At 43.6% G+C, this 288,358-nt stretch overlaps 2 protein-coding genes across 2 annotated transcripts; both read left to right on the top strand.

The window, feature by feature from the left end:
* Window positions 1-52,514: 52,514 nt before the first annotated feature.
* On the top strand, window positions 52,515-142,594 carry LOC126252426 (uncharacterized). The gene is made up of 6 exons (XM_049953317.1): window positions 52,515-52,535; window positions 52,647-52,846; window positions 106,416-106,548; window positions 115,345-115,485; window positions 119,008-119,237; window positions 142,177-142,594. The coding sequence occupies exons 1-6, from the start codon at window positions 52,515-52,517 to the stop codon at window positions 142,592-142,594; spliced, it is 1,143 nt and encodes a 380-aa protein (XP_049809274.1).
* A 1,971-nt stretch (window positions 142,595-144,565) lies between these two features.
* On the top strand, window positions 144,566-272,524 carry LOC126252425 (uncharacterized). The gene is made up of 5 exons (XM_049953316.1): window positions 144,566-144,723; window positions 227,961-228,068; window positions 248,415-248,637; window positions 262,392-262,512; window positions 272,412-272,524. The coding sequence occupies exons 1-5, from the start codon at window positions 144,566-144,568 to the stop codon at window positions 272,522-272,524; spliced, it is 723 nt and encodes a 240-aa protein (XP_049809273.1).
* Window positions 272,525-288,358: the final 15,834 nt, after the last annotated feature.

The following is a 288,358-nucleotide window of genomic DNA, read 5'->3' as shown; positions in this document are numbered from 1 at the left end:
GACCGCTACGGTCGCAGGTTCGAATCCTTCCTCGGGCATGGATGTGTGTGATGTCCTTAGGTTAGTTAGGTTTAATTAGTTCTAAGTTCTAGGGGACTGATGACCTCAGAAGTTAAGTCGCATAGTGCTCAGAGCCATTTGAACCATTTTGGCTCTTTTCTGCTACCACATCAAACGACTTATAGTGACAGGAAACCTAACGAGGGCTTTCACATGTCTACTTGTATCACGAGTTCATTCTATACCATATAAAACATTTCACCACACGCATACAATCCGAACAGAATTACCTACACATGTCCAGGTCCAAGAAACACTAATACACATGTGCGAATCCCGGCTGAAAATCGCTGCATGAAGGGTTATGATCCTGCGGTGCCGCTTCGCGGGAATCATTCAACGTCGTTCTTCTATGAAGGATCTCTGCCTTTGCACTGTTTGTTCAGACACACTCGCTAATTCGGTTTTCTCGTCATCACTTCGATGCGGTCCACTATAAATTCCACTACTTTGCCAACATCTTCATCTCAGAGTGGCACTTGACCCTACATCCTCAATTACTTGTTGGATATATTTAAATCTCTAAATTCTTCCATAGTTTTTAAAATCTACAGCTTCCTCTAATACCAAGAGGGTTACTTCCTGATGCCTTAACACATTTCTTCATTATGGTCCTCTTTTTGTCAATGTTTTTTAGATGTTCCTCTCCTCGCCAATTCTGCAGGGAACATCCTCGTTTGTTATCAGTCTACCTGATTTTCAACATTTTTCTGTAGCACCACATATAAAACGCTTCGATTCTCTTCTGTTCTGGTTCTTCCACGGTCCGTGATACATTTAACGTACATTCTCAAATTTCTTCAACACCTTAAGACCAATGATGGATACCAGCAGAATTCTTTTGGCCAGGTGTGCCCTCTTTGCCTGTGCTAGTTATTTGTGGACAGCAAGTATTTTCCAGAATAGGTAGTGTGTTCCAATTTGACAATGTCACATTTCAGTCGTCTGTACCAGAGTTAGAAGAAGAGACCTCCGTGCCATACGAAATCTCTGGCGTTCCGCCGCTACCCAGCCGCCCATATTACACAATAAAGGCTATCCGCAACCGCATTGTGCTTGCTGTTGGCGAAACTACGAGCCTAACAAATAGTGGCTTCGTCGCTCTGGTTCGCCGGGATGCGAAAATATGTCTTGAGTGAGTATTTTCTCGCGCACTACTGTACCTGTCCAAGTGGGCAGAGCAGGCCTTTGCAGAACCATTTTTTCTCATCAGCCAAACGCCGGTGAGTGTCGAATACGACAAAGAGGGCCGAAATCTGAAATATTAGGATAGAGATTTACAATTCCCGAATTTACGTTGCAACGAAGGGTAAACTCCTTCAAGGCTTCATGGAACAGAAGGATCAGATCTCTTTTAGTTGATTGATTCATGATTCCTTCGGGTATTTTTGCATCGTACTTCGGAACACACGGGCACTACAGTATTGTATTTATCCGCCGACACCGGGCAACCAACTTTCAATTAAAATGTCTCCACTGTACGGGAATATTCGTAATGGTTGTATGAATACAGGCTGTAGAGACGTGGTTGATGACATATGGAAGTTCGAATCTGGCCGTGACTCGTGCTTGGACAGCTCTATGGTAAGGCGACCGCTCGCGCTACGCAGGAAAGCCAGGTTCGAGCCACGGTCAGGCACAAATTTTCATAGTGGTCATTCCACTATACAGCTGATAATTGTTCATATTCACAACTGCGAATACATTTCATGCAATAATTAAAAAAGGTCTAAGACAGGGAGGTAGCCTACCGCTTTTGCTGTTCATTCTCTGTATCGAAGAGTTGGATTAAAACTCACGGCGAATGGAGATCAATGATAAGATTCATTGATGACGTTGCTATCGTCGGAGGAAGTGAGGAAGAACTGCAGGACCCGCTGCATGGAATGAACAGTCTAATGAACACATGCTGCGGATTGAGAGTAAATCGAAGAAAGACGAGAGTAAGGAGGAGTAGCAGAAATTAATTTGGAGACTACGACGTAGACGAAGTATGGGGATTCTGCTACCTTGTATAGCAAAACAAACCGTGACAGACGAAGCAAGGATGACACAAAAAGCAGAGTAGCGCAGACACAGAGGGCATTCCTGGCCCAAAGAAGTCTACTGGTATCAAGAATCATTCTTAATTTGGACAAGAAATTTCTATGGATCTACTTTTGGAGCACAGTATTATATGGCGCTTGAGTCATGGACTGTGGGAAGTCGGGAGAGAATTGAGTGCTACTATATAAGGACTGACAAGAAATGAGGAGGTTGTCCGCAGAATTGGTGACGAATAATTGGAAAATACTGACAAGAAGAAGGGAGAGGATGATAGGATTGCATAAAACCAAGAAATAACTTCCATGGCACTTAAGTGAATTGCACAGGGTAATAACCACAGGGCCGGCGGTTCTATGCACTTCAGTCTGGAACCACGCGACCACTACGGTCGCAGGATCGAATCCTGCCTCGGGCATGGATGTGTGTGATGTCCGTAGGTTAGTTAGATTTAAGTAGTTCTTAGATCTAGGAGACTGATGACCTCAGATGATAAGTCCCATAGTGCTCAGAGCCATTTGAATAACCACAGGGGAAAACAGATGACCCGAAAGGGCCATATTCTGTGTTTCTATTCGTGGGGAAAACTGTCAATGAAACTCACAAAACAAGTTTTTTGATGCCACATCTATTAACGCACTATTTCAATGAGAACAATCTTCAAAATCTGCTTAAGATAAGGAAATACAATTCTTCTTTAAAATTTATCAATTCTTTTAAACGGAACAAATGAAGTTAAAGATAGCACATTAATAAAATACTACATCTAATCCAGAGAACAAAATTATATCCGATCAGGACAGGAAATTCAGTTCAGTCTTAATGTTCACCCTTTTTTCCAAAAACTAACAAATTAAATTGGATTTTAGCATTTCTTCATTACACGAAAAATTAATTTAATATTAACCTTCCTTGAACCAGCGGAAAACTTTTGGTGAAGGCTTTACCAAAGGATAAGGCACAAGTGAATATCACAGACTAATAAGAAGTATGCGAGAGCTTGCCCTCGTGTGACGAACCAGCTCACTTGCCAACAGTCAGACACGATCCAGCAAACAAATTCGTCACATATCAAGAGGTAGAGGCATCCGTCCAATAAATCCCGCCGGCAACTGCTCAGAGATACAAAACCGTAGTATGAAATTACTCCCGTGCTCGCACCCCTCTTGACTATTGAAGTCTGTTCTGAAGGGGCGATGCTGTACTTTCAAGCGGAGGACGCCTGGTAACTAATTTTTACATTGGACGCCCACAACACGAAAAGAGCTAGAGCCGGCTTATGTATCCAAAGTATAGAGTCATTTAAAGGTCTCCCCCATTAAGAGCGCAGGCGCGACTCAGTGCCTTGTTTCTCACGGTCCACATCGACCACGTCACTCTAAGCAACACCAATTGCCCGTCCGCACACTCTTTCTTGTTCACGGCGCACACACAGCGCGGCAACGAGCATCCAGCAGCCGCAACCTCTGCTGTTAGTTCGTAGAACCGTTCCTCTTCTCCAGGCAGACAGCGTTCGTCCATGTCCCTTTCACTCCCAACCCGATCGATTGCCAACCGCTTCGTTTTTTTTTTTCACTACTGGCATCACGGCTCTGGTGTACCGGCGCCCACAAGCTGGCCTTTCCAGCCAGATGGCGCGGAATCGGGTTTCCAACAGTCGATCGGCCACGCGGCGAATTTGAAATGTGCGGGCAAACGACCCAATGTACACTGAAGACCCAAAGATGCTGGTAATCCTGAATAATATCGTGCAGGGCCCCTGTGAGCATGAAGAAGTGCCGCAGCATGACGTGGCATGGATTCGACCAATGTAGTGCTGGAGGGAACTGACGTCATGAATTCTGCAGGGTTGTCCATAAATCCGTAAGAGTATGACGGGGTGGAGATCTCTTCTGAACAGCACGTTGCAAAGCATTCCTAGATATGCTCAATAATGTTCATGTCTGGGGTTTCGTGGCCAGTTGAAGTGTTCCTGAGCCACACTGTAGCAGTTCTGGACGTGTGGAGCGTCGCATTGTCCTGCTGGAATTGCCAAAATCCACATGAATGGATGCAGATGATCATACAGGATGCTTACGTACGTGTTACCTCTCAGAGTCGTATCTAGACGTATCAGTGGTCGCATATCACTCCAACTACAGACGCCCCACACCATTACAGAGTTTCCACTAGCTTGAACAGTCGCTGCTGGGTCCATGGATTCATGAAGTTGTCTCCGTACCCGTACACGTCCATCCGCTCGATACAATTTGACTCGTCCGACCATGCAACATGTTTCCAGTTATCAACAATCCATTGTGTTGTTGACGGGCCCAGGAGAGATGTAAAGCTTTTTTGTATTGCAGTCATCAAGACTTTCGACAATGTTTTAATTTTAATTTCTAAAACGGATAACAAATGACAAAGGAAATTGGTTTTTCGTATGATACAATTACAAATTAACAAGTATCTATTCTTTTCCATTACTCGTACTATGGAACCTTGCTTCTTGCAGAATTTCATGATTCTGCACTATGTGATCAAAATTATCCGGACACCCCAAAAGACATACTTTTTCGTATTAGGTGCGTTGAGCTGCCATCTACTGCCAGGTACTCCATATCAGCGACCTCTGCGGTCATTAGATATCGTGAGAGAGTAGAGTGGGGTGCTTCGCGGAACTCAAGGACTACGAACGTGGTCAGGTGATTAGGTGTCACTTGTGTCATACGTCTGTAAGTGAGATTTCCACACTCCTAAACATCCCTAGGTCCATTGTTTCCGATGTGATAGTGAAGTGGAAACGTGAAGCGACACGTAGAGCACAAAAGAGTACAGGCCGACCTCGTCTATTGACAGACAGAGACCGCTGACAGTTGAAAATGGTCGTAATGTGAAGTAGGTTAACATCTATCCAGACCATCGCACAGGAATTCCAAACTACATAAGGATACATTGCAAACTATTGCAGTTAGGTGGGAGCTGAGAAAACTTGGATTTCATGGTCGAGCGGCTGCTCATAAGCCATACATCATGCCGGTAAATGCCAAAGGACGCCTCGCTTGGTGTAAGGAGCGTAAACATTGGACGATTGAACAGTGGAAAAACGTTGTGTGGAGTGACGAATCTTGGTACACAACGTGGCGAGCCGATGGCAGGGTGTGGGTATGGCGAACGCCCGGTGAACGTCATCTGCCAGCGTGTGTAGTGCCAACAGTAAAATTATGAGGCGGTGGTGTTATGGTGTGGTCGTGTTTCTCATGGACCCCTTGTTGTTTTGTGTAGCACTATCACAGCACAGGCCGACTTTGGTGTTTTAAGCACGTTCTTGCATCCCACTGTTGAAGAGCAATTCTGAGATAGCGATTGCATCTGTTCATAATGCACCTGTTTTTAATGCACGGCCTGTGGCGAAGTCGTTACACGACAATAACATCCCTGTATTGGACTGGTGTGCAGGGAGTCCTGTCCGCAATCCTATAGAACACCTTTGGGAAGTTTTGGAACGCCGATTTCGTGCCAAGCCTCACCGACTGACATCGATACCTCTCCTCAGTGCAACACTCCGTGAAGAATGAGCTGCCATTCCCCAAGAAACCTTCCAGCACCTGATTGAACGTATGCCTACGAGAGTGGAAGCTGTCATCAAGGCTAATGGTGGGCCATCACCATATAGAATTCCAGCATTACCGATGGAGGGCGCCACGACCTTGTAGTTTTAAGACAGGTGTCCGGAAACTTTTGATCACATAGTCTAGGTCAACGGGAAGTACCCTACATGTTTTAATCAGTGAGTTTGCGAGTATCAAAATATGTGACACAAACGGCCGTATCATTTGATTGTCTTTACTTAGGAGCTTAACTCTTTTACACCACCAAGGGACCATAGACCTCCGCATGTGACAAATTTGAACTTGATACGTCTAGCTGATCCCATGAAAACAGGTTTTTAACGGTCGGACGGGCGACGGACAACAAAGTGATCGAATACGTGTGCCTTCTTTACCGATTTAGGTACGGAACTCTAAAAAAATGTCGCTATAAACTATGTAGTGACAAGTATTTTATTTTTCAAACTAATTGTTGAGTGAAGTTCGTTAAGTTTTTCTAGTTTGAACCAAGGACAATATATCAAAAAGTCTGTGGCGGAATACACTAAATGAGTTATCGTAATATACGTCGTCTTTTAGCTTGTGGAAGCATGCAAATTTCGTTTCGCCGAAACGCTCTGAAGGCTTGAATGGCACAAAAGTTTTCATTCTGCTAAAGCTCTGGTCTTCACTTAGCGGAAGCTTACTGGGTGCTCTATCAAAAGAGAAGCCAGATGGGACGAGATTGAAAATTATTCCGCGGCGGGTGCACTCAAGCCTTTGGGTCGGGATGATGTTTTCACGTTTCTCTCGCCTCCTGAAGCGACCGCGGTGGGTCATTAGCCGCTCCGGAGTGCCTTGTTGGAATACCATTCTCTGCATCGCTGCGGACAGACAGTGGATGGCATTTCCGCTGAAAGGACGGCCGGGGAGCAGGCAAGGCGCAGTAATTGGCGAGGAAATCAGCAATAAACCCGGGGGCCATCAGCTCAGATTGTGCGCGATTTGAACAGAGGGGGTAAAGAAAGCTCTTGGATTGTGGGAAGCATTTTTTTACGGAAACACTTTGTTCCTTCTTCGGTGCTTTGTAAAGCTGTAATTTAAAAGGCCACAAAGAAATCTTCTATACGAATTATTTCTTTAAGAAAACGATTATGTTATTCATAATCAAACAGTGTGTTGACAAATAAGCCCCCCCCCCCCCCCCACACACACACACGCACGCACGCCTGCACAGTAACGCTAAAGTGATGGCAGTTCCTGTCTTATCCCATCAAAGCGAAAGCTGTTTTTCCACAAAGAAACCAAGAAAATAAAATTAAAACAGCATAGGCGAGTTCCTGAAGGAGGACAAAGGGTTGCACGAGAAGATACATGATCAGAAACGAAGAAATTAGAACAGAATTAAATGTTTCCAACATGAATGAAAAATACAAACTACCATGAAAATTAGGAAGAATATCTTATGAAAATATCAGGTCACACAATTCTCTAGAAGACTTTGAACTTCAGACATGTGAAGACTTCAGGAGAGATGGGAATGACTGTGTTTGTGAGCTCGGAACGGGCAATAGTTTAATCTTTTACCCGAGGATGACTGTGATGATGTGTGGCTACTAATGTTTTGCACGTTACCGCTCAAGCCGCCACTGAACTGCTATCGCTTATGCTGTTTACTACATTACGACGTTACATGTGGCAGCTGCGTGTGAAATCCACTTCAGTTTTCATGTTTCAAAATTTCAGTTTAACTGCTGATTGCCTCGGTACTCTGCCTACTATCGCTGTCATTATGACGCCTCTGTGCATCAACATCACCGTGATATACGACAACTGGAGTCAGCAGAAGTCGCTTAAGACAATCATTTACACATTGGCAGATTGTAGCTCGAAAATGGAGAGAAATACGTAACGAGCAACATAGCGAATATAATGAATTTACAGATGATCTTTATGTTTTCTGCTAATAAGCGTTATCGGAATGAGAAGATGTCAACGGCTCAGGCACCCATTACTATCAATAATCATGTTGGAGTTCTGAGCTGCAGAAAATAATAACGAATTAAAGATGGTCCGCCTTTTTACAAGATCACAAATTAATGTTTTGTTTTAACACTCAAAGTTTCTCAACCTAGATATAGCAGGGGCCAGTGAAGTGATCTGGAAAGAAGACAAGGATTTCTGGTCAGATGAGCACAGGGTAATATCAATAGTCGCCGAGGACTGTAACAAATAGGAAGTGCAGCGAAGCTAATACGAAATGCTGCACGAAAAATGTGAAGGAGTGCCAATCTTTCTGCAAGCCATGCCCAAATAATGTTTTTAGTAGGTGATATATATGGAGAACATGTTAGCCAGGACAACAGTCAAACATCCTGTGTTGTAGGTATGGTACTCGAGCGAGACATACGATATCGTTGTGAAATTTCCACAATATGACACTGGGGGCCGGCCGCGGTGGTCTAGCGGTTCTAGGCGCGCAGTCCGGAACCGCGCGACTGCTACGGTCGCAGGTTCGAATCCTGCCTCGGGCATGGATGTGTGTGATGTCCTTAGGTTAGTTAGGTTTAAGTAGTTCTAAGTTCTAGGGGACTGATGACCACAGATGTTAGTCCCATAGTGCTCAGAACCATTTGAAACATTTGAACACTGGGGCACACAGTGTCTCGTCGAACAATCGTTAGTAGTATTGGGGCGCCGACAAACAATATGGCTAAACATGTAACAGCACAATTGAGCTCTTTAGTAGGAAAATGTGAGCAACACATGTTAAGCCCAGAAGATTTCGTCCATCGGCTCAAGAACTTGCAACTTACACCATCAGATATTCTTGTTAGTTTCGACGTGATCACACTTTTCACTCAAGTGGTATTGCAGGAACCACTGTTACTCGTTGACGAGAAGCTGTAAGTGGAACGTTTTGATTTGTTTAAGCACATGCTTACCTCGACTTTTTTATTCAGTGACTAATGCTTTGAATAGACTGTGTCGCAATGGATGGTCCTTTGTCACCCATTGTGGCCAATCCTTGTGTGGAAGAGCTCGAGGAAAGTGCACTCTAGTCAGCGAAGTTGAAACCTATGTGCTCTTTGCGATATGTAGATGAGACCTTTGAAATCTGGACCCACGGCACTATATCGCTAGATTTATTTTTGCTACACCTGAATTCCCTTCATTCCATGGAGATGGAGAAAAATGGCGAACTACCGTTCCTGGACTTGGTGCAGGGACAAGAGCGTGGCACCTTGGGTCAAACTGTTTACCATGAACATACGCTCGGATTTATACTGACAGGGCACCATCTATCATCATCCTGCCAAATGAAATGGCATGATTAGGATGTTGGTCCACAGAGCGAGAGCCATATCGGGTTCTGACAGCTTACCCGATGAGCTACGCCACCTCTATACCGTCTTTTTACAGAACCGATATTCTGAATCGGAGATTAGCCGTGTTTTAATGTCGACGCGTATTAGAAGAAGTGCTAGAAGAGGGTAAAGAACAAACGGAATGGACGTATTGTCAAACGTCGAGAGTGTTTTTTTGATAGTAGGAAAATTATTGAAGAAACAAAGTTAACTGCACCTTCCGTCCACCAACGAAAGTCATAGCTTTTCTAGGCTCGGTGAAAGATGGTCTTGATTTAAGAAGGCCTGGTGTCTATTCTCTGTACCTATGCGAGGTCATACACTGGACAAATTTGTCGCACCGCGAAGGACAAATACTTCGAACATCGACGACACAGTTGTCTGGACCAGCCAGAGAAATCTGTAGTGGGTTTGCATTGTCTCAGTACAGAACACAGTTTTTCTTTTTTGTCATCAGTCTTCTGACTGGTTTGATGCGGCCCGCCATGAATTCCTCTCCCGTGCTAACCTCTCCATCTCAATTATTTGTGTATGTATTCCAATCTCTGTCTTCCTCTACAATTTTTGCCCTCTACAGCTCCCTCTAGTACCATGGAAGACATTCTCTCGTCTTAACAGATATCCTATCATCTTGTTCCTTCTCCTTATCAGTGTTTTCCACATATTCCTTTCCTCTCCGATTCCGCGCACAATCTCCTCATTCCTTACCTTATAAGTCCACCTAATCTTCAACATTCGTCTGTAGCACCACATCTCAAATGCTTCGATTCTCTTCTGTTCCTGTTTTCCCACAGTCCATGTTTCACTACCATACAATGCTGTACTCCGGACATACATTCATAGAAATTTCTTTCTCAAATTAAGGCCGATATTTGATATTAGTAGTCTTATCTTGGCCAGGAATGACGTTTTTACCATCTTGATTTTGATGTCCTCCTTGCTCCGTCCGTTATAAGTTATTTTACTGCCTAGGTAGCAGAATTCCTTAGCTTCATCTACTTCGTGACCATCAATCCTGATGTTAAGTTTCTCGAGAACATTTCTACTACTTCTCATTACCTCGTCTTTCTTCGATTTACCCTCAATCCATACTCTGTACTCATTAGAATGTTCATTCCGTTCAGCAGATACTGTAATTCTTCTTCACTTTCACTCAGGATAGCAATTTCATCATTGAATCGTATCATTGATATCCTTTTACCTTGAATTTTAATTCCACTCCTGAACGTTTCTTTTATCTCCATCACTGCTTCTTCGATGTACAGATTGAACAGTAGGGGCGAAAGGCTTTTCAATACGAGCACTTCGCTCTTGGTCGCCCACTCTTGTTATTCCCTCTTAGTTCTTGTACATTTTGTATACTACCCGTCTCTCCCTAGAGCTAACCCTTATTGTACTCAGAACTTCGAACATCTTGCACCATTTTACACTGTCGATCAATTTTTCTAGGTCAACAGATCTTTCGTTTTGCTTCCATTGTCAACCGCAATGTCAGAATTGCCTCTCTGGTGCCTTTGCCTTTCCTAAAGCCAAACTGATCGTCACCTAGCGCATCCTTAATTTTCTTTTCCATTCTTCTGTATATTATTCTTGTGAGCAACTTGGATGCATGGGCTGTTAAGCAGATTGTGCGATAATTCTCGCACTTGTCAGCTCTTGCCGTCTTCGGAATTGCGTGGATGATGCTTTTCCGAAAGTCAGATGGTATGGCGCCAGAATCATACATTCTACACACCAACGTGAATAGTCGATTTGTTGCCATTTCCGCCAATGATTTTAGAAATTCTGATGGGATGATATCAATGCCTTCTGCTTTAACTGATCTTAAGTCCTCCAAAGCTCTTTTAAATTCAGATTCTTATACTGGTTCCCCAACTCTTCTAAATCGACTCCTGTTTCTTCTCTCCTCTGCACTTAACAGTGGAGTTCCCGCTGCACTCTTAATATTATCACCCTTGCTTTTGATGTCACCGAAGGTTGTTTTGACTTTCCGGTATGCTGAGTTTGTCCTTCCGACAATCATTTCTTTTTCGATGTCTTCACATTTTTTCTGCACCTCTAATTTATTTCATTCCTCAGCGACTTGTATTTCTGTAGTCCTGGGTTCCCCGGAATATTTTTGTACTTCCACCTTTCATCGATCAATTGAAGTATTTCTTCTGTTACCCATGGTTTCTTAGCAGTTACCTCTTACCTACCTATGTTTCCCTTCGCAACCTCTGTGATGGCCCTATTTAGAGATGTCCATTCCTCTTCAACTGTACTGCCTACTGAGCTATTCCTTATTGCTGTAGCTATAGCTTTAGAGAACTTCAACCGCGTCTCGTCATTCCTTAGTACTTCCGTATCCCACTTCTTTGCGTATTGATTCTTCCTTCTCCTTAAACTTCAGCCTACTCCTCATCACTACTATATTGTGATCTGAGTCTGTATTTGCTCCTGGGAACGCCTTACAATCCAGTATCTGATTTCGGAGTCTCTGTCTGACAATGATGTAATCTAATTGAAATCTTCCCATATCACCCGGCCTTTTCCAAGTATACCTTCTCCTCTTATGAGTCTTGAGCAGAGTATTCGCTATTACTAGCTGAAATTTATTACAGAACTCAATCAGTCTTCCTTCTCTTTCATTCCTTGTACCAAGCCCATATCCTCCTATAACCTTTTCTTGTAGTCCTTCCTCTACAACTGCGTTCCAGTCCCCCATGACTATTATATTTTCACCCCTACCCCTTTACCCTTTACATACTGTATCACCCTTTCAATATCCTCATACACTTTCTCTGTCTCTTCATCTTCAGCTTGCGACGTCGGCATGTATACCTGAACTATCGTTGTGGGTCTTGGTTTGCTGTCGATTATGATAAGAACAATCCTGTCACTGAACTGTTCACAGTAACACACTCTCTGCCCTACCTTCCTATTCATAACGAATACTACACCTGTTATACCATTTTCTGCTGCTGTTGATATTACCCGATACTCATAGCATTAGAGAACTTCAAACGTGGGTCTTGAACAGGGTATTCGCTATTACTAGCTGAAACTTGTTACAGAACTCAATTAGTCTTTCTCCTCTTTCATTCCTTGTCCCAAGCCCATATTCTCCTGTAACCTTTTCTTCTACTCCTTCCCCTACAACTGCATTCCAGTCGCCCATGACTATTAGATTTTCGTCCCCCTTTACATACTGCATTACCCTTTCAATATCCTCATACACTTTCTCTATCTGTTCATCTTCAGCTTGCGACGTCGGCATGTATACCTGAACTATCGTTGTCGGTGTTGGTCTGCTGTCGTTTCTGATTAGAACAACCCGATCACTGAACTGTTCACAGTAACACACCCTCTGCCCTACCTTCCTGTTCATAACGAATCCTACACCTATTATACCATTTTCTGCTGATATTGATATTACCCTATGCTCACCTGACCAGAAATCTCTGTCTTCTTTCCACTTCACTTCATTGGCCCTTACTATATCTAGATTGAACCTTTGTGTTTCCCTTTTCAGATTTCCTAGTTTCCCTACCACGTTAAAGCTTCTGACATTCCACGCCCCGACTAGTAGAACATCCTTTCGTTGATTATTCAACTTTTTATCATAGTACCCTTCCCCGTTGTCAGTACCCTCCTGGAGATCCGAATGGGGGACTATTCTGGAATTTTTTGCCAATGGAGAGATCATCATGACAGTTCTTCAGTTACCGGCCACGTGTCTTTAAAGCAGTGGTTTCCAGTGCTTTCTGCATCCTCATGCCGTTGATCATTGCTGATTCTTCCGCCTTTAGGGACAGTTTCCCACGCCTAGGACAAGAGAGTGCCCTGAACCTGTGTCCGATCCTCCGCCCTCTTTGACAAGGCAGTTGGTAGAAAGAGGGTGACCTCTTACGCCGGAAGTCGTCGGCCATCAATACTGATTATTAATCAAAATTTAAGCAGCGGAGGGATTCGAACCCGGGACCGAAGACGCTACCCCGAGACCACAGGTCAAGTACAGGACACAGTATGGATTACAGAAACACCAAAAGTCTTGGCTCTGAGCACTATGGGTCTTAACTTCTGTGTTCATCAGTCACCAAAAGTCTCTTTTCGACTCTTTGTTCAAGGACAGCGTTATTAAAGAACCAGTGGAAATTCGCACCTCGACCAGTCTGCTGAACATGGACACAGGATATCAGCTTCACACAGCATGGGATCCAGTGCTGGCCATGTTGAAATGCCAATCGGTCCGCACTGGTGCTCAGCCCAGTTACTGCTCGCATTGGTTTACCCCTCATTTGTGGTCGAGTAGGAGATCTCCTCTGGACGTGGAACAAAGTGAAAGTCTTGACAGGGGACCGAACATACAGTCTGCCAGTTAGCCTGACAACAAGTCCCAGGTGCTCTCTGTGGCTGACACTGTCCGTCAGCCGGCCGCTGTGGTCGAGCGGTTCTAGGCGTTTCAGTCCGGAACCGCGCTGCTGCTACAGTCGCAGGTTCGAATCGTGCCTCAGGCATGGATGTGTGTGATGTTCTTAGGTTAGTTAGGTTTAAGTAGTTATAAGTCTAGGGGACTTATGACCTCAGATGTTAAGTCCCATAGTGCTTAGAGCCATTTGAACCATTTGACCTGTCTGTCAGCCAGACACAGTCACTCGTCCTGTTTCAAAAGAAACCTCTCTCTGCAAGATCCGAGCAGTCACAGCGGGTGGGATTATTGGTGGTTGGAAGCGCCAATGTCAGGCGCATTGTGGGGCCCCTTAGGTGGAGTCATTCCAAGCATGGATGGTATGAAGAGTGCAGGGTGCAGCCAACTACAGGTGGTGGCTCACATCAGTACCTGTGATGTGTGTTGATTTGGACTGGAAGAGATTCCCTTTGGTTTCGAGAAGCTATCAGAAGTGGTAAAGACTGCGAGTCTTGTTTGGGAGACGAAATCAGAGGTCACCATTTGTGGCATAGACGACAGGACCGACTGTGGATCTTGGAACAGAGCCGAGTGGAGGGTCTGAAACAGAGGCTCGGACGGTGACCGTGTAGGCAGCAGATTCCTGGACTTACGCTGTAGGGTGCCGATGTTTCGGCGTCCGCTAAGTAGGTCAGGAGTCCATTGGACGCAGGAGGTGGCTACATGGGTAATGGGGGTTGTTTGGAGTGTGGACTTGGGGGGGGGGGGGTTGGGTTAGGTCTCGGGGAAACACAAATAGGGCTTTAGTCTCAAAGGGTGCACACCGAACAGAGGAAGAACGTAGATGTAGGAATCATCGGTATAACAGTTGTAAATAGTCGTAGCTGTGTTGGGAAAGTACGATAGGACCAAGCACTGATAGAGAGCACTGAACCCAAATCGTTATAGGCTGGAAATCTGGCTAAAGCCGGAGATAAGTTCAGCGGAAATTTCTGCAGAAGAATAACGGAGTTCAGGAAGGACAAACTAAATGCAGTTGGCGGTGGCATGTTTGTTACTGTCAGAAGTAGTTTATCTTGTACCGAAATAGAGTAGATAGCTGCTGTGATTTAGTATGGATAGAGGTCAGTAACTGGATCGTTTTACCAACCTTCTAACTCAGATGAGGCAATTGCTGAAAGGTTCAAAGAAAACTTGAGTCTAATTTCATACACGTACCCAGCTCATAAAATTGTAGTTGGTGATGAGTTCAATTCACCGTCTATATGCTGACGAAAATACATGTTTCAATCCTGATGTACCCATAAAACATCACCCGAAATTGTGATAAACGAATTCTCTGAAATTATTTCGGCACTTAGTTCATGAGCCCACTCAAATAACAAACGGTTGTGAAAACAAGCTTGACCTCTTAGCAACAAATAATCCTGAGCTAATAACTCGTCAGAACGGAGGCTCTACAAAAACTGTAGAGCCGACAAATAAGTAAGTAGGAATGTCAGTGGGTTAGTACACTGAGGTGATGTGGCATGGACATGAGAAAAGAAATCCACAACTGTACAGCTACACTACTGATGAAAACAGCTGGCGACAGCGTCTGCCGTAAGATATCTGGGCGTAACTATCCAGAGTGACCTTAAGTGGAATGACCACACAAAACAGATAGTGGCAGAAGCAGACACCAGACCCTGATTCACCGGAAGAATCTCAAGGAAACGTAACTCATCCACGAAAGAAGTGGCTCATAAGGCGCTTGTTCGCCCGATTATTGAGTATTGTTCATGTATCTGGGATCCCTATCAGGTAGGGCTGATAGAGGAGATAGAGAAGATCCAAAGAAGAGCGGCGCGTTTCGTCACTGGATCGTTTAGTTGGTGAGAGAGCGTTACGGAGGTGCTAAACAAACTCGACGGGCAGACGTTACAAGAGAGACGTTGTGAATCACGGAGAGATTTACTATTGAAGTTTCGGGACAGCACTTTTCAGGAGGAGGCCGACAACATATTATTTCCGCCCACATACATCTCGCGTATTGACCACGAGGAGAAAATTCGAGAAATTAGAACCAATACAGACGCTTACCGATGGTCATTCTTCCCGCGCACTATTCGTTAGTGGGACAGGGTTGGAGGGATCAGCTAGTGGTACTGAAGTACCCTTCGCCACACACCATTAGGTGGCTTTCGGAGTATGATGTAGATGTAGCCGTAGATGGACTCAACGACTTTGGAGTCCCCTGCAGAAATAGTGAGCCATGCTACCTCATAGCTGCCCATGATTGGCAAAGTGTTGCTGGTGCAGGATTTTGTGCACGAACTGACCACTCGATTATGTTCCATGAACGTTGGATGGGATTCATGCCTGAGTTGCCAAATCATTTGCTCGAACTGTTCTTCAAACGAGTCGCAAGAAATTGTAGCCTGTTGATCTGTTTCGGAACACGAACTCCATGAATGGCTACAGACGATCTCTGCATAGGTGATGATAACCTTTCCCAGTCAATGATCGGACCAAAGGACCCAGTCCATTCCATTTAAACACATTCCACATTATTATGGAGTCACCACCAGCTTACATAGTACTTCGTTGCCAACTTGCATCCACGACTTCATGGGATCTGCGCGATACTCGAACCCTACCTCAGCGCTCACCAACTGAAATCGGGACTCGTCAGACCAGGCCACGGTTTTAAAGTCGTTTAGGGTCCAACCGATATGGTCACGAGCCCAGGAGAGGCACTGAAGGCGAAGTCATGCTGTTAGCAGAGGCACTGGCTTTGGTCGTTTGCTACCATACCCTGCTAACGCGAAATTACCCCGCACTGTCGTAAAGCATAAGTTTGTCGTTGTTGTAATCAGTGTTGCTTGTCTGTTAGCGCTGAGAACTCTACGCAAACGCATCTGCTCTCGGACGTGAAGTGAAGGCCGTCGGTCACTGCGTTGCCGTAGTGAGAGGTGATGCTCAAAACTTTGCACTCTCGGTACACTCTTGATACTTTGGATATCGGAATACTGAATTCCCTAACGATTTCCGAAGTAGAATGTCTCGTGCTCCAGCTACCATTCAAAGTCTCTTAATTCCCGTCGTGCGGCCACAATCATGTCGGAAACTTTTTCACATGGATCACCTGAGTACAAATGACAGCTCCGCCAACTCACTGCCCTTTCATACCTTGTGTACGCGATACTGCTGCCATCTGCATGTATACATATCAGTATCCATGGCTTTTGTTACCTCTTGTATGTAGCGGCATAGTCCACGTTTGTCGTGAGTTTCCCGGTTATGTCCCACTGACGCCTTCAGTAGGCTGCATTGCGGACTGTTCCAGCAGTGGGAAACTGCACGTGCGTGGGGACGGCCTCGCGGGCACACAAGCCGCAGCCTAACACGGCTGACGGCCGTAATTGGGTTCGCGCCCCACCGCCGCCTGATCACCGACTGGCCGGCAGGGGAGGGTGGCCACGTGGCGTCGCCAGCGGCAGTCGGACCCGACTCGTCAACACCGTTTGACACGTTAGGCGGGCTCAGCCCAATGCAGGAAAGCGGGAAGAAGGACAGTACCCCAAGTACCGCGCGAGGTGACGCACTCACAGTACACTGGACTCTCATTAGAGCGCACAGAGGCCATTCAGATGTAAGCCGTTCTCACAAGGGCTGAGTATTCGGAAGAGAACGTTGTCCTTGACGAGTCCCTGTTCCGAGCATGGAAAAGTGGTATGGCAAGATCCTGGTGGGTACTGGCCATCTACAGACTTACCTATTTCAGTGGCGGCTCGTGCAAAATTTTACCAGTGTGCTACATAGTGATGGGCTATAGCCACTGGACTTGCAAAGTTTGTGGTCGTAACTACATTGAATATATTAATTCCCCATATATAAACTGAACTCTTAAAATATATATTTTAACACTGTTAGCAATAAAAACATGCCGGCCGCTGTGGCCGAGCGGTTCTAGGCGCTTCAGTCCGGAACCGCGCTGCTCCTACGGTAGCAGGTTCGAATTCTGCCTCGGGCATGGATATGTGTGATGTCCTTAGGTTAGATTTAAGTAGTTCTATGTCTAGGGGACTCATGACCTCAGATGTTAAGTCCATCGTGTTTAGAGTCATTTGAACCATTTTTTTGAATAAAAAATATTAGCAGCGGGAATCTAACCCAAGTCGACGTATTGGCAGGCCGTGCACTTGACCACTGGCCTACTGCACTAACACATGACCCCCTGTTCAGAAGTCCCTCATACTGTTCGCGTAAATCTTTAACTTTTCCTACGGCCCTCTCGGGACGAACTAGTCTAGGAACTTGAAAGGGTCATCTGCCAGCTTCTGCTCATACAATCTGAGCCAACTTAGTGGGCCTCGTACGGCGTCTTTCTGTTGTTAGGTTTACATTTGGAGTAGATCTACATAACTCCTTAAATCTCTCTGTCTCCTCCAAAGATCTACTGGAAAAGGTGCCTCTTCAGCAGTAACTCTACAGATCATCATCATCGTTTACTATTTAAATAAATAGTTCCCACTATTAAAGTTCCAACCCTCGTAAGTATGAGATGACTGTGTATTCCATTCTGCGAGTGGGAAAAACGACTAAAGAGTAGGAGCGAAAATTTAATTTGGTCACTAATGGGTCTAGAAAATCTAGATTATCTGCAACTGACTACTGACTCTCTTCTAAAATATAGAACCAAATTTAATTATTTATTAGTCTTTACCGGCATGATGTATAGACCACGTTTTGTGTATCCTAGACGATTTACGAATCCATTGTTGCGCTTACTGTATTACATCGACGATTGTCCCAGTCGCGGTGGATCGTTTTTCATGTCAAAAAAGACGTACACAAGAGGAGCATATCTAGTTGAACGCACTGTGATACTCAAGTCGAACTTTGGTGTCGAAATTCTTTATTTTTCTTTCCTGCGTTCCTAATACATCAAAAATGATTTAAACCGTCACGGATACAGCGCACTTTGATGTATTAGCATTGTTTCAGAGCGTTCATTTTACATCTGCCAGTAATCTGTTTTTCACTTCGGCGAGCAACGTTCCAGTTGAATTAATAAAGTGGGATTCGCTTAAATTAATATCATATTGGTTCCATTGCGCGTCATTTAGTTAAATTATGCTAACTGTACAGTTCACTAAAGAGCAAATTACGTAACAGTGCACTAATATGTATTGTGTGGACCGGACGTTTGTTTTCATTGGGATATGATGCAGATGCAATACGAATAAAAATCAGCTTTGGAGTTGTGGTGTAGATGCCTTTATGTAAAAGTATGGGAATACAGATTCCTTGACATCTGGCGCAAGATTCCTAAACTATGTAAGCTGGTGAGTTAAACTACTTTTATAGGCCACAAACCATACCAGAATATCTACAATTCCGTATGTATAGAAATCTAAACAATTTAATTCTATGATTGCGTCTGTCAGCTAGTATCTAAATTTAATGTGGTAATGTGTTCATAGAACCTCTTTTGAAGACAGGTTAAGGAAATTTTTAAAAGTGGCACGCTGATAGAATTTTTAAAAGTGAACATCTACGTGGTGCATTTAGCCTTCCATGCAGTTTTTAACTGACAAAAAAAAAAAAAAATGGCTCTGAGCACTTAACTGCTGCGGTCATCAGTCCCCTAGAACTTAGAACTACTTAAACCTAACTAACCTAAGGACATCACACACATCCATGCCCGAGGCAGGATTCGAACCTGCGACCGTAGCGGTCACGCGGCTCCAGACTGTAGCGCCTGGAACCGCACGGCCACTCCGGCCGGCTTTTAACTGACAGGTTTATTTCAGACAGTGTTCACATGAATTAATGGCGATACCGGTTCCAATTGACAAGTCTTTATTAAAAGCACTTAAACACTTCTTAGCTGATGGCTGTGTCAAAACAAGCCAAGTGTCAACATTTGATCAAATCTGCTTAGTTCTTTTTATTTCAAAGCAGTTTTATGCAGTGGAGTCTTTCCTTGTATTTGTAACTCGCAACTTTGAACAAGACCACTCTATTTAGGTGAGCTTCTCGTCGTATTTATATTGAAGACAAGAAAGTCATTTAAATAGAGTCCTTTTGTCTACGATTTCAGCTGTTTACTTATGAGCTATGGCAGATACACCATAAAATGAGCGTTCCTTTTCCAGTATGAGGGGTGGGGTGAGGGTAGCGAGGGTAATATTGAGCTAGCACACGTCTTACATATTCAGCGTCAATGTACATTTGTGTTGAAACATCACTGTAGAACTGCGCTATTGACAGATCCAAGCAATTGTGACTTCTTTTAACTATCAATATGCGATCCCTCCTTTCTACCCCTCGTCTAAACCCGTAACCAAACATTTGTCTGAGCGCAAGCTCGGCGCGAGGTGGCGCAGTAGTTAGCACACTGGACTCGCATTCGGAAGGACGACGGTTGAATCCCGTCTCTGGCCATCCTGATTTAGGTTTTCCGTGATTTCCCTAAATCGTTTCAGGCAAATGCCGGGATGGTTCCTTTGAAAGGGCACGGCCGATTTCCTTTCCAATCCTTCCCTAACCCGAGCTTGCGCTCCGTCTCTAATGACCTCGTTGTCGACGGGACGTTAAACACTAACCACCACCACCACCGCAAGCTTGGCATGGTTATTACCGGTTTTGTCAAGATCATTGACTGTTTGTACTGTGTCTGTATCTTCACAATACAATGTCTTTCATATACGCGTGCATGTCTGTGTGTTGTGAAGATACAAACATTGTACAACCACAGACTTTATATCCGTCAATAAAGTATCTATGCCTCTACGGGCTAAAGTGACGATATGACATTTGCCTCCCTGTGCAGGACTCACGAATCGTGCGATCATAAGAGTTGTGACATTTGAAAGTTGGATAGGTCTTGAGGCTTGCTCAGACTGCTGAAGCTGTTAAGGCGACCGCACGAGATAAGCGTAAAATCCTGGTTCGAACCCTGGTCCTACACAAATTTGCGTGTGCCATGGAGAGCTGACGACAATGAATAATCCCACAAAGCGAAACTGTGTCGTAAGGATTTGGCAAGGTTAGTTTGTGGGGGTGACCAGATACCGTTCCTGTCGCCACCCCGTTACTCCCTGGGATGGAATATGTGTACCCCTACTAACCACATGTAATGTTACTCAGGTTAAAGTGAGCGAAAGTTTCCGAAATATCTGCGGATACTGTAACTGAGGTACCAGCCCGGTATTCACATAGCGGGATGTGAAAAACAGCTTAAAAATGGTTCAAATGGCTCTGAGCACTATGCGACTTAACTGCTGTGGTCATCAGTCGCCTAGAACTTAGAACTACCTAAACCTAACTAACCTAAGGACATCACACACATCCATGCCCGAGGCAGGATTCGAACCTGCGACCGGAACGGTCGCTCGGTTCCAGACTGCAGCCCCTAGACCCGCATGGTCACTCCGGCCGGCCAAACAGCTTAAAATCCACATACAGGCTGCCTGGCACACCGACCCTCATCATTGATACGCCGGACGGATACGATCCAAGACCGGCGCACCTCAGTTTTTTTAACATGCACGGTTATCGGGACTGGCAAACCTTTCAACATGCTTATGTCTAAGTATTTTCACTGCCAGTGAGCTTAGGTATCTATGTTTGTTGTTATACTTTACAGTCACGGTCCTAGCGTGCTTTGAGAATGCAAGGACGTTATTAGGAGGGTAAGTGAGTGTATCTCAGCGTGATCATTAGAGAATGAGCTTTCCATAATCAGAAGGCATTCTTTGTTCAGAATTTGGTAACTGCCTTAAAATCAGCTGTAAGGAAATGGCTCTTCTGGGGAATAGCGCGGAGGGAGAAAAATCTCGCCTTGTAACTACACAAGCACCTCGTTCAGTCCATGCAGTCCTCAATAAAGGCTGTTGGGGAAAGTGATTGTTTTTCATGATATTAAAAGTCTCAGTGTCATTTGTTACAATCAAGCGCGTTAATTCGGTGTATTCAAATTCACGATCATCTTTGTTATTTATTTTCTCTTATTAATTGTATTATCCCAGTGCGATAGAATTTTGAAGGAAAACATGTAATCTTTTGATATACTGCGTATGTCTTAAAATTGTCGTTATAAGATATCGATGAATGTGTGTGGTACGTACTGTAAATACAGATAGCGGTAGACGGTACTGATGGCCGCGTTCGCTCGCATTTCATCCAAACATACCGTTATAGTCCCAGGCATTCAGTTCGCATGGTCAGGCATAATTAACGACCACCATCCGGAGAAGTACGGAGTAAACGTGTGGAGCAACAACTCCTGCAGCGTTGCCACGTTTCCGTGTTCAGAGGGCAGCGCCACTGCTGCAGCCCTCGCGCGCTTCCCTCTCCTTAAACCACCCCGAGCGCTCCTTCTGCCACCCCTCTATTCTCTCCCCCACTCTCTACCCCCCAAACATCCACCTCCCGAACTCCATCCAACCATCCACCCTGTGGCTTCTGCTGAGAGCCCTTGGCTCTTCCCGCTTACATGTGTGTGTGTGTGTGTGTGTGTGTGAAACTTCTGCCGTCTCGCCGTGGCAACAGGGAACCGTAACAGGGAACAGTGAGAAGCTGCTTCCCGTGAAATGTGTATAATGTAGCACTGTTCGGCGGCAAGGATTCATTCGCTGACATGCCGATACAGAGGGCGGACGAAATAATGTGGAAACAACAAAAACGCATTACCGTGACTAATAGCTGTAGGAAAACCATTGGCATTCCAGTCATCTCAGAATTGATAAATACAGGAAGTCTTATTCCATCCTGGTCACAAAATACTGGGAAGCTCAAGTAACGATGATGGAGGTAGATAGCGATCACACATCCTTCTCAAAGAAGTATTCCACAAAAGGCTGAATAATATTGAGATCTGGTGACTATGGTGGCCAAAGCAGATGCGACTTCATCCACCTGCTCACAAAACGCGAGCTGTGTGAACAGGGCCCCTGTTGTGTTGGAACAAACCATAACAGTTTCGGAACAAACAATGTACCATGGAATGGACCTGATCAGCCAAAATAGTCTCACAGTTTTTGACGTTGTAGAGTAACCGTGGAACCCACGGAACATCACGATATGGCTGAGAAAATCATCAGCGAAGCCCCGCCATATTTCACCCTTGGGGTGTAAACTCGGCCAGAAGTTACAATAAGTGTGAAACAAGACTCATCCGACTGAATGGCACTCTTCCATTGCTCCAGCTGCTAGTTTTCCTGTTGGGGATATTTGCATCAGTGATGAGTAGTTTTGGAAATCGAACCCGCCCTAGAATTCCTTGTTATTGAGCTCCCTTCGTGATATTTTGGCGCTGACAGGGTTCACGAGTGCGAAATTCAGTGCTGCAGTGACTTTTGCGGCTGTTTTCCTCTTATTTTCCCTCACAATCCTTTTCAATGACCGCCTGTCACGATACACATACACTTTCGTCCGCATTGTGACTTAGCGGACAATGTTTTTCTTTTTTCCCTGCATGCGGTATGACTCTTCGATACGGTGCCTCTTGTAACAGCAAACACTTTTGGCTTCCTTGGTCGCGAAAGCATCCACCTTACGAGCACCAACAGTTTGCTCGAACTCGAACGCTCCGACATAACGCACTTGAAACTGTACAGAACATTGTTCTGACAACGACTAACGCATACATTGCACAAAAGCTGACCGGGGTTAGGTACATCAGCGCAACCTACGGGCTTGGCTAGCGCCTACATTTATCGTAGTGTTTCCATATTTTCGTCCAACCCCAGTAGGTTTTTAGAGACACTTCGGTCCTTAAGAAGCATGCACCTACATCTAAATTCTATAAGCCACATGGCATGCGGTGGAGTTTCATAACACCCGCCAGACCCTGTTCATCTTGCATTAGAGAATGATGTGAGGGAAGTTGCCAGGAAGCTCTGTATGAATTCTAATTTCTCCAATGAATCACTGTCTTGTCCCACGCTGCACTCCTGATTATCTAGATCAACGAATACTGTTAACGCCACTTGATGTGTTCCCTGGTTCTTCTTGGAACGTGATGTCTCGGAATTTTGACAGCAAACCTCTCCGTGATGTAAACCGCTTCTCATCGTCTATCAGTGGTGTTTGAAGAGCATCTCCGTAGCTCTCTCGCGCTTATGAACCAAACCGTTGACATAACGCGCTCCTTGTCTTTGAATCTTAGAAATCGTTACTAAACGGCTGAAATAATCAACCATTACCAGTTGCACGTTCCCTATCTAACAACTTCCAGAAGCAACAAAAATCTGATTTTCAGTATTTCACATAATCATTGACCAAATATAAATTTTAAAATGCTGTCATAAACTACTCATTAAGAGATATAATCATACATTCAGGGCTTAACACAATAAGTCGAGTATTAATGTCAGAAACAGTGAATTTATCTTGAGGCAATGCAACTCGCGGCGCACAAATTACCTAGACTGCCACTAACCCAGCAATTCATAATGAGAGAACTTAGCGACTTCCAACCAACTTAAAAGACAATTTCAAACCTCTGCGAAACTTTTCCTCTCTAACTCCTCCGCTCTCCCATCTCCCATAAAATAATGAAATAAATTAAGTTTATCGCTTTCTACATTTTCGATGTTCATGCAGTAAAACTTGAGTATTAGTATACAAGTATACCTTTGAATGTGTCTGCAAAATTGTATCATTGCATGACGTGGTCCAGGAGACATGACTTCGCGAACACCGAGATATGTGTAAAACAAACGTTTCTCTAAATGGAGCACAAATTCCCCAATCTACTCTCATCCAGTGTTTTAAGCTGTTTTGTAAATGGGAGTTCGATTCTTTAAATAATCGGGGGTGTGGGTTATTGGTATACACCTGTTTGGAGTCTCAATAAGTTTCAAAAACCTGTAACTTATGACACGTTCCATGACATACAAGAAATTTAAACACGCAACCTCTCTCCGGGCAGGATAGCATCTAAACTACCGGCTTCGCAGAGCTAAGTTTTAGTGACGTGGACCGGCACAAAAGTTTACTGCCAGAATGGTGATAAACTAAAGCATCATATTTCTTCTCCTACTAGCAGGTTAAATTTCCCACTCAATCACATGTGAAATGACAAGCGATACTGTTTAGCGATCGTGTTCAGGAAACGGTCATATAACATACGCACACTCATAATGAAAGCCTCATTTGCTCGGAATATTTGATGGATGCCAAGAGATATATACAGCATTACTAATGATTGTCGGTAGATGATTCCGATTCGCACGCGTTGTAGAAGTGAGAGAACGTTGAAAGCACTCTACAAAGTGCACGGACAGGAATAGCCACCCGCCACCGTTAGACCATTTCGCATAAGGCTTCTCAAGGTAGAGGCGAGGGTCAATAACTAACAGTCAGGCAATGGTTTGTGATGCTGCCTTGAGACGTCTGAAGTTTTGTGGAGACACAGATAGGTGCTACTGTGATGTGAGTTCCCAACGTTGTACATCCCGGGAAGAGAGAAACGTTGTAAAGGAAGGCACTATTGTGCACGAAACTAGAAAACAATATTTTTCTCTGGACGGCAGCTGTCGCCATCGACAAACATCTCGAAAATGGGAAGAGAACCCGTAGTTTTGAATCTCTGAAGACGTGAGACCCTGCTGGATGTATTTGAAATGGGAGGGGAGTGGTAACGCGCCAAACCTTTTTTACAAACATACCTTACAAACAGATTTATTGTTAGTCTCTTCAAAACGTCAAACACTTGAACACGGATGGTCAGTTCATAAACTTTAAACAGACTCTGATAACCAGCATTACAGAACATTATTAACTTCACAACGCTGGTTGTTGATAGTAAAATAATATTGACAATAAATAATAGGTACAAAGAATTCTAAGACTCTTTAAGTAAGACCTTCTTGTTAAAACAAATAATTAAAACTCGTAATTTCACAAAGGGCTGACTCGAGAAATCACTCATCAGTTAAACAACAGATACAGTCCTTGCGAATCCACTGAGACTAAGGGATAAACAACAGTAGTTAACTTTTGGGGTGGGGGTGGGGGGGGGTTATGAGCCACAATATTGGTGTTAGTTTTACAAATGGTAGGTTCTTCAGTGCACTTGCTGGCCTTTCTCTTTACAGTAGTCCATGTCTTGGCCCTTCTGGTTAGAATAACTATGATACCTGTAACATAAACATGTTGGCACCAGTCATAGACGAGAAGTCACAGCGCTTAATTAAGATGCTTAATAACGCCAACAAACGTACGTAACCCCACGCACATCACACAGAAAATTTGCAGTGAAAAGCAGTTACAAGTATTAGAATTATACCTTGGCACTGAATGCCACACATCCACTTAATTTTAACCTTTTAATTTAGGCGTCAATGAATTAAGGTAATAGATGCTTGCTCCCTCTCAACCTACCAACAATTTGAATGACTTCCAGACACTTCAAGTAAGAAGTAATTGTTTGACCAACGCAAGCAGGAGCACCTAACTTTATGAAACAATTCCGGATCAACAACAGTGCAAACTGTTTAAGCCAGTTCCTGTTATTCCAAACGCACTCAATAAGTCAATAGCTAGTTCACAAACACCGCCTCTGTTTACGAGAAGAAACAGGTTCAACCCACTTAACCGTACTAGAATTATAAGCAATTCAGTGATCATCCATTCAGCTAATCTTTACATAATGGTTGAGTGAAAGGAACTACCTTTAAAGCACAAAGTATCTAAAGTACGGTAAAGCAACAACAGCGCATGATAGATGTTTATATTTAAACATAGTACTAAATTTCAGCCAACTGAAATTAAGACATTCCTTACCTGGCGAAAGAAACTGAACAGTAAAACATGGGAAAATTACTAATATCAAATCACTTGGACCAACCAGGTGTTTCATAACGTATACGCTCGGTAACGCCATCAGATCACAAAACAGTATATAATAGCGTAACTACGCTCGTACTTCTGCTGTAGCTAGGCTGTGGAACACACTAATGCTTTAAACAACCACTCAGCCACAAAATCAAGCAAACTAACAACCGGCTACTGCTGTTTGTGAACACCAGTGAAAACTGGTCCCTCAGACTCGAGTACAGTACCCTCGAAGGCCTCGTGCTCAGCGACCACGCCGGCCCCGCAGAATGGCAGCGGCCAAAACGCCCGTCACTGCGCTTCCCTCTCGCTCTCTCACTCTGCCAGCAGCTGCGTGACCCGTCACCTCGCGGAGTATCCTGGCACCACCGCGGAACCAAACTTGAAGGACTCGAGAGCAAATAAACAGTCTTCCAGTCAAAGACACTCAGACCATCGATAACCAGAGGACACTACTCTGGCCGCGAATTTAGCGGCGCACGGCTCGGTATTGACTTTTCAAAAATAAAATGTTTGGTGTGACGTAATAATCATAGGTATTGGCTAACTTAAATTACAAGTTAGACAGTGAAGTTGAGCTCTGCTGATGAAGACCACCTCGTTGGTCACATAAAGAGTTGGGAGAGAGTGAAGTGACTTTTCTCTGTGTAAGATGGTAAGACGAACATTATTCGTTTACAGAATGGAGCAGAGTCCAGGGAAGGGGAATAGCATGTTCTAAGGAGTATTTTTATCCGACAGCACTCAGAAGATCCTGAGTCCAACCCATCTGAATTCCTTAAGAAACGCAAAATGCGTTTCCTATTAGTAAACATTCGAGCAGAAATCACTTCATCTTCTCCTTCGTTGTCTGAGCCTCAGTCTTTGACTTGGTCGCCACTGAGTGCCACCGACAGAGCTGATGTATCGAGAGAGTCAGAGAAATTTCAAAAAACAAAAAAAAGTTTACATGTTTGTGAAATCTTATGGGACTTAACTGCTAAGGTCATCGGTCCCTAAGCTTACACACTACTTAACCTAAATTATCCTAAGGACAAACACACACACCCATGCCCGAGGGAGGACTCTAACCTCCGCCGGGACCAGCCGCACAGTCCATGAGAGAAATTTCGTGCTGATTTGCACCTTGCAAAGCTGGCGAGATAGTTGGTGCTGCCAATGACTGATTTTGCAAGCACCTCAGTTTTCGAGCCGCAATAGCGGGACAACGTGTAGGGAAACTGAACTCATTATGTAACATCTAGATCACTTCAAGTTTCACTCGGTAGACTTGCATTTCAAGTCAGTGAACAGACCGTTTTCAACTCCAGCCACAGGTGTGATGTATTCCCTTCCATAGTAAAGTCTGTTTTCAATCAACATCACGAAAGCCACTAGGCACTTAACGGTTGCAATTAATTTAGCCGCGGTCTAAGGCGCCTTTCCACCTTTCCACAGTTCGCTTGGCTCTCCCCCCCCCCCCCCCCCCCCCCGGTCTGTTGTCCTTAGCGTAAGTTAGTTTAAGTTAGATTAAGTAGTGTGTAAGCCTAGGCACCGATGACCTCACCAGTTTGGTCCCTTAGGAACTTACCACAAATTTCCAATTTCCAATTAATTCACTTGCGGGATTATTAGCATCTGCCCCCACCTCCCCTCCACCCGCAAAACCCTGTATTCCAAGAACTTATTATACTAATGTTGCCGCCGTTTATCCTTTATTTTGTGAAGAATTTTCTCGCAGTATATCAAAGTAATTGTGATTCATTCATTATATTGGAGAGCACCCTAATTTTTGCGACACGTGCCAGGCTTACAGTTCATTTATACCTGGGTCACCTTGCAATACATGTAACGTTATAATACACGAAGTGTGTTTTAGGCACCAGTCAGAGAAGTCCTTCTTAGACCCGAAAAAAAAAAAAACATGTTGTGGTCTTACCATGCAGATAGTTGGAACACATCACATAATAATAATAGCAATAGAAATGTAGCAAAGAGTGACTAAATTATGACACATAAACAAGCAAAGAATATCGGTGGCAATCGACCGGATAATTCGATAACAGAAATCCACTCGTATATGGGAAGTAAGTAAGATTAGATACTGAACCGAATGAGTGAGTGAGTGAGAGAGAGAGAGAGAGAGAGAGAGAGAGAAACTGACGAGTCATGATTCACCGTCGGCAGAAAATTTATGGAGATTATTGAATGGCCGCTTGTTTCATCATAAAACCCAGCGATAATTGTCCATTTCCGTTACAGTTGTTAAGTTAGCAGGTTAGGTAATGTAACTCCCGATTGGTAAAGCAAAGTAAATAATTGCTCGTCGAAGTAGTTTTCCCTATTCTTGCGTTAGCACACAGATAATATTTACACAAACAAGAGCCCTTAAATGTAGGACTGTGTGGCTTGGCAGCAGACCAAGCGGATCACGAACGTGGATGTTGTCCCTAGAAGTCCATTTAAGAAATATGGAATTACTGCGCTTAGAAGCGGGCTCCTTGTCACATAGGGATACGTTTTAATGAAAATCACCGATAACAACTGATAAAATGGTGGTAGCACTCTTTGAACTGCAAAAATCAGGGAAAAATACTTGAGGAGCATCTATCGTCCGCCTTTGGCATATAGCCTACCTTAAATTCATGTTCAATTTTAAATACTTAATGACTAACCTGTCTTATTAGTTTTTCCACAGACATTCAGGCACCTCATTAAATGTTTCCCCAGCAGAGTTCAGGTCATCATAAAGGGAAGTCATCGTAAAGGGGAAGGCTGAGCGTCTGTTATTAACACATTTGATCAAACAGTGAATGTAATGTTTCGCTGATACGTGGACAATAGTTCAGTAGACCCCCGTTAATCTGTTGATGTCTACCTATATTTCGTTTCTCTTGGGTAAAAAGTGAGCCCCCCCCGCCCCCCTCCTGAGGAGATTCTCAAATCTACAACACCCGTGCCGGCCGGTGTGGCCGAGCGGTTCTAGGCACTTCAGTCTGGAACCGCGCGACAGCTACGGTCGCAGGTTCGAATCTTGCCTCGGGCATGGATGTGCGTGCTGTCCTTAGGTTAGTTAGGTTTAAGTAGTTCTAAGTTCTAGGGGACTGATGACCTCAGATGTTAAGTCCCATAGTGCTCAGAGCCATTTGAACCAATTACAAACCAACAGGAAACAGAAATATAGGACGATCTTGCGACAGACTGCTTCAGTGACGACAGAACAGATTTTTAGCCTACTCCATGAACTGAGGAAGAAAGGTGTAGATAAGTGAAGAAACAGTGACATGAAATTGCTTAATGCAACGAAGACTGTTCGGACATGCTGTAGCTACTTTGTAATGAATACGTCGTGACAGGCTACAAAGACTATAATCGCGATTTGTCGCTGTTTTACAAAAAAAAAAAAAAAAAAAAAAAAAAAAAAAACCATTGTAGTACCAGGGATTTTTCAGCTACGTAGCACGCGAGCTGGTATTGGAGTGTAGGGGATTGTTGTGGAGGGTATTTTCAGTTTCGGCATTTACTTCCAACCAAGGGGAACGTCACGAAAGTCTTGGTCAGAACAACCGAATGACAATTACTTTGTATTTCATTCTCGTACATCATGTCTCAGACGAAATACTGAGCGCCTAATGTGTGTGTAGTACATTCTTTAATGTGAACAGAGTAAAGCTGGCGACTTGCTCGCTGTGTGAAGTGTACCTGTTTCGCTGTGCTGCTCTTTTACATCATTGTCTTAAGCCATTTTTTCTTTGCATTCAGTAATTTATACTCGAGTACATGCTGAGCACATCTCCATGCTTCATCCAAACCTTCAATATCACTGTAGCGCCGCCTCTGTTTTTCGGGGCAACTGACTAAAATAGCGACGCCGCCATAGGAACAGACGAGCGCAGAGTCGAGCAAAACACCGTTACGTCAGACACAGCAAGATCACCGGCAGCTCCCTAGGCCAGTACTTTCCCCCATCTTTCGGGCAGCATAAGAATCCCGTGGCGGAAGAACTGGGTGTCTTTTAAAGAGATCCACGAATCGATCCAATTTTGTACTTGTTCATATGACTGAAAGTGCTAGTCACACAGGCCTTGTGCCATTGATAGACAAAGGTGGTACTCAGAGGGAGCAATGTCTGGAGAATAGGACGGATGGGGTAGGATTTCCAATTTCAACGCTTACAAGTACGTTTGGACGGGTTTTGCGACATGCGACCGAGCACTGTCATGCTGCAAAATACCCTTTTCATGTCCATCGCTCTATTGCGGCCGTTTGTCTTTCAGTGCTCGGCTCAGACGCATCAATTGCTTTCGATATCGCTATCCCGTTATGATTTCCGTCGGTTTCAGTACCTTCTAGAACGTTCACTCTTCCATCACCATGCCGGTCTTCGACGTCAAAATTACCGTTCTTGAAGCGCTGAAACCATTCTGCACGCTCTTTCGTCGATATTTGCCTCACCATTGATCTAACCCATAATTTTGTGAGCTTCAGCCGCAGATTTCTTCAAGTTAAAGCAGAAAATTAAAACTTCCCTCAAATGACTAGAATTGGGCTCGTAAATTGACATATTCAATCGAGAATAACTTTATGATGCCTTCACAAACAGACTAATATTTCGTTGTTTAAAGCGACGTGGAGTTTTTGTAATAGTGAGAAAGAAAGTGCTGCATCGTGTGTGTGCTCTTGATTTGGGGGAGGTCTGTAAACGCCTCTATACTTTGGATACGGAAGACGGCTACACCCGTATTTGTGTTGCGGGCGTCAGATGTCGAAATCATTTACCAGGCGTCCTCCACCTGCAAGAACAGCTTCGTCCCTTTAAAGCTGACTGCAGTGCACAAGAGCGATGTGAGCACGGGCGTAATTTTTTAAGTGTGACTAATCGTCGGTAGTGTTTATTTGTGGATGTCTTTGCTTAGTGATGCGTGATGAATTTGTTTGCTGAATCGTGTTTGTTTGCAACTGAACTGGTTTGTCGCATGAGGGCAATGCCTCGGATGTTCCTTGCTGTTATGTATTTAAATATGTCATTTCTTTGATAAAGCCTTCATCAATAGTGTCCCGTTTGTTCAAGGGAGCCGGCCGGTCTGGCCGTGCGGTTCTAGGCGCTTCAGTCTGGAACCGCGTGACCGCTACGGTCGCAGGTTCGAATCCTGCCTCGGGCACGGATGTGTGTGATGTCCTTAGGTTAGTTAGGTTTAAGTAGCTCTAAGTTCTAGGGGACTGATGACCTAAGATGTTAAGTCCCATAGTGCTCAGAGCCAATTGAACCATTTTGTTCAAGGAAGATTAAGATTAAACTAATTGCTCGTTTAATGAAGAAGTACGAAAATCTAATTTAACGTGTTACCTTTTGGATAAGTGGGAGAGACATTAAGATTGAACTGAATTTCCTGCTTTGATCAGAGGAAAACTGTATTTCCATATTTTAAGTAAATTTCGAAGATTGCTCACGTTGAGGTAATGCGTTAATGTATGTGGTATTAAAATGCAGAGGATAAGGTTCAGCCTGTGTGTGTGAATGAACCCGCTTCACCACTCCAACCTTTTGAAGCAGTTTTTTATTGTATTGTGTAAATGCCAAGTTGTTTAAATTTGCCGACTGGTATAGCGTTATGTTAACAAATGCCAAAGCTTATTGTATGACAATTATACCTACCGTCTATACCACCACTTGCTGCTGCTGCCATCTATTGCAAAACTGCGGTACCAAAGTTGTAGATGTGATAATAACAAAGAAATCATAATAAAATTTAAAAAATAATAAAAAATATCAGTGAGAGACCATGTTATTTATAGTTTTTTGCGAAGCACTTATTCACTCCCCGCGGAGCAGCAGTGTTCCGCGGAACATGGTTGGGAAGCCGTGTTTTGTACTAATCTTTATATGCATCGTCCAGGGTTGTAGGACCATGCATTCATATAACTGAGGTGGTTCGAAATGATTGAAAAACAAACAAAAACTCTTCTTAACGTTTGTTTATTATGATTCAGGACAAAAGAAACACACGTTGCTTCGCTTCAACAGGGCGTCGTCAGTCACTGTTGCCACCATACTATTTATTACAATCCAATCATCCGAAAGTGTTGCTTATATCGCTCTGCTGGTTTCCAGGCAAATCATGTTTATAACATATTGCTCGAACTAGGTTTACCCGTAAAAACATTGCTGAAAACATGTCAGAATCAAAACCAAACGGCATGTAATTAAAGAAAGGTTGCATTTTAACAATACACTGGCTGAAAACATCCTCCAGGACTGTGTTGAGTAGCACCAAGGTATAATATGTGTATACAGAGGGATTGTAGCCTTGGTGATTCATTTGTCATGGCCAGCGGCGATGTGATCGCGTTCAGGAGGCCTGTCTGTGAGCCCTCTGTTTTGACTCTACAGGCAGTGAGTGTGCTTTGTTTAGTGGTAAACAGTGTTCGCAACATCCATTCTACTGTAGAAGCATGCACCACTACGTACTCCTGTTGAACGTCATCAGCCATGCGAACAGGGTCGCATTGTGGACCTGCGGGAAGCTTCGTGGACGTATCGACGGATTGTTCCATGCGTTGCGTACAATGTCGCTGCTTTCAGCAGTGGTCAATGGAACATTCCCACACCTGCAGACCTAGTTTCCGGATGTCCGCTGTAGCGTTGTTCTTGGGGGGCGAAAAGAAAAAGAATTGATATTTTATATATATATATATTTTTGAAAAATGTCGAAAAAGTGAATATTTTGGTGGGCCACTTGGCAACAGAATCAGGGATTGATTACACTATTATAATAACATACGTTGAGCATTAAATACCTGAATAAGAGCTGCATACTGATGTATTTGAGATTGTTCGGAAGAAACATTATCATTTCTATGCATTTTTATAGTCGCGATGTAGTCATACCCGGAACAACACTAACGGACCAGAAGATTTATAGACTTTAAAAGAAATGCAACACTACACAATTAAAAAAAAGAGTTGATTCAGAAACAATAGGAAAACGATAATGTTCCTTCTTCCTCACGCTGCGTTCGGCCCATCAGCGTGATCGTAATTTCTGGTGATGAACTAACACAAAATAATTATGGTTCAAATGGCTCTGAGCACTATGGGACTCAACATCTTAGGTCATAAGTCCCCTAGAACTTAGAACTACTTAAACCTAACTAACCTAAGGACATCACACACACCCATGCCCGAGGCAGGAGTCGAACCTGCGACCGCAGCAGTCCCGCGGTTCCGGACTGCAGCGCCAGAACCGCCAAAATAATTATCATTCAAGTAAATAAGGAGATGGAATTCAGCAAGGTTAATTTTTTACATAACAGTCAAAATGTCCTCTTGATGCTGTCTGTTCGTAATCAGTTACAAGAAACTACATGTTTTCTGATTGGAAAAATAACAGTTAGCATATTCGATCAATATTTTCACATAGAATATAAAATACCGATGCGGATCGCAGCAAGTCTGCGACCGCCTTTCATGGAATACAAACAGTAAAAGGTGAGGCTCCCAATGCCTCATTTGTCTTAAAACAACAGAATTCTTTTTTATATCATTAATCGATACACGTACATAGAGATTTACATGCACCGCGCAAGAACGGCAAAGATAAAGAATAATAAATTCTGTCGCTGCTATGCAATGGTTCATTTGTTTTACTTTACAATTGTTCGATAACTTTAGGCCATCGGGCGTGTACTATTGATCGTATATTCATGTTTTGAGGCGAAAATTACTAATATTACACCGCACGGTACAGGCGCACGTCTAGTTCGATGCGTTGTGCGAGCAGCGATAGTCGACCGAACACCAGCCAGGGACGAAATCCGGACCCCTGTTGCACCTACTGTGTCGTCAGGGACCACTCGGAACCGTCTGCTTGCAGCAGGATTAAGATCGTGGTCCGGTGATCAGGGCACAATTGACACCACGACACCGTCAACCATGGCTACTCTGATGAGAGTAGGTGCTGCCTGCATGCGAGTACATGCGTGTGGCGTGTACCTGGTAAGCTGCCTATTCCACAGTGCATCCGCCCAAGGAACATAGATTCCATCCCAGGCTTCATGGTGCGGAGGGGGGGGGGGGGGGGCACCAGTTACAACTCGCGGTGACGTTTGTTATTTGTACAGGATAAAGTAACCATTTCCTCCTACATTGCAGAGGCTGTTATGCTCGTGCTAATATTTCTTCAACTGGAAGGTGGTGTGCTTTTTCAGCACGACAGTGAGTGTTCACTTATATATGCTGCGACACAAGGTTCTCTTTGTGGAGCCAGCAAGATTTCTTTCCAATTGAACACGTATAGGTCATGATGAAGCGGGAACATACTTGTTCTCCTGGGCCTGCAAGAACAATTATAGAATTGCAACAAAAGGCGCAAGGTGCTTGATAGGATGCCATTCGGCATTCGGCATGCGAGAATACACGCCTGAGTTGCCGCCTGAGGTACAATGTGTATTGATGCTACTGTTTCGATACTCTTGACTGTGACATGTGTGTTTCATTTAGTATGAATTTGTTATAATGCATTCCTACAGCAGAATGAAACATCAAGTTTACTGTTACCATCCACTGTTTGTTTACATCCACAACGCGTTTCGTAGGTTTAAACCTCCATCGTCAGGTGGATTTACATGTGTTAGTGTGGCATACACTGATCAGCAAGAATATTGTGACCACCGACCAACTATCGATATAAACCCGTACATGTGATAGCAGCGTCACCTGGCGAGGAATGACTGCTACTCAGACACACGCACGGTGCATGTAGTATCAGTGAGCGTGATGTCCGGGTGTAGAATGGGGAAGGTGCGCGATCTATCTGAGTCTGACCGATGTCAGTGCTTGTCCGGACGCTAGGCACTAGCATTTCGGAAACTACGGTTTGTCGAGTGCTGTGTTGAGTGTCTTTAACTCAAGGTGAAACCACGTCCACACGTCGTGGGGTTTGGCGACCATCCCTAATTACAGATGTCGGATGTCGTAGACTGGGCAGACTGGTAAGACAGAACAGGCGGCGAACTGTAGCGGAACTAACGTCAGATTTTAATGCTGCGCAGGGTACAAGTCTGTCTGAACCACTATGCACCGAACGCTCCTAACGATGGGCCTTCGCAGCTGACGACCCATGCATGTGCCAATGTTAATACCTCGACATCGCAACTACAACTGAAATGGGCAGGCGACCATCTGCATAGGACGTTAGGGCAGTGGAAGAGCGTTGCAAGGTCAGATGAATCCCGATACCTTCCTCGTAATGCCGATGGGAGGATGTGAATCCTTAGTCTTCCAGGGGAGCAGCTCCTTGACATCTGTAGTGCAGGACGGAGAAAAGCTGGCGGCGGCTCCATGATGGTCCGGGGAACATTCACGTGGGCATCTATCGGTCCAGTGGAGCTCATGCAAGGCACCATGACGTCCAAGGAGTATCATACACTGGTTGCAGACCACTTACACCCCTTCTTGATGATCATGTTTCCCGACGTAAGTGGCATTATGCAGGAAGATAATGCGTCATGTGATAAGGCCAGGAATGTAATGGAGTGGTTCGAGGAACACAGTGGAAAGTTGCAATTGCTGTGCTGGCTCCTGAACTTGCCAGATCTGAGCCCTACCGAACACATCTGGGATGTGACCAACATCACATCAGAGCCCACCGGCCCACTACCGAAATGTACGGGGATTAGGTGACTTGTGTGTGCAGATGAGGCACCAACTCCCCCAGCGACCTACCAAGGCCTCATTGCTTCCATGCCATGACGCGAACCCCGCTGTTATCCGTGGCGAGGGTGCACTTACCAGCTATTAGGTGGATGGTCATAATGTTCTGATTTATTAGTCTATGTGTGTTACAGTTTTGGGGCAACTTGTGGAACTATCTAGTGGAGAAACAAAAACAGTATTTCAGAAAAATTTTTGGGGTGGTTTTTGACTAAAAACTAAATGTGTAGCTAAAGAAAATAGACAAGTAAAATAGAATACGTCCAGTGGTCACATGCTCCTTCCTTTATCGTAACGCATCACATGTAATCTGTCTTATTTTGTAAACAAAGGTGTGTAGAAACTACTAGGTGCAAACACCATGTAGCAAAACGGTAACATTATCTCTAAGTACAAATAAGTTTTAAGGGATTGTGAACATGTTTGAGTTACTGAATACAAGTGTGGGATTAAATATTTCAAGGGGTATAGAAATCCGTTTCTGCCAAGTTTATATAGCCTGAATTTCTTGCTCATTTATATAATACGACAAGTTGCAAACTTTAAGTGCAACAACTATGTTGCCAACAGTGGTAAAATTATACACAAAGAACAGTTTCGACTAGGATTCAGAGACAGGAATGAAAGGATGGAGGCATCCCTGTCTCAGAATCCCAGAATCTCAGAATTGCTATTTATGTATAACTTTACCACTGTTGGCAACATAATTGTGTACTTAAAGTCTGCAACATGTCACATTATTATATAAACGAGCATGAAATTCAAGTCGTGTAAACTTGACAGAGAAAAATATTTTTATACCCCTTGAAATATTTATTCCAAAGCATGTTTTCGGGAACTCAAAGGTCTCGGCACTCTCTTAAACGTTATTCTAAAATAATATCTTTGTTATGATGTATATTAGTTATACTTGGAGATACTGTTTCTCTTTTATTATATGTTCTTTGAACCTAGTAGTTTACAGATACCATCTTTGTTTACAAAATATGACAGTTTACATGTGATGTGTTACGATAGGGGAAGGAGACTTTGATCACTGGAGGTAATCTATTTCACTTGTTTATTTCACCTTTTGATTTACCTTTAGTTTCTAGTCAAAAACGTCCCCAAAAACGTGTTCTGAAATAGTGTATTTGTTTCTCCGTTAGGCAGTGTCAGAAGTTGCCCCAGAATTGTAGCGCAGTGCACACTTATGCCATACTACCACATGTAAATCCACGTGATGGTGGAGGTTTAAACTTTCGAAACGCACTGTGGATATCAACAGACAGTGACTGGTAAAAGTAACTTGTTTTTTATGTTGCTGAGTAACAGTCATACAATAATTTTTAAATAAACACGCCGCCATTTGGTTGTATAGCTATTTATTTAATTACGATCCAGGTTTCTGCCTTTTATGCCATTTTCAAGTGACTGAGTTATGTCATTAACATATATTGCAGGACATCAAGCTCAAAGTTGACCGCAAATTAATAAAAATATTCGCTCCCCACAAAATGCCAGATGATGATTTTACGGCCAATTTTGAGCTCGATGTCCTGCAATATATGTTAATGACATAAACTCAATCATTCGAGAATGCATAAAAGGCCGATACCTCGGTTGTAATTAAACAGCTGTACAGTCAAATGGCGGTGTGTTCATTTAAAAAGTAAGCTTGTTGTTTCATTCGATATCAGTAAGAGTTCAAATGGTTCAAATGGCTCCGAGCACTATGGGACTCAACTGCAAGGTCATCAGTCCCCTAGAACTTAGAACTACTTAAACCTAACTAACCTAAGGACATCACACACATCCATGCCCGAGGCGGGATTAAAACCTGCGACCGTAGCAGTCGCGCGGTTCCATACTGAAGCGCCTAGAACCGCTCGGCCACTCCGGCCGGCTCAGTAAGAGTCACGGTAGACCTTAACCTAAAATGTTTGCATTTAAAATTAATCTGCTCCTGCAATGATGAATTACCAGTCGCCTCACTTGTCAACAAAATGACGTAGTCGTTGAGGTTGCTACATTTTTTCCGGCAGTGTATATCATAAATTTGCGCTTGGATATTTTAAAGAGGATATTATCTCGTAAATTATCGATGCTTTTGTATCGATATTTTAGTCAATTGATATTATTTACAACATCGTGTGTTGGATGAAACAAATTATGTTTGTCGATTTATTTTGACCTCATACTTCGAATATGTACTTTAGAATGATTTTCAAAGAAAGTGCCGAAAAGTATTTTGAGCAGCGATCTCACATCAGGCTTTGCAGTAATAATTCATTCATGCTATACCCTTCAAAAGTTACTATGTCTGCGAATAAGAGACGATTCAGACTTCCAATAAATGTTAATAATGCTGGAGATAATTTATACAAGTGAAACCACCTACGAAAACATGTTCAGACGAATAAATCTGATGGGATGGAGTAAAACAAGTAGAAAGCTCGATATGAAATGAAACATATAATTTCGAGTAAGTTTATCTACGATCCGAAAGTGTCAGGTTGCTTCAAAGCAAATTTTACTATCCTAAAATTTACGCTCTGTATACGCAAATTACGGGTTTATTTTTCCTACTCATTCGCATTAAGTTACATTTCTCTACCTAGAGCTAGCTATCGTTCATTACACCAACTAGAAATTTTGTGTAAGTCACCTTGCACCCTCCTACAGTCACTCAACTTCGACACCTTACTGTAGACAACAGCATTATCAGGAAACAACCGCAGGTTGTTTGTTGCTCACCCTGTCCGCCAAACCGTTTATGTACAGCATGACAATTATTGAACTAGATGAAAAAAAAACGTAAATTAGTTACAAATTACGGCTTGCAAACACTTTATTCCACATGTAAACGTCGCTAAAGATATTCGGATTTAGGTTATGATGTGTTCAATATACATGCCATCATTGACGGCGATGTAGCGCAGACGAATAGCCAAATTCTGCATGACCCGCTGAAATGTCGGAACATCGATGCTGTCGATGATCTCCTGAATGGCTCTTTTCAGCTCAGCAATGGTTTTGAGGTTATTGCTGTACACCTTGTCTTTAATACAGCCCCACAAAAAGGAGTCGCATGTGTTGAGATCCGGAGAATATGGTTGCTAATCGAGGCCCATGCCAGTGGTCTCTGGTTATCTCAGAATGCGGTACCCAGAGAGGTCCTCCAGGACATCAAACACTCTCCTGCTTCAGTGGGGTAGAGCTACGTCTTGTCGCAATCGAATCACTTGGGATGATGGGGATGAAATCATTTTCCAAAACCTTCACGTATCGTCCGCTAATGGCCGTGTCATTAAGGAATATCTCGCCGATTATTCCGTGACTGGACATTGCGTACGTCACAGTCACCAGTCGAGGGTGAAAAGATTTCTTGGTCACGAAATGCGGATTCTCAGTCCCCCAAATGCATCAATTTTGCTTATCGACCAATCCATCCAAATGAAAGTCGCTAAACCAAACAACTATGCGCATACTAAGAAACTTCCTGGCAGATTAAAACTGTGTGACGGACCGAGAATCGAACTCGGGACCTTTGCCTTTCGCGGGCAAGTGCTCTACCATCTGAGCTACCCAAGCACGACTCACGCCCCGTCCTCACAGCTTCACTTCTGCCAGTACCTGCGCATACTAATTCCCATCATGCCCCTCGGTCATCTGCGGAGTTTGAACGTCCTAATGCAAACCGTTCAGAAGTTATGACGATTTTCAAAAAATGGTTCTGAGCACTATGGGACTTAACATCTGTGGTCACCAGTCCCCTAGAACTTAGAACTACTTAAACCTAACTAACCTAAGGACATCACACACATCCATGCCCGAGGCAGGATTCGAATCTGCGACCGTAGCAGTCGCGCGGTTCCGGACTGCGCGCCTAGAACCGCTAGACCACCGCGGCCGGCTATGACGATTTTATTTCGTATAGTTCAATAATAATTGTCACCCTGTATACAGAAAATAATAGCGCTCCTATCACACATCCCTGGCACACTCCTAACGATACTCTTGTCTCTGATAAACACTCACCGTCGGGGACAGCATCCTGAGAATATCTTCAAAGATTCTGCAGCAGACCGATGTTAGGGATGTTGGTCTGTAATTCTGCGGGGCCGTTCTTTTGTCGTTCATATATACAGTAGTCACCTTTCCATTTTTCCATTCGCTTTGGACTTTGCACTTGGTGAGAGATTGGCGATAAATGTAAGCTAGGTAAGGGGACAATACTCTTTGAAAAACCGAATTGGGATCACATGCGGACCTCGTGACTTATTTGTTTTCAACTCTTTCAGTTGTTCCTCTACGTCACGGATGCTTATTAGTATGTCATCCATACGGGACTCTGTGCGATGGTCAAACGACGGAACTTTTGTGCGATTCTTCTGCCTGAAGCATTTCTTAAAAGTGCAATTTAAAACTTCGGTATTCTTTTTCTGTCTGGCAAACCACACTGGTCAACGAGTGACTGGATGGAAGCCTTAGACCCGCTTAGAGATTTTGCACAGGACCAGAATGTTTACGGATTCTCCGCCATATCTTTAGCAAGGTATGCCGATGATAACTGTTGTATGCTTCGCACATTGATCTTTTCACAAACACACGAATCTCTACTAAATTTTGCATGTCGTCATTTGCGCTTTCTGTTTTGGACCGAAACTGCAGCCGCCTCTGCTTCCCCAGCATTTTTCGAATCTCGCTATTAAATCATGGTGGGTCCTTACCGTTCTCAATACACTTAGTAGGCACATGATTCTCTAGACCACAATTTACAATCTACTTAAACTTTAACCATTATTTCTCTGCTTCCATCTTACTAGAACTAAGTAATGTCAGTTCACTGTCTAATTGAGATGCTAACAACTGCTTATCTGCTCTTTCCAGCAGAAACACTCTCTTATCCTTCTTAACTGATTTATTATCTTTCATTACCATAATTGCTATAATGACATCATGATCTTTAATCCCCATTTCTATTCTGACGTTGCCGATAAGGTCTGACCTATTTACAGCTGTAAGGTCTAAGATATGTACATTGCGTATGGGTTGTCGAACTAGCTGCTCAAGACAGTTTCCAAGACACGTTTTCAAAAGTACTTCGCACCACTGTCTACCTGTAGCCCGTGCAATGAATCCATAGACACCCCCGCCTATAGTCGGTAGGTTAAAGTCTCCTGCAACTATTATTGCATGATCTGAGTATTTATGCGCTATTGACCGTAGACTTTTTTGAATGACTCTAGAATTGTCTCAGCAGATTCGGGTGACCGGTAGAAATATCTAACAATTAACTTTGTTTCATCTAGACTTGCTATACGCGACTAGATAACTTCACTGTCAAACTCAGCTTCGACCTCAATAAACACAATATTTTTGTCACTTGCAATGAACACTCCCCCCTCCTATGGTCGCTAATATTTCTGATATATGATGCATGACTCGCTAAATATCTCAGAACTTTCCACTTCGGGTTTCAGCCAGCTCTCGGTCTCGAGACTAATTTGAGCGCGAGAACTTTCTTGGGGCGCAGTAAATTCGGGAATTTTGTTACCTCTTTATGATAATTGCTAACAGTTTTCGACAGAATTGATGACGAAAATTTCAAAACTTTTCCATGCATCCATATTTTTTCCACTCTACATTCCAATGGCTCATTAACCTGTCTGTTTTCTGCAGAAAGTCTGTTCATGTTTACAACTGATTTACGTCCAGTAAAAAGTTATGCGTTATTGAGTAAACAAAGGAGTGTCTTGAAAAGATGAATTGCGGAGTACTTGTCTGAAAAACTCAAGAAATAATGCGAATTATCGATTATTAGATAGCCATCGACTTCGACATATGGAGTATTTGCATGGTGGTCTGTCACGATAATCGCTTTATTTATCGAGTGTACAACGTACATACAGCATTTCTTCGATTTATCGAACTTTTTCCAAGGAACATACTACAAATTCGATTTATCTAGAAATTCGATTTATAGAGGTAGCAGTTAGCAAGAGGTAATTGTGTATGTCTACATTGCACCGTAATCTGTTCCTTGTGATACTCATAAGAAATATAGCGTATAGCATACGGAAGTATAAGAAGATGGAAAGTTAAACGTTACCATGCCGTCGAAACTGAGATCGTTAAAATGGTTCAAATGGCTCTGAGCACTATGGGACTCAACTGCTGAGGTCATTAGTCCCCTAGAACTTAGAACTAGTTAAACCTAACTAACCTAAGGACATCACAAACATCCATGCCCGAGGCAGGATTCGAACCTGCGACCGTAGCGGTCTTGCGGTTCCAGACTGCAGCGCCTTTAACCGCACGGCTGAGATCGTTAGGGAACTTTGATCCTATGACGTTTTTCAGTGAACATTCCTATACACAGCAAAACGCGAGGAAACTAAGTAACGTATCACGATGGAGATTTGAAGCCCGTTCCTCGAGATTAAAGTTCCAGTGTCTTAACAGCTAGCTGGCCGCGGTGGCCGTGCGGTTCTAGGCGCTTCAGTCCGGAACCGCGTGACTGCTACGGTCGCAGGTTCGAATCCTGCCTCGGGCATGGATGTGTGTGATGTCCTTAGGTTAGTTAGGTTTAAGTAGTTCTAAGTTCTAGGGGACTGATATTTTCGATATTAAGTCCCATAGTGCTCAGAGCCACTTGAAGCATTTTCTTAACAGCTGTAATACCTCTTACGGTAGAGGAAACAGAAGCTTTTAACTCTGTCACAAACACTGACTGCCTCAAAAACAACGTTGTCTGTTTGGAAGTTCTCTGTTAGGTACCACTGTCGTAATTTTGATTGTAGCATTATACTTCTTTTAGTTTGAACTGGTGGTGGTCTGACGATCCTGAACTCGGCCAATGTCGAGAATAGGTTGCACTAGTGTTTACACGCTGTCTCTTTTGCAGAAGTGCTGCACAATTAGAGAATTCTACTTAAAAATAGAAGTTGTTCATTCTCTGCCGCCACAGCTGATATTTCGTCCTCGTTCCTCTTTATATCCATCCGTAGCACTGCACACATACAGCCTACTGTATATCGCTGAAAACACTGAATCCAGAAGCACACCGATATTTTCTCCTCCTAACATACATTATCTTGTATTTATCCATAAGCGTTTTGTTGAGAGACATGTGGTCTATGGGTGAAGTGAAATCAGAAGATAGCTCAACGTTCAGAAACTTATGTTCGTGCCTCAATGTACTCAGGGGACTACATATCATTTTTAAGTTAGCGAGAAGCCGACCTGGATACACGTCAACTGGACCGTTGCTTGGTTCCGTTTTTCTTTTGTTAATGAATTCTTTAAATCTAGAAGGAATTGGGAGCCGTTTACGTTCGACTGTTGAATGGCACCTTTATTTTCTGTTTGTTGTGTTACGCACCTATAAAAGGCAAAAAAATCAATAACCAAAACAAAGGGGGATAGAGTCTTCGACTTCTAATCAAAACGTCTCAGGTTCTAACCCTACCACTACTTAGATTTTGAATAAAAATCATCAGTCACCGCGACCGAAGACTTCCGGCATAACAAGCTACCCTCGTTTTGCCAACGGCCGTTTTAGAATGGACGTGGAGCGGCCAGTGTTTCAGGGCACTCTCTTGTCTTTGCAACTAAATGGTGGAAGAGTCAGCAATGATCAACGGTATTGCGATGGAGAACGCAATGCAAACCACAGTATTAAAGACACATGTGAGTAGCCACAGCGCATGGAGTCTGTAAGTGAAAATTTGTCATGATGAATTCTCCATTGGCAAAAGACTCCGAATTAGTTCCTCATTCGTGTCTCGGGGAGTGGACAGTCAAGGGGGAGGTGTCTATGGAAAAAGATGGAATGAGCAACGAAAGGAAAAATTCTGCGAGACGGAGCATGGAATTTCGTAAGTTTGAATGAAGGAAGAAAGCTAGAAAATCTGAAAACGGAAATGCAAACGTTCAGTCTAGATAAAGTGAGGGTTAGTGACGTGAAATGGAAAGAAGATAAGGATTTCTGGTCAGACAGATACTGTAATATCAACAGCAACAAAAATGGTATAATAGAAGTGTGGTTCGTTGTAAATAGGAAAGTAAGGCACGGAATGAGCTATTGTAGCAATTCAGTAATAGAATTGTTCTCATCAGATTCGACAGCAAACCGACGCCGACAACGATAGTTCAGGTAAACAAGCCAAAGTCGCAAGCAGAAAGTAAATAAGTAGAGAGTGTATACCGTGTTAATGAATGGGTAATTCAGTAAGTAAAGGGAGATGAAAATTAATAATGATGTGAGATTGGGAGGTGGTTGTAGGGAACGGAATAGGATAAAACTGGAAGGAAAATCAGCATTGGCCGTGTTTTGTTGTTTTATTCTCAGCAAAATCACATGTGATCGCTCTAAGCTTGTGGTTATAGCTTGATACCAGTGCCCACTAATTTTAATTGTATATTACAGCACTGAGGATGGTCACTAAGTGACCGAAAATCGATTTTGCTGACAATAAAACAACAAAATACGGCCAATGCTGATTTTCCTTCCAATTTTATCCACTATTTGGTCGTGGTGCACACAACACGCCATGGAGTCGCCAATCAACGGAATAGGAGGTAGGGTTACGGGAGAATATTCGCTTAGCAGTATGAACAAGAGAAAAAAAGACTAAATGTGTTTTGCAATACATTTAAGATGGTACTAGCGAATACTCTGTTCAAGAATCACAAGAGGAGGAGGTATACTTGGAAAAGGCCAGAAGACGTGAGAAGATTCCTGCTAGGTTACGTTGTAATCAGACAGAGATTCCGAAATCAGATAGTGGATTGTAAGGCATACACAGGAGCAGTTATAGGCGAAGATCACAATCTAATAATGATGATGAGTAGACTCAAGTTTATGAGAATCATCCGGGAAAAACGATGTGGAAGGAAGCGAGATACTGGAGTATTGATGAAAGCTGCATTTGGAGTTCGTTAAGGATGTGGATACTATGATAAGGAATATCAGATTACTCATTTCAGTTGAAGAGGATTGGACATCTCTAAAAAGGGCAATCACAGATGTTGAACAGTCAAACATAGCTACAAGAAACCTTGGGCAACAGAAGAAATACTTCAATTGATCGACGAAGGAGAAAGTACAAGCGTGTTTAGGGGAAGACAGAAATACAGCAATGTAGATCACTTAGGAATCAAACAGATAGGAAGTGCAGCGCAGATAAGGCGAAATGGCTGCAGGAAAGACGTGAAGAAATAGAAAAGGAAATAAACGACCGGAGGACTGACTCAGCAAATAGAAAAGGAAAATAAGCTTGGGTGAAATTAATAAAAAGTGTGGTATCATTAACAGCGCAATGGACATTCCACTATGAAACGAAGAGTAGAGGGTGGATACATGGAGAGAGTACGTTTAAGGCCTCTGTGAGGGGAGGATGGAAGAAGAAATGGGAGTCGATATGGAAACATGGGGATCCAATACTAGAGTCAGGATTAATAAGGGCTCTGGAAGACTTTAACTCCAATTAGTCAGAAGGGGTAGACAGGAATCCATCGGAATTTCTAAAATCGTTTAGGGACGTGGAAACAAAACATGTATTCAGATTGGCGTGTGGCGTCTATGAAACTGGCGACGTACCATCAGACTTTCGTAAAAATATCATCCCGAAGACAGGAAGGGCAGATACGAGCGAAAACTATCGCAAAATCAGCTTAACATCTCATGCATCCAAGCTAGTGACAAGGGTAATATACAGAAGAATGGAAAAGAAAATTAAGGATCTATTAGATGACCATCAGTTTGACTTTAGGAAAGTTGAAGGCAACAGAAGGCAGTTTGGACGTTGTACTTGATAATGGAAGAAAGACTGAAGAAAAATTAATACGCGTTCACTGTATACGTCGGCCTAGGAAAAGCGTTCAGCAATGTAAGATGATCAGCATGTTCGAAATTCTTAGAAAAACAGGAGTAAACTATAGAGAAAGACGTGAATATACATACGTATAAGAACAAGGAAGGAACATTAAGATTATAAGAACAGGAACGAAGTGCCCGGATTAAAAAGGGTGTAAGATAGGGAAGCATGTTTCACCCGTACTGTTTAATCTTTATTCTAAAGAAGCAATGAGTCAAATAAAAGAAAGTTTCAAAAGCGGGATTAAAAGTGAGGGTGAAAGAATATCAGTGATAATATTTGGGGATGATGTTCCTATCCCAGTAAAAGGGAAGGTGAATTAGAGGCTCTGTTACATGGAACGAACACCCTAATGAGTGCAGCATGTGGACTGAGAATAAACCGGAAAAAAACGTAAAAGTAATGAGAAGTAGCTGAGTGAGAATAGCGATGAACTTAACATCTAAATTCGAGATTTCGAGGCAGACTAAGTTAAGGAATTCTGTTGCCTTGGAAGCAATATAACCCACTTAGGACGAAGTAGGAAAGGCATAAAAGACTAGCATAGACAAACAGGGCATCCTGGCCAAGGTAGGTTTACTGGTAGCAAACGTAGGCCATAACTTGAAGAAATTTTTTTTAGACTATACGTTTGGAGCACAGCATTGTACGGTATTGAATCATTGATTGCAGGTAAAATATAATTTGAGATAATGTGCTACAGACGAATGTTGAAAAGTTGGTGGACTGATAAGATAAGGAATGGTGAGGTTCTCCCCTGAATTGGTGAAGACAGGAACATATTGAAAACACTGACAAGTGGAAGGGACAGGACGGTAGTAGATGTAGTAAGACATTAAGGAGTAACCTCTATGGTACGAGAGGGAGCTATAGAGGATAAAAATAGTAGCGGAAGACGGAGATTGGAATACATCGAACGAATAATTGAGGCCATAGGGCACAAGAGCTTTTCTGAGATGAAGATATTAGCGCAAGTGATGAATTCGTGGCGGGCCCCATCAAACCGCTGAGAATATCGATGACTCAAAAAAGTGAAAAATAAATAGATAAATAAGTAAATAGAAGTATGAACTGGAAGTCAGTCATTGCTTTCTGTCAGCCCGTACATTTATGAAAGAACTGTTAGAAATTTCTAACTGTCTGAGTACGATTGTAAATAGCTGCTTGATTGCCGATCATCATTACTGAAGACTGTAGAACGAGTAACGGTGAAGATGTGACGTGCAGCTAAACGGAAACGGTTGTGGTTATTACCAGCGTGAGAGTATTCTACGGGATGGCCGTTCTTCTAAAGGCTGTAAAATATATATTGTCTTCAGTACTTTGATAGTGGAAAAATAGCGCGAAAAATTGATGCACACTCTTTGTAAACTAAACAATAAAGTTTAGTGCTCCGACAGTACTGCAATAGCCTTATTGTCTTGATTTGTACTGCGTGCGTGCCTTTCGGTACTTTTACGCGAATTTAAAACAGTGTGTACTTGCGAACAGTGTGTTTCTCGATCGGAAGTACGAAAAGATAGATTCATACGAGGGATGTCAGACAAAAATTCAGTTGTAATTTTGGTACATTACGGGTTTATTCGAAGTCCTGCATCCAGAATTTGGTTAAAAAGCTAGAAACAAGGTGAAGCTTTCTCACACAAATTTCTTATGAACGTTTAGTAGCATCAGTCCTGGAACTGATACCACTTTCCCAAGGTATTAATCTTGAATCCGTCACGAAAAAGGAAGCTGCCTCTCGTAAGTTTGTTAACTGCTGGTGCCACATCGATTTGTGTTGTTAGCTGATAGAGGATTCGAGTGGATGAGTGTAAGTTGTTGCAGAAAGCGAGGCGGTATGCAAGCCTTTTGAGGATTTTGGACTGTTGGAATGTCGCTGTGTTAGTGACACTGGCATATGTCGAGTGAGACTAATACCAGATTTTTACAGTATATTAGCCATTTACGTTTCCATATTGGGAGCGCGTTGGCACCGTTCTTTAAAAAATTAAATGGTTCAAATGGCTCTGAGCACTATGGGACTTAAATTCTAAGGTCATCAGTCCCCTAGAACTTAGAACCTAACTAACCTAAGGACATCATACACAACAATGCCCGAGGCAGGATTCGAACCAGCGACCGTGGCGGTCGCGCGGTTCCATACTGTAGCGCCTAGAACCGCACGGCCACCCCGGACGGCTAAAAAATTAAATAAAAGTTATTCCATTCCAATGCGACAGGGTTCTACAGCAACAAGTTTCGAGTTATTTCGGAATGAAAACAGTCTTGGTTGCGAAGTTATTTAATTTTGATATTAAATAATTTCGCAAACAAGACTGTTTTTATTCTGAAATAATAAAAAAATAAGGTTTTAGACGATAAAACAGTGATGGTGTAAATGACGTGATGTGCTTGGGTAAGGCAGCTGCAAACAGGTACTGTCGAGTATGTTATAGGGCTTATGTAGAGGCAGGAACTAGCAGTTGGGATATAGTTGTAAGAGGGTAGGTAGAATTAGGAAGGAAGAGGATGGGATCGAGCCTTCATTTGTGTTGGTGTGAGTGGGGAAGGTTGCAGTTGATAGAATGGATAGATGTCGAGGGTTATTTTGTAATCAGGAAGAATTAGGTAGCTTAAATTTCCATGGGAAAGAAAAGAGTTTTGATAAGGAAGAAAAATGGTATTTCCCGATGGAGAAGTTGATTGATCTGGGTTTCAAGTGGGATACAACAGGGGACTGGGACTCAAGAATTGTAGTGGTGTGAGAACACGTGGAAAAATTCTGAGCTGGTGCATCAGAGGGGGAAAAATCAGAGGGATTGATTGTCATTCTGGCATTTGGGGAGACTGGCGAAACACGAGATGGCGGAGGTGTGTGCTCCGTTTTGCAACATATCGTTCCCGGGCGGCTCCTGTACGTTTGTATTTGCCTTAGCCAGTATCCTGTGGTACGAGTTGATGATGATGAGCTGGTCTTTCCTTAATCTTCCTAAATTGGTTGTGTCAGTTGCCTGCATGTTTGTAATTTATCGCGATGGTCGGTGTTTTCCACACCTGCTGCAGAAAAAGTTCTAAACGTCCTGTCAGCAAGTAGCACCCTGCAGCAGCCCTATTAGCGGGAACAGAAGACGCCTCCATTCTGCTCCTAATAGACTGACTGGCCTAAATGTTTAATAATTCCGAGAAGCTGTCTGGACTCGTGAAATCGGCCGGGAGCCCTCGCGAGGATAGCACCGAGGTCTTGGACCCTGTGGGGCGGAGCGGAGGTATTAATAACAGCGCTGCGTGTATGAAGTTGGGCGTGAATGACTCAGTGATCAAGAATATTGCTTTCCAGTTTTATTAGAAAGAGTGCAACTTAATGAGCGAGCACTTGTCAGGTGGACACAAGTCTCATATTAGTACGTGCAAAAAAATGGTTCAAATGGCTCTGAGCACTATGCGACTTAACTTCTGAGGTCATCAGTCGCCTAGAACTTAGAACTAATTAAACCTAACTAACCTAAGGACACCACACACACCCATGCCCAAGGCAGGATTCAGACTGTAGCGCCTAGAACCGTATCAGTAGGTGCAGACACCAGTTAGCTACAGTTAGTATTTAGTAACGACGAGGCGAACTTGCGATGTCTTAGACTTGTGCTTTGTGTGCCGCCTCCTTTTTTTTTAACTTTAAACGGTTATCCTGTTTGCTTTATGAAGGAGATGCTAGAAACCGGTTGGAGACGGTGTTTGCTTTTCAATCCAGTTGCCGTATGTTTGTCTTTTAAAGCAGTTGAATTGCTACATGGCACTGCTTAATGGTAGAGGGGTGATGACGATTTTTTCTTGTCCCGCCGCTCAACGCGAGGCTGACGACTCTTTTTCAAACTGATGGCATATGTGTAACAGTGATGAGAATTAATTCCAGTCCGCCAAGAAACGTTTAGGAATACGTCTATGCAGCAATAAATCACGAAATTTGCCTTGCGCGTCCTCCGCCGCCAAGAGCGCGTGGGCCCTGACTGCGCGACATTCTGGAAGCTGCTTGGATCGGCGAGAAGGAACTTTTCAGTACGTATAGGTCTGGCGAGGCCGGATGGATAGGTGAGGGGAAGGGGAGGGGAGGGTATGTTGACTCGAATGGTATAGTGCCAGACTGAATAACGTACACTTGAGGGACAAACTGTCAGTGTTCAGCTGTCGTGTGAACCTGACGAACTACATACAGGATTTTTTTTTAAATAAGCCACACACTCCTACGGGCCTATTGGGTAGTATTGGTCAAATCTAGAAGAAATTTTCTATGTGTCCGGAATCTAATATCTCTTGAGATATGGGCCGTTTCACTTGTGGCGATTAATGGTAATATTCAGGATGCACAACAAATGACGTAGTAAATTACCACAGAACGCACATGCGGGCAAATCCAAATCCTAGAGCAGTCATGAAAGTGAGGCATCAGGATTGCTTCTGTATCAATGTACGGGCAGAAATTGTCGGTGACAAACTCACGAGGCCATACGTTCTAGCGAAGAGATTAGCAGGTGCTGTGTATCACCGATTCCTGCGCGATGAATTACCAGCGGTACTGGAGAAGAACATACCCGTACAGAAACACGATGTCTGTGGTTTACGCACGATGAGATCGATGAGGTCCAGTAGCATGGCTTCCCTATTCACTGGACATGAATCCGTTGGATTACTGGCTTTGGGACCGCATTACAGAAGTTTATGACGAATACTTGTGACAAAATTCGGGTGGGGGTTGGGTTGTTTGGGGGAAGAGACCAAACAGAGAGGTCATTGGTCTCATCGGATTAGGGAAGGACGGGGAAGGAAGAAGGCCGTGCCCTTTCAAAGGAGCCACACCGGCATTCGGCAGGAGCGCTTTAGGGAAATCACGGAAAACCTAAATCAGGATGACCGGACGCGGGATTGAACCGTCGTCCTCCCGAATGCGAGTGTGCGAACCACTGTGCAACCTCGCTCGGTAAAATTCGGGTGGAGTCAGATGCATTTGAAAGAGTGCGTGATTCACTGTGAAGATGGGCTGAAGGATGTTCCAACATGTATGGTAACCACGTGCAGTACTGCCTATAGTGTGTATTTCTACGAGAGAGTCCGATGGGACTGAGAGGACAGATTGGCCCAACAAGTATTTGGTTTCCGAACATAGCATCATAGGAACTTTTCCTTTGGTTTTCGCCAAATACTACCTCCTATTAGAATACGTGGCACCTTTTTTAGACATCGTGTTTAAATGACTTAGTGGCCAACGTCGAAGGTACCACGACGATGTTTGCAGATGTCGCTGTGGTGTATAGAAAAATCGTAACGCTACCAAAATATAGGGGAGTGCAGGAAAACATGAAGAGAATTCAAGCTTGGTGCAGGGACTGGCTGTTGAGGATGAACAGGAATGAAAGTAACGCAATCTGCATAAAGAGGCGGAAAGACCATTTACAGTTTAGTTCCTCGAATGTTGAAAAATTATTGGAAAGGGTCGCAGCCATTAAATATCTCGGAGTATGCGATTTAACGGTAAACGACCATATAAAGCTAATCGTTGGAATGGCATATTCATTCAAAGAATTGTTTGGAGGGGGTGGTCTACTCACGAAGGAAGTATCGTATAAAATCTTCATTAGACCGATACCTGCCACTCATTCTGGGACCATCACCAGACAAATATGACAGAGGAAATAGAGAAGGCCCGAAGAAGAACAACGCGTTTCGTCACAGTTTCATTTAGCAAGCGCGTAAGTGCCACGGAGATGTCCATCCAACTCCAATGTCAGACGTTGCAAGTGAGACGTAGTGAACCACGGTACGATTTTCAGGGCCGTATTTGTGATGTAACAGACTACTTGGCTGAACCTGTGCTGTGGGCATAACATACAGAACTAACATGCAAAAACTGAATTACACAGCAATGTTCTATTAAAAGCTTGTAATGTAGCATTTAAGGCCGATTATTCAATTCCGTGACATTTTGTTAACCAATTTATGATGGAATGAACTGATGAGATAAAAAATAATGAAAAGAATTATCTGTTGGTACTTTCGCTTTTAAATTCCTCTTCTTTTCTGGCGATTAGTTTTTTTGGCGGCCTATAATTGTACGCTGCGCAACAGAACTACAGGATCACTTTTTCGAAAGCGCGTAATTATCTCCTATTGTGAAAGCTGAAATTTAAAACTTGGCTACAACCTTCCTCTGTAATGATACAAATGCGCGGCGCTCTGCGACGTCAGCCTCGGACATGGTGACGCTTCAAGCAGCACAGTGTCATCAAATTCTGAGCTACATTTGAAAACTGATTAGGAAGCTAGTTTAAAACAAACTGCAAAATTTGTATCAAACAGACAGAGACACAGACAAGAAAGCCACACGTTAATAAAAAGGAAAACAATTTTACACGAAGCACCCTCCACCACACATCGTAACACGATTCGCGGAGTGTAGCAATAGCTGTAGTAAATCTGCTATCGCTTGCGGAATCGGCGGCCATCGTGTTAAGTGTGTCAGAAGACGACGCGGGCTACCAGCAGAGCGTCATTAGGCGCCGAAGCAGTGACGTGGTGAGCCGTGACGCGCGGCTGACAGAGACGTAGATAGCGCCACGTCCGCGGCAGTAGGAGCGCGAGGCCGTGTGACGACGAACCCGTTATCAGCGCGCTGCGGTTGCGGCGATAAGCGAGCAGCGCGCGGCAGTCAGTACCGAGCGGACAGCCATGGAGGCGGCTGCTGCAGGCGTGGGTGTGGACGTGGTAGCAGACGCGGCCGTGGAGGCGGCGCTGCGCGAGGCGCTCGCGGCGCTGGGCGAGGACGCGGGGGCGGCGGCGTCGCTGCGGGGGCGGCTGCAGGCGGCGCACCGCGGCACCGGCTCCACCGGCGCGCGCCTCAGCACGCCGCGCGGCCGCCGCCTCTACGTGAAGGTGCCCGCCCCCGAGGGGCAGCGCGTGTCCGCCTTCAGCTCGGCGGAGCTCTTCCACAACGAGGCGCAGGTCTACCGCCTCGCGCTGCCCGCCTTCGCCAGGCTCGGCGTCTTCACGGCCGCTCCCAGGTACGGCCCGTGCGTCCTCTGGTAGGGCCAGAGCGCGGCGTTCTACCATGCTACTCGACACGTTCGGCGGTTGTAGGACCGTAACTCACAAGTATAGCAGTATCGTCAAGTTTCCCATCTTTTATTTATTCTCGTATCAGAAACTTCTACATTACACCCAGTTATGACTATATTACTTTTGCCTAAAATTTGGGCATTTCAACGCAATTTCTGTTCCTTGATGGTCATTTTCTGTGCAGGAGGCTGGACACAGTCTGCACTGAAGCATATGGTGAACAGTCTGGTCTTCTCCACAGTCACACTAAACATCATCTTTAGCAGTGTGGCACCATCTTACCAAATTAACCTTTGATGTGCCAACTCCAGAACTCAGTCTATTCAGGGACTTGTCAATTTCTCACCATATCCAGGAGATAGAGATTCTGAAACTTCTTTTTCCAGCCAGGAGAAAGGTAGATTGTATCATAGTTGCCTCTAGCTTTTTCATGACTGGTTCCCAATTCCGTCGACGTTCTAAGGAAACTACTCCTCGACTTCAGTCATTGCTGGTGCGGTTCGTGCACATACAGGGATTGCGTTCTCTCCTGTTCCATCCTTTCCTCATTCACATTCTCTTTGAACAGGGGTCGGTTCTCTTTCTGTGAGGTGGTATAGACTGGAGTGGATTTCAAGCAACGTGTTATGATTTTACAGTTCTCATTGAGAGCTATGTCCATCTGTTCAGCGCGTACTGAATTATACCAAACAGGACATCCATACTCTGCTGTAGAATAGCAGAGCGTCATTAGAGATGCTCGTAAAGTTTAAGGCTGACTACCCTAATGAGATCCGGCCAGTTTCCGTAGAAGGTTGTCCTGGTGGAAACTTTGACTTGCAGTTCATGTGCAGTGCTTCTTCAAAGTACGAGTAAGAGCTCTATCAAGTGACACTGCTAGATATTTTGGGGTCTTTGTGTTATATTTAGATACCTGACCATACTGCCCTCAATTTACGACTAGCTTCCCAGTTTCTCAAATGAAAAGGACATACTTGTCTTTGTGGGATTTAGTTTAAGTTGGTTTCTGTTGTAGTGTCTCAAAAGTTCGCGAGGGTGTTCTTCACTCATTGAAGATCTGTGCTCAGGATGGCTAGATCAAGGCCATTGGCATACAAATGATCTCGAGAATAGTTGTTGTAGAACAGTTATACAGTTTATAATTTAATCAGCTTCCAGCCCTATGTATAGTTTAGGAAAATTTATTTAACTCAGTTACTGCTTTCAGATTCATTACAAATCCATCTTCACGTCAGTGTTTCAAATTTCCTTGCTTTCGTCCTGGGGCCTCGTTGCTGGTTTTGTGTACTGATACATACAAAAAGTTTTTCGTTCAAAATTCCGTGTATAGAAAAATCGTAACGCTACCAAAATATAGGGGAGTGCAGGAAAACATGAAGAGAATTCAAGCTTGGTGCAGGGACTGGCTGTTGAGGATGAACAGGAATGAAAGTAACGCAATCTGCATAAAGAGGCGGAAAGACCATTTACAGTTTAGTTCCTCGAATGTTGAAAAATTCAGGGGGGGGGGGGAGGGGATAGAGAAAGAGAATTTTCCTTTTTGACCTTAAGAGAAACATCCATGAATTAAGTAAATCATGAAATGTGACCGAAACATACATGGCTTGTATTTTCTTATGCATTTTAACGCTGACACATTTTTCTATGTGCGCCATGTTAATGTTAAATTCTCTGCAATCTTATTTAAACGACGAATTCTTCTTACAGAAATTATCACGTAAGTTTTCTGCCACATTTCATATTTTATTAATTTCAAAGCCATTTCATGAATGAAATCTCTCCTAATTTTAGTGAGGATCTAGAAAAGTTCAAAGTATTATGCGTGGATACAATGCGTTGTACATAAGGGGCGGGATACGGATGGATGCTCTGGTGTCTGAATGTTCATTTGACTGAAGTGTTGAAATGAGTGCCCATTTTCCTAAGCGTACAACTCAGTGCGCCCTCTAATCGACGTGTCGGCATAAACCATGGCTGCTTCGTTCGCATCGCGTCGGCGTTCACCAAGCATCAGCAACATGTCAACACTACCTGAATGTGTAAGCAGTGTACCATTCCGACATCCGTGGCGGGCCGAACCTAGTTTCTTTGTTCGTTCCGACTTGCCTCGCACAGACTGTGCAAGGATACATTCTACAACCTAATCAAACGTGACTTCAGACAGTGCATGGAGGAAGCTTGTCGCTCATTGACGTCTGCTACTTTGCATGTAGTCCGCAGGTCGTTTGAAGGCGTGTGTCCAGGAAAATAGCCACTCTTTTGAACACTTCACTTAAATGAGAATTCCACTATCTGAAAACAACCAGTAACATACAACATGTTGTACTCACTTCTATGACATTTAATGTTTCTAACTTGCTGTAGCTCTCTGGAAAATAAGTAAACAAGCTATATTCACAACACCGCAGAAAGAGTGAAGTTCCTTATGTTCACTCAAATAAATAAATATTCCTCACTTAAAACTTTACACTGTAACTTACAAAGTAATCTCAAACATCGTGTATAATTCGTCACATCAAACTGTGTGTGTGTGTGTGTGTGTGTGTGTGTGTGTGTGTGTGTGTGTGTGTGTGACATCAGTGTATGGACATAAATTTCATGTTGATACGTCCACCCCTTCCTGAGAAAAAGGGTTTTTAACAATCGGTCAGACAGATTGACAACGTGATCCCGTAAGGGTCCCCTTTTTACCGTTTGAGACACAGAACCATAATAAGTAAATAAACTGTTTATTATTTTGCAACTAACCACCGTAATTTAGCACGTTTATCCTACTGTGAGGCAAGACAGTCAATGCCTTCATGGAAAAAAATATTTTTGCTGTTTCTTACGTATTCTTGATTTACCCAGCGTGAACCACCTCGTCTGAAGCCGGGGGGAGGGGGGAGGGGGAGGGGGGGATGGACATGTGAGCGCGCGTGTGGTGGTGGGGGGGGGGGGGTCGGTGGCGGGGTGCGACGCACATCACAAGCTATGCTTACCCGAATACAAAACGACTGGTATGCGAGCGCAGCCGCTGGTAACTGATAGTATTGAGCAAAGCTCCTTAAAGCGTAAACGTTTTGTCGTTTATTGAATACTCGCAAAAAATGTGTATGTGAGATCACGATATTACCGTTCTCCTTTGACAAGTTAAATTGAGGTTCTGATAGCCGAAGGTACAGGTGGCGTTACACGATGTCACATGTTGCCAAGGTTGTTTAGACTATGCTGCAAAATTTCACTGGGAAGCTGTTACACGTCCTCCATAACAGTCCTGATCTCTCCCCAAGCGATTTCCATATTTTTGGAGGCTTGAAGAAAGACATTCCTTACCGTTGGTCAGCTTCAGACGAGGTGGTTCACGCTGGGTAAATCAAGAATACGTAAGAAACAGCAAAAATATTTTTTTCCATGAAGGCATTGACTGTCTTGCCTCACAGTAGGATAAACGTGCTAAATTACGGTGGTTAGTTGCAAAATAATAAACAGTTTATTCACTTATTATGGTTCTGTGTCTCAAACGGTAAAAAGGGGACCCTTACGGGATCACGTTGTCAATCTGTCTGACCGATTGTTAAAAACCCTTTTTCTCAGGAAGGGGTGGACGTATCAACATGAAATTTATGTCCATACACTGAGGTCTATGGTCCCTTGGTGGTGTAAAAATTTTAAGCTTCTAAGTCAGTGCAATCAAAAGACATGGCCATTTATGTTAAGTATCTTGACGCTCGAAAACTCACGCATCAAAACCTATAGGGTACTTGCCGTTGGCCTGGAATCATGGATATGGCAAAACGGAAGGTTTACAATGCAACCAAAGGAAAAATCCGAAAACTGTAAATTTGTAATATCACACGAAAAAATATTTATTTGTTATTCGACGTCAGTCAAAATTAAAACAATTTGCGTTCAGCCAAGAAATAACTCTTCATATGACGCATTTGGAATTTAACCAGGAGCTCTTACTGCACTTACATATTGCGTTTCCGGTTGTAAGTATCGAGGAGACTGTTGCAGTCCTTCAAATTATATGTGAAACAAACTTTCGGAGACTAGTCAGTGAATGTTTGTTTCACATATATCTGCGTGGATTAATCGCTCCTGGATATCTGACAGATTCCGAAGCGATTATTATAATAATAGTCGCCTCCCTGTTACATTACTTTGCTTTAATTTCAGTAATATAAATTTAACATTCTCTAAAATCTGGAAAGCTCTGAGCCGGCCGGTGTGGTCGAGCGGTTCTAGGCGCTTCAGTCTGGAAATGCGCGAACGCTGCGGTCGCAGGTTCGAATCCTGCCTCGGGCATGGCTGTGTGTGTTGTCCTTAGGTTAGTTAGGTTTAAGTAGTTCTAAGTTCTAGGCACTGATGACCTCAGATGTTAAGTCCCATAGTGCTCAGAGCCATTTGAACCATTTGGAAAGCTCTGAGACCGATATATTTTCAGTATCAATGTCGATAATAGCCAAAAATGGTCGAGATTATCAATTCCCGGAATGGATGAGCTGTCTATATACATAATAAAGTTTGTACGGAACCGTCAGTGCGCGATTCCTACTTGTAAGTGGGCAATGTTTTCCATCTCTCTCGTTTTCATTTTACCACTCCTTACCCGATAGGCTACAATTCGTGGAACAGAGACTTCTCTATGCACAACAGCATCATCCATGAATTTCCTGATGCAGCTTCTGACATTACCCACCATACTATTTTGGTCACTGGTGAGCAGTAAAAGTCGGAGAACATACATCCGACGAGATTCCCACATGTTGAAAGTTGAGCAGGATTCTGTTCGCTAGGAAGTCTTTGACCACATAGCTGGCCCTACATTGCTTAAGTTGCTACTTTGGCCACAGCCTAAGCGCTAAACCACATACAGCGCCTCCGGAAATGAAGAGCATAGCATCATTTTCGATTCTAATTTAAACTGCCTCCTGAATCTCATGATTGCACAGGTGAGCTGAATTTATAAGATACTTTTTCTCCGGAAAACAATTAGATTTCTAAACTGAAGGTAAAAGATCGGTAGCTTTAGAATTTTTAGACAGTCTGCATCTACAATTTTATCTACTTTCCAAACAATTGAAGTACAAGGCAGTGGGTGCTTTCCATTTACCACTTAAGATTTCACTTGGGCATTCAGCACCTAATGACTGGCCTCTTAAATTATCTCTAATTAGATCAAGCTTGCCTTTGTGTGCCCTGCGTCACCGGTATCTAAGGGGGCTGTAGTATATTCCTCGATAACTCACTTAATGTTGGTTCTTCAAACATTGTTAGAAGGCTTACGCGTGACGGTTCGCGTTCATGTTAAAGCGAATGTCACTCTCCCGTGGGTCGAACAGATATTTTAACATCCGTACTGCCCTTCCGTGTATGTGGTAAATATCCCCTGATAGTCATAAGTCGCAAACGTTTGAGCTGTGTTCTAGTAAAGGAGTTTTGCTATTTAGGGAGTAAAGTAACTGATGATGGTCGACGTAGAGAGGATATAAAATGTAGACTGGCAATGGCAAGGAAATCGTTTCTGAAGAAGAGAAATTTGTTAACATCGAGTATAGATTTAAGTGTCAGGAAGTCGTTTCTGAAAGTATTTGTATGGAGTGTAGCCATGTATTGAAGTGAATCATGGACGATGAATAGTTTGGACAAGAGGAGAATAGAAGCTTTCGAAATGTGGTGCTACAGAAGAACGCTGAAGATTAGATGGGTAGATCACATAACTAATGAGGTATTGAATAGAATTGGGGAGAAGAGGAGTTTGTGGCACAACTTGACTAGAAGAAGGGATCGATTGGTAGGACATGTTCTGAGGCATCAGGGGATCACCAATTTAGTATTGGAGGGCAGCGTGGAGGGTAAAATTCGTAGAGGGAGACCAAGAGATGAATACACCAAGCAGATTCAGAAGGATGTAGGTTGCAGTAGGTACTGGGAGATGAAGCTTGCACAGGATAGGGTAGCATGGAGAGCTGCATCAAACCAGTCTCAGGACTGAAGACAACAACAACAACAACAACAACCTCATCATCTCATAATAGCACTTACAACCGAAGTCCTGAATTATCTGCTGAATGTATTCCAATCTGTCTTCATCTACAGTTTTTGCCCTCTTACGGCTCCGTCTAGTACCATGGAAGTCAGTTCCTGATGTCTTAACAAATGTCCTATTATCCTGTCCCTTCTCCTTGTCAGTGTTTTCCCCTCCGATTCTGTGCAGAACGTCCTCATTCGTTTCCTTACCAGTGCACCTAATTTTCAACATTCGTCAGTAGCAACACATCTCAAATGCTTCGTTTCTCTTCTCTTCCGTTCCAGTTTTCCCACAGTCAAAGTTTCACTACCATACAATGCTGTGCTCCGAAATTTCTTCCTCAAATTAAGGCTTATGTTTGATACTAGTATACCTGCCTTGACCAGGTATGCCCTTTTTGCAAGTGTTAGTACTCTTTTGATGTCCTCTTTGCTCCGTCCGTTATGGGTTACTTTGCTGCCTAGGTAGTAGTATTCCTTAACTTCATCCACTTCGTAACCATCAGTCCTGATAAGTTTCTCGCTGTTCTCATTTCCGCTACTTCCCATTACTTTCGTATTTGTTCGATTTACTCTCCATATTCTGTAACACCTAGACCACCCATTCCATTCAAGAGATCATGTAATTCTTCATCACTTTCACTCGAGATAGTAATGTTATCAGCGAATCGTATCATTGATACCCTTTCACCTTAACTTTTAATTCCACTCCTAAACCTTTCTTTTATTTCTGTCATTGCTTCCTCGATATACAAATCGAACAGTAGGGGGCGAAAGGCTACATCCCTGTCTTACACACTTTTTAATCCGAGCATTTCGTTCTTGATCGTCCACTCTTATTATTCTCTCTGGGTTCTCGTACATATTGTATATTACTCGTCTCTTCCTATTTTTCTCAGAATTTAGAATATTTTGCACCATTTTATACAGTCGAACGATTTTTCCAGTCGACAAATCCTATGTAGCTGTCTTGATTTTTCTTTAGTCTTGGTTCCATTATAAACTTCAGCGTCAGAATTGCCTCTCTGGTGCCTTTACCTTTCCTAAAGCCAAACTGTTCGTCACCTAACACATCTTCAATTTTCTTTTCCATTCTTCTGCATATTATTCTTGTCAGCAACTGTGAGGCATAAGCTGTTAAGCTCATGGTGCGATAATTGTCGCACTTGTCAGCTCTTGCGATCTGCGGAATAGTGTTGATAATATTTTTCCGAAAGTCAGACGGTATATTTCAAGACTCTCACACTCTACACACCAACGTGAATAGTCGTTTTGTTGCCACTACCCCTAATGATTTTAGAAATTCTGGTGGAATGTTATCGATCCCTTATGCCTTATTTGATATTAAGCCCTCCAAAGCCGTCTTAAATTCCAATACTGAATCTCCTATCTCTTCTAAATCAACTCCTGTTTCTTCTTCTATCACGTCAGACAGATCTTCTCCGTGATAGAGATCTTCAATGTACTGTTGCCACTCCGATCTATGTTACCACCCCTGCTTTTAATTTCAGCTAACGTTGTTTTGACTTTCCTGTATGCTGAGTCTGTCATTCCGACTATCATTTGTTATTAGATTTCTTCACATTTTTCGTGCAGCCATTACGTATTAGCTTCCCTGCACTTCCTGTTTATTTCATTCCTCGGCGACATGTATTTCTGTATTCCTGAATTACCCTGAACAATTTTGTATTTCCTTCTTTCATCGATCAACTAATGTATTTCTTCTATTTTCCATCGTTTCTTCGCAGTTACCTACTTGGTAGCTATGTTTTTCTTTCCAGCCTCTGTAACTGCCCTTTTTAGAGGTTCATTCCTCGTAAACTGTACTGCCCACTGGACTATTCTATATTGCTGTATGTGCAGCCGTAGTACTTCTGTATAGCACTTCTTTGCATATTAATTGTTCCTGCTTAATCTCTTAAGCTTCAGCCTACTCTTCGTTACTACTACATTGTGATCTGAGTCTATATCTGCTCCTGGGTACGCCTTACTATCCAGAATCTGATTTCAGAATCTCCGTCTGACATTGATGTAATATAACTAAAGTCTTCCCGTATCACCCTGCCTTTTCAAAGTATACCACCTACTCTTGTGATTCTTGGAGAGTATTAGCTACTACTAGCTGAAATTTATTACAGAACTCAATTAGTCTTTCTCCTTTCTGATTTCTTGTCCCAAGATCATATTCTCCTTTAACCTTTTCTTCTTCTCCTCCCCCTACAACTGCATTCCATTCCTCCATGACTATTACATTTTCATCTCCCTCTGCGTATTGTATTATCCTGTCAATATCCTCATTCTGTCCCTATCTCTTCATCTTCAGCTTGCGGCGTCAGCATGTACACCTGAATTACAGATGTCGGTGTTGATTTACGGTCGATTCTGATAAGAACAACCCTGTCACTGAACTGTTCACAGTAACACACTCTCTGCCCTACCGTCCTATTCATAATGAATCCTACTCCCATTATACCATTTTGTGCTGCTGTTGATATTACCCTATACCCATCTGACCAGAAATCCTTGTCTTCTTTCCATTTCAGCTAAGACACCTCCAATATGTAGACTGAGCCTTTGCATTTCCCTTTTCAGATTTTCTAGCTTCCCTACCACATTCGAGCTACCGACATTCCACACACCGACTCGTATAAGCTTATCCTTTCATTGTTTGTACAATCTTTTTCTCCTGGTCAGTTCCCCCTGGGGATTCCCCTCCCGGAGTCCGAATGGGGGATTATCCTGGAATCTTTTGCCAATGGAGAGATCACCACGGCACTTTTGTCAATTATAGGCCACATGTCCTGTGGATACACGTTATGTGTCTATAATACAGTGGTTTCTAGTGCCTTCTGAAGCCTCATGTCGTTGATCATTGCTGATTCTTCCGGCGTTGGGGGCAGTTTCCCACCCTACGGGTAAGACAGTGCTCTGAACCTCTGTATGATCCTCCGCCCTCTTTGACAAGGCCGTTGGCAGAATGAGGGCGACTTCTTATACCGGAATTCCTGGTGGCCAATGCTGATTATTAATAAAAATTAAAGCGGTGGCGGGTTTCGAACCCGGGACCGAGGAAGCTTTGATTATGAAACAAAGGCACCAACCCTAGACTACGGGTTCATGTAACAGGGCTAAAATGGTGACAATAAAATAGCTTTACTCTTCCTATGCTTACTTTCACGAACATAATAGCATTTGGTTTCTGACTGCATGACATTAAGAAGGTTTTAACCGGCACTGGCGGCGTACTCGGACAGCCTAAGTGCTGGGTACGAGCTTTCAGAGATGGATTCGAGCATGTGATCCTTTTCGGACGTTTTTGCTAGCACTTCACCAAATAATAATGCGACACGTCAAATGTCTGTCCTCTTTTGCTAACTACTTACGGAGCATTTTTTAAACACGCGCCGCAGTTGGAACCTCCACGGTGAGCAAATCTGAAAGGTGCTTTTCTGTTCTCATGACCATCGAAAGAGTTCCTCTTATTCTTTTTATACTGTATAACAAAAAATGTGGTTAAGGATACCGCTCACGACAAGCGGGAAATCCGGGTTAGAGTATCGGTCCGCCACAAATTTTTATTGGTCACAAGTAGCTGAACTAAAATATTCACAAAATGTGAATCAGTCTCATAGGTTTCCTCGTTTTGTGTAGTGCGTAGTTTTACATTCTGAGCATTTAACAAGACTTGCCAATCTTTGCATTACTTTGATTTCGGCGCAAGTTCTGATTGAAGATTTGTGCAGCTTTTTTTTCAGATAGATAACTGCATCATCATCAAACCCTTTAGGGGTATTATTGTTGGTCATGTCAGTAATATACTCGTACAACATGAACGGCAAGGATCCGGGCACACATGAAGTTACTGCATCTACCAATGACTCCAACCGAGATAACATGCTGCGTCGTCTCTACAGAGAAATCCTCAATCCAGTCACAAATTTCATTTGATACTCTACACGATCGTACTGTGTCTACCCCATTTGCTTGGTTCTTGGCTTTGAGCACGTCATGTGAGTAAAGCGCGAGTTTCACATGACAAATGCTTCTGAAATCCAGGCTGGCTGGTATGGAGGTATTGTTTGAGCCGGCCGGAGTGGCCGAGCGGTTCTAGGCGCTTCAGTCGAACCGCACGACCGCTACGGTCGCAGGTTCGAATCCTGCCTCGGGCATGGATGTGTGTGATGTCCTTACGTTAGTTAGGTTTAAGTAGTTAAAGTTCTAAGAGATTGATGACCGAAGTTACGTCCCATAGTGCTCAGAGCCATTTGAACCATTTTTTTATTATGTTTGAGCTCAGTATTTCAGATTTTGCGTCAGCCAATGTCAATGATATTGGACTGTGCTTTTGTCGTACACCTTTACTACTATTCTTGTAAGTGGGTGTGATCTGTGCTTTTCTCCAGGTACTAGACGCCGTATTCTGTTTGGGACGTCTGAGGTATTTTATGGTTAAATTGGTGTATAATGTGTGTAAAATTTGTCAGTGATTAAGTCGGGCTCTGCAGCCTTGTTTGATTCGAGCGATTTCAGCCGTTTCTCAGCACCACTGAGATTAGTGTCTAAAGCAGTTACCTTTGCTGTTGTGCGACAATTAATTTGAGGCAGTATTTTTTTTATCTACATTAGTAAAGGGGCATCGGCTTTTCCGCCGTGGATACACCGGTTCCCGTCGGATCACCGAAATTAAGCGCTGTCCGGCATGGCCGGCACTTGGATGGGTGCCCATCCTGGCCGCCATATGCTGTTGCCATTTCTCGGGGTGCACTCAGCCTCGTGATACCAATTGAAGAGCTACCCGACCAAACTGTAGCCGCTCCTGTCACAGAAAACCATCGTAACGACCGGGAGAGCGGTGTGCTGACCACACGACCTTCGTATCCGCATCCTCAGCTGAGGATGGCACGGCGGTCGGATGGTCCCGGTGGGCCAGTTGCGGTCTGAAGACGGAGTGCTTAGTAAAAGAGCATTTGGGAATGGAGTTCGGCGATTCTGCGTTTGCTTTGCTGCCATAGAATGCGGTTCCCCTGTCTGTCATAAATGTCTGGACAGTAACGTTGGTGCCACTGACAACCTTTACACGTGTTCTGCAATTTCTTGCATTTTGTGAGGGTCTTCCCATAAAATTCTGCTGCGGTAGTCGTCGAAGGCTTCACGCGATGCCCTTCCGAAAGCCAAATGTGTTTCATCTAGCATTTACTCAGTTCATAGCCTTATGCTCTGTTCTACACTTATTGCTCTGTACATTTATCGTTATTTAGAAGTTTTTTTATAGAAATTGTATACCATGCAACGCCCTTCCCATCATCAACAGTTAAATGAACTTACATATCCAGCTCTTGACCAGATGTTCTAGACTTCAGCTACAGCTTCTCTGCATCCTCTTGCGTAGAAATAAATGTTTATAATGTTGCTTCTTAGCGTTTGCCAAGACTCTTTTAATATAGTTTACTGAACTTGTAAATTGTTCTGTTTTAGTTACTCGTGGTCACCGATGCCGTTTTCAGTATGGACGTCTTCAAAGAGCTCTGGTCTATTTCTTGCCATTACATCTCGTATATCTCTACCTTGAGTGCATTTGCAAACTATCTATTCTATGTAGTTTTCAGAGGAAGCATTTAGTACTGTTTCGCAGGATGTCTTCTCACGCCCACCGCTTCTGAACTAGTGATTATCCCTATTGATTGTTGGATGATCAATGTCTCCTCAAATGACAAGATGATTTGGAAACACACATTCTAGCAAGCTGATGTTTACTCTTTATTTTTCGTTTACATCTGCGGGTGGGTCTGATGGTCGATAGAAATAACGAATTATAAGTTTATACCCCGTTGACAATGGGACTTCAAAATGGTCCAAATGGCTCTGAGCACTATGGGACTAAACATCTGAGGTCATCAGTCCCCTAGAACTTAGAACTAGTTAAACCTAACTAACCTAAGGACATCACACACATCCATGTCCGAGGCAGGATTCGAACCTGCGACCGTAGCAACAGCGCGGTTCCAGACTGTAGCGCCTAGAACCGCTCGGCCACTCCGGCCGGCACACAATGGGACTTGCTCTGTCTTCTATACAGCTTCAGTTATATATATCTCCAGACCTCTTACTATCTCTGAAGCGAGGCAAAGTATTTTTTTTTCAGTACTGGACTGTAGATGCAATAGTCAAGACACCTGCTTTTCACCCTGAACGATGGCGGTTCATATCTCCACTGACAATCCGTATTTTCTTTGCTCAAGGCGAATGCTGATGTGGTTTCTTTGAATAGTAAAATGTTGATTTATTTCCCTATGATTCTCGAAACAGAGCTTGTAATCAGTCTCTAACGACATCATCGATCGACGGGATGTTACCAATCAGCCTCACCTTTGAATTTCCCTTTGTTTAGGTGCCGCGTTCTGTACTGTCAATGTCAGTCACTGACGTGAAAATGCTAACGGCAGCTGGGACACATTTTGGTGTAAAAGATAACCACTACTGTTCAGGGTAAGGGGCTTATCTGTTGACACTGCTATCGTGTGAACAATGCATTCTGCACGAGATACAATGTGGTCTAGACAATTACAGGAACCAAACGCAGAGTTTCTGGATAAATTAAATGTCTAAAATAGAGGTTGGCATTGTTCGTAAACTTAGTACTAGAATGTTCCAAAAATTGATTTAGGATGTATAAAAAACAAAGAAACTCTAAGACAGAATCACTCGAATGATGTTAGTTAATTGTCAAATTTTCGTACACATACGGAGAGGGTAATGTATAGAAAAGTCGGTAGAATATCTATTCCGGCAATGAACGAAATATGTTGAAATATTCCTAAAGACGTCAGAGTTTAAAGTCTATCCTTCTCAAAATCCAGATGCTTCTACCAAATTTTATTTGAAACGTGACAGTCTCACATTAGTGTCCATGGGTGTAACGAGTTAAGTGAACACTCTAGGACACATCGAACACTATAGAATGATTAAAACATATTTATTTAAAAACATATAGTATTAAAGGGTGCGCAATGCGCCGTGTGCCGTCAATCAAGACACCGTCAATACCGCAATTCATTGTTCCTATACAATACACTTGTGTTGAGATAAGAGTTCATATAAATCCAAATATTCGCGAAATAACTGATGTGCATAAATGTTCTGTACCCTGTTACTTTTTGTGTGTGAAAACTTGTTACGTTCAGAACAATACCCGTCTCTTTTCAGTGAAACTGTCTGATGTGCGTCTTGTTAATTACATAAAGCTTTCTCAGATAGCTGTTGATTCATTTCTAGTTTCAGTGTGGAGGAGGAAAAAAAGGTAGGGCACAGCATAGAGAGACAACTTTGCACTGGAACTCGGTTCGTTGTTCTGCTAGAAATTGTTCAGCAATTTTAAAGTGTTTAATGGGTTCAATGGGTTTTTACAAGTCCTCTTTCCTATTGGGGAAGCTTCTCGTCTTATAGTATACAAACTAAAATACCTCCGCTGAAGAAATGTCAGCAGGTACAAGCGATGTAGTAAACTGTGAAATGAAGCGTGAAACTGAAAACATGTGCTTGAAAATCACCCACGGTTGAAACTGGTTAACTGTACGGATGATACAGATTACAGCCTACTCGGACCATGTTTCCACTGTGGTCTGGCCACGCTACAGCCTGAACTACTAATATTGACTTACTTACTGTACTAACACTGAGACAGTGTTTGTCCCAAGGACTTTGCTACCCGTGTACTCGCCCCCCAGCCGCCCCCCTCACAGTGGACTTCCCGTGGCACAATCACAGCAGCAGCATCCCAACTCCCAAATATCATTCCATTGTCGACTCCAGCGGTCTTTGCTCGTCTATCTGGACGTCTTTTCCTCAACACAATCCTATAATCACTGTTTTTGTTGTTGTTGTTCAAGTCATCAGTCTTTTAACTACACTCCTGGAAATGGAAAAAAGAACACATTGACACCGGTGTGTCAGACCCACCATACTTGCTCCGGACACTGCGAGAGGGCTGTACAAGCAATGATCACACGCACGGCACAGCGGACACACCAGGAACCGCGGTGTTGGCCGTCGAATGGCGCTAGCTGCGCAGCATTTGTGCACCGCCGCCGTCAGTGTCAGCCAGTTTGCCGTGGCATACGGAGCTCCATCGCAGTCTTTAACACTGGTAGCATGCCGCGACAGCGTGGACGTGAACCGTATGTGCAGTTGACGGACTTTGAGCGAGGGCGTATAGTGGGCATGCGGGAGGCCGGGTGGACGTACCGCCGAATTGCTCAACACGTGGGGCGTGAGGTCTCCACAGTACATCGATGTTGTCGCCAGTGGTCGGCGGAAGGTGCACGTGCCCGTCGACCTGGGACCGGACCGCAGCGACGCACGGATGCACGCCAAGACCGTAGGATCCTACGCAGTGCCGTAGGGGACCGCACCGCCACTTCCCAGCAAATTAGGGACACTGTTGCTCCTGGGACCATTCGCAACCGTCTCCATGAAGCTGGGCTACGGTCCCGCACACCGTTAGGCCGTCTTCCGCTCACGCCCCAACATCGTGCAGCCCGCCTCCAGTGGTGTCGCGACAGGCGTGAATGGAGGGACGAATGGAGACGTGTCGTCTTCAGCGATGAGAGTCGCTTCTGCCTTGGTGCCAATGATGGTCGTATGCGTGTTTGGCGCCGTGCAGGTGAGCGCCACAATCAGGACTGCATACGACCGAGGCACACAGGGCCAACACCCGGCATCATGGTGTGGGGAGCGATCTCCTACACTGGCCGTACACCACTGGTGATCGTCGAGGGGACACTGAATAGTGCACGGTACATCCAAACCGTCATCGAACCCATCGTTCTACCATTCCTAGACCGGCAAGGGAACTTGCTGTTCCAACAGGACAATGCACGTCCGCATGTATCCCGTGCCACCCAACGTGCTCTAGAAGGTGTAAGTCAACTACCCTGGCCAGCAAGATCTCCGGATCTGTCCCCCATTGAGCATGTTTGGGACTGGATGAAGCGTCGTCTCACGCGGTCTGCACGTCCAGCACGAACGCTGGTCCAACTGAGGCGCCAGGTGGAAATGGCATGGCAAGCCGTTCCACAGGATTACATCCAGCATCTCTACGATCGTCTCCATGGGAGAATAGCAGCCTGCATTGCTGCGAAAGGTGGATATACACTGTACTAGTGCCGACATTGTGCATGCTCTGTTGCCTGTGTCTATGTGCCTGTGGTTCTGTCAGTGTGATCATGTGATGTATCTGACCCCAGGAATGTGTCAATAAAGTTTCCCCTTCCTGGGACAATGAATTCACGGTGTTATTATTTCAATTTCCAGGAGTGTAGTATGATGCGGCCCGCCACGAATATTTCTCCTGTGCCAAACTTTTCATCTCAACATATCACTTGCAACTAACGTCCTCGGTTATTGCTGGATGTATTCCAATCTCCGTCTTCTACAGTTACTGCCCAGTACACCTCCCTCTAGTACCATGTAAATTAGTCCCTGCTGTCTTAAGAGATGTCCTATCATCCTGCCCCTTCTCCTAGTCAGTGTTTTCCACATATTCCTCTCCGATTCTGCGGAGAACATACTCATTCCTCGCCCTATCAGTCCACCTAATTTTCAAAATTCCTCTGTAGTATCACATCTCAAAAGCTTAGATTTTCTTCTGTTCCAGTTTTCCCACAGTCCAAGCTTCACTACAATAAAAGCTGTGAAACGTATATTCTCAGAAATTTCCTCCTCAAATTAGGGCCTATGTCTGATACTAGTAGACTAGTAACCCTTTTTGCCGGTGCTAGTCTGCTTTTGATGTCCTCCTTGTTCCGTCCGTATTGGTTATATTGCTGCCTAGGAAGCAGAATTCCTTAACTACATCTACTTGGTGACCATCAATCGTGATATGTTTCTCGCTGTTGTCATTCCTGCTATTTCTCATTACTTTAATGTTTGTTGGATTTACTCTCGATCAATATTCTGTACTCACTAGACTGTCCATTCAGCATATCATGTAATTTTTCTGCCAGCCTGAATGGCCGAGCGGTTCCAGCCGCTACAGTCCGGAACCGCGCGACAGCTACGGTCGCAGGTTCGAATCCTGCCTCGGGTATGGATGTGTGTGATGTCCTTAGGTTAGTTAGGTTTAAGTAGTTCTAAGTTCTAGGGGACTGATGACCTCAGAAGTTAAGTCCCATAGTGCTCAGAGCCATTTGAACCATTTTTTTTCCTTGTAATTTTTCTTCACTTTCACTCAGGGTAGCAATGTCATCAGCGAATCGTATCATTGATACACTTTCACCTTGAATTTTAATTCCATCATCGCTTCTTCAATGTGCAGATTGAACAGTAGGGGGATCCGTGTCTTACACCTTTTTTAACCTGAGGACTTCGTTTTTGGTATTCTGGTCTTACTGCCTCCTCCTGGTTGTTGTACACATTGTTTATTAACCGTCTTTCCACTTAGCTTTCCTTCTATTTTTCTCAGAATTTCAAAATCTTTCACTATTTATATTTTCGGATGCCTTTTTCCAGGTCGACAAATCCTTTGAACGTGTCTTTATTTTTCTTTAGTCTCGCTTCTATTATCAGTGGCAATGTCAGAACTACCTCCCTGGTGCCAGTCACTATAGCATACATTAAATTTATTCTCGCCTGTAAATAGTATCTTGTTCAAGAACTGTTTTCGGCAATGCTGTCATTAACCTTCATTTATATATATGTTCTCGTCTTGATCCCAAAATCTTTCACTCGAGATTCGTGATAAGCTGATAAGCCACGACCAGTCAGAAACCCGCTTGGCTTCGAAAGGAGGCTACTAATGTGAAGTATTCCATTTTTTAATGACGCGCGATCGAACTTGAAACCTGTAACAGAAGAAATGTGATTTTCCCACACAGAAGAGTCGTCACTTTTTAATTATTTGTTTCTATATGATTTCCTAGGCGGTACATCTTATGTTCAGTTTAGGTTTTAGATGTAAGAACAAGAGTGTAACCCTCGCTCAGAGAGACTCATTTTAAGCAGACAAAATAGAGCGCAAGTGATTAGTTCCTAACGCTCATAAAACACATTTTATTCACCTAAACGTAGTGTCCCAATACATGAAAAATGACAGGTAATTAACGCTCAAGATATTTGTTAGGAAACACACATGTAAGTAAATGTAACAGACGTATGAGCCTAAACATTATGATCACCTGCTTAATACTGTACATGAAATGTATTTGCATTTGCTATTTTGGACAACCATCAACAGTATAATGGAATGACAATGAACACTTGTGCCAGACCGGGACTCGAACACCGATCTCCCACTTATCGGGAGCTATCGCCTTACCATATGGCTATCCGAGCACGAATAACGGCAAGATCAAAACTTCCATAAGTCGTAAATGTATTTCGTAACGGCTGTCGTCGCCCCAATGCCTTTTCCCGAAGACATACATGCATCATAATCCGGAATAACACAGGCACTGCAATATCGTGCTTAATACTGTGTCGGCCCACCTTTGGAACGCCGTAGATCAGCAGTCCTTGGTGACATGGATTCCACAAGTCTTTGGTAGATTTCCCGTGGAGTGTAGCACCAGACGTATACGCACGGGTCACGCAGTTCCCGTAAATTACGGGCCGTTTGTTTGTGTGCGCGGAGCAGGCGTCCGATAGCGTCCCAGATGTATTCCGTCGGGTACAGAGCACGCGAATTTGGTGGCCGCGACGTCTTCAATTCACTAACAAGCTCCTCAAACCCCTTCACCACGATTCTGACTCTGTGACACGGACAGTGTTAGCCTCCTGGCATGTGCCATTACGATCTTGGGGGGGGGGGGGGAGGGGGGGATATCAAGCCTGAAGGGCTGCGGGTCGTAACGATGTTCACGTAGCCCTCAGTCTTCGATTGCTCTGACTCCCTCAGTGCCCTTCTAGAGTCTAGATTATCCCGATCCAGTCCACCCTGTCAGTACCTTCTGGTAACTCACTCTCTTTCTGCACGTCTCGCAGCGGGCCGCGGTACAGAAGCTAGTTATTCAGGCTTCTGACAGGTGGTCTCATTAATGTGGCTGGACAGTGTATATAAATATAGCATTTCTGAGAATGTACGTTTGGTGTATGGTGGAGGGGGGTACCGGAATAGAATATAGCATAATCGAAGCCTTTGAGACGTCGTGCTACAGAAGTTACGACCATCGATATGTTTAGTGGTGTCAAAAATAAAAATAAACGTGACTGAAAATTTGGAAATTTGTGGTAAGTTCTATGGGACCAAACTGTACAGGTCATGGGTCCCTAGACTTACACACTACTGAATCTAACTTAAACTAACTTATGCTAAGGACAATGCACACACCCATGCCCAATGGAGGATTCGAACCTCCAAAGGGGGGAGCCGCGTACACGTGACTGAAATAGTGTGTCAGTAATTATTGGTGTCTGTCACAGGCCTTAAACAGAATATGCTATGACGTTTTACGTGCATCTGTGTGCGAATTGTTTCATCATCTCTTTGATGTCTATAGTGTGAGGCAACTGTCGGTGAAAATACAGCTTCGCACAAATTGTTTTGGATTGACCTGGTTTCAATACCAACCAACTGTATCTTCATCGGAATGAGTTAGTTATCTATAACTCTTTTAATCAACAAAGGAGAATAGTAAGCCTATCAGAAACCTTAAATAGCACTGGAAGTATTAAAAGCAGAAAGTATTACGTAGATTGAAATTGCATGGAGAGAAAAGCAAAAGCAATATGAGCTGTAGTGCTAAACTCAAATAAGTTATTTTGTAAAGCCAACGTTAAATCGACGAGAAGAGCAATCCGCTAGGACTGACATCAGGCTGAGAGATCTGTCGACTGATTTTTCGCCGCTACGTTGGAAAAGCGCAGTGCGCGCCACCTGTTGGGCGCGAATTGCGTAGAGTGGCGTAAATTAAGAAAAGTCATATTTAATTTACGTTTGTCAACTGGTGAGGGCGATTTGAATTATATTCTTAAAAAAATATTCGCCAAGGTCGCTCGTAAAGATTTTGATAGGTTCAGTTAAAAGGCTTACAAGCTATCTTGACGAATCTGATTTTTTAAGAATAAAAGTCATCTTAGAACAGTCGTAGAGAGACCTAGCTTAATAACACAAGTATAAAAACGGGTAATAAATGAAATGTACAGGAAATGCTGTAAAATGAATTGGCAACTGATACACGCCATCTGTCCAGTGCAAATAGCATTAAAGCCCTAAAGATGAACGGAATTAACATAATAGGATCAAGAGCTATGGAATGCAATGAAAGCAAGAGGACGAAAGCTATTTCAGAACTGTTTGAAACCGATTCAGCTAAAGAAGACAGTATGTCATGGTTGCGAAAGACGGTTGAAACCCGTTAAAAAAAATTATTTCGCAATCGTAGCTGTTCATTCAGAATGAGACCATCATTAACAGAAATATAGTTAAAAATTTGCAGCTTGTGAATATCAAGCTTATAACCCTTCTGCAAAGGGAACTTTGCATCCTCGTCTTTCCTCTAGCAGACGACGAATTCTGCAGGAAATGGTCCCTAAGTACGGTAATGAGAAATTTTTTGCTTTGGTCACTACCTTTAGAAGCGATATTGCCTAAAGAAGTGTGCCGGCCGGTGTGGCCGAGTAGTTCTAGGCGCTTCAGTCTGGAACCGCGCGACCGCTACGGTCGCAGTTTCGAATCCTGCCTCGCGCATGGATGTGTGTGATGTCCTTACGTTAGTTAGGTTTAAGTAGTTCTAAGTTTAGGGGACTGATGACCTCAGATGTTAAGTCCCATAGTGCTCAGAGCCATTTGCACTAAAGTAGTGACTTTGCTGTTTGCTATTAGTTTTTGCTTTGAAATTATTATCGACTAATGGAGGTTAAAAACCGTTATTGTCTGCGATAGCTTTTGTTAAATTTAGTTCAACTTTGTTTTCTGGGTAATGAAGGCGTTGAATGAGCTCGACGAACGGCTTAATGGAAAAAGACTTCATTAGGTTGGGGATGTGTTGAGCCGGAGGGAAAAATTTGTTCTGTACTTGGCTTTTTTTTAAAGAAGCAAAGAAATATTATCGTTAATTACAGTTAGAGTAAGATCTAAATAATTAAGTTTACTATTCTTATTTTCTAGTCCATAGATGAAGTTATTTTTTCTTGACCTTCATTAAAAAGCATAAATAAAAGACCAGTTGCACTATTAGGTCCGACGTAAACGGTCAGAATGTCGTCTGCCAACCTTTGACTCTGTCTCCCAGGTGTATGTACAGTAGATTCAGTGCAGCACAGTGGACGCCAGTCTGGTGGAAATGAGTCCTGTTTGCGTAGTGTGCAGTGGCCAGAGGTGGGCTCGTTGTGGACGCAGGAGTATTGATCGCAGCAGAAGCTGATAACGGTCTGGCCGACATACGCCGGCGCCTCGGCCGCCACGCCACGCAGTTGCGTAAGGCTGGCTGGCTGTTCCGTGTGGAGAGCCAGCCGGCGAACGGAACGGAGCAGAACGGAAGGACAGACACGGCTGAGGGGAATCCTACCAGAGACCGCTTGCTACTTACCGAGGTTTTCGTTTTAGGTCGTGGCAGGTAGCGGGATACGCCTCGGCTGTGCGCAACTACTGGGGTTACAGGGAGCATGCAAAGCAACATGTTCAGCTTCTAAAGGCTGTATGACTACTAGCGAACCCAGCAGCGCTTCGCCGTTGCTAAATACGTTTTGGAATTGTACATACGTCCTAAGCTTCTTCCCCTCTTTGTCCTCCTCCTCCTCCTCCTCCTCCTCCTCCTCCTCCTCCTCCTCCTCTTCTTCTTCCCCCTTCTCTTTTTCCAACTCCTCTCCCTCCCCCTTCGTAGTTCGCTACCATCAACTAACCTATGCAGCGCAAGTGCTACACATGGTAACGGGGCTCCTAACTGAGTCAGCCGCTGATAGCGGGAGTGTGTGACGAGAAAGTAGCACCTTCTTCTCAGTCCAGGATCCAGGCACAACGGGAGCCACGTGCCGGCTAGGCCGATGCCCCGTGGCGTTGGCCGGATCGACCGCCGGGGAGGGAATTATGCAGGCGAAGATGACCTCTGTCCTCTTCCCTCTGGCGGCGTAACAAACAGACTTATCGTGGACGGTCTGAATATCTCTCTCGTAGAGGTTTGGGGCAATCACAGATAAATAAGCGGTCCGTCATTGTTGAAAGTAAGGTAGTCAAATGAAAACGAGACAGATGTTAAAAAAGTAAATAAACCATTTATTATTTCAAAAGTTATCGCCTTTACTGTTGACACTTCTATCCCACTGTGAGACAAGACCGTCGATGCCTTCATGGAAAAATACTTGCGGTTCATTATGGGACCATGATTGTATCCAGGCAAGAACCTCTTCGTCCGAAGCAAGTAGCGATTACGATTGTCTTTCTTCAGGGTTTCAAAAATATGGAAGTGTAATTGGTTCTCAGTTCCGACTTAGCTGCAGATGTTTCTCTGAGAAGCCCTTACGCATCCTCCATACAGTCCCACCCTCTCCTCAAGCAATTTCAATATTTTTGGAACCCTGGAGAAAGACATTCGTGGCCGTCGATTTGCTTCTGACGAAAAGGTGCACACCTGGGTGCGATCAGTTTCCGTAGGCGACAGCAGATACACTACTGGCCATTGAAATTGCTACACCAAGAAAAAATGCAGATGATAAACGGATATACATTGGACAAACATATTATACTAGAACTGATATGTGCTTACATTTTCACGCAGTTTGGATGCATAGATCCTGAGAAATCAACACCCACAACAACCACCTCTGGCCGTAATAACGGCCTTGATACGCCTGTGAATTGAGTCACAGAGCTTGAATGACGTGACAGGTACAGCTGCCCATGCAGCTTCAACACGATACCACAGTTCGTCAAGAGTAGTGACTGGCGTATTGTGACGAGCCAGTTGCTCGGCCACCATTGACCAGACGTTTTCAATTGGTGAGAGATCTGGAGAATGTGCTGGCCAGCGCAGCAGCCGAACATTTTCTGTATCCAGAAAGGCCCGTACAGGACCTGCAACATGCGGTCGTGCATTATCCTGCTGAAATGTAGGGTTTCGCAGGGATCGAATGAAGGGTAGAGTTACGGTCGTAACACATCTGAAATGTAGCGTCCACTGTTCCAAGTGCCGTCAGTGCCAACAAGAGGTAACCGAGACGTGTAACCAGCGGCACCCCATACCATCATGCCGGGTGATACGCCAGTATGGTGATGACGAATACACGCTTCCAATGTGCGTTCACCGCGATGTCGCGAAACACGGATGCGATCATCATGATGCTGTAAACAGAACCTGGATTCGTCCGAAAAATGACGTTTTGCCATTCGTGCACCCAGGTTCGTCGTTGAGTACACCATCGCAGGCTCTCCTGTCATCGATTCAGCGTCAAGGGTAACCGCAGCCATGGTCTCTGAGCTGATACTCCATGCGCTGCAAACGTCATCGACCTGCTCGTGCAGATGGTTGTTGTCTTGCAAACGTCCCCATCTGTTGATTCAGGGATCGAGACGTGGCTGCACGATACGTTATAGCCATGTGGAGAAGATGCATGTCATCTCGACTGTTAGTGATAAGAGGCCGTTGGGATCTAGCACGGCGTTCCGTATTACCCTCCTGAACCCACCGATTCCATATTCTGCTAACAGTCATTGGATCTCGACCAACGCGAGCAGCAATGTCGCGATACGATAAACCGCAATCGCGATAGGCTACAATCGCGATAGGCTACAATCCGACCTTTATCAAAGTCGGAAACGTTATGGTACGCATTTCTCCTCCTTACACGAGGCATCACAACAACGTTTCACCAGGCAACACCGGTCAACTGCTGTCTGAAAAGCTAATCATTTGCATATCACAGCATCTTATTCCTGTCGGTTAAATTTCGCGTCTGTAGCACGTCATCTTCGTGGTGTAGCAATTTTAAGGGCCGGTAGTGTCTTTTTCCATGAAGGCATTGACCGTCTTGTCACGCAGTGGGATATATGCATTAACAGTTATGGCAATTACTTTTGAAATAATAAACAGTTTACTTTTTTCGTTTGCCTCGTTTCATTTAATACCCTCTTATATCAATAAACCTGTACAGCGCTTCTTGATGGCAGTCTCTACACGTCTACGTAAGCCTATATAGTCCGCAGGACACTGTACAGCTAGAGCTCTATTCCATTCGCGTGTGAGGCAGGTAGCAGTGACTGTATAAATGTATCTGTACACAACCTAATCTCTCGTATCTCATTGTCATAGCCCCTACTCGAGATAAACCGTGGTGGCAGCATGATGGTAAGACAGTCGACTTAGAGTATATGTTACGTAAATTTAATTACTATGTCTTCTATCTTCCAACCTCCTCGTCGAATTTCTGGTACACTTGGCATGAGCTACGATTACCTGTTACATTCCCGCAGCTCATCTCTGAAATAGCTAGATGTATGTCGTCATGCCTGCTTGTCAGGACTCCAGACGCTGGAAGAATACCCCAGACATTGTATGTCTGAATGCGATTTCCTTTACGGATACATCGTATTTTTTCAGAACTCTCCCAAAAAAGTAAGTCTTACATTCGCCTTCCCTAATATTGATAATAATCGTCCCATTTCAAACAGCTTCTTGGTATTACGCACTCCGCAAGCCAACACGTGGTGCATGGCTGAGGGTACCTTGAAACACTACATTGTCAGTATGGGGGCTATGTATGGTAATTGACGAAAACTTGAGAAACAAAGATCGCTAAAAACAGCATTTTACTAAATGACCAGTTTAGGTAGAGCAACGCTGTCATCAACGAATCTTACGCTTTTAAAATATTAGAACGTAATATCCATCTTCATGACAGTACTAAGTTTATATGCAATGTGAAACGATTTACAGGCCTGATGGACAATATGTTGTAATATTTTAAAGCATAAGATGCAATGATTACAGCATAGGTCTGTCGAAACCGGTCATGCAATAAAATGCTTCTTTAGCGATCTTGGCTTGTGAAGTTCTCGTCAGTTAACATTCCTTTCCTGTTCTACTTCTAAATGAAGATACGGCAAAACAAGTCTATATGCCTCCAAAACGCTCTAATTTCTCTTATTTTGTAATCATGGTTATCACCAACGACAAGTATACTCTTAGACACAAAACGTGGCCAGCGCCCGGCTTTCTGTCCTCTCCGATCGCGACGTGGGACACACAACATGACCACCCTGTCAGCACAATCTGCTAACACTGTATGCTGCGGCAGATTCAGGAGAAAGTCCTCTATTCGATCTCTTCTGCTATGTTTACACCTGTCGTCTAGCGGTAAACTGCGTGTAGTCCGAATGCAACAGCTTCAACGCATTTCACTTTCGGACGCACCGGTAATAACAGTTCCGTCAAATAACATTTTTGCGACAGATTTCTTGTCAGACTGCCTGCGAACGCCGCATACGCCAGAGCTCTCTGGGACCCATCAGCTGGGTGGTGGTAGCGGCTGTGGCGGCAGCGAAGCACTCCGCCGCCCTCTGCCCGAAGCGCCAGCTACCGCTCGTCGCTCTGGATAACATGAAATGCTTTATTGTTGTTAAGCAGTGAACCACAAAAAATATTTTCGATTTGTATTTACGTTAGAGAGCAATGGAAGCGGACGACCTGTTTCAGTACGATAAGTACTGTATTACACTAATATGCAAGATGTTGTTGTTGTTGTGGTGGTCTTCAGTCCTGAGACTGGTTTGATGCAGCTCTCCATGCTACTCTATCCTGTGCAAGCTTCTTCATCTCCCAGTACCTACTGCAACCTACATCCTTCTGAATATGTTTAGTGTATTCATCTCTTGGTCTCCCTCTACGATTTTTACCCTCCACGCTGCCCTTCAATGCTAAATTTGTGATCCCTTGATGCCTCAAAACATGTCCTACCAACCGATCCCTTCTTCTAGTCAAGTTGTGCCACAAACTCCTCTTCTCCCCAATCCTATTCAGTACCTCCTCATTAGTTATGTGATCTACCCATCTAATCTTCAGCATTCTTCTGTAGCACCACATTTAGAAAGCTTCTATTCTCTTCTTGTCCAAACTATTTACCGTCCATGTTTCACATCCATACATGGCTACACTCCATACAAATACTTTCAGAAACGACTTCCTGACACTTAAATCTGTACTCGATGTTAACAAATTTCTCTTCTTCAGAAACGATTTCCTTGCCATTGTCAGTCTACATTTTATATCCTCTCTACTTCGACCATCATCAGTTATTTTACTCCCTAAATAGCAAAACTCCTTTACTACTTTAAGTGTCTCATTTCCTAATCTAATCTAATCCCCTTAGCATCACCCGATTTAATTTGACTACATTCCATTATCCTCGTTTTGCTTTTGTTGGTGTTCATCTTATATCCTCCTTTCACGACAATGTCCATTCCATTCAACTGCTCTTCCAAGTCCTTTGCTGTCTCTGACAGAATTACAATGTCATCGGCGAACCTCAAAGTTTTTACTTCTTCTCCATGAATTTTAATACCTACTCCGAATTTTTCTTTTGTTTCCTTTACTGCTTGCTCAATATACAGATTGAATAACATCGGGGAGAGGCTACAACCCTGTCTCACTCCTTTCCCAACCACTGCTTCCCTTTCATGCCCCTCGACTCTTATAACTGCCATCTGGTTTCTGTACAAATTGTAAATAGCCTTCCGCTCCCTGTATTTTACGCCTGCCACCTTCAGAATTTAAAGAGAGTATTCCAGTCAACATTGTCAAAAGCTTTCTGTAAGTCTACAAATGCTAGAAACTTAGGTTTGCCTTTCTAGCTTCTAAGATAAGTCGTAAGGTCAGTATTGCCTCACGTGTTCCTATATTTCTACGGAATCCAAACTGATCTTCCCCGAGGTCCGCTTCTACCAGTTTTTCCATTCGTCTGTAAAGAATTCGCCTTAGTATTTTGCAGCTGTGACTTATTAAACTGATAGTTCGGTAATTTTCACATCTGTCAACACCTGCTTTCTTTGGGATTGGAATTATTATATTCTTCTTGAAGTCTGAGGGTATTTCGCCTGTCTCATACATCTTGCTCACCAGATGGTAGAGTTTTGTCATGACTGGCTCTCCCAAGGCCATCAGTAGTTCTAATGGAATGTTATCTACTCCCGGGGCCTTGTTTCGACTCAGGTCTTTCAGTGCTCTGTCAAACTCTTCACGCAGTATCTTATCTCCCATTTCATCTTCATCTACATCCTCTTCCATTTCCATAATACTGTCCTCAAGTTTCATCGCCCTTGTATAAACCCTCTATATACTCCTTCCACCTTTCTGCCTTCCCTTCTTTACTTAGAACTGGGTTGCCATCTGAGCTCTTGATATTCATACAAGTGGTTCTCTTCTCTCCAAAGGTCTCTTTAATTTTACTGTAGGCAGTATCTATCTTACACCTAGTGAGACAAGCCTCTACATCCTTACATTTGTCCTCTAGCCATCCCTGCTTAGCCATTTTGCACTTCCTGTCGATCTCATTCTTGAGACGTTTGAATTCCCTTTTGCCTGCTTCATTTACTGCATTTTTATATTTTCTCCTTTCATCAATTAAATTCAATATTTCTTCTGTTACCCAAGGATTTCTATCAGCCCTCGTCTTTTTACCTACTTGATACTCTGCTGCCTTCACTACTTCATCCCTCAGAGCTACCCATTCTTCTTCTACTGTATTTCTTTCCCCCATTCCTGTCAATTGTTCCCTTATGCTCTCCCTGAAACTCTCTACAACCTCTCGTTCTTTCAGTTTATCCAGGTCCCATCTCCTTAAATTACCACCTTTTTGCAGTTTCTTCAGTTTCAATCTGCAGTTCATAACCAATAGATTGTGGTCAGAATCCACATCTGCCCCTGGAAATGTCTTACAATTTAAAACCTGGTTCCTAAATCTGTCTTACCATTATCTAATCTATCTGATACCTTTTAGTATCTCCAGATTCTTCCAGGTATACAACATTCTTTTATGATTCTTGAACCAAGTGTTAGCTATGATTAAGTTGTGCTCTATGCAAAATTCTACAAGGCGGCTTCCTCTTTCATTTCTTCCCCCCAATCCATATTCACCTACTATGTTTCCTTCTCTCCCTTTTCCTACTGACGAATTCCAGTCACCCATGACTATTAAATTTTCGTCTCCCTTCACTACCTGAATAATTTCTTTTATCTCGTCATACATTTCATCAATTTCATCATCATCTGCAGATCTAATTGACATATAAACTTGTACTACTGTAGTAGGCATGGGCTTTGTGTCTATCGTGGCCACAATAATGCGTGCACTATGCTGTTTGTAGTAGCTAACCCGCACTCCTATTTTTTTATTCATTATTAAACCTACTCCTGCATTACCCATATTTGATTTTGTATTTATAACCCTGTAATCACCTGACGAAAAGTCTTGTTCCTCCTGCCACCGAACTTCACTAATTCCCACTATATCTAACTTTAACCTATCCATTTCCCTTTTTAAATTTTCTAACCTACCTGCCCGATTAAGGGATCTGACATTCCACGCCCCGATCCGTAGAATGCCAGTTTTCTTTCTCCTGATAACGACGTCCTCTTGAGTAGTCCCCGCCCGGAGATCCGAATGGGGGACTATTTTACCTCCGGAATATTTTACCCAAGAGGACGCCATCATCTTTTAAGATATGAATTATTTAATTGTAATCCAATCAGAATATCTCAATAGTTGTTTACTGTTATTAGTAATGCTTCATACCTAGTTACTTTCCCTTTTAGAAGTGATTCTTTATGCAATTTTTCCGTCAGGAATTAGTGTGTTTTCGTTTAGCCACAGTGAGGTACTGAAGTGTAGTGTTTTACGATCGTTGTTTCATGTATTACGGCAAGTAAATGGAATAAACTGTGTGAATACCTTGTCGTGCATGTTCTATAGCAACGCAGGCGCATGGACGTTCTCAGATCTACATGCGGATTTACGCACGACTTAACGCTGATCGAAAGTCTTGGTTATGGTATTCAGTTAGATTTAAATCAACAAGATTGATTAAATAAACGTGCCTACGCCGTTGACAGCAAACGTCTACAGGGGTGCCCAATTACTAATACAGATAATGAGCGCAGAGGAGCTATATCTATCAATACATTCACTTCTCACGACTATTCCTCCTGACATATGGGTCCTACGTGACGAACGCAACTCAAACTCGTATTGCTGACGATCGAATCGAAGTTCTTCAGAGACGTTTGTGAAGTGAAGCAGCTTCGTATTCGGGAAGCAGCCGTCGATGATGATTAGCACACCTTACTCTTTCGAATTTGTGGGAAGACTTAATATGTAAAGGTTTTCTTCGCTTTTTTTATAAAAAGAATTTCTTCTAGAAATCAACCGCCCCATTAAATAATACGGAAAAATAACCTAGAGTGCATTGTTCTGCAGCACGATTAGAATTGACCACTGACGAGACCCTTGCAGAACAAGACACATGTGCAACAGCCGAGCTAGCGAGACAGCTGAGAGCACAGGTCTGTCTCATTCCAACGTTAGTTCCAGGTCCCCATAACGCAACGTTAAGGATAAGAACAGTTATTACTTATGTGAAGTACGGCATTCCTGGAGTCCACAAGTTAAATATCCTGTGTCACTATCTCATCTTACGTAAGCCGTATGTAGCATAAGTCCTCGACATGGAAAGATAACGCCTGAATTTAGTGGCAGAATACAGAACCACACGCTTAAGTAAATGCACCATCACAGGGTTGCTAACTACTTGCAACGATGCTGGCAGTTCTTAGCTGTGCTAGGATCAGCTGTGTAGCGAAATGCGTATCGCGTTCATCTTAACAGACCTTTGAGAGGTGAGGGGCGATCGCGTTTGGTTTTTATGCAGCATTACCTTCTGACACTTTCTAATGTCGCCTTTCAAGCTACGTATATTCCAGTAAAATAAATGAGGGTGTTTGGAAGAAACGTTTTTTTTCCTCGTGAAACCGTTTTGAGTAAATTATCGAAGGGGGCAAATAATCAGAGAAGACGAATCAGAGTAATTTCTCGCATGAGGATCATTGGAATATGGTTGGAAACCCCCCCTCCCCCCATGCTATTATTTATATATATATATATTGGTGATGGTGGTGGTGATTATGTAGGTCTCTGCTAATTAAACTGTGTGGAACGGGGTTAATATCACTAATTTTCGGCCCAGCAATGGATCATGGGAGGGCAGGGTGATCACAAAGTTTCATTGACTGTGCAGAGGGATGATTAACTCTGAAATGAAATTAAAGATAAATTCCTGAGTTTATTAGCATAAACTGATTTCTTTTAAACTTTGTCAAATAATTAAGTGAAAGTTACTTGCAGATATAACAATAATAATAATGAAAACAAAAAATGAAATTGGAGTGACTTATGATTGGCAAAGTTCAGGAAGGGAAATTACGTGATGTTAAGTTCAGGTCTCTAACATATTAAATTTTAACTCGCCTAAATCTGCAGATCGACAACAGTGATTGCTTATCATGCAACTGAAGTTTTCTTGCAACTGTGCCAGCCCCAGTGGCCAGGTAGAACCTAATTTTGAAATTACCGGTCTGTTAAATGCACGGCGGCCTATCAGACGGTGCTGCTAGTAACACCATCGATGGAGTGTGATGTGCTGGCTGCGGGTAGTACCGATGGCCCGTAAAGTGCAGCTATGTGCAGTCTGCTGGGCGAAGTCAGCTGAAGCATTCCGACCGAAGAGTGTCACACTACGTACCCAACACGAAATGTGTGTACGGAGTGTAAAACATGAAGTGACTTGCTGCAAACAGAGGCCGAAGTTATTCTGTTCAGAGTAGAATCCCAAGTGTCGAAAAAGCTCAGAGTGCATCAGTTCAGCGGACGTTTCCTGCACCTCTAGCAGCAGTTGACAGAAAAGTAACATCTTTCTCCCGCCAATGGAAAAAATAAGCAGACGCGCTATACTCCAACCAACGTAGGAAAATATGTGGCCCTCTCAATCAAATGTACTGAAATCCTTCTTCCAGAAACATCCATTTAAAAATTGTCACAATACTTCAGCCAATCCAAATGTCTTATTGTTGGCACCTTTGGCACGCTGGTTTCTAGTGTAGCAACATAAAAGGAGAAAAAGAAGGAAAAAAATGTCGAACAGATAGCCGAAATGTGTGGCCGTAATTTCTGGGGGTTCCTCACGTCTTTTAGAAAGATCGGATCTCCCTTAGGAGGTGTCTCTTAAGAATGACTCAAGAATCTGCTCATTTAGTGTAAGAATCATCTTAGCACCAGAGAAACGTCCTGTGGAAGTCATACCAGTAAAAATCGTAGCAGAGGGTGGGGGGGGGGCGGGGGTGGGTGGGTGGGTGGGTGAGTGAGTGAGTGAGTGAGTGAGTGAGTGAGTGAGTGAGTGAGTGAGTGAGTGAGTGAGTGAGTGAGTGAGTGAGTGAGTGAGTGAGTGAGTGAGTGAGTGAGTGAGTGAGTGAGTGAGTGAGTGAGTGAGTGAGTGAGTGAGTGAGTGAGTGAGTGAGTGAGTGAGTGAGTGAGTGAGTGAGTGAGTGAGTGAGTGAGTGAGTGAGTGAGTGAGTGAGTGAGTGAGTGAGTGAGTGAGTGAGTGAGTGAGTGAGTGAGTGAGTGAGTGAGTGAGTGAGTGAGTGAGTGAGTGAGTGAGTGAGTGAGTGAGTGAGTGAGTGAGTGAGTGAGTGAGTGAGTGAGTGAGTGAGTGAGTGAGTGAGTGAGTGAGTGAGTGAGTGAGTGAGTGAGTGAGTGAGTGAGTGAGTGAGTGAGTGAGTGAGTGAGTGAGTGAGTGAGTGAGTGAGTGACTGAGTGAGTGAGTGAGTGAGCTCTACTTCTTTTTTACATGACCTACACGTTAAGGGGTTCATAAATGGTGTTTCATAATTCATCTAATTTCGTAAGACTATACAGGGTGATTCTCATTAACGTTAAAAGCCCCAAACGACGTAGATGGCAGAGGCAAGTAATTTAATAAAAGATACATGGGGCCACAAATGTCGGGGAAATTCCCCAAAACTGAATGACAAGTGTTGAAAATGTGAAGTTACCAGATGACGTGTAGCGGTTGGGCTTGTCGATCTTACCCTCGACGGTAGGGGGCAGTGCTGTACCTCACTCCGGTAGGCTACTCTTTTTTTTGGACACCTCTTGTAAACGTAGTTCATTTACTGTTAGCGTTGACATTCGAAAGCTATACTCAGTTTCTTGTGACGCAATATACTAGATTTTTGTTGCACTGTACTTTGCAATAAACCAGTGCAAACCGCGAAACCAACATAAAAAGTAAATCTTGTCTCAATGTAAACACATAACTGTCTAATACAGTGAAAAATAACCGCCTGCTACACGTAAGACTGTAGCCCTGAGCCCCATGGTGCGCTAGCTGTAAGCTGATGGTTTATGTGATTGGCGGTAGGTGTTCCCCTGGCACGGCTAACTCCGTCGCTTGCCCGCTCCTTTGTTACCGACTGACCGTAGAGTCTGGATGGCGATAAACAGCAACAAAAGGGATTCTGTGTTTTGCCTTTCAACAGCTGCAATTCAGTTAGAACTGTGCAGCGTCATCTTCGCCGATAGTACAGCGCTTTGCGATACCTACAGCATAAGGGGCAGATGTATTTTACGTTGCATCATTGGCCGTAAGGTCGCTTGATCTCAAGGTTCAAGGTATGATTTTTTCCTTGGAGGGTGGGGAGGGGTGAGAGGGAGGAGGGGAGAGGAGAGAGGAGACGACAGTTATGAAAGAGTCTATGAACCACTTCTGCCAAAAGCTTTGGGTGAACGGAGACGACGCACAGCAACAGCAAGGGAAACAATAATTCCAGACACGTGCGCAAAAGTATGTGACTAGTCTGAGAATCGTCTGGATGTTTCTCGTGCGTTAAGTGAATGACACATTACAGATTTGTGAACGGTAAATGACACCTCGATTATTATCGGGGAGCGTTCGGTAAGTAATGCAAAAATTTGTTTTTCTGGAAGCAGGTTGGTTTCATTCAGAATTCCAGTACACCATATCATTCTTCACTTTTTTAGCTACAAAGTCGTCTTTTCAACGTAATCTGTGTTCAGTACGGCGTCCTTGCGCCACCTTACTTGGTTGGCCTTTGTCGCCATTGTACCACTACTGGTCGACGCCGGAGCGAGCTTCTTGCTGCATCAATAACATTTCCGTCATCCACGTACTGCTTCCTGCGGAATGCAGTCTTCATTGGCACAAACAGAGGGAAGTAGAAAGGTGCGAGTCCGGGCTGTAGGGCGGATGAGGACGAACAGTCCAGTGAAGTTTTGTGAGCTCGTCTGGTGTGCGCAGACTTGGGTGAGGCTTGCGTTGTCAAGTGTAAGGAGAAGTTCATGCGCATTTTTTGTGGCGACGGACACACTGAAGTCCACTCTTCAGTTTTCTGAGGGTAGTACAGCATACTTCAGATCTGACCGTTGCACCATAGGGGAGGACATCAGACAGAGTAACCCCTTCAGAGCCTCAGAAGACCGTAGCCATGATTTTACCGACTGAAGTTGGGGCTTTGAACTTTCTCTTCGGAGGAAAGCTGATGTGGTGTTGCTTAATGTATTGACCTTTCGTTTCGTGTTCGAAGTGACGAACCCATGTTTCACTGCCTGTGACTATTTTCCACAAAAAAATTGTCACGAAAAGCCACGTGACGCGCAAGCAGTACTGCACAATGCTCCTTCGTTGCTCTTTATGGTCTTCCGTTAGGTATTGTGGAAACCAACGGGCAGACACCTTTGAGTACCCCCAGCTTAGTAGACGGGTGTCTCAACACTACCAACGGAGACGTACAGGTGTGCAGCGAGGTGTTAGGTTGTGATCCGTCGATCACCTCGAGAGAGAGAGAGAGAGAGAGAGAGAGAGAGAGAGAGAGAGACTGACTGTGTCCGCTCGTTCGAGCATTGCATGAGACAGCTATGTGTGGCCGGCCGGCACGCGGGGGATCGCAGAGGTTTGCGCGGCCTTGTTACGATAATGATAGACGCCTCGTCGAACGAGTCACCGCGCTTTTCCTCACTGCTACGTCTCCGTAGACATTCTACAATCGCTTATGAGTATCTGCGATGCTCAAGTTTACCACCAAAAGAAACTCAATGCCAGCTCTCCACTTGAAGCACACCTCCGCTACAGACGACATTTTGAAGGTACGTATCGGAAGTTCGTAGAGCTACAGTGGCTAAAGCGGAAATATTTGGCGATGTCGCACAAGATATTCTGAAGTTTTTCAACCGAAATTGACTGAGAAAAAACAAATGTTGCATTACTTTTGGAATGCCTCTCGTAAAATGTATCCCAAGATTGTATGAGCATGCTTGTAAGAGAGACAGCCTTGGTAATTCGGGTGGTTCTTTTGATAATACAAAATGTGATCCTAGTCGTAAGTTAAATTTCTTTAGTTCCAGTCTTGAAAATATAGTCTTGTAAAATATAGCCCTGAGTCTGTACTCATAATTAACACTAAATAATAAAACGTTCCATCTTCATTGCTTGTATTTCCATACATCACACAACTTCACACGTTTCAGCCTCTCCCATCACCAGAATCTGTGAGGTGATACTAAATAGAATGGATGAAAAATAATTCAGCTTGAAACATTACTTCTCAGCTGTTCTCTTAGATCTTATTTCAACAATTCTGGTGATGGCCAAGGCCGAAACGCGTTCAGTTGTATGGTTTACGTAAATAGCAGCGATCAAGGCGGAAAAATGTATTAATTAGGATGAGGATGGAAGAAAAGTCGCGTAAATCAAGGCGCACACTTTCTTTTAGCTTCTTTGTCAGTTTGTAAGACGGACGAGGCGAATCAAGTCTACCTTTCCTATGAAAAAGCCATACTTAACGACTACACTAGACACACCGTTATGGTTTTTACGGCGGTAATTTTTGAGAACATTTCTCGTGGAGGAATAACTTCAAAATGGATTAAAAACAATTTTGATGGCAACAAAATGTTTATTTGCAATGGTTACATTTTCCCGTCAGACTGTGATCATCTTGAGACCATTTATACCAGATGGTAGGCGGTGGAGGTTAACGGAGCAGGTGTTGTGATTCCACGAACGTCAACTGCATTAATAAATGGTCTGAAAATCGTCGCATTCTCGCCGAAACCGGTAACTATTGCAAAAACTGTTTTTACTCTATTTTTAAAATCCTGCGGCAGATTCGATCCATGCCTGGCGCACCCAATCGTCTAGTTATCTAGCGTGACACTCGTTAAGCCGATGCGGTAATAAGTAGGGGCAGCTCGCGTAGATTTTGTAGAACAAAGATTTCATCGGTTATATCTTACCTAATTGCAAATAAATAGACACAGCGTAGGGTTTGCATATGGGTGACGTCAGTATGTATTCGTGTAATGCGTCAAACAGTAAGAGCGCCGGTGTCACAGTGGCGGCGAGATTTCCTGCGCATTAGTAGCACGATGCAGCGACAGGCGCTTGTTGGACGCGGGCTGATAAGATAGCGGGCCTCACGGGGGCCCGCCGTGGACGTAAACACGTGCACTCGCTGTTTACGGCGGTGCGTGCGACGCCCCGTTTCACACTTGCTGCACATTCCGGATAACGCTGCAGTCGGTATGTCGGGTCTGGGAGCAAGTGGATGATTTCTTAGGCTGACACACTAATATCCGCCAGCGTACCGTTCAAGCAAAGAGGTGATCCTTCTAGAGTGCGGTGTGAGCAACGCTCTGTGCTCGGCAAACCACTGTACGGTGCATGGCAGAGCGTACTTCATTCCAGTATTGGTCACTATCTTCCTCTAATCTCGTATGGCGTGAGGGAAAATACCTATCTAAAAATGCTTCAGCAAGCTCCCGATAATTTCTTGTCGTCCCTACGCGAGATACACGATGTAAACAGTATTATTGTTGCACTGTCTTCCATAAATACCGATTCTCCATATTTAATTTCCCTGCCTTACAGTTAAATGGTCGATGGTGTATTTGTTTTACTCCCCAACCGTAAGACACTCTACTCTTCAATTTTTATGGGGAACCACAGTTTCACATGGGAACCAGAACAATCTTGACTTTGCCGGCCGCTGGTGGCCGAGCGGCTCTGGCGCTACAGTCTGGAACCGCGCGACCGCTACGGTCGCAGGTTCGAATCCTGCCTCGGGCATGGCTGTGTGTGTTGTCCTTAGGTTAGTTAGGTTTAAGTAGTTCTAAGTTCTAGGCGACTGATGACCTCAGAAGTTAAGTCGGATAGTGCTCAGAGCCATTTGAACCAATCTTGACTTTGTCGTAGGGACCTGTATTGCTGAAGTTGGAATCAACTAGAAATTAGAATAAATAGTAGGGGACCGAATTATGAATCTCCGGATTCGCAGTATGACACGCACTGGGCGATACACCACCAGATATACATGTTCAAATTTGTTTCATAAGCTATTTGCCTACTTAGGGAAACATTTTTTGGTTTGGTTTTATTTTTGTCCTTCTTTCCGTTAGTCTAACTGCAGAGAGACAGGACATATTACTTCCTGATTTCAAGCTCATAAGACACAAATTCAGAGTTCTTTGATCTCACATGGATATTAGTTCTGCAGGCCGGCGTGGCCGTGCGGTTAAAGGCGCTTCAGTCTGGAACCGCGTGACCGCTACGGTCGCAGGTTCGAATCCTGCCTCGGGCATGGATGTGTGTGATGTCCTTAGGTTAGTTAGGTTTAATTAGTTCTAAGTTCTAGGCGACCGATGACCTCAGAAGTTAAGTCGCTCAGAACCATTTTGATATTAGTTCTATCCCACTGACTGTATAAGGAGTCCCATTACTTGACGTGTGCTCGTACTGATGACTAGTGCAGATATGTGCCATTTGCAAGCTCATCTAACACGGCTACCCGCAATTCTCATTTTAGTGCTTCTGCGTCTACATAATTCCTCCGAAAACTAACAATGAACCCCTTGAGTGCGAGGTCGCAGAAGGCCAATAATGTTTACGGGATTCGACTCCACGCATGTTGTCTGTCAGTCAACCACAACATTAAACTTCCTGGCAGATTAAAACTGTGTGCCGGACCGAGACTCGGACTCGGGACCTTTGCCTTTCGCGGGCAAGTGCTCTACCAACTGAGCTACCCAAGCACGACTCACGCCATGTCCTCACAGCTTTACTTCTGCCAGTACCTCGTCTCCTACCTTCCAAACTTTGCAAAAGCTCTCCTGCGAACCTTGCAGAACTAGCACTACTGAAAGAAAGGATATTGTGGAGACATGGCTTAGCCACAGCCTGGGGGATCTCATTCTGGAACCACAATATTGACTGCAAACGGCAACAGTGGGGCAAGACCGTAGGCTGCGGAGCTCAGTTACACTGCTTAATCGACGAGTGACCCACAGCAGTGCTACAGTGGTGTTGATAAACAAAGCAAATACTGCATTATATCTACAAAAACAGCTGCTGAAATTGACATTTCATCAGAAAGGAACCCAAGGAATTTCGTAGAGAGAGAAAGAAGTGGCAGATGGAAATTTTAGCGTTCTTGCAAGATGATACAGTTGAATGTGTGGTGTCGTATACGCTCTTGTGCGGCCAATGTACCTGAGGAGTACAATGACAAAGAAACGTGCTTAACAAGTGAAAGTGATACTGAAAAAGATGTCGAGCCATGTCGTTAATCATGCTTGTCTGACAGCGAGTCATAAGGCCCGCCTACAGTGAAAGGTAGTAAAGGACAGTATTTATCCAAGGAGTGGTTTCAAATTGGTTAAAATGGCTCTGGGCACTATGGGACTTAACTTCTGAGGTCAGCCGACCGGGGTGGCCGAGCGGTTCTAGGCACTACAGTCTGGAACCGCGCGACCGCTACGGTCGCTGGTTCGAATCCTGCCTCGGGCATGGATGTGTGTGATGTCCTTACATTAGTTAGATTTAAGTAGTTCTAAGTTCTAAGGGACTGATGACCTCAGAAGTTAAGTCCCATAGTGCTCAGAGCCATTTAATTTTTTTTCTGAGGTCATCAGTCCCCTAGAACTTAGAACTACTTAAATCTAACTAACGTAAGGATATCACACACATCCATGCCCGAGGCAGGATTCGAACCTGTGACCGTAGCGGTCACGCGGTTCCAGACTGTAGCGCCTAGAACTGCTCGGCCACACGGGCCGGCCCAAGGAGTGGATACTGAACATAATTACGTACATGTAACATCATCCTCAGCTAGCAGGAAAAAAATAAACATATTTCGAATAAGTCCGCAGCAACATGACCTTGTAGCTCAAAAGAAAATTGAGAACAAAGGCGCACTTGTTAGAAAACTGTGTTTTCACGTTTGAAGGACGCACATAAAATTGCGCACGACATAGACTACAGTGATTTCAAGGGAGGCAGCGGATGGTTGCATAACTTTAGACAGTGCTAAGAATTGGAAGAAGTAATATAGCGATATTTGGAACAAAGCCTCAACTTGACGATGCACAGCAAACTGCGAAATCCTCCTGAAAATTTGTAAGTGAGATAAACTTATCCCATCTTTCAGTAAAGAATTAGTTTTCAATTCTGACCAACCGAGATTTAAAGAGGAAAAACATACGAAAGGAACCTGGGTATCAGAGGTATCAAGCTCAACTAACATCAATGCCTTAACGCATTCGTGTACAATTATGCGGACCGTTAATGTGGCTGGCAAATTGGCTGGGTAGTTATTTATTCTGCTCCGAGAAGTTGGAGATGTCTGCCCCTACTAGCCTTTCTCGTGTGCGCGACCTTGCAAGGACAGTAGAGAATATTTACGTCACCTCGCAAGCAAGAGCGAAAAAATACGCATGAAAAACTAAAACTATGGTACGAGTACTGCTTTTGGCCAATATCTGGTCACAATAACTTGCTTTTGCTTGATTCCTGGTCTGCGTATAAATTTAATTTTCATTTAGACCAAACTATCCCTGCTGAGAAGTGTGAGACATTGCAGTTCAGACCACCTGGAACCATTCGACTAATTCAACCTCTGCGTTTTTTCTATGCATATAAAACGTATTTTCGAACTATCTGCGACTACCCCTTAAAGAACACCTAGATAGTTTCACGATACGCTCCATGACACTGTTTCGCATTCGGTTGAATACCGTCAGCCCGTTACACCAACATGATTCTACATGCATTCTTTAAAGGTGGATGCCTAGCTAAGGTCCTGCACGGTTTTGTTACTCCCAGAGAGTTCGCCTTCGATTTTGATGATGAGAACCTCCGTGATCACTATGGCACGCATAGTGTTCATGGTGCAAGTTTATGGTTTGTTTTCGACATTTCTTGAATATCGATCACATCCATTTTGAGAAGTGTAGTACATGCATCCCACAGAAAGCTGTTCTCTGCACCTTCCAAACACTCATTTTCTGTCGCCCTCCTGATGGCCATTATTCATCAAAGTGGCAAGATTGGACTGAGAAAAGGTTGGGAATTTGTATGGGGGCTGATAATCGCGCAGTTGAGCGTCCCACAATCCCATCATCATCATCATCCTGATGGTCATGGTGAATTAGCAGCTAATATTTTTCCAGTCAAATTTTTCACGCTTTGAAATGAGACTTACTAAAGGTTGAACTTAAGACAACACACTAAAGGGGGTTCCTTGTAAGATGCCGACCGATCGGGGTTTAGTCTTAAATGCACCACCTTTGCAGTGTTATGCTGGACTTAAAAGTGGGTAGGGCGGCGCCTTATACATCTTTTTACAAGTTCAATATTTCCCGGTTTTTCTACGAAAGTTTCTAACAACGAGGCTGAAATACATACCTGTACTCCTCAGTGAAAACTGATTTCTGAAATTATCTGTGTATTCTGTAGATTTTAGACATCATTCTTGAAGTGACTGCCACAATTTCTTCAAGTCTTTCCGGCCTGTTAAATAAGCTCATCTCCATTTGCTCTGTCCTTCTTTGTGTACCATCGACGACTCCTGTTAATCTAACTTGATATAGATCATATACAGGGTGTCACACCTAACATTCCCTCTGGATATATTTTGTAAACCTCATCAAATACTGACGAATCGATTCCACAGACCGAACGTGAGGAGAGGGGCTTGCAATTGGTTAATACAAACCATAAAAAACTGCACGGAAGTAAGTTTTTTAACACAAACCTATGTTTTTTAAATGGAACCCCGTTAGTTTTGTTAGCACATCTGAACATATAAACAAATACGTAATCAGTGCCGTTTGTTGCATTGTAAAATGTTAATTACATCCGGAGATATTGTAACCTAAAGTTGACGCTTGAGTACCACTCCTCCGCTGTTCGATCGTGTGTATCGGAGAGCACCGAATTACGTAGGGATCCAAAGGGAACGGTGATGGACCTTAGCTACAGAAGAGACTGGAACAGCACATTACGTTCACATGCTAACACCTTTTTATTGGTCTTTCTCACTGACGCACATGTACATTACCATGAGGGGTGAGGTACACGTACACACGTGGTTTCCGTTTTCAATTACGGAGTGAAATAGTGTGTCCCGACATGTCAGGCCAATAGATGTTCAATGAGGTGGCCATCATTTGCTGCACACAATTGCAATCTCTGGCGTAATGAATGTCGTACACGCCGCAGTACATCTGGTGTAATGTCGCCGCAGGCTGCCGCAATACGTTGTTTCATATCCTCTGGGGTTGTAGGCACATCACGGTACACATTCTCCTTTAACGTACCCCACAGAAAGAAGTCCAGAGGTGTAAGATCAGGAGAACGGGCTGGCCAATTTATGCGTCCTCCACGTCCTATGAAACGCCCGTCGAACATCCTGTCAAGGGTCAGCCTAGTGTTAATTGCGGAATGTGCAGGTGCACCATCATGCTGATACCACATACGTCGACGCGTTTCCAGTGGAACATTTTCGAGCAACGTTGGCAGATCATTCTGTAGAAACGCGATGTATGTTGCAGCTGTTTGGGCCCCTGCAATGAAGTGAGGACCAATGAGGTGGTCGCCAATGATTCCGCACCATACATTTACAGTCCACGGTCGCTGTCGCTCTACCTGTCTCAGCAAGCGAGGATTATCCACGGACCAGTAATGCATGTTCCGTAGATTCACTGCCCCGTGGTTTGTGAAACCCGCTTCATCGGTAAACAGGTAGAACTGCAACGCATTCTTTGTTAATGCCCATTGACAGAATTGCACTCTATGATTAAAGTCATCACCATGTAATTGCTGATGTAGCTACACATGAAACGGGTGAAAGCGGTGACGATGCAGTATGCGCATGACACTACTTTGACTCAGTCCACAGGCTCTCGCAATGTCCCGTGTACTCATGTGTGGGTTCATAGCAACAGCAGCTAACACACCAACTGCACCCGCTTCTCCTGTGACGGGCCTGTCACAGACCCGTTTGCGTGCTACGACCATACCTGTTGCATACAGTTGGCGGTAGATGTTTTGCAATGTGCGGCACGTTGGATGCTCTCTGTCCGGGTACCGTTCTGCATACGCCCTGCAGGCTTCAGCTGCATTTCGTCGACACTCGCCATAGATGAGCATCATCTCCGCCTTTTCAGAGTTCGAATGCACCATGGTCACAGTTCCTACAACACTACACTATCACAGACGTCTGGTAACACGGTGTACTACAGTTGGTCGGCGTGCGGAGACGAATGCAGAATAAAAATAGCAGCAAGCGCTACATGCGGACACTGCGACAGCTAGACCAAACCACAACAGTGCACTACAGCCACACCCGTAAACATGTCCCTGCAGATGCTGCTCGCCGACCGTGGCCCGTGTTTGTTACAACACGCAACTGAACGTCGGAGGTTTCAAGCGTCAACTTTAGGTTAAAATATCTCCGGATGTAATTAACATTTTACAATGCAACAAACGGTACTGATTACGTATTTGTTTATATGTTCAGATGTGCTAACAAAACTAACGTGGTTCCATTTAAAAAAAACGTAGGTTTGTGTTAAAAAACATACTTCCGTGCATTTTTGTATGGTTTGTATTAAAAAATTACACTAGTCCCTCTCTTCACGTTCGGTCTGTGGAATCGGTTCGTCAGTATTTGATGTGGTTTACGAAATATATCCAGCGGTAACGTTAGGTGACTCACCCTGTATACTCCAGCACAGCAAATTCTAGTATACGTTGTGCAAGAAAATTATAAGCATGAGAGTGCGGACTACTTCGGCGAAGTCGCTGACGATATCTATTCGGCTTCATCTGCTAAGTCAGAATGGATATGAAAGATGACACTGTTACCAATTCTCGACTCCCCATCTTCAGGACTATAAATTCGGATCTGGAAGCTATTTCAGTCATCGTTTCAAGATGATGCTGTCACGCTAATGATAACCCCGCTATATTTGAACGAAGTGATCTTTATAGATGAAACGCAATCTTCTACAGTATCCAACCAGTCTGGCCTTTATTCCGTATTTTCACGGAGTCGACATGTTAATTTATCGATTTGGCTTGTTCTTGCTAGAGGGTGGGAAATTACCCTTCCGGTCACTACCCCTCCGCATTACAGAGGTTCGGGGTTCATAGCACCTATCTGATACCCACGCTTCAGTGCTTCGTCGATCCCATATAGATTAAGGCTAACACGGGGACGACTTGTTTAGCAACAAGTAAAAGTGGATTTCCTTGCTCGTCCTTGTCTCCCAAGCTCTGTGGTGCAGTGATCAGAGACTTCAGCAGGTCGGTTCACATCTAAGACCACCATTCAGATTTAAGTTTTCCGTGATTTTCCTTAATCAGGATGGTTTCTTTGAAAGGACCCGGCCAATTTCCTATTGTATCGTATCGTATCCCGACGCGAATTTGTTCTCCACCGCTAATGACATCTTCATAGACGGGACGTCAAAGTCGAAGTTGCCTCCTTTCTTGCGTTTCCAGTCAGAGTACGTACGTCATATCGAATAACATTATGTTGACAGGAAGTTAACCTTAAACTTTCGTCCACTATCTGACTTTCAACTTCCTCCGGGATAATTTTCTTTGCTAGGCCTATTGTCAGTTCCGGACAACTCGTCCCGTGTTCCGATAATTGTTGAGTGTAGTATTCCTCTCTCTCCTGTGAACTTATATTTTCAGTGCTGAATAAATCTAGCAAACAGTAGGCAAGGTGGTTGTGGTAGGTGTCTTCTTAGATTTCCGAAAGGCACTGAACGAGGTGACATTGTAGCTTAAAATGCAAGAAATGATGATATGGAGTATCTTAACAAATATTTGACTAGACTGAGGAATCTTTGGCTGACAGAATATGGAGAATTTACTAGTTGGCTGGTGTTCTAAGTAACGAAAGTAACATTGGGTGTTAGCCCAATGAAATTCAACAGGACCGTCGAGAACCTTAGCATAGATAAGAGAAATCAGGTAGTCAACAATAGCCGGATTTTTTACTGGCGTACTGTTGTTTATAGGAAAGTATCGTTGGTAAATTGTTAAGGAATACAATGTGAAAAGTTTCCATCATGTAGCTTGTAGTTTCCAAGTTGTAAAGCGTCCTTCGAAACGCGTCAGTGTGAGCAGATGTAATTCTGTGTATGCGATATACAGGGTGATAAGAAACAGTCTGTAAACCTTGTAAGGGTGCTGCAGCATAGGTTGTACTGATAACTGTTTACAAAAAACAGATACGTTTTCCCGTTTCCGAGATAATCAGCATTGAAGTTAGCTAATCAGGCCTTTCCGTGCACGAATTCAAGAGGCCCACCAGATAAAATTAGTCAGTCGTTCTCATAGCGCAGATGATAGCAGGTTTGACCTTACTACCGTCCCTTGTCCAATTTTTGTATCACTCTCTAGTTCGATTTTAGGAAATCAAAGGAAGAAGAATCGTTGGGATTTTCTTGCAATGAGCCAATCATCATCTTCACAGTCAACGTCTGCCAAACGTAAATGGAATGATGCGTCCAATTCAAAAATCCTCCCAGCTGCACCACGGTTCCTCGTGGTTTAGTGTACTGAAGACGGCCAGTCCTTTGAAATGGTATATATTTTTCTTATTTAGAAAGGTGTTGATGCAATTGCTGGCTCTGTGAAATCCTGCTGTCGTTTACGCAATGGCACTTCTCTTTTGGAGACTCCTTCTGGTTCTCAAGCACAACAACTGTTTGCTGCCTCGCTTCTCCACGGCTACACTGTTTGTGTCGAGGCCCATGGAACTCTGAATTCTTCCTGTGGTGTTATTTACACTAGACCGCTCTATGGTCTGACTGAGGCAGAAATCCAAACGTAACTCTCTGGGGTCTCACTGCAGTCCATCAGGTGATGAAAAAGTTAGATGCATTCTTAGTGCCCACGCGCAATCTTTCGATAGTGGTGTTTTCGTCTAAGAGCAAAGCAGGCTATGAAGTTATCACAGTCCGACCATACGTTCCTAACCCAATGCACTGCTACCAATGTCATCGTTTCAACCACACTCAAATGTTCTGTCAGCAACCAGCCAAATGTGTAACCTGTAGTAGGGGTGTTAACGAAGGTGATTGACCGCCTCCTTCTCCCTGCTGCATCGACTGCAATGGCGACCATGTTGCTTCCTCTCGAGATTGTCCCATGTATCTCGTGGAGTGGACTGCCCAGGAGATGGTTGTAAAGGAAAAAGTGCCTTTCTTTGTCCCTCGCCAGTGGCAAACCCTGTGTTCTACCACCTGGAACTTACAGTACTTATCTTGCTACATATCGCTCCATGAAGGACATAGCCACGCAGACATGCGACCTCATATTCAACACTGCGGTTATGAAATCGCTCGGTGTCATGGTAGCCTCGCCGTCTCCTCGTCCAGCTATGCAACACCCCGCAAACTTTTCCTCATGAGGTGAAGTCACCTTCTATACAACCTTCAAGCCGGAAAGGACAGAAGGAATACTCCATTGAAGACTTCCTATGTCCCTCTAGCCAGCCTCCGTGTCGCCAGCGCGCATCGTCAACCATTTCTCTGCCCTGCAGATCGCCAGAGGGAGAATGCCGACGCCTCTGTGGATCTCATGGATCCTCCAGTCTCTGTGCCCTGTATCAGTGAGTCTTTGAAGGCTGGCACGCGGTAGCCGCCGAGGTGACACCCCTTCATTTTTCCCCTTTCCTCGCTAGGAATGAATCTCCTTCAATGGAACGTCCGTGGCCTTCGGTCAAACAAAGAGGATTTACGGTGCTCTTAGAATCGCAGTGTCCGCTTCTTCTCTGCCTCCAGGAAACACAATTGAATGCTCACGACTGCTTTGAGCTCTCGTGTTTTTTTTTCCTGACCTTCCACCAAGGACGGCATTCCATCCCTTGGGGAGTCATGCTGTTCATATGGGGTGACGTTCATAGTCAACCCATCTCCCTACCCGCCTTCAAGCTGTTGCAGTTCGCCTTTTCCTTTCTTACTTGACCTTTTCCGTTTGTACCGTTTACATTCCTCCGTTATTCAATGTCACCAGGGCAGACTTCCTCCAGCATATTGGGCAGCTACTTCACCCCTTTCTGCTGCTCTGTGACTTTAATGTGCACTATCCCCTTTGAGGTTCCCTCAGAACCTGTCAGAGAGGTGCCATCTTGGCTGACCACCTCTGCCTTAACACAGGAGCACCCACATTCGTTTCAGACACCACGCACACCTATTCCCATTTGGACGTACCCAACTGTACTGCCCAGGTTGCCCTTCGTCTCGAGTGGTCTGTTCCCTCTGACACATACTCCAGCGACCATTTCCCGCGTGTTATTCGTTTGCTGACTCCTACCCTCCCTGTGTGTACAACCAAATGGCACCTTTCTAAGGCCGACTGGAGGCTTTACTCCTCCATGGCGACCTTCGACGAACAACATTTCCCCAGTTGTGATGACTAGGTAGAATATCTTAGAAACGTTATCCTACCGCCTCAGAACGTTCCTTTCCCCGCACTTCCTCTTTACCAAACCGTGTCGCGCTCCTTTAGTGGACGGAGGCGTGCTGCGACGCAATTCGCATGCGGAGACGTGCTCTCCGCATTTAAAACCGTCAACCTATGATGGAAAACTGCATTTATTATAGACAGTTGCATGCACAGTGTCGTCGCGTTCTTCGGGATAGCGATAAAGTTACCTGGATTTCGTTCACTAGTTCTTTTAATAGTTCTATTTCCTCTTCCATCGTGTGGGACAACTTTCGATGGCTCTCTCAGACAAAGATCCATTCCCCAATTTCCGGTCTGACACTAGCAAACGATGTCATAGCGGACCCTATTGCTATCTCCAACAACTTGGGCCGCCATTCTGCGGACATTACGAGCTTCTCCCACTAACACCCTGCCTTCCTCCCTCGGTAACGAGCGGAGGCGGCTCGGGTGACACCCTTCACTTCTCAGAATCGTGAGTGCCGTAATCCCGCCTTTACTATGAGAGAGCTAGCCCATGCTCTCACTTCATCCCGATGCTCCAATCCAGGGCCAAGCGATGTTCACATTCAGATGTTGCAGCACCGTTCTCTTGCGGCAAGCACTTTCTGCTTCATACGTAACCGCATCTGGGCAGAGGGCTCGTTCCTCAGGCGCTGCAGTGAAGCCACTGTTACACCCATACCTAAGCCAGGTAAGGGCAAACACCTTCCTTCTAGCTGCTGCCCCATTTCCCTCACCAGCTGAGTTTGCAAGGTGATGGAACGTATGATTCATGCTTGGCTGGTATGGTGGTTCCAGTCTCACAATTTACTAACTTTTGCACATTGTGGATTTAGAAAGCGCCGTTTTGCAGTTAACCATTTCGTCACTTTGTCCACCCATGTCATGAATAATTTTCTGCGGAAATCCCAGACAGTGGCCGTGTTTTTCGATTTGGAGAAAGCATACGACACCTGCTGGAGGGCTCGTATCCTCCGTACTTTCTACTTGTGGGGCTTCCGTGGCCACATGCCCTGTTTCCTTCACGAATTTTTCAAAGACCGAGTTTCCAAGAGACGTGTGGGTCTTGCCTTGTCGGACGCCTTTATCCAGGAAAACGTGTGCCTCAAGGTTCCGTCCTTAGCGTCGTCCTCTTTGCTATCGCCATTAGCCCTATAATGGCCTGTCTCCTGCTGGACATTTCCGGATCCCTTTTCGTTGACAATTTTGCCGTCTATTGCAGGTCTCCAGGGCCTTGTCTCTCTGAGCACGTCTTCAGCGATGTCTCGACCGTCTTTACTCTTGGAGCATCAATATTCTCTTTAGTTTTTCCACTGAAAAAACAGTTTGTATGAATTTCTGCCCGCGCAATTGGTTTCTTCCACTGTATTTATATCTTGAGCCTGTTGCTCTTCCGTTCGTTGAAAGTACGAAATTCCTGGGGCAGATATGGATTCTGACCACAATCTCTTGGTTATGAACTGCAGATTGAAACTGAAGAAACTGCAAAAAGGTGGTAATTTAAGGAGATGGGACCTGGATAAACTGAAAGAACGAGAGGTTGTAGAGAGTTTCAGAGAGATCATAAGGGAACAATTGACAGGAATGGGGGAAAGAAATACAGTAGAAGAAGAATGGGTAACTCTGAGGGATGAAGTAGTGAAGGCAGCAGACGATCAAGTAGGTAAAAAGACGAGGGCTAATAGAAATCCTTCGGTAACAGAAGAAATATTGAATTTAATTGATGAAAGGAGAAAATATAAAAATGCAGTTAATGAAGCAGGCAAAAAGGAATACAAACGTCTCAAAAATGAGATCGACAGGAAGTGCAAAATGGCTAAGCAGGGATGGCTAGAGGACAAATGTAAGGATGTAGAGGCTTGTCTCACAAGGGTAAGATAAATACTGCCTACAGGAAAATTAAAGAGACCTTTGGAGAGAAGAGAACCACTTGTATGAATATCAAGAGCTCAGATGGCAACCCAGTTCTAAGCAAAGAAGGGAAGGCAGAAAGGTCGAAGGAGTATATAGAGGGTTTATACAAGGGTGATGTACTTGAGGACAATATTATGGAAATGGAAGAGGATGTAGATGACGATGGAATGGGAGATAAGATACTGCGTGAAGAGTTTGACAGAGCACTGACAGACCTAAGTCGAAACAAGGCCCCGGGAGTAGACAACATTCCATTAGAACTACTGACGGCTTTGGGAGAGCCAGTCATGACAAAACTCTCCATCTGGTGAGCAAGATGTATGAGACAGGCGAAATACCCTCAGACTTCAAGAAGAATATAATAATTCCAATCCCAAAGAAAGCAGGTGTTGACAGATGTGAAAATTACCGAACTATCAGTTTAATAAGTCACAGCTGCAAAATACTAAGGCGAATTCTTTACAGACGAATGGAAAAACTGGTAGAAGCGGACCTCGGGGAAGATCAGTTTGGATTCCGTAGAAATGTTGGAACACGTGAGGCAATACTAACCTTACGACTTATCTTAGAAGAAAGATTAAGAAAAGGCAAACCTACATTTCTAGCATTTGTAGACTTAGAGAAAGCTTTTGACAATGTTGACTGGAATACTCTCTTTCACATTCTAAAGGTGGCAGGGGTAAAATATAGGGAGCGAAAGGCTATTTACAATTTGTACAGAAACCAGATGGCAGTTATAAGAGTCGAGGGGCATGAAAGGGAAGCAGTGGTTGGGAAGGGAGTGAGACAGGGTTGTAGCCTCTCCCCGATGTTATTCAATCTGTATATTGAGCAAGCAGTAAAGGAAACAAAAGAAAAATTCGGAGTAGGTATTAAAATTCATGGAGAAGAAGTAAAAACTTTGAGGTTCGCCGATGACTTTGTAATTCTGTCAGAGACAGCAAAGGACTTGGAGGAGCAGTTGAACGGAATGGACAGTGTCTTGAAAGGAGGATATAAGATGAACATCAACAAAAGTAAAACGAGGATAATGGAATGTAGTCAAATTAAATCGGGTGATGCTGAGGGAATTAGATTAGGAAATGAGACACTTATAGTAGTAAAGGAGTTTCGCTATTTAGGGAGCAAAATAACTGATGATGGTCGAAGTAGAGAGGATATAAAATGTAGACTGGCAATGGCAAGGAAATCGTTTCTGAAGAAGAGAAATTTGTTAATATCGAGTATAGATTTAAGTGTCAGGAAGTCGTTTCTGAAAGTATTTGTATGGAGTGTAGCCATGTATGGAAGTGAAACATGGACGATAAGCAGTTTGGACAACAAGAGAATAGAAGCTTTAGAAATGTGGTGCTACAGAAGAATGCTGAAGATAATGTGGGTAGATCACGTAACTAATGAGGAGGTATTGAATAGGATTGGGGAGAAGAGAAGTTTGTGGCACAACTTGACTAGAAGAAGGGATCGGTTGGTAGGACATGTTTTGAGGCATCAAGGGATCACAAATTTAGCACTGGAGGGCAGCGTGGAGGGTAAAAATCGTAGAGGGAGACCAAGAGATGAATACACTAAGCAGATTCAGAAGGATGTAGGTTGCAGTAGGTACTGGCAGAGGAAGAAGCTTGCACAGGATAGAGTAGCATGGAGAGCTGCATGAAACCAGTCTCTGGACTGAAGACAACAACAACAACAACAACAACAACAACAACCGAGAGATACCGACAGCCTTTCTTTTCTAACATTGTAGGGAGGTGATTTCGGCACATCATGTATCCTCCACCACGCACCGTCCAGTGTTCTGCACCAGCCAGCTGTCACGTACCCAGCCTCGCCTGCTGCTTAGCATTCTTAGCACCTCTGCAGCTCGCCTTTCTCTCGGTGCAGCTGTCTCGCTGCTATTCGCACGCCCGACTGTACATTTTGGTGTACCTTACACAATACTACTTGCAACAGGCTAAACTAAATGATGCGGCGTCCCACATCATCATCTGATGCAAACTTTTCATCTCGGAATAGCACTTACATTAATCGCAGTTTGTTAGACATTCCAATCTCTGTCTTCCCCTATGGATTTTGCTATTTAATGTTCCCTCTGCTATCATAGAAGTTACTTCTTGATGTTTTAACATATTCCTAATCGTCCCGTCTCTTCTGTTTGTCAATGTTTTCCACATATTCCTCTCCTCTCCGATTCAGCGATCAATCTCCACATTCCTTATCTCAGTTGTCTATTTATATTCGCTTGTAGTTTTTCCAGAACCAGTTATGCAGTTTCATACAATGCTGTGCTCCAGAAGTACATTCTCAGAAAAGTCTCTGATACTGTGCCATCCTCTTTACCTGCGCTAGTGTACTGCTTGTCTCATCCTTGTATCGTCCCTCACGAGTTATTTTGTTTCCAAGGAAGTAGAATTTGTTCATACTCCTCATTACATTCGGATTTCTTTGCTTTACTCTCAATCGATATTCATTGTTCACTAGGCTGTTCATTCCATTCAACAGTTCCGGAAGTACTTCCTCACTTTCACTGGAAATAATTGTATATTACGAGCTTTTCTCTGTATCTTATTAGGATTTAGTGCCTCAGTCGATAAAAAAAAGGAAAAATTATCGTACCGCTTTGTTTCCGTCTCTTCGTCCTTCTGCCTCTTTCCCTCTGCCTCTTTCCCTCTGCCTCTTTCTCTCAGGAACGGGTAGATGCATAAAGTTGGAATTCATACCACATATTAATGTCTACGGTCCCTTGGCGGTGTAAAAAGTTGCAGTTTCTAAGTCAAAATAAAAAATACGATTATTTGTCACGTATTTTGATACAACTTCACTAATCAAAACCTATAACGTACTTTCCACTGACCTAGAATTATGAAATTCGGTAACCAGCAAGCTTTCACGATAAAAGTTACCCGACTTAAAATTAAAACATTCCCGAAAGTCTTGGAATTCCAGGGACTGATATCCTGCCAGTATCAGTGCCGACAACAAGCGAAAATTGTACAGATTATAGAACCTCGGGTTTGATGAACTGTGTTTATACATAATTAAGTTTGTACTGTACCTCTCCAGTTTTATGTACTTACCGAAGCACTTGGAACGTGATAGACCACTTTACATTGTGAAACGCTTTCTGTAGGTCGACAGATCCTATGAATGTCAGTAGTTTTCAAAAGTGTTGCCTCCATTATCAAGTGCAACGTCAGAGCTGTCCATCTGCTGCCCTTCCTTTTCCTAAAGCTAAACTGGTCGACCGAGCGAGGTATCGCGGTAGTTAATACGCTGTACTCACATTCGGGAGAACGAGGGTTCAAATACACGTCCGGTTATCCTGGTTTATCTTTTCAATGATTTCCCTAAATCACCTAAGTCAAATGCCGGGATGCTTCCTTTCAAAGGGCACGCCTGATTTCCTTCCCAGTCGTTTCCAATCCTTCCCTAATCCGAGATTCTTCTCCGTCTCTGATGACCTCGTTGTCGACGGGACGTTAGACACAAATCTTCTTTTTCAAACTGTTTGTTATCTAAAACACCCTCCTCCTTTCCCCTGGCTTTTATCCCGTAGCTTGACGGAGTCAGTATATTAATTTTCGCACTTCGCAATTTTAGTGGTTTAGTCGTTGCCGGATTAAATCCTACGATTTGAAGTGAACGAACCACCAGAACATCGCTGTTCGCCGTTTTTGTGCTCCACATCTCAACATATTGCTCTTAACGGACAACATCGACTGATATAAAAGCAATTTCTGCAGCAGCCCAGGGAACTGTGATAGGACCGTTACTATTTACAGTATCCATAAATGATAGAGTAAGAAGCGTCGGAAGCTGTTTAAGATTGTTCAAAGATGATGTGGTTACTACAAGAAAGCAGAAACGCCAGAAGACGGTGTCAATTTGTAGAACAACTTGCAGAGGTTTGATGAGTGGTGTAAGATCTGATGGCTGATACCGAACGTGAATAATTGTAAGATAGTTGCGAGGTGCCAGGGTGGAGAAGAGTTTGTACCGTACCTCTTTAATTATGGCGAATTCTGCATGAGAACTGGACATGCACTCGACCCCTCCTTACCTACCATCTTATTGATTATGTGCACAATGGTAACGAAAGGAACTGATGGTGCACCCTGCTAGTTGGTAAAATGATTGCACACTCACAATAATTTAATAAAAATCATTATCTATTCAGTAAAGAAAAAGGAAATTCTATCATAATAAAAGACAGGAAATGGAATTCTGCATCTATCTATGAAATGAGATGCGGATTAACTATTACAATCCGATTTATTGTAAATCAGAAAACAAAGGTACTTGATTGTCAATAGAAACAGTAGGCTAAAGGGTAGGTTATACTGAACTATGAGAATAAAAGTTGGCTCGAGAACAAGGGGCTCTTACTCACCGTGTTACAATAGACTGACGATAATGACTGTAGGTCCTAATGTATCATTGTTACTCCCCTGACTATAATGCAGTATTGCGATGAGTAGAGAGAGCTGAAATAGGATCACATGGAGAAACCCGTACGGTGGTTTGTAGCAAAGCAAGCGTGTGTGCTGATGAGGACTTCAGTATAAAAATGATAGGTCCTACAATGCTGCAGCGGCAAAATACTTGACCAGTCCTGAAACCTGCAGTATGCCGTCGGTAGGCAGCGTTCTGATGATGTAGGTGCCGACTTCCGCTGTGCGGCAACTCTGTTTCAATCGCTGGCCTCGAAGGCTGTCCGAGAATTCTAACTTCTGCCGGAAAAGTGCGACTGAGTCGCAAAACCTTCAGACTCCGACGAAGATCAGGTCCTGAATGTCCTGCGCCCGCGCAACGCAAGAGCGAAGCCAATGTTACTCAACTCCCCAATACCCTCGAAAACCGCGAATCAGCATTCAGTGCTGATCCCAAAATTCCCCCTCACTATCTCAGAACATCATTCGTACCAATAGCGATCGTTCCCTCCAATTTCGAGCAGGACTTTATGACAGCAACTGGCGTCAGCTTCAGTTAACCGATCATGCCTCTGCTATTTAGCTCGGGGCACTGAACTTGCCATTTGACCAGCTACGAGCCAGCCGTTGTGGCCGAGCGGTTCTAGACGCTTCAGTCTGGAACCGTGCGACCGGTTTAGAATCCTGCCTCGGGCATGGATGTGTGTGATGTCCTTAGGTTAGTTAGGTTTAAGTAGTTCCAAGTTCTAGGGGACTGATGACCTCAGATGTTAAATCCCATAGTGCTCAGAGCCATTTGAACCAGCTACAAAAACATGCCTATACCACCGGCCATCCAGCACCAGACAGTCGCGCCCAGCAGGACACGGTCCACGAGTATTCTGAGAATCATGAGGACAATGTAGTCAGTCGGCGCCAGCAGTCTTCGTTCCAGACGCGCTGGAACACTAAACACACAAACTGCGGTGACACTCAGACGGCTCGCATGCCTAAAACAGGCGAAACTCGACTGAGGTCAGTCGTTCCGCCAGTTGCTCAAGCCCATTGATGTATGATCCTCTCAGTATTCGCAGAAGTGCAGCCCCCCACAATAAATGCAGTGTGCCGTGTCCTCCAGTGCTCTCTTTGCAAAGGTCACCAAGGGAAGTAGCAGAGGAAACCAAAAGCAAGACCACATACAGTTCCCAACATGCATAGCAATCAAGTGAAAATTATTTTGAGCTCTCAGTTAAGGCTCTCATTATAATAACCTTATTCGGCCTGTCACCAACGTGCAATGACATAAACCATTAATAAAATTGATGAAAATGAGAGGCGACTTGCAAAAGGGGGCATGGAACCTCTCATAGTAAGCACACACAGCGAAAGAAATCCACTACTGTAAGACCACAATGACTAATTACTGGAAAAAGTGCCTGTTGTGAAATAAATGGTTCAAATGGCTCTGAGCACTATGGGACTCAACATCTTAGGTCATAAGTCCCCTAGAACTTAGAACTACTTAAACCTAACTAACCTAAGGACATCACACACACCCATGCCCGAGGCAGGATTCGAACCTGCGACCGTAGCAGTCCCGCGGTTCCGGACTGCAGTGTTGTGAAATATCTAGGAGTAACTATACAGTGCGATCTTAAGTAGAATCACCACAGAAAACAAATAGTAGAAAAGCACATGCCAGATTGACTCATAGGAAGAATCTTAAAGAAATGTAACTCATCCACGAAGAAAGTGGCTTATAATGCGCTTGTTCGACCGAATCTAGAGTACTGTTCAACAATCTGGAATCCTTACCAAGTAGGACGGATAAGAGAGAAGATACAGTGAAGAGCGGCACGTTTCGTCACTGAACCGTTCAGTCGGCACGAGAGCGTTATAGAGATGCTGAATAAAGTCCAGTGGCAGACGTAACATGAGTCGTTGTCAGTCACGGAGACGTTTACTATTGAAATTTTGAGGAAGCACTTTCCGAAGCGAGTTGGACAACATATTACTTCCTCCTCCATACACCTCAAGTAATGACTATGACGAGAAAATTCGAGAAATTAGAACTAACACGGAGGCTTACCGACCAAGTTCTTTCCACGCGCCATTCGCGAGTGAAACAGGGTAGAGGGGATTAGTTAATGCTGCCAGGTGTATCCTCTGACACACTATTAGATGGCTCTGGAGTACGAGGTAGATGTAAGCAAAAGGCCCGTTTAGTCTCGTGTAGTTTGTAGCCACTCCGTTGCTCACGGTAGTGGTGCCGTGTCTGCAAATTGGTGGCTGGGTTTTGGCAGGCAGCTCGATATTCGCGGTGGTGGAAATCAGTGCGTGGCAGTGAGTGTGAGAGCGGCGCAGGGTGTTGACTGTGGGGTTACGCAGGTGCCTGGCGGCCGACGACGCGGTCATCGTGCTGGAGGATTTGTCTGCGCGCGGCTTCGCTGTGCCCTGCCGCTACCGCGGCCTGGGATTGGACCAGCTGCGACTCCTCGTCCACCAGTTGGGCCGCTTTCAGGTAAGCACAAGGATTCTGCACTCTACTTGCATTATATTCCTAATATTGCATCGACGAGGAAGAGTACTGATGTATTTCCTAAATTTAAGATAATTCTCCTTCATTATCCCGTCTCAGTTGCACATTTTTGTTTAGATTACATGTTTCGACCACGCTGAATCATCTTCAGACCTAAGTAGTTGCGTCAGAAACCCGTCTTCTCTACTCAGAACCGCATATCAGAACACTTTCTTCATTTGAGCGTCTTCCACCTTCTTGGCAGGAGTGTGCACCTGTTCTCTTTTAGCACACCATTGCTCTAGTCTGCCATCACCTGCTAAAGTGATCATATTATTGTGTGTTAAACTGATGTAGCTAGAAAACAAATACATACAGTGATATATACGGGTGGTTGTAATTAAACTGACTGAGTTCAGAATGCTGCAGTATGGGCTGTACACATGGTAGAACGCTGAAACATCGTAGGTATGTTCATCATTTGTTGCGCTCGTGGAGTATACTGAAAAAAATAATAGCTCCACTTTCTGCCACCAAACAGTAAGCAGCCAGAATGTTTCCTTTTTTGACAACAGTATGCTGTTTATGGCCTGGTGACACTTGTTGATTACTTTCGTGAAGTGGGTGTTGGTGTAAAGTGTTAAGAAGGTTGAAACTTTTCTACACAAGACACATTGAGAAGAAAATAATATGCACTGTTGGTAAAGTTGTTTAATATATCACCGACAGAAACAGCTGCGAAGAAGCCCTATTGCAACAAATGGACTAAGGAATATTAACAAGAAAACTGAGGAAACAAGTGAATTAAATGTTGCAGCGAGGAGAGGGATCCGGCCCATTCCCAGGCAGTTGTTGGTGTTGCTGTAGCTACCGAGCGTGCAGCATATGCCTCAAATCCTACAGTCAGTGCTTGAAGTGTGTCACGGAAATTCTCTCTTCCCTGGTCAACAGTTCAAAAGATTTTGCGGCGAATTTCACACTGATATCCCTAAAAGATTCGCAATCTACACCAAATGAAGCCACAAGATAGGCTACAACGCCGTGACTTTGCCTTTCGTTCCTTACCAAGCATGAAAATGCGCCAGGGGATGTTCTTTGGATGGAGGAGGAACATTTTACTCTCCATGGAGCCTTGAATGCACAGAACTGTTGCATATGGGGCTTTACTCCGCCACATGTTGCGCGGGAACATCCACTGCATCAGTTTGACTGTATGGTTTGATTTCATAAGCCCCTCCACCCTGCGTCCGTTTTTCTTCGAAGAGATGACACCCCTCGGGCCTGTTCAGTGTACAGTGACATCTGCACGTCATAAGACCCTCCCTGTGCAAAACGTGATTCCAGCTTTGCAAGAGCGCAACTGCATCCACACCACTGTTTTCATGCCAGATGGGGGCACCAAATGTAGCTTGTCAGGTGAAAGATTTGCTTCGAAAAACCTTCGGTAACGACCGCATCATCTCTAGACAATTTCTAGTTGTTACCTTCCAGATTCCGTGACCTAAATCCATGTGAATTCAGGTTTTGGAGATCGCTGAAAGATCGTATCTATCGGGAATGTATCTGGACTCTTCCTGATCCGAAAGACGGCATATGACGACATATACTCTGATTACATCGCATATGCTACGAGTAATGTCGACCATGCCGCGTTATGAATGCAGAGATGCTGAGTCGGGAGATCATATTGAACATATGTTGTAATTTGTGACCACATGTTAATAAATGTGCCAAAACAAGCTTTACCATGTGTGTGATCGTTCCTCAAAAAAAAAAAAAAAAAAAAAAAAAAAAGGTTCAAATGTGTGTGAAATCTTATGGGACTTAACTGCTAAGGTCATCAGTCCCTATGCTTACACACACTCCCATGCCCGACGGAGGACTCTAACCTCCGCCGGGACCAGCCGCACAGTCCACGACTGCAGCCCCTTAAACCGCTTTTGTTATTTTTTTCATTTTGTTCGTTGTTGTTCGTTGTTGTTCGTTGTTTGGTCGTTGCGGACGTCACATGACATCAGTTAAAGTTCGTTTTGTTGATCCTTCCACTCTGTTTTTTTATTACAGAGGCCAACCAGCTCTCTGACCGAACACGCTGAGCTACCGTGCCCGGCTATCCGCTCGGCTAATCCCTCGCGGCGATCGTTCCTCCTCTTTTCCTGTACCTACACCACATTCTGTCTGCTTAGAGCACCAAAATTTCACCTGGTGGCAGAAATCGAATTTTTTTAGCGTACTCCGCGAGCGTTCAGCTATGTATACAGCCATCATTGCTACACACGGAACACCGTCAATTTCATTATAACCACACGAGCTTAAGAAACCACTGTGAGCTTATCTTTTTGTTTTCTGTCTACTGAAAATAACAACAAAGCGGCCAGTTATATTAGCTTGTCACTCAAGAATTCCTTAGCTCAAATGGCGCCTGTCCTCTTGGTCCTGTTTGTTACATTTATCAGAAGATGGCAGTAGTAGTTCGAAGTCGTCACGTATATCACTCTCTTCATATATTTAGTGTTGTGTCGCTTCCCTAAAGTCTCGACACAATGAGTTGCTAGAAGCACGCGAAACTAACGCAGACGGGCGTAAATTCTGAAACAGGAGACTGGATGAAAAACTATAAAGAAAAGAAGAGAGATTGTCATCTACTTAACTTTTAATGATGTTCTTCTTGTTGAAATACATCTCTTGCATAGTAGTAAGCAATTAGCAATGATACACATGGCGCCTTGCTAGGTAGTAGCGATGGACTAGCTGAAGGCTATTTAATCTGTCTCTCGGCAAATGAGAGGAAGACGTGATACGTCTTGTCGCAAGCTATGTCGTCCGTACAACTGGGGCGAGGTCAAGTCCGTGTCTTGTGACCTGCCCTGTGGTGGCGCTACGTTTGCGAATACACAGTGGCGACACGCGGGTCCGACATGTACTACAGGACCGCGGCCGATTTAAGTTACCACCTAGCAAGTGTGGTGTCTAGCGGTGACACCACATTCCTCCCCCGCAAATCGGCGAACGGTCGTGAGATAAGGCTTCCGCCCGCCGTGGGGAGGACCCCATGTTGACGTATGCGATGAGGTGGGGAGCCTAACAACAGGCGAGGCTGTGCCACCCGCACCCGGCCATTCGGTCCGAGGGGAGCTAGGAAACGCCTGCAAACCTAGTCCAGGGTGCACGTCAACATGAGGTGTATGCGCACGTAATGAGACAGAAGGGTCGACCTCCATGTGGTCGGAGCACCCGACGGGCGAAGACGACATCTGGTCCGGAGCGGGCAAGAGGTCCATGGCGGAGGACGGCTGGGCACGGGAAGCAAGCGGCGGCGCGTGACCCAGGGAGGCGCGAGGCGGCTGCAGCGAAGCGTCCGCTGCTGGCGGCGCCGGCGGCGGCTGCGGCGGCGCGACGCCATGAGGCAAAATGGAAGGCATCGTCGGTAACACCTGGGGATGAGGCGAGCCAGTAGATGGGTCCCCAGGGCGCTGACCTGACGGCTCCGTCGCTGAAAGCAGACGGGGAGCGGCAGAACCCAGGCGACGACAGAGGCGCAGCTGATTGAGATGCCGACGCACCTCACCAGAGGCCCCCAAAACCAAATACACCGCGCGGCCGAGGCAGCGAAGAATGCGCCCTGCGAGCCAACGCCGTGAACCGCGATAGTTGCGATAATAGACAACGTCGCCAGGAGCAAAAGCAGGAGTCTGCCGCTGCACAGGAACCTGATGTGGCGGATGCAGCAAAGACATCAGAGTTCGATGAGGACGACCATGGAGCAACTCAGCCGGCGAGCGACCATCGCGGGGCTGAGAGCGATATGAAGACAAAAAGAGCAACAAAGCGTCCTCCCGAGAATGCGACTCTTTCAACTTCAACATCTGCGACTTGAAAGTCCGGACCAATCGTTCAGCGGCACCGTTTGACTGAGGCGAAAACGGCGCGGATGTCAGATGTTGAATACCATTGGCCTTGCAGAATGACTGAAATTCTGCGGACATGAATTGTGGGCCATTGTCGGAAACAATAGTCTGCGGAAGACCGTCAATGCAAAAGATGGCAGACAAGGCTTGGATTGTGGCAGAAGACGTCGTGGAAGACATCCGGACAACAAAAGGAAAATTACTGAAAGCATCGACCACAACCAACCATCGAGCATTCCAGAATGGACCAGCAAAATCGATGTGCAAGCGTTGCCAAGGGGAAGTGGCTTTCGGCCATGCAAAGAATTTCCGCGGCGGTGCGGATTGTTGTTCGGCACACGCCACGCAAGAGGAGCACATATTCGTAATCGCAGCATCGATTCCGAACCAAGTACAGTGCTGACGAGCAAGCTGTTTCGTTCGCACTATACCCCAATGTCCTTGGTGAAGAAGCTTTAAGACAGAGGACTGTAACGAACGTGGGACCACGACTCGGGACTGATCATTATCGGAACGCAACAACAAAACACCACGTCGTACAAAAAGTCTCTCCTTGTGAGCAAAAATTCGGCGAACCAAAGGATCCTCGATCCGTGACTTTGACAAGGGCCATTGCGTAGCAACAAAACGCAAAACGGGAGCAAGGACAGGGTCAGCAGCTGTGGCTGTAGCTACACGACGAAAATCAATCGGAAACGATGCGACCACGTCATCGGCTTCCGAATCAATGAACATGCAAGCAAGTTCGGAAGAATCGAATGCTTTATCCTCAGCAACAGGCAAACGGGACAACGCATCAGCGTTTCCGTGCTTAGCAGTGGACCGATACAAAATATCGTAGCGGTACTGCGAGAGAAAAAGTGACCAGCGAATGAATTTCTGCGCTGTACGTGGAGGTACAGGCTTGTTCGGATGAAAAAGCGATGTCAAAGGCTTGTGGTCCGTGATGATTGTAAAGTGACGACCATACAAGAAGTCATGGAACTTGGTAACACCAAACACGAGAGCTAAAGCTTCTTTCTCTATTTGTGAATAATTTCTTTGCGCAGATGAGAGCAATTTGGACGCAAAGGCAATAGGGCGATCATGCGAGCCATCCTTGTGCGCAAGCACAGCACCGATCCCGAAATCCGATGCATCTACCATCAACAAAAGGGGCTTTCGGGGATCGAATGGCGTAAGGCAAGTATTGGAAAGTAACGCCGATTTCAACTGGCGAAAGGCGCGTTCGCAGTCCGTCGTCCAGACGAACGGAACACCTTTACGGCGTAAGCGATGAAGCGGAGCTGAAATGGAAGAAGCATTGCGCACAAACTTTGAATAATAATTTACCTTACCCTGCACACTCTGTAGCTGTTTTAAGTTCTGCGGTGACGGCAAGTCCTGAATGGCACGAAGGTGCTCTGGACTCGGATGTATACCTTGGGCGTTAAGGACATGGCCCAGGTACGGTAAGTCCCGAGCAAAGAACACACATTTGTCCTTCCTCAAGCGAAGACCATTTTGTCGCAATACCTGAAATAATGTTCGGAGATTTTGCAAATGTTCTGCTTCTGTCTTTCCTGAGATTACAATATCGTCCAGATAGTTCGCAGCTGTAGGGACCGACGCACAAATAGTTTGTAAATATTGCTGAAATAAAGCAGGGGCGGATGCACACCCGAATGGCAGTCTTTTGAAGCGATACAAGCCAAGATGCGTGTTTACCACTAAGACGCGCTGGGATTCTTCGTCCACAGGTATCTGCAAGTACGCATCTGCTAGGTCCAATTTTGAAAAATATTTTCCCGGGCACAGTTTGTCAAAAAGATCTTCCGGGCGGGGCAAAGGAAAAGTAGCAGTCACAAGTTGCGGATTCACAGTTGCCTTGAAGTCCACGCAAAGTCTCAGTTTTCCGGAAGGTTTTGGCAAAATGACTAAGGGTGAGGCCCAGAGAGAAGCCTGCACACGTTCAATGACACCTTGAGATTCTAATTCGGCTAATGTTCGTGCGACCTCATCACGCAATGCGTGGGGAACATTGCGCGCTCTGAAAAATTTCGGTTGCGCGTTGTCTTTCAGTTCCAAATGCGCTTCATAGTTCTTAGCGCAACCAAGGCCCGGTGCAAAAATGTCTGCAAATTCTTCACAAAGACTAGAAACACTGGCGGAAGGCACAGTCTGATTCACTGATAGGACCTGATTCACTATAGACAAATTAAACAATTGAAACAAATCTAAACCAAACAAGTTCACTGCACTAGAGGAACGAAGAACATAAAATGACACAAGTTTTGTCTGTCCCTTGTATGTGGCAAGAAGGCTGCACTGTCCTAACACAGGTATATGCTGTCCTGAGTAACTAGTTAACTTAACATTTGCGGCACGCAATGGCGGGGCGCCCAGTTGTTTGTACGTGTCGTGATTGAGCAATGAAACTGCAGCTCCGGTATCGAGCTGGAATGGGATCACTTTGCCTTCAAAGTCTAAGTCCACAAAAAGTTTATTGTCTTGTCGACGACAAGAGCGACTGTCTCGTGCAATTTGAACTGACACAGGTCCAGAAGCACTTGCAACATTACGGGATTTCCGGCGACGTCGACGCACACTTTGGGTGGGACGAACACAGTCACTGTTAGCTAAAGTGTCACAGGACGGGTGGGAATGAACCACATGAATGTCCATGGGCGAAGGTCCACGAGCCTGATTGTCCTGGGTTCGATTCCGGCGCGAAGCAAAGGGCCTGGAATGTGTGTGATTGTCTGATCTTAACTTTTTCTGGCAAACACTTTGTACATGTCCTTTCTTTTGACAGTAAAAGCAAATAGCTTGGCGTGACGGGCAATTTTCACGCGAATGTCTAGTTGCACACCGCGGGCAAGATTTCACTGCATTTGCGTGCTTACGCGGCGCACGTGGTTGCAAGCTAGGCGGCCGCAGCGAAGTCGGGCGCGAGGGCCGCTTAGCGTCCCGTGCAGCGGGCCCGGCGGGCCGATTAATGTGACACACTGCTGGCGAAGTTTCAAATGATGCCTGAGCAAAGTCAAGTGTGTCTTGCCTGTCCAATATGTCTATCACTTGTTGCAGGGAGGGATTAACTAGCTTCAAAATCTGTTCCCTTATGCGAACATCAGAAACGTTCTGTGCAATTGCATCACGCACCATAGTATCTGAATATGGGAGGCCACATTCACAGGCAAACGCGCAGTCTCTAGTAAGTCCTTGCAAAGTTGCTACCCACTCCCTGTTAGTCTGACCGGCCGTACGTTTTGTACGAAAAAACGTATACCGTTTGGCAACTACATTTACTGTTTCTTTGAAATAGGCATCTAAAGCCGACAAAATTTCCTCGTAGGTCAGAGTTGCTACGTCGCGTCGGGGAAACAATTTCACTATCACCCGGTAGGTAGACACACCGACACAAGAAAGCAAAAACGGCTGCCGCTCTTTACCTTGAATTCCATAAGCAGTGAGGTGGAAGTTGAACTGATCGGCCCACTCAGTCCAGCTCTCGTTATGGGCCTCAAAGGGCCTAAATGGCGGTGCGACAGCGGTGTGTGGCTGCGGTAGCGATGAAACGGCTGCCGCCGCATCGGTTTGCAGCGCACGTTGACCCTGGACGAGCTGTCCAAGGGCTTCCAATAACGCCTGCGTCTGCTGATTCTGCAAGCGAAAAAATTCGGACAGGACATCTGGAGAATGCGGCGAAGCCATGACACAAGCAAATTAGAGAAAGTATAACACAAAGACTGCAACGTGGGCGCGGCACCACTCCTCGGCGCCAAAATATTTGTTGTGTCGCTTCCCTAAAGTCTCGACACAATGAGTTGCTAGAAGCACGCGAAACTAACGCAGACGGGCGTAAATTCTGAAACAGGAGACTGGATGAAAAACTATAAAGAAAAGAAGAGAGATTGTCATCTACTTAACTTTTAATGATGTTCTTCTTGTTGAAATACATCTCTTGCATAGTAGTAAGCAATTAGCAATGATACACATGGCGCCTTGCTAGGTAGTAGCGATGGACTAGCTGAAGGCTATTTAATCTGTCTCTCGGCAAATGAGAGGAAGACGTGATACGTCTTGTCGCAAGCTATGTCGTCCGTACAACTGGGGCGAGGTCAAGTCCGTGTCTTGTGACCTGCCCTGTGGTGGCGCTACGTTTGCGAATACACAGTGGCGACACGCGGGTCCGACATGTACTACAGGACCGCGGCCGATTTAAGTTACCACCTAGCAAGTGTGGTGTCTAGCGGTGACACCACATTTAGTGCATATGATTACCCGTTGTGGACAGTTACCTAACTGTCAATATAGTGGACTTAGAATAGTGTCTCGAGCGAAATGATTCGCAAGTGTAACGTGCTCTTTATCTTGTGTACAGAGACAAAGGTTCTGCTTCACTGTCTTCCTTCTCATATTTTTTTCTCCCTGATACAACACACTATCATTCCACTTAAAGCAATTAAAATTGTTGTTGGCGTCACTCCATTGTAAACGGGTAAGAAAGATGCCCATAGTTTCCACTCCTCTCTCAAAGTATTCGCACATATTGCACACTAATCGACATAGTCCAGTTTCCTTTGTCATTTCAGTTGTTTGAACTCCGAATCCTGGATTTGCCCCTTGTATTTCGTTCAAGTGATATGATAGCAATAAAAAGAAACAATAGAAATAAACTAAATATTTCTAACATACAATACATTCGGGTATTATACGTGTCAATACTGAACACTGGAGACACTATGACAACAATGGCGATGATTGGCACCTGATACAGGGAAATCAGGAAGAGTAATTTTAATTAGGCTACAAAATGTTAACTACTATCGTCTTTCAATAGATTTAATATTGTTGCTCATATGAATGCACAATAGAGAAAGTTATTATTTATGGATTTGTATTTCTACAGGCAGCTTCACTCGCTGTTCGCACCCTGGATCCAGCAACATATTCTCTTATGCAGCAGAATATACGGGAAGTGATTTACACTGACAAATTTCTTCAGCTGTATGCTCCTGTGTTAGAATTTGCTGCTAGAGACGCTGTGCAGGTGAGTGTGTTAATCCTGCAGTAATTTAAGTTGTATTCTATTTCTGCTGTCCAGTGCTGTAATCCTCAAAGATGTGGTTCCCCTATAGCTAAAGCCGACCGTTAGGAGTTTTAATATTATCCCCGCATATATATATATATATATATATATATATACATATATATATATATATATATATATCCACCACACAGTTACACGAAAGACAAATAAATAGAATCTGAAAACACATTCATCAGTTACACATAAAGGACAGCTGGAGGCGGAGATCAGTGTTCAACGCCCCGTCAACAACGATGTCGTTAGAGACGCAGCGCAAGCTAGGATTAGGAAGGAAATCGGCTGTCCCCTTTCAAAGGAACCACTCCGCCATTTGCATGAAGCGGTTTAGGGAAATCACGGAAAACCTCAGTCAGGATGACCGGACGCTAGTTTGAACCGTCGTCTTTACGAATGCGAGTATAGTGTGCTAACCACTGCACCATCTCACTCGGTGGCAACTGCGATAGTTGGATATAATTACAGCTGTGTAAAAGAGCGGGAAACAGATGCGCGCAAACTGGAATGGGACAAAATAGAGAAGAAAATCTGCAGAGTTCTTTTCAGAGAAAGCGTCTCCACATGTCTCTGATGGTATACAGGAAACCAAACTTCGGAATATACCGCGGGGACTAAAACTCCTCCCGAATTGGAATACAGCGTCTCACCACTGCTTCGGATCTCTTTGTCTACGTCAACATCCACCTGTACACTCTATACTCCACAATCTTCTGTCCATTCCAGTGGTTCTGCAGTGTAATGTGCGCTGATTTGAAACTGGCTCGCAGATTAAAACAGTGTGCCGAAGCACTGAGCTATCCAGATACTCCTAATGACTCGCCCTAAAGTTGTGAGGGTGGCCGGTGAGCCGAGCCTGGATAGCAAAGTCGGTGGAATATTTTCAAGCGAAAGAGAAAATTCCAGGTTCAGGTCCCGATCCGGCACTATTTTAATCTGCCAGGAAATTTGCAGTCAGCGCATACTCCCCTGCAGAGGGAAAAATGTTTCCGGAAACTTCCCCTTAGGCTGTGGCTGGAGGTGAGAGTATTTGGAAATCTTTACGAAAGCATTTCTATATAAATACCACATGGTTCAAAAATTGGCAACCGGTCGTGTGTAAACTAATGTTATGCATAATCGTCAGTAGATTCAAATGTCATTTTCATAATCTTTCACTACGCAATCGGCCATCAGTCGCTGGTGACTGGAGACCAACACAGTCGCGAAGTAGCTATCCAAAGTGACAAAATGTGGAATGACCACACAAATGTAGTTGCGTTGATGGAAGTTACTGGACTGGGGCTTAGTGGAATACAGCTAAGGAAGCGTAATTCAAGCACGAGAGATGCTCATAAAACCGTCATTCGACCATTTCTTAAATTTTGTTCGATTATGATCCTTACTAGTATTGGTTAGTTGAAAGCAAAATGGTAGAAGAATTGAACATTTCGTCACGGTTTCGTCTGGTCAGCGTGAGAGTAACAAAGCAATGTTCAACAAACTATTGAAGGAGATTCTATGATGGAAGTGTCATGCGTCACAAAGAAACTTCCGGAGAAAATTCCGAGACCGAAGTATCAAAAAGAGTCAAGAAACACCTTTTTTTCTCTTTTGTAATCGCCAAGCTAAAACTAGAGAGATTCGGGCGAAAACAGAGGTATCGATAGTCTTCTACAGTAAGCAATTGGCAAGGTAGCAGTTACATTATTACAACATTTATCCTCCGTCATACACTGGGGATTTGCGAAGTAAAGGTTTAAAGGTAAATTCATCTTCATTGATTGTCTCAATAGAACCCACATTGTTTGTTGTTTTCCAGCTCACCCTACCGATGATGTACTGATTAGTTAAGGAGATGCCTTGTCTCGTATACATACGCATAAATAATCCGTAAGCCACCATACGAGCATGGCAGAGGGTACCCTGTACACTACTAGCTATTTTCTTCCCTGTCCCACTCACATGTAGAGCGAGGAAAAAACGACTACCTATATGTCCCTCAGGAGACCCAATTTCACGTATGTTATCTTCGTGAACATTACGTGAAATGTATGTTGGCGTCAGTCAGCTTCAAATCCCGATTCTGTTAAATTTTGTCAATAGTGTTGCTCGAAAAACACATCGCCTTCGCTCCAGAGATTTCCATTAAGTTCCCGAAGCATTTCTGTAACATTTGCGTATTGTTCGAACCTAGTGGTAATAGATCAAGCAGATCGCCTCTGTACTGCTTCGATGTCTTCTTGTAATCCGACTGGTACGGATATCAAACACTCGAGCAGTGCTCAAAAGTAGGTTGCCCTACATGCCGTCTCCTTTATAGACGAAGCACACTTTCCAAACAATTCTCCCAGTTAACCGAAGTGAACCATCTGCCTGCCCTGCCACAATCCTGACATGCTCGTTCCAGTTCAGATAGTTAAAGGACGTGACTGTCAAGCAGGACACTCCTAACGCTGTGCTAAGAATTTGATTTTCCTAACTCATCCGCACTAACTTACATTTATCTACCTTTAGAGCTAGCTGCCATTCATGACACAACGTATTTTGTATAAGTCATCTTGTGTCCTCCTACAGTCACTCAAGGCCGACAGCTTACCGTCCATCACAGCAACATCATATATATATATATTACAGGGAGGGAGAGAGAGGGGGGGGGAGAGAGAGAGAGAGAGAGAGAACAGCGGTCTAGCAGTCCTGTTCCAGTTTCCGAGCACTCTACCCCTCCTTGTCTGTTCTCTCTGAACACTCGCAGTCCAGGATATAATACTGGGTTCTATTACTTAAGAAGTCTTACAGCCTCTCACATATCTGAGACCTTATTCCGTATGTTTGTACCTTTGTTAACAGTGGGACACTGTGTCGAATGCTTTTTGGAAATATAGAAACATGGAATCTGTCTGTCTGCTCTTCATCCATATCTCGCAGAATGTCATGTGAGAAAGGGCAAATTGAGTTTCGCACGAGCGGTGCTTTCTAAAACAGTTCTGATTCGTGGACATTAGCTTTTTGGTCTTCAGGAAATTTATTATATTCTACCTCAGAAAATGTTCTAGAATTCTGCAGCAAACCGATGTTACGGATACTGGTCTGTAATTTTGGGAGTTCGCTCTTTCATCCATGTTATATAATGGAGTCACCTGCGATATTTTCCAGCCGCTCGAGTCTTAGCGATAAATGCAAGCTAAGTAAGACACCAACACCGTAGAATACTTTCTGTAAAACGAAATTGGGATTCAACCCGGACCCGGCGACATATTTGTGTGCAACTCTTTGGCGTTTATTATTCAGACACACTCAGTAAATTCCACTAATAAAATGAAGGAATTAAATACTTTAAGAATGGGGAATGAAAAATTAAACCATTTCGTTATGTAACTAGGCAAGAAGTTTATTCTTTTATGCTTATGTAGAAGGTTACCTTTTTAATTTTATCATAAGCGAGCTGATGTTCTTCTTACGAAAATTTCGTACACTGTTTTCTTTCAGATGGTGAGAAAAGCATATCAGAACAACGGCGTATACCTCCAGAAACTGTTAGAATTCGCGCCGTCAGTGGTGGAACGCATGAAATCTTTTATCACTCAAAGCACCGGCGACTTCGTGGTGCTCACCCATGGAGACATTTGGGCGAGCAACCTGCTGTTCCGATATTCGTGCAGTAGCAACGGAGTGCAGGTGCCGGAAGAAGTCTGCATCGTTGACTACCAGACGTGCAGGTGAGTCATTACATATAGTACTTAATGACGTACATGTACCCGTGGTCTAGGGGTAGCGTCTTTGATTCATAATCAAAAACGTCTTCGGTCCCGGGTTCGATCCCCGCCACTGCCTAAATTTTGATAAATAATCAGCATTGGCGGCCGAAGACTTCCGGCATAAGAAGTCAGCCTCATTCTGCCAACGGCCTTGTCAAAGAGGGCGGAGGAGCGGATAGAGGTTCAGGGCACTCTCTTGTCCTAGGGGTGGGAAATTGCCCCTAAAGGCGGAAGAATCAGCAATGATCAACGACATGAGGATGCAGAAGGCAATGGAAACCACTGCATTAAAGACACGTAACGTGTATCCACAGGACATGTGGCCTGTAATTGAAGAAGTGTCATGATGATCTGTCCATTGGCAAAAGATTCCGGAATAGTCCCCCATTCGGATCTCCGGGAGGGGACTGCCAAGGGGGAGGTTACCATGAGAAAAAGATTGAATAAGGAGTCGGGGCGTGGAATGTCAGAAGCTTGAACGTGGCAGGGAAACTAGAAAATCTGAAAAAGGAAATGCAAAGGCTCAATCTAGATATAGTAGGGGTCAGTGAAGTGAAGTGGAAGCAAGACAAGGATTTCTGGTCAGATGAGTACCGGGTAATATCAACAGCAGCAGAAAATGGTATAACAGGTGTAGGATTCGTTATGAGTAGGAAGGTAGGGCAGAGGGTGTGTTACTGTGAACAGTTCAGTGACCGGGTTGTCCTAATCAGAATCGACAGCAGACCAACACCGACAACGATAGTTCAGGTATACATGCCGACGTCGCAAGCTGAAGATGAACAGATAGAGAAAGTGTATGAGGATATTGAAAGGGTAATGCAGTATGTAAAGGGGGACGAAAATCTAATAGTCATGGGCGACTGGATTGCAGTTGTAGGGGAAGGAGTAGAAGAAAAGGTTACAGGAGAATATGGGCTTGGGACAAGGAATGAAAGAGGAGAAAGACTAATTGGGTTCTGTAACAAGTTTCAGCTAGTAATAGCGAATACCCTGTTCAAGAATCACAAGAGGAGGAGGTATACTTGGAAAAGGCCGGGAGATACGGGAAGATTTCAATTAGATTACATCATGGTCAGACAGAGATTCCGAAATCAGATACTGGATTGTAAGGCGTACTCAGGAGCAGATATAGACTCAGATCACAATATAGTAGTGATGAAGAGTAGGTTGAAGTTCAAGACATTAGTCAAGAAGAATCAATACGCAAAGAAGTGCGATACGGAAGTACTAAGGAATGACGAGATACGTTTGAAGTTCTCTAACGCTATAGATACAGCAATAAGGAATAGCACAGTAGGCAGTACAGTTGAAGAGGAATGGAAATCTCTAAATAGGGCCATCACAGAAGTTGGGAAGGAAAACGTAGGTACAAAGAAGGTAGCTGCGAAGAAACCATGGGTAACAGAAGAAATACTTCAGTTGATTGATGAAAGGAGGAAGTGCAAACATGTTCCGGGAAAATCAGGAATACAGAAATACAAGTCGCTGAGGAATGAAATAAATCGGAAGTGCAGGGAAGCTAAGACGAAATGGCTGCAGGAAAAATGTGAAGACATCGAAAAAGATATGATTGTCGGAAGGACAGACTCAGCATACAGGAAAGTCAAAACAACCTTTGGTGACATTAAAAGCAACGGTGGTAACATTAGGAGTGCAACGGGAATTCCACCGTTAAATGCAGAGGAGAGAGCAGATAGGTGGAAAGAATACATTGGAATCCTCTATGAGGGTGAAGATTTGTCTGATGTGGTAGAAGAAGAAACTGGAGTCGATTTAGAAGAGATAGGGGATCCAGTATTAGAATCGGAATTTAAAAGAGCTTTGGAGGACTTACGGTCAAATAAGGCAGAAGGGATAGATAACATTCCATCAGAATTTCTAAAATCATTGGGGGAAGTGGCAACAAAACGACTATTCACGTTGGTGTGTAGAATATATGAGTCTGGCGACATACCATCTGACTTTCGGAAAAGCATCATCCACACAATTCCGAAGACGGTAAGAGCTGACAAGTGCGAGAATTATCGCACAATCAGCTTAACAGCTCATGCATCGAAGCTGCTTACAAAAATAATATACAGAAGAATGGAAAAGAAAATTGAGAATGCGCTAGGTGACGATCAGTTTGGCTTTAGGAAAAGTAAAGGGACTAGAGGCAATTCTGACGTTACGGCTAATAATGGAAGCAGGGCTAAAGAAAAATCAAGACACTTTCATAGGATTTGTCGACCTGGAAAAAGCGTTCGACAATATAAAATGGTGCAAGCTGTTCGAGATTCTGAAAAAAGTAGGGGTAAGCTATGGGGAGAGACGGGTCATATACAATATGTACAACAAACAAGAGGGAATAATAAGAGTGGACGATCAAGAACGAAATGCTCGTATTAAGAAGGGTGTAAGACAAGGTTGTAGCCTTTCGCCCCTACTCTTCAATCTGTAGAGGAACTGTAGAGGAAGACAGAGATTGGAAGACGTCAAGCAAATAATTGAGGACGTAGGTTAAAAGTGCTACTCTGAGATGAAGAGGTTAGCACAGGAAAGGAGTTCGTGGCGGGCCGCATCAAACCAGTAAGTAGACTGATGACAAAAAAAGGTACAAATCAGGGAGCAGGGAGTCGAAGTTTCCCGGCAAAAACAAGAGAAAAAATTTATTTTGAAGACGGTCTTGCACAAGATCAATAAAATCTATACACGTTTATTGCCGTTACACTTAATACAGTTACCAAAGGAACACACACATGCTCCAGTGGCACTACAGAATTTACGAACACGTACCTTAATACTCCCAATTTACAGTAAGTGCCTGGCCTTCGCCACCAGATTTTGACGTGCACACAGCCAAGAAAGATCATGTAACCTTGCTATAACTCTTGGATTAAACTGTGCGTACATGGAGATTAAAACATTTGAAGGACTCTCGTAAAACATGAAAATACATAGCACTTATGAAAAGGAAAGGTTACTGTTCGATGTATCGTATTTACAGTGATTAGCAATCTATATTTCCTACTCCCTGTAAAGACGACACGTCGAGTTGGACATAAACAACCGAAAGACTGTTACACACTGAGCTACGGCCAAAGCCCTCTTCGGAAAAGAAAGGGAACACACACACACACACACACACACACACACACACACACACACTCTTCGCGCCCACATGACTACTGCAAGTCTGGCCAGAGTAACCGTAGAGGTACGATTTCGTGTGATTGAAGTCTTCTTCTGCAACTCAATGTATCATCTTTTCATAATTGTTGATATTCTGTCCTGGACCTTCCATTGTTTGATGGAAATAAATAAAACATACAGAACATTAAAAATATGGAAACAAACGACGTCAGTTTATTCGTAGGTAATGTAAAAAATAACTTCGTAATTCTTAATAGACATAAATAATCTGATAAAATTAAGTAAACAAACTAATAACTTTTAAGAGGCATCGGACAGGTAGTAATTAATGTCGATACCAGACCACTATCGCACATACACATATAAAAAATTGTTAAACACGGCAGTGATAATCGACATTTTTTTACACTTTGGCAGGGAATTATCATGGAGAAAGAAAAGGAACCCGACTGCACTGCTACAACAGTCAAGAAGTAAATTCATTACCAAATGAGTCTCCTGCAACGGTACTAGTTTGAGCAGCGTGGCTCAACGCAGCAGTTCGGCTTGCGACCTTGTGTACTCGTACTGGCCACCGGCGTAAAAGACAGGCTTTTGGATCTGTAGTCTGGCATTTAATCATAAAGCCATTTTTCTTATTCTCTTGAAAAGTTTATCCATATTATGTACTTCCACATTACGTACTTCGTTTGGTTCTTCACTCTTCTGACTGGTTTAATGCGGTCCGCTGTGAATTCGTCTCCTGTACCAACCTCTTCATCTCAGAGTCGTACTTGCACCAAACATCTTCAGTTATTTGTTGTTCTGCACAGTATTCCAACACCTGTCTTCGCTGCAGTTTCACTCTCGACAGTTCCCTCTAGTACCATGGAAGTTATTACCTGATGTCTTAACATGTCCTTTCATCATGTCCCGTATCTCTTAGTATTTTCCATGCGTTGTTTTCTTCGCCGATAATGTGGAAAAACTGTTAATTCCTTATCAGTCCTAATTTTAAACATCCTTCTATAGCACATTCCAAACACTTAAATCCACTTCTTTTCTCTTGTCCCCATAGTCTGTGATTAACTATCATAACATGCTTCAAACGTACATTCTCAAAAATTTTAACTTCAAATAAAGGCTGATTTTTGAAACTAGTTGGACTCTTGGGTGGAAGTGCCCTCGTGGCCACCCCCTGCGGGTCCGGGGGTTAGAATAGGCCAGAGGTATTCGTGACAGTCGTCAGAAGTCTCACACTTTTTGGCCCTATGAGTTCAGGTCCCATTCTATGGTTTGACCTGCCACTTTTTAAAATTCTAAAGAAGTGCGGGTCATATGGGAAAGGACGCCTTACGTGATGCACGAGTTATCCATAGTGCCCTTTAGATTCGATCTCCTGCATCTCTTGTAATGGCTTTGCATGACAGTATTGGATTTCTCTGCGACCAATATCCATCAAGGCAGCCAGTCTGTTGTGGTGGGGCCATCATGTACCATTTGGTAGTAGCCCCCTGTCAACACAGGAATCGCACTGCTGATGCCTGAGCTGTAAACTGTGCACGTACGCCACGGAGTAGATTCCGGTCTTCCTGGCGCATCAGGACTCCCGGCAACCGCCATTATTACAGTTGGCCTTTGCTGTGACTGAGTGACGCCTGTGGGGAGAGCCCCTGATCAGATGGGTGGCATCAGGGTGGACGACCCGCAATGGAGCGTACTAAGTCATCTCTTGCTGGTGACCATACGGCACCAGCAGTCTCTAAGAAGGGCGAGATCGAATACAATGCCGAAAGGTATGACCCTAAATCGTTTCCCCTCCCTCGCTACATCATGGGAGGAACGTAGGGCTACAGAAAGGAGAGAGCGATATTCGCCTCGGTTTTTAGTCGGTAGCAGAACTGATGACTCCTTTCCACCTGTGAAGCCTCAGTTTTTCGTTGAACACCTTGAGGATAAGACTGGAGAATAGACAGCACTGTCCGAGATGCGAAATGGCGCAGTCTTAATTCAGACAGCATCCCCAGCCCAATCCCGAGCATTACTCGCATGTGATAAGCTGGGTGATATTTCTGTTTGCGTCACTCCCCATGAAAGCCTCAACAGGGTCCAGGGGATCATTTTCCATCGCAATCTCCTCTTGCAGTCTGACTAAAAGCTTCACACAAATTTAGAACGGCGGGGTGTTCATTTCATCCGGCGCGTTTACAGAGGACCCAAAGACAACTGAATTGCTATCAGTGTCTTCGTCTTGTGGGTGATTCATTGCCTGAAAAGGTCAAGGTGATGGTTTACCACTGTGACGTTAAACCATACGTTCCTCCCCCTATGCGGTGCCTTAAGTGCTGGAAGTTCTGGCACATCTCTTCCCACTGCACTTCCAGCGCCACATGTCGAGACTGCGGACGTCCACTGCAACCAGATACTCCATATGCACCACCTCCCACTTGCATCAACTGTTGAGAGCACCATTGCCCCTGCTCGCCAGACTGCCCAGTACTCCAAAAGGAGCGGAAAATCATGGAGTAAAAGACCCTGGACCAGTCGACTTACAGAGAGACTAAACGTAAATTCGAAAGATTAAGCCCAATTCAGTTGACGTCTATATGCTGTACCTACATCACCATCGCCGTCAAAGTGCCAGTGGTTCCTCAATCTGTACCACGAACAATGGGCCCTCCGAGCCACCAGAATACATTTGCCTCCTTGGTGGTAAGAGGCAAATCTTCCTCCATTGCTCCCAAAGCACCTACTTCGGGAGCAGCCCCCCCCCCCCCCGAAATGCAGGGGACATCGGTCCCCTCTCCCCTGCTGGAGAAGCAACAGCCTCCTCCGGTTCCTCTCATGTGAAAGGGGTCCCTTTGGGCTCTCTCTTCCAAGGTCTCCACTAATGCCACGGTGGACACTCGTCAGTGGCTCAAGGAGCCAAAAGCTGCTGGACGAAGAGCTCAGTCTTCCTCTGTGTCTGAAGCTGCTTCTGAGAAATCTTCCCAGCAAATCCCTGAAGAGAAGTGAGAGAGAAAGCAAACTATCAAGCCCGATAAGAAACAGGATCCTCTAGTGGCCCCAACACCACCACTCCCTATCAATTCTGCGTCTGAGGATGCAGTGGAGATCTTAGCGTCCCCTGCGGACGTGGATCTCACTGATGCCTCATCCACCATAGAAATGGCTAAAACTACTTATTAGGAGGCAGCAGGTGACCCTGAGGCATAACCTGCCTCCTTGCTTGCTTCATGCCTTCCCAGCCTCAAGATAACTTCATCCTCCAGTGGACTTGAAGCAGTTTTTTTTTTTTTTTCCACCACCTTGCTGAGATATGGCAACTCTTAAGCATTACACCTGCTTTCTACAGTGCCATTCAGGAAACATTTTTCCTGGAAATGGGGACCCCTGGCCTCCATGGCTATAGGGGATATTACAAGAACTGTAGTGACTATAATAGTGTCACGTGGAGTTTGTGTCTGTCCTGAACTCAGTATGCAGTAAACATGTGCCCCTTCAAACTCCTCTTGAAGCTATAGAGACAAGGACAACGCAGGAAATAACTGTCTGCAATGTCTATCTTCCTTCAGATAGTGCAGCCCTGAACACATTGGCTGCACTGATTGATCAACTCCCTAAATTTTTCCTAATTTGCGGAGATTTCAACACTCATAACCCCTTGTGGGTTAGCTCCGTGCTTACTGGCCGAGGCAGAGATGTCGAAAATTTACTGTCACAACTCGACCTCTGCTCTTAAATACAGGTGCACCCACACATTTCGGTGTGGCACAAGGCACATATTCGGCCATTGATCTCTTGGTTTGCTGTCCTGGCCTTCTCCCATCTGTCCACTGGAGAGACGTGACGACCTGTGTGGTAGTGACCACTTCCGCATCTTCCTGTCACTGCTCCAGCGTTAGGCCCACGGACGCCAGCCCAGATGGGCTTCAAACAAGGCAGACTGGAAAGCCTTCACTTCTGCTGTAACCGTTGAATCTCCCCCACATGGTAACCGGTGTGGTGGTTGAGCAGGTAACTACAAGGATCATTTCTGTGACGGAAAAAGCGATCCCTCGTTATTTAGGGTGCTCTCGGCGAAAGACAGTTCCTTGGTGGTCGCCGGAAGTCGCTGAGGCAATTAAGGAACGTCGGCGAGCTCTACAGCGGCATAAGCGGCACCCTTCCCTGGAGCACCTTACAGCCTTTAAACGGCTCCGTGTCCGCGTTCACCAGCTTATCAAACGACGGAAACAGTGTTTAACGTATATCACCCAGTGGTCAAGACGTATATCTCCCAAGTCTGGATAAAAATCAAACGAGTTTCTGAGTACCAGACCCCAACAGGTGTTCCCAATGTTAACATAAATAGCCTGTTATCTACCGACGCAAACGGGATTACCGCTCTCTTTGCTGAGCACTATGCTTGCGCCTCTGCGTCGGAGAATTACCCCCGCCCCCTCCCCCTTCCCAAAGGCCTTTCGCACTCTCAAATGGCGGATGGAAGGGAAAGTCCTCTCGTTCACTACCCTCCACAGTGAACCCTATAAGTGTGGGAGCTCTTCAGTGCCCTTGCACATTGCCTCGACACAGCTCCTGGACCAGATCGGATCCACAGTCAGATGATTAAACATCTCTCTTCTGATTACAAGCGACATCTCCTCGTGATCTTCAACCGGATCTGGTGTGATGGCGTCTTTCCATCGTACTGGCGGGAGAGCACAATCATACCAGTCTTCAAACCCGGCAAAAACCCGCTTGATGTGGATAGCTATCGGCCTCACCAACGTATGGTGTGTCGACAGTTGGGTTGGATCCCGGAGATACGTGGCCTACTGGCCCCAGGCCAGGGCGGTTTCCACCTGGGTCGCTCTACCACTGATAATCTTATGTCCCTCGAGTCTGCTATCCGAACAGCCTTTCCCACAGCTTGTTGCCGTCTCTTTTGATTTACGAAAAGCGTATGGCATCACCTGGCGACGTCATATTCTTGCCACATTATACGAGTGGAGTCTCAGAGGTCCGCTCCCGATTTTTATCCAAAATTTCCTGTCAGTTCACACTTTCCATGTCCAAGTTGGTGCCTCCCATAGTTCCCCCCCCCCCCCCCCCCCCCCGATCCATATCCAGGAGAATGGGGTCCCGGAGTGCTCTGTATTGTATCTCTATTTTTAGTGGCCATTAATGGTCTAGCAGCAGGTGTAGGGCCGTCTGTCTCTGTATGCAGACGACTTCTGCATTTCGTACTGCTCCACCAGTACTGGTGTTGCTGGGCGGCGCCTACAGGGAGCCATCCACAAGGCGCAGTCATGGGCTCTAGCCCACGGCTTCCAGTTTTCAGCTGCGAAGTCGTGTGTTATGCACTTCTGTGGGCGTTGTACCGTTCATCCGGAACCAGAACTTTACCTTACTGACGATCCCGTCACTGTAGTGGAGACGTATCGAGTTTTAGGACGTATTCGACGCTCGATTAACTTGGCTCCCTCACCTTCGTCAGCTTAAGCGGAAGTGCTGGCAGCACCTCAATGCCGTCCGCTGCCTGAGCAACATCAACTGGGATACAGATCGCTCAACGCTGCTGCAGTTCTACAGAGGCCTTTTTCGATCCTGAGTTTACTATGGAAGTCTGGTTTATTGTTCGGCGGCGCCTTCAGCGTTGCGTTTACTCGGCCCAGTGCACCACTGTGGCGTTAGACCAGCGTCCTGGAAGAGGCTGGAGTCTCTCCATTGCAGGTCAGGCGTGCACAACAGCTCGCCTGTTACGTTGCGCACTTTCGTAGTGCTCCTGCACATCCGAATTACCGTCTCCTTCTCGCACCCACGGCGGTTCATCTCCCGCAACTGCGGCCCAGGTCAGGTTTTACAATTGAAGTTCGCATTCGATCCCTTCTATCTGAACTGGAGTCCTTGCCTTTACCACCTATACACGAGGTTCATTCGCATACACCTCCATGGTGTATACCTGGGCCGCGGCTTCGCCTGGACCTTTCACATGGCCAAGAGGACTCAATTCACCCCGCGCCTCTCCACTGTGACTTCCTCTCGATTCTTGACATGTACCGAGACCATGAAGTGGTTTACACCGACGGCTCGACGGCTGATGGTCATGTCGGCTTCGCGTTTGTCCATGGAGGACATATTGAACAGCATTCCTTGACCGACGGCTGCAGTGTCTTCACTGCAGATCTGATGGCTATATCTCGTGTTCTTGAGCACATCCGTTATTGCCCTGTGGAGTCTGTTCTTCTGTGTATTGACTTCTTGAGCTGACTACAAGCTATCGACCAGAGGTACCCTTGGCATCCTCTGGTAGCACCCATTCAGGAGTCCCTCTATGCCCTAGAACAGTCCGGTCGTTCAGTGGTGTTTGTGTGGACCCCAAGACATGTCGAAATCCCAGGCAACGAACTTGCTGACAGGCTACACAGAAACCGCTTATGGAGATCGGCATTCCAATAACTGACCTGCGTTCGTTTTTACGCCGCAAGGTTTTTCGGCTTTGGGAAACGGAATGGCACACAACAAACGTGTCATAAAAGAGACTACGTATGTGTGGCAGTCTTACATGCGGGCCTCTCGCAGGGACTCTGTGGTTCTCGGCTGGCTCCGCATTGGCCACCCTTGGGCGACTCACGGCTGCGTCCTGCGCCGTTAAGACCCGCTTCAGTGTCAATGCGGCGCCTGGTTGACAGTGGCCCATATTATGGTGAACTGTCAAAGTTCGACTGCCGTGCTACGAAATCTTCTGTTACCGGACACGTTGCCGTTAATTTTATCTGAAAACGCCTCATCCGATGATTTAATTTTACGTTTTATTCGTGAGGATGGGTTTTATCATTTGATCTAAATTATAGCGCATGTCCTGTGTCCCTCTGTCCCCTCCACCCAAGTCCTTTTTGCAGAGTGGCTGGCTTCTTTTTATTCTCATGGTCAGCCAGCCATGGTAATCTGTTTTGTCGTTTTAATCTCTTCTACCTGTTTCTTGCGTTTCTGTGGTTTACTTCACCCCTTTTGTCGTTCTTGTGGTTTTTCCTTTCTCTCCGTTTTGTGTTGTCAGTCTCACTTGTTTTATTTTCACCCTTGTGGCATTGTTTTATTTGGAACAGGTAGACAATGGATGCAGGCTGAGTTGGCATCCCTTCGCTCCCAGCTTCAGGCAGTGTTGGCTTCGGTCACACAGCTTGAGGCTGTTGCCAATGGGCATCACTGTGGGGGTCCGGATGGGGGTTTGTCGGGGACGGCCAGCTCGTCCCACGCATCCCCCGATCGGACTACGACTGGCTGCCCGGTATACTGCCCACATTGACGCTGATCTCTCACCTGTGGTAGAGTGGGAGGTCATCTCGAGGTGTGGCAGAGGCGAAAGACATTCTGGAGGGCTGAAAGGAAGGCCTCTCCAGTTTGTCTGACGAACCGGTTTCAGGCTCTGTCTCCGGCTGATACTGATGTTCGGCCGGAGATGCTGCTTGTCCTGTTCCAGAGGTTGCCCCCTCAGACTGCAAGATCCGGGCAGTCACAGAGGGTGGGCTTACTGGCAGTTGGGAGCTCCAGCGTCAGGCGCGAAATGGGGCCGCTTAGGGATATGTCAGCAAGAGAGGGGAAGAAAACCAATGTGCACTCCGTGTGCATACCGGTGGGAGTCATTCCAGATGTGGAAAGGGTCCTTCCAGATGCCATGAAGGGTACAGGGTGCACCCAGCTGCAGGTGGTCGCTCATGTCGGCACCAATGATGTGTGTCGCTATGGATCGGAGGAAATCCTCTCTGGTTTCCGGCGGCTATCTGATCTGGTGAAGACTGCCAGTCTCGCTAGCGGGATGAAAGCAGAGCTCACCATCTGAAGCATCGTCGACAGGACTGACTGCGGACCTTTCGTACAGAGCCGAGTGGAGGGTCTGAATCAGAGGCTGAGACGGTTCTGCGACCGTGTGGGCTGCAGATTCCTCGACTTGCGCCATAGGGTGGTCGGGTTTCGGGTTCCACTGGATAGGTCAGGAGTCCACTACACGCAGCAAGCGGCTACACGGGTAGCAGGGGTTGTGTGGCGTGGACTGGGCGGCTTTTTAGGTTAGATGGCCTCGGGCAAGTACAGAAAGGGCAACAGCCTCAAAGGGTGTGGGGCAAAGTCAGGACATGCGGGGACCAAGCAGCAGTCGGTATTGTAATTGTAAACTGTCGAAGCTGCATTGGTAAAGTACCGGAACTTCAAGCGCTGATAGAAAGCACCGAAGCTGAAATCGTTATAGGTACAGAAAGCTGGCCGAAGGCAGAGATAAATTCAGCCGAAATTATTACAAAGGCACAGACGGTGTTTAGAAAGGATAGATTGCATGCAACCGGTGGTGGCGTGTTTGTCGCTGTTAGTAGTAGTTTATCCTGTAGTGTAGTAGAAGTGGATAGTTCCTGTGAAATATTATGGGTGGAGGTTACACTCAACAACCGAGCTAGGTTAATAATTGGCTCCTTTTACCGACCTCCCGACTCAGCAGCGTTAGTGGCAGAACAACTGAGAGAAAATTTGGAATACATTGCACATAAATTTTCTCAGCATATTATAGTCTTAGGTGGAGATTTCAATTTACCAGATACAGACTGGGACACTCAGATGTTTAGGACGGGTGGTAGGGACAGAGCATCGAGTGACATTGTACTGAGTGCACTGTCCGAAAATTACCTCGAGCAATTAAACAGAGAACCGACTCGTGGAGATAACATCTTGGACCTACTGATAACAAACAGACCTAAACTTTTCGACTCTGTAAGTGAGGAACAGGGAATCAGTGATCATAAGGCCGTTGAAGCATCCCTGAATATGGCAGTTAATAGGAATATAAAAAAAGGGAGGAAGGTTTATCTGCTTAGCAAGAGTAATAGAAGGCAGATTTCAGATCAAAACGAAAATTTCTGTTCCGACACTGACAATGTTGAGTGTTTATGGAAAAAGTTTAAGGCAATTGTAAAATGCGTTTTAGACAGGTGCGTGCCGAGTAAAACTGTGAGGGACGGGAAAAACCCACCGTGGTTCAACAACAAAGTTAGGAAGCTACTGCGAAAGCAAGAGAGCTTCACTCCAAGTTTAAAAGCAGCCAAAACCTCTCAGACAAACAGAACCTAAACGATGTCAAAGTTAGCGTAAGGAGGGCTATGCGTGAAGCGTTCAGTGAATTCGAAAGTAAAATTCTATGTACCGACTTGACAGAAAATCCTAGGAAGTTCTGGTCTTACGTTAAATCAGTAAGTGGCATATCCAGACACTCCAGGATGATGATGGCATTGAAACAGAGGATAGCCCGCATCTCGTGGTCGTGCGGTAGCGTTCTCGCTTCCCACGCCCGGGTTCCCGGGTTCGATTCCCGGCGGGGTCAGGGATTTTCTCTTCCTCGTGATGGCTGGGTGTTGTGTGATGTCCTTAGGTTAGTTAGGTTTAAGTAGTTCTAAGTTCTAGGGGACTGATGACCATAGCTGTTAAGTCCCATAGTGCTCAGAGCCATTTGAACCAAACAGAGGATATGCGTAAAGCTGAAATACTAAACACCTTTTTCCAAAGCTGTTTCACAGAGGAAGACCGCACTGCAGTTCCTTCTCTAAATCCTCGCACAAACTAAAAAATGGCTGACATCGAAATAAGTGTCCAAGGAATAGAAAAGCAACGGGTATCACTCAACAGAGGAAAGTTCACTGGACCTGACAGGATACCAATTCGTTTCTACACAGAGTACGCGAAAGAACTTGTCCCCCTTCTGACAGCCGTGTACCGCAAGTCTCTAGAGGAACGGAAGGTTCCAAATGATTGGAAAAGGGCACAGGTAGTCCCAGTCTTCAAGAAGGGTCGTCGAGCAGATGCGCAAAACTATAGACCTATATCTCTGACGTCGATCTGTTGTAGAATTTTAGAACATGTTTTTTGCTCGAGTATCGTGTCGTTTTAGGAAACCCAGAATCTACTCTGTAGGAATCAACATGGATTCCGGAAACAGCGATCGTGAGAGACCCAACTCGCTTTATTTGTTCATGAGACCCAGAAAATATTAGATACAGGCTCCCAGGTAGATGCTATTTTCCTTGACTTCCGGAAGGCGTTAGATACAGTTCCGCACTGTCGCCTGATAAACAAAGTAAGAGCCTACGGAATATCAGACCAGCTGTGTGGCTGGATTGAAAAGTTTTTAGCAAACAGAACACAGCATGTTGTTATCAATGGAGAGACGTCTACATACGCTAAAGTAACCTCTGGCGTGCCACAGGGGAGTGTTATGGGACCATTGCTTTTCACAATATATATAAATGACCTAGTAGATAGTGTCGGAAGTTCCATGCGGCTTTTCGCGGATGATGCTGTAGTATACAGAGAAGTTGCAGCATTAGAAAATTGTAGCGAAATGCAGGAAGATCTGCAGCGGATAGGCACTTGGTGCAGGGAGTGGCAACTGTCCCTTAACATAGACAAATGTAATGTATTGCGAATACATAGAAAGAAGGATCCTTTATTGTACGATTATATGATAGCGGAACAAACACTGGTAGCAATTACTTTTGGAAAATATCTGGGAGTATGCGTGCGGAACGATTTGAAGTGGAATGATCACATAAAATTAATTATTGGTAAGGCGGGTGACAGGTTGCGATTCATTGGGAGAGTCCTTAGAAAATGTAGTCCATCAACAAAGGAAGTGGCTTACAAAACACTCGTTCGACCTATACTTGAGTATTGCTCAACAGTGTGGGATCCGTACCAGATCGGGTTGACGGAGGAGATAGAGAAGATCCAAAGAAGAGCGGCGCGTTTCGTCACAGGGTTATTTGGTAACCGTGATAGCGTTACGGAGATGTTTAGCAAACTCAAGTGGCAGACTCTGCAAGAGAGGCGCTCTGCATCGCTGTGTAGCTTGCTCGCCAGGTTTCGAGAGGGTGCGTTTCTGGATGAGGTATCGAATATATTGCTTCCCCCTACTTATACCTACCGAGGAGATCACGAATGTAAAATTAGAGAGATTCGAGCGCGCACGGAGGCTTTCCGGCAGTCGTTCTTCCCGCGAACCATACGCGACTGGAACAGAAAAGGGAGGTAATGACAGTGGCACGTACAGTGCCCTCCGTCACACACCGTTGGGTGGCTTGCGGAGTATAAATGTAGATGTAGACAATGATACAAATCAGCACGAGTATTACAGAACGTTACTCTCATTTATCAACTAACGGTTCCATGGATCCACGGTGCATCGCATCGGTTACTGAATGGTGCCGATGAAAGCCAGGTAGGCGAGGGAAGCCAGGCCACGAACGGTCGTCCGACACGAATGTTGCCAACCAACCGACGGAATGTCAGCCTGCTGCTTGTAGTCGACGCTGACCCCGATGAAGTACTCCGATATCTTAGCTCTGTGCGGGCCCTCCTCGCGTAGCTCGTGGCTTCGGCCGCTCGGACCTCGTCACTAGTCACTATATATAGCAAAGACCTCATAAGGACACAACTCATAGATACCAACTCTTCCTCATAGCTGTTGGCAATGGGGCGGCAAGAGGGACAGTCGATACTACACCTGACCCAGTGGAGCCAGGCAGAACAGTCTACTAACTCAATGGCGCCACGGGTCACTCTGGTGCCATTGCCTTTCCGAAAGCCGAAGAGTTTCTCTTCTAACAACTTATCGATATTCATTTCCATTCTTCTACGTGTTAATCTTGTCGGAAGCTTGTGTGCATGAGACGTTAAGCTGCTTGTACTTGTCTGTACTTGCTGTCTTCGGGATTTCGCGGATGATATGTTTCCGGAAGTCGAATTGTATGTGTCTAGACTCATAATCTAGACACGAAATTGAGTAGTCATTTGGTGGCCACTTCCCCTCAATGCTTTTTAGAAATTTCGATGGAACTTTATCTACCTCTTTTGCCTTACTTTATCGCAAGTCTTCAAACCTCTGGCACCAATACTGGATCACTTACGTCCTCCATAACGACTCCCATTGCTCCTCCTTTCATGTCATCAAACAATTTCTCCGCTCATAGAGATTTTCAACGCTCTCTTCCCGCCCATCAGCCTTTCCACTGCGTTTAACAGTGGAATTCTGCTCGTACTCTGAATGTTCATGTCTTTCTTTTAATTTCACGAAATATTATTTCGACTTTTTTGTTTATACGCTGACGCAGTCCTGTCTACGACTGTTACTTTTTAGATTTGTTCATTTTTCCGTAGCCATTTCGCTTTGGCTTCCCCGCACTTCCTATTTATTTCAAAAATTACGATATTCCTGTCTTTTCCTGGGAAATATTTTACTGTCTTCTTTCATTAGTCAATTGAAGTATTTCTTCTGTTACCCAAATCTTCTTCGAAATTACCATACCTTTTCCTACATTAGTCTGTCCAACTTCTATCTTGCTCTTTTTAGACATGTGCATTTCACTTCATCTGAACTATCTAATGTGGTATCTATTATCACAGTGTCTACAGCCATAGAGAACTTCACTGACATTCCTCAGTATTTCGTTATCCCACTTATGTACACACTGATTCTTTTGGGCGATTCTTTTAATCTTAAGTCTGTTCTTCATCATCATTAAATTGCTATCTGAGTCTTCATCTGCTGCTGGGTACGCCTTACAATCCAATGTCTTAGTTCTGAATGTCTGACCATGATGCAGTCCAGCTGACACGTACCTGTATCTCTGGACCTTTTCCAAGTATACCTCCTTTTCAGGTGATTTTTGAACCGTGTATTTGTCATCACTAGCTAAATGTTATTGCAGAACTTAGCCTTTCTCCTGTCATTCCTTCTACCAGGCCCATATTCTTCCGTAATTCATTCCCTTACTACAGCGTTCTAAACCTCCTTGATTAATAGATTTTATTTATTTACCTTTACATACTGAATATCTTGTTCAGTATCGTCAAATGTTTTCTTCCTCTCCTCATCCTCTACTTTTGGTGTCATTTATACCTGAAGTATTGTTGTTGGCCTTGGTTTGCTTTAGATTCTGCCACTTATTATTAACAGTAACTGTTGCCCTACCTTCCTATTTTTAGCGAATACACTCCCGTTATAACATTTAATGCTGCTGTTGATATTACGCTATAATTGACTGAACTGCAGTTTTTATCCTCCTTCCATTTAACGTCCCTAACCCCTCTATATCTGGATGGAGAATTTCGATTTTCTAGCTTCACTACCACTATCAAACTTTCAAAATTGCAGGCTGTGACCCCATTTCCCTTTCACTGCTAATTAAAACGTTTTCTCACTTACATAAACTGTATAGATTAAAAAATTGACATCAGCGCATATTTTCGTGTTCATAGAAAGACATTTCTTTGTGAACAACATAAATTAATTTCAGCTTCTTCTTTCACAAGATATTTCCTGAGCTGCGTTGAAAAATTATTTGGACTAGTTTTGAATATAGATCAGAGAATTCAAGTGGCAGATTCGCTGCACTTGCCACAGAACATACGTTGTGAAACCAAAGTGTTCAGTATTGCACAAAATATTTAATCCTTATTTCATTTTCATATGTAATCCCAAAACATTTTATGTCCATTTCCTTAGTCATTTAAGAAGAGGCTTTTCCCAACTGCCTGATTCTATGAGCTAGGAGTTACTGGTTTGAATGTGAACTGTTCATCACAATTTCTGGTATTACCTCATTCAAGAGTCATGTGCAGATATTATTCACCGCCGGCCTATGTTTGCCTCCAAGTTGAGATTTGAGACTCCAATGTTTCAGTGACAAAAAGTCAATAAATTCCTCTGTTAGTGTCCTTCAGTTTAGCAAGAAAAATAAGATGACCAAAAAGGAAGACAAAGGCACTGTTCAGAATGCAGCAAAGACCAATGAAGTCGCAGAGCGTGGTCGATGCTTTTTCTATTAATTTTGGTTCACATGATTCAGAGCTTTTCTCTGAACCAATTCGAAATGACAAAAGTTTCCTTGCACAGATGTATGTGCCACTTTTGTTCCCAAGTCACGAAGCCACAACACTAAAGTATTATTGCAAATTAAAATTCTCTTTAGGAATGCGAAATACCCTCTGAAAATAATATTCCTCTTTCAAATGAAAATTAATTTTGGAATCGAAATATTTTTTCTAAAATACTCGTATAAGGTCTTCCGAAAATCGAAATCCTATTGAAATCTAATCGTTTTCTACCTAAATTGTTTTACATTTTATGCGTTACGGTTGGGATTGTACCTGACTCAGTTAAAGGCATATTTTGTAAAAAAATAATAGAAATTGACCATTCATAAATCCTCAAAAGGTCCTCAACGCTTACGAGTATGAGTAAATCTTCCATACGTGACCCACATGGGTTTTTTCCACCGAGCCACATGCAATGTAAACAAGACAGTGCTAAGAAACCTCGTCGGTTGTAGTGTCTTGAGGAAGAAATTGAAGATAGGCATTCTTATCCGAAAATGTCATACGACGACTCTAGAAAGTGTGCCAGGGCTCAACGCCTGAAGCTAATTATTTTCTGCCTTAAACTTGTGTCTGTACGCTCCACACTGCTGCTGTCACTCGTGGACGCGTTGTCTGCCGTCGAGCATGCATAACGGCGTCAGGCTAATTACGAGTAATTCCATTTACTGCCCATCACCGTACTCGCTTACATTAGCTGCTGAAGGGGATACTAGCGGCAGACGTTAGACGCTGTAACATCTGCAGAGTCGCTGGATGACGTTTCCCGACCTGGGTTGCCATCCTCAATTTGATTCTTAAGACTTCATAATGCTCTGAAGTTTTCAGTTAAATTTTGTTTCCCCCTGCATACAATAGTTTATTAAACTTATCTACGGATGGCTTATTAAACGTATCTGATGACTAACCTTCCGATGCACTGCAAAATGGCTTCAGAATCAGGCTCCGGTGGACTCTACTTGCATGTGGTAATGCTGCGTCGAGATTGCCATGAACGCCAGATACGCTATGGAGAATTGTAAATGTCATTGACGACTTGAGATTTCAGCGAACCTTTACAAAATTAAAATTTTTACTGGGTTAACAAGTTGGGCTCTGTAAACACATACACTAGCATTGAAATTAAATAGTTGGCTAGTTGGTTTTATTCTGGCTCTGAAAGCCAATACAGTGCTTGAAAAAGAGGTGAAGCAGTTAGAAGGGGAGGAAGAAACGAAATGAAGTTTGACGAGGGATGTGATGTTACTTTAATGTTTACAATATATGATTATAAAGAACTAGCGAGTATGAGCCCACTTATCTGTGGGCCGTTGCATCTCTGTGATCTGTATGGGTGTACTAATTCGGTTGTGTAGGATGTCACAGTGCCGTTGTATTCTCTCTTGAAACTATGACCCATAACTGCTGCAACTGGTCCTTGATGTCCTGGATACTGGCAATGGGACAGATTTATTGTTAGTCTTTTCTGTCTGTGCGTCCATCACCTTCACCCCTCTCAGGAATGGGTAGAGGTATCAAGTTGAAATTTGACACGTACTAAGGTATGCGGGCCTTGAGTGATGTACGAAATTGAAGCTTCGAGGCCGTCCCAATAAATGTTCTATTGGGGACAGAACCGAGGCTCTTGCTGGGCAAGGGAGTACCTCAACATCCTACAGACAGTTCAGACACATGCCATGTGTGAACGAGTATGGTCCTATAGAAAAATGACACAACGATACCGTCTCATGAGATGGAACACATGAGGATGCAGGAAGTTCGTGACTCACAGTTGTATCGATATTTTTCTCAGTCACTACGAGCCGTTACCTTCTTAATGTCTCCTCAGACATGAAGGCAGGAGTAACACCCCCGTCTCTCGATAAAACTGGACGCATGGGACCACCACCCGGGTAGCTGACAATGTTCACCAACTGGTAGTGCAGAACTGCGATTCATCGCTGAACCCATTGCAAAGCTATTTGAGCTGTCCATACTTTCCACTGATGGCTCCGATCAAAACGCAGCAGTTTTTGTTGTGACGTTAACTGCACCCTATGCGTAGGACGGTAATTCCTTAACCCTGCTGCCGCTAGTCTCCGGCCAATGACGCGCGATTACGCAGAGTGTTAGTTTGAGTCCATTACTTGTTCGCGGATGGCAGGCACAGATGTGCAGTCCAACAAAGGCCCACTCTAGCATCCGGATTCCCCACAAACCTGGATACTGCACCGCTGGACAACCGGCCAAATGGAGGCCCGTAGTGAGGTCCCTTTCAAACTCTGTCACCTGCTGATAACATTAACTTTGATCTCTCAACATCTAACGCCGTTCCTTTAAATTCCGTGCCAGGTCTGGTAACAACACTAATGCACTCTGGTTGCCGTTCTACCTGTGACGCAGAATCCTTTACATACCACACGATGGTGTGTACGTGTACAAAGTTATTTTGACATCTGAAGATTTCTTCGGGTGTTTATTTTTTATAAGGCACTGGGTAAATTAAATGCCGTGCTGTTGGATATTAAGTGTGCAGTATAAAACTTTTTTAGCGTTTATAGCCACGTAATAGTTGTTTAACCCTCTTTTTGTTCAAAAGTTTCATTTTGCTACAGTCTAAACGCATAATAATAAAATAATTCGACACACACACACACACACACACACACACACACACACATTCTATTCTTGACTGTTGAAAGTCAATTCCATTTTTACCCTTGGCTGCTATACAGTTAGTCTTATAGATCAGTGTTCTGTGTGACAGAAGTTTTCATGTGTGCCACTACGACAGTACTGTTGCTTTAAATCATTGACAAGTGCGGAACAGTGTTCTCACTTAAGTCTACTACGATATAATTTATAGTTACAAATGACAGATGCACTTGCTTGTACACCTGCGTAGAGTGAGAGAGTGACACTACAATTATAGATGTGGCACCTGAGAAACACAAAGCTGAAATCAGCTAACAGTGTGACATAAATGACGTTGATTTGTAAAAGCGACGATGGCAAATAAAATTGTCTTTCTGTAAGCTTGTGGCCGTGGGACCTAATAGGAGAAACTTTTTTAATATTGAATCCCATTGTCTTCATTTTGAAAGTGAGTCTTGATCTCTCCACTACACCCAAAGAGACATTTCCCGAACATGCTGCTTTATCTGTATCATTGCAGCGAATTCCGTATGAGTGAGGATCTCCCAATATGATGACCTTACTATAAACATCTGATGTATTTGTGGGATGGTGGTTATGTTGAATAAGAAACTCGCTGTTGTACAATTTTTGAGAAAAGATTTATTATTAATCATTTAGATTCTCGACACCAACTTCAATGTGCCGAACTAGTACACATTCCACTATCTTTGTCAATCATGTTAGACATTTCAGCTACTATCGAAATGAACACAGTACTTAATTATTCAATTATGATATTCGCGCCTTTCTTGACCCTCAACATGAATTTTGTAAATTTAGTGAACTGACTCTATACCGTGACCGTACACCATTCCTTCTTCTGTGCCAGCGTGACAGTCTCTACATTCAGAATTCTGCAGATTGCGACCTTCGAAACTGCCATGCTGCTGTCCTTTTTAGCACACTGTCTCCAGGTACGCATCACGCTCTGATCACGTGGACAAGCGCAAGGGTGGCAGCAGCCCAACTGCATTTCTCACATGATATTCTGAAGAGCGGAATATTTTTTGAAGGATTCCTTTTCTCATGGTACTTTCATGAAATCAAAGGGGGACTGAGTCCAGGGGCAAATTCAGGAACTAATTTATATATTCGTCTTATCCATTCATGGATTAGATGACTTCACCTGTTTCGGTCTAAAAGATCCACGGCTCCGTGGTCTTGCCCTATGTTTCACCCCCTCTTGAATTCCAGTCAAAAATTTGTTTTGGGAGTCTGTATTCAAGCATTCACTTAACATGTACCTCATCTGCTTATGTTTAAATCTGTTTTCTTATCTCTAGATTTATTTCACGAATTAACTTCTTTAAAATGTGTGTGTTAGTAAAACTATGAGGTGGCTCCAAGGTGTCAGGGGACACGGTCACCTTACACGCTGACCACTTGCAATTCCCAGAGGGGAGACATCATTGGAGTGACATTGTTTAATAGGAATTACAGGTTTCGATATGTCGTCATCCTCGGATCCACACATGTACTAACAGTGAACTGCAGCTCGTCAGCAGAGCGAGGTGCGTTCCGCATTCATTAGATGTATGAATCTGCGGATGACTTATCGAAACCGATAATACAAATAAAACTTAAGCCAACGCTTTATCCATTATAATCTGTAGTTCTGACTAACCCAGTTCACAGTTCCAGCTCCAGGTTACCTATATATGGGTTTCCAGTGACAACAAAAATCTGATTTTCAATATTTCATAAATTATTAACTGAATTTAAAATGCTGTCATAATCTCCCATTAAGCGGTATAATCTTACGTTAAAGGGGTAACAAAAGTCAAGTATTAAAATTAGGATCTGCATATATATCTTCAGACAGTGTAGTTCCCGGCGCGCAAATTACCCAGACTACTTGCCCAGTATTTGAGAATGAGTTCACTTAACGACTTTCGACAAACTGTGAAGTACTCCGACGTTTCCAGCTTTTTCTTTTAACATGGGAGTTGGATTCTTTAAGGAATCGGGGGCTTACTGATGGTATCTACACCAGTGGTTCCCAACCTTTCTTACACCATTAACCCGCCCCCCCCCCCCATTTTTTCCCCCTCCACCTGACTAAACTGTATACTTTTTTGGAACACTTTTATTTTTAAAATGATTATATATAAACACACAATGCGCGCGCGCGTGTGTGTGTGTGTGTGTGTGTGTGTGTGTGTGTGTGTGTGTGTGTGTGTGTGTGTGTGTGTGTGTGTGTGTGTTTATGGAATAAATGACGGAAGAATTCGTGGTGCATCGCATGTGGTACCCACAACTCCTCTTCAGAAAAGAAAGCTAACTATCGACAGTGAAGGTATACTTGTTACCAAACATGCTTCTCTTGCATTAATCCCCTCCATAGCGGTACTTGCTTACGTGCACACTGCAACCTCATTTAAAATCAAACAAGTTGAGATGTGTGCAGTGTACTTACTGTTTGTAAATCACTTCTGTGCTGCAGTCCTTACTTCTGAACTGGCAGAAACTGGACGACTTCAGGCTGGTAATGCACTGTGTGTAACCACTCAATAATAATAATAATAATAATTATTATTATTATTATTATTATTATTATTAATAATAATAATAAAGCTGTGTACAGCACTGTAATAGCCCTTACGTAGTTAATACTGTGACGTGCTGTCAATTAATTCATTTATCTGTTTCGAAGAGAGTATCGCTTCAGGCAAATGCCGGGATGGTTCCTTTGAAAGGGCACTGCCAATTTCCTTCTCTAATCCGAGCTCCGTCTGTAATGACATCGTTGTCGAAGGGACGTTAAACACTACCCACCCCCCTCTCCCACCTCCACCACCTCCTCCACCACCTCCTCCACCTCCTCCTCCTCCTCCTCGAAACGACTAATGAAGCTATTTCTGGACTGATGCAGATATTTTCAACAACTTGGAGAAGACATTTTCTTGACATATGTAGCATTTGTTACGTATAAATCTCACTGTTTCCATCAGCGATGCGTGGGACGAAAAGCAGCATATATGTGTAGTGGGTCACTGTGTAAGGAACCTGCATTACTGCTACTAATTCAGAGGAAATAATTACTTATAACTTATAGTTTTATGAAATTGTTCTAATAATAATAATTTTTTGGCAATTTAGTAATCGAATGGTTTAGTTTTTACCCCTGAGATAATTTAATTTTACCCTCAGGGGGTGATTACCCCCAGTTTGGGAACCACTGGTCTAGACGATGAACCGCCTGCTTTGCGTGCCCCAGATGGGCGCCGATGGGCCTGGACGTGGCGTACGCGCTGCTGACGACGCCGTCGCGGCAGCTGTCGGCCGGCGAGTGGTCGGAGCTGGTGGGCGAGTGGGAGCGCGGCCTGCACGCCGGCCTGGCGCCGCTCGGGCTGTCTGCGCTGGCGCCGCCGCGGCCCGCGCTCCACGAGCTGCTCGCCGCCGCCGCGCCCTACGTGCTGGGCGCCGGCCTGCTCAACGTCGTGCTCACCCTGGACGAGGGCGGCGGGGGCGGCGGGGGCGGCGGGGGCGGCACTGGCAGACAGCCGGCCGACGAGGGCGACGCCCTGGCAGAGTTCGTGCGCGGCCTGCAGGCGCCCTTCACCAGGAAGACGCCCAACTGCCAGCAGAGGGTCCTCGACCTCATTGTCAACGTTATCGATAAGGGCTTCCTATAGAAAACCTTCCCTCTTACATACGTGGTAGTAAACATTGAATTGTGAGTCTTTTTTTCTAATATTGTGATATTTTTTGTTCAATAAAATGCTATGAAAAATTGTAACCTTTTTAAAATATTGACCTCAACGTCCACATCCTGAGCTTCTGTTACTTCCCACCCAGACCCTACTTTTTTTCATCATCAGACTCGAGAATAATAAAATGGTCTGTAATCCATCGTTTCATTCGTCCTAAGGAAGCTAAAGAAAAACAAATATCCTGTCGTTCTGTAGTTATTGTCGATTTTTATGGCACTACACAGTCGCCACTGTAAAAAACTTAGTTACAAATTAATATAAGCTATACTAGTTGCACTCGTCCGGTATTGCCTTGAGAAGTGTAGCTTGCTGGCCACTTGGAGCGCTACTTTCGCAGAGTATAACAAAAATGAGCAGGAGCGTTGTAATTGTATGTGTTATACTGTGATTTAGAGAGTTCCGGAAGCTTCGTTGTGACTACAAGGAAACGCTGATTTCCTAGTGAAACAGAAATGCTTTATAATACACACTCGCAAAATCATTATCCTTGCTTTCCCACAGTAGTTTTTACGCTGACATAACAAGTCATGGAATACCTCGTAATATCGTGCCAGACCCGGCGTAGTGCAGCAACTCGACGTGGCATGGGCTCAACAAGCCATTGATCCGTGCTGCCTCTATAGCCGTCCATAATTGCGAAAGCGTTGCAGATGCAGAATTTTGTGCACGAACTGACCTTCGATGGGATTCATGTTGGGCGATCTGGACGGAAAAATCATTCGCTCGAATTGCCCACAATATTCTTCAAAGCAGCCCCGTTCTGGCCCAGTAGCATGTTTGGCAACACGAAGTCCATGAATGGCTGTAAATGGTCTCGAAGTAGCCGAACACAATCCTTTATAGTCAATGATCCGTTCAGCTGGACCAGAGGACCCAGTCCGTTCCAGGTAAACGCAACCCACACTACTATGGAGCCACCACCAGCTTGCACAGTGCCTTGTTGACAACTTGGGGGCCATGCATTCGTAGGTCTACGCCACACACTAACCCCTACCATCAGTTATTACCATCTCAAATCGGGACTGATCTGTCTTACAGGGTGCAACCAATATGATAAAAAGCCGAGGAGAGGTACTTCAGTTGCTGTCGTGCTGTTAGCAAAGGCACTCGCCTCGATCACCTGTGCCATAGCCCACTGACACCAAATCTCGCCGCATTGCCTGCCCTAACGGATACGTTCGTCGTACCGTAAACTGACTTTACTTGAGCCCTGGGGTGTAACTTGGACCCAAAGAAAAAAAAAAGTATCAAATCAGTTCAGGATCTGCTGTAACGCTCGTATACATCTGATTAACCATTTCCTCGACAGGTACCAGCACTAGCTAGCGCCCAATGCGCTCCGTAGTGTTCCTGCTTTTTCGCGCTTTCTCACAGCTAACGTTATGTTGTAGTGTAGTTAAATAACGGATCGTCGCCGAGGACGGAAATTTCCATAGAGGATAATAAATTGTACAAAGACTAAAGTGACTGTCATGTTTTGTAGCGATGCTGCATAATCATCTTTCTCGCCATACGCAATATATCAAGCGGAACATCTTTGGATAAATTGGACAGAAAAAGGACCAGCGGGTATTAGGTACAACCGAAGTAAGCATGGTTGAATTGACCATGCAATATCTGACGACTGGTTTATCACCCACCTTCCGCCTATGCTCAGGAAACAAGAAGACACTAAGACTGTAATTGGAGATAATTTGTGATTCCATAGCCAATTTGTCTGCCACCGATCTCCTTACATCTGATACGCGGCCCCTCGATATAGCCTACTTTAAGCCCTCGGCAGCAAAACGGAGAGATACTTTAACCAAATGAAAAGCGCCTGAAGCTGGAAAGAAATCAGCATTTTTGCGCGAAGACCAGTCCCGTACGTTATTAAAAACTGTATTAAACGAGATGGAGACTAAATTTCTAAGTAATCTGGAAGCAGGTTTTAAGACGACTGGAATTTTCCCCACAAATAAGGATGGAATTTCATCTCGTTTGCCAAAACAAGGTAGATCAGTGAACTTAGATCTTGGAGTCGCGTTCTTAGCTCACATTCATAAAAAGAGGTGAGAGTGTGTTTATGTCTGGGAAGTTTGGTGGCCAGCAGAATTGTTTAAACTCAGTAGTGTGTCCCTTGAGCCACTCTGCAACAATTCTGGACGTATGGGGTGTCATATTGCCGTGCTGGAATTGCTCAAGTCCGTCGGGATGCGCCATGGATATGAACTGATCAGAGAGATGCTTATATACGTGTCACCAGTCAGAGTAGTATATAGAAGTATCATGTGTTCTATATCACTCAAAGTGCACACGCCCCAAACCATTACAGAACCGCCTCCAGCTTGAACAGTGCCCTGCTGACATTCAGGGTCCATGGGTTCATGAGGTTGTCTCCATATCCATATACGTCCATCCGTTGAAACGAGACTCGTCCGACCAGGCAACACGTTTTCAGTCTTAAACAGTTCTATATCTGTGTCGACGGGCCCAGGCGAGGCGTGAACCTTTGTCGTGCAGTCAATGGTACACGAGTGGACCTTCGGCTTAGAGAGGCCAAATCGATGATGTTTCGTTGAATGGTTCGTGTGCTGACACTTTTTAATGGCCCATCTTTGAAATCTGGAGCAATTTGCGGAAGGGGTTGTATTTCTGTCACGTTGAACGACTCTTCACTCGTCGTTGGTCCCGTTCTTGCAGGATCTTTACCGGCCACAGCGATGTTGGAGATTTGATGTTTTACGGTATTCCTAATATTCACGGTACACCCGTAAGTGGTCGTACGGGAAAATCCCCACTTCATCGCTGTCTCGGAGATGCTGTGTCCCATCGCTCCTGCGCCGACTATAGCAGCACGTTTAAACTCACTTGAATCTTGATAACCTGCCACTGTAGCAGCAGTAAGCGATCTAACAACTACGCCAGGCGTTGCCGACCGCAGCGCCGTATTCTGCCTGTTTACACATCTCATGCCTGTTTACGTATCTCTGTATTTGAATACAATTTATAAGTAATACATTTACTTAATGTACATTTCTTCCACAAGCTGGCTAGCGTAATGAGATTGCCACCGCTAAAGTTTCCCATTGCCCTCTTAAAGCAGTACATTAAAACTTCTGTGTGAAATCTGGGAATTGACGGATGAAGATATTAAAACACTTGCCCTATTTTAACATATTTTTTTTTCAAGTATAGTGACGGGGTTCAACTGTTAAACGAACTGACGACGGATAAAGATTTGAGCAACAGAACTGCAGAAAGATGAAATCCTTCAAGGAACGAAAACAGTTTAAATGAAACGAGAAAATTGTGCCGTCATAAATTTCGCCGGCCAAAGTGGCCGAGCGGTTAAAGGCGCTACAGTATGGAACCGCACGACCGCTACGGTCGCAGGTTCGAATCCAGCCTCGGGCATGGATGTGTGTGATGTCCTTAGGTTAGTTAGGTTTTCAAATGGCTCTGAGCACTATGGGACTTAACATCTATGGTCATCAGTCCCCTAGAACTTAGAACTACTTAAACCTAACTAACCTAAGGACAGCACACAACACCCAGCCATCACGAGGCAAAGAAAATCCCTGACCCCGCCGGGAATCGAACCCGGGAACCCGGGCGTGGGAAGCGAGAACGCTACCGCACGACCACGAGATGCGGGCATGTTAGGTTTAAGTAGTTCTAAGTTCTAGGGGACTTATAACCACAGCAGTTGAGTCCCATAGTGCTCAGAGCCATTTTTTTGTCATGAATTTCTAATCCACAGACTGCAATGAAAATTCTTGTGATATTATCACTATGTATTCCGCCAAGCGAAAGAAGTGCTGCCAAACGCAGTCCAACATGGTAATACTTACGGATGCCAATAGTTTGAGAGATTTGAAATTGTCCGGGCGTATGGATTGTTTCACAAAATTTCCGGCGAACGGGCGGATGTCTGCAACTTGCTGCCACTATATTTCGACGCAGAGTCTTCTGGCCAAGTTCAGGTGAATACTTACGAAAATCCACTGGGTTCACGTACGTAAGACCCCACAGGGGCATTCATGGTGCAGTCGGCGTTGCACACACGGTTCTGCTGCAAATCTGTACGCTGCTCATGTCTGTAGCGCTCTCTGTAATTGCTAAGATGAATATCCAATGTATGAATGTTCGAAAAAAAAAAAAAGACACAACGCATTCATTTAACTGATAGCCTCAGTGGGCTATGAATCCGCAGCCGCCAGTGCAGGTGCACAGATGCGTCCGACCTCCAAACGAGAATCTAAAATTAGCGAGCGTGGAGTATATGGACGGGGACTGCGGGTAAGTGGTGGCGCTACGTGCTAATGTGAGTCGGCCGAGAGCTTGCTCAGACAGTCCGCGCATTTGCATTAACGCTGTGTCCGGGTGACGCAGTGGTTAACCCAATTGCCTAGTAAGCAGGAAATTCTGGATTCGAGTCCCTGTCCGACACACATTTTCACTCGTCGCAGCTAGTATCGTCAGTTCCTTTCCTTTTTTCTTTTATTTCCCCCACTCCACCTTCAATTTATTGAATATCCATTATTCTGTGAACTCACTACATGTCATCGGCAACAGGTCTGGGGCTGACATTACAGCGTTGTTAGAGCACAGTCTCTCCTTGAAGTACTTTTTATTTAACGAGCTTCTTTAACAATCTGACGGTGTCACCATGGGGCGTCCTGTGTCTCTTTAAACCAACACTATTCTGGCAACACGTTGATGACACTTTTCTACTTTGGCGTCATGGTTTGTACAATCTCCGAGAGTTCCTTCTACACCTAATCTCCATACTTGAAAATATAGATTTCCATCTATGGAGAGGGAGAAAGTAACTCTTACTTGCCATTTTTAGACGGCTTGGTGGAACGTAACAGCGATGGCTTGGGCATACGGTGTTTCGAAAGCCCACGCACAGACTTATGATTACAGGCTACTTACTAGTTGCCAACATCCAACAAATATGATCGAAAGATCTTAATCTACCGAGTCCATGCCATCTCTGATATCAATAATCTGCAAACGAAACTGGAACACCTGCAAACTGTGTTCCTGACCAATGGCTGTTCGTCTCATCAAGTGCAGAGTGGGCTACAGGCGTACAAACTAAAGAGCAAGGAAGATGCTGGCCCTCAAAACGACTGCTTATCTACCATACGTTGGAAACCTTTCAGCAATAATAGGCACAATTTTAAGAAGGCATAAAGGCATCCTTTCGTCCTCCCTCCAACGGTTGCATGCGAATGCTGCAAATCTTATTATGACTGACGACGCCCACTGTGAAGGACCTTATTGAATGGCATGCGCCACCGTACTCACCTACACCAAGCCAGTGAACCAGCTATCGCCAAACACTGTGCTCCCACTGGTCATATGATGAAATACAATGAACCAAAAATTGTAGCCCATAGGTCAAACTTTTGGAGCTCCATCATGAATGAATCAGAGGAAATAAGACTGTCTCTTTATTAATAGTCCTTTATTAATCTAGACGCGGCTTCCAGTTAAATTCTGACTGGAATCCTGTCTTACAAAGACTTCGTGTTCTGCGTAGCCAGCGTCATTCTCGACGACCTCGATCACCGCAGAGGACACGCGTTGTAGCGCACAGATTTGCAGCGGACGCATGTACGCAACTCCAACTGGATACACCACGGATGTACCGGAGGGGTGTCAAATATGTGAGCTCAGAGCATTTTCGTCAGCATTCACCTTAAGACGGTCAGAGTAAGCAAGTTGTAGACATCCGGCTGTTCGCCTGAAATTATAAAGAGCAATCTGGGACATGTTTAAAGATCGAAGACTACTTGATGTGGAAAGGGAATTGTGCTGTAACTTCTAATAGTAGGATGAAATTGACCAATTTTGGAATAAGAAAACAAAGAATGAAGTCTTAAGTTAAAGGACAAATGCAAACATTTCACTAATTATTATAGTGTGTGGAGTATTATTGTAATTGTTTGTTGCAGAAATGGAAATTAAAATTTGTATGCATACGTGCACTCATACATACAAAGGTTGGAAAAAGATATGGAAACATCGCCAGAAATGCATACACTCCTGGAAATGGAAAAAAGAACACATTGACACCGGTGTGTCAGACCCACCATACTTGCTCCGGACACGGCGAGAGGGCTGTACAAGTAATGATCACACGCACGGCACAGCGGACACACCAGGAACCGCGGTGTTGGCCGTCGAATGGCGCTAGCTGCGCAGCATTTGTGCACCGCCGCCGTCAATGTCAGCCAGTTTGCCGTGGCATACGGAGCTCCATCGCAGTCTTTAACACTGGTAGCATGCCGCGACAGCGTGGATGTGAACCGTATGTGCAGTTGACGGACTTTGAGCGAGGGCGTATAGTGGGCATGCGGGAGGCCGGGTGGACGTACCGCCGAATTGCTCAACACTTGGGGCTTGAGGTCTCCACAGTACATCGATGTTGTCGCCAGTGGTCGGCGGAAGGTGCACGTGCCCGTCGACCTGGGACCGGACCGCAGCGACGCACGGATGCACGCCAAGACCGTAGGATCCTACGCAGTGCTGTAGGGGACCGCACCGCCACTTCCCAGCAAATTAGGGACACTGTTGCTCCTGGGGTATCGGCGAGGACCATTCGCAACCGTCTCCATGAAGCTGGGCTACGGTCCCGCACACCGTTAGGCCGTCTTCCGCTCACGCCCCAACAACGTGCAGCCTGCCTCCAGTGGTGTCGCGACAGGCGTGAATGGAGGGACGAATGGAGACGTGTCGTCTTCAGTGATGAGAGTCGCTTCTGCCTTGGTGCCAATGATGGTCGTATGCGTGTTTGGCGCCGTGCAGGTGAGCGCCACAATCAGGACTGCATACGACCGAGGCACACAGGGCCAACACCCGGCATCATGGTGTGGGGAGCGATCTCCTACACCACTGGTGATCGTCGAGGGGACACTGAATAGTGCACGGTACATCCAAACCGTCATCGAACCCATCGTTCTACCATTCCTAGACCGGCAAGGTAACTTTCTGTTCCAACAGGACAATGCACGTCCGCATGTATCCCGTGCCACCCAACGTGCTCTAGAAGGTGTAAGTCAACTACCCTGGCCAGCAAGATCTCCGGATCTGTCCCCCATTGAGCATGTTTGGGACTGGATGAAGCGTCGTCTCACGCGGTCTGCACGTCCAGCACGAACGCTGGTCCAACTGAGGCGCCAGGTGGAAATGGCATGGCAAGCCGTTCCACAGGACTACATCCAGCATCTCTACGATCGTCTCCATGGGAGAATAGCAGCCTGCATTGCTGCGAAAGGTGGATATACACTGTACTAGTGCCGACATTGTGCATGCTCTGTTGCCTGTGTCTATGTGCCTGTGGTTCTGTCAGTGTGATCATGTGATGTATCTGACCCCAGGAATGTGTCAATAAAGTTTCCCCTTCCTGGGACAATGAATTCACGGTGTTCTTATTTCAGTTTCCAGGAGTGTATTTCAACATACAATGTCCACTCACCTTAATCTGACCAGCTGTCAGAAGCCTGAATACCCACAGTTTCCAGTGCGGATGTGCAGGTAGAGAGTGAATGCTTTGGATGATACTGACAGGGGTGTGGAGCCATGCCCACTCTATTACTGTGGCCAGCAGCGCTAGGTCTCTCGGTTGAGGATGCATGGCGCGAAATGACCGTTCGAAGTTTTTGCACAGATTGTCGGTGCCTGGTGGCCAGAGGAGCTCAGTGAACTCATGCCGGTTCTCACTGAACTACGCACGTTCACTGCTGGCTGTGTGAAACGTTGGATTGCCCTGCTGGTAGATGCCATCGTGCTGCGGAGAAACAAACTGCGCTGAGGCCACGATCCCGAAGGGTAGATGCATACTTATGTTGATCCACTGTGCCTTCCGGAATGACGAGATCAGCCAGAGAATGGCGCGAAAACATTCCCCAGCCCGTAACGTTCCATCCCCCGTTTTACGACTGTTGTTGCGCAGCCGTACATGCCAACGGCAGTCTGTCCCATGCTGCATAGAACGCGATTCATCTGAAAAGGCCGCCAGTCCCACTCAGTGGACGTCGAGTTCCGGTATTGGCGTGCTAATTCCAAACTTTGACGTCGATGAACAGTAGTTAGCACGGGTGCAAAAACCATGCTCCTGCTACGGAGGTCCATATGCAGTAACTTTCGCTAAGTGGCCTTTAAGGAGACACTGGTCGTAGCCCCCTTGGTTCATTTGGTCGGTTAGTTTTCAAAAGTTGCACATCTATTCACCCGCACACATTTCCGCAGCCGTCGTTCCCCCATGTCATCTATACTCTGTGGTGCAACACCGTTGCCTCGGCGCCGGGTTTGGTTAAATGGTTCAAATGTCTCTGAGCACTATGGGACTTAAAAACTGAGGTCATCAGTCCCCTATAACTTAGAACTACTTAAACCTAACTAACCTAAGGACATCACACACGTCCATGCCCGAGGCAGGATTCGAACCTGTGACCGTAGCGTAACAGTGTGGACTGAAGCGCCTAGAACCGCTCGGCCACATCGGCCGTCCGGGTTTGGTTAACGCCATATTCTCAAGCACGTTATACTTTAACCACGGCAATAAGCGACAGTTTACACACTTACAATTAGCCGTTTCGGAAATGCTTACACTCGCCTTTTACACTCGAGAGCCAATAATTATAACTTTTTGAAAAACAGATAAATCGCCCCGTTTCCGCACTGCGACAACGACTGCATTGTTTTACATGTCCCCCGCCATGCTTTATACCTTTCACTGACTTTGACGTCGAATATAAGTGGTGGTCACATTGATGTGACTGGACCGTTGCGGCATTTTGCACTCAGAAAAACGACGCATCAGCAAAGATTATCCGAATCGGACGGAAATCGGTATATCTGATGCCCATGTTCTTATAAATGATTACAATTTCAGAAAAATTGGATGATTTATTCAAGAGAGAGAGCAAGTCAGTAACGCGTTGGTCCACCTATTGCACTTATGCAAGCAGTTATTCGGCTTGGCTATAATTGATATAGTTGTTGGATGTTCTTGGAGGGATATCGTACCAAATTCTGTCCAATTGGCGCGTTGGAGAAACAAAATCCCGAGCTGGTTGCAGGCCCTCCCCATAATGATCCAAACGTTCTCAAACTGGGAAGAGACCCAGCGACAAGCAGCAGAAGCTATCGCCATGTGAGGGCTGGCATTACCTTACAGAAATGCAAGCCTAGGATGGCTTGCCATGAAGGGGAGCGTAGAATATCGTCGACATATCGCTGTGGCTGTAATGACACCCAGAGGGGATCCGCTATGAAATGAAATGGCGCTGCAGAGCACACTCCTGGTTTTCCGGCCGTACGGCGGGCGGCAGTCAGGTTGGTATCCCACCGTTATCTGGGGCTTCTCCAGACACGCCTTCGCTGGTAATCGGGGCTCAGTTCGAAGTGGGTCTCACCACTGAAGACAACTGTTCTCGCATCTTTTCACTTGCAGACCTCTGCACTGTTCTTTCGTACACTTCAGTTCTGATTGTACAGAGCAGGATCATCCACGGCGTGCAGAACTGCAAACATGCACAATGTACAACGGCCTGTCTCGATACTACTCTGTGCTTCGCAGCTTCGCTCGGTCTTTTTCGGTACTGCTCGGTATAGAGCGACATTCCATTTAGCAGTCCGATGCGACACTTACCTCCGGCATTTTGCTTGTTTTTTTTTTTCGGTTGTAAGTTTCCTTTAATTTACGTCTATGGTCACTATCTTTTTTGTTTAACAAATCACCGGTTTCGGTCTTTAATGACCATCATCAGATCTGCTTCATAAAAACAAAGTCCTAATGTACTGCAGCCATAGTGGACTACTTTCTTTTGTTCGTCAGAATCGTAGTGTGAGCGTTGTTTATGCTTCGCCATTTTTTCTTGGTATAAAGGAAGTTCACAGATCCACTGGCTACATGCATTAAAAGGGGGAATCTAGCGACCTATCGTCACAAGTCTTTTAAAAATGAATTCCCATCACTGAGGAGAAGAATGAGAAGTCTCAGAATCTATTACGCTCTTGGAAATCGACGGGTCTGAAATGACATTACAACATCATGCAGAAAGGATTCAGAGATTTAGCTGACGATGAAAGAGTAAAAAATTACAACTATCGGCAGACGATTTGTACAGATTTCGTTCTTCTGTACTTCCTGCTACTACTCTTACTTTTACTTTACTTAGGTACAACGGAGGTGTAGGACTCTTGGGGAATGGGAACGGACAAGAAATATAGTTTGCTGGCATGGAACAAGTGATGAAAACTGCTAACATGAACAGTAAATTTTCTGAAGTCGTGCGGATTATTACATTGTCAGTTGCAATAATTTTTGATGGAACTGAACGAAGAGTATGAAAACGTTATTTATTACTACGAACTACGGTTTTTAAGTCAAAGGGCTTGCCTGGAACGATTTTTCGATTTAAGACCCGTCACTGTTGAATTTCTGTCGGAGAGAGGAAAACAAGAACAAAAATTAGATGATTCAGAATGGATTGAAGACCTCGCATTTTAAATAGAATTAATTGCAGACTGTCCCCAGAAAGACATAGCAAAGCGAGTAGCAACTTATTTCTAATTTCTCGTCGAAAGCGGATGCACTTAAAAGAAGAAACACAGAACTTCTGATATAAAACAACGACCATTTACCTACGCTCACTGGCGTTGAAGGAAACGCATATTTTTGAGAATTTGTTGTGGCATTGAAAGAATTACAAGAATAGTTGTCTAAACTTTTTAAGGACATTGCCAACCTTGTACCTGTTTTTGAGCTGTTCTCGGGATCTTTGCCGTTTCAATTGAAAGCGCTCCCTTGTTTCTGCTGATGTAGCTGTTTGATCTGCAACGCAGTTCCCGTTTAAAGGGTAAATTCTTTCATGTTAAAACTGTCCTGAAGGTGTACGTTGTTTTTCTCGTGACAGTTTCCGCGTATCCATAATGAGGTTGCAAAAATGATATCAGTGTTGTGGACAACATACGTGCGTAAAAGGCTTATTTCGATTTTGAAACTAAGTAAGTCGTTTCTTAAGAAATTTTTTGAGATTAGCTGTATTAGGTATAGATGTATCATTTATTAATGACACATGAAAAATTGTGCCGGGCCGGGAATCAAAGCAGTATTTCCCGCTTATCGCGAACGGTCGCCTTATCCACTTCGGACCGACCCAAACCTCCATATTCCACAATGTCGACATTTACTAACGCTCGCAACATTACTTGCATTTCAGCGATAGGGAGCGTGAGACAACAAAGCGTTCTATGTTATTATTGTCGTCTTTTTGCCCGTCGAACCACGCGTTACAAAATTTATTTTACAATGTCTCTTCCTTGAGACATGCACGCATCTTTGAAAGAACAGACGTTGTAAGATAATCTTTGTAACTAAGTCATGATTAAGTGGCAATATGTGTGACGAAAATCTGCGAGACTGTCTGCATCTGTCTGTATGCCGACAGCTTGTACCATTTATTAATTTTTCTTTGTCTTCAGCACGCCTTAAATCATTAAATAATACTGAGAATTTGTTTTGTGATCTGTTTTATTGAAAAATACGTAATATGAAACCAATTTACTTAGATACAACTGAGGTGTAGGACACTTAGGGTGTGGAAACGGACAATAAATATAGTTCTATTATTATAATGCTAATGGCCCAGTGCCACCAAGGTCACACTCGGTTAGGCATTGAAAACTGTGAGCTCATTCAGTTCATATAAGTTGAGGGACACATCCAGGGAATATCACAGAGCAGCCGATGGAGTCCCCCTTGCTTAGACTCATTAGTATGAGGTTACATGCTGTGATCCAGTAAACATACTGCAATTCCTCTTTTAATAAATGATGCTATTCCTAGGCACTGTCGTGAAGTACTTCGGTTTGCTGGCTCCATCACCTTTTGGCACGTTTGTTGGTGGAAGCTGCTGCATCAGTGAGATCCTGATCTCCCGTTCAAAGTGCAAGGTAATGACGCGGCAGCGCTGATGGGTAAGGAACTTCATTGGCGTGTGGGGTGTGAGTATGCTCCGCCCGATGCTGGAACTCCGATAAGCAGGGCTTAATTAACGAAGCGGCGGGGGGTGGCTGGTCTGGCCTTCGGGTAGAGGGTGTAAGTTGATGCTTTCGCATCGAGCAAGAAAATGGAAAAGTTGACATCCGACAATTTCGTTAAATACACGACAGAGGCAACTCGACCTCACAAAAGAGTTTTGAGTCTACCTATAGATCAAGGCCATGATTTTTCTGATTGTTTCGGTGTGGGTAAATTTCTGTGTTATCCAGGGAAACTAATGCACGTAGTCTGATTTCTGGACGGGAATTAGCTTCACGCGAACGAATTAGGAGCCTCCTTGGTGTGTGCATTCATTCCCTTCAATGTCAAAATACGAGATATTAAAGTCATCATATCCTCTGTGAGAGGCAAACTGCATCTTGATTTAAATTGACAGATTATGCTGAATTGATACGGAACCAGACGCTTTTTGAATTTGGTACCGTTTAAGTTTATACCATTAACTAGATTTAGAGCCACTGCAGGATCATCACCAGATGGAGCAACATTACTCTCTCGAGCATGTGAAACTTGACGCTAGGCTCGTGCTGGTGGTGAAAATAACGGAAATTTAGGCATACGTTTACCAGATGATTACAATACGAAAACATCTATAGATGCTAAGGAGCAGTGCAACGTAAGTTTCGTAAAACATGACGATCTATTCGTTTCGTAAACGCTTCTTTAATCTAAATTAACGTTATTTCTACCAGCGACCAGGCGAGGTGGGGAATTGGTTAGTACACTGGACACGCATTCGGGAGGACGGTTCCAACACGCGTCCCGCCATCCAGATTTAGGTTTTCCGTGATTACCCTAAATCGCTCCAAGCAAATGCCGGGATGGTTCATCTTAAAGGGAACGGCCGATTTCCTTCCCCATACTTGACACATTATAAGCTTGTGCTCCATCCTAATGACCTCGATGGCGGCGGGACGTTAAGCCCAGTTTCCACCAGCAACGCGACCGTTGCACATGCTGGAGGTACTAATGTTTTTGTACCACCTCCATCTGATAAATAGCTTACAGCCGCTCGAAAACTGATTCATGGTACAATCTACCGTATCAAATTCAAAAAACGACTGGTAGCACACCTTACCTACACTACTGGCCATTAAAATTGCTACACGAAGAAGAAATGCAGATGATAAACGGGTATTAATTGGACAAATATATTATACTAGAACTGACATGTGATTACATTTTCACGCATTTTGGGTGCATAGATCCTGAGAAATCAGTAACCAGAACAACCACCTCTGGTCGTAATAACGGCCTTGATACGCCTGGGCATTGAGTCAAACAGAGCTTGGATGGCGTGTACAGTACAACTGGCCACGCAGCTTCAACACGATACCACTGTTCATCAAGAGTAGTGACGCGTATTGTGACGAGTCAGTTGCTCGGCCACCGTTGACCAGACGTTTTCAGTTGGTGAGAGACTTGGAGAATATGCTGGCCAGGGCAGCAATCGAACATTTTCTGTATCCAGAAAGGTCCGTACAGGACCTGCAACATGCTGTCGTGCATTATCCTGCTGAAATGTAGGGTTTACCGAGCGAGGTGGCGCAGTGGTTAAACAGTGGACTCGCATTCGGGAGGACGACGGTCCAATCCCGCGTCCGGCCATCCCGATTTAGGTTTTCCGTGATTTCCCTAAATCGCTCCAGGCAAATGCCGGGATGGTACCTTTCAAAGGGCACGGCCGACTTCCTTCCCCGTCTTTCCCTAATCCGATGAGACCGATGACCTCGCTGTCTGGTCTCCTTCCCCAAAACAACCCCCCCCCCCCCAATTGTAGGGTTTCGCAGGGATCGAATGAAGGGTAGAGCCGCGGGTCGTAACACATCTGAAATGTAACGTCCACCGTTCAAAGTGCCGTCAATGCGAACAAGAGGTGACCGAGACGTGTAACCAATGGCACCCCATATCATCACGCCGGGTGATACGCCAGTATGGCGATGACGAATACACGCTTCCAATGTGCGTTCATCGCAATGTCGCCAAACACGGATGCGACCATCATGATGCTGTAAACGGAACCTGGATTCATCCGAAAAAATGACGTTTTGCCATTCGTGCACCCAGGTTCGTCGTTGAGTACACCATCGCAGGCGCTCCTGTCTGTGGTGCAGCGTCAAGGGTAACCGCAGCCATGGTCTCCGAGCTGATAGTCCATGCTGCTGCAAACGTCGTCGAACTGTTGGTGCATATGGTTGTTGCCTTTCAAACGTCCCCATCTGTTGCCTCAGGGATCGAAACGTGGCTGCACGATCAGTTACAGTCATGCGGATAAGATGCCTTTCATCTCGACTGCTAATGATACGAGGCCGTTGGGATCCAGCACGGCGTTCCGAATTACCCTGCTGAACCCATCGATTACATATTCTAACAGTCATTGGAACTCGACCAAAGCGAGCAGCAATGTCACGATACGATAAACCGCAATCGCGATATGCTACAATCCGACCTTTATCAAAGTGGAAACGTGATGGTACGCATTTCTCCTTCTTACACGAGGCATCACAACAACGTTTCACCAGGCAACGCCGATCAACTGCTGTTTGTGTATGAGAAATCGGTTGAAAACTGTCCTCAAGTCAGCACGTTGTAGGTGTCGCTATCGGCGCCAACCTTGTGTGAATGCTCTGAAAATATCACAGCATCTTCTTCCTGTCGGTTAAATTTCGTGTCTTTAGCACGTCATCTTCTTGGTAGCAATTTTAATGGCCAGTAGTGTATATACACCGCGTTGACACTGAATACTAATTACTCATAACCTCTTAAGTATTTGATACAAGAAGAAATTCTAGCACAGCTATAATTTATAGATTTATCTGTGTCCGGACATATTAAATTTTTTCCTGGAGGTGACAGTCTTGTATCAGATTGTTTAACTAATTTGTTTGTGATCGTCAGCTGCTAATTTACTCGATTTCGGTCTCCAACGGACTACGTAAATAACTACTTCCGTTTTTTCCAATAAGTGCTGTTGTTTCTGGTCGTTTTTTGCAATTTTACTTTTTTCCTTTCTCTGGAGATAAGTTGTTTACAACCTTGTTACGAAATGTATCTCTTTTCAGAATTTCATGTTCTTCGACTTCCATCTCTTACGCATCACTTGTAATTTTTTGGAGTCAATTGCTCCAGAAGGAGCTTCGTTCCGGTTGACACGCTCTAAAATTCTCCTCAATGTCCTGTTTTCATTGATACTAACCAGATAACCTTCCCATATTAGTCTATTGTTCAGTTATATAGCTTGATTATGTTACAATTCAATATCAAGTTTCACGTATTCAGGTCTGTATAATTAAACGACAGCTACTGTACCGTTTCTTTTTCGTGGTCGAGAAATTGTTCTTGAAGCTACATACTTTCTCAACACATTAATTTTACTTCCCAAGCGTTTGTGCACCAAAAGTTATAAAGGTGGTTCAGCGGTCAGGACCCTTGATCCATGTATTTGATATGGCGGGTTTATACTACCACCCAAATATCATGATTTATATTTTCCCTGGTTTACCTAAATCACTTAAGCGGCGCAGCCGTGGTTCTAGAGAAATGACCTTTGGTGTTTTATTCCTTCATCCTTTGCTAAGTGAGCTAAATACTCCGTTTCTAGTAATCCCATGTCGACGGGAAGCTACACAATAATCTTCCTTCCAATCGTAGCATAAGTTTACAAGACAGACTCTCGTAAGCGACCGAATTAGAGAAACTTATTAGTCGGTAAAGCCACCCGTGAAGCCGGCCGCAGGGGTCTAACCTGGTCATATCACCGAAAGGTACAGTCACCCTCCGGTTCAAAGCAGTGCGGTGGATAAATGCCACCGGAGGCTACCCCTACGGTTTGCTGTAAAAATAATTAAATTTAGTGACGATATGAAACAGGAATAAGTAACAGTGCAGGAGGAAAAATTGATGTAATCTGCAGACAAAATGTTAAAGATGTTAAAGCTGAGTAGCTGAACAGTGTTCACGTTACGACAGGAGGGGCGGGATGCTAAGCGGATTCAGGTTTATGCCGCAGAGAAGAAGAAAAAAAAAGAAGAAGAAGAAAATTCCACGCATATTTATTGATGATGTTATTATGCGATATTATGAAGTGTACTAAGAGGTACAAATCTGCGGAAACGTCACAGCATTTACCGCACGGAATAGGGGTTCAAGGAAACTTCGATAAAAACTAAATAGAAACGGTTCTGCTTATGGGATTTTGTTTTTAAATGCACCAGAAAAACGACCGAGTTTCAAAGAAGTTATGCATGACATTTTAACGAAAACAGGAAGCATCAGAATGGAACTGCCCAGGGTTTATTCAAAAGAAATGTGTTTTCATGTACTTCACAGTTGAAATAAATGAAATCACAGCGATAGTGTGTGACAAGTATTGTCACACAAACGTGCTAGTCTGTTGGATTATTGTGGTATACAGGACATTAGCGTCTAGAATTGTATGCTGTTGCTATAGTTTGTTCACGACGTCCTCATCGAGCTTGCAGGCGGTTACGAGGAGCGGAGGTAGCGAAGTCCGTCTCCGAAGCACAACACATGGATAGCCACGAGTAGAGGGGTGATATGATTCTTCCACTACACATACTCTTACCCACTTGGGCACGGCACGACAATCCCTTCATAACGGCTACGTTACACATAGGTACTGTATTGTTAGGTCGCCAATGTTGGCAGCGGCCGGACACAAAACATTCGTGGCACGAAGTCGACTGTCATCGAACGGCCGATTCAGAACTAGAGAGCCCTCGTTCAGGATGTTGTCAACAAACTATATCTCATCCTCTCTTTCTTGGATATGTACGTAGCGGTTCTTCTACCCTGACCAGGCCTAGTAACTTCTAGTACCCGATTTCGCTATCATGACTGTGACTACCTGAGGTGACAAGGTCTTCGTTACACACAGAAACCGCTGAGTTACCATCCGTAACCTCTCCACTGCTGCACAAGGCTCACAGAGACTTGTTACTAGCGGATCGTAAGGGCAGTGGTGGGGCGAGACGGGGAGCCACGCGATTACCCTCATATCCGTGGAGTGTTCCTGAACGTTTTGGCACTTTCCAGGGCGATGTGATGAAGGTCTCGTTACAGGACGCCAGTGGGGTGCTTCGTCGGAGAGTAAATTCCTGATTGTGAGAGACATATCAGGTGCCTCATTGCATTACATGGAAACGTCTCTTAACTGAGATTACCTCTTCCAAAAACAGTGGTAACTAAGATATTTAAAGAAAAGTGGTTTTGTATGTGTTCATGTTTTGCCATAGCCGTGTACTAACGGGTATCAGGTCTTACTGGGTAACCTTTTAACATAAGAGCAGCAAATGGTGGTGGTTTTGCAATGATACTAATATATGTGTCCTGTTGAGTACTACCAATGTTTATTTTCTCATGTACTCGAGCTCGCAGCAGTACCAATTCCACTACTCCCGTGGATATAAGTGTCTTAATTGATGTCGTATCGTTCAGAGCTGCAAGTTGTAACTACCCAAGATTGATGCCTAGTAAGATTTACTCCATCCATTGATACCCATTTTCGTAATTGGAATTATCGGTATGTTATGCGTAAATTCGCGCGATTCTTGGTTTTTGCAGGGAAGCTCGTTGTATCCGTGTTATTTTAGTTATTAGCATATCATGGTCGTGATTGAAGTTATTTGAACATTTCATATGCACTCAGAAGACATGATAATGGTAACTTCGGAAAGGTTAGATATCGAGAGATTCTTAACTTCAGTTGAAACAGAATTAATTAAAACAATAATTATAAATATTAATAGAAATCTTTTTTTTTTGGTCATCAGTCTACTGACTGGTTTGATGCAGCCCGCCACGAATTCCTTTCCTGTGCTAACCTCTTCATCTCAGAGTAGCACTTGCAACCTACGTCCTCAATTATTTGCTTGACGTATTACAATCTCTGTCTTCCTCTACAGTTTTTGCCCTCTACAGTTCCCTCTAGTACCATGGAAGTCATTCCCTCATGTCTTAGCAGATATCCTATCATCCTGTCCCTTCTCCTTATCAGTGTTTTCCACATATTCCTTTCCTCTCCGATTCTGCGCAGAACCTCCTCATTCCTTACCTTATCAGTCCACCTAATTTTCGACATTCGTCTATAGCACCACATCTCAAGTGCTTCGATTCTCTTCTGTTCCGGTTTTCCCACAGTCCATGTTTCACTACCATACAATGCTGTACTCCAGACGTACATCCTCAGAAATTTCTTCCTCAAATTAAGGCCGGTATTTGATATTAGTAGACTTCTCTTGGCCAGAGATGCTTTTTTTTGCCATAGCGAGTCTGCTTTTGATGTCCTCCTTGCTCCGTCCGTCATTGGTTATTTTACTGCCTAGGTAGCAGAATTCCTTAACTTCATTGACTTCGTGACCATCAATCCTGATGTTAAGTTTCTCGCTGTTCTCATTTCTACTACTTCTCATTACCTTCGTCTTTCTCCGATTTACTCTCAAACCATACTGTGTACTCATTAGACTGTTCATTCCGTTCAGCAGATCATTTAATTCTTCTTCACTTTCACTCAGGATAGCAATCTCATCAGCGAATCGTATCATTGATATCCTTTCACCTTGTATTTTAATTCCCTTCCTGAACCTTTCTTTTATTTCCATCATTGCTTCCTCGATGTAGAGATTGAAGAGTAGGGGTGAAAGGCTACAGCCTTGTCTTACACCCTTCTTAATACGAGGAGCGGAGGTAGAGAAGTCCGTCTTCCGAAGCACAACACATGGATAGCTTACTCCTACTTTTTTCAGAATCTCGAACAGCTTGCACCATTTTATATTGTCGAACGCTTTTTCCAGGTCGACAAATCCTATGAAAGTGTCCTAATTTTTCTTTAGCCTTGCTTCCATTATTAGCCGTAACGTCAGAATTGCCTCTCTAGTCCCTTTACTTTTCCTAAAGCCAAACTGATCGTCACCTAGCGCATTCTCAATTTTCTTTTCCATTATTCTGTATACTATCCTTGTAAGCAGCTTCGATGCATGAGCTGTTAAGCTGATTGTGCGATAATTCTCGCACTTGTCAGCTCTTGCCGTCTTCGGAATTGTGTGGATGATGCTTTTCCGGAAGTCAGATGGTATATCGCCAGACTCATATATTCTACACACCAACGTGAATAATCGTTTTGTTGCCACTTCCCCCAATGATTTTAGAAATTCTGATGGAATGTTATCTATTCCTTCTGCCTTATTTGACCGTAAGTCCTCCAAAGCTCTTTTAAATTCCGATTCTAATACTGGATCCCCTATATCTTCTAAATCGACTCCTGTTTCTTCTTCTATCACATCAGACAAATCTTCACCCTCATAGAGGCTTTCAATGTATTCTTTCCACCTATCTGCTCTCTCCTCTGCATTTAACAGTGGAATTCGCGTTGCACTCTTAATGTTACCACCGTTGCTTTTAATGACACCAAAGGTTGTTTTGACTTTCCTGTATGCTGAGTCTGTCCTTCCGACAATCATATCTTTTTCGATGTCTTCACATTTTTCCTGCAGCCATTTCGTCTTAGCTTCCCTGCACTTCCTATTTATTTCATTCCTCAGCGACTTGATTTCTGTATTCCCGATTTTCCTGGAACATGTTTGTACTTCCTCCTTTCATCAATCAACTGAAGTATTTCTTCTGTTACCCATGGTTTCTTCGCAGCTACCTTCTTTGTACCTATGTTTCCCTTCCCAACTTTTGTGATGGCCCTTTTTAGAGATGTCCATTCCTCTTCAACTGTACTGCCTACTGCGCTATTCCTTATTGCTGTATCTATAGCGTTAGAGAACTTCAAACGTATCTCGTCATTCCTTAGTACATCCGTGTCGCACTTCTTTGCGTATTGATTCTTCCTGACTAATGTCTTGAACTTGAGCCTACTCTTCATCACTACTATATTGTGATCTGAGTCTATATCTGCTCCTGGGTACGCCTTACAATCCAGTATCTGATTTCGGAATCTCTGTCTGACCATGATGTAATCTAATTGAAATCTTCCCGAATCTCCCGGCCTTTTCCAAGTATACCTCCTCCTCTTGTGATTCTTGAACAGGGTATTATATTCTGCAATAATGCATGAGTTTCTACTTTTAATGTGTCAAAAAGCTGTTATCACACATTAAATTTTAATATCAGTATCACATCTTTGAAAGTTATCTTTAATACAATATTGTGTTTGGTAGTATGTTGGCACCAAGAGTGGCAGAGAGAGTTGCTATGAGCTGTATTTAAATTATGGACTGTGTTGACACTGTAATGGACTTGTTACGAGCAAAGTTTTCTATTAAATATTTCAAGATTTTGGCAAGTTTTATGAAAAGAGTTGCAGACTTTGTTCATGTGGCAGGAAGGTTTGAAGAAAAAATGTGGTGTGCTCAGAAAAGTATTTCAGTCATTTCACAGCAAGCTGGGACCTCATTTTTTGAAGTATCTGAATGAAACTGGGCTGCCCCTGGACACTGACGCCACAAGATATGTTGAAATGACTCTTTTATTTGATAGTGTGCTTTCGGGTGTTTTGCCAAATTGCTGTTAACATTTTATGCACAATGATTCCACGACCGACGAAGCTTTCTTCTGGAGCTGCTGCTGGTTGGGAGCCGAGGCATCGAGTGCACATAACAAACCTCGCAGCATCTGAAGAATATGGTTGAGTTGGTCGTCGAAACATCGTGCATAAAATGTCGACAACAAACCGGCCGAACACCCGGGAGCACACTATTAATAAATAGCAGCGAGAAAGCCTGAGCATCACGTTTTTCTTTTTCTTTTCTACAACGGCTACCCGTTATAAAATTCACTTCCTTGCAATAAATTTGGTATACACACTATACGCAATGGTGTAATTCATCTACGCAATTTATTAATAATTATTGTTCAACAGTAGTCGGGGATTTAGAAGGACTAGAGCCTTTTTTTTCTTAATGAGGTGATATTGAGATCTGAATAACAAACAGAAACGTTAGATATTGTTTATTTATTATCAAATCCAGCCCTAACAAAGACTTTTAGATGATGCAGCCCAATATGCCCTTCACAAGTGCTGCCACCACATCTATTTAAAAACGAAAATAGTACCATGTGAAATACCTCACCGCTGTAGCAATCAAATCAACGGATTTGACTCTTCTGAGGTTGTGCCAGCAACTGCTCTCCTTCAGCTGCGCCAGCTTCTTTAGTAAAGGTGGCTTCCGACGTACACCTGAACCCCGTCATTAGCGGTTGGTTACGTTGAGCTACCAAATTTCGGGGATGTTGATTGCTACGTTATACGTGCATTACCAAACAGTCCCAGACATTTTCTATGGGATTAAGGATCGGATGACTTAGCGAGCCAGCCGAGGTGTCGAAAGGTGACTGAGGATCGTATGCGTGCAACCCGGTAGACAGATCTACTGTCATCCTAGAAGGCGGGTATGTGTCATCAGCGTACTCGCCACGAATACACAGTGTTTATTCAAAATAGTCTCCCTCTTAACCAATACACAGCAGAAATCGTTATAAAATCGTTTTGAAATAGTCACTGTAGTGCTATTTTGGAATTGCATTTAGTACTGCGTCGTAGCGGTGTCCTTTCATTGGCATCTTCAGCTGGGGGAACAAGCAGAAGTCGGTTGGGGCCAAATCTTACGAATACGGTCGGTGATCCAGGACTGTGATCCGTTTGCTGGCGAAAAACTTGAGCACGATATTCTCTCTATGTGCTGGGATGTTGTCGTAGAGGGCGATCAGGAACTTTCCACTGGGTATATGGGTTAAATTCGATGAATTCTCGCCCACAAACGCCAAACTTAACCCAAAACTCGCTGCTGTCTCACTGCTCCATCGCCATTTTCTTACGAGTACTTCTAGCGACCAGGATGCCTTCTGCAACGATGCTGTTGAAACTTCAATGATCGTAACTCCACAACTCGCCATGACATAGCATTGCAGTCTGGAATTTCACACCCGCAATCCTAACGGCCGGTCGTTGTGACCGATCGGTTCTAGGCGCTTCAGTCCGGAACTGCGCTGCTGCTACGGTCGCAGATTCGAATGCTGACTCGGGCATGGATGTGTGTGATGTCCTTAGGTTAGTTAGGTTTAAGTAGTTCTAAGTCTAGGGGACTGATGACCTCAAATGTTAAGTCCCATAGTGCTCAGAGTCATTTGAACCAATCCTACCGCAACGGGGACACACTGTGTATACTGAAGAAAGGGCAACACTTAGTCACCGATTATGTTGCGAAAAAAAAAAAAAGTATTCGGGCTCATTTTCACGGTAACCCGAATGAGTGAGCCCAAGTTATAGTAAAAATACGTTCCCAAAACCCATCAACCAACTGGGGCCCTAACTACACCCTCCATGCGCTGCTGTTTAACCATCTAATTGGGTCGTCACAGCACTCGACGCTTTGCGTCTTCATTCCCCCAACCAGCCACTCTCACGTTTCTTTCCTTAGCCAACTGAAGATGTGCATGGTCTAGTCTCATTAATGTGATTTCCACCTATGTTCAACGTCAACGTGCAATAGCAACTCACAGGCGGAAGGTGGCAGTACTAGCAATGGCGGCTATGTAAAGCGTGTCGGGAGGACGAGAAAAACAGTACAGTCGTTGTCGTAATGAGGAAAGGGGACTATTTATCTGACGTCGAAAAGGGCATGGTCATTGGCTTTCGGGCCAAGGGTGGAAGCATTTCGGAAATGGCTAAGTTCAGAAACTGTTCGCATGCCGCCGTAGTTAAAGTACGCCTTGCATGGCAAAATGGTGCTACAAAAAACCGGTGCCGAGGCAACCGTGGTGCACCACTGGACATAGATGACAGGCACGAACGAGGGCTGCAGAGATGTGTGCGGGCGAACAGACGTGCAACGGTTAAGCAGCTGACCCTCCAGATGAACCAGGGGCTACTAAGAGTGTCTTTTCAACGACCGTTCAGCGAACGTTGCTGTGTATGGTTCTCCGCAGCAGTCGTCTGCTTCATGCACCCATCCTGACTGCTGTTCATAGGCGACGAAAGCTGGAATGCCGGCCGAAGTGGCCGCGCGGTTAAAGGCGCTGCAGTCGGGAACCGCAAGACCGCTACGGTCGCAGGTTCGAATCCTGCCTCGGGCATGGATGTTTGTGATGTCCTTAGGTTAGTTAGGTTTAACTAGTTCTAAGTTCTAGGGGACTAATGACCTCAGCAGTTGAGTCCCATAGTGCTCAGAGCCATTTGAACCATTTGAAAGCTGGAATTTGCGACCACTAGTCAAAGTCCAACGAGTGGCGCCAAGTTTTTTTTTTTTTCTTACATGAATCACGTTTCATGCTCCGTCGGACAGATGGTTGTTGGCGCTTGCTGCGTGAAGCGTCTGAAAGCAAAGGCCCCAGGCTGAAGGAGGAAGCGTTATGGTCTGGGGAATGTTTTCCTGGCATTCCGTGGGTGATCTTGTCATTCTGGAAGGCACAATACATCAACACAAGCATGCATCTATCCTCGGGGATCATGTCCACCCCCACACGCAATATGGTTTTCCGTGGCACCATGCCATCTGCCAGCAGGACAGTGCAACTTATCACACAGCTTGCAGCGCACGTGCGTGGTTCGAAGAGTACCAAGATCAGTTTGCCGTACGCCCCTGATCCTCCAGATTTACACCGAATCGAGAATCTGTGCGATCACCTCGGCTGACATGGATCCTAATTCGAGAAAGCGTGTGCAGCTGGCCACGGCGCTGGAGTCGGCATGGCTCAACATCACTTTTGTTACTTTCGAGAACTCCACTGACTCTCTTCCTGCACATCTAGCAACTGTCCGCGCTGCAAAATGTGGCTATTCAGGCTTTTTGCAGGTGGTCACGTTAATGTGTGGGCACTGGAGTTTTGTGAGGTACCTGTCACCAAAAGCTCATTGCATGCAATTCCTTTGCTGTGTCCGTTCGGAAACTAAAACAGACGGCATCGATTCGCCGATAGCACCAATTCAGCTTCTACACAGTTCTACATTACAATTCCTGTGTATTTCGAAACCGTTGTCATTGGCAGGTACGACCCTCTTCTCTGGTCTCTGTCGATTAGGAATTTCTTTTCCAACTACTATTCTTACGCCCTCTTACATGGCTGTGGGTGGTACACCAATCCTAATAGACAACTTAGACAGTCCACGGTAATACGCTGTCAAATTGGGCAATTTTGTTTACGCTATGATCATGGACACCTGCAAACACGATAGATTGTTTCTGTCATTCTGCCACGTCTCCGCATCTTACTCTGCCGGTTTCATACAATCTGTAGACACACCTAAATCTACGTCTGCATAAATACTCCGAAAGGCATCGCACACTAATTATTTGAGGGTACATCTTACCAGCATTATCATCCAGACCACTTTACTGTCATGCGTAACATGACGGCCATCTACCAGACCTACAGCCGCCCAAAACGAGAACAATGTTTTCTTGTACTGAGGTCACTAATATTTTGCCATGTGAGTTTAATATACCGGTAAATCTCTGTATATAAAAAGAAATTGCCTTATGAATTTACTGACTCACCGGCGCGTAGCCCAAAGAGCTAAGAAAACCAACTTGAAATTTGGAGAGGGTGTTGATCTTATACTGTACGCATCGCTTAAGAAAGAATTTTTTGAATACCCCTAAGAAGCTAAAATGGAGAGTGATGATATTTTAAAGGTAAATAATCATTAAAGAACTATGAAAGCATCATTAAAGCTACGAAAATTGGTATTTGACATCTCTGTTGGAAATTAAAAAAAATGTGTTTCGTGTTTTGGGAAATTAAACTGTTAAGGGGAGAGGATGAGAAGCTTTATAAAAATATTTTATTATGAAAGCTAATTTGAAGCCAAGTCTACGAAAACTGGTGTTTGACTTCTCGGTTGGAAATAAACAGCATGGAAATATCAGCACAAGAAGGCAGGATTAACAAAGAACTCCGTTCCATCTGCCACAATCACTTTTTCGTGAGAAATACATTCGGAAAAGATGAAGCCTTAATTAAGGCAAAAAGTTTACAAGTGTTGCAATTTGTGAACAAAATCAAAGAAAGCTATTTACAGTCACCACGACAAATCAGCTTTGTCAGAAATTCATACAAAAAGGAACGGCTTTTTGACATACTGATTTTCCAGTAGCCATAATATACGGTTATCAAATTATTTTTGTTGTAATTACTACACAATCACGAGCGAAGCTGAGGACGCTGAGCTAGTATGTCCATAGCCGTACATATGTTTCCTGATATTGGGCAGAAGTTGCGAAAATTATGATGGTTATTTTTGCATCAATAAATGACACATACTGATTATATTGTATTGTATTGTATGTTAACCGGGGACCTAGAAACGACGGAGAGGCTCCGTCCCCACCGCAGCCGCAGTGGTCCACAACCCCACGACGACTACCCCAGTCCACTTCACGCCTCCGTCGCCCCACACCGAACCACTCTTTCAGGGTTATTGTGCGGCTCGGCCCCCGGTAGACCCCCCAGGAAACGTATCACGTGTGTAGCCCCTATGTTTGCGTGGGAGAACTTGTTTGCGCAGCCATCACCAACAAAGTGTAACTGAGGCGGAATAAGGGGAACCAGCCCGCATTCGCCGAGTCTGATGGAAAACCGCCTAAAAACAATCCACAGACCTGCCGGTTCACCGTACCTCGACACAAGTCCGCCGGGCGGATTCCTGCCGGGGACCAGACACTCCTTCCCGCCCGGAAAGCCGTGCGTTAGACCGCACGGCCAACCGGGTGGGCCTTACTAATTATAGGTTATATAACAGTTTAAAATATCTGACCAATCAGAGTCTCAGATGAGCAAGGTAGGATAATGAATTCACAACTGCCATTTCGGAGCTAATTGATATCAGAACTGATAACTACAGGGGGCAGCGTTTCTGGTCCTTGCAGTTCTACACTACATTAATCCTGTTAAACCAAATAATCAGCAAACAGTTGCATAAAAAAAATTAGTTTCTTTGCTGGTTTCGTCCTTCTTTAGAAGTTATACATACTAGTTGTTTATTACCTCGTTACATACAAAAACAGTTACTGAGGAGGGATAAAATACTAAAGCCTGTTAAAATGGGGAAATAAAGCTAGATATTAGTTAACACATGTGACAATCACATTAAAACAAATGATGATGAAAGAAAGAAAACTGTAAACAAAAACCGAAATAACAATTCTGAAAAAGAGAACCACAGGAATGAGGGAGGAGGAACAAAACAGTTAAGTAAGGAAAGAATAAAACGATTTATTGTGGCCAACTTACTATATCGATAAAAAGTCTGCTCTAGCTTTCTGTAGCATGGTGGCAGCAAAGCGTTCCCCTCGCTTCTCATGAATTAGCCACTGATTTATTTTCTCTTTGTTGCAGGTCACATCCAAATACTGTGATGGTGGGCAATAGTAAGTACAGCATTTTACTCGAAATTCTGGAAAGGTATTTACGAATTACTTCCCAGTTATCTGTAATGCAGGACGAAATGTTGTGTGGTAATGAGCGGACGCTAAAATACACAGTCAGCACTACAACGGAAACAGGTCAGTGGAAGATGCAATCCTTTCGGAGTAGTGTACAGGGTTATTACAAATAATTGAAGCGATTTCACAGCTCTACAATAACTTTATTATTTGAGATATTTTCACAATGCTTTGCACACACATACAAAAACTCAAAAAGTTTTTTTAGGCATTCACAAATGTTCGATATGTGCCCCTTTAGTGATTCGGCAGACATCAAGCCGATAATCAAGTTCCTCCCACACTCAGCGCAGCATGTCCCCATCAATGAGTTCGAAAGCATCGTTGATGCGAGCTCGCAGTTCTGGCACGTTTCTTGGTAGAGGAGGTTTAAACACTGAATCTTTCACATAACCCCACAGAAAGAAATCGCATGGGGTTAAGTCGGGAGATCGTGGAGGCCATGACATGAATTGCTGATCATGATCTCCACCACGACTGATCCATCGGTTTTCCAATCTCCTGTTTAAGAAATGTCGAACATCATGATGGAAGTGCAGTGGAGCACCATATTGTTGAAAGATGAAGTCGGCGCTGTCGGTCTCCAGTTGTGGCATGAGCCAATTTTCCAGCATGTCCAGCTACACGTGTCCTGTAACGTTTTTTTCGCAGAAGAAAACGGGGCCGTAAACTTTAAACCGTGAGATTGCACAAAACACGTTAACTTTTGGTGAATTGCGAATTTGCTGCATGAATGCGTGAGGATTCTCTACCGCCCAGATTCGCACATTGTGTCTGTTCACTTGACCATTAAGAAAAAATGTTGCTTCATCACTGAAAACAAGTTTCGCACTGAACTCATCCTCTTCCATGAGCTGTTGCAACCGCGCCGAAAATTCAAAGCGTTTGACTTAGTCATCGTGTGTCAGGGCTTGTAGCAATTTTAAACGGCAAGGCTTCTGCTTTAGCCTTTTCCGTAAGATTTTGCAAACCGTCGGCTGTGGTACGTTTAGCTCCCTGCTTGCTTTATTCGTCGACTTCCGCGGGCTACGCGTGAAACTTGCCCGCACGCGTTCAACCGTTTCCTCGCTCACTGCAGGCCGACCCGTTGATTTCCCCTTACAGAGGCATCCAGAAGCTTTAAACTGCGCATACTATCGCCGAATGGAGTTAGCAGTTGATGGATCTTCGTTGAACTTCGTCCTGAAGTGTCGTTGCACTGTTATGACTGACTGATGTGAGTGCATTTCAAGCACGACATACGCTTTCTCGGCTCCTGTCGCCATTTTGTCTCACTGCGCTCTCGAGCGCTCTGGCGGTAGAAACCTGAAGTGCGGCTTCAGCCGAACAAAACTTTATGAGTTTTTCTACGTATCTGTAGTGTGTCGTGACCATATGTCAATGAATGGAGCTACAGTGAATTTATGAAATCGCTTCAATCATTTGTAATAGCCCTGTATTACACACACACAGAGTCAGTGAAAATACATATTGAATTAGTGTGCAATGAAGTCGTATTGATTCAATGTGCTGATGTCAGCGAAAAAGATAGGAACAATGTTTTGAAGGAAGAAACGGATCAATAAGAAATAAACAAAGCAAATAAAGCGAGGAAAGACAGAGTCACAGGTACAACTGGATCATGATTGAACTGACAAGTGCGTAGTCTTATGTATAGTGTACAGAACGCAAAAATTTTTGATCGTATAATTATCCAGTTACTTCAGTTAAATATAAATAAATGGTATTTACTACAATAATTCAACTTTTTTAGGAGGAGAACTACTTTTTTTACCTAGAGCCAACGCTTTTATTGGTTCTATAGGGGCACTGACGTTGACAATGAACTTGCAGATTGTCTCAGTGTGGTTACCATCGGTGACACTAGCCGACTGATGCATGCCAATCTGAAGGCGATTTCAACTGCTATCCCTGAACCATGACGGTGTAAAGCTTCTTTAATGTTGCCGATGACATAGGTGACGTTTGATCTCACATGGAATTAGCGGCTGAGGACTCGATTTACCGTCATAGTATTACGTCGATGTATAACTTGCTGGACAGGACATGTGATGTCTGGTGATGCTATATCGTCCATGAATGACTATGGTGTACGTACCCCTCTTGAGGAAATTGGTCCATAGCTTTCTACTTTTAAGGTTTTCGACGGCGCAATAACAAACATTTAACACTTCTTATTCTAAGAGCCGAAAACAAAAACAAACAAATAACGAAAAAAAATATTTGAAGTAAACTAAAATACTGAAAATCGGCTGAAGTGAAAAATAATGTGTTGAAATAAAGACAAGAAAATGATATGTAAAATGTCCAAGCAATGGTGCTCAAGTGACTAAAATTAACAAGAAATAAGCCACGAAGTTTTTAGGTACGATATGTTTTCTCACGTATAAACTGAAAAGACGTTTACCATCCGTAGCTTTAAGAACCAAAACAGAGGGCAAATTCCCCGCTAAACTAGTTGACATCTTCTGCCCAGTATAGAAACTGTTGTGAAACGCTGTTACCTTAGCGTCACAGGCAGCACACACGCAGAGTGGCAGCTTTTCTTGGACCAGGTTGTCATGTCTAAAGAGCAATTCATTAGCTCTAGTTAAGAAAGTTAGTTTATGTAACCCCACTCAAGTACCTCAAGCAGTGTGTTGCCTTAATATATTATCCAACCCCAGAAACTAATTATGTATTAATTACATTTACTAACTATAAAACTAAACTCGAGTACAGAATTTCCGTTGAATAAAATTAATTACATTCCTGCCAGATATAGAAACGAAATATTGTTATATTACAACTACTCTTACTTCCGCCAGTGTTATCTAACCTATAGTAACAACTAAACTGATTGTTACACAGGCTGAGTCACTAACTATTGCCACCAAGAATAACTCCGGAAGTACGATAGGAGCTGAAAAATTTGTGAAACAAAAGTTGCATTAGACAACGGGGACAATAACATGACGTTGGTTTTTTTGTTGCTAGGTGGGGTCGCTTCAGAGATATGGAGGTCAACTTTCTTTTTTTGAATGGGATGCTATAGTTTGGTCTGATGCAACATTTGTCCCACAAACTTTTCAGCTCCTATCATACTTTCGGAGTTATTCTAGGTGGCAATACTAGTGACTCACCCTGTATGTTTGTGGTGTCTTGTGCTTTGAAATAATTCAATGATAGAAGTTGAAAATGTATGCCGGACCGTGTTTCGAACACGGATTCCCATTTTATGCGAGCGGATGCCTTAACGATTTCGCCTATCTAAGCACGCTTTCTGTTCGACCCAAGTTCTCAGCTTATCACACACTATGAAGTAGCGACGCTGTCTATTTACCTCATTTGCTTGTGGCGTTTCCTGTATTCCCGCAAGAGGGACGGTCGCTACTTCCTAGTGTGCGACAAGCTGAGAAGTTCGGTCAGAAGGAAAGTATGCTCGTATAGCAGAAATGGTTAAGGTGACCGCTCGTGTAAAATAGGAGATATAGGTAGGAGGTAACAAATTATTGTTCGACTTTACTAAGAACGTATGCTCTTGAAAGTTTAACAGTAAACTACATCGTGATGCAGAACGCTACTCTTGCAAGGCCTACCACTGTAGTTCGCTGAGCATCACTGTGACGCTGTAGCTCTTACTATAAGAACCCATAGCGAGGAGCGCTGCTCTTTACTGAATCTTGTCTAGTTCCTTTATGAATCGTACCTGGTACGATCCAAAACCGACGAGCAATAATCAAGTATTGGTCGAGCGAAATGCCGGCCAGTGTGGCCGAGCGTTTCTAGGCGCTTTAGTCTGGAACCGCGCGCCCGCAACGGTCGCAGGTTCGAATCCTGCTTCGGGCACGGTTGTGTGTGATGTCCTTAGGTTAGTTAGGTTTAAGTGGCTCTTAGTTCTAGGGGACTGATGACCTCAGATGTTAAGTCCCATAGTGCTCAGAGCCATTTGAACCATTTTTTCGAACGAAATCTTTCCTATAGTACCCCCTTTGTTTTTAGACTACATTTTCAGGGTTCTTCCATTGAATCTGAGACTGGCAGCTGCCTTACCTACGATTAGTTTTATGTAGTAGTTCCACTTTAAATCGCTCCGTACCCACATCATATTCCTAGATATTTACGGATGTGGTTGCTCACAATGACTGTTCTGCACTCATATAATAATGGATCTTTCTGCCTATTTATGCGCAGTACGTTTCAGTTGTTTATTGTGAGGATCAGCTGGCAGTCCCAGCATGACGTGTCGATCCTCTGCAGGTCTTCCTGCATTTCGTTACAAGTTTCTAGCGTTGCTACTTCTCTGTATACGTCTGCAAAAAGCTTCATGGAATTCCGACATTGTATTTATGTGTATCGTGAAAAATAATGGACCTGTAACACACCCTTTGCGTACGGTTAAAGTTACTTTTACATCTAAAAATTTCTCTCCGTTGAGAACGACGTGCTTTGTTCTAATTGCTAGAAACTCTTTAGGCCAGTCACACAGCGGTTCTGATATTCCCCACGTTCGTATTTTCTTCATAAGGCAGCAGTGCAGAACTGTGCTGGACGCCATCTGGGAGTGAAGAAACGCGGTATCAACCTTGTCCATGGCATCTACTGCTTGCTAGCTCTCGCGGAGGAGCAGAGCGAGCTAGGTTTCACACGATCGTTGTAGGAAATGACACCCCAGATCATCACTACTGGCTGCCGAGCCGCATGACGGGTGACGATCCGATTGGTATCACCCTGCTGTCCGTCCCACGTCTTCGGCCTGGAATGTCGCTGACTGTAGTCGAATTGTTTTCAGTGATGAGTCCCGCCTCGAACTGATCCCTGAAGCCCAGTAGAGACGAGCGCGGAGACGCCCCGGACAGAGGTCGGATACCAACCTGAACGTCGGCCGCCATACGGCCCGATAACCAGGAATGATGGTGTGGGTGCCATTTCCTTTCATAGCTGTCATCCGCGGCACCTTTACAGCACAGCCGTACATCGACGATATTATATATCTCGTTTTGTTGCCCTTCATAGCAAGCCATCCTGGCCTTAAATGGTTCAAATGGCTCTGAGCACTATGGGACATCTGAGGTCATCAGTCCCCTAGACTTAGAACTACTTAAACCTAAGGACATCACACACATCCATGACCGAGGCAGGATTCGAACCTGCGACCGTAGCAGCAGCGCGGTTCCGAACTGAAGAGCCTAGAATCGCTCGGCCACAACGGCCGGCTATCCTGGCCTTACATTTCAGCAAGATAACGCCTGCTAGCACGCAGCTAGACTTTCAAGAGCATGTCCTCGTGCTTGCCAAACCTTACCTTCGCCAGTAAGGTAGCTGGACCTCTCCCCAGCTGAGAACGTTTGGAGCATTATGGGCAGGCCCTTCAACCAGCTCGGGATTTTGGCGATCTAACGCGACAGTTGGGAAGAATTCGGCACGATATCCGTCAGGGGGACATCCAAAAATTCTATTAATCAATGCCCAGCCAAGTAACTGCTTGCATAAGGGTCAGAGGTGAACCAATGCGTTATTAACTTTCTCAAAGTTTGATGCTCTTTCTCTTGAATAAATCATCCAATTTCTCTGAAACTGTAGTCACTTGTTTGTTTGTACATGTACATCACATCTACCGATGTCCGACCCATTCGGATAACTGCTTCATCGTGCGTCGTTTTCTTTTCCCTTACAGTGTATTTCGGCATCTTCTGTCTATCCTCTGTTTCGATGCGATCGTGAACACGGCTCCTACCATTCTCATTCAACAATCTGAAATTATATGCTCATATGGTTAAATACAGATATCCAAGCAGTTACGAGATGAAACTAGAAACTGTACAAAAAAAAAAAAAAATCAGTTATCATTTCCCCAACGTACTAAGCTTAAGCCGAAAATTAAAAGCCCAAAAACTAAACGCAAAAAAAGTACAATTGAGATAATTCTGTTTGAACATCAACAAAAATTGTCATTTTCATTCCCATTGAAGTAGAGAAACAGGGCATAGACATATAAAATGATTTATTCTATCGCAAAACTTCACAAGTGATCCCGTTGATAGATTCACTGCATTAATTTCACATTTTCTATTTTAATTATTGTTTGGCACTATAGCCGAGCAAAATATGCTTTGGAAGCTACAGTTTTTGAGTGTTACCCGCAGTGTGCACCAGAATCAGTACATGACCAAATGGATGCGGGAATCTCCCAAAACCACCCTCAAATAGGCCGGTAGAATGGACTTGCAGCAGCCTAAGAAAGAACCAAAACAGTGCACGGGTGCAGACCCACTACGTTGGAAGACTTCAGAATAACTGACCGAAATGTTTACTTTCCAATGCTTTCCAACAAGAGCAGTGGCGCGGTGCCACTGACATCACTACACTACGTTGCAGACACCGACAAGATCTCTAGCGGCATGACGTACGTTGACGTACGTAGACCAATCACTGGCAGATATTCGTTATATAAAAACATCAGAGCAGTGTTACAACAGGTTATGTGACCCATAATATGTTGGATATCTGCAATCCCAGAATATTATCTTTATTTAGAGCTTCTTGAACACCATGAACTCTGGTTTACCTCCCGTATGTGTTTCCCCTCTTCCACTCGCATCCTCTACAAGTTGAATGAATTCTCCACTCTTCTCAAATTCCCCAAACGTCTTCGCAAATGCTATACTCTCGGTAAACTCGAATGCCAAAATCCAATAGTCTCCGAATTCCTATCTAATCCCGATCCGATACCGTGCGCATACCAGCGTTTACCTCTACCCTTCACCATCACACCCTCCTTATCGAATCGCAGGCAGAATTCGACAGGCTCCCGATTCCTAACGCAGAAATTATTCCTAATATTTATCAATCCTACCAGTTATAGCAAAATAGCTGTCGATGGCGGAAGCAATGCGGACTAGCAACTGTAAGAAAAGCTTTTATGAAATATATCTTCTTTTATGATTCTATTAGTATATCCGTCTATCTATTTCTGTCTTCTTCAACACATATATCAGTTGAAATCCCTTTCTGTGTTCTTGGGCTTATCTCAAAAACTACTGTAGTGATTAGCGTCCAGTTTTGACTAATAGATACACTGATTCACGAGGAAGGTTTGTCAATATAATTTATAAATATTTCGTGGACATTGGATCGAAAAAAGGGACCGATTAAATCTGATACCGGTATTTTAGTTGTCAATAATTGACATTTTTTCCGTGTTCGTTTGGTCTTGGTTATAATAGGTATTTTTTTTTAATTTTTACTAATAACCTTGTAAAAACGGTATCCACATTTTCCACAGTAGCTATGCTAGGATTTTTTGTTTTTGAATAAAACTTTTTTTAAAAAAAACGAATAATGTTTATTCGTAAAATTTCCATTGCTTTGGAATATTGGACTAATACATAAAATGGAAAAAGCTATGAGTGCTGTTTTAATAAGAACGATGACAATTAGAAACCAACAACAAACACATGGCATAAGAATTACTGGAGCACTGCTGAGGAAAAAATGTTTCTGTTGCAATGTGGCGTGACCAGTAGATAATGCGCCTGCAGGTGCAGTGTGGAAAACTTCATATACTTGGTCTATCATTGCAGAGACAAAAATACATCTCTTTCCGTGTGGTGTGGTGTATTAGAGTGTGTGTTACGGCCAGTGAGTTTATACAGGAGTTTCTCGCCGTTGTCGCCGGACATAAATACTGTATTGCAGAATGGCACCAATCGTGGTCTGGGAGTATTGTGCGAAGTGTGATTGCAATGAAACACAATGTTCCACTTGCTTCAAAAGGTTAAGGATTTGTTTACCATTTCTGTGAAACAATTAAAGAGAAAGGAATATATGGCAATGGTAATAAATTAAAAACTTAACAACTCATATTACCATTGTCAACACGGCTGCTATCATTCTCATTCACCAATATGAGATTATATGCTTGTGCGATTAAATACAGGCATCCAACAGGTTACGAAATAAAACTAGAAATTGTTTACCAGAAAAAAAAAACTCACGTGCCCAACGTTTTCGGTTGAAACTGAAAATTAAAAGCCAAAAAACTAATCGTAAAAAAATAACTGTTGGGAAAATTCTGTTGGATATCAACAAAAGTCGTCATTTTTATTCGCATCGATTTAGAGAAACAGAGAATAGACATAAAATCTGGTCGCCAAACTTCACATCTGATCACGTTGATAGATTCATGCATACAGATTCGTAAGGTAGCTGATCCGCTGCCTCTGTCTGTACTGTATAATACTCCTTTTTCTGCTTGTAATCCTTGGAAAAGGATAATTCAGCACGGAAAATAGAGTTCTCCAACCTCAGTTTTTACCCTTTAGCGCTGACTGTTGGTAGTGATCAAATGATCGTCGATTAGAATACGATTTTTGAGCAGCATTTCAAAAAATTTACCAATAGAAGAATACTGGTAATTTTTTGTAGTATTTAACTCCTCATTACTTTTCGAGAAAGGCAGCGAACGGTGCACTAATCAAGTTTACTCTCATTAAGTACTGCCTGTACCCACAGCTGCGTTATGATGAGTGATGGCGAGTAAGCAAGCTAGCAGTTTATAAATATATGGGTATACAGAGTGGTAAAAAAGAATGTTCAAATGTGTGTGAATTCCTAAGGGACCAAACTACTGAGGTCATCGGTCCCTAAACTTACGCACTACTTAAACTAACTTATGCTAAGAACACCACACACACCCAAGCCCGAGGGAGGACTCGAACCTCCGGCGGGAGGGGACGCGCAATCCGTGACATGGCTCGGTGTGGCCAGAAAGAGTCTGAAAAGTTTGTAAAGATGGTACAGGGTAGGTTGTGTTGAGAGAAATAGTTGTTAAGAAAAAATTCGATACTTTGCACCGTATCCGAGTTAATTAGCACTGAAGTTAATCAGGCCGCAGCGCACACAAATTCAGGAGGCCCACCAGATAACATCTGTGTCAGTTGTTCTCACAGCGCAGATGATAGCGCACGACGCTGCTCAGCCTGTAGCTCGGGTTCGATCCTTACTACCGCCCATGTTCAATTTTTGTACCATCCTCTTGTTTGGTTTTAGGAAATCAAACGAAACACACTTTTAGCGCCATCGGTTCTTGCGGCCGCTTGAGTTTGCAAGCGCAACGGCCGTACAGCGCAACGTACGAAATTTTTTTGTTAACAATTATTTCTCAGCACACCCTACCCTGCAAGGCCCTAACAAGCTTTACACGCTGTTTCTGACCACCCTCTACAGTGGTGTAGATATGGATCATATTCAAATCCAGCCTCACGTTCTAGATGTAAATGGACGACGTCCGTGTTTGTCGTACAGCATTTTCAAATGACCCCATCATTATGAGTCTTCAACTGTCTCAGACACTGTATGCTAAGCGTACACGTCAGTATCTAAAATGCGACGGGTTTGTAACTATTCCAGTATCTATCTAGCTCTCAAGGACGCGCTAAATCAGATTTACTTACTTTTCCTGGGAATACAGTAAAATAAATAATCTTCATAATATTTTTCTTAAGGATTTCCGGACGTAATACACTGGTGTCCAAAATTACCAGTATTTCCTCGTCGTGTCTCTAACTCACGATATAATGATACAAACTGTCAACAGATGTCCGTACTATCGTGTCCTGCACGGAAGTGGCATTCTAGTCAACCACGCCAACGATGACGTCAGGGCACCTATCAAAGGGGATAGTGTTTGCCGGTAGTACTACATCGACAATCGCTGTGTACACAGTCACATACGGTGCAGTATGGCACAGGGAAGAGGCCTACCAGGCTCATTGCAGTAGAGAGTCATGGGAAGAATGGAAGCAGGGCAGTAGCAAACTGATGTGGCTCGATGGCTTAATGTGAATCCTTCTGCTGTTTTTCGCATGTGGCGACAGCTTACAGAGATCGAAACTGTATCCCGAATACCAGGACGAGGCCAACTACGTACATGAGAAAGAAGAAAATGAAACGATCGTATGGCATTTATTGAGCGGGATATCCCCTTCGGGGTTCGGCCGCCGTATTGCAAGTCTTTTTAGCTGACGCTACTTCGGCACCTTGCGTGTCAATGATGATGAAAATGATGATGAAGGATACACAACACCCAGTCCCCTGCCGGGAATCGAACCCGGGTCCCCTTGCGGCGGTCGAACCCCGAAGGGGATATCCCGGCCAATAAGTGCCATACGATCATTTCATTTTTTTCTTTCTTGTGTTGCACATAGTCGGCCCCGCACTGGTATTCGGGATACAGTTTCAATGAAAGAGAGAACCGTTATTTGGCTGTAAGGGCACGACGGTACCGCCTTAGTACTGTAAGGCAGCTGGCGTCTGGTCTCGCAGCATCCACTGTACGTGTTGTAGCGAGGCAAACGGTAACAGAAGGCTTCGACAGAGTGGCCTTTATTGTCGGAGACCTGCTGTATGTGTGCCTCTGACGCGTCTTCACAGAAGGGAACGACTGGGGCGGAGCCGTCAACATACCACCTGGACGGTAGAACAGTGGGACAATGTTCTTTTCACAGATGAGTCCCGGTTTGGTCTGGAAAGTGATTCTCGACACATTTGCATCTGGGGGGAACGTGGAACACGATTTCGGGACCCAGTAATTGTTGAAGGGGTCTGATATCTAGGTGATTCCTAATGGCGTGGACAGAGACTATGCTGACCACTCAGAACACCTCTTTGTGAAATTGTACGGTTAACATGGCAAGTTTTAACTGCTGTCAGGCATCGTGACGAAATCTTGGGACCTCATGTGCTGTTGTTGCGAGGTGCTGTGAGCTGTGGGCACAGACTTCGTACTGCTGGACGATAGTGCTCGACCTCATAGAGCACGCGTGGTTGATGTTTTCTTGGAAACGGAAATCATCGTACGCACGGGTTGCATCACGTCAGCATCCACCAACCACTCTCCAAGACTCGCGAGCAGCGCTGCAGGGAGAATGGGCAAAATGAGATTGATGACATCATTCACAGCATGCCCCTTCGTTGTCAGGCCCGTATTGATGCCAGTGGTGGTCACACCCCATGCTGAGCGCATTAACCAGTTGTCAGAATGTTTGTGAAATCCGTAAAGTTGGAAAAAACGAAGAACATTTTTGTGTACCGTTATGTGTGTTGCAGTTGTTTACTTTCTGTATTCTTTGTATTGTTTCTACTTTACTATCGCCTGAGTATATTGTTTTGTGGCAAAATAAACGCAAGCTTGCAAAATTTCAGTTTGTTCCTTTAATTTTGGACACCAGTGTAGTTTTAATTACAGTTCTAGGGCTTACCGTTGGATGTTGTTATTGTATTTTCTCAATACTTCGCTGTAAAAACCGCACAGTTTCACCGGATGGTGTAGCAGTTGTCATTAAAATTTCAAAAACCGTGCGCACAAGTAAATGTTGGATTCGCACTGTCACGAAATAATCTGTGAACAGTCATAGTCGCCGACCTCCGTGCAAGCGTCGTCTGCGAACCGCTCTAGTGTAGTATGAGGTGCACTCAAGTTCTAAGGCCTCCGATTTTTTTCTCCGGACTGCATTGTTTTAAAATGAGGCCGCGTTCATTGTCAATACGTCCCAGAGATGGCAGCACCATACGGCAGATGGAATTTTACCGCCAGCGGCGAGAATGAGAACTGTTTTAAATACTTAAAATGGCGACGTTTTCCTTACTTGAACAGCATGCAATCATTCGTTTTATGAATTTGCGTGGTGTGAAACCATTTGAAATTCATCGACAGTTGAAGGAGACATGTGGTGATGGAGTTATGGATGTGTCGAAAGTGCGTTCGTGGGTGCGACAATTTAATGAAGGCAGAACATCGTGTGACAACAAACCGAAACAACCTCGGGCTCGCACAAGCCGGTCTGACGACATGATCGAGAAAGTGGAGAGAATTGTTTTGGGGGATCGCCGAATGACTGTGGAACAGATCGCCTCCAGAGTTGGCATTTCTGTGGTTTCTGTGCACACAATCCTGCATGACGACCTGAAAATGCGAAAAGTGTCATCCAGGTGGGTGCCACGAATGCTGACGGACGACCACAAGGCTACCCGTGTGGCATGTTGCCAAGCAATGTTGACGCGCAACGACAGCATGAATGGGACTTTCTTTTCGTCGGTTGTGACAATGGATGAGACGTGGATGCCATTTTTCAATCCAGAAACAAAGCGCCAGTCAGCTCAATGGAAGCACACAGATTCACCGCCACCAAAACAGTTTCAGGTAACCACCAGTGCTGCAAAAATGTTAGTGTCGATGTTCTGGGACAGCGAGGGCGTAATCCTTACCCATTGCGTTCCAAAGGGCACTATGGTAACAGATGAATCCTACGAAAATGTTTTGAAGAACAAATTCCTTCCTGCACTGCAACAAAAACGCCGGGAAGGGCTGCGCGTGTGCTGTTTCACCAAGACAATGCACCCGCACATCGAGCTAACGTTACGCAACAGTTTCTTCGTGATAACAACTTTGAAGTGATTCCTCATGCTCCGTACTCACCTGACCTGGCTCCTAGTGACTTTTGGCTTTTTCCAACAATGAAAGACACTCTCTGTGGCCGCACATTCACCAGCCGTGCTGCTATTGCCTCAGCGATTTTCCAGTGGTCAAAACAGACTCCTAAAGAAGCCTTCGCCGCTGCCATGGAATCATGGCGTCAGCGTTGTGAAAAATGTGTACGTCTGCAGGGCGATTACGTCGAGAAGTAACGCCAATTTCATCGATTTCGGGTGAGTAGTTAATTAGAAAAAAAATCGGAGGCCTTAGAACTTGAATGCACCTCGTACATTAAAAAGGTTAATAATGTTGTACTCAAAGAAATAATACAATTTGTAAGCTTGCCTGGTTCCTCATGGTTCAAGCTATCTCCGTTCCAGATTTCAAGAAATCGGCGCTGTGATTTAGTCCTGGAAACGTAACAAACAGAGTTACTTTCACATTATAAATTTTAGTACGGTAGCGTGGATGAAACACGTTGAGGATCCCATAAGCACTTTATTCATTATGTTGAATCACATTACGTAGAACATATCGACCAATAAAGAATTGTCACAAATATGATGTAGTTCAAAAGTCAAAGAGTGAACAGCTTTCTGAACAGGTAAATAATTTTCCTCAAGTCAATAATTTTCTACAAATCGATAAATATCGTGTACTATACACTTTCTAAAGTAGCCTGTGCTCTTCTTCAGGTTCGCCGGCCGAAGTGGCCGTGCGGTTAAAGGCGCTGCAGTCTGTAACCGCAAGACCGCTACGGTCGCAGGTTCGAATCCTGCCTCGGGCATGGATGTTTGTGATGTCCTTAGGTTAGTTAGGTTTAACTAGTTCTAAGTTCTAGGGGACTAATGACCTCAGCAGTTGAGTCCCATAGTGCTCAGAGCCATCTTCTTCAGGTTCCAAGCTATCTCCATACCAAATTTCATCGATATTGGTTCAGCGACTTTTTTTGTGAAAACGTAACAGACAAGAATTTCTTTCGCATTTATAATATTAGTATCGATATCGATTTTATTCGATATTCCGATTCTATGTATCTTGAAATGTCTAACAGAAAAGTGTCAGGTAGTCTTAGAATTTTTCCATCGTTATCTGATGTCTTTGTTTATTACTCCAAATAATAGCAATAAAAAACCGAAAGTCGGTTATTTCAGAAACCGGTTTTCTGGAGAGGGTTTAACAGTCAGGTTAAACCGGTTATAAAAAGCCGGTATAACCGAAAATCGGCTGTTTCAGCAGTAACCGCCATCGCTATGAGAAGTCCCCTACCGATGTGAAAGCGATGCTATTGTCACCTAGCGGTACAGCCACCGGAACTCCAGAGAGCAGTGCGGCTTCACCAGATTCCGTGACACCTAATGGTCTAGCAAAGGTCGGCTCCTTAGTTCAGAATTGTCAGTCAGAGGTATGGCCACCATCCGTAATTAAAAAAAAAAAAAAAAAAAAAAAAAAAAAAAAAAAAAAAAAAAAACTGAGTGAAGTTTTCAATGATGAAATTTTAGTGTTGTCATATGACATCCACACAGAAACGATGAAAAAAATGACGAAGAAATAGCAGTGCAACGGTAAACAGCAGTAAAGTATTAAAACATATACCTGAAAAATAGGTTGTCAGATTGAACCTTGGCGAATCACAGGTTTTTCAGGCTGCTTTTTAATCTACACTCATGCTCATAAATTAAGAATAATTGCAGAATGTGGTGCCACACACCGTGACACTACATAAAACTGGCGCTAATAGCATAGGCACATAGGGAACACACACGACACAGATCTGTAAGTCCACGGTATTGGTGATAAGTTTAGAAAACCGTCCCGAAACACATGTACTACAAAACGCCACTGTTTCATGCGCATGTACCCCGACATCAATATGGGATATGATCACCATGCACACGTACACAGGTAGCACAACGGGTTGGCATACACTGGATTAGGTGGCCGAGCAGCTGCTGGGGTATAGCCTCCCATTCTTGCACCAGTACCTGTTGGAGCCCCTGAAGTGTCCTAGGGGTTTGAAGACGTGCAGCGATACGTCGACCGAGAGCATACCAGACGTGCTCGAAGGGTTTTAGGTCTGGAACAGGCAGGCCACTCCATTCGCCTGATATCTTCTCTTTCAAGTTTCTCCTCCATGATGGCACCTCGATGGGGCCGTGCTTTATCATCCATCAAGAGGAAGGTGGGACCCACTGCACCCCTGGTGCAAAATGACGTCCCAATACACCTGACGTGTAACAGTTCCTCTGTCAAAGACACGCAGGGGTGTACGTGCACCAATCATAATCCCACCCCACACCATCAAACCCTGTGCGGCTGGTCTCGGCGGAGGTTCGAGTTCTCCCTCGGGCATGGGTGTGTGTGTTTGTCCTTAGGATAATTTAGGTTAAGTAGTATATAAGCTTATGGATACCCGTGATTCATAATCAAAACGTCTTCGGTCCCGGGTTCGATCCCCGCCACTGTCTAAATTTTGATAAATAATCAGCATTGGCGGCCGAAGACTTCCGGCATAAGAAGTCAGCCTCATTCTGCCAACGGCCTTGTCAAAGAGGGCGGAGGAGCGGATAGAGGTTCAGGGCACTCTCTTGTCCTAGGGGTGGGAAATTGCCCCTAAAGGCGGAAGCAATGATCAACGACATGAGGATGCAGAAGGCAATGGAAATCACTGCATTAAAGACACGTAACGTGAATCCACAGGACATGTGGCCTGTAATTGAAGAAGTGTCATGATGATCTCTCCATTGGTAAAAGATTCCGGAATAGTCCCCCATTCGGATCTCCGGGAGGGGACTGACAAGTGGGAGGTTACCATGAGAAAAAGATTGAATAATCAACGAAAGGATAACGTTCTACGAGTCGGGGCGTGGAATTTCAGAAGCTTGAACGTGGTAGGTAAACTACAAAATCTGAAAAGGGAAATGCAAAGGCTCAATCTAGATATAGTAGGGGCCACTGAAGTGAAGTGGAAGGAAGACAAGGTTTTCTGGTCAGATGAGTATCGGGTAATATCAACAGCAGCAGAAAATGGTATAACAGGTGTAGGATTCGTTATGAATAGGAAGGTAGGGCAGAGGGTGTGTTACTGTGAACAGTTCAGTGACCGGGTTGTTCTAACCAGAATAGACAGCAGACCAACACCGACAACGATACTTCAGGTATACATGCCGACGTCGCAAGCTGAAGATGAACAGATAGAGAAAGTGTATGAGGATATTGAAAGGGTAATGCAGTATTTAAAGGGGGACGAAAATCTAATAGTCATGGGCGACTGGAATGCAGTTGTAGGGGAAGGAGTAGAAGAAAAGGTTACAGGAGAATATGGGCTTGGGACAAGGAATGAAAGAGGAGAAAGACTAATTGAGTTCTGTAACAAGTTTCAGCTAGTAATAGCGAATACCCTGTTCAAGAATCACAAGAGGAGGAGGTATACTTGGAAAAGGCCGGGAGATAAGGGAAGATTTCAATTAGATTACATCATGGTCAGACAGAGATTCCGAAATCAGATACTGGATTGAAAGGCGTACCCAGGAGCAGATGTAGACTCAGATCACAATATAATAGTGATGAAGAGTAGGCTGAAGTTCAAGACATTAGTCAGGAAGAATCAATACGCAAAGAAGTGCGATACGGAAGTACTAAGGAATGACGAGATACGTTTGAAGTTCTCTAATGGTATAGATACAGCAATAAGGAATAGCACAGTAGGCAGTACAGTTGAAGAGGAATGGACATCTCTAAAAAGGGCCATCACAGAAGTTGGGAAGGAGAACATAGATACAAAGAAGGTAGCTGCGTTGAAACCATGGGTAACAGAAGAAATACTTCAGTTGATTGATGAAAGGAGGAAGTACAAACATGTGCCAGGAAAATCAGGAATACAGAAATACAAGTCGCTGAGGAATGAAATAAATAGGAAGTGCAGGGAAGCTAAGACGAAATGGCTGCAGGAAAAATGTGAAGACATCGAAAAAGATATGATTGTCGGAAGGACAGACTCAGCATACAGGAAAGTCAAAACAACCTTTGGTGTCATTAAAAGCAACGGTGGTAACATTAAGAGTGCAACGGGAATTCCACTGTCAAATGCAGAGGAGAGAGCAGATAGGTGGAAAGAATACATTGAAAGCCTCTATGAGGGTGAAGATTTGTCTGATGTGATAGAAGAAGAAACAGGAGTCGATTTAGAAGAGATAGGGGATCCAGTATTAGAATCGGAATTTAAAAGAGCTTTGGAGGACTTACGGTCAAATAAGGCAGAAGGGATAGATAACATTCCATCAGAATTTCTAAAATCCTTGGGAGAAGTGGCAACAAAACGACTATTCACGTTGGTGTGTAGAAAATATGAGTCTGGCGACATACCATCTGACTTTCGGAAAAGCATCATCCACACAATTCCGAAGACGCAAGAGCTGACAAGTGCAAGAATTATCGCACAATCAGCTTAACAGCTCCTGCATCGAAGCTGCTTACAAGAATAGTATACAGAAGAATGGAAAAGAAAATTGAGAATGCGCTAGGTGACGATCAGTTTGGCTTTAGGAAAAGTAAAGGGACGAGAGAGACAATTCTGACGTTACGGCTGATAATGGAAGCAGGGCTAAAGAATAATCAGGATTTGTCGACCTGGAAAAAGCGTTCGACAATATAAAATGGTGCAAACTGTTCGAGATTCTGAAAAAAGTAGGGGTAAGCTATAGGGAGAGACGGGTCATATACAATATGTACAAAAACCAAGAGGGAATAATAAGAGTGGACGATCAAGAACGAAGTGCTCGTATTAAGAAGGGTGTAAGACAAGGCTGTAGCCTTTCACCCCTACTCTTCAGTCTCTACATCGAGGAAGCAATGATGGAAATAAAAGAAAGGTTCAGGAAGGGAATTAAAATACAAGGTGAAAGGATATCAATGATACGATTCGCTGATGACATTGCTATCCTGAGTGAAAGTGAAGAAGAATTAAATGATCTGCTGAACGGAATGAGCAGTCTAATGAGTACACAGTATGGTTTGAGAGTAAATCGGAGAAAGACGAAGGTAATGAGAAGTAGTAGAAATGAGAACAGCGAGAAACTGAACATCAGGATTGATGGTCACGAAGTCAATGAAGTTAAGGAATTCTGCTACCTAGGCAGTAAAATAACCAATGACGGACGGAGCAAGGAGGACATCAAAAGCAGACTCGCTATGGCAAAAAAGGCATTTCTGGCCAAGAGAAGTCTACTAATATCAAATATCGGCCTTAATTTGAGGAAGAAATTTCTGAGGATGTACGTCTGGAGTACAGCATTGTATGGTAGTGAAACGTGGACTGTGGGAAAACCGGAACAGAAGAGAATCGAAGCATTTAAGATGTGGTGCTATAGACGAATGTTGAAAATTAGGTGGACTGATAAGGTAAGGAATGAGGAGGTTCTACGCAGAATCGGAGAGGAAAGGAATATGTCGAAAACACTTATAAGGAGAAGAGACAGGATGATAGGACATCTGCTAATACATGAGGGAATGACTTCCATGGTACTAGAGGGAGCTGCAGAGGCCAAAAACTGTGGAGGAAGACAGAGATTGGAATACGTCAAGCAAATAATTGAGGACGTAGGTTGCAAGTGCTACTCTGAGATGAAGAGGTTAGCACAGGATAGGAATTCGTGGCGGGCCGCATCAAACCAGTCAGTAGACTGATGAAAAAAAAAAAAAAAAAAAGCTTAGGGACTGATGATCTTAGCAGTTGTCTCTTAAGATTTCACTCACATTTGAACAACCATCAAACCAAGACCTCCAAACAGGCCCCTGTCATAGACATTAAGGGGTTGGTATCTGGTTCCTGGATGAAAACCCGACGAGAATCACTGTTCAGACTCGTCCGTGAACATAACCTGGGACCACTGTTCCAATAACCATGTACTGTGTTGTTGATACGAGGCTTTAAGGGCTCTCCTGTGACCAGAGGTCAGTGGAATGCACCTTGCAGGTCTCTGGGCGAATAAACCATGTCTGTTCAGTCGTCTGTGTGTCTGGAGACAACTGTTCCAGTGGCTAAGGTCCCGAGCAAGGCTACCTGCAGCATTCCGTGGCCGTCTGGGGGCACTGATGGTGAGATATCAGGCTTCTTGTGGAGTTGTATACTGTGGACGTCCCGTGCTGTAGCGCATGGACACGTTTCCTGTCTACTGGAATCTTGAGATCACACTTTGTGGCACACGGAGGGCCCGTGCTACGACGTGCTGTGTTTGACCAGCCTCCAGTCACCCTAGTATTCCACCTCATGACGTGCACCGTACTCTGACATGCACCAACACACCTCTGCGTATGTGGACTGTTGCCAGCGCCACCGTGCGACGACCGCAGGTCAAATGAACCGCATGAACATACCCCGAGGAGATTTAAAAGCGCAAACCGCCCACTAGAGCGTTGTTTCACCATGTATCAGCATTATCCTTAATTTATAAGCATGAGTGTAGTATTCACCTGTCAGTGATGTACAGGTTGACCAAAAACGGAACTTGTGATGCGGCGTTAATCTGTTGGTCTCCTTTAAACACTCGAATAACTGGTTAGGGATACACTGGTCGACGAAATGAAATGAGATTACTACTAGCTTCAATAACACTCACAGACAGTAGATGGCAGTACTAGCGGCAGATAGTGTGCAAAGCGTGCTGGAAGGAGGTGAAGAGTAGCACGGTGATTGTCGTAACGCGGATACGAGTGATTTATCTGACATCCAATAGGGCATGACCATTGAATTTCGGGCCAGGGATGGAAGCATTTCCGAAGTGGCTAAATTTGTAAACCGTTCGCGTGCTCCCATGGTTAAAGTACACCGTCCATGGCAAAATGGGGCAATCGAGGCAACGGTGGTGCACCATGGGCCATAGGTGACAGTAGTGAATGACGGCTGCGGAGACATGTACAGGCGAATAGGTGTGCAACTAGCTGCCCCGATGAACCATTGGTCTACAAGGGGTTACAAACAGTGTGTCCTCAACGACCATTCAGCGAATGTTGCACCATATGTGCCTCCGCAGCAGGCACCTGGTTCAAGCACCCACGGGAATGCGGTTCATCGGTGACGAAGGCTGGAATTTTCACACCAGTACCACAACTCGATGTCCGCTGAGTGGTGACAAGTGGTGATCTCGTCATCCTGGAAGGTACAGAGGATCGGCACAAGTATGCATTTGTCCTTATGGGACACCTACATACAGTTTGTCTTTTATCCTAGGTACGATGGCATCTACCAGCAGGACAATGCAGCTCACAGGGTACGTGCGTGGTCCGAAGAGCGCCACGACGAGTTTACCGTACGCCCCTGGCCACCAAACTGCCCGGATTGAAGCCCAACCGAGGATCTGTGGGACCACCTCGAGCGGGCCTTGAGTACGATGGATCCTCAACAAAGAAACCTAGAGCAGCTGGCCACGGCACTGTGGTCGGCGTGGCTCCACATCCCTGTCTGTATCTGCCACAACCGTACTGACTCTCATCCTGGACGTCAGCGCTGCATAAAATGGCTAGTCAAGGTGTTGATAGGTGGTCGCATTAATATGTGACTACACCGTGTATTCTATGCAGTCATGCAGGCCCGTCATTTGGGCATGCAAGGTCTTCAGCGAAGCCACGCGGGGTGGGGGGAGCTGAAAAGGAAAAAAACGGAAAACTTACTTTAAAACAACTCGTTTTCTTTATTGGGAAAATTAAAAACAATTTTAAATAAAATCATCGACTACCACATTTTAAACATGTAAAATTACGTAACATAGCAACAGGTATGTAAAGTATTTATTTGGCTAATAGCAAGTTAAGCAAAACAGATGGAAACTGTCCTATTATTTTTGGCTACCTTAACGCCGTAAAACACTTTACTTCTACCCATGTAGAAATCGTATTAATGTCAATAACCGCATATTAAATCGCACAAAGATCGCGGCGAACGTAAGAAAAGGTACAGTATATAAAATATTTGGCAATCGGGTAATTAAACCTTAACAGCCGGACATTACGCAATTGCCCTTGCGTAAGCTTATAAATAAGGAATTTTCCGTGCCTTCCGTAAAGCAAACTCTCGAATCATGACTTCTTTCTTCGGCTGAAGCGCTTCATCTCTCTCGATTGGAAGATTGGCGGGTCCGTTAAGGTGGTGCTGCTCCGTGGTAGATCTTAGATAGTTCTTAAGAAGTTTCAAGTTTGAAAAATTTCTTTCTTCAGACGCCACGGTGACAGGTGTCTCCAGCAAAATGCGACAGACTGTGATGATATTAGCACTCGATTCTCTGGGCCTAAGTATTTAAATTTGTCCAGTATCTTCACTGTGGGAGGAATTGTAAACCGTGACAGTATTACTTCTCAGCCGAGGCTAGATGTGTTTCCATCAGCTAGTTCCCCGTCTTGTAGACAGCTCGTTTCTTTTGGCGACGAGTTGAAAACTTTACGACCCATTCTAATTTTGCCATCAATTCTTTTGCAGTTTACATAGCAGATGTGGACCCTACATACCTGTAGTTTATGAGGAAGTCAGTCAATCCACTTGCATCTTTTCAACTTGAAGAAGTTTTTGGCCTCATTGACGGCATTTAAGATGTTCTGCCATATGGTAAGAGTCAAAACGAATTGGAAGGAGCTGAGGGAATGACTTGCTGAAGTCAGTGCTTCAGATCGGACAGAAGAATCCTTTCTTGTTTCGGCAACCTCTTAGAGTGCTTCACAAACTTTCTTCATCTGGTATCTGACAGGTTTGACGCCCTCAACACGAGACTCCCATCTAACATGTCTATGTGTCTTTACGGTTAGTTCAGAACAGATTTCAATGAGAATATTCCATCTATCTATAGATGCAGCAAATAGAGAGTTTATTATGCTGAAAAATGTCATTGCCTCCTTACTACATTTAGCCATGTCTCCAAGGACAAATTTCAAGCTGTGAGTAACAGAAGGCGTAAACACTACCCGACTGTTGATCTGCAAAACTTGAGCCTGTACTCCTTCGAATTTTCCTTTCATACTGGCTCTGTTGGCATATCCTTGGTCTCGACGATCTATGATGTTTAAATTCGTCAGACCTTCTCCAGTTGTGTACTACAAACTGAATGAATTTTTTGAATATGGTTGGAAATGGAACATCCGACATCTGGACGTAATAGGTAAACTCGTTTGCTCCTGATGACTAATGTCCAGGGCGCAATCGAGGATGACGGCGTAATATTTTGCAGCTCGAATGTCGTCTAGAATCCTTCCCTTAGTTGCCATACCTGTAAAAAAAATTAAAAAACATTTAAGACTGTTAAGGATTTTACGTTAACTTTTAAGAATGTTGATGAAGGCAATACTAGGGGTAAATGATGCGGTCTTTTGAACAATACAGGCTGTCCAATCCAAGCTTGTACACAGTCTTGAGCGATCCAAGCGCATGTCATTATGAACACGGTGCATCGTTTGAATGAGCGGATGTCAACAGAGCAGCTGACGAGTGAGCACCGCTGCAAACGGATGCGGTTGGAGGAAGGAAGGAAGATTGGGTTGCCGTCCCCTCGACATCGAGGTCGTTACAGACGGAGCACAAGTTCGAACTGTGTCAAGGATGGGGAAGGAAATCAGCCTTGCCCTTTAAAAGAAACCATTCCGGCATTTTTCCGCAACGATTTGGGGAAATCACGGAAAACCTAAATCTGGATGGCTGGACGTGGATTTGAACCGTCATCCTCCCGAATGCGTGCCCAATGTGCTAGTCACTGCGCCACCTCGCTCGGTACGGGCGCTCTATGTCTGTGTCCTATCAACAATGTATAATCTTTTACCATTATCTTAATATTATTTCTCAGTGTGTTATTTAACTGCATTTATACTACGGCACATCTTTGTGTTACCACTAAAAACAAAAAAAAGGCTTCCCGTAATTTTCTTTTACGTTTGTTTTTCGGCTCCACCTTCGAATTTTCGCCCCTCTGTCTCTATCACGGCTTGCCATGATGCATAACCGGTTACCTTAATCAAAAATAAAAACTAATATTAAAGCTTCCAGAATGACTCTCTGGACGTTTTAACGTTGTCGGTTCACGAATCAGAAAACAATGAATAAAGAAAACGCACGTCTTTGATGTTGATGTTCACAAAACCAAAAACTCTGCGCATAGCGAGAGGTGCGAATGTTTCGCCTGCGACTGGCGTGCCCTCGCCTTCGCCGACAATCGCTTCGGGTTGGATGAGGAACAAAGGCGAAGAGGGCAGCGATCTTACAGAAACACCCGAAGCGACCATGTGTGCTTCTCATTTTTATCTGATTGTAGCGCGGCGCCTTGCTGGTTCCAGCGTTGCCAGATTTCGTCCAACAATAGGCTGGCGTACTACGTTTGCGCATGTCCCTCCGCCCTCCCGTGGATGTAGTAACGAATCAATGATTAGACCAGAGACAACTTGCTCATCATCACAGAGCAAGTAAATCTTCGTTTGCACTAATTCTCTGCATTCTTGAAATTGTACTTGCTCTGTCTGGCACCGCCCTTCACAAGTACGGTGCGAAATCGCTGCGAGACCACTTCTAGCGCGAGTTCTATAGCGATCGCTACAGCCGATACACCCTCCCGACGACCCTCCAGTCATGTATTGTCCTTCCACACAGGTTATAAGTGTGGTGTCACTGCCAGACACCACACTTGCTAGGTGGTAGCTTAAATGGGCCGCGGTCCAATAGTACATGTCGGACCCGCGTGTCGCCACTGTGTGATCGCAGACCGAGCGCCACCACACGGCAGGTCTCGAGAGACGTACGAGACTCTCGCCCCAGTTGTACGGCGACGTTGCTAGCGACTATACTGACGAAGCCTTTGCTCTCATTTGCCGAGAGACAGTTAGAATAGCCTTCAGCTAAGTTAATGGCTACGACTTAGCAAGGCGCCATTAGCCTTAAATAGCTTGTATATAAAGAGTCACTTGTATCGCCACATTCTCCAGATGTCTCATCAAGAACGATGTATACAAGGATGTATTAAAAGTTAAGTATATTCCAAAGATACGTATTTTCTTTATCACATTCATTAAGTCTCCTGTTTCAGACCTCACTCCATCCTTCGTGAGTTAGCGCATGCATCTTGGCCGCCTCTTTCAATTAGTGTGCGTAGTGTTGGCAAGTCTGCCGACACTACAATAAGGTCCTTCTGCGCCGTTTTCTGCCTGTATATGAAGGCTAATCTCACGAAGTACTGCAGGAATCTTGATCCTCGCGCCGGATATGCGCTGGAATTGGCAATTCCTAAGGAAGCAGGCATGTTATCTGCACCATGTAACAAAGAAAGACGATCCGATTTCATCTATGCCATAGCACAAGTGACGTAGAAGATTTACGAAATTTCGGCTCATGCCTTTACTGATCGCCAAGGACAGGATTTCATAAGCTATATATCACTTTTGTTAACAGTCTCTGTTACATTTACGGCAAAGGAAAGAACTAATGCAACTAATTCCTGCCAAATTGCAGAAATATTTCACATTCACTAAAAACTCCGAGATGGAAGACGCCGAAAGCTATTCTTCCTGTGTCCCACAGTGTCTTTTAAGAACATCGAGCTTCCAAACGAAATCTCAGGAGAGACAGCAGGAATGTTGACTGTGGCCGAGCGAGGTGGCGCAGTGGTTAGACACTGGACTCGCATTCGGGAGGACGACGGTTCAATCCCGCGTCCGGCCATCCTGATCTGGGCTTTTCCGTGATTTCCCTAAATCGCTCCAGGCAAATGCCGGGATGGTTCCTTTCAAAGGGCACGGCCGACTTCCTTCCCCGTCCTTCCCTAATCCGATGAGACCGATGACCTCGCTGTCTGGTCTCCTTCCCCAAATCAACCAACCAACCAATGTTGACTGCTAGGAGAGCATTATTTTACGGAATGCAGGTACCCAGAGCATCACTTTCATTGTCCTCTGTTCCACATGTAAATGGCCTTCACAGTGACATCTTGCGGCACTAATGAGAGCTGCAACCTACCGCGCCGCGTGCAGCGATGCCCAGTTGAGCGCGCGATGCCGATGAGTGCGGACAAAGGAGCGCGCGCGTCCGAGCCAGCCGGCTCTGTGGCGCCGGGGCCGGCCGCTGGCCGGTCGGTGGGTCTGAGCAGCCGCCCGCCCCGGCGGCCGTTCCCCACGGGACGGATACAACGGAGACGACCCCTGCAACGACATCGGATTCTGAAAGGCAACGTAATGAGGACAGGACCACGACGAGCGCTATGCGAATGCAGAGCGGAGGACAACGTACGTCAAACCCCTCTGACGAGAGACATCAACTAACACAGAACGATCGGCAACAACGGGAACTAAGGCGTGAAATACAACACATGATTCTGCAAAGTCAGGAAGTATACGACAACCGCACTAGTACAGTTCCTACTTCACAGCCTGAAGAACAAGTAGACGACGTGGAACAGTTTTCTCCACCAGAAGACGACGTCGAAATAGAGGGAGTCTCCTCTGAAGAAGTTTGGACCATGCAGCCCACCGACGAAGAGGCCGATTTTACACTGGTTCGCCAAAGAAAACGACTCAACGCTTCTCCTAAGCAGAACAACTCTCGGAAGCGACAACGTCCAGAAGGACTGAAAACTTCCAACAGTTATGCTGCTATTACGATGGAAGATACTACGGATGCTCCAGAACGTATGGACCAGACGAGTGACGTCAATCTCTAAGAAGATAAAGAGGGGACAGATGGCTCTGGCCGGAACTTACTACGCAAAGTCCCGCCCGTTACTTTTTACCATACCAAGAACTACATGGAACTCAACAAGGTGCTGAAAGCGAATACTGACGGCAGTCTTAAGGCCATCTACCAACGAGACAGGATCAAATATCACTTTGACTCCTATGAAGATCAACGGCCGGCCATCAATTTCTTTGTGTCGAATGACATCCTTTTACACATCAGGCCGCAGAGGACAAGGACCTCAAAGTGGTTGTCAACCGTCTACCTGCCGAAGTTACGGAGCCGGCCGAAGTGGCCGTGCGGTTAAAAGCGCTGCAGTCTGGAACCGCAAGACCGCTACGGTCGCAGGTTCGAATCCTGCCTCGGGCATGGATGTTTGTGATGTCCTTAGGTTAGTTAGGTTTAACTAGTTCTAAGTTCTAGGGGACTAATGACCTCGGCAGTTGAGTCCCATAGTGCTCAGAGCCATTTGAGCCATTTTTTGAAGTTACGGAGGAAGAACTGAAAGACGCACTAATAGAGAAGTGTTTCCCTGTCATCAACGTCCACCAGTTTAAAAATCGAGACGACAACACGAAGGAATTACGACCTCAAGCTGCTTGCTGTGTCACGTTGCCTGCCCAAAAGGACAACTACAAGATTTACGACATCAAATATCTTCTATATACTAAAGTCGTTATTGAAACCTACAACAGACAAGAAGGACCTGTTCAATGTCGCCACTGCCAGCGATTCGAACATACAGCTAATTCAAAAATGGCTCTGAGCACTATGGGACTCAACTGCTGAGGTCATTAGTCCCCTAGAACTTAGAACTAGTTAAACCTAACTAACCTAAGGACATCACAAACAACCATGCCCGAGGCAGCATTCGAACCTGCGACCGTAGCGGTCTTGCGGTTCCAGACTGCAGCGCCTTTAACCGCACGGCCACTTCGGCCGGCTTACAGCTAATTATTGCAGCTTGCCTGCTCACCGCGTTTGATGTGGAGGGCAACACCTATCTTCAGCATGTACTCATTCCCGAGGGGCTCCGCTGAAATGTGCTAACTGTGAAAGGGACCATCCTGCCACATGGCGTGGCTGCCAGAAGTACCAGGAACTTCTCAGGAAATACAGACAACGGTCTTCCCCGCAGCCCTCTCAACGGAGGACTCATGTAATACGGAACTCCAACCTGACGCCACACCCTCCGCCCCACCGTCAGCAAACACCACAAGAACAGCCGGCGGCGACACGGCAGCCAGTAACACAGCCTCCTCCTGAAGCACTTCCACCTCGACAGCACCGCCAGCATTATTCATACCCCCACGCAGCATCACCACGACGACCGGAACCGGAAACCTACGTCTCACCGGCTCATTTGATGGAATACACAGCTCCAGCGCTCTCTGATGTTGCGAAACTTCTCACCGCCGTGCAGCAACAACTAGTGGGAATACTTTCTTTAATCGAAAGTGTATTGAAGGACTTTGGAACACCTTAAGATGGATCGCCCTAGGACCACGAGAAACCTGAAAATCTGTATATGGAACGCCAGCGGACAAGAAAACAGAATTCACTGAATTTTTACAACGTCACAAAATCGACATCGCACTTGTATCGGAGACGCACCTTCGTCCAACAACTGAGCTCAGATTTCATAACATGTATGTCTATAGAACAGACAGACAAGGCCAACAGGCCAACGAGGTGGAGGGACCGCAGTTCTGCTTAAAAGGGAACTGCGGCACCATCGTGAAACACTACCACACCTCTAACATCTGGAGGCAACAGCAGTAACGGTTCGATCGGCGGCAGGCAACATTACTTTCATCGCGGCGTACAATAGATCCGGTAAAAACCTGGTACCAGACGACCTACGGAGTATCTTCACCAATTTTGACAAAATCTTCCTAGGAGGTGACCTTAACAACAAGTACGTCGCGTGGAATTCCCGGCGTACGAACCCTTGTGGACGAACTTCGATTGCCATGGAAGAAGAACTGGACATCACAGTCCATGGCCCACGAGATCCCACACGGATTCCATACGTCGATCGGCAAGAAGCAGACGTCCTAGATATTGCTATCATCAAAAATATTGAGACGAACCTCCAGCTCCGCACCGTCTACGATCTTTCGTCTGACAACCGACCTGTTATCAGCATAGTGGAAAACGCAACGGCCAACCGTCCGCCCCCCACTTCACAAACTCTGAACTGGGGTCAATTTCGGACATATCTTGACAACAATATCTGCCCGACGCAGGACGTTTCAACACCGGAAGCCATCGACATCGCGGTACAAACTTTGACGCAGAAGATAAAGGTAGCCAAACGGAGGGCAACTACTCCCATGGTCTACCCCGTAGTAGCTTTCGACGAGTTCTCGCCTCTACTCCAAGAACTGAAGACACAGAGAAACAGGAGCAGGCGACGTTGGCTCCGCTATAGAAACCCGATCGATTGGCGGGAAACACACGTTTTAACACAAGAACTGCACAGGAGAGTGGCCGAGTGGCGACAGCAGGTCTGGGAAGATAAGATGGATGAATTCTTACTTCGAACCAAGAACGAATGGCAGGTAGTCAAGAACATACGACACCAGCGGCCACCTAAACGAGCCATCAGAGGACCAGATGGCCTCCTCTATGACGAACTCGCCCAGGCAAAGCTGTATGCTACGACTTACCAAGAACAGATGTCTACACCAGCGGCCCCCGTGAACGACGTCCGCCTGCAAGAACAGGAAGCCGTCGTTACAGCAGAATGGACTGCTTTTCGTACTGCGCCTGTGCAGAGCCGCCCACAACTCACCACACCAGCAGAGATCCGTAAAATTATCCGGAAGACTCGGAACAACGCGCCGGGCAACGACTCCATAAGCAACACCGATTTGAAACAGTTGCCCAGGAAGCCAACTGTGCTCCTTACCCGAATTCTCAACAGCTGTCTTCTGCAGGGATATTTTCCTACGGTATGGAAGACGGCCCGAGTAGTTCCAATACCCAAGCCAGGTAAAGACCCAGCAGAACCCAACAGTTACCGGCCAATTAGCCTCTTGCCGACCCTTGGCAAGGTGCTCGAGAGAGTGCTGTTGAAGGGGCTCCATGACACGCTTACAGCGCATGATGTTATACGACCCGAACAATTCGGTCTCAAGGACAAGTTATCTGCCGAACTTCAACTTCTACGGATCACCGAAGGGATACAAGAAGGATACAACAAGCAGCACTTCACGATTGGTGTCTTCCTTGACGTCGAAAAAGCTTACGATAAGGTGTGGCGGCCCAACCTTATCGTCAAACTGCATCGCACTACCCCTATTGCGGATTGTTACATTGGACTCATAGACCGCTTTCTGCAGGACAGGAAACTGTATGTCCGAGTCGACGATAAAAACTCCGAAATGAAACTGATCTCCGCAGGAATTCCGCAGGGCTCTGTCATTTCGCCTCTGCTTTTAAACTTATATATAAATGACATCCCAACATTTCCCCTTGTTACGGAGAGTTTTTATGCGGACGATACGGCCTTTCTGACAACTACACTTGGACCAGCTAATCGCTAGGATGCAACGGCAACTTGCTGTAATGGAACGCTGGGCGCTGCAAAATAAGATAACGATCAACCCGACGAAGACGGCAGCCGTTCTGTTCACACGGAGGAAAGCAGTTCTGAACGACAGACTCCAAATAGCTGATCAATTTATCCCATGGTCGCCGGGAGTGAAGTATCTCGGTGTCTACCTTGACAAAAAATTACTCTTTACGCAGCATATTGACGACAAGAAGACGGCAGCCCAGAAGATGGCCAGGTCATTGATTCCGTTCCTGAAGAGCAAGGATCTCAACCCTAACTCCAATTGTATAAGGCAACGGTGGAACCCACAATGTTATATGGCTGCACCTCGTGGGGAACTACGTGCGTCTCCAACTACAACAAACTCCAAGCGCTGCAAAACATTTGCTATCGATGGATCACAGGAGCTCCATGGTGCACAAGAAACGTCGACATCCGCACCGCACTCCACGAGACCACTATACAAGAGAAGGTCCATGACAAGGCTCTACGAGTTTTTGACAAGATCGACGCCCTTAAGGACGAAGTTCGACAATTAGAATCGGTAGGAACGGTAAACCCTGCAAGGTGGCATAAGTATCGAGTACCGAAGTCAATAACGTTTCACCCCCCATAGGCAATCTGTCATAACACGACGAAGCAGTCACACATAACAGCCTCGACGCATTTCACCCTCCACAGCAGATACACATCACCAAAGACAGCAGGCTAAAGGACCCATTGCGTGCCCAAGCCTAACTGAATGTGTAATAAATAAAGTGTTTTCCTTTTATAATTACATCCGATCCTAGAAGAATAAGTCATCAAGGATGATCTCTTCAGTCCACACTACACATTATTAAAAAAAAAAAAAAAAAACAAAGCAGCGATGCCAGCTGGGACCTATCGATGACTAGCGCTGCCAGTTTGGGTTTTTATTGCTAAATTTAGCACTTTTCCAAGTGATGCAGCATGAAAAAATTCAGTTTAGCATATAGCATATTTTTTATCGTTTTCTCCTGATAAGTCAACAATTATGTTTTTTGTTCGAGAAACAGGACTGCGTTATCAGGAACGTTTCAGTTCCCATCGCGCAACTGTTCTGCTTTATCGACATTCAATCAGCCGTCAAGTGTAGAGGTGGCAAAAATAACTGATGGAAATACCCAGTTACTTAGACATAGTAGTTACTGCAATAACCACTCATCTGATTTCCTTTTTTTTCTTTTTTTTTTCGTCAGTCTTGTGACTGGTTTGTGCGAACCGCCACGAATTCCTCTCCTGTGCCAACTTCTTCATCTCAGAGCAGCACATGCAGCCTAACTCCTCAATTATTTGCTAATGTATTCCAATGCCTGTCTTCCTCTACAGTTTTTACCCTCTACAACTCCCTCTAGAACCGTGGAAGTTATTCCCCGACGCCTTAACTGGATTCCTATCATCGTGTTCCCTCTTCTTGTCAGTGTTTTCCACATATTCATTTCCTCTCCGATTCTGCACAGAACTTTCTCATTCCTTATCTTATCAGCCCACCTTTCAACATTCGGCTGTAGCACCACATATCAAATGCTTCGATTCTTTTGTGTTCCAGTTTTCCCACAGTCCATGTTTCAGTACCATACGAAGCTGAGCTCCAACCATACATTCTTAGAAATTTCTTCCTGAAATTAGAGCCTAAGGGTATTCTTTTGACCAAAAATACCCTTTTGCCAGTGCTAGTCTGCTTTTGATGTCTTCCTTCGTCCGTACATCATGGGTTACTTTGCTGCATAGGTAGTAGAATTCCTTAGCTTCACCTACTTCAGGACCGTCAGTCCTAAAGTTAAGTTCCTCGCTGTTCTCATTTCTGCTATTTTTCATTGCTTCAGTTTATTCTCAGTCCATATTCTGCACTCAATAGATTGTTCATTCCACTCAGCAGATGCTGCAATTCTTCTTCACCTTCAAAGAGGATAGCAATGGCATCAACAATTCTTATCATTGATATCCTTTGTCCTTGAATTTTGATTCCAATCTCGAACCTTTCTTTCATTTCCGTCATTGCTTCTTCGATGTATAGACTGATCAGCAGGGGTGGAAGACTATATTCCTGCCTTACACCCTTTTTAATCCGGACACTTCGTTCTTGGTCTTCTGCTCTTATTATTTCCTCTAGGCTCTTGTACATGTTGTATATTACCCGTCTATCTCTATAGCTTACCCCTATTTTCCTCAGGATTCCGAACATCTTGCACCATTTGACATTGTCGAACGCTTTTTACAGGTCGACAGACGCTGTAACAGTGTCTTGATCTTACTTCAGTCTTGCTTCCATTATCAACCGCAACGTCAGAACTGCCTCTCTGGTATACCTTTCCAAAAGCCAAGCTCATCGTCATCTAACACATCTTCATCTCTGGTTTCCATTCTTCTGTGTATTATTCTTGTCAGTAACTTAGATGCGTAACTGTTAAGCGGATGGTACGATGACTCTCGCACTTTTCAGCTCTTCCAGCCTTCTGAATTGTATGGATGATGTTTCTCCATAATTCAGATGATACATTCCCAGACTCATATATTCTACCCATCAACGAGAATAGTCGTTTTGTTGCCACTTTACGCAAAATTCTGATGGAGTGTTATCAATCCCTAACGTCGTATTTCATCTTAAATCTTACAAAACGCTGTTAAATGCCGATTCTGGCACTGGATTCCCTATTTTTTCTACACACATAAAAATGTTTTGCATCATCTCGGCTCCCAGAATTCCTGAAGATAGACGTTGACTGTGGATATTGTATCACAGACACAGTCCCTTTGACTATTCAGAGATGTCACAAAACTCGCCCAAAGATATAAACAACCATGCATGAGCAGCGTCTATTAGATTGAGGGGGTCCCACAGCCGATCAGTTCCAGTCATTCCACCTGGAAGGAGGATCACGGCTCGTGTTGTCTGTAGTTCAACCATGCCTAGACAGTCAATACCTCGGTTCGACCGCGTCCGCATTGTTACTTTGTACCAGAAAGGGCTCTAAACAAGGGAAGTGGCCAGGCGTCTCTGAGTGAACCAAAGCGATGTTGTTCGGACATGGAGCAGATACAGAGAGACAGGAACTGTCGATGACATGCATCGCTCAGGCCGCCCAAGGGCAACTACTGCAGTGGATGACCGCTACCTACGGATTACGGCTCGGAGGAACACTGACAGCAACGCCACCATGTTGAATAACGCTTTTCGTGCAGCCACAGGACGTCGAAGTACAAAAACTGTGATCAATAGGTTCCATGATGCGCAACTTCACTCCCGACGTCCATGGCGAGGTCCATCTTTGCAAACACAACACCATGCAGCACGGAACAGATGAGCCCAACAACATGCCGAATGGACCGCGCAGGATTGGCATCACATTCTCTTCACCGATGAGCGTCGCATGTGCCTTCAACCAGACAATCGTCAGAGACGTGTTTGGAGGTAACCCGGTCACGCTGAACGCCTTAGACACACTGTGCAGCGAGTGCAGCAAGGTGGAGGATCCCTGCTGTTTTGGGGTGGCATTAGGTGGGACCGACTTACGCCGCTGGTGGTCATGGAAGGCTCGGTAATGGATGTACGATACCTGAATGCCATCCTGCGGCCGACAGTGCAACAATATCGGCAGCATATTGGCGAGGCATTCGTCTTCATGGACGACAATTCGCGCCACCATCGTGCACATCTTGTGAATGACTTCCTTTAACATAAAGACATCGCTCGACTAGAGTGGCCAGCGTGTTCTCCAGACATGAACCTTATCGCACGTGCCTGGGATGGATTGAAAAGGGCTGGTTATGGATTACGTGCCCACCAACCACTCTGAGGGATATACGCCGACTCGCCATTGAAGAGTGAGACCATCTGGACCACCAGTGCCTTGTTGGATAGTGACATTGAAATTGTGGAAAGCATGCCACGACGAATACAGACAAGCCCCAATGCAAGAGGATGTGCCACTGGGAGATACTGGTGTCTACAGCAATCTGGAGCACCACCTCGGAAGGTCTCACTGTATGGTGGCACAACATGCAATGTGTGGCTCCATGAACAATAAAAAGGATGGAAATGATGTTTATGTTGAGCTCTATTCCAATTTTCTGTACAGGTTCCGCAACTCTCGGAACCGAGCTGATGCAAAACTTCTTTTGTTGTTTGTATATGGTCTTCTGTCTCTCCTGCCACATCAGACAAGTCTTCCCCCAGAAAGAAGCCTTCACTGTACTCTTTCCATCTACCCGCTCTCTCCTCTGTATTTAACAATCAAATTCCGTTGCACTCTTAATATTACCCCCTTGCTTTTAATTTCACGCAAGATTTATTTGACATTCCTATATGCTGAGTTAGTCCTTCTGACAATTATTTCTTTTTCGATTTTTTCTCGTTTTTCATATAGTCATTTCGCCTTAGCTTCCCTGCAGCTCCTGTTTATCTTATTCCTAAGCGACTTGTATTTCTGTATTCCTGAATTTCCCTGCACATTTTTGTACTTCCTTCTTTCATCGATCAGCTTATGTATTTCTTCTGCTACCCATTATTTCTTCGCTATTACGTTTGTCGTACCTATGCTTTTCTGTGATTGCTCTTTTTAGAGATGTCAATTCCTCTTTAACTGAACTGCCTACTGTATCCCTAGCCCTAGAGAACTTCAAGCATATCTCTTCATTCCTTACAGCAGCGCGGGATAGCCGCGCGGTCAGGCGCCTTGCCACGGTTAGCACGGCTTCTCCCGTGGGAGGTTCGAGTCCTCCCTCCGGAATGGGTACGTGTATTGTCCTTAGCACAACGTAGTGTAAGGTAGATTAAGTAGTGTGTAAGCCTAGAGACCAATGACCTCAGCAGTTTGGTCCCATAGGAACTTACCACCACCACCGCCACCACCATTCCTTAGTACTTCTGTATCCCATTTCTTTTCGGATTGTTTCTTCCTGTCTAGTCTCGTAAACTTCAGCCTATTCCTCATCACTACTAAACTGTGGTCTGAGTCTATATCTGCTCCTGAATACGCCTTGCAATCCAATATCTGATTTCGGAATCTCTGCCTGACCCTGATGTAGTCTAACTGAAATCTTCCATTATCTATCGGCCTTTTCCCAGTATAGCTCCTCTTTATATTCTTGAACAGAGTATTCGCTATTACTAGCTGAAATTTATTGCAGAACTCAGTTAGTCTTTCTCCTCTCTCATTCCTACTACCAAGCCTATATTCCTACTACCAAGCCCCACCACAACCGCATTCCATATTCGGTGTTGGTTTTTTGTCGATTCTGATGAGGACAATGCTATCACTAACTGTTCACTGTAACTCAATCTCTGCCCTGCCTTCCTGTTCATAACGAATCCTACTCCCGCTATACCATTTTCTGCTGCTGCTATGCTCATCTGACCAGAGATCATTGTCTTCTTTCCATTTTACTTCTTTTTTTTTCGCCTCCCCCTTGGCAGTCCCCTACCGAAGATCCGATTGGGGGAATATTCCGGAATCTTTTGCCAATGGAGAGAGCATTGTGACACACTTTCAGTTACAGGTCACATGTTCTGTGGATACACGTTATGTGTCTTTAATGCAGTGGTTTCCATTGTTTTCCGCATCCTCATGCGGGAGCGAGAGAGTGCCCTGAATCTCTGTAGGCCTCTCCGCCCTCTTTGACAAAGCCGATGGCAGAATGGGGGTAACTTCTTACGCCGGAAGCCTTCGGCCTCCATTACTGACGATTTTTATTCAAGACGTAAACGGTGGCAGGGTTCGAACATGGGACGAGGACGTTTCGCTTAGTAATGAAAGACGCTACCCCTACACCACGGGTTAAGTGTCTGATACCAACAGTTTTCTAAATAACCGCCAATAGTGCGTGGCGCCCTCTGTTTACCGAAGTGCGTACTAAACTTTCGCATGATTTGAGACCCGACCACGGATAAACGAGCAGAGCAGAGGCACTGGCCATCTCTAAGGTATACTACAGCTCATGGAAATACCTGCCAGACTGCGTGTCATCTGTTTATCGAAGTGTGTACTTCGGTTTCGTGATATCTAACTACATAGAATGACCATAAGGAATTCGTGCGACTATGGAAATAACCGTCAGTAGATGAGTATTAAGTTATTTTTTGTGGCACATACTGTGTAACCACACAGTATCCAGTTATAACTGTCAGATGGCGCACCAGCTATGGAAATAACCGTCCGTAGATGAATATATCTATAAGTTATTTTCTGTGGCAGTTGCTTCTCGCTCACAGTTCTTTTTATGTGGGAGCTACGGTTACCATTTCAGGTAACCTGGAACTTGATAACCGTAGCAGACGAAGATATTTCCATACAAGAGTTAAACGAGTGTTTCCACGTTTCTACGGAAAGAGCCGCCGGCCGTCGGGGGCCATACAGTTGATTTCAAATGAACTTCCAGATGAGCTAGAGATCTGAAACTATCAACATTGCTCACAAGCAGGTGACAATGCAATATTAATTCGCTTTCTTTCCTGGTGTGTGGCAGAGAGTACTTTGTTTTTCTGCTCGTCTTATGTTTGATACAAATTGATTTTAAAGTAATTTCTCGGTCAGGTAGAGACTTAAAACTTTCGACGTGGCCCAGAAACGGATGACAACGCGATATTAACTCGCTTTTATGTCTAGTGTGTGGCGGAGAGTACTTTATTTTTCATCCTGCCTGAAGTTTGGTACAAATTGATTTTAAACTACCTTCCCGATGAAACTTTCAATATGGCTGAGAAGCGGATGATAATGAAATATTAATTCGCTTTCTTGTCTGGTGTGAGGCGGAGGGTAGTTTGTATCCCACTGCTATTTCTCCCTTTCATGTTGCAGTCGCGAATGTTTCGCGGTAAGAACGATTATTGATACGCCTGCGTGTGACCTCGAGTCACTCTAAATTTTATCTTCACGGTCTTTCCGCGATACGGTATACACGTAATAGGCAGCAATATATTGGTTAACTCTGAGCGTACTGGCAGGCATCGAACAAGCAGACGCACCAGCAGCTGTAGCGGAGCAGCAGTTGTCTGACACGCAGTCACTTCGTTTAGTTTCTTTTTTTTTTTCGTTTGCTTCTTCAAAGAAATGAGCCATACCATTATATTTTACTATGTAGACTAGTGGTTAGCAAATTACGACAAGATTTTTTTTTAGCGTAAATCTTGGTGCATGTCCTTGTGTAAGCAGCTTCCTAGTGTAATTTTCCCGCCGTCAGACCGCCGCGTAACGCCACTAAGTTTGAATCTCGTGCTGGTACGCAGTTTAGATAAGTGTATTCTATTTTTCATAATTATCTCGTGCAGTAGCTTTCGGGTAAGCAGAGTTTCTAATAACAGGTAACTGTAGATACATCCACTCCAGTAGAGGAATTTATTTCTTAGCTTGCCGTCTCAGGGCATAGTGAGAAATCTGGAGAGCAGTTTTTAGTGTTTCTTTATTCTCCTCGTTGTATTTTGCGTACATTCCAAACCCAATAGCGCCATTTGAGATCTGTATCTATTTTTACACGCTACGATATGTTTAGGGACTGTGCTTGTTATGAGCGGACACAGGAGAATTGGCTGCTGTCCGTAAACAGCTGGAAGCAGCGTTGGCTACAGTCGACATGCTTCTGGCTAATGTTCAAAGTTGCGGCGACATCGGGGTGCTGGGACGAGGCCTGTGACACTTTTGGCGCCGTTGGAATCCCCTGGTAACACGGGTGTCGCTGCATCTTTTGACACGCAACATCTGACCGGTCTGTCCTCACTCAAAAATGGGTGGCAGGAATTGGTGTGTTTGCGTTTTACTGGACGGAATCCGAAAGAGGGAGCAGATCGCGCGGCTGGCTTCCTACGCTTTAGCTACCGGTACGAGGTGCTATCCAGTGTTGGCGATAACTCTGAGCCAGCACGCGATGCCTTTCAGGTTGGGCCAGTGGCCGGTTTTCCTGCCCAGCTCGGACAAGGGCAGAGAGTGTGTATGTTTGTTATTGGGAGCGCCAATGTTAAGCGGGTGATGGAGCCCTTTGGGGAAATAGCAGCCATGGCGGGAAAGAATGCTAGTGTACACTCGGTATGTTTGCCGAGGGGTCTCGTGCGTGATATGGAAGATGGCGGCGGCTATCGAGTGCACTGGGTGGAACCGGCTTCATATAGTGGCACACGTCGGCACGAATGACGCCGGCCGCCGGGCTCTGAGAGCATCCTCGTCCCATTCCGGCGGGTGGCAGAATTGGTGAAGGCAACTAGCATCGCACGCAGGGTGAAAACTAAGCTGTCTGCTTTTACCAGCGTGAAGACTCTGCGATAGTATCGGATGCGAATTTCTCGACCTCCGCTATCGGGTACAGATTTGTAGTGTTCCCCTTAATAGGTCAGGAATAAAATACACGCAGCAAGCGGCTACTAGGCTAGCGGAGTACGCGTGGAGTGTAGACGTGCGTTTTTTAGGTTAGTGAAACCCTCCCTTGCTATCAAAGAGGATTTGCCTTATAAAGCAGCCATAATGTCCTCAGAGAACGTTCGTCGTCACAGGCAGAAAAGGTTAATATGATTTTAGTAAACTGCAGGAGCATCCAAGAAAAGGACCCAGGATTAGTGTCGATTACTGAAAGGTTATAATGCACAGATAGTATTAGGGACAAAAAGTTGGTTGAAACCAGACGTTAATGACAACGAAATTCTAAGTTCAGATTGGAATATTTATTGTAAGGATAGGTTAGTCACCGATGATGGCGACGGATTTATTGCAGTAAAGAATTCGATAAAATCTAGAAAGGTTATCACGGATTCCGATTGTGAATTAATCTGGGTGAAGTATCAAAGATTGGTCAAAAATGGTAATCTGATGCTTTTATAGACTGTCTGGGTCAGGAGCTCTAGTGGTAGAGGGCTTCAGACAGAACTAGCAGAATATTGTCAATAATTTTCCTGGTCATGCCGTAGTAATACGTGGTCACTTCAGCTTGCCAGGTATAGACTGGGAGTGTCATGCTGTCAAAACTGGTGCCAGAGGCAGGGATTCGTGTGACATTGTTCTGGATGTCTTGTCAGAAAATTATTTTGAGCAGATAGAGAACTAACTCGGGTAACGGCTGAGACCTCCTGTACTTGTCGAGTCAGTTGACTTAGAAGAAGGTATTAGTGGTCACAAGGCATAAGGCATCAGTTAGGAAGATATTTTTGCTTATCAAGGGTGACAGGATACAAATTTCAGAGTATATAAGCAATCAGCATCAAATATTCGTTGATGAGGAGGAAGATGTGGAAGATCGTGCAATATGACCTAGACAAATATGTTCCGAGTAAGGTCTTAAGGGACAGCAAAGGCCCATGATGGTTTAATCGCCGTGTTACGAAACTGCTACGTAAATAAAGAGAACTTCATCTCTGATTCAAGAGAAGTAAAACCCAATATGACTAACAAAAGCTGAACGAAGCAAAAATGAGCGTTAGGAGAGCAATGAGAGAAGCGTTCAATGACTTTTAAAGTAAAACTTTGCGAACCGACCTGAGTAAAAACCCTAAGAGGTTTTGGTCGTATGTAAAATCAGTAAGTCGGTCAAAATCATCTGTTTATGCACTCACTGATTGTACTGGCATCGAAACGGCAGATAACTTAGAGAAGGCCGCAAATACTTAATTCGGTCTTCAGAAATTGTTTCATTGCATGAGATCGTAACAGGGTCCTTCCTTTCAATTGTCGTACGAACATCCAAGTGGCATATATTTAGATAACCGATCTCGGGACAGAAAAACTACAATCGCTTTTTAGCGGAAAGGAGTCACGACCAGATTAGATACCTATAACATTCTACAAAGGTTATGCGAAAGTATTTGCTCCCCTTCTAGCAGTAATTCATCGTAGATCGCTTGAGCAACGAAGGGACTGGAAAAAAGCGCAGGTCATTCCCGTGTTTAAGAAAGGCCGTAGGACAGGCACACGATTATAGACCTATATCGTTGATGTCAATGTTATAGAATCATGGAATATGTTTTATGCTCAAGAATTATGACGTTGTTGGTGACGGAAAATCTCCTCTATAAAAATCAACAGAGATTCTGCGGAACTCGGTTCCCTCTGTTCCTCCATGTGATCCATAGCGCCGTAGACAGTGGCCGTCCCGCATTGCCGTTTAGCGAAAAAATACGAGCTTATCCAATATCAGAGCAGATTTGCGACTGGATTCAAGACTTCCTTGAAGTCAGAATTCGACACGTCGCTCTTAACGGAACAAAATTGACAGATATAAAGGTAATTTCAGGTATACCCCAAGGAAATGTGATAGGACGGTTAATGGTTCAAATGGCTCTAAGCACTATGGGACTTAAGATCTGAGGTCATCAGTCCCCTAGACTTAGAATTATTTAAACCTAACTAACCTAAGGACATCACACACATCCATGCCCGAGGCAGGATTCGAATCTGCGATCGTAGCAGCAGCCTGGTTCCGGACTGAAGCGCATAGAACCACTCGACCACAGCGGCCGGCGGACCGTTAATGTTTATAATATGTATATATACATGATATAGCAGAAAGCGTCGGATGCTCTAAGGGTGTTCGCAGATGATGCGGTTGTCTATAACAAAGTAGAAACGCCAAGAGATAGTAACGATTTGCGGGACCTGCAGAGAATTGATGAATGGTGCAGGCTCTAGCAGTTGACCCTGAACGCAAATAAATGTAACATATTGTTTATATGTTAAAAATTATGTAACATATTGCGCATAAATAGGAAAAGAAATCCACTACTGTATAGCTACACTATTGATGACAAACCTCTAGAAACAATATCTGCCGTAAAATATCTAGGAGGAACTATCCAGAACGACCTTAAGTGGAATGATCACATAAAATAAATATTGGGAAAAGCAGATGCCAGACCCAGATCCATAGGAGAAATCTTAAGGAGCCGGCCGTGGTGGCCATGCGGTTCTAGGTGCTTCAGTCCGGAACCGCGCTGCTGCTACGGTCGCAGGTTCGAATCCTGCCTCGGGCATGGTTGTGTGTGATGTCCTTAGGTTAGTTAGGTTTAAGTAGTTCTAAGTCTAGGGGACTGATGACCTCAGATGTTAAGTCCCATAGTGCTCAGAGCCATTTGAACCAAATCTTAAGGAAATGTAACTCATCCACGAAGGGACAGGATAAAAGGCGTTTGTTCGACCGATTCTTGAGTACTGTTCATCTATTTGGTATACCTACCAGGCAGGACTGATAGAAGAGATAGACAAGATCAAACGAAGAGCGGCACGTTTCGTTACGAGATCGTTTAGACGGCGCGAGTTGCTCAACAAACTCCATTGGCAGACGTTACAAGAGAGGCGTTGTGCATCACGAGAAATTTACTATTGAAATTTCGAGAGAGCACTTTTCGAGAAGACGCGGATAACATATTACTTCCCCCCACATACCTCTCGCGTAATGACCACGAGGAGAAAATTCGAGAAATTAGAGCCATTACAGTGGCTTACCTAGAATCATTCTTCCCATGCGCTATTCGCGAGTGGGGCAGGGCTGGAGGGCTCAGTTAGTGGTACAAGAAGTACCCTCCGTCACGCACCATTAGGTGGCTTGCGGAGCATGATGCAGATTTAGATGTTAGATGAAGAGAAACTGAAAAACCGGGTGGTCAAAAAGTCAGTATAAATTTGAAAACTTAATAAACCACAGAATAATGTAGAAAGAGAGGTAAAAACTGGCACACATGCTTGGAATGACATGGGGTTTTATTAGAACAAAAAAAAAAAAAAAAAAAGGTGTTGCTTGAGGCTTTCCCGACGGACATGTTGCATGTATGGTTCTCGGGCGAGACGTCGGATGTTATAGTGAAAACTCCAGAATATTTCGTCAGCACAACTGGCCGACATCTTCAGGTGCGACGAACACACTGCTAAGGCAGCACCAGGGCCCCCTATTTATGTCAGTTTTAGGCAGGAAGTGCGCATGCGTGGAGGCGCCAAATTCGATGGCCAATAGCGACGATATCAACTGATAGCTGGAAGGACAGTAACGCCACCTACAGGATGAAGGGCCAAATACTTCGGCGCACGCGCGGAGGCTGCCGCCGCTGCTCTGCACTGCCATCGGCAGCCCCAGCGACCTCCGTCGGAAGCCGCAAGGGCGGAGGCTGCCGCTGTTACTCTGCACTACCATCGGCCGCCCCAGCGACCTCTGTCGGAAGCCGCAAGCAAAACTGCGCGTCCACGTAGGCGCCTTGATTATCCTACCGTTGTCAACAGAATATTTATGTTGCTGGCGAATTGTCGTCCGTCTTATGACCAATAGTATTCCTCTCTGCTCGAAGCGACTTCAATATGGCCAGTGCAGGATCCCATGCTGAACTAAGCTGAAAGCCCGTGTCTCTGTTTACAAGATTCGTCGAGCTACGTATTTCCACTGCTTTCTTAATAACACTGTCCCAGTACGAACTCGTCGATGCGAGAATTTTTGTATGTTGATAATTCATAGAATGTCCTGTACTGAGACAATGCTCGGCCACTGCAGACTTTTCTGGTTGCTCCAGACGAGTGTAGCGTCGGTGTTCAGTGCATCTCTCTTCCACAGTGCGACAAGTTTGTCCGATGTACGACATGCCGCAGCTACAAGGAATAGACTATTGAAGAGGCATAAAGTTAAATGTGTTTTTCGTCCGCCAGCAAAACTCAGAGCTCGCTTGGGCTCATCTAAGGACAGCCTTGGCCTAAGAAGACCCGGTGTTTACGAGATTCTTTGTAGCTGCGGCATGTCGTACATCGGACAAACTTGTCGCACTGTGGAAGAGAGATGCACTGAACACCGACGCTACACTCGTCTGGAGCAACCAGAAAAGTCTGCAGTGGCCGAGCATTGTCTCAGTACAGGACATTCTATGAATTATCAACATACAAAAATTCTCGCATCGACGAGTTCGTCCTGGGACAGTGTTATTAAGGAAGCAGTGGAAATACGTAGTTCGACGAATCTTGTAAACAGAGACACGGGCTTTCAGCTTAGTTCAGCATGGGATCCTGCACTGGCCATATTGAAGTCGCTTCGAGCAGAGAGGAATACTATTGGTCATAAGACGGACGACAATTCGCCAGCAACATAAATATTCTGTTGACAACGGTAGGATAATCAACGCGCCTACGTGGACGCGCAGTTTTGCTTGCGGCTTCCGACAGAGGTCGCTGGGGCGGCCGATGGCAGCGCAGAGTAACAGCGGCAGCCTCCGCCCTTGCGGCTTCCGACGGAGGTCGCTGGGGCTGCCGATGGCAGTGCAGAGCAGCGGCGGCAGCCTCCGCGCGTGCGCCGAAGTATTTGGTCCTTCATCCTGTAGGTGGCGTTACTGTCCTTCCAGCTATCAGTTGATATCGTCGCTATTGGCCATCGAATTTGGCGCCTCCACGCATGCGCACTTCCTGCCTAAAACTGGCATAAATAGGGGGCCCTGGTGCTGCCTTAGCATTCGAGGGTTGGATTCCCTCACTTCCTCATCGAGGACTCGCACTGCCTGGGCTACTCTCAGGGTGTACCTTCGACGTGGAAGAACCCCACTCGTGCTTGTCGCGTTGTTGCCCGTCTGCACGCCGCCGCCGCCGCCGCTTGGTCGCCGTCTGTCGGTGCTCGCCGCCGCCGCCGTCTGTTCGCCGGTGCTTGCCGCCGCCGCCGCCGCCGCCGCCGCCGCCGCCGCTTGGTCGCCGTCTGTCGGTGCTCGCCGCTTCCTCTTCTGCCGCCGCCGCCGCCGCCGCTGTCGCCGTCTCTTGGTGCTCGCCGCTTCTTCTGCCGCCGTCTCTTGGTGCTCGCCGCTTCTTCTGCCGCCGTCTCTCGGTGTTCGCTGCCGCCTGCGATCATGGACGCCCCAACTACCACCATCATCTACACCTCTCCTTCACCTGCCCCCACTGTAACGTCATGGAGTGCTTCCTCTGGGATTCACCCGTCTCATGCACCTCCCCTACTCACAGTCTCCTCCCCATCTATCTCCTCTCCATCGATGTATCCCCACCTGTACGTCACTCCTGCTCCTACCCCTGTTACTGCCCCTGCTACTTCTCCCGCTACTGCCTCTGCCCCTGCTCCCAACCCCCTCCCACTCCTGTCGCCCGCCGAGACGACTTCCCCCCTCTACCCCCTGCGACTACCGCTGCTTCCCCTACCGGAGTCTCCGCCCGCCGCGCCACAGTCGCCGCCACAGAGCGCCCTACCCTCTCATCCGGTGCTCCTGCCTCACAGGAGGGCCCTGCCTCCCACCACCTCCCCATCCATCCAGTCCCTCATCCCTCCTCCCAGGCAACACCCGCCAAAAAATCTTCCAAACGGCCCAGTGGCGACCTCTCCTCTACTCCTTCCTCCAAAAGGCCACTGCCCGCCCCGCCTCCCCCACCTCCCACTGACCCCACTATGGATACCACCCCACCTCCCTCCTCCAGCCCCCTCCCTGTATACCTTTGTCCTAGCAAACCCTGATCCGAAATTCCTGGATGCCCGCACCCTCACCCTTGAAATCCGGAAGTACATCCCCAGTGCACCCATCACCCAACTTATCCCTCGCAGAGACTCTGTTCTCATCAAGTCTCCCTCTCCATCCTTCCATACTGATCTCCTCCGGCGCCTTCCCCGCATCACCTTTGGGCCCCACGCATCCCTCACCCCATTCCTTACATCCTCCTCTCCTCGCCAACCCCAACCGCCTCGTCGTCCGCCGACCCTCACTGCCGTCATCACAAAACTCAGCCCTGTGGTCACGGAGGCTGAGGTGTTGGCGGAACTGAATGCCCACCCCTCCCTGGAAATCCGCTCTGCCCGCCGTATTTACAACTCCTCTGGCCCTACTTTCCTCATGCGTATCTTTACAGAGTCCGCCTCCTCCATCGACCACCTCCTCACGCAGGGAGCCCTGATTTTCAACCGCCGCCACCCTGTTGACCCGTCCCGTTCCCCTCCTCAATCTTACCGCTGCCAGCGTTGTCTTCTGTACAATGACCACCTCACCCAGAACTGCAAGAACCCACCCACCTGCCCCCATTGTAAAGCCTCCCACTTCCTCAAACAGTGTCCCAACCTCGCCTCCCCCCCATCCTGCAACACCTGCAATGAACCTCACCCCACCTATTCCTCCAAATGCAAAGCCAAGCCCCCTCCCACCAACCCTGAACTCACTGTCCCCCTTCGCCCCATTGACCCACCTATCCACCCTAACAATTCCCTCCGCCCTCCCCCTACGGCAGAAGACATCATCCGGTTCCTCACCGTCGTCCTGCAGAACATCCACCCCTTCCAGCGCCCCCACACACTCCAGCAGATTTCCCTCGCTGCCCGCTCTGTTTTCCACTTAAACACCTACGCCACATACTCCCACAACCAGGCCCACTTTACCTTCACCCGTCTAGACACCCTCGTTTAAGCCCCTCTCCCCTTCCCGCACCCTTCCCGCACCCACTCTCATGGCTCGTCAACAGTATCGTCTCCTCTACCTCAACATTCGCTCCCTCCTTGCAAACAAATACCTCTTCATGCATACCCTCTCCCAGCACCAGGTTGACTCCTTCATCCTTAATGAAACCTTCCTCCGACCCCACCATGTGGTCCGCATCTCCCCTTATCTCCTTCACCGCACTGACAATCCCCTTCCCCTAGCTCGAGGCGGGGTCGCTATCGGCCACCTCCGGCATCTCCCTGTCCGGCCACAACCCCTCCTCAATGACCCAACCGAACACCTTCTCCTCAGCCTCTTTTTTCCCTCCCTCACCGTCACCTGTGCCACTATCTATATTCGCCCCGCAGCTCCTCTCCCCTTTGGCTTCATTTCCCATGTTGACCGTACCTTCTCCACCTATGTGATCGCCGCTGATCTCAACATCCACAGCCGTGACCCTGCCACCCTTCGGCGGTGGCATCAGTTCCTTGCCACCCTCCATGGTGACCTTGTTCCTCTCCCACAGCACACCCGTCCTGAAAGTAACTCCACCCCCGATGTTATCCTCGCTTCCCCCATCCTCCTTGGTCGCATTGCCGTTGATGTCCTCGATCCCGTCGGTAGTGACCATCTCCCTGTCCTTCTCTCCATCTCCTCTACCCGTCCTGCCACTGCAGCCACCCGCCCCCCTGCCCCTCCAAAGTCTGTCCATGACTACCACCGTGCCAATTGGGATGCCTACCGGGAATCCATTGCCTTACAGGTCGACAGCCACCCCCTCACTTTCCACCACCCTGATGACATCACCCATGCCTCTTCCTTCCTCCAGAAGACCATCACTGACGCTGTGGAGGCTCATGTCCCTACCAAACTCATCCACCCTCACCGCCCTACGCTTCCTCCGCAGGCCGTCCTTCTTCTGCGTGAATCCCGCAGGCTCTACCGCTCCTTCCTCCGCACTCGTGACCGGGATACTCTCACCCGCCACCGGCAATTACAGCGACATATCCGGAACCTCCTTACAGCAAAGAAACGCCGGGACTGGCGTCAGACATGCACACGCCTCAACTCCACCCTCCCTGTCAACTCCTCCAAGTACTGGTCAGCCTTCCACCGCCTTACTGGTAGCCATCCCACCCCGCATTACCCCATCCTCCATGACGATCGCCCTTTTCCTGACAACCTCAGTAAGGCTAACCATTTTGCTTCCCACCTATCCGAGGTCTTCTCCATTCCTGACGATCCCCATTTTGATTACTCCCTCTTCCCCACTGTCCTTGACCGCACTGACACCTCGGTCCCCCCGCTCGCCCCTAGCTTCCAGTACTTGGATCGGCTACCCCCCTCCGACATCAACACTCCCATCACCATGCAAGACATCACACTCGTCCTCCGCTCCAAACGCAACACCGCCCCTGGTCATGATGGCGTCACCTACCGTCACCTCAAGGAATCCCCTCCATCCTTCCTGTATGTCCTTGCTACCCTGTACAATGTCCTCCTCTCCACTGGATTTTACCCTGACCTGTGGAAGACTTCCCGTGTCCTGCTGTTCCCTAAGCCTAACAAACCCACCTCTGCTACCTCTTCCTATCGTCCCATCTGCCTCACCTCCGTGTTCAGTAAGGTCTTTGAGGCCATCCTCTCTCGCCGTATCCACTGCCACCTTAACCAGCACCGCCTCCTTCCTCTTACCCAATGTGGCTTCCGGCCTTCCTTCTCTGCTGACGACCAGCTCCTTAACCTTACCCATCTTCTTTCCCTCCAACTTAACTCCCGTCGCTCTGCTATCTTTGTTTCCCTTGACCTCCAGAACGCCTATGACCGTGTCTGGCATCCCGGGCTCCTTTTCAAACTCCAGACCTATGCTCTCCCCATCAACTTCGTCCGTCTCGTTGCTTCCTTCCTCTCCCATCGTCCCTCCTATGTGACTATCCACAATTCCAACTCCCGTACTTTCTACCCCTCTGCCGGCATGCCCCAAGGTTCTGTCCTTTCCCCTCTCCTCTATCTCCTGTACACTGCTGATATGCCCAAACCTCCCCCTCCTGTTCATCTTCTCCAGTTCGCTGATGACACCGCCTTCCTAGCCCTTTATCCTACCCTTCAACGGTCCCAACGTACTCTCCAAACCCACCTTGACCAATTCAGCGCTTGGTGCAACCAGTGGTTCCTCCGTGTTAATCCCTCCAAGACCCAGGCGATCATCATAGGCCGCACCACCCGTTCCTTCCGCCTCCATGATTTCTACCTCACCATTTATGGCCGTCCTATCCACCTCACTCCTACCCTCAAATACCTTGGCCTCACCCTCGACCGCCACCTCACCTGGACTCCCCATCTCCTTACCATCCAAAACAAAGCTCACAACCGCCTCCGCCTCCTGAAACTCCTGTCCGGCCGGACATGGGGTCTGCATCCTTCTACCATCCTCCACACCTACAAATCCATGATCCGCCCCATCCTTTGTTATGCCAGCATCGCTTGGATTTCCGCCCCTCCCCGGTTCTATAACGCCCTCCAAATCCTCGAACGCCATGCACTCCGCCTCGCCTTCCGCATCCGCCTTCCGTCCCCCACGCGCATCCTCTATGACCTCATCCCCTTCCCCCACCTTCTCCTTTTCCTTGAACACATCCGCACACTCTATGTTGTCCGTCGCCTTGATCCCCCCCACCCCCTGGTGTCTCCCTTCCTCTCCACTCCCGACCAGTTGCCGCGCCTTTACCGTTGTGTCCCTCCCTCTCTCCATCTCCACACCCTCCATCTCCTTTCCCACCACAACTTCCACCGTCTACCGCTCCAGGATGATGAGCTTCGCCCTGACATCTACCCTTCCTACCAACTCTAACCCCCTCTTCCTGCCTCCTCCTCAGGGCTCCCTCTCCTCCCCCTCCCTCCTTCTGAGCGGATTTCCCCTCCCCCTCCATCTCTTGTGCCTTCTTTCGGTGTCTCTGCGCTCCCTCCTGCCCTGTCTTCCCTTTTCCTCTCCCGCCCCATGTGTCTCCTGCCTCTTCGTGAACCCACGGTTCCCCTCCTCCCTTCCTCCCGCCGCTTCCCCAGCTGCCCCATGCTCTCCCCTCCTTTTCCATCCTCTCTGCCCTTTCCCTCGGCAGGTCCCACCTGGTAGTTTTATTCTTCGTCGTGTGTGCTCCGAGTGGGTTTTAAGTGTGTTGTTTCGGAGTGTTTTTAATACTGTGGCCGACTTTTAACCTGTGCCTGTGCATCTAGTGACTTCCATGTGTTTTAAGAATCACCAATTGTGTTTTTTTTTAACTTTCTGGTGACTTTTTTAACTGTCCCCAATGAACGTCTACATATCAGTGTATTTTTACCTCCATTTTCTCCCCTTACTCTGTTTTATGTTCCCCCTTTTTACCTCCTTATGTATGTATTATTTTACTCTTGTTTTAATTGTCATATCACTCGGCTGAAGAGCGGCGGATTGTGCTGCTGACAGCCCTCCCCTGCCCGTCTGGGGCAGGGGAATGAAATCACAATAAAGAAAAAAAAAAAAAAAAAAAAAAAAAGCTGCCTTAGCAGTGTGTTCGTCGCACCTGAAGATGTCGGCCAGTTGTGCTGACGAAATATTCTGGAGTTTTCACTATAACATCCGACGTCTCGCCCGAGAACCATACATGCAAAAAAAAAAAAAAAAAAAAAAAGTATTGCTAGACGCGTGAAAGATCTCTTGCGCGTGTCGTTTGGTGATGATCGTGTGCTCAGCCGCCACTTTCGTCATGTTTGGCCTCCCAGGTCCCCAGACCTCAGTCCGTGCGATTATTGGCTTTGGGGTTACCTGAAGTCGCAAGTGTATCGTGATCGACCGACATCTCTAGGGATGCTGAAAGACAAAATCGACGCCAATGCCTCACCATAACTCCGGACATGCTTTACAGTGCTGTTCACAACATTATTCCTCGACTACAGCTATTGTTGAGGAATGATGGTGGTCTTATTGAGCATTTCCTGTAAAGAACATCATCTTTGCTTTGTCTTACTTTGTGCCAATTATTGCTATTCTGATCAGATGAAGCGCCATCTGTCGGACATTTTTGAACGTTTGTATTTTTTCGGTTCTAATAAAATCCCATGTCATTCCTAGCATGTGTGTCAATTTGTACCTCTCTATCTACATTATTCCGTGATTGATTCAGTTTTCAAATTTATACTGACTTTTTGATCACCCGGTAAATCTGGAATTTGCTAAAACGTTTGAAACTGATTGAAAAATTTCACACACGAAACTAAAAACAGAAAATAATTATTTAAATAAAAAACTTGTTAATACAACACATTTTTAAAAGTAAAAAATAATTTCTCCTAGCCGCATACAGATTCCTCATACTAATAGTCCTGAAAATGCGCACTTAAGAATTTTTAATAGTTGTGACAATACTTGTGAAATTGAAAACGAAATATTCGTGCATCAGTTACCTATTACACATACAGAGAGCGGTAGTATCGCGTCCACAAGGTATAAAAGAGTAGCAAAGGGCAGTGTATTGGTAGAGCTGTTATTTCTGCTCCGGTGATTCATGTGAAAAGATTTCCCACGTGATTATGGCAGCACGACGGCAATTAACAGACGATGAACTCTGAATGGTTGTTGGATTCAGGCGCTTGGGACATTCCAGTTCGGAAATAGTTGGGGAATTCAACATTCCGAGATTCTCACTGTCAAGAATGTCCCAAGAATGCATACTTTCAGACATTAACTCTCACCATGGACAACTCAGTGGCCGACGGTCTTCACTTAACGACCGAGAGCAGCGGCGTTTGAATAGAGTTGTCAGTGCTAAGAGACAAACAACACTGCGGGAAATAACTGCAGAAATCAATGTGCTACGCACGACGAATGTACCCGGTAGAACAGTGCGGCGAAATTTGGCATTAATCGGTTATGGCAGCAGACGACCGACGAGGGTGACTTTGCTAACAACATATCGCCTGCAGCGCCTCTCTGGGCTCAGAACCATATCGTTTGGACCCTAAACGACTTGAAAATTGTGGCCTGGTCAGATGGGTCCCGATTTCAGGTGGTAAGAACTGATGGTAGGGTTCGAGTGTGGTGCAGACCTCACGACGCCATGGACCCAGGTTGTTAACAAGGCACTGTGCAAGCTGGTGGTCGCTCCATAGTGGTGTGGGCTGTGTTTACTTGGAATGGACTGGGCCCTATGGCTGACCTGAGACGGTCATTGACGGGAAATGATTATGTTCGGCTACTTGGAGACCATTTGCAGCCATCTACGATGGAATTTTTATTGATGAAAATGCGCCATGTCACAGGGCCACAATTGTTTGCAAGTGGTTTGAAGAACATTCTGGGAAATTCGAGCGCATGGTTTGGTCACCCATACCGCGTGACATGAATCCTATCGAACTTTTATAGGATATAATGGAGAGGTCAGTTCGTGCGCAAACTCCTGCAGCGGCAACGCTTTCACAACTAAGGACGACTATAGAGAGGGCGTGGATCAATATTTATGCAGAGAGCTGCCAACGAGTTGTTGAGTCCATGCCAGTTAATGCACGACGCCGGGCAAATTGAGGTCCGACACGATATTAGAAGGCATCCCCTGACTTTTGTCATCACAGTGTGAATTTAAATATGTGGAAGTATTTTCTGAAGGTTCACGAGTGTAGTGGTTTGCTGTTGTTGTTGCTGTAGTCTTGAGCCTGAAGACTACTTTGATGCAGCTTTCCACGCAAGCCTCATCTCTGCGGAACTACTGCATCCTACACCCATTTCAATCTGCTTACTTTAGCACTGGTGCCCCTCTACAATTTACATCCCCACACATCCTTCCATTACCATATTGACCGTCCTTGATACATAAGGGTGTGCTCTGTCAACCGATATTTTCTTTTAGTCAAATTGTCTTACAAATTTCTTTTTTGCTCAGTTTAGCTCAATACCTCCACATAAGCTATTCGATTACCACATATAATCTTCAGCATTGCTCTGCGCGAATACATTTCAAAAGCCTCGATTCTCGTCTTGTATGACCTGCTTATCCTACACAAAGAACTTCCATACAAGTCTACGCTCCAGACAAGTACCTTCAGAAAATACTTTCTAATATTTAAATTTATATTCTGTTTTAACAGATTTCCCCTTCTCAGAAATGTTTTTCTTGCTACTGCCAGTATGCACTTTATGTCCTCCTTATTTCGGCCACCATTATTTATTTTGCTGCTCAAATAACGAAACTCGTCAAATACTTTTAGCGCGTTATTTCCTAATCAAATTCCCTCAGCAAGCCTGATATCATTCAGCAGCCTGCCATTAGCCTTGTTTTACTTTTGCTGATGTTCATCTTTGTAACCTTCATTCAACATACTACCCATTCCGTTCAACTTCTCCTCCAAATCCTTTACGTTACTTGGCGCAATTACAATGTCGTCTGCAAACCTAAAATTTTTTATTTGTTCTCCCTAAACTTTAATTCCATTTCCAACTTTCTACTTGGTTTCCTTAACAGCTTGCTCGACATATTATCTTAACTTTAGAGAAACTATGCGATTATAATTTGTACGCCGTTAGGCAGAAGATCTAAATATATGTGCGTTCCCTAACGCCTCTTTATATTAAAACTAAACTCCGCCGGAATAGGCCATGAAAGCCCAACAGTACTGACCGGCCACCGTGTCATTCTCAGTCCACAGGCATCACTGGATGTGGTCAGTACACCACTCTCCTGGTCTACGTCAGTTTACGAGAGCGGAGCCGCTACTTCTCAGTCAAGTAGCTCCTCAATTTGCGTCACAAGGGCTGAGAGTATCTCGCTTGCCAGCATTGCTAGCCCAGTCCGACAGCGCTTAACTTCGGTGATCTGACGGGAACCGGTGTTACCACTGCGGCAAGACCGCTGGCCCTCCGTATATTGGGAGAATGGAATGGTGGACAAGGCACAGAAGGCATTTATGACAGCCAATTGCTTTTGACGAAGACGTTGGAAGTTATTGTCGAAAGCTCGAGTTTATTCTAATTTGACACGGCAAGGAGGCTGAAAATGTTTTATACACTGCATAATATCTAGAGGCTTGGCCATTCACAACAGTGAAAGAAAATTGCCAGTAAGACTGACGACTTCAGAAAATAAACGTTATTGATGGCGATGTTGCCAATCGAATAATTAAATCACACAGACAGAATGATAGCGACATGAATTACAGTTCGCTTGATTCTTTTGCTGACCTTTTTATTAGGTCATTGTACGCTTGTATGATTTGCTGTATGTGCTACATGATACTTTGTTAAAATTTTACTTAGTGTACATTTATTTTACACTAAACTTCACTTTAATGTTCGTTCAGTACTTAACAGTAGCAAAGAGCGCCCTCACAGAGTGCTGGATCTCACGGTTTGGAAATAAGATTGTATGATAATGACTGAATCGGGTTGTTTTATGGATGTATGTACATGTAACATTACAACACAAAATTTTCCAGTATAGAATAAAATAAAAATTAAGTAGTTCTACATAATCAAATAACTGAAATTATCGTAAGAAATTTGAATCTATCATCTGATTTGATCTAAACGACTTCTCTGAAAATTGACTAATGTTGCCGAGTTAATATTTTAATTCGTTTATGTTAGTTAGAATACATATTACATGTCGGTACTAAGGTATTTTGAGATCCCGTGTCGAAAGGGATAGCTCATATAACTTCAAAAATCTCTGTATAAAAAGCCTTTCAAACCATATTGTGCAGTACAATTTCGCTTCTTCTTCGGCGAGTCTCTTGAACCCTATAAGGTGAAATTATGCGAGTCCACAGTGTGTCTCTTTTGCAAATTCACTGGACAGACATTAGACAGCGTCTCTAAAGTCAGCATTACAAGTTGTCGTTTGTTATGAAACATCAATAGTTCGTGAACACTTCCCTGGGACACTTTGCTCACTCAAGACATCTTTATTTCAGCCGTAAAATAAATGATGGTGGCCGAGAGGACATAAAGTACATACTGGCAGCAGCAAGGAAAAAAAATCGTTTCTGACTATTTAATTCCGTATCTCCGAGTAGCCTGTTTAGGAGCATCTAATGTCTCCACAATCTTGATCCTGAAGGTTTGGGACACCCTGCAGAATGAAAGATAGTATGGGGTGGTAGAGTGTGCGCATAGTAACTTGGCTCGTAGCTGCTCAGACTGTGCTGTCGGGGATGGGACGGCAGTGGGGGTGAGGACGCTCTGTTGAGGTTCAGATGGTTCAAATGGCTCTGAGCACTATGGGACTTAACATCTGAGGTCATCAGTCCCCTAAACTTAGAACTACTTAAACCTAACTAACCTAAGGACATCACACACATCCATGCCCGAGGCAGGATTCGAACCTGCGACCCTAGCAGCATCGCAGTTCGGGACTGAAACGCATAGAACCGCTCGACCACAGCGTCCGGCTGCCTCTGTTGAGAACGGCCACTGTGCGGTAGGGGGAGGGGGAGGGGCAGGTCGGCAGCTGAAGCCTGCACACAAACGCATAACTCCTGTAAGCTACTACTAGTGGTACTGAAAACGATCTTATTAATAGCTTATGTCAATATGGCCAATATTAATTCGACAATTACAGACGTTCACATTCATTAGTTTCTCACTAGAGCACCGAAAAATAAACATCTGCGTAAACAATAGATCAGCCTAAGCAAAAAAGTTCAACTATGTGTTAGCACATGGAAATTTCATAAAAAAACAAGAAGATGTAAACAAATGTAGCTTAGCGGTCAATATTGCTTACCATAACAGTGAAAATGTAAAATAAAGAATATCTGTAACATGGAAATTGTCTCTCAGCTGTCCTGACAACCTGTTCATTAATCTACACCTGTACTAATAATAATTCTGTAAAGCTGTCGTGTCTGGCTGGTCGTCTGTCGGAACATTCTCCAAAACTACTTGACAAATTTTGATGAGGATTTTGCAGGTAACTAGAGCATAGTTTGAGGCACCGTATGGTTTTATTTCATCAAAATTGCATCACAGAAAAAAGATATCGTAACTGAAAGTTTTATCCATACTAATATGACAAATGCGAAACTAACTCTGTCTGTTACGTTTTCGCGACTAACCTACTGAACATAGGGATGAAATTTGAACCCTGAGGAAGAACACCTACTGAACATAGGGATGAAATTTGAACCCTGAGGAAGAACACAGGCTACCGCAGAAAGTGTGTAGTACAAGATACGTACTGATTTGAAGAATTTTACGCAAATTAGGTAAAAATATTGACTTTTTAAGAACGCTGTTTACTTTCTGACTTTTGTTTGTCACATGTGAAAATGCTTTTACTGGTTGATATGGGCTACCTCATACGATTCAAAGTAATGAAAAGTAATGAATACAATACTTATAAAATCTTCAATACTTTTAATCCGTGCTTCCACTCTATTTGTAGCATAAAGTGCACGCTGCATAATGTATCGCCACGTCAATAGCGTGATGCATAGATGCGCGCTGCTGCACATGCCACTCCGTGCACGCTGCTTAGCAGTGACGGTGTGCATGCTGACGCATCATGCATTGGGACAGCGTTGGAGGGGGTGAGAAGGATACACATCGCAAGCTATGCTTACCCGAACAGGCAAACATCTGAGGGCAGCTGATGTTATTGCATGTGCAGTGGCTTACTTATTCACCATTAGTTATCATAACAAAACTAATGATACAGTATTTGAACACGGTCACGGATAACAGGTAGTATTACCTAAATATAAAATTTTCTTTGTGATCTTCCATGTCTTTCCCAGAGTGCTGAAGTACATGTAGCTACGTTATCACTCTCAATCTTTTTTTCTTTATTGAGTGATTAGAATATCTACTGGTTCCTACAGCGCTGTCAAGCACTGTTTTTGATGATATTTTCGATTTCTAGCTTGCATCTTCTGCCACGCATTATGATGTCTATGTCTATATTAATAATAAGACTGTAAAACCATTGTGGCTGTACGCTGAAAATATTTGCCAAAAATTGATTGTGTTTGGTGTAGGGTGTGTAACAGAATACAATAAGAATGCTTCTAAGAGCTCTGTCTCTCTATTTGTCGGACACGCTTATCTTCAAAAATACTAGGCGAATTTTCCCAGGTTTCTTGAACATAGCTTGGGGAAACATATAGTCTGTATCACGAAAATCGAATGAGGAAAAAACGATGTTTTAATTTAAAGTTGTAGGGGCCTGGCCAACATAGTAGTAACCCGATCATCGTGGCATAATACACAAAAGAACAAATAGATGGTGCTGTTAGGTAGGTAGTGCACCAAAGAACAAGTAGATGGTGGTGTCCGTTCTTTTACCTCACTGACAAAGGTATTTTCGGTTGTTTACGTCAGTGACAGAATTAAGGACGGCAATCGCATCTTTACGAATACAGAAAAAAAAAACATTGAATTTACTCGTCTGTGATTATGAATTTACTGGTTTCGATACGTGTATTGAAAACTTAACGAAATTGCTTTGCTTTTTGCTACAGGTTTTATTCATATTTGATTTCTTGTCTAAGGAAAACGAATTTGTTGAGTTTGCGTCGTTGTTAGGGTGCCTGTTTATTACATTTTGATTCAGTTTTGTTTACAAATAAAAATGCCCAGAAAACAATCGAGTCTTTCTCAGTACACTAGAATGACTAAAAGACTGAGAGCTACGCAGCTTCAAGAATCTAAAAAAGATCGTGAGGTGAGATTTTCTGTGGCTTGGGAACATCAGAATTTAATTTCCTCTTTGGAAACTCTTTTACAAAGCGACGCGCGAAGCAACTCTGATCGAGAACGTCACACATTATCTTGCTCCTCACTGCTTAATTTAAGTGGTCCAGCCATAGATGCCTTTAGTCACTGCATTTAATCAAGTGTGCCTGAATATGAAGAACTTTTTCTGCACATACGAGGCTACCACACTGAGTGGAAAGAGACAGCAACGAGAGCACTCGAAGTGTTCAGGTGGGCGGGCGACAGTCAGCTGAGGTTCCCACCACCGCCCCTTTGGAAAATCGGGATAGAATCACACAGGACTTCAGACTGTGTTTCTGTTCAGTGGCCAAGTTGTGTGAGCTCTACCTGGGGCCGGAATTTTGATTCGATCTAATTCAATGATGAAGACGAAACAACATAGGTCTTAGCCCTCTGCTGCCCGTACCGAAACTACACTCCTGGAAATGGAAAAAAGAACACATTGACACCGGTGTGTCAGACCCACCATACTTGCTCCGGACACTGCGAGAGGGCTGTACAAGCAATGATCACACGCACGGCACAGCGGACACACCAGGAACCGCGGTGTTGGCCGTCGAATGGCGCTAGCTGCGCAGCATTTGTGCACCGCCGCCGTCAGTGTCAGCCAGTTTGCCGTGGCATACGGAACTCCATCGCAGTCTTTAACACTGGTAGTATGCCGCGACAGCGTGGACGTGAACCGTATGTGCAGTTGACAGACTTTGAGCGAGGGCGTATAGTGGGCATGCGGGAGGCCGGGTGGACGTACCGCCGAATTGCTCAACACGTGGGGCGTGAGGTCTCCACAGTACATCGATGTTGTAGCCAGTGGTCGGCGGAAGGTGCACGTGCCCGTCGACCTGGGACCGGACCGCAGCGACGCACGGATGCACGCCAAGACCGTAGGATCCTACGCAGTGCCGTAGGGGACCGCACCGCCACTTCCCAGCAAATTAGGGACACTGTTGCTCCTGGGGTATCGGCGAGGACCATTCGCAACCGTCTCCATGAAGCTGGGCTACGGTCCCGCACACCGTTAGGCCGTCTTCCGCTCGCGCCCCAACATCGTGCAGCCCGCCTCCAGTGGTGTCGCGACAGGCGTGAATGGAGGGACGAATGGAGACGTGTCGTCTTCAGCGAGGAGAGTCGCTTCTGCCTTGGTGCCAATGATGGTCGTATGCGTGTTTGGCGCCGTGCAGGTGAGCGCCACAATCAGGACTGCATACGACCGAGGCACACAGGGCCAACACCCGGCATCATGGTGTGGGGAGCGATCTCCTACACTGGCCGTACACCACTGGTGATCGTCGAGGGGACACTGAATAGTGCACGGTACATCCAAACCGTCATCGAACCCATCGTTCTACCATTCCTAGACCGGCAAGGGAACTTGCTGTTCCAACAGGACAATGCACGTCCGCATGTATCCCGTGCCACCCAACGTGCTCTAGAAGGTGTAAGTCAACTACCCTGGCCAGCAAGATCTCCGGATCTGTCTCCCATTGAGCATGTTTGGGACTGGATGAAGCGTCGTCTCACGCGGTCTGCACGTCCGGCACGAACGCTGGTCCAACTGAGGCGCCAGGTGGAAATGGCATGGCAAGCCGTTCCACAGGACTACATCCAGCATCTCTACGATCGTCTCCATGGGAGAATAGCAGCCTGCATTGCTGCGAAAGGTGGATATACACTGTACTAGTGCCGACATTGTGCATGCTCTGTTGCCTGTGTCTCTGTGCCTGTGGTTCTGTCAGTGTGATCATGTGATGTATCTGACCCCAGGAATGTGTCAATAAAGTTTCCCCTTCCTGGGACAATGAATTCACGGTGTTCTTATTTCAATTTCCAGGAGTGTATATTTATTCTGCGATATCTCTCTTTGTCATTCTAGTAAAGCCAGCTAGTAACCTTAAAAAAGTATTAGAGTCCCTTATTAGGTCCCTTTTGTGTTAGCCATAGTTACTTCAATTACAAATTTTAACCCATATACAATATAATAAAAAAACCGCACAGCTAAGGGTTTATCCGAATTGGGCGGAAATCGGTTCATGTGATGTACATGTACAGACAGACAAATGGTTTCAATTTCATAAAAATTGGAAAATTTATTCAGGAGAGAGAGCTTGACAAATTTAGCAAGTCAATAACGCGTTGGCCTACATCTGTCCTCAATGCAAGGAGTTATCCGGCTTGGCACTGATTGATAGCGTTGTTGGACGTCCTCCTGAGAGATATGGTGCCAAATTGTGTCTAACTGTCTCAATGGAGCGTTAGATAGTCAAAATCCTGAAACAGTTGGAGGGCCCTGACCATAATTCTCCAAACATTCTAAATTGGGGAGAGATCCGACGACCTTGCTGACCACGCTAGAGTTTGGCAAACACGAAAACTGGCAGTAGAAACTCTCGCTGAAATGTAAGACCAGGATGACTTGCCACGGAGGACGACGGTTCAATCCCGCGTCCGGCCATCCTGATTTAGGTTTTCCGTGATTTCCCTAAATCGCTCCAGGCAAATGCCGGGATGGTTCCTTTCAAAGGGCACGGCCGACTTCCTTCCCTAATCCGATGAGACCGATGACCTCGCTGTCTGGTCTCCTTCCCCAAAACAACCAACCAACCAACTTGCCACGGAAGGCAACAAAATGGGACACCGAGTACCATCTACGTACCACTGTAATGTCAGGGTGCCGCCGATGACAACCAAAGAGGTCCTGCTGTGTAAAGAAATGGCACTCCAGAACATCATTCCCTGTTGTCAGGTGGCATGGCGAGCGACAGTCAGGTTCATGTTCCACCACTGTCCAGGGCGTGTCTAGAAACGTCTTCGGCCTGAAATATCATTGAGCCTGGAATATCATTGACTGGAGTGGTCTTCAGTGACAAGTCCCGCTTCGAACTGAGCCCCGTTGACCAGACTCCTGTTCAAGTCTAGGTTCACACAATTTCCCATTAAAGATGATTTCGACATCATTAACTTCCCATGTTTTTATATGTTGGTTTCAATCCAATTTTATACTTACTGTCCTCTGACCGAGCTGTGGAGTTAAGATTTTACCTTCGTATTAGTAATGTTTGGGATAGGTCCCTGTCCTATAAATAGTAATTGCCCCTGCCCTGTCCAGCCTATCCGCTTATTCGTTACCATTAACACCTGAGTGACTTGGGACCCAGGGCAGATTTACCCTACTGCTTTCCCCTAGCCTCGCAAGGATTTCATGGCATTCTGCAACGATCTTTGACCTTGTTGCGGGGGTTTATAGAGATTTCATGGCCCTGGGACAGAAACAGCACTTTAGAAGTGCTGCTGCTCATAATAATGATAATGATGATTGACTTGGGGCCACACTGTCGAGGTCTTGCTAAAAGAAGTCTACTCGCATCCAACGTATGTACGCCTGGAGCACAACATTGTCTGGTCTGTGGGAAATCCTGAAAAAAAAAAAGAGTGGTGAAGCGTTTGAAGTGATGTTACAGAAGTATGTTGAAAAGTAAGTGTATTGATAAGATAAGAAATTAGAAGGTCCTCTGCGTAAATGTCGAGGAGAACAACAGTTTGAAACTACTGACTACCAAAACGGACAGTTCGAGAGGACATGTTTACATAAATCAGGGAAAAGTTTCAATGATGCCCATGATTAAGTATTATGAATTTTCGCTAAAAATATTTAAACACAGGGTTTTATGAAACGCGTAAACTAGTTTCCCAGGACCAAGCAACTGACGTTGACCCTTAGCGTGGCACATCAGAGCAATCAGAAGACCGGTGGATGGAAAAAAAAAAAGTGAGTCGAATTGGCTAGCTAATTTCTCCTCGGCAAGGAGCTAGGTGTATTACAGTAGTAACGTGATTAGAGAAGGAAAGTAGCTTCATTGGCAATTTCATTACATTGGACATTCTCTCTGTAAAACGATCGTGTGTGCTAACCTGCTCACCCCTGACGTTAGGTGTTTGCTTCCTGTGTGCAGCTGCCCCCCGCCTAAGGAGTGCTGCGCGCAGGGCTGCTGCGCCTACAGGCCACCCCTGCCTCTGCCGCCTGCCACGAGCTTCGTCTTCTGGAACCACTGGTACTTTGGGTGAGCATCTGACACCTACTCATACCCAGCTTCTGAGTGCATGCCTCATAATACCAACACACACACATAAAACCATTTACTTGATACTGAACAAATACAGGGTGACAATAATTGAACTATATGAGGTAAAATCGTCATAACGTCCGAACGGTTTGCGTTTGGACATTCAAACTGCGCCGTTGGCCCATGGCATTATGGAAACTAGCGTGGTTTGATTTAGCGACGAAGTCTACTTTCATCTGACTGGGTTCGTCAATAAGCAAAACTGGTGCATTTGAGGGACTGAGAATCCGCATTTCGCGATGGGTGACTGTGTCGTGTGGTATGCCGGTGCGGCATTCCTTGATAGTACGTGACTACCGAACGGTACGTGAAGGTTCTGGAAGGTCATTTCATCCCCATTATCCAAACTGACCCTGATTTCGACAAGATGTGTTTCATCAAGACGGAGATCAACCCCATCGAAGCAGGAGAGAGATGTTATGGAGGAGCATTTTGGGAACCGCATTCTGGTTCTCGTGTACCCAGAGGCTACTGGTATTTGCCTCGATTCTCCGGATCTGAGCACATGCGCCCCTTTTTGTGGGAATATGTTAAAGACAAGATGTACAGCAATAAGCCCAGAACCACTGCTGAGCTGAAAACAGCCATTCACAAGGTCATCGACAGCATCGATGTTCCGAAACTTCAGCGGGTCATGCAGAATTTCGCTATTCGTCTGCGCCACATCATCGCCAATGATGGCAGGCATATCGAACATGTCATAACCTAAATCCGAATACCTGTAGTGACGTTTACATGTTGAATAAAGTGTGCGCGCGCCATGGTTTGTAAGTAATTTACGTTTTTTTTCAGATAGTTCAATAATTGTCGCCCTGAACATTCGTTGGCAACAGTCTAACCATCGTGTTAGTGGAAACAATAAAACGAGATTATGGGCACTGAAATGTGATGATTGTGTAACTGAAATGAAACCGAGACACTGAGAACCATTAGGAACAAAAGAACACACACAAGGTTTTGAGAAAAATAGATGTTTGTGAAAATCAGTTTTATAGGCAAAGCACCGTTCTCAAAGGTTTGATTTGTTTTCTATCCAAGTCTCATCATCCTATATTTCCTATGAAAATTATGTACCCACTTCATACTATGAAATTTAATTAATGTTTAGGATTATTATAAATATTTATGTCAATTCACAAAATTTTCACGTATAGTTTAGTGACAATAGCGTCTTTTTGACTCTTGTGTAGTTTGCAATTAATGTGATACTAGAATCAGAACTTAAAGAACAATGGTAAATGTACCACACACACACAATTATGGCCCATCACAACACTTGATGGTCCTCGTTATCATCATTTTCATTACGCACATTATCTGGCTTGAGGTTCAGAAAAACTATCTGTTCACTTCACACATGAAATCTAGTAGTTTCCTTAAGTCTTTGTGTCTCAAGGTTGATATTTGCCTTCGATTTTCGTATTTGGGCATTACATTTCGCACGGTATTTGCACACTGTAGGGGAACAACAAATCGTCGTATCCCTCGATGTGAATTGAGGAAAATGGTGGCTTCCCACGACTCCAATTAAGGATATGCTACTTTAAATGACAGTTCATGGCACCCTGTTGAACACTTCATCATTGTAAAATTTCTGAAATGTGCATTGTGACCACGAACAACTTTTGGTTTGGTTGTGAGGTCCTTAAGGATTCTGGAATCCTCAGCGTCCATTGTACAGACTGGACTGCTGAAACCATGGAATGAGGGTTTATGATGGGGCGTTCCTTCGAGAGCTTCCAGTTTTTATGGAGAAATGGATGTAACTGTAGCCAGTGAGGGCTGGATGAAAATTTTGCTTTGAGCCCATATGGAAGTGAATATCAGAGAAATGGGAGAGTTCGAAAATGTTCATATATGCAGTGTAAAGGTACAGCACTGATAAAGCTGGTTCACCGTAAGATCAACAGGTGTCAGGAGCATGCATACATATTACAGTCTCAAAATCGATAACGGTGTGCTTTGGACCCATTTGGTTCACATTGATTCAGTTATATGAATACTGAAAATTGGACGGATATTTCTGAAAAACAAACACAATGTTTTTATTTTATGAAAGCATACGATTTTTTAACGGTTGAAATATGTGAACTTCATTTAACACATCGCCTGAACACCGATTTACATATCTTCTCACGGAACTCTCCATTATTACCAAAAGGTTTTCAAGTTCTTACTCAGTCAGATCTCTTAAATGCTCTATGTTTAATGGCTTTTTAGCGAAAACATTGTCTTTCAGTATCCCCCACATAGTACAATCATACCGTGCGAAGTCCAATGATCTTGGTGGCCAATCGTTCTCACCCCACCTTCCTATCACTCTTCAAAATGGCCGTCGAAAAATGCACGTACATGTATCTATAGTGCAGCGGAGCACCGTCTTGCTGCCAGCTTCAGGTACAGAAGTATTGTCTGATTCAATAATAACTTCTCTTAACATTGCATGATACATTTCCGCAGTCACAATCCCATAGTAAAAATAAGGGCCTAGTACGTTTTTGCTGCCCATATCGTAACCCCAAGGACATTTAACTTCTTCTCAATAATATTTCAGGAGATCAATGTAAATAGTTGTGTTTAACTCTTCCATTAACCTAAAATTTGTTTCGTCTGAACAAAGGATTGCTTTGTGACAGTTAGGATCACTTTCGCTGCATATCACACACCACTCATAGATTTATCGCCTTCGATCGTCACTAACGGCGTGTAGTAATTTACGCTGATAATGCAGTAGTGTTTATAACATTCTACTTTCGGAAAATTGTTGTTTTTTGAAACTCTTCTTGCCAATTGCTTGGCTGAAGAAACGAACGCCTGTGCAATGAGCTGCAAATTTTCTTCAGTAGTTAGGGCCCATTAATATTGGGCGGCCACTGCGTAGTGTTACCTCGAACCTTCTTAATTTCGACCAAGTTTTCACCACACCTGTAAAGCTAACACGCACTCTTCTGTAGGCAATTTTCTCTTCGTAACGAACACCGTTCACCCTTCAATGTACGCACTTATGAAGCCAAGACTCAAACTGTCACTTGTCAATAACAAACAGTTCTGCCATCACTCTTTAAGCAAATTTCGCTGTGCACAGGTTTCAAGATTTTTCAGTGTGAGGGGATATTAATTAATTCAATAAAATTTGACCATGGCCAGAAACGCGAAGGGGTTAACTGACATATGCCGCACTGGGTACTTTAAAATAAAAATTTTGATAACATAGAAACGATATAAGAATACTATTTCTTTCTGATGGTAATTAGTTTTGCATTTCAGGTCCCATTTTGCATGGTAGATCGTAATGATATGGAACAGTCTAAAAGTTTTTAAGTTTTTTATTACAAAAATAAAAAAGATGTATAGATGTAAATTAGTAATTTCAGCACATCCTCTTTTACACACTACAGTAATAGAAATTCTTCCATGGAATAGAAGAAGTTTTTAAGGAGAAACTTTTGTCACTTTGTCTTCAATTTTAATTTTGTTGGCTGTCAGCTATTTCGTATCACTATGTAAGTAATCAAAATTTTTTGTTGCAGCATTGTGCACACATTTTTGTGCAAAAGACAGCCTTAATGTGGACTAATGAATGTTACAGTTGATCCTGGTATTGTAACTATGTACATCATTGTTCCTTTTGAAATGTAGTGAACTATTTACAACAAACTTTAAGGCGGAATAAATATACCGCGAAACAGTAGCGAGAATGCCCAACTCCTTAAGGATACAGGGTACTTTTCTCGCTCAATATTATGTAAAAATCAGCACCTATTTCTTTCAGGCACTGATTATGATGTGTATGTTTTACAGATTTTTTGTTGATATCAGGTATCTTTCTAAACAAATTAGAAGTATTTTGAATATTTTTGAACCTGCTTAGGGTTATTAGAAAAGATTACAAAGAAATTGATGCAATTTTGTTTTCCAAAATGCTTCCTCAAATTGAGGTACCATTTAATCCAATGTTATGCATTTGAAGGCGACCAAATTTTTAGCAGATATGTATGACATGATGGCTGAGGTACTACACCTATATAATTTCATCTATTATGTATATTACAAGGATAAAAAATATCGCATTCTACATTTTATTTTTATAATTTTTTTCCTAATACAAATGTTATTTTTTCTATAATTTAGTTGATTCTTCAATAAACCTTAGGTCTACTACATATGTATGGACTATTGCAAGTTATATAAAAATTATAACAATGCTTTATAATCTTTAGGAAATATTTGTACCTGAATTCTGAAAAATATAACTTGCGGGAATTGCGAATGAAGATATGAGTCCAATTAAACTGTGCCTCAGAACATTTATGAATCACAGTCTTCATCCTGCAGCATTTATTCATCTTCAAGCTTCCTCTTGGCATTCCTTTTAGCGCTTCTTACTTCTTCGGTAACTTGAAGAGAGAATATTTCAGCTTCATGCACCCATTGTCTTCACACGTACTTGTCACGGTCTGGGCGACTCCCCCGTCGGACGTTTGAGTCCTAACTCGGGCATGGGTGTGTGTATGTTGTCCTTAGCGTAAGTTAGTTTGTTAGTTAAGTACTGTGTAGGCTAATGGACATATGACCTCAGCAGTTTGGTCCCATACGACCTTACCACAAATTTCCAAATTTTTTGTCACACACAAACAATTGTCTTCCATATTACAGCAACATTTTATGCCTAAATTTCTCAGGACTCCCAACCTTCCAATCACTCCATCATTGAAACATGTCACTTCATCTAGTACACCAACTTTTAATGTATTTAGTCCTACAAAAACACTTTTAGGTAAACTTTCCCATACGCAATGGTTGAAACTTTCATTTGTATTCTGAGTGCCCACATGAAGACATTTACTAAGCAAAACAGGGTCACTCAGGTCTCTAAAAACTGGTTTTATTTCGTTCATAACAGCCTCAGCAAGAGAATGCTTATGATGGTATATTTGATCACTTTCTTTTGCTTTTTGGTAACCACACCAAGAATCTGCTCCTTTAGGCCAAAGTCCGTGAACAGGGTGGTCATCTGTGGACAACGTATGAAAGTAGGTGGCCCATACTGCTTTTCTCATTGCTGTAACATCATTCAGAGGTGCAGTTCGTCTCATGGCCAACCCATAATAACTCTGATGAAGATCCACTTCAGTTTCCGTCAATCTGCCTCGGCCAGACAGAGATTTTCCATCAGACAGCAACTTTTCTTTCATTTCCCTTCGTAGTTATCTCAATTTATCACCCATCCTCTTTTGCACATGTCCACTACACTCCAATATTGTTACCAAGGTATCACCATAAACATTTAACTCATTAATTTTATTGAAAACTTTAGAGTCCCCATCGCCTAGGTACTTCGTATATCTAACGTTATAAACTGGCACCGACCTCTGAAATATTTTTTGAGCTCCATCACGCTCCATACATCCACTGTAACCATCATTTTTCTTAGAACACGGATGTTCAATATGTCCTTCACTGTTACAATTGCAAGTGTGGCAGTACTTAGATAAGCATTTAACACCAACAACTTTTCCATTCTCCAGAGTAGTAGCACTTACAACACCATTCGAGGAACGATGTCCTCGACGTTGCAATGTCCCATAAAGTGCAACAGCAATGTCCCTGATTCCACTAATATTTACAGATCGTTATACTGTACATTTCATAGATGCTTTAGACACAACCGTCAAGGCACATAAAAGTATTTTTATGTACTTGCTGAACCTACTGGGAGGAGGAGGAAGGTCCATCAAACCACAATACGTTTGAGCAGCCTTTTTTCCTTTTCCTATTGCACGCATTACATACACCAACTTCAAATTCACATAATATGAATTATGCAAAATGTTCCAAGTCGTTTTCGAGGTTGAAGAACTGATACATAGGTTACTTTCAACAGTGTGGCTTGCTTTTTTTCTTTTTTTCCAACATATACAATGTATCATACGTATAATCGCTGGAAACAGAAAGTTCACAGTTCTTTTCGAAATTATACTGGTTTACGTAACAGAAATAAAGGGGGCATGGCGGCATACATGACTGTAACTTTAAAATTTTGTATATAAAGGCCATTTTTCATTTGAAACCATATAATGTATATATCAATGTAATCAGGAAAGACTATAGAATTCAATATAGTCATAAAAATTTCGATTTTTCCACCATTTACAAGTACCCTGTATCTTTAAACCTGTCTATGAGATGATCGTGGGTGAACCCCACATATTCTTACGGTACATTTTTGTGCAAAGAATGTGTTCTTTCTTAAAGATGAGTTATACAAGAACATTATTGTATATGACAGTGTTGAATGAAAATATGCAAGATATGCTAACTTACTGATTTGTCTCTCCTCGAGATTTCCATTATTTTCTAAGTGCAAATGTGGCTGAACTAAGTTGTTTTGGGAATTCTAAACTGTGCTTTTCCGAAATGAAGTTCTGATCAACATGGACACCTAAGAGTTTCGAAATTTCCACCCTATTTCTTATCTCCTCATTATTTGTTACTCTTTACACTGGTGCAGTACCCCTAGATGTGCAGAACAAAATATGTCGTGTCTTTTTTAAATTGAGGGTGAGATTGTTCACAGAAAACCAGTCAGTGATACTTTTAAGAATTTTGTTTACCATTTTTTCTGTTTCTGTACTTATACTTGGATTGATTACAAAACTAGTGTCGTCTGCAAAAAGAACTAATTCTACTTGTTGTATATTAGACAGAAGGTCGTTCACATATATGAGGAACAATAGTGGACCTAAGACTGAGCCTTGATGAACGCCACACCTGATTTCTTCCCAGTCAAAATTATGTCCCTGGACTATATTGGTCGAATTACTAAGTACAGTTATCTGCGTTCTTATGGTTGGATATTACACTCTCCTTTGGTTGGTTATAGCATCAATTTCAATGTAACTAGGAGAATACTGTGATTCACACAGTCAAATGCTTTAGATAGATCGCAGAAAATACCAATCAGTGCCACTTTATTATTTATGCTTATAAAATCTGTTGAGTGAACATGCAAATGGCATTCTCAGTAGAGAACTCTTCTGAAACCAAAACTGTGATTTTCTGAGGAAGTTATTGTTGCTAAGGCGAAATACTATTCTAGAATGCATCACCTTTTCAAAAATTTTTGAAACAGGTCAACAGTTACTGACATTTCTCGTACTACCCATCTTAAAGAGCGGTTTGACAACGGCCTATTTCATTCTCTCTGGAAAAATGCCATGATTTAGTGATGCATTACATATTTAGTATAAGATGGGGCTTATTATATGGGAACAAAACTAGATGAGTTTTCATTTTTGAGAGAAGGTATAATTTTCTTAATCTCAGAAGGAGAAGTTGGTGATACATGTTTTCGAACTTTATGAGCGTTACTTTTTCAACATACTACTGTGATTTTTCTCTTGAACAGTTTGTCCCTGTGCTTTCTACTATACGTAATAAATGATTATTAAATATATTTGCTACCTGTGACTCATCACAGGACACAACACACAGCCCCGCGGCGTGCGGCTTCTGGTCGTGTCATGCATAGCACAGTTGATGTTTTTAAAAATATCGGTAATCCGATATATCGATATTTAAAAAACTCACTACCGGTTCTCGATACATCGATGAAAAGTATCGGTATATTGACAAAAATATCGTCTGCACATTGCAAATATATTGCCAGTTTTAAAGCTGTATATTTAAGTAGTGATTCATTTATTCTTAGATATTCTGTGCGTCAACAAGCAGCAGCCTGCCTATCCCCCTTACAGTAAGAATTGAAAGAAAACGATGCACGTTCACGCTTGGCGATAACCACTTTGCTAATAATGGTAACTGCATGTAAGTGCCACAATAAAAAGTGTTAGATGGGTCCGTCGTGCAATTGGTCACACATAGTATTTGCTCGGAACACCTCATATCGAGTTCGCGGTTTTTTAAATTTCTGCCATCGCCAGCGACCTAGCAATTGTAGTGTCAAAACTGCGCGTTGAAGCTAAACGTTGCAGTTTCTGTAGGTAGCGCCGAGCGCCGATTACGTCATTTCCTCTCGCACGTCTCCGCCCGCCATAAAGACCAGTCTTGTCATTTAGATTTTTGTTCATAATTTTCAGCAACTGTTTTTGAATAACGCCGATGTGAAGAGACAGTCTTTTTCTTTTGTGCCAAATATACTTGCTTCAAAGAGAAAGATTGGACGTGACGAAAGCTCAAAAAGTGGTAAGATTCTTTCACACAGTGAAAGTAAAAATATGTTCCACTGCAGTTTCAACAGGATAACTTCAAATATTTACCGAAAATTGTGAAAAAAATGTAATATAAAATAAAAATGAGGACACTCGATGTTACCATTTTGATAACGATATATCGATATTTTATCAATAGCTCTAGTCAGGCACACCCAAAGCCCCTCCACTCAGTTCTTTGTTCCCGAGGCACTCACTGGTCTCACTGTCTCCCGTATCGCCATCGCGCTCCGCCTTTTAACTAGCCCCGACGAATTCGCACTCATAGCAGGAGCCCCGAAAATAGCGCTAGCGGAAGATATCGAATGAAGATAACTAGAGAATGAAGCAAAGGCAACTGCGCCACAACTCATTTAGGCAGGCTGTCCCATAAATTTCCTTTCTTAACAATTCGGCTCAGTACTTCATCATTAATTATTTGATCTACCCATGTAATCTTCGGCATTATTCTGCTGTACCACATTTGAAATGCTTCTGTTCTCTTTTTATCTGAACCGTTTATTGCCCACGTGTCGTTTCTGTACAAGGCTACACGTCACACAAACAATTTCAGGTAAGACTTCCTAACACAAGTTTATATTCGATATTAACAAAGTTCTGTTTTTTCTTTCAGAAAATTCTATCTTGCTATTGCCAGCCTGCATTTTATATGGTCTTTACTTCAGACAGCATTATTTGGCTGCCCAAATAGCAAAATGCATCGACTACTTTTACCGTCTCATTTGTAAATCTAATTCCCTCAGCATTTCCCGATTCACTTCGCGTACGTTCCATTAAACCGTTTTACTTTTGTTCATGTTATAACCAATTTTTAAGACACTATGCATTCAGTTATACTGCTCTTTCAAGTCAGTTGCCGCCTCTGATAGAATTAGTGTCGTCGAAAAACCGTAAAGTTTTTATTTCTCCTCCCTGAACTTTAATTCCCTTTCTAAATTTCTCCTTAGCTTTCTTTGTTGCTAGCTCAATGTACATATTGAGTAACTTTGAATGCGCTAAAACCCTGTCTCACTGTCTTCTCAACCAGCGCCCCCGTTCACGATCTCCAGTACTTACAGCTGCAGTCCGGCTTGTATACGAGTTGTAGATAACTTTTCGCCATTTGTATTTCATCCCTGCTACCTAAACGTACAAAGGGACCATCAGACTTATTAACCACGGATTTTGATGAGTATTATAGAGGCACCTGTCCTGAGTACCAGCCTAGCGGCTTTTCATGTGACAGCCCTCTGTTTCCGATAAAATCGATGTTACTTTCGTGCTTAATGTTTCAATCAAGCAAGTGTGGAGTAGTGGTTAGCGTTCACAGCTACCATGTTGGTGGCACGGGTTCAAATCTCAAATGTTTATTTTTCCACTTTCATGTACAGAATATTATTAAATACATAGTATAATGTCTTGCAGAATTACTCAAAAGTTGTCATTTTAGCGGCAGTAATTGCATTAATGAATCAACCACTGCAGCATACTTTTTCAAATGTGTTTTCCCTTTGTTACAGAATAGATTACAGAGTCTCATTACTTGCTACCACTTGCATCTCTTACTGTACCAGAACAGAATTCTGGGTGATATTCGTTGCACAAGCAACTAAAGCACGAATTCGTTGGGTACCTATTCCCGATATCGTAGGACTGGAGGGCTGGAATAGAATCAATGTAAAATTTATTTAAAATGGGTTTCAACAGTAAAAAAATCAAGCTCTCCCGGACGTTCAGGACCCGTCGCCTGCTGTATGACAGGAAACAAACGCCGTCTCGGTCCTGACAGAGCTCTGGATCTTGGCCGACCCCCTAGGAAGACCTCCCGCAAGAGCGGGTGGTGAGACCTAAACCCAGGCCAAAGGTGCAACGCGCCGCAGCAGCACCCCTGAAACTAAGGCCACAACCACTGCCTCCGTCCTGGAAGTAACTTAGTGCAAACTTAGCAGCAGGCTTAAGAGCTTAAACTTCCAATGAACAGTTAATATTTTTTATCAAGCCTTTTTAGTTCTAATGGGCGTGGCCCACGCCGGTAGCTCAACTACTAAGCCCTCCGATAAGTACAAATATCACAGCACAAGAAAGGGCGCTAGACCACTTCAATACTAGGGTAAGGTTGTAACCATCAAACACATAAAAGGCAGGCAAAACAGGTTCTAGCTTTAGAAACAATATTCTTACACTTTAAACTTAATAGGGGCCAAGCTCATGATTACTAAATTAACCTAACAAGGCTCAGATTTAGCAACAAGGCTTTTAAAACTTACTACACTAAACTTAATTCTGGCGAAGCTCCATGACCACTACATTCAAACAAATAAATTACTGCTGCCCAGATGCTCTATACGCTCACAGGGCCCCAACCGCAACGCGATAGCTTAAGCTTAACGGAGCGCAGCAACGCAGGCGAGGCCGAACACTGGCTAGGCTGTAGCCGTGCAGACGCTAAGGCGCTGCCCAAAGCACTGTTAAATAAGCCCGTGCAACCGTACCCAGCTCAGCAGTTGCGGTCAAGCACTCTTTGTAAAATTTACCAACTGCGGCGGTGCAACATTTACTGTTCTACAGAAATGAAGCTCTCCACCGCAATACAGCCGCCACAAAGGACAACATACAGACTTTCTAATAAAAATCTTAGAGCCAGTTCAAAGGAACATTACGATAAAAGCCCCGAACATACAACATCCTGCACTGCCAGGACAATATGACCACACAACACAGCACAGGGACGTCTCAACTTTCCGTACTTTCCTGGAAAGTCTTACAGTTAATCCGGTTTTGAAATCTCTGCCTTATCGTCATATTATCTGAAATCTTCCAGTGTCTCCAGGTCTCTTGCATGTATTCACCCCTCTTACACGATTCTTCCACGAAGTATTATCAGGGATTAAACAGTACCAGGGGAATCCTCTTTCCTTTCTTTCCCCCAGTCCAAATTTACTTACTTTTTTTCCTTCTCTTCCTTTTCCTGTTATCGAGTTCTAGCCCCCTATCACAGTTTAAATGGTTCAAATGGCTCTGAACACTATGCGACTTAACTTCTGAGGTCATCAGTCGCCTAGAACTTAGAACTAATTAAACCTAACTAACCTAAGGACATCACACACATCCATGCCCGAGGCAGGATTCGAACCTGCGACCGTAGCAGCAGCGCGGTTCCGGACTGAAGCGCCTAGAACCGCACGGCCACACCGGCCGGCCTCTTAAGCATCTGAATAATTTTTTATTATTCCCTTCATCAGCATAATTTCATTTTATTCTCTTCACCGGCTAGTTGACATATACACTTGTTCTGCTGTAGTGAGTTTTTAGCTTCATGTCTATCTTCGCTATAATAATGCGAAGTCTTATTCTTTCTGCCACCTCCCATCACTAATTTCCACTATATCTAACGTTAACCCGTACATTTCCTCTTCTAAAATCTCTAATCTCCCCGCATGATATAGAGATCTAACACTCCATGCTCTGACCCATAGAATGCTAGTTTCTTTTTTTCTGATGACAATATCCTCCAGAGTATTCCCTGTCCGGAGATCCGAATGGGGACCTGTTTTGACTCTGAAATAATTTACTCAAAACGATGCAATCATCATTGAACCACAGAGAAGTGCTACCTGTTCTTGGGAAAAATAACGGCTGTAGCTCCACCTTTGTCAGCTGTTTGCACTACCAGCAAAGTTACGCCATGTTGACTAAAATTACAAGCCAAATCAATCAATCATCCAGACTTTTACCCCTGCTACTACTGAATAGGCCGCTGCCTCACTTCAGGACCTCTCCACAGATACACTCTGTGATCAAAAGTATCCGAACACCTGGCTGAAAATGGCTTACAAGTTCGTGGCGCCCTTCATCGGCTGGAATTCAGTCTGGTGTTGGCCCACACTTAGCCTTGACGACAGCTTCCACTCTCGCAGGCATACGATCAATCAGTTGCTGGAAGGTTTCTTGGGGAATGGCAGCCCATTCTTCACGGAGTGTTGCACTGAGGAGAGGTAGCAATGTCGGTCGGCGTTCCAAAACATCCCAAAGGTGTTCTATAGGATTCCGGTTAGGACTCTGCGCAGGCCAGTCCATTAGGGGGAAGTCATTGTCATGTAACCACTCCGCCACACGCGTGCGTTATGAACAGGCGCTCGATCGTGTTGAAAGATGCAACCACCATCCCCGAATTCATCTTCAACAGTGGGAAGCAAGAAGGTGCTTAAAACATCGATGTAGGCCTTTGCTGTGATAGTATCAAGTAAAACAACAAGGGGTGCAAGCCCCCCACCATGAAAAGCAAGACCATACCATAACACCACCGCCTCCGAATTTTACTGTTGGCATTACACACGCTGGCACATGACGCTACCGGGCTTTCTCCATACCCACACCCTGCCATCGGATCGCCACATTGTGTACCGTGATTCTTCATTCCACCCAACGTTTTTCCACTGTTAGGTCGTGTTGAAAGATGCAACCACCATCCCCGAATTCATCTTCAACAGTGGGAAGCAAGAGGGTGCTCAAAACATCGATGTAGGTCTGTGCTGTGATAGTATCAAGTAAAACAACAAGGGGTGCAAGCCCCCCACCATGAAAAGCAAGACCATACCGTAACACCACCGCCTCCGAATTTCGCTGTTGGCATTACACACGCTGGCACATGACGCTACCGGGCTTTCCCCATACCCACACCCTGCCATCGGATCGCCACATTGTGTACCGTGATTCGTCACTCCACCCAACGTTTTTTCACTGTTCGGTCGTCCAATGTTTACGCTCCTTACATCAAGCGAGGCGTCGTTCGGCATTTACTGGCGTGATGTGTGGCTTTGAGCAGCCGCTCGACCATGAAATCCAAGTTTTCTCACCTCCCGCCTAACTGTCATAGTACTTGCAGTGGATCATGATGTAGTTTGGAATTCCTGTGTGATGGTCTGGATAGATGTCTGCCTATTAGACATTACGACCCTCTTCAGCTGTCGGCGGTCTCTTTCAGTCGGCCTGTACACTTTTCTGCTGTACGTGGCTAGTAGAAATTCTTGGGTAACAGAAGAAATATTGAATTTAATTGATGAAGGAAGTAAATGAAGCAGGCAAAAAGGAATACAAACGTCTCAAAAATGAGATCGACAGGAAGTGCAAAATGGCTAAGCAGGGTTGGCTAGAGGACAAATGTAAGGATGTAGAGGCTTATCTCGCTAGGGGTAAGATACATACTGCCTACAGGAAAATTAAAGAGACCTTTGGAGAAAAGAGAACCACTTATATGAATATCAAGAGCGCAGATGGAAACCCAGTTCTAAGCAAAGAAGGGAAAGCAGAAAGGTGGTACTTGAGGACAATATTATGGAAATGGAAGAGGATGTAGATGAAGATGAAATGGGAGATACTATACAGCGTGAAGAGTTTGACAGAGCACTCAAAGACCTGAATCGAAACAAGGCCCCGGGAGTAGACAACATTCCATTAGAACTACTGACAGCCTTGGGAGAGCCAGTCCTGACAAAACTCTACCATCTGGTGAGCAAGACGTATGAGACAGATGAAATACACTCAGACTTCAATAAGAATATAATAATTCCAATCCCAAAAAAAGGAGGTGTTGATAGATGTGAAAATTACCGAACTATCAGTTCAATAAGTCACAGCTGCAAAATACTAACGCGAATTCTTTACAGACGAATGGAAAAACGGGTAGAAACCGACCTCGGAGAAGATCAGTTTGGATTTCGTAGAAATATTGGAACACGTGAGGCAATACTGACACTACGACTTATCTTAGAAGAAAGATTAAGGAAAGGCAAATCTACGTTCCTAGCATTTGCAGACTTAGAGAAAGCTTTTGACAATGTTGACTGTAATACGCTCTTTCAAATTCTGAAGGTGGCAGGGGTAAAATACAGGGAGCGAAAGGCTATTTATAATTTGTACAGAAACCAGATAGTAGTTATAAGAGTTGAGGGGCACGAAAGGGAAGCAGTGGTTGGGAAGGGAGTGAGTTGGGGAGGGAGCCTATCCCCGATGTTATTCAATCTGTATATTGAGCAAGCATTAAAGGAAACAAAAGAAAAATTCAGAGTAGGTATTAAAAACCATGGAGAAGAAATAAAAACTTTGAGATTCGCCAATAACATTGTAATTCTGTCAGAGACAGCAAAGGACTTGGAAAAGTAGTTGAACGGAATGGACAGGGTCTTGAAAGGAGGATATAAGATGAACATCAACAAAAGCAAATCGAAGATAATGGAATGTAGTCGAATTAAATCGGGTGATGCTGCGGGAATTAGATTATAAAATGACACATTTAAAGTAGTAAATGAGTTTTGCTATTTGGGGAGCTAAATAGCTGATGATGGTCGAAGTAGAGAGGATATAAAATGTAGACTGGCAATGGCAAGGAAATCGTTTCTGAAGAAGAGGAATCTGTTAACATCGAGTATTGATGTAAGTGTCAGGAAGTCGTTTCTGAAAGTATTTGTATGGAGTGTAGCCATGTATGGAAGTGAAACATGGACGATAAATAGTTTGGACAAGAAGAGAATAGAAGCTTTCGAAATGTGGTGCTACAGAAGAATGCTGAAGATTAGACGGGTAGATCACGTAACCAATGAGGAGGTATTGAATAGAATTGGGGAGAAGAGGAGTGTGTGGCACAACTTGACAAGTAGAAGGGACCGGTTGGTAGGACATGTTCTGAGGCATCAAGGGATCACAAATTTAGCATTGGAGGGCAGTGTGGAGGGTAAAAATCGTAGAGGGAGACCAAGAGATGAATACACTAAGCAGATTCAGAAGGATGTAGGTTGCAGTAAGTACTGGGAGATGAAGAAGCTTGCACAGGATAGGGTAACATGGAGAGCTGCATCAAACCAGTCTCAGGACTGAAGACCACAACAACAACAACAGGGATTTTTAGGCGTGTGGAAATCTCGCGTACAGGCGAATGACACAAGTGACACCTAATGACCTGACCACGTTCGAAGTCCTGAGTTCCGTGGAGCACCCCATTCTGCTCTCTCAAGATGTCTAATGACACTGAGGTCGCTGATATGGAGTACCTGGCAGTAGGTGGCAGCACAATGTACCTAATATGAAAAACATATGTTTTTGGGGGTGTCCTGATACTTTTGAACACATAGTGTAGCATCCAATTGTGGTTGCACCTACAGTATGACTACCTACCTGTATCACTGAACACCTCGGTGAGGTCAGTGGATCGTGGGGCATTATTTATTACAGCATTTCAAATGAGAGGCAAATATAAATTTTAGCAAACATATAAGACAACTCCGGTTTTGCTTTGTAAAGATATTTCGCTGCCTCAGACTGCTACAGCGTGCTTGGTTAAGTGCATTTCCTGTTGTGAGGAAAGCCAAATATACGTCAGCATCTATTTCTGTTGAGAATGCGTACGTGTGCAAAGTTTTCAATGACAACATTGTCTCTTTAGAGTTGCAAATGGAATAAGTTTTGCTTCAGTCGCTTCTTCTTTTCCTTCTTACACTTCTTCTACTTTACCATTGTCTTCGTTCATTTCGCATGAAACAGACAAAATTTCATGGTCAGTCAGGCTACCACAGACTTCTACATGATCGTCAAAATGTACGAAATCCTCAAATTCCATTCTTTCTTCCAAATCAGTGAGGAGTTTCCAGGTATTTTATACACCGAGTCCGTTTCTCCACTCATGTGTTGTTGATGAATCGGCATTCTTGAAACTGATGAAGGAAATCGCCACGATAATGCTTTATCGCCCATGACTATCGCTGCGAAATTGTTGTTTGATCCTCGGAGCACCTTTAATGCTACACAACACCATCGTCACATCGGCCGATGAGGTACAACTAGAAATCGAGATTGCTCCCTGATTAGATGGCTGCAATTTCCGAGTTGGGTTTACAGGGGAAAAAACGAAGTTTCACATCATCCAGAGATAGTGGGTTATTGTCAACTGCGGAATTTTCCAGTAATAGCAGGATTTTTTTGCGTCTCTTTTTTCTCCTAATTTCTCTGCCCAGGCTCAACACCTAGTCATTGAAGAATTCTGTTGTCATCAACGCCTTTTTGTTGGAGCGACAGGAAATGATCTGATATCCTTGAAACAACTAGCATTAGCAGCTTTTGCTGTCATAAGAGGTTTCAGTTTCTGACTCCAGTCCATGTTTATTGGAAGCAATAGCGTTATTCCTTTTTCCTTACGTTTCCCTCTTTAAAAATTTCGTACTCAAAACCGAAAGGTAGGGAGACACTTGAAAAAAGACTCTTTTCATGAGTAATCGACGTGTTACCAGGATAGTGATTTGTTGCGGTCTTCCCAGTTCATTTTTCTATGCCAAACAATCTTTGAGATCACAGCTCCCACTATCTCCGTAAGTCTTCCTGGAAACTATGTTATGTCTTTTTTTTTCAGTTAGTGAGCCACCTACAACTAATGACCAACATTTCAACGCCAAGGCTAACACCACAGGGCAAGGTTGCTCAAGTTTTACTCCTTAAGGGAGAATTTCTGTATTTTGAAAAATAGTTTCAACACCACAACTTGTTTTGCAATCATTGAATCTTTATTTACTTAAGCTACCAACCAGCTTCCAAACAAATACAAAAATAGTTTCCTCAGATTGAGTATTCCATTTCTTTTAATCTGTATCTTTGATACGATTAAACCAACTGGCCTCCTAATTCATACCTTCTGTAGCCTAATTAGTATTTAGGATACGATAATAAATCCATTCAATAATGAAGCAAAACATCACAATATCAAATTACGAACTATAAACATAATCTTATTTCCATAGCTACACATACTGTAATTACACATAGGAAACAAAATATAAATGCTTAAAAAATTAAATCGCTTAAATTGGAATATCGAAAATCTGTTGATTTGAACACAGATATTACAGAAATATTTCTTAATTTTACTTTACACACCAATGCAAAGGTCATGTACCCAATATTTTCATACGCTGAATCATGTCTTCTTCTCGAGCTTCCTTACACAGTTGAGATAACCGATTCACTCTGTCCTTTACTTTTTTATTCTTGAAGTTTTCATTTATCTGTCTTTTTTTATAAGTTTGTAAACAGTTTTTTTTTTAATTCTGTTTGCCATTTCTTTGGCTTCTATTTCCTTTCTGTAAGGACTTGATGTTAATTCCATTTTTGGTTTAAGCCGTTTCGTATTTCTTATCTATAACTGTTGTTATATACAGGATGGAGATAAAACGTTCAAGTAACACTTTATTTGTAGGCTGTTAATTTCGGTAACTGCTGCAATATCGTATTCGGGTCCACATTCTTGAGACATTGCAGAAGATTCACACTAATCATTGAGCGCTGTTGCAATGTTCGGCGGCCTTACAGATTTTCACATTGTTGCTTCAGTTCCATCAGCCGATTCTTGGTCTGACTGATCAACAATACGTACAGTATCTACAAAGCCCTCTTGCTTGACGACGTTTCTATCACATAGCCACAAGCCATTTGCCTTAAAAACGTTCAGTGCTATGTCCGTACAAACTGAACTGACGTATGCATTATCGCCAATGCTAGCCTGATCTGCCAGGAAGTTTCATATCAGCGCACACTCCGCCGCAGGGTGAAAATCTCATTCTGAATGTTAGCTTCTTTTATGACACTGCTAGGACGAGAACGTTTTTAGTGTTTTAAAGAACAATCTGTCCAGTGACTGTAGACGATGAGTTGTGTGAGTAGGAAATGACTGCATGATTATATCATACTCACGAACCAGCTGAATTCCCTCTAAATGATGGATATGTGTGCTGTATCCATCCACTAAAAACAAATTTTTTTCTGGTCCATTTTTCCGAATTTTGCACACTTTATGAAATGTTCTGGCCATGCCACCTACAGTTCTGATGTTCTCCAACCCTTATTCAAGCATCCAGATGCTGTGTTTGATGGGTGATGATGATCATGATGATTTGATTTCTGGAGCCCTCAACGGCGTGGTTATCAGTGCCTGTCCAAATTCCCAATCTTTTCACTTTACAGTTTCGCCAGTTCCCTGAATGATGATGAAATGATGAGGAAGCCGCGCGGGGTGGCCGTGTGGTTTGAGGCGTCATGCACGGATTGCTCGGCCCCTACCGCCGGAAGTTCGAGTCCTCCCTCGGGCATGTGTGTGTGTCGTTCTTAGCATAGGTTAGTTTAAGTAGTGTGTAAGTCTAGAGACGGATGACCTCTGCAGTTTGGTCCCTTAGGAATTCGCACACATTTGAACATTTTTGATGAGGACAATACAAACACCCGGTCCCCAGACGGAGAAAATCCCCTGTGTTTCATGGAGCTGCCCTTTTTAAGACATCATTCATTCTGCTGTGCTTAAATATTAAAATCAGAGGTATGAACTCACATGCTGCATTAATTGCACGTACACGTAAGACCCTCTCCTCCACTTGTGATTGCACCCACGTGGTGTTTACCTTTTCGAGCGATTACTTTAGATGGTTTGTGAATTGTGGATAATGCGGTTTCATCTAAGTTATATTTTTTTGATCGGCAGTTAACATGTTAATATTTTCTCAGATTTATCAAACAGCTCATTAACATGCTCTTTGTTAGGCCCCTTCCTTCATGCCATCAATATTACTTCGGGAAATGACAAGGACAAAGTGGGATTATCCTTTATAAATATGTTCTTTATTGAAGGGATGCAGGTTAGTAGGCAAGTTACTTAATTCGATAATAGTTATTCTGAAGAAACTGAATTCTAAATTAATTATATGCTGTGCTGTTTCATCTCCCATCTCTTCTGTCAAATCATTAGTTTTTCCAAATTTTGATGTTCTATCTAAACTCTTCAAACGATGATGTAATGTAGACTTTGGTAAATTATATCTTCTACATGCTTTATTACATCCAATTTCACCATTCCGATGTTTCAGTAAACTACCTTCCATATCCACATGTTTCCATTTATTATAAACTTTCTGCATTGTATTGATCAGCTGAAACGAACAATTTTTAGTTGGTATATAATTTTTGGTATGTAATTTCCGTCAACGCCTAAATCTTACCAGTAAAATTTCTTGAGTGTTGAATAGCCTTTGGCTTCCAATTATAGAGTATTTGGAGGTGATTTATCTCTCGATAAATCGAATGCAGCAAGACACATGGGATTTCTTCGATTTATCGAAGACTTTTTAAGGGATCGGACTTCTAGTTCGATTTATCGAGGTTATTAGCAAGAGCCATATAATTTTAAAATCTTGGTAAACATTCTGCTTCCTGTTCCATCAGCTCTTTCCTTCCTGGTGTTCAAGTCGTCTATTAACTTAATACCACTACAATCAAAGCTTTAGAAATGTGTAGCTTTCCATTCACTGTTGTCAGTTTCTGTGTTTATACTGGGTTGCTATAATTGAGTGCAGATACTTATAGAGGTTCAGTGTGGGCTGTAATTATCTACAGCCACTGCTACTCACTGCACTACACACCCCCTCCATACATAGAGGTGTGAAGATCTGACCGAAGGTTATACAGCAACATAATCGAGAAAGGACGTTGTATACAAGAGCTGGTGAAAGTTCACAGGCTGACAAGATTGTATTTGTAGCTATTGGTGGATATTCTAATGCGTTAATGTGGAACCGATTTATGCTGGAAAAAAATTAATTCCAATTTTGGCTCCCAGGTGCAAATCTGGCGCTGTGAATGCAATAAAGACGTATAGAGGTTTCCGTATGTAATGAATTAGGAACAGGATGAGGTCAGGAAAGGTCAACAAGTGAGATTATTAACTGCTGCTTACACTATGTGTTCAATATGAGCACCAGAGATGCTAGTGAAGTGCTCTACAGCCCCAGACTTGCACCTGGTGGACAAAATTAGAACTAATATTTTTTCCAGTGCAAAACGGTTCCATCCACATTAAAACATTAGAATGTCTACCACTACCATACGATAAATACAGCCGACACTTGAACTCCGTGAGTAGCTGCATTTCAATTGTAACCACACGGTATCACAAATAAATTAAGAACGCACACTACTCAGCACCTGCCACGTGAGCAGCCCTAGATCCTCCGACAGCCGTAATGATGTTCTGTGCCTGCCGTTGCAGGCTGCTGCTGCTGCTCCTGGTGGCGTCGTGCGCAGGCGGCTGCGGGCTGTGGCGGCGAGGGCGCAGCTGCTGCTGCGGCTGCGCGCCGCAGGACGACGACGCGGCGGCTAGCGACGCGGGTGCCCCTAGCGGCTCCCTGCGCAGCTCGGCCGGCTCCTGCTGCCCCCCACCACACTACAGCCGCTGCTCCTCGCTGCACCGCGCGCCACCTCCGTACACTGAGGTGCGTAGCTCTGGGTAGCATTCGTTTCACGCTAGGTGAGGAGAGCCCTACGTCAACGTGACGTAGGTACGCGTCATCATGAGTTTCACGAGTTGTCCTATCGACTGTTGTGTGCCTTCTGTATACATCGACTGTTGTGTGCGTCTTGAATCTGCACTGTTCTTTGTTCTTAGTTGATTTACAAGATGAAGGCAAAATTAAATGGAACTAGATGGTTTAATATTTCCAGCAACATTCGGAATTACTTCAAACTTCAGTTTCTCAGTTTAACGTTTCTGCCCACATGAATTATGTACAATGCATTGGCTTTTATAAAAACACTTTAATTTCTCCCTATTTCACGTTTTTATCCACATGTTTTATGCACGATTAATCGGACTAAAAATGCCTAGACACTTTCGTTATAGTTTTGATTTCTTCTTTCAGATATTCGTAATGTTCATGACACACACAATAACATCCCACATTCTTTGGATTGCAGCTTAATAATTATTTCATGTTTCTATCCACAGGATTTAGACACGATTCATCGAATTTAAAAAAAAAAATGGGGTAGCATTCATTTCAGGCTAGAAAAATAACAAGACACTTTCGTTATGGTTATGATTCCTTCATTCAGATATTCGTTATGTTCATGAAACACACAGTAACATCCCACATTCTTTGGATTGCAGCTTAGTAATTAATTATTTCACGTTTCTATCCACACGATTTATGCACGCTTCATCGGATTAAAAAAAAGGGCTAAAAGCTTTTTTTTTAACTTTCGTTATGGTTCCTTCGTTCAGACATTCATTATGTTCCTGAAACACATAATACCATCCCAAATTGTTGGGATTACAGTTTAATAATTAATTCAACTGGGATGAGCGTAACAGATGACTCCTGTCACTTCGTTTGTACACATGTATTTACATTTAGCTTTGACGTTATCGGTAAAACCGCAAAGATCGATATACGCACTCATGTAGTCGATTTAGGTTATTTACGTCACGATGACGTAGTGCTACGTCGCTATGACGTAGGGTTCTCCTCACCTAGCGTGAGAGGAATGCTACCCCGTAGGCTCTGACAGAAGGTTATACGGCAGCGTATTAGAGAAAGTACATTTGTATGAGACAGCAAGGTGAAAGTTTTCTGGCTGACAACATTGTTTTCCCACCTATTAAGATACAGATGCGTGGAAAAACGGAAGATGTATTGATGAAAGTGTGGCAGTAATAAAAACATCGTTTAAAAAGTACAGTTATTATGAGCGCAATGTAAGTTGACACTCGGTGCGGTGTCTGATGGGAGCGGCTGTATATGGAAAATGCCTTTACGGTCGCTCCCAGCAGCCACCGCGCCGAGCGTCAACTTTGTGGATACAGTATCAACCCTTGTATTTAGCGAGATAAAAAAAGAAAAACTAACACAAATGAAAGAAAATCGAACTTGCTTACTAAAAATCAGTTGTTTCCTTCATTAATTAGCAGTGATGGGGCTTGCAGTATGATGACATACTGGTGAAACAAGTAACTATACAAGAACGTGTACTTCTCTGCTGTTGCCACAAAATAGAATAGCTAAAACTAACAATAGTCATAAGTATATGGCAATTAAAATATATAACAAATTGTCTAAAAATGGGTCAATCAAGCCTGACAAATTATTTAAAGATGATGTTCATAACTTCTTGTTAACTAATCCATTCTATTCATTAGAAGAATTTTTAGAAATGCCCAATATCAACTTAAATATGTAAAAATTTATTTTGTAAAATTAATAGGATAAGTGAACTGCCGAAGTCTATTGCATGTAACAATGCTGAATGACTAATAAAGAATCTGAATCTGAATCTGCCTTCGATGTGACGATAATCAGCCAGCAACTTTTCATGTGGTTACAGCACTAAACTTATAAATGGACGTCCCGTAATATACAAAGTGAATTTTTGGCTACTTTAAGTACCGGTAATACCCTTCTTAGAAAGTTATTCGGTGACATAAAAAGTGTAAACTATGTTGCAATCATAGCAGATGAAACAACATAGCCACCAAAGTGCGACTTAGTGTCTGTGTAACATTTGTTGACGCTTTGTTGGAGGTAGAAGAATGTTTTTAGGGCTGTACTCCACGTAAAGTACCACTGCTAAGGCTCTGTTTCATATGATTATCATTGTTTTAAGACCGTTTGATCTGCTTGCATCCAGTTATAGAGGTCAGTGCATTTATGGTTCAGCTAACATGATCGGATTATGTAACTGTGTCCAGCTGTATTTGTGCACTGCCCAGCAAACTCTTTTAACCTAACACTACAAGAATCTGCGAAAGGGAACCTGGGATCTCGAAATGCATTGAATGCACTGCCCTGCCAACTCTCTGAACCTAACACTACAATACCCTGCAAAAAGAATCCTGTAATCTCGAAATGCGTTGAATGTTATGAAGGATATCACCCCAGATAGCACAGTAAGCCAGTTTCAAACTTGTTTCCAAATGTAAAGTTCAAGTATATAAGCTTGATCAAAGCTGGAATATTCAGGCCTGTTAGTTGGATTCAAGCTTGAAACAAACATCAAAGTTGGCAGAGTTCAAGCTATATTTCAAGCTTGACTTATCAAGTTTGGCTCCAGCTGTATCTACACATGTGGAATACAGCCTGGTATTTACAGCTTGTTTTAAGCTACATAATTATTAATCTGAATTTATTGAACCTAAATAATTAAATAAATATCAGAATGGATCTTCCCCCATGAACCAGGGACCTTGCCGTTGGTGGGGAGGCTTGCGTGCCTCAGAGATACAGATGGCCGTACCGTAGGTGCAACCACAACGGAGGGGTATCTGTTGAGAGGCCAGACAAACATGTGGTTCCTGAAGAGGGGCAGCAGCCTTTTCAGTAGTTGCAAGGGCAACAGTCTGGATGATTGACTGATCTGGCCTTGTAACATTAACCAAAACGGCCTTGCTGTGCTGGTACTGCGAACGGCTGAAAGCAATGGGAAACTACAGCCGTAATTTTTCCCGAGGGCATGCAGCTTTACTGTATGGTTAAATGATGATGGCGTCCTCTTGGGTAAAATATTCTGGAGGTAAAATAGTCCCCCATTCGGATCTCCGGTCGGGGACTACTCAAGAGGACGTCGTTATCAGGAGAAAGAAAACTGGCATTCTACGGATCGGAGCGTGGAATGTCAGATCCCTTAATCGGGCAGGTAGGTTAGAAAATTTAAAAAGGGAAATGGATAGGTTAAAGTTAGATATAGTGGGAATTAGTGAAGTTCGGTGGCAGGAGGAACAAGACTTTTGGTCAGGTGATTACAGGGTTATAAATACAAAATCAAATAGGGGTAATGCAGGAGTAGGTTTAATAATGAATAAAAAAATAGGAGTGCGGGTTAGCTACTACAAACAGCATAGTGAACGCATTATTGTGGCCAAGATAGACACAAAGCCCATGCCTTCTACAGTGGTACAAGTTTATATGCCAACTAGCTCTGCAGATGATGAAGAAATTGATGAAATGTATGACGAGATAAAAGAAATTATTAAGGTAGTGAAGAGAGACGAAAATTTAATAGCCATGGGTGACTGGAATTCGTCAGTAGGAAAAGGGAGAGAAGGAAACATAGTAGGTGAATATGGATTGGGGGGAAGAAATGAAAGAGGAAGCCGCCTTGTGGAATTTTGCACACAGCATAACTTAATCATAGCTAACACTTGGTTCAAGAATCATAAAAGAAGGTTGTATACCTGGAAGAATCCTGGAGATACAAAAAGGTATCAGATAGATTATATAATGGTAAGACAGAGATTTAGGAACCAGGTTTTAAATTGTAAGACATTTCCAGGGGCAGATGTGGATTCTGACCACAATCTATTGGTTATGAACTGCAGATTGAAACTGAAGAAACTGCAAAAAGGTGGGAATTTAAGGAGATGGGACCTGGATAAACTGAAAGAACCAGAGGTTGTAGAGAGTTTCAGGGAGAGCATAAGGGAACAATTTACAGGAATGGGGGAAAGAAATACAGTAGAAGAAGAATGGGTAGCTCTGAGGGATGAAGGAGTGAAGGCAGCAGAGGATCTAGTAGGTAAAAAGACGAGGGCTAATAGAAATCCTTGGGTAACAAAAGAAATATTGAATTTAATTGATGAAAGGAGAAAATATAAAACTGCAGTAAATGAAGCAGGCAAAAAGGAATACAAACGTCTCAAAAATGAGATCGACAGGAAGTGCAAAATGGCTAAGCAGGGATGGCTAGAGGACAAATGTAAGGATGTAGAGGCTTGTCTCACTAGGGGTAAGATAGATACTGCCTACAGGAAAATTAAAGAGACCTTTGGAGAGAAGAGAACCACTTGTATGAATATCAAGAGCTCAGATGGCAACCCACTTCTAAGCAAAGAAGGGAAGGCAGAAAGGTGGAAGGAGTATATAGAGGGTTTATACAAGGGCGATGTACTTGAGGACAATATTATGGAAATGGAAGAGGATGTAGATGAAATGGGAGATAAGATACTGCGTGAAGAGTTTGACAGAGCACTCAAAGACCTGAGTCGAAACAAGGCCCCGGGAGTAGACAACATTCCATTAGAACTACTGATGGCCTTGGGAGAGCCAGTCATGACAAAACTCTACCATCTGGTGAGCAAGGTGTATGAGACAGGCGAAATACCCTCAGACTTCAAGAAGAATATAATAATTCCAATCCCAAAGAAAGCAGGTGTTGACAGATGTGAAAATTACAAACTATCAGTTTAATAAGTCACAGCTGCAAAATACTAACGCGAATTCTTTACAGACGAATGGAAAATCTGATAGAAGCGGACCTCGGGGAAGATCAGTTTGGATTCCGTAGAAATGTTGGAACACGTGAGGCAATACTAACCTTATGACTTATCTTAGAAGAAAGATTAAGAAAAGGCAAACCTACGTTTCTAGCATTTGTAGACTTAGAGAAAGCTTTTGACAACGTTAACTGGAATACTCTCTTTCAAATTCTGAAGTTGGCAGGGGTAAAATACAAGGAGCGAAAGGCTATTTACAATTTGTACAGAAACCAGGTGGCAGTTATAAGAGTCGAGGGGCATGAAAGGGAAGCAGTGGTTGGGAAAGGAGTGAGACAGGGTTGTAGCCTCTCCCCGATGTTATTCAATCTGTATATTGAGCAAGCAGTAAAGGAAACAAAAGAAAAATTCGGAGTAGGTGTTAAAATTCATGGAGAAGAAGTAAAAACTTTGAGGTTCGCCGTTGACATTGTAATTCTGCCAGAGACAGCAAAGGACTTGGAAGTGCAGTTGAACGGAACGGACAGTGTCTTGAAAGGGGGATATAAGATGAACATCAACAAAAGCAAAACGAGGATAATGGAATGTAGTCAAATTAAATCGGGTGATGCTGAGGGGATTAGATTAGGAAATGAGACACTTAAAGTAGTAAAGGAGTTTTGCTATTTAGGGAGTAAAATAACTGATGATGGTCGAAGTAGAGAGGATATAAAATGTAGACTGGCAATGGCAAGGAAATCGTTTCTGAAGAAGAGAAATTTGTTAACATCTAGTATAGATTTAAGTGTCAGGAAGTCGTTTCTGAAAGTATTTGTATGGAGTGTAGCCATGTATGGAAGTGAAACATGGACGATAACCAGTTTGGACAAGAAGAGAATAGATGCTTTCGAAATGTGGTGCTACAGAAGAATGCTGAAGATAAGCTGGGTAGATCACGTAACTAATGAGGAGGTATTGAGTAGGATTGGGGAGAAGAGAAGTTTGTGGCACAACTTGACTAGAAGAAGGGATCGGTTGGTAGGACATGTTTTGAGGTATCAAGGGATCACAAATTTAGCATTGGAGGGCAGTGTGGAGGGTAAAAATCGTAGAGAGAGACCAAGAGATCAATACACTAAGCAGATTCAGAAGGATGGAGGTTGCAGTAGGTACTGGGAGATGAAGAAGCTTGCACAGGATAGAGTAGCATGGAGAGCTGCATCAAACCAGTCTCAGGACTGAAGACCACAACAAACAAACAATGGAAATAGTGTGAGAAAAAAATTATCAAGACATGTATGTTTAAATTTTTCTATTTTCAAAGTGTTTAAAATTGTTTTAATTTAAAATTTAATTATTCTGAAGCCCCTCCGGCCCCAGCACACAGACCAGAGCAGGATCAAATATCGCTGACTTCTGCTGGTATAATGATCCTGTAACAGGTAAAAGAAAATGTTAGCCTTACCTAAACATAAAAAAATGTAAAAAGTTGAAACTGATCAACCTAAATATAATTTATGCCCCAGATTAGCAAAATAACTTCAAACTCACTGATGTAGTAAGAATCATTAACTAGTATAAATGTCACTGAGTAAGCAGCTGCTTCTGGTGACTTCATTCCAAAGAGTTTAAAAGTAATTTGAAATAACGTTTTGCTTGAAATTTTTAAAGTAAAGATGACATTTGGGTAATTTTGCGATGACTTCATGAAGAAGCCACACATCACTATTTCTAACAGTTTGAGGGCCATTTAATATGAATTATAAAGAAACTACTGTTTAGAAAAATGTAGACTTTTATTCTATCCATAATTATTTTTTGGTGAGTAAACCTGAATCAAAATGAAATAAAAGATGAAATCGAAATGAATTTAAGAAATTACCAGTTCAGTGGAACTGAAATGTAAAAGAACAAAAAAAGGCGAAATTTTAAAAAGGTAAAATAACATTAAGTTTTAATTTATTGGTGCCATGTACTAGAGAGCTAGCTTAAAATGACCTCTTTTTGCTGAACAACTTGTAATATGTATTCTTAGCTGGTAATCCATTTCACTTTCATCCAGGCTCAATTTTTCTATGTAAAAGAATATGATATTTCTTTACGTTACATAATAATATTTAACATTTCTAATATTAGCGTACCACTAGAGAAAAATGCACCAACGTACCTGTAATACACTAATATCCTCTTCAGACCCGGTGTAGCAGTAAGGCAGGAGACGCCACACACTTACTGAACTATTTTCCAGTAGAAAACAAACTCCACAACAGTCAACAATCATTAACGCGCGTCACAAAGGTAAAATGGCCGTAAAACTAGCAAAGTCAGTGCAAGGCTTATAAACGCTTGTGGCGCTTCCTGTGGGCGTCTATGGAAGCTATGCTGCGCGCGCATCTGCTGTACAGTATTCCAGGGAAATTACAGTTTATTTCAAGCTTGGGAAAATTATTTTAATTCAAGCTAAATGTTTACAGCTTTATGTAAACTGTGTAACAGGTTGATTTTTCAATCTTGAATTTTCAACTGAACCTAAACTCAATATCCACCTTGAAATAAGCTTGAGTGCTAGCTGGGACACATTATGTCAGAGATTCACCGAAAATATTACATCTCTGTTTACTTTGAACACTGATACCTCTACAAATTCCAAACCACTCTCTCCTACAAGTGTGGCCGTGAGGTACTTGGTAACACATTCAGTTTTGTACAGCTGTGGAGAGAACTTCAAAAGAAATTTTTGTAAATGTTTCAAAAAAATGAGAATTGAGACACTGGGGCCAAAACAAATGACCTTTTTTATTAATATGCAGCCTCTTGCCTTCTCTTTCATGTTATCAGTTTTTGTAAAACTATTTGGTCACCTAGACAGGTTATGGAAAACATAGCACTACGGAAGAATTCCCTAAAGGAGGCCAGTAAGAGATTTCCACCTTTGTGATATTGATTACATTTATGAGAAACAATTTTGAATCATTCTGGGCTGAAACAACTTCAAAATATAAAGATATGGATATTGATTACACAAAATTATCCTGTAAAAGAAAAGTCCTTAAGCAGCACAACGATTCCAACAATTCATCTGTAAATACATTCACTGAAATGGGTGATAAACATAGAAGATTTTATCACGGAACAATGGTCTTACCTATCAGCTTTTCGGAATCACATAGCATTCAATTATTCATGTTTGTAAACCAAACTGAAAAATTTCTATATTAGAACAAATAAGCCGTCGGTCACAAATATTAAGTCAAAATTGACCAGGTTTCGACGCTACTACGAGCGTCGTCTTCAGAATTAAACTAACTGTTCTAAAACATATTAGGTATATAATACATTAATAAAATTAAAGTTTATACTGACTGGAAAGAGATACAGTACTTACAAGTCACATTTAAAAAAAATCTAAGCCGGAAAGGCGACGTCATGAATAGTTGTAAATAAGATGGCGAGCCGCTAAGGGCTGCTCGTACTTGAGTGAACAAGGGTTGCAACAAATTTCTTCTTCGTGATGACAAACACTGAGCTATATTTTATCTTTCTATGAATCAGATACAGTCAAGGAACACTTGCTACTCCAACGAAGTATGTTTCATAAAATTACCCCAAGAAGTCATTCTACTAACATTGGTTCAATGGTTAAAATAATGAAATATTAAAGGAAAAAAGGAAAAACACCTACTTGACTTACTGCCAGAACTAGGGACATTCATACAAATAGCGCTGATGACGCCTGTAATGTCCTTTACTACAGAGTGACCCTTTTCTTGTCTGTGAAGGGTGGAAACGTATGTTCGGCCTGTAATAGGGCAGGACTGTCTAAACGTCATTTTTTTTCCAGTGCCTATGGAGATGAATCGATGAAACTTGATGTTGGTGACATGTGCAAAGAGTTCTTATGTAGCAGTCAACTGGGGAGGAGAACTTGCCTCTAGAAATAAGGTATTCCTCAGATTTATTTATTTGTCTTGTACAACTGCTGACTTACTTCATGGGACACAAATTACTTCAGGCATAATTTGGTGGCACTGCTATCGCGTTTACGCACAGCTTGGCTGGTTGGGAGCATTCAAAACGCTAGTAAAACCATGGCCACAAGTAAACAGATGCAAAGTTATCGACAGATGTCATACTTCATGTAATGATTCTTGCCGCCTCCCCTCCTCCAAAATAAATAAATATTCTGATGTCAGCACCTAACTAAAGGTGCCTCGGTTAAAACATATGGCGATCTTCGGGAATAAGTAGGGTAACATTAAAAATTTAAATCCATGTCTTTCCTTACTTATGTAGGAAGTCCGTCGTCTAAAATAGGCCAGGTCCTCGCCAAGCACAAAGCTTAATTGATTTTTGAACTTCCGACGAAGACAGTAGTACTTTTGGGTTCCTTCGAGAGCGATTTAATGCTCCTACAGGATTCTCTGTAAATGTGGTCTTTCATACAGCTTAAAAAAAAAGAAAAAGACATGACGCACCATTAAAGAATAGCACAGAAATCGGTAGTTGTGACGTACATGTACAGACAAACAAATGATTACAATTTCAGAAAACAAGGATGATTTAATCAAGATAAAGAGCTTCACTAACTGAGCAAGGTAGTGATGCATTGGTCCATGGCCCCTATGCAAGCAGTTATTCGGCTTGGCATTGACTAGTAGAGTTGCTGGATGTGCTGCGGTCCACTTTGGGCGTTAGATCGTCAAAATCGCAAGTTGGCTGTAGGGCCCAGCCTATAATGCTCCAATCGTTCCGTCTCTAATGACATCATTGTCGATGGGACGTTAAACGCTAATCTCCACCTCCTTCCAATTGTTTTCAGCCAGGGAGAGATCTGGCTACCTTGCTAGTCAAGACATGATTTGACAAGAACGAAGATAAGCAGTTAAAACTATTGCTGTGAGCATGTAATCATCAGATAGGTAAACAGTGACTACAGCATTTCGGTAAATTGAAGTATAATGCAAGGCAGTCATGGCTGTTCTGCAATAGCTGGCAGGTGGTGCTACTTGCAGTTGTCCAATACTGGACTCTTGTTGAAATATAAGCTCAGGATAGCATACCATGAAGGGCAACAAAATGGGATGTATAATATCGTCAGCATAATGCTGTGCTGTGAGAAAGCTATGGATGACAACCAAAGGGGTTCTGCTATGAAATGAAATGTCATCCCAGACGATCGCTTCTGGTTGTTGGGCTGTATGGTGGGTGACAGTCAGGTTAGTATCCCACCGCATTTTAGGGTGTCTCCACATACGTCTTTTCTGGTAGTCGGGGCTCAGTTCGAAGCGAGACTCATCACTGAACACAACTCTACTCCACTCAATGAGATTCCAGCCCTGATGACCAGCGAAGATGTGTTTGGAGACGCCCTGAACAGCAGTGGGGTACCAACCTGACTGTAGCCCACCATACAGGCTGACAATTATGAGCAATGGTCTGAGGTGGCGTTTCATTTCATGGCAGGACCACTTTGAATGCCATCCCCAGCACCCTTAAAGCACAGCAGTAAATCGGAGATAATAGGCTACACATGTTGTTTTGTTGCCCTTCATGGGAGCCATCCAAGGCTTACATTTCAGCAAGATAATACCCGCCCACACACGGCGAGAGTTTCTATTGGTTGCCTTAGTGCTTGCCAAACCCTACGTTGACCAGCAAGGTCGCCAGATCTCTCCCCAATCGAGAATCTTTCGAGTATTATGGGCAGGGCTCTCCAACCAGCCTGGGATTTTGATCGATCTAACGCACCAATTGGACATAATATGGCACGATGTTCATCAGGAGAACATCTAACAACTCCATCTATCAGTGCCAAGCCAAATAACTGCTTGCAAAGGGGCCATATGTGGACTTTCGATTCATTGACTTGCTGAGTTAGTGAAGCTCTTTCTCTTGAATAAATTATCTAGTTTTACTGAAACTCTAATCTTTTGTCTGTACATGTACTTCAAATCTACCGATTTGCGTCCCATTCAGGTAATTTCTCCATAGTGCGTTTTTTTCACATCTTAGAGTGCATATTGGACAGACGTTGCATACAGTCCACAGAAGGTGCCCAAAACATCGAAACTGCATCCTTCTCTCACAGCCCAATTAATTGACTGTGGCAGAGCACTGCTTTGACGTCGTTTTTTCTGTGCTGTACGGCAGTCTCGAAATTCTTGCGTCGACTTCATCTTTCTTGGACGAGATGGTGAAGGAAGCAGTCGAAACTCATTTGCCGAGAATTTAATTAATAGAGATAGCGGTTTCATCCTGGTCAAAGTTTGGATTTTGGCACTTTCCTTTATGCTGAAAGACGTCACTGCAATGCAGCTCATATTGGTGCTTGGGATATCCCAGAATGGATCAGCCTTCTAACCACAGATTCAGTTTACACATAGTTCCTTGCGTAGTTTCATTTCTGATGTATTTGCACCTGGAGATGCATCTATAGTGGTGCGGTGATTGGATTTGTAAGGATGGATAGATGGATGGATGGATGGAGGCAAGTGCTCTGCCTCTCCAAAATTTTACCACTCCCTCCAAATCCTAGAGCTCTGTTCTCCCTTTCTTGCCTTATATGTCCTCTATGTTTCCCCACCTGTCTTCTATACCAGTTAACCAAATTTACCGATCTCCTTCAATACTTAGAACACATATGTCTCTTCTACATCTCCTGTAAACTTGATTCCCAACACCCTACAGTCTTCCCCATCCTTGAGAACTCTGGCTACTGCCACTCCCCTATCAACAAGCACCACCTCCATGCGCCTCCTTTAGTAATGGAATTTCAATCAACTTCCCCTCACAGACATTGACCTCATCTCTAAGATCTAATCCTCCTTCCAGTCATAACCTAATTGATCCATTCCATTGCCAACAAACGCTCCAATCCAACTTTATCTCACCCACTTGGCACCACACTCTTGTCCTAACACTTGTGCCCAAACTATCAGCTCATTTCCACAAAACCATACCTTATCATTCTCCATCTGATATCCTCCCCAATTCCTCCCACATCCCAGTCACCTGGGGCCAATATCACATCATCCTTATCAAAAATTTGAATGTACGTCACTTCATCATCATCTTTTCATAATTATAATAGTCTATATTTTAATTGAATAAATTGGTGTATTTTAATACGAAAAGATCTTAAAAATCAATGGGTCAAGAGTGGCAACATGGCCACTGCCAGCCCACCTCCCCACAGGCGAGTGCTGAAGCTTCAGAAGCTTCAGTCTGGCAGCTCACTCAGAAGATGGGCGAAATGTATACACCCGAAATATCTGAAGTGAAATTGGGTTTCTGTCATTAGGTGCAACATCAAAACATGAACATGCACAACAGACTTTGACCCATATGTATTAGTGCATGTAATCATCAGATAGGTAAACAGTGACTACAGCATTTCGGTAAATTGGAGTATAATGCAAGGCAGTCATGGCTGTTCTGCAATAGCTGGCAGGTGGTGCTACTTGCAGTTGTCCAATACTGGACTCAGCAATATCTCATATCAAGTTTATTAGTGTTCTCACAGCCATGTTATCAGTGCATGAAATTTATTTGCAGTAGCAAATATGGACTACCAGCCGCTATATAATGGAATTATGACAATGAATATTTTTGTTGAACCAGGACTCAAACTCGGGTTTCCCGCTTAGTGTGGTCAGCTGCATTTCCATTAGGCTATCTGGGCACAGTTCATGGCTAGACACATGTCTGATGACATATGGAAGTTTGGGTCTGGCTGTGAGTCATGTTTGGATAGCCTAATGGTAAGGCGACCACTTGCAATAAGTGGGAAATCTGGGTTCGAGTTGTGGTCTGGCACAAATTTTTACTGTCATCATTCTATTATACAGCTGATGGTTGTCCATATCCACAACTTCATATACATTTCATGTATTTTGTAATGTCAGTAGTTGCTGCATTGCCTGTTCCTTTGCATATGCACACATGTATGAAGGTATATTGCATCATAATTTGGAATAACGCAGGCATTACAATATCATAGCCTGTCAGTGCTCTTGAGCAAATTGTCTCATGCTTTAGCAGGGAAATTTTGTGTAGAAGTGACTGCATTGTATTTTCAGTTTTGATATCTAATTGTTTGTTAAAATTAGCTGTTATATAAGGTGTTTTTCATCCTCTCAGTCCTCATCTGTTTGGAAGAGAGTTTTTTTCTAAAAGCATCTTACACTAAAAATCCATTTTACAGACCTGGGTCATAAACCTCACGTGTACCTGCTGGTCATGTCAGTTTGTCACTTGTCTCTGCTAGTGAGAATAACTGTACAGTTCTCTCCCTCAGGTACAATAATATTGTGAAGGTGTGATTGCAATGTCTTTGCCTGGTGAGAATCATTCTTCTGTATTTTGTGAGCCTTTTCCACACAGACATGTCACTATGCTTGCATACATCCTTATACTGGGCCAAGTAGAAATGATTTAAATTTGCAAAAGCAGTAACACTTGATCACTCAGGGATTGTCTCATATAGAAGTATCTTAAACAGGAAATAATAATTCCATATTTTGAACATTTATCTTTTACTGTAATCTAACTTTCAATTAAGATTACTGGTACTATACTGGACTAGTCATCATTTATACCATGTAATTTGTTCTACACTCTACATAACTTACAGGACACTCAACATACAAGTTTCTTCTGTATCATTATTTTTGTAATTTTTCATTAATTTGTGGAAGCTAATTATTCTTTGTGGTTGATAGGTTTGGGACAAAATTATGCAATTTGGTACTTAGTGATTGTTGTCATTTTGTCTTACACTTTGAAGAAATATTTAAAACTGTATCTGTACTGTGATCTTGTGTATTATACATCTAATACACAACTGTCACTTGGAATGGCCTTTGTAAGATGTGAGCACATCTTTGAAATTTATGGGCTAATCTAATACAGAATAATTATGATTATTGTAAGCTCCATATTTTTTAGATATTTATGTGTATTTTCCATGTTAATTATAGTTTTCCCTGTGCCCTGTTGTTGTAGGTGACATCGAAGCCTGACTTGTACCCTCTGGTGATCAGCTATGGTGATGCTCCCAAAGGCAGTGTGGGCAACAGCTACCTCATGGTCCAGTATTTTCGCAACTATATAGTGCGACCTGTAGGTAAGAACAGTCTCACAAATCAAGCTTGACTGCCTTTGTAAATTCCTTCTGATGATCAGATTGTTAGTGAGAAAGCACATACTCAGACTGGGCAATAATAGGGAAGAATATTAGTGTGAATTTTTTAAAAGTACAATTGTGGCATTTGTTTTAAGTGATCGAGGTAAATCCCAGTAAATGTAAATGAGCATTGGTTTTCAACCCTTTTTTATTTGGTTTATTTTAAGGAACTGTATTGCACTCATGTTTGGGAGGACTACAATTCAAATTCTTGCCTTAGAGTTGGTTTTTAGGCTTCTGCATTGTGATTCTGAGTGATACTTGCTGCTCCATTAGCATTCTTTTGCACTTTTCTCAACTCATCACACTAGTGCAGTTTTTTCAATCTTGTAATGCAGTCTTCTATATATGTGGCTGGTACCTTCAACTTACCTCCAAAAAGCAGAGCTTTCTGTCCTGTTAACTCTGACATTGGACTGTTGATGAGTGTGAACATGTTCTCCAATGTACCATTTCACTTGGCATATATTATAGGACTTGGCAAAGAAAAGTTAATTTACTGCCATGGTCCTATGGTCAGCAATGCCTATATAAGACAACAAGTGTCTGGCGCAGTTGTTAGATTGGTTGCTGCTACTACAATCCCAGATTATCAAGATTTAAGTGAGTTTGAACGTGGTGTTATAGTCAGCACATGAGTGATGGGACACAGCATCTCCGAGGTGGCGATGAAGTGACCATTTCATGAGTGTAACATGAATATCAGGAATCCGGAAAACATCAAATCTCTGACTTCACTGTGGCCAGAAAAAGATCCTGCAAGAATGTAACCAATGACATCTGAAGAAAATAATTAAACATGACAGAAGTACAACCCTTCTGCAAATTGTTGCAGATTTCAGCGCTGGGCCATCAACATGTGTCAGCCAGTCAACAGTTCAATGATACATCATCGATACGGACGTTTGGAGCCGAAGGCCCACTCATGTACCCTTCATGACTGCATGACAATGCTTTATGCCTCACCTAGTCCTGTCAACAGTGACATTGGACTGTTGACAAGTGGAAACATGTTGCCTGGTCAGACAAGTCTCATTTCAAATTTTATGTGAGGTGTATGGGTATGGAGACAACCTCATGAATTCATGGGCCCTGTGTGGCAGCAGGGGAATGTTCAAGCTGGTGGAGATGCTGTAATGGTGTTGGGCATATACAGTTGTAGTGCTATGGGACCCTTGACATGCCTAGACATGACTCTGTCAGGTGACACATACTTAAGCATCCTGTCTGATCACCTGCATCCATTAATGTCCATTATGCATTCCAACAGATTTGGACAATTCCAGCAGGACAATGCAACACTCCACTCATCCAGATTTGCTACAGAGTGGCTCCAGGAACACACTTCTGAGTTAAACACTTCTGATGGCCACCAAACTACCCACACATGAACATTATTGAGCATATCTGGGATGTCTTGCAATGTGCTGTTCAGAAAAGATCTCCACCCCCTCATACTCTTACGGACTTATGGACAACCCTGCAGGATTTGTAGTGTCAATTCCCTCCAGCATTACTTCAGACATTAGTCGAGTCCATGCCACGTTACATTTTGGCACTTCTGTCAGCTCATGGGGGCCCTACAGGATATTAGTCTGATGTACCAGTTTCTTAGGCTCTTCAGTGTATGACGTATGTCTTAATGACTTAGCTTTTAATGCAAAAAATATAAAAGGGAAAACTGTCAAAAGGTAAAAAAATAGTATTGTTACAATTCTGAGGAGATGCATTTGACCTGAGAATGCAAAATATGTGTTCGAAAGGAAAAAAAACTAAAAGATTCAGCCAAAAAGTGATGACAATAAAATTGTATGCAATAAAATTTCTTGTGAAATGACATAAGTATCAGGTTTCTAGATTGAATGTTCCCATTTTAAAATGGGAAAAAATTATTTTTTGATAAATATCACAGTTTTTCTAAGCATCAGTGAAGTACAAGTAAATGTCAACAAGATAAGTTGTAATTTTGCATTCCCATATTCTGTGCAATTGCCAACTTCAAGGGAGATCCCCCAAAATAAAGTATAAAAAACATTTCCCCTTATGCCTTGTGACCACCCTAGAACAGCACACTATCCAAGCCATTCACCAACATGTTTCAAATGTAAGTTGTAGAACCTAAGGTCCCTTAAGCTCAGTGTTTTGCTTTGAAAATGCTTAATCTTTCTCATTTGTATACCAGACAAAAGATTCCCTATTTTTAAAGAACTCCTGATTTGTTTTTATCTGTATCCATTGTACCTACTGCAACTATTTGTAATGTGATCTTATTTATTATCCATGTATTGGAAATATTAATATGTTTTTCATTTTTTTTAATTTAATGATTAGCAATTGTATCATACTAAATAGGCTCTATAATTATTCCAGGAGAAAAATTTTAAGTCTTTGTAGAACAAACTCTATGACAAATATTAATATTTAAATCTATCATTTATGTTACCATCTCAGCTGCACATGTACAATAAAAATAAATGTACAGCTGAGACAGTGAAATAAAAGATATGTTTAAATTTCAACACAATTGCAGAATATCTCATTGCAAATCTTTTGGCAATAGTGAAATGTTGATATGTTCATTGGAGTTTATTTAAATACAGGATTAGCATTAAAATAGTGTGTGTGTTATAACAATATACTGTGTCTAATTTCTCTGGAAAATAGTACCACAAACAATTTTGTGGATTAATAAATAAACAAAAGTACTGACATTTTCTGTCTTTGCAGCCACCCATTAACACATCCCAATCATTCATTAATTCATTCATTGCCCATTGTGTCCCATAGATCCCAAAGAGGGAGAACTTTCAGTAATATGGAATGAGTTAGCAGTAAAAGGAGTGCATTCTTATCCTTATTACAAACCTTGGTGGCGTTAGTACATCCACGATCTATAGGTATCTAATAGGGGGTTTCAGAGTCTTTGTCTCAAACATCTAGGGATGATAGATAATATCATGGGGAACAATTTTTGTTATGGAGAAAATGTTCACTGATGCTTCCTGCTGTCATTAGGCATCCTTTAATATTTGCCAGCCCTGGGATAGTGAGATTTCAGCAAACTAGCAGGTTCTGCTTCAAGGTGTGCTGCATACTACCTACTCCATAAATTGATACAGTGATTTTAAATAAGAAAACTGTAATAATTAATGTCTCTAGATGGAGAAAGATATTTAGAAGTAGTCAGGAACTTTAATTTTGCTGGGCCTGCCCCTTTCATACGAAGCAAATAACTGGATTATAGGTGACACATGAGACATATGCATAGTGTCTATGCCCTGCCAACTCTCAGGGACATACCCAATACAGAAGGATTCCTAGCAATGCTGGGAAATGTTGACGAACATTTTGTTTCTAAAAAAGGTTGTTCCCCATAATGTGTTGTATCCGTAGATGTTAGCTGCAAGAACTTTAAACACCATGTATTTTACAGTCATCAAACAGAAAATGTAATTCCAGATTTTTAATGTGCTTTGTTGCAAACATATTCTCAAAGGAAAAAATTGTAACCATCCTTCCCACATTAGCTACATGAATCATAATATTTTATTTTGGTTGATGTCTACATTTTTACATGTAAACAAGTAGTAAGATTTTGAATGTAGCTGTGCTTTAGCAACTGAGGGGTGCAAGAGCTACAATGGATTAGAAATAGCAGCAAATTAGTTGCAAGATGCAGGTTTATTAAACCTTGACCACAGTTTTGACAGTTTTCGTCTACTTCAGAAGATATTATACAGAAAATCACATTGTATGTAGCGAATGTGGGAGTCGTTGACTCTGTCTAGAACATGCCATCCTCACTGTGTCTGCCAGAAAGTTCTAGAAATTCACAATTTACAAAATGGCAATAATATTATAGTTGAAGCATCAGTTGTATCAAAAGAACACATTTTTTAGAATCCATTGTTTTAATGCTTCAAAAGGGCATTATTTATTATTTAATTTATTTTAAATTTCTCTTAAAAAGTTCTAAAATTTGCCACTTTCTGTCTTTCACTAGTGCTTGAAATGAAGTATATTTAAACAAAACTTACTATTCTTTCACATGTAGAAAACAAAATGTTTTGATTGAGAAATGTGAAAATCACATCCATTAATGTTTGTTTATGTAGAAATGTTGTAAATTTTCACAGCTGTTGACATTATATTTTTTGTTAATTTCATTGAAGGAACATGTTTTCACTGAAGTTAATTACATTTTCCCAAACATGTAATAGCTATCTAAATCTGGGACAACAGCTTAAATCTTAATTCTAATTGTCTTAAATAAAATTTTTAAAATTTTGCACATTTCTTTATTGCTCATAATGAATGTAGTAGACTGCATAACATAATGGTATACTGTTAAACAAATAATTAATCCAAGTTTAAGTTTTTAATTGCCATTTATTACCCACATGTTTTGCCTGACAATATCCCACAAGAAATGCTTCTATTGATGACAACATGCTCAGTGCAGAATGAAATTATTGCTGTTATGTGACCAACTGTATCACATCATACATATATAAATTTGTCAAACAATGAAAACTCCATGTACAAATATCAACACTTTAGAAAAAGATAGATTGCTACTTTCTCTAAAGATGACATGTTAAGTTGCAGACAGGCTCAACTGAAAGACACTTACTCACAAGCTTAAGCAAAAGTATCTTTTAGATCTGCCTATCTGCAACTTAACATGCCATCTTTACAGTAAGTAGGAATCTATCTTTTCTTATATAAGATTTGTATTTTAAAGTATACTAGAGTCCTAGAATCGACTGCTTCATTAATGGAATTTTGTCTATCCCCTGATACATTGAAGGTCAGTGTAGAAAACATAATCAATTTTATTGCATTTCAAATAACATCACTGATATTTCAGTATTTATTGAATGAATAAGTAATGTTCAGTAGATGCCCACTGCAAATGGTAACCTTTAAGGATATTGAAAAAGTTAAAGTAACTGAGAGAAGGAGTGGACAGAAACTAATTTATGGATTTGTGGATCATATTCTGTAGATTCAGTCATGAAGAAAAACCATCAGATGTGTCAAATGAATCAAGTTATTGTTAAAAGGAGAGAAGTATGTGATAAAAACTGAATTAATACAATCTCTTGATAAAAATTCATTACACTACTAACTACTGCCTCTGCTTTCCAGTACTAAATTTAAAACTGAATAATTAGCAGAAAGTATGTTTGCAGGAAAATAAGACACTTTTATTCATCTTTATTTATTTAATTTTTATTTAACTGGATACGGATGTCAATGACAGACTGTAGTAGAATGTCATAAATGATTTACGCACACACAGACATACACACACACCCCTTCCTCTTTCCTTACTGATCTGTAAAATTTATTTATTTATTTATTTATTTTATCCATCTTTCAGCATTAACATGCAATCGATGTCGTCAGAAGAGTTACAGCTATTTGTACATTATGTTTTACATACCAAAATATTACATAGTAAAAATATAGCATTTTAAGTATTATAGCTATTTGTACATTATGTTTCATATAACAAAAATATTACATGGAAAAAAAGACAGTGTTGTACCCTATTAGCTTATAGCTAGCTGCCTCTACATCCATAACTATACATAACAGTAAGCCTAAGTTTATCAATAAATTAGATCATCTTTACAACTATTCTGAAATTCTTCTACACTGTAGAAAGTATTTTTCTTCATCCACACTTTGGTTTTAGTTTTGAAAATATCCATTGAAACCAATTGAGCCTGTACGGGTAAAGTGTTGAATAATTTTATGCCTATGTATTCATAGCTAGATTGGGTTTTCTTAAGCCTGGTTGTGGGTATATCAATCATATTTGTTTGTCGAGTATTGTGTTGATGAACTGATTTCCTTATAGTGTAGTGGTTTAAGTTTTCTTTTATGTTTAATAGGCAACAATATATGTAAAGAGATGGAACTGTGAGAATTTTTAAGTCTCTTAGATTAGATGTTTGTTATTTTTACTGTCAGTTTTAGTGTATTTTTAATTTGAATCTTCATAATGCAAGAATTATAAAGTTTCAAAATTAAAACTAAATTGAAACTTCTTACTTCTTGCTTTTATGAATTACAAAGTTTCAAAAATTGAAAATACACCAAAACTGACAATAACAATGACAAATGTATAATGTAAGAGCCTGTTTCATTTTACAGGCCTTACTGAACAGTAAGGAAAGAGAAAGGTGTGTTTTCTCATTTATATTAGGTGCTGATTGTATTAAAGTAACAAATTAAAGTTTACCTGACCACAATGATATTTAACAAAGAATGAGATTTAATTGCATTTCTAATCGTAAAGAAACGTTTATAATGAGCATTATTGTCAGACAGGTGACATGAGTCTTCAATTCTTAAATTTAGATAATCAGATAATTTGTATAAAGGCAGGCTAATATGAAAATCCTTAATTTAATTTTTTCAATATGTAGGAGTTTCTAATTCCCTGTTTGTGAAAGGTATTTTCTGAAGACCTACCCAACACAATAAAAAAATCTTCATTTGAATGCTGGACAGAGAAGATATTGTGCATGAAAATTATATTTTGTTTCAAACAATGGTTGTGTGAAACAGAAACTGAATTAGTTATTAATAAGAAAACTAACAATTTATAAGAACACTAGGGTGACAAAAGCGATGTGACAGTGATATGCACATGAGCAAATGGTAGCATCACATACACAAGTTATAAAAGGGCAGTGCATTGGTGGAGCTATCATTCGTACTCCGGTGATTCATGTGCAAAGGTTTCTGACATGATTATGGGTGCACCATGGGAATTAATGGGTTTGAATGTGGAATGGTAGTTGAAACTAGACATATGGGATATTTCATTTTGGAAATCATTAGTGAATTCAATATTCCAAGATCCACAGCATCAAGAGTGTGCCAAGAATACAAACTTTCAGGCATTGCCCCTCACCACAGACTTTGCAGTCACTGATGACATTCACTTAACAACTGAGAGCAGCAGCATTTGTATAGAGTTGTCAGTGCTAACATACAAGCAACACTACATGAAATAACCACAGAAATCAATGTGGGATGTACAATGAGTGGCTCTGTCAGAATAGTGTTAATAGGCTATGGCAGGAGATGACCGAGCTGAGTGATTTGCTAACAGCATGACATCATCTGCAATACCTCTCCTGGGCTCAAGACCGTATCAGTTAGACCCTAGATGATTGGAAAACTGTGGCCTGGTCAGACAAGCCCTGATTTCAGTTAGTAAGAGGTGATGGTAAGGTTCGAGTGTGGTGCAGACCCCATGAAGACATGAACACAAGTTGACAACAAGTCCCTGTGCAAACTGGTAGTACCAAGTGAGGTGGCACAGTGGTTAGCACACTGGACTTGCATTTGGGAGGACAATGGTTCAAACACTCGTCTAGCCATCCTCCTTTAGATTTTCTGTTATTTCCCTGAATTACTTCAAGCAAATATCACAATGGCTCTTTTGAAAGGACATGGCCAACTTCCTTCCCCATCCTTCCCCAAGCCAATGGGACTGATGATATCACTGTGTGATCTCCTCCCCCAAATCAGCCAACCAAGCAACAAAGATGGTAATGGCTCCATTATGGTGTGGGCTGTGTTTACATGGAAAATTGACTGGAAATGGTTATGTTGAGCAACTTGGTGACCATTTGCAGCCATTCATGGACTTCATGTTCCCAAAAATGTGGAATTTTTATGTACGAGAGTGTCTCATGACATCGGGCCACACTTGTTCACGATCTGTTTGAAGAACATTCTGGACAGTTGGAGGGAATGATTTGGCCACCCAGATTGCCTGAAATCAATCCCAATGACAATTTGTGCATAAAATCCTGCATTTTGAACACTTTCACAGTCATGGACAGCTATAGAGGCAGCATGGCCCAATATTGGTGCAGGGGGTTCCAACAACTTGTTGAGTCCATTCCACACTGAGTTGCTACACTACATTTGGCAAAAGGAGGCCCCACACAATCTCAAGAGGTATCTCAGGCCTTTTGTCAGCTCAGTGTAAATTTACTTAGGAATGATTGGAAGGATTTCAAGGTGTTTCAAGAGACCGTTGCAAGGTGAGTTTGTTCAAAGTATCCAATATTTTTACTGCTCTCATTGGCTAATAAATACCTTACTTACTTTACCTGCATTGCAATAGAAGATAATTCCATATTCATAATAAATCCTTTGTCAAAGTACAAACACACACACACACACACACACACACACACACACACACACACACACACACACACACACATTGATTGAAACATTTAGTACATTACACGCCTGCTTTCACTGGTGGCCCTGGCACTAGTGGGATAGGGTAAACGAGCAACCAGACTAGAGCAAAAAGTGCTGAATTGGCCAGGCCTTGCACCTGGGTCGCCCCAGGGATATGGTCCCTGTGACAGGGGTTTGAAAGTAGAGTGGCTTGGTGATGAAACATGAAGTTGTGTATGAGTGAGTGACTGTATATCACTTTAGGAGGAGTGGAAAGGATCTTTGCTAGGATTTCCCTTATTTCTGGGCTTAATGATAGGTAAGTGAAGTACTGGTGAAGGATATGGTTTAGTTGTTCCATTCTGGAGTGATACTGGGTGGCAAAGGGGGCTTTCCTCTGCAACCAATCCTTGAGGGTGGTGGAAGGATTTTAGATGTGTGAGGATATAGCATGGTCGATCTGTTTGAGGACCAGATTTGGGGTGTACTGCCTGTGAAGGGCCTCATGAGACATTCAGGAGTCTCGACAAGGCAGTTATCATCATTGCAAATATGCTATCAATTGCTGGACAGACTTTAAAATCAAAACAATGGAATATATGCATCCCAAAGAAATTTAACAGGTGGTGTTCCTTTTGATGTATTACCATTAATGTCTATTTCTGCTGTGAACAGAGTATTTTGTTTGTTTCAAATTTTATAATTTCAGTTCAACTGTAATCCACAGTACAACACAAAAACCATTTTCATATATACATTGCTTTGTTGCCCAAGGATCAAAGTGGTGTTCGCTAATCTAGTGCAAAGACCATCATTTTGCTTCCTCAGACATAAGCAAGAAATTCATAATTCCTACAAAGTAACAAGAAAATTAACATTTTTTGCCACTATTTCTATAAATTATATGATTATTTTGTTCCAAGCATTGGAGATTTCTGTCATCTGCCAAACAAATCGCTATGTTCAAAATGAAAATGACAGTATCATTATGAATGCAATGAACTGCCTTTCCATTCTAGCAGTCTCATTGTTAATGGGACAATAAACCCTACCTAACATGTCTACCTTTTTTAAATAAATAATAGCAAAATATTAAACTAGCAGTAGAGATAAACAGCAACTATTTAATATAGTTATATAGCTATTTTCACATTGTCTCATTTTCTGTTAATTTTGCAGTTTAAAATACAGCCTACAAGTCATGTATCATATTATTGGTAGTTCATTTTTTATACAGTGTACAGATATGGCTTTTACCATCTGTCTCTATTTTGTTAATGAATATCTTGATTCAAGCATCAACCCAGAAGATTTTCCTTCATAATAGGACCTATGGCATGTGATCGCTGAATAAATGAATGAATGAATCTACATCATATTCTCTGTGTTGGATGGACTTCACTCTGTCTGACATAAGTTGCACTCATCCCAAGTGTTGCAGATCTAACAATATTTTGCACTGTCCTTTTCTGTTGAGCTTGTTACTTCCTTTAGTTTTGAAAAATTAATTAATTAATAAAAAAGAAACAGTAATAATAAAGAACTCTATCCAGTTATACTATTGTATTATCAATAATACTGATTTCACTGAGTTGCATATCATTTACCTGTTGCAGGTTCTCTGTCAGCAGCAAGCACTGCAGATTCCTTAAGTTCCAGTTTCCTGTGCAGTGCTACAAATGAGGTAAATCAAGAAACAGACAGGATAGAGTTTTTACTACATTTATGATTCTTTATCATCATCACTGTTATCATAGTTGTCAGCTGACTGAAATTCAAAGACACGTAAAAGCCTTCTTTAGACTTTTCCATACATTAGTCTTCAGCTACACACATCCTTATTGCCCCTGTATGTTTTTGAATTTAGCTATGCATCTTCGATAAGGCCATCATTTAGACCTTTTCTTACCTCTCAGGATACAGCAAAGAACTTCCTAGATCAACAAATCATCCATTCTCTGGTCTACATGTCCAGTCACTTCCATTCCATTTTCACAATTCTCATAAATGTGACTTCTACATCAGTCTGTTCCCTGACTTATTTACTTGTGTTCTGATCCTTTCTAGTATTTCTGAACGAGAATCTCTCCATTGATTGTTGAGTAATTTGAGTTTTTTTAATGTTTTTTGGATTAAAAGTCCATTTATCATTACTGAAAGATAAAAGCTGGTAGTTCTTACTGATTGTGAGCTTCCCTTTTCAAACCAGTTAGTTTTCCGTATTTAGATGGTAAAAATTACTGATTGTTACTTTAAAGAATACTGCTATTCACCACACAGAGGAGGTGTTGAATGGCAGACAGGCACAATGAAAAAATATTGCTAGGTATTATGTAGCTATCAGGACTAAGTCCTTCATCAGACACAGGCAACAAAACTCACACACATTCGTAACTCACACATACAAATGGCTGTTGTGTCCATTACAGATTTCCATTATTTCATTTCAAATGTTTGATTACATTTTTTTTGTCTTTTTATAAATGCTTTTCAGGCCTATTTTCAGACTTACTCTATGATCTTTTTTTGCTTGCTGCTGATCTGATATCTGCCTGCATTACAGGAAAACAGTACAGTGTCATCAATGAAACAAAGATGTTCCAAATGTGCTCCATTAACACATATTCTAAATCTGTTTATCCACTTTAAGTCTCTGCAAATTTCCTCTAACACTGCTGCTAATAGTTTTCATAATATGTACAATTCTTGACTGAATTTTCTTTCATTTGTAACTTTTTCACTATCCCAGGTAAGTCTAACAAAACTCTAACATTACCATAACATATTTTTTTCAGTATGCTACAATATATTGAATGAATGACTTGTTTCTCAATAGCTTTTACTACAGAGCAGATATCAGAATATCTTCAGACATGAAGAGACTTGAGCAGGATGTATTAGCATGGAGAGCTGCATCAAATGAGTTTTTAAACTGTAGATTGCAACAACATCAACATACTAGAAAAAGTTACTGTATGAGTACATAAATACAGGTGAAGAACTAATACTGCACTTGACTGTGTGCAAGTGATTCCTCATCCCTATTCAAGAAAAAAGTGTAGGTAGCAAAACCTCATGAACAGCATGTGGGAAAAACGAGCACTTAAATTTTTCTGCACGAGCTCTGATTTCTCTTATTTTATCATGATGATCGTTTCTCTCTATGTAGGTAGGTGCTAACAGAATGTTTTCGCAATTGGAGGAGAAAAATGGTGATTGAAATTTTATGAGAAGTTCCCATTGCAACAAAAATGCCTTTGTTTTAGTGACTGCTGCACCAATTCATGTATCATGTCTGTGGAACTATCTTCCCTATTTCGCAATAATACAAAATGAGCCGCCCTGCTTTTAACTTTTTCAATGTCATCCGTCCGTCCCACCTGATGCAGATCCCACACCGCACAGCAATACTCCATTAGCAGATGTATTGCACCTTCTCAGTATTCTGCCAATAAATAACAGTCTTTGCTCTATTTATCTATGTGATCGTTCCAATTTAGGTTACTTGTAATTGTAATCCCTAAGTATTTAGTTGAATTTACAGCCTTCAGATTTGTGTGACTTATCACATTATTGAAATTTAGAGGATTTCTTTTAGTACTCATGTGAATAACTTCACTCTTTTATTTATTCAGGGTCAATTGCCACTTTCTGCACCACACAGATATCTTATCTAAATCATTCTGCAATTCATTTTAGCCATCTAATGACTTCACAAGATGGTAAATGACAGCATCATCTGCAAATAATCTAAGAGGGCTACTCAGTTTGTCTCCTATGTCATTAATATAGATCAGGAATAATAGAGGGCCTATAACACTTCCTTCAGGAAAGCCGGATATTACTTCAGTTTTACTCAATGACTTTCCATCTATTACTATGAATTGTGACCTTTCTGACAGGACACAAAAAATCCAGTCACACAACTGAGGTGATATTCTATAGACACGCAGTTTGGTTAGAAGACACTTGGGAGGAATGGTGTCGAAAGCCTTCTGGAAATCTAAAAATTGGAATCAATTTGACATCTCCTGTCAACAGCACTCATTACTTCATGAGTATAAAGAGCTAGTTGTGTTTCCTGAATCTGTGCTGACTATTTGTCAATAAATCATTTTCTTTGAGGTAATTCATAATGTTCAAATACAGTGTATGTTCCAAAACCCACTACAAATCAATGTTAGTGATATGGGCCTGTAATTCAATGGATTACTCCTATTTCCACTTATGGGTATTTGTGTGATTTGAGCAATTTTCCACTCTTTAGGTACAGAACTTTCTGTGAGTGAGTGGTTGTATATAATTGCTAAATACGGAGTTATGGCATTGGAATACTCTGAAAGGAACCTGACTGGTATACAATCTTGACTGGAGGCCTTGCCTTTATTAAGTGATTTAAGCTGCTTTGCTACACAGAGGATATCTACTTCTATGTTTCTCATATTTGCAGTTGTTCTTGACTGGAATTCAGGAATATTTACTTCATCTTCTTTGGTGAAGGAGTTTCGGAAAACCGTTCTTAATAACTCTGCTTTAGTGGCACTGTTGTCAGTGACTTCATCGTTGTTTTCATGCAGTGAAGGTATTCATTGCATCTTGCCACTGGTGACCCAGAGTTTCATTGTGGAAATTATTAAAAGCATTTTGCATTGAAGTACATGCTATATTTTGAACTTCTGCAAAACTTTGCCAATTTTGGGTATTAATTTATGTGTTATGTATCTCTCAGTTGCCATTGAAACCATTCCACATCTTTTCTATGCTTATGTGAGCAGATTGGAAGGAGTGGACACTGTCTCTTAAAAAGGTGTTAAGAGCATTTTTATCAACTTTTTTAAATAGATGTACTTTATGTTTCTTTTTGATGGTTGTGGCTGTTATGGTATTCAGCCTAGCAGCAACTGCCTTGTGGTAGCTAATCCGTATATTCGTCATGATACTACCTATTTGTCAAGTATGCTTTCGCAGCCATTTACACTTCAAGTGGGCTCATGAACTAATTGTTCAAAATCATTTTCTGAGAAAGCATTCAGTACAATTTCAGATGACGTTTTATGCCTGCCACTGCCTTTAAATGTATAATTTTTCCAGCATATCAAGGGCAGATTGAAGTCACCACTGACTATAATTGCCTGAGTGGGATACCTGTTTGAAATGAGACTCAGGTTTTCTTTGAAATGTTCAGCAACTATATCTTCTGAGTCAGGGGGTTGGTAAAACGATCCAATTAACTGTTCAGTCTGATTGTCAAGTATAACCTCTACCCATACTACTTCACAGGAACTATCTAATTCAGTTTCACTACAAGGTAAACTACTTCTGACAGCAATAAATACTCCACCACCAACTGTATTTAATTTATCCTTTCTGAACACTCTTAGGTCATTTGAAACAAATATGGATGAACTTATTTCTGGCTTTAGCCAGCTTTCTGTACCTATAACTATTTGAGCTTCAGTGCTTTCTATTCAGGCTTGGAGCTCTGGTTCTTTTCCAACACAGCTACAACAATTTACAGCTACAATGCCGATTGTTTCTACAACTACCTTACCGTGTTTTACCTGCCCCTTTTAGACAGATGCCCTTTCTGTGGTTTCCAGAGACCCTCTAACCTAAAAAACTGCCCAGTCCCTTCCACACAGCCCCCGCTACCATTGTAGTTGCTTCCTGTGTGTAATGCACCTCTGACCTATTAACACCCGATGGTGCAAGTCAAGGAATCTGCAGCCTACACAGTCACAGAACTGCCTGAGCCTCTGATTCAGACCCTCCACTTGACTCTGCACCAAAGGACCACAGTCGGTTCTGTCGACGATGCTGCAGATGGTGAGCTCTCCCTTAACCTCGCAAGCAAGACTGGTAGTCTTTACCATTTCCGCCTGCTGCTCAAAACCAGGGAGAATCTCCTGAAATCCAAAGAGTTACATGTAATTGGTACCAACATGGGCCACCACCTGCAGCTGGTTGCACCCCGTACTCTTCAAGGCATCCAGAAGCTTCCTTTCCACATCCAGAATGACTCCCACTCTGGTATGCACACGGAGTGCACACTGACTTCCTTCCCCTCCTTGGCAGCCATGTTCCTAAGGGGACACTTTAAGCACCTAATGATGGAGCTCCCAACTACCAGCAAATCCACCCTCTTTGAATGCCCAGATCTTGCGGTCCGAGAAGCTTCCTCTGAAACAGGGGGATGACTGCATCTAGCTCAGAGACTTCGTCAGCCACAGATAACCCCTGAAAACAGTTCGTCAAATGAGCCAGGGAGGCCCTACTACCAGGCCCTCAGAAGGTCTTTTGCTACCTGCCAGACGTTGGAATGATCTCCCACTCAACCATGGGTGAGGGGTCAACTTCAGTGCAGGCAGTAACTGGGGCGGTCACAGCAGTGGACTGATAGGGGGACACGTGGGTCATGCTCAATGTCCCTTGCATCCCTGCATCTGAACCCCCACAGTGATGTCCATGGCAGCAGCCTCAAGTTGTGTGATGAAAGCCAACACTGCCTGGAGCTGTGAGCTAAGGGTCACCAACTCAGTTCACATCTGTACATAGCAATCACAGTGCCTATCCATTACTGAAGTCTCTCCTGTTTGAAACTCATAAAAATATGTAATAAACGAATGGTGTACTCATCTTATTAGCAGCAAGAACTCAAGTGGCTGTCACTGATGGTATAAGTGACACTCAGCTGTTCTAAGCAAAACAAACAAAAGCCTGTACGATATGAGGGTCGATAGCAGTGGTGGTAGTGTACGCTATACTGTTTTTAAAATAAAAGGTTGTTCCTAGTAAGCAGTCAAACATGCAAGAAATTACAAAAATGTACTAGTAACTACACAGGTAACTGAAAATAAGTTGCTCCTGTTTGAAGCTCGTAAAAATATGTAATATACAAATGGTGTACTTGCCTTATTAGCAGCAGGAACACGCAGTGTTCTCTCACTGATGGTCTAATCAACACTAAGTCACATTAGGCATGCTAGACTGCACGTCATGCTACACACAATAATACCATTCTGCATGTTTGTTGTCTAGATTTATTTTCACAGAGGTGGTATGTATACCTACTAGCAACCCTCACTTCAGAGAAGATGTTCCACGTGACCATCTTGTGTTTACAAACACTTCACCACTCACTGGATCATACTTCACAGGACCACACATAACACATCTGCATCCAATATTGTTGTAGCAGCATGCACATGAGCTATTACGTTACTTACATCCGTGAGTGGAGTGTGACAAACTTGTTCCTTTAAGTGCCTTGCAAATAAAAATCTAGTGGATTAAGGTCCAGGGAAATGGAGCCTGGACCAACATGAGCAATCTATTGCCTTGGAAACACTTCATTATGACCATTAATTCCAAAGAGTGGCAGTGCACCATCATGCTGAAGCCATAGTTGACACCAAACAGGGAAAGTGAAACATTTTCAGTGTGTTTTTGGAGCTTATGGATGCTCAATGGCAAAGTTATCAAATGCCTCTGAGCACTATGGGACTTAACTTCTGAGGTCATCAGTCCCCTAGAACCTAGAACTACTTAAACCTAACTAACCTAAGGACATCACACACAACCATGTCCGAGGCAGGATTTGAACCTGCGACCGCAGCGGTCGCACGGTTCCAGATTGTAGTGCCTAGAACCGCTCGACCACTCTGGCTGGCGGCAAGGTTATCAGCACCCAGAATATTTTCTAATGTGTCTGGCAAATTATAGCAGAGGAACATACAAACAGGGGTACATTCAACTTGTCCAACAAAAGGTGAGGGCCAAAAGCACTCCTCGCACAATTCCAGCCCACAGGTTTATGTCAAAGCATGCCTGAAAGTCATGTTCATGGGTGACATGTGGGTTGTGCTCTGACCAATAATGGTTGTTGTGGATGTTGAAAATGTCTTCATGAGTGAAGCTGCATTGTCAGCCTGTATCACATTACTTATAAAAAGATTTTTATCTTCCACTTGATGTGAAATCTATCCACTAAACTGTACTTATTGAATGCAGTCTGCTTGCTAGTGATATTGAATTAATGCATAATAAATTGCTGGTTTTATGAAGATGTTGCTCCAGGCAACAAAAAACATTCTTATTGGGATGGTGACTTTAAGGGTACCATGCAGCATATGCACGAGCAGTAGCAGCTTGGTTATCAGATGCAATTAACACCGAAAGTATATTGACATATTCATCATCTGTGTTCTCCATTAGGAAGCCACTGTACGTGAACTTGACAGGACCAGTTATGGTTGTGCACTGTGCAGTTAGTAGTCACATGCATGTAGTTTAATGGATCACTCTGTCATATGGTAGGCCATTGTCATATGACAAACTGATGTCCTGTTTACAAACAATGAGAACTGGCTGGCGAAGAGACGTCTAAAAAATAAAAAAGGAACCTGACGAGGATTTGAACCATAGCTCCATGGTAGATTAGATTAGATTAGTTTTTCGTTCCATAGATCCATGCTGAGGAGATCCTCGTGGATGTGGAACATGTCAACTTTTTTTTTTAGCTGAAATAACAATACTAATAGTATGAATATATACAATACATCATTTGTTTCTATTAAAAAATTCAATGGAGTAGAAGGAGTTGGCCACTAGCAAGTCTTTCAGCCTCCTTTTAAACTGATCTTTATTTGTAACTAAATTTTTTATGTTTGCTGGCAAATTATTGAAGATGAGTGTTCCTGAGTAGTGGACCCCTTTTTGAACTAAAGTAAGTGCTTTTAAGTCTTTGTGCAGATCATTTTTGTTCCTGGTATTGTATGTATGAACTGAGCTGTTTGTTGGAAAAAGAGATATATTATTTAGGACAAATTTCATTAAGGAGTAAATATACTGTGAGGCAGTGGTTAGTATACCCAGTTCTTTGAAAAGGTTTCTACATGACGTCCATGAATTTACTCCACAAATAATACATATTACACGCTTGTGGACTCTGAAAACTTTTGTTTGACTTGAAGAGTTATCCCAAAATATTATACCATATGACATTATGGAATGAAAGTAGGCAAAGTATGCAAGCTTTTTCATTTTTATGTCTGCTAACACTCGAATTGCAACTACAGATTTGTTAAGGCATTTCTGCAGTTCTGTGGTGTGCTCCTACCAACTGAATTTATTATCAAGTTGTAATCCCAGGAATTTAAGACTGTCAACCTCTTCTATCTGCTCTTCTTCATACTTTACGCATATGCTGGGTGGAAACCTCTTACAGGTTCTGAATTGCATGTAGTGAGTCTTTTCAAAGTTTAATGTCAATGAGTTGGCTTTAAACCATTTATTAATATCCATGAATATATATTAGCAGATCTTTCTAGAGTTACACTCGACATACTATTTATTGCAATACTTGTGTCATCTGCAAACAAAACGAACTCTGCTTTTGGCAGTGTAACTGATGAGAGATCATTAATGTACACAAGAAAAAGCAATGTCCCTAAGATGGATCCTTGTGGGACACCACATGTAATTTCTTACCATTCTGATGATGACTGATGACTTAATTCACTAGTCCCTTGTACTGACACCCTTTGTTTCCTGTTAGCTAGGTATGACTTGAACCATTTTGCAGCACTGCCCATGACACCATAGAATTCTAATTTATTTAAAAGGATGTTGTGGTTCACACAATCAAATGCCTTTGACAAATCACAGAAAATACCTGCTGCTTGTAATTTGTTATTTAATGAATTAAGTACATTTTCACTGTAGGTGTAAATAGCCTTCTTGATATCAGAACCCTTCAGAAATCCAAACTGTGTTCTTGATAATATGTTATTTGTGGTCAGATGGTTGAAAAGCTGCCTGTACATTACTTTTTCTAAAATTTTTGAGAATGCTGGCAAAAGTGAAATCAGTCTGTAGTTTGATGGTATCTCTTTATCCCCTTTCTTGAATAGAGGCTTAACATCTGCATATTTTAGCCAGTCAGGAAATGTCCCAGTTATAATTGACTGGTTACACAAGTAACTTAGAATTGTACTAAATTCACAAGAACATGTCTTAATTAACTTTGTTGATATTGCATCATAACCACTAGAATGCTTTGTTTTTAAAGATTTTATTATGGAAGTTATTTCTTTTGGTGAAATGAGTGACATATTCATGTAGCTGAAGCTATTTGTAAAGGCTAGTTTCAGATATTCAAGGGCATTATTTACTGATCCTGACAATCCCATTCTATCAGCAACGGTTATAAAGTACTTGTTAAATAGATTTGCCACACTATGCCCATCGGTTACTAATGTGTCATCTACCCTTAATGCTATTTGCTCCTGTTCCTTTCTGGTTCTACCAGTCTCCTCTTTCACTATATCCCATATTGTTTTTATTTTGTTCCCTGACATTGCTATCTTCTTCTCGTAGTGCATTTGTTTAGATGTCTGAATTACTTTTTTTAATATTTTACAGTATTCCTTGTATTTAGCTAAATCATCAGTGTTGGAGCTATTCTTGGTCGACAGATATATTTTCCTTTTTGTCTTACAGGAAATCTTTATTCCTTGTGTAATCCATGTTTTTATTATAGACTTCTGTTTAATTTGAGTAACTTTTAGAGGAAAACAGTTTTCAAACATGGTACTGACATTGTTCATGAATGTATTATATTTTTCATTCATGTCATGGGCACTATAAACATCTTTCCAGTTCATATCTTTGAGCAGTTTTCTAAAACACTCAATTTTTGGTTGATGGACTACTCTCCTGTACTCAGACTTAGCAGTCTTGATAATTTGCTCAGAATTTACATCTAAAACAAGGAGCTGCATGTCATGATCTGATAGTCCATTTATTACAGGTTTTATGATATGATTTTGTTCCTTTGATTTGTCTATAAAAATGTTATCAATGGCTGTCCTTGAGGATTTAGTGATCCTAGTTGGAAAGTTTACAGTGTGAGTTAGATTGAAAGACAACATTACTAACTGCAGTAAATGTTTACTGGAAGATTGCATTAGAAAATCTGTATTAAAGTCACCAGCAATCAAAATTTCTTTGTTTCTTCCTGTTAAATAACCCAAAAGAGCTTCTAGATGATTTAGGAATAGATTATAATTTCCTGTAGGTGCGCGGTAAATAGTTACTATTATATAGGATCTGTTATGGAACTATACTACTGTTGCACATGCTTCTAGATGCTGGTCTAAACAGAATTTATTAATGTCAATGTTCTTGAATTTATGGCAGTTCTTAATAAATGTGGCAACTTCGCCTCCATCCATATCTACTCTGCAGAAGTAGGAAGCTAGCTGAAATCCTGAAATGTCTAACATATCTATGCCAGTGGTCACTTGATGTTCAGAGAGGCAGATTATGTCAATTTGGTTAGATGAATTCATTTCATCAATACAAATGAGTAGTTCATCAATTTTATTTCTGTCCCGGAATGTTCTGGTGTAATAAAGATAACTGATACTGCATACTAATGGGATTATAGCTGCTTCGGCGAAGATGAACTGGCAGTTTCTGATTACTTTCTGTTAAACATTGTTTAAATGGAATCTGTATGCTAAAATCTGACTCCTGTTCATCTGTTTTCTCAAACTGAGTGTGTCTGCCAATCTCTCTTAAAACTCGTTTTCTGTCCCCCTTCCCTATCCTAAAAAAGGCATTCCTCTGACACCTGTGACCACTGGTATTTTACCACTTGTGACAGTGCCGCCCCCCCCCCCCCCTCCCCCTTACGTTTTCTGCAATCAACCCAGACATTTTTCCCTTGCCTTTCCTATTGAGGTGTAATCCCACCTATTGATAGCATCCACAGGAATCAAACCAATATGGGACCCTATATCCATCCTAAGCAGCCACTCCAACTCCAAGTTGACGGAAGAGTTCAAATGAGGCCGATCGTGGCGTCTCAACACAGACACAAATCCCACACTCGTATGCTTCGTTTCTGATGCTATCTTCACCAGGTCACTCTCTATGGAATATTCAGAGTCTCTGTCAATGCTATTTCCCGGACCACCCACTATAACCACGGCATCCTCCTTTGTGAAGTCTTTGCATAAAGAACCTACATCCTCTGTTACCTGACCCAGATCTGCACTAGGCTTGAAAAAGTTTGTGACCTGGTACTCTGGACCTAGATTTTCCTGCAGTAGTTGGCCAACACCTCTACCATGGGAGCTACCTAACAACAGAACTTTCTTTTTCTTTACAAATTTCCCTACCTTTTTCAAGTCCTTGAAAGCTTGTTGTGCCCTTTCTACAGCTTCAGCTACATGAGGCTCATCCGATTCTGACTGAGGCAACAGGTCAAATCTATTTTCAAGATTTATGACAAAGCTGTCTGATGCTCTCCTTTGCCTGTTACCCCTATTACCTGTTGCCACTTCCCACCTCTGTTCACCTTTATTCCTCTTTAAGCTGTCCAGTTCCTCCCTTGCCTTGTCTAAATCAGCTTGAAGAGCTGCAATTTTCCCTTCCTGTTCCAGTATTTTCCTGTCTCTACTGCAGATCCTACAATACCACTGGTGAGCCTCATTTATGTCCCCATTTCCCATGCCACTACATTCACCCCAATGAAAGAAACTACAGCTCCCATCACACCACACCCGGGAACTAACGATCCTATGGCATGTCACACACTTCTCACTCATGATAAAAACAGAAATCGTATAAACTGATTTAAGTACTGACTAAAACATAAACAAAGGACCCTAGAAACTATTCAATCAAATATAAATGAATTGAAAGATTACTGAATAAAAAAACTGGTGATTACATATAAGTTTAAGTCACTGTTTACTTACGATACGCACGCTTGAAATTAAGCCTAAAATGTGTGCTATAGGCGCGAGAAGGAAAATAAACTTCTTATCCCATTTAATCTTCTTTAACACTTCACTAACACTTCCACTAATGTAACAACACTTATATTATATTTATACCCTCAGGAAACGTTTACCTATAATTTTAATTCACTGCTTACTTACGATTCACACGCGTGAAATTAGGCCTAGGATTCGTGCTACAGGCGCGAGAAGAAAAATACGCTTCTTACCCCGTTTAATCTTATTTTATACTTCACTAACACTCCTACTAATTTAACAACACTTAGATTATATTTATAACAACTATAAACGTTTAAAAACAGCTTAATAACAACGTTTTTTATAATTATTTAATGCAGCAAATACTCAAAGAGTCCGTGTTGGTTGGTAGGTTTTATGTTTGGACTGATACAATAGAGTGGGTTGATACACATTCCTCTGAACACTCTGTTAACTGCACGATATGACAGTGTTGCCAGATCCTCATTTTCACACATTTGTTTTCAAAGTACACTTGATCTGATTTTACTAGATGAACTTTTACCTTGAATATGTATAATAAATAGTGCACTGACTTCTAAGTGCAGCATTTTTTCTTCATCCTGCATATACCTTTAGTGAAATATGACAGGATTTAAATATTTACTTATGTACCTTACTTCTCAGTGTACGTTACAACACTGTCCAGTGACACACATTAGGGATTTGGCTAAACTGTGCTATGGGGTATGTTATGGGAATAATTAAGAAATGGCATGCAGAAATTTTCTGTTTACTTAGATCTTCATTAATGTGCATTTTCTATTTACATAGGTCTTCATTGACCTGCAACTTATCTGTCATTTATTATGTTCTGAAAGTGAACCTTTCAATTCACTACAGGAGTCAGTGAACTCATACATCTATCTGGGTGTAGAAGTCTGTGAGTGTATGCAATGGAATGATCACATGAGCTCATTCATACGAAAATTTTCAGGACTGGTGCTGCCATTTGTTGAAAACCTTACCTTTGGACTAATGGTCACCATCGCCCTTGAAGTAATCCCCATCTGCACGTACATACCAGTCCCAGTGCTTCTGCCACTGGTAAAACAGTTTCTGGAAGCCCTGTTCTTTGAGGGTGTTTATCACCACCAGAAATGCTTCTTGAATCCTCTCTAGAATGTCAAACTGATGGCCTTTCAACTTGAGTTTCAGTTTTGGGAATAGCGTGAAGTCACAAGGTGCCAAATCTGGAGAGTACAGTGGGTGGGGTACAATCACCATGTTGTTTTTTGCCAAAAAGGTCATCGTGAGCAAGGACTTGTGACAGGGTGCATTGTTGTGATGCAGCAGCCAGTTCCCTTGACACCAAACTTCGGGCCATTGTCGCTGCACGTTTTCATGGAGCTGTCACAAAACATCACAGTATTACACAGAATTCAATGTTTTGATGGGTGGGATGAATTTTTTGTGCACAATTCCCTTGGTATCAAAGAAAATGATGATCATGCTCTTCACTTTGCTCTTCACCTCTCTCGCTTTTTTGGGTCTTGGAGAGTCCAGGCTCTTCCACTGGCACACACGCGTACAGCTCATGCTCTTTTCCCCAAACACTTGTTGAATTATTGCAAGGGTCTCTGTAGCACTTTTCCCGAGATTTGCACAGAATTTGATACACATGTGCTGTTCTGTTCACTAATCCATCGTAAAATCGCCACACACCAAACACAGAGTATTACGGAAATCACTGTGGACACCCCATACGTCCTTCCAGCTGAATGCCACTCCACACACTGACTCATCAGATGTGTAGCTCTTGCCACCTAGTGGTGCAAATATCTACTACTACTACTTTCCAGATGGCAGCACCAGTCCTGAAAAATTTTGGATTCCACCTCATAGGTCAACCAGGTGACAGACTTTGATTAATTGGCATGATACTAGAAAAAAACAGTTAGTTTACAAAGGAAATTGGTTAACTTGTTATAAAACAGTTGTACATTCTATCTTGATGTACAATTCTTGTATCTTGAGGATACAATTCATACAAACAACGACATGAATGGTTACAGATTTGTTTGACCCTTAGGAAAGCATCATGTAAAAATGCTGAAAACCTGAAGTGACAGATGCTTGAAAATAGACATCAACTATGCAATGAGAACAAACTTGAAAATGTAAACTAAACACACTGTCTTACAGGAATACAGTGGTCAAATTGTAAATTATTTTTTTAATATATATTTCAGCCTCAGTTCACTGAATAAAATTTAGAAGAATCATTTACCAGTACTTACAAAGTCTGAAGAATATAGGACTGTACTACAGTTTTCTATAGGTCATCCCATGAGAGTAAAAAATGCATGAGTAGACTGATTATGTTCACTCTCATTTAAACAGGCATTATTCACATAATGTGTAGTACAATGGGAAGTACCCTCTGCCAAGTGCTTCACAGTGTAGATGTAGGGCTTTATTCACTTATACATTGACAGGCAGAAGCTACAACTGCAGGCAACTTCTGTAAAGTATATGAACAACAAATTACGATTAATGGTAACTTACTTACTCTAATGATTACAGGATTCACTTCTAGAATACATTTTATATGTACATATGTATTATGGAAAAGCAGATACTTTGAAAAGAATCCCTGCTTCTCCATATGCATTGCTTACTAGCATTTTTTAGCTACTATGTCATCCTAAGCATTTATTTGAACTTATACAGAACACTATCGCATGCAAAGTCAAAACCTATAAGGGACAGTCAAATGAAAATGAGACAGATGAAACATAGGAAGTAAACTGTTAGTTATTTCAAAAGTATTTGTCATAACTGTTAATACATGTATTCCACCATGAGACAAGATGGGCAGTGCCTTAATGGAAAAATGTATGTGGTTGTCTACAGAGCGATGACTGTACCATGGCATGCACCTCTTCCTCCAAAGTAAATTGAAATCCATGAATATCATCCTTCAGGTCTCCAAAAATATGGAAGTCATGTGGGGAGAGATTTGGACTGTATGGAGGATATGTAAGGACTTTCCTGTGAAACCTCTGCAGTATAGTCAAAACAGCCTCAGGAACATGTTGCCATGTTGGGGCCCTGAAGGAAGACATTTGTGGCTGTCGATTTGCTTCAAATGAATCCTGATACAGTAATTAACTGCAAACAATTTTCCATGAAGCCAATAACTATTTTATCTCACAGTGAAATAAATGTATTAAAAGTAATGATGATTGCTTCTGAAATAGTAAACAGTATTCTTACTTTTTTCCATGTGTCTTGTTTTCATTTGAGTGCCCCTTATATTTAATATGATCATTAGGGTTAGTTGAAATTTACATCCTCGAGTCTAAATATTCTGACAAATTATAGGAGTGGCACCTAGATGGATACAAATTAGTATCCAATTATTGTCGGTAAAAAATATGTAAAGATAGATTGGCTATATACACAGAAAGTGGAATGAGACTTGAGCCACAGACCTCGGCCATGGAATTACATAGCTTTTGGTTCTTTATGGGCCTCAGAGTAGCCTTTTATTTCATGAGTATAGTTGTACATGCACCTGCTTAGATTGACTATAATTTTTTATATTTCTTGATCTGAACAGTAGCATTGCATTACATCCACAAACATTTTAGACTAGATAGCAAAGAGTAGTACTATCCCAGATAGATTTACATCCAACCTAAGAATGAGTAGCCAAGACATTTGATATTTTTCTTCCTGTCTGCATGAAAAGAAAAATGATTGTCTTTGGGCCTTCTAATTCCTGATGTACTGAGTTGTCCAATAGTTTCATAGTCCCATTCTGGTATATATTCATTGTAGACTTTGTTATATATATATACATTCATACAGTCCTTGATGGGTGTTATCACTGCTGAGATATCAATAAGATAAAAAGGCATTTGTAATTGAATTATGCTGATCCAGTATTCATTGTTTGTTGGTTATTACAATGGAACTCTGCAATTTTAGCCCACGTGTCTTCAAGCTCTCTCAGTTTCTCAACTGTACAATTTCATTTGCAATCACCACAAGAGGTAATTCTGAACAGGCAGAAGAAAAATTGTCATGACATTTAGTCTAAAGCTTACTTTAGATGTCAAAACAATGAAAAATTCAGGATGGAATGCAACAATATTGTGGAAAGGATACTGCTACTCACCATACAGCAGAGATGTTGAGTCGCAGATAGGCACACCAAAAAGGCTGTCAAAAAGTAAGCTTTCAGCCAGCAAGGCCTTTGTCAAACATGGACAACACACACACACACACACACACACACACACACACACACACACACACAAAGGCAACTCGCTCACACATGACCACAGTCTTTGGCAGTCTGGCTTCAGCTGCCAGAGACTGTAGTGATGTGTGTGTGAGTTGTGTTTGCATGCACATGTGCATGTGTGTGTTTGTGTGTGTGTGTGTGTGTGTGTGTGTGTGTGTGTGTGTGTGTGTGTTTGACAAAGACTTTGCTGGCCAAAAACTTACTTTCTGACAGTCTTTTTGTTGTGCTTATCTGTGACTCAGCATCTCCACTATATAGTGAGTAGCAATTATCCTTTTCATAATATTGTTACTTTAGATGTTCTAATATTTAAGGACAAAATGATAATGAAGCTGTGGAAAGAGTGCCTATGTAGTAAATGTTAGAACTAGAATTGCTGAACCATAGCCCTTACAAATTACTGAAAAGAATAAGGACATGGCATCAGTGCTTTGAAGCCTGTGAACAAAATAATATAAGCAGCTTAATGATATTAGGAGCA

This window comes from Schistocerca nitens, chromosome 4 (genome assembly GCF_023898315.1).
Source record: "Schistocerca nitens isolate TAMUIC-IGC-003100 chromosome 4, iqSchNite1.1, whole genome shotgun sequence".
NCBI classification, from domain to species: Eukaryota; Metazoa; Arthropoda; class Insecta; order Orthoptera; family Acrididae; genus Schistocerca; species Schistocerca nitens.
This window is presented reverse-complemented; position numbering and strand designations above follow the sequence as displayed.

Bases quoted from the DNA above. Each gene is read 5' to 3' on its own strand.
- LOC126252426 (XM_049953317.1), top strand. From the start codon at position 52,515: ATGGAGGCGGCTGCTGCAGGC. The intron at 115,486-119,007 runs GTGAGTGTGTTA...GTTTTCTTTCAG, and splicing joins CTGCTAGAGACGCTGTGCAG to ATGGTGAGAAAAGCATATCA. The intron at 119,238-142,176 runs GTGAGTCATTAC...TGCGTGCCCCAG, and splicing joins GTTGACTACCAGACGTGCAG to ATGGGCGCCGATGGGCCTGG.
- LOC126252425 (XM_049953316.1), top strand. From the start codon at position 144,566: ATGGAGACTAAATTTCTAAGTAATCTGGAAGCAGGTTTTAAGACGACT. The intron at 248,638-262,391 runs GTGCGTAGCTCT...CTGTTGTTGTAG, and splicing joins CGCCACCTCCGTACACTGAG to GTGACATCGAAGCCTGACTT. The intron at 262,513-272,411 runs GTAAGAACAGTC...TACCTGTTGCAG, and splicing joins CTATATAGTGCGACCTGTAG to GTTCTCTGTCAGCAGCAAGC.